This window comes from Varanus komodoensis, unplaced genomic scaffold (assembly GCF_004798865.1).
Source record: "Varanus komodoensis strain SLA01 unplaced genomic scaffold, ASM479886v1 scaffold6_2, whole genome shotgun sequence".
NCBI classification, from domain to species: domain Eukaryota; kingdom Metazoa; phylum Chordata; class Lepidosauria; order Squamata; family Varanidae; genus Varanus; species Varanus komodoensis.
The window spans coordinates 9,169,880-9,424,612 of NW_025336346.1; the positions used below are offsets into that span (position 1 = coordinate 9,169,880).

At 41.7% G+C, this 254,733-nt stretch overlaps 1 protein-coding gene across 8 annotated transcripts; it reads left to right on the forward strand.

Moving 5' to 3' along the window:
* The first annotated feature begins 29,135 nt into the window (after positions 1–29,135).
* On the forward strand, positions 29,136–201,345 carry ATP2B2 (ATPase plasma membrane Ca2+ transporting 2). Of its 8 annotated transcripts, XM_044451476.1 has the most exons (23): positions 29,136–29,334; positions 87,926–88,123; positions 104,918–105,175; positions 106,059–106,184; positions 121,196–121,321; positions 125,065–125,097; positions 127,412–127,465; positions 133,743–133,784; positions 137,540–137,701; positions 138,539–138,753; positions 141,514–141,756; positions 150,109–150,350; positions 150,627–150,861; positions 154,480–154,659; positions 155,871–155,958; positions 158,853–158,959; positions 159,508–159,699; positions 168,038–168,251; positions 171,536–171,747; positions 175,041–175,148; positions 178,990–179,172; positions 191,419–191,505; positions 201,037–201,345. In XM_044451476.1, exons 1-23 carry the CDS (start codon positions 29,136–29,138, stop codon positions 201,343–201,345), a joined length of 3,813 nt encoding a protein of 1,270 aa, XP_044307411.1. The 8 variants fall into 8 exon arrangements, with proteins under 8 accessions (XP_044307411.1, XP_044307412.1, XP_044307414.1 ...); XM_044451477.1 differs by lacking the exon at positions 191,419–191,505 and having other exon boundaries at positions 127,370–127,465; XM_044451479.1 differs by lacking the exon at positions 191,419–191,505.
* Positions 201,346–254,733: the final 53,388 nt, after the last annotated feature.

The window sequence follows — 254,733 nt, forward strand, 5'->3', positions numbered from 1 at the left end:
GCTGTTGTGGACATCTCTATGTAATGAAAGGTGTGATCTTAAGTGCTATAATGATAACCAATCCAACACTACTCAAGGGGTGTCAGTAGCAGCCTAGGCCGCAATCCAACCCAAAGGTAAGCCTCTCATGTCCATCAATTCCAGCAGACATAATTCCCATCGAGGTCCCATCTGTGTGGATTTTATTTAGAACTCTCAAAAATGTATCCCTAGATGAGTAATAGCAAGTGAATCTGATCTCCAAACTTTAAACAAACATGCACCTTCTTTTACAGTCTCCTGTAAGTCTACTATCTACCATATTCTTTTGTGCATTTATCTTTTTGCTCACCTTTCAATTTGTCAGGTCTCTGCCAGCATGTTTCAAATGCTCTGTGAAGAGATCAAGTGTGTCACTGGGAAATCATGTCTTGTGTTATCATGCACTCACCAGCCATCATATTTTAAAAAGTCTGTGTCCCTTTGAAGCAGGATTTTGTATCTGTATGTGTTTGGGGAGTCATCCAGTTCTAACGTATTACAATGTGGGATAAGAGTCGTCGTTTAATATGATTAAGTAAATTCACTGTATTTGATAGTCATTTACTATAAATTCTGTCTCTGAATTTACTAACAAAAATGTTACTATTGATCAAGCTAATAGGACTGTTGGATAAATGTGCAATGGATTTAAATGAATTCATACTGCTCTGCAGATCAGCTTTTTCTGAGTTGCAAAGATTCTGTAGACTCGCAGACCAGTTTTTCACTTTTGGTAAGATTTGCACTAATTCGTATCAACCCTTATTTGCATCAGTGTATTAATTATTAGTGTTAGTGCATATTAGTGCTTCTGTGAATTAGCCCAAGCACAATGAAATTTTGTTAAAAAAATAAAACAGCTTTCAATTCCATCACTGAGTAGATGATAGAATATACTGTACCTGGCAGACTGACAATTGACAAAGTATCAAAGGAACCGATTCAATAAAATTTACACACCTCTAATGCTAAGCCTGGAGTATAGTTGTTGCATATTATATTTGAGGTCTTACTGGCAAGTTGCAACAGTCAAAACTAGGCATTCTTCCTTTAGACCATAATTTGTGCATGTTAAGCTTCATTCAGGGAAATATGATTACATGAATATCCTGGTCTCCAGAAATGTATGAAACAAATACCTTAGAACATTCCTGATTAGGAAACTATATGAGCTCCCAAGGTCAAAATTATGCATGGTGCCCAAACTTACTTGTAATATTCACCAAATCATCATGAAATTAGGAATAATATAGTATACTTCCAGAGCCCAAGCATTTTTTTTTAGGGGGGACCGTACCATGTGCCATGATGCTGTCCCATATATGTGGTCTAGTGGCTCCCAAAATAAAAGTTCTTAAAGTAATTCTGAAGTTGCACAGTGGTGCACACTAGTGCATCTCTGCTTGTCTTGCCTCCAAGTAGTCCCCCCTCCCCCTTTTACAAGTTTTGTTTAAGTTATGTCTACTCCAGAAATCTTGCTGACTATGTTGTTAGTATTGGTACTAGTAAATACATCTTCTTAATGTTCTGCAATGTTTTTATTTAAAAGGAAAAATATGGCTTTATATTACACTTTATAAATAGAGACATTCACTTTAAAGTTCTCACTTTTTCACCCTTGACAGTGAAAAATCACAAATTCTCTCTCCAGATTATTTTGAAAAGATTATTTTGGAGTTGCATGAAATCTATATCATATATAAATCTATATCATTATTTTGCACATATATAGCCTCTCTGTTAAAATAATTTTCAACTTCTTTTTATCTGCTTTCCTGCAGGATTGATTGGTGCCCTTTAGCTTCTTTTAGTTTCCATTACATTTCCAGCCACCCAATTTGTATTTATAGCTAGACATGATATCATGCGCGCGCACACGCGCGCGCGCGTGTGTGCGAGAGAGAGAGAGAGAGAGAGAGAGAGAGAGAGAGAGAGAGAGAGAGAGTTAGGCATTTACTTACATGTATCTTTGGCATGGAAGTCCTACCAGCCTTCCTGGTTTCTTCTCCCTGGGAGGTGGTTGAAGCCACAACGGTGAGGGTGTTCAAGGATAGGCTGGACATGCACATGGTGGCATGTCATAAGTGGAGCCGGGGGTTAGACTAGGTGGCCCAGGAGGCTCCTTCTGACTCACTCTGTTTCTATGTTGTCCCTGGCATCAGTGTCCCTGGAATTCTGGTACGTTGTCCCTCTCTCTAGTCTGTGCACAAGGACTGTGGTGACTGATAATTCTGTCTCCTAGGAAAGCACAAATGTCTTTTTTAGACCAAAAGTATGTATTACTTTAAAATATATATAACTAGAGCTATATGTTTTTATTTTTTATTCTAAATTAAGACCAGGGCCCCCAGTCTGGAACAAGAACATAGTTTGAGGGGTAAGCACGGCTTGTTCTAAAGTAAAAAAATAAAATAAATAAATAAATAAATAAATAAATAAATAAATAAGACATAGGTGATACCCAGTTTTTAAAGTAGCTTGCACTTTGGCTCATTCTGACTCCAGAAAATCTCACAAGATTTGGACAAAAATACCTAATTATACTCCTCTCCAGCTTATCCTCTCATCAACAACCCTGTGAGGTAGGTTGGGCTGGGAGTCTGTGACTGGCCCAAAGTCACCCAGGAAGCTCTATGGCGGAACAGGGACTAGAACCAAGATCTCCTCAGTCCCTGTCTCACATTCTTAATGACTGCACCACCCTGGCCAAGAGTAGCCACTTCTCTGGCACAGGCATTTTTACTGTTGTGCAACTTTGTTTTGTCTGTGCCATATGTGAGTGTCTCTAGTTCACTGCCAGAGTTTTGTCTTGCCCCAGGGAAATCCATATCTTGACACATGTAAGACTGGCAGTGGAGCAGGCCTGTCAGATGTGGCTGCCAAGGAGAGCAGTTGGTCGGCAGGTGTGAGGGAAAGGGCCCCTTCTGCCTAGTCTTGTGTCACTAGAGGAAGGCCTTCAGTGACTTCCCCTTGAGCTGTACTTTTTATGGCACCGGTGGTAATGTTAACTGCTGTTGTTTTGGTTTTAGAGCAGGATTGCCGCTTGGCTTCTTTCCCCCCTCCCCACTTAATCCTGATATTATTTGTATTGTATTTCTTTTACCTTGCATGTTGCATTTACTTTGTATCCAAAGAGATGGCCTGAAACATTTCAACTAAAATAATAATATAGTACAAAAGACATTTTTAGCATCAGTTTGAGACTTTGGCCCTTATTTATTTATGCTTATTTGTCCCTGTTCTTAAAGAGATGCTGAATGCCAGACTCTGTTCTCCTCCAAGGATGTCAGCATGTGTGAAATGTTCAGGAATGGAGAGGGAGGCAGTCTTTGGCATGCACAGATTGAGGGGATGGGGAACAGTGGAGAGGCAGTTGTGATTCAGCAGCATAAGAAGCTACTTGTTTGGGGGAGGCATGGCAAAGGATGCAATTACCTACAGTTATATATAAGGAACAAGAGAGCGTCTGTCTGTCTGTCTGTCTGTCTGTCTGTCTTTTTCTTGCTTTCTTGCTTTTATATGCTGCCTTATAGCCCAAAGAGTTTTCTGGGCGGCTTACAATAAAAACCTAACAGTAAAAACAAAGCAATAAATAGTAGAATAAAATCAAATATAATGCTCCTAGTAGAATAGGAGGGTATTAAGGCACTGGTATTATATCTTGGACCATGGTAAAAACATTTTCTTGATCCAAACTAACTTGTCACAATTTCCAAGTAGAAAAAAGGGCAGTGTCAAGAAACAAATCCATCACACACGAACTGTTCTTGATCAGTTCACAAATGCATTGGTACCTGGCACCAACACGAGATGCTCTGTATCTAGAGACGAAGGCCAGGGTCAGGATCCCAGAGACCGCAGGCACCTGAAAAGTCATTTTTGTGCATTTGGGAATCATCTGATTTTCTCTTTAAGCTGCAGCTCCCAATTTAATGGACTGAAAAAATAAATGTCCTTCCTTGTACTCCTAAAATACCCAGTACATATGCAGTCTTTTTGATCCTGAACCATGGTTATATAATATGCTCTGGTTAAACGGTCAGCTGGTCTTTCTGTGTTTCTGATCACTCCACAGTGAAACCTCTCTCTCTCTCTCCCTCTCTCTCTCTCTCTCTCTCTCTCGCTCGCTCGCTCGCTCACTCACTCACTCACTCACTCACTCACTCACTCTAAGAAGCTTTACCAGGGTAGGTTTTCTTGGCTGACTGGGGGTTTTTTTGCTATATGTGATGAGGATCAAAGGAAGGAATCAATGGCACTTTTCCTAAAGAGGATACAGACTGCTTTGAGATGCTTAAAGTAGCATCTGTTAAATCTTCCTAACTTGTTCTTTGCTTCATGATACTCTTCAGAATTAGAACTAGACCTTTCGCCCTGTGCAGCCAGGATGTATAGAGGGCAGCCGGCCACGGGAGAGCTGGCATTCACTTGCATAAGCCATTTGGCTTACTTTGTACCCTAGAATGGTCCATTGTTTTCTGCGTGCATTCTCCAAGGTAGCATGTATTGAAAACCGCGAGAGGGTTGTTTGGATTTGGCAGCCTGGGATTTAAAAAAAAAAAAATCTGCTAGAATGAAGCCACACAGCCAGCCTTACTCAGTCACCCTCACATTATGTGTCCCTTTGTTCTTTGTGCACAACTGCTTCACTGCCTATTTTTTGTTCCCAGGATAGTGAACAGTTAAAAAATTAAGAAGTGGGTGGAGATACAACACTCTCTTTCTAAATAAGTAATGCGTGTCTCATCATAACACAGTGTCATGGCATTTGGAAGGTGCACTCCAAGGTAAGATGCTGTTGTGGCTGTTTAGACGATCTCTTATGCTGTTCATCTGTTTTGTTTGCTCCTGCAATTGCCTCTTTTTGGTTTCTTGATTGTTTAGTTGCAGGGATTCCATAGTCCTAGAGCAAAGAAAGGATGGATGGAACACTGAAGAAAATCATTAATTTTAACAAACAAAAAAAATTCCACTGTTAAGAATAACACCAGAGTAAGGAAAAGACTTTGAATTGCATCTTGAATTGTTGGAAGCTGTTAGTCACTCTGTGTGTGCGTGCACGTGCGCGTGTGTGCCTATAGCTTTGTGGGAAAGTAGCACATTTACCAGTAGAATTAGCAACGTAGAAGAAATGTTTTTTTGAAATACACCATTCAGTGATGCATTTTTAAAGGACCAGTTTTAACTCAGAATAGATATCATTCATTATTAGAATGTTATAATTCTGTATATTAGGCGGTTGGTGAGCTGGTGTCTCTTGTGGTAAGGTGAGGATGGAATTAGTAAAGCCTCCTATTACTGATAGTTCATACTAATAGATTGATAATTAATATGTCACAAGGTTAACACATCCTGAAAATGAAAAATGAAAATAGAAAAGAATATTTTTAATCAACTGTGAACCTTTAAAGCCTGAGTTGTATGGGTTTTGGCAATTCAAGTCCTGCTTTGTATTTACTTATATACTCGTAAAGCCATCTGTGTGTTGGTTCTAGATGGATGCATATTATCTAGATAATACAAATACAAAAGATATATGACAAGTGTGACTGGAAGCAAAAATGTTGCAATTCATTCACTTTTACTAATATGGATGCTCCTGGCCATAGTTCCAGCCAGCCATGCCTTCCTTTGGGGTACTATAGTTTTAGTAGCGCAAACAGGCTAATTCCCATTGCTTGCCCCTGGAATCTTTGTTTTTGTTTTTCTTTTCCCTTTCCAACTGAATACTCAATACTCTTTGGCAACTTAAGGCCACTTAGCACGCTTTACTGGACAAATGTATAGAAGCAACTACTTTATTTTTGAACTAGTCCCATCAATTTTGAGAAAGCTTGCTTTCAGAGTACTGCTTATACCTCAACCCTTGCTGTAAAGTCCATTAAAATTACTGGGGCTTCCTTCCATATACATCCTTTTAGCATAACAGGCTTCAGATGGAACGTGGTGTAAGTTTGACATCCTTTTCCAGTTCATACACATATTAGAATATCAGCCAGTAAAACATTACACCATTTAGCAATGGCCCAGTTTGTGTCTGTGTTCTTGGTAGTCATGGTAATTAGTTTGGAGTCCTAACTATGTGTTTGAAAGGTGTCGTGCAGGTTGCTTTCTTGGATAAGGTCATAGAGGGATGTTTAGCACACCTGAAAGTAACAAGCAGTTCTTGGGAATGATCTATGTATCTCTTCATATAACACCTTAGAGACAGTTTGGTTTTACTTATGTAAGATCAGAAATTGGTCTTTACAGAGGGTTGGGTATGTAGTGCATTTCAAGAGTGTTGTCTCGTGCAAGTTTCATACGGGGGGCAGGTTGCAAGTAATGTGAACCCAGTCTGGAAGTAAGCAACCCATGCAGCACCTGACAGATCATCCTCTCATGGAGACCTGCATCCCAAGGGACCTGGTGGGTAAGGCAGGCTTGCCTCCTCCTCCTCCCACTACACTCACAAATCATAATTTTAACTTGTCACAGCCTTTTCTTCCTTTGCCCTTTTCCCTTTCAGGAATTGCACACAGCAATCTCTGATCTGGCAGCCAACAGCAGCCCCTCCAAGTGCCCAAGCAGAACATCTCTTTTTTCTTTTTTTAAGCACCCCCAATATGCAGAGTTATTCCAATATTTTCTTAACCGGAATTGCACAACTGCAGAGATGCACAGTACGAGTCCAACATTGAGAAGCCTCACCTATCTGACGTCTTCAAGTGTACCTGCTGTCAAAGTGCACCAGGTGCCTACCCTGGACACTGACCCAGGGGGGTTCCAAATAGCCCCCCACCTTGCTTTTGTTTTGACAACTGTCAAGTCAAACACAGCCACTCGGTAAAGGAGGTAGGTGACATTTTTTGCCCTTTGGAGCAAGATCATTAGGGTTCCTAAATGTTCCTTCCAGATCTTAATATCCCTGTTTTTTTCAAGATAGAAATGCTAGAAAAAATGGGGAAATCTACCCACACTTTTCACTAGTACTTGCTTTTCGTGGATGTCAGCAGTAGAGTTTTCTTTGAAAGCATAGACCTAGGTTGAACTAGGTGTGGTATACAGGAAAATATATAGATTTCAGGTGTCCCACAGTGTATATCTGTTGGAACAGTGCCCAGGCAAAGTTTCCCATTTTCTGACTGCAGAACTGCACACTTGACAGTTGCACTAGTCTGAATAAAAATAAATAAAATTAAAAACCCAAATGTTGTGCACATTTGGGGTGCCAAAAACATGTACAGTAGTGACAGCTCCTCCAATGTGCTACATGGGCACTTTAGGAAGGGCTGTCACTGACTCTCAGTTTGGAGATTGATGTTTGTGATCCCTGGAGGAAAAGGGGATAAAGGGCGGAAAAGGTGCAGCAAGTGAAAAAGGACTGTCAAACATGGCAGAAGGAACTGAGTACATGGCAGTTGTGCTTGGGCACTTGTGGGGTGGCTGTCACTGGTGGCAGCCTGGCTGAGATTCGGTTGGTGAGTGGCAAGGTGTTTTTGCTGCTATTGCCAAGCAACTTGCTTGCCACTTCCTGCAGCCTGCAGTGGGATGGGGTGTTGGGAATGGAAGGAGCAGTTATTCTGGGTGTGTGGTCCAAGGTCATGCAGATACAGACTTGTCAAGTGATGAGGGGTCTCAGATCTTGAAAAGGAAGAAACGGAGCAGCTTATCCCAAGGGCACCCTCTCAAGCTGTTAAGGTGGCTGTTGAGAACAGTTGAATTTACAGCTGCAGGGAGAGGGCATGGGAAAAGGCTTTGGCAGCCAGCCAAGCCTGGCTTGACTCTTGACCCCCTGATGCAGCCTTGGGATGGATGGGGCAACCAACTAGAGGGGCTACAGACAGGGAAGAGGCTTGCCCATCTCTGAAAGGGACATTCCAGAGGAAAGCGCCCCAGGGCCACTCAAAAGGGGACTGTTGGGAAGCAGTTGTGGATTGGGTTCAGCAAACTGCTCTGGCCATGCTCAGAGACTCATTCTTTGAACGATGTGCTTACTGGAAGTACTTTGGAGAATAGAGAGCTTCTGCCATAGAACAGTCTGTATTTTGGCAGTGCAAAGGGGAAACCTGGCCCATTAATCTGGGCTCCCATGGTGGCTTGTTGGGAAAATGTAATGCAACACAGTACAAGTCCCCCTTCAGGAAGCAGTCAACGTTGACTAATTACCCATTTTGTGAACAATAGGAGTGCATGTGGGAGGAGCTAACAATTAGTGCAATGTGTGGTCTGAGACTGCCTGCTCCTGTCAGGAATATAATACTGAATTAATCAAATGCAAAATTGAACCACATAGGTAAGTTAAAATGTTCAGTATCTTTAGAGGCAAGCTTAAAGGCATCTTTAAAAATGGGTTGCTTTGCCAATCCCAAACAGGTCAACTTGGAACAAATCCCAGGGAGATCAACAGGACTTACAATCTTATGGTAAACCCTCTTGTGTACATAGTTAACCTTGAGACAGAACTGGGAGGTCTCTTCTTCCTTCTTCTAATCTCAGGCAGACTCAGATGAAAGTTAGGAAGCACAGTTCTTTTATTTAAACATAACCAGTCACAGTACAGCAAGAATGGAAGCAGCATCGTCTTTGAGGTGTGGGAGAAGTATCAGCCCATATAAAGCACTGAATCTACACTGGAACTCTTCCCACCTTCCTTCCCTTTCAGAATATGTTTTGACTCCACCCTCTGGGTGGCTGCTACTGCTTGATGGCTAGATAGTGGGAATGTTCCAGAATGGTCCAAGGAACACTCTCTCAATCTCCTCCTCCACCAGTTTTGAAATGGCTCCCTTCTTTTCTAAGGCTTGCTTGAAAATCTTCACTAGTTAACCCTGAAGCTGCCTGGTGATCTGCTCCCCTTCACCTTCTCAGAATTGCCACTGAAGAGGAGCTGGCTCACTTTTCTTGTGCCACTGATGGGCTTAAAAGCTGCATGTTATAAATCTAGTAAAGTATATGCTAATATACTTTACTATATAATATAATAAATATAATGATATAATATGTGTCTACTTCTGTAAATCAATTGCTACATTTTTGAATTGATCACTTGGCATCCCAGTGACTAAAGGTGTACAATATAGATGGATAGGGAAGGAAAAAACAAATAATTAGTTCAAATTTAAATATCAGAAGTTGAAACTTATTTTTAAAGGTCCTCATATAAACTGATAGAATAATCCCAGATTCCATTGACTCTGGAAAGGCCATTTGTATTGATGCATCAGCATAACATGTGACTTATTTCATGCCCCTCCAGCATGGAAGTGAAGGGGAGCAAGAGATGCCACTACAAAAAGCACAACATGGAGCAACTCTGCCAGACCCGCCCCCAGTTTCCATGGTAGCACCGCTGGCCCTGGTCAATCACCACCTGCAGCACCCAGCAGCCATAGAAGGATCCAATCCACTCAAGAAGATGTGCTCAAGAGCACATCCTTCCAACACATCACTCAATCCATCAGCCATTTTTATTTATGAGCCTCAATAAACTTGTCTACTGCTTAATGATTGCTTAGTGGTTCATGTTAAAATATAGCATAACAATAAGGCAGCACGGATAAAATAATTAAGACATCAAACACATTTGAAAACATCACAGCCCTATAATAATAGAGTCCTTCACATTGAAAGGCTGTGTGAATGGGTGTGTTTTGAAAAGGCATTTAACCTACCACTAGTGAATTCTGCCTCCCAAACCACATGTGGGTGTTTCAAAGTTGGGTGCCACCACTGAGAAGGTTCTTTTGTGCATTCTGTTGACATTCTGACAGCTACTGAATTACCTACAAGACTTTTTCAAAAGATATCACCAGTTGCCAAAGTAGGGAGGATGGTTGGCTAGGTATCCTGGTCCTGAGTTATTTAGGGCTTTGTATGTCAATAGCAAAACCCTGAATATGGCTTGGTAGCTAACAGGGAGCAGGTAGCATTCTTTTAACACAGGTGTAAAAAGTGTATAGTTAAGTGCCCAGCTGAGGAATGATATGGCTTCTGGGAGTTTCTGCAAATTCCTTCACACAGAAATTCATTTACTGCCAGTTACACACACAGCTGTTTAGAGGACTGCACACTGTGACTGCACAACGCCAAGTGGCTGAAGGTGGGAACATGGAGTTCCGTACCCAAATGGCTTCCTTGAGGGGAGACCTGTGGAGACAACACACAGTGCTCCCCAGGGCAGCAGCTCAAGATCAAAAGGAAATGTTTTGCATGATGGAATTTCCAGATTTGAATTCATGGATATCATCCTTTTGGCAGAAGTTTGGGAGGAACTTCCTCACACAGTACATCTAAAAGATTGTAGTCCTTTGGCCAGTTGGGAATGTGGCATTGCCTGGTCCAGTAATTTGATCCCCTCCATGGATCCTCTATTTCTTTTGGTCTAATTTCTCCCCTTCCTCCCCTTTTGTCTGACATGGATGTCGCTGTTATCTTAATAGTTAACACCAAGGTCCAAGTGATATGGTTAGAATTTATAACAACCTACAAGGGTCCTGGGCATCAGTACAGTTTAAACCCCTTCCGTTCCTCACAACTACCATTTTGGAGCACAAGACAGAAAGAGAAGTAAGAAGACATCAACCCACACAGGAACCACATAGGCCCTTGGGCAGGATACCTGCCAAGAGCACACAAAGCCCTTCTAGAAAAAGGGCTCCAGACCCTTCAGGAGGCAAATGTAGAGACCCAAATGAGGCAGCTACAAATACATGTGGAGAGAGACAGCGTCCAGCACCTCACTGCATGGCTGGGTAGCCATTATCCCTCTGAGATTGAGCGCAATGCTAAATCATGGCGCAGTATTGTTCCCTTGAGGGACTCTTCCCCCGAAAGAGAAGGGAGCTCCAACAGACTGTTGAAGACATCACAGCTGAAATGGCTAAGGGATTTTCCCCCCTGTAAAAACTAAATGAAGAAACCCTCTCTACTTTATTCTTAAAGGAAAGTCCATCACCCTTACCCAAAGTTTAGAGATTGCGCTTCCTCAAAGATTGATCCAACCTTGGTGTGTGTGTATGTTTGTACTTTCTCCATGAGAGGGCTAAAAATGTTTGGGCAGAGGACTTCAGTCTAGCACTGATCCATACAGGCCTAGGATAGGTAAGCTCTGGCCTGTGGGCCATCACTGCCTGCCACTGTGGCTCATCCATTCCATGGGTCTTGAGTGAGATCCTGGCACAAGGCGAGAGGGACTGGGAACAATGGAGTCCCCAGCAGGTGCTTCCAGGAACCGGACACACCTGGCTGTGGTGGTGCCACTGCAGTGCGCATTGCTCTTCTCCTGCCTGGAGAGGTAAAGACAAATGGTGCTGGTTGCCACACACCCCTCTCCCAGGAGCTGTCGGTGGCCTGAGCACTGCAACAAGGAAAGGCATCTGGGAAGGCCTGAAACCACTTTTCTCCATTCCATAACTCAGCAGTCCTGATGGGGCCCCCACAAGTGAAGAATGAGCACTGTGTGTCAGGACTGCTGTGGACGAGAAGTTTTGGTTGCTAGAGGGAGGATTGCGCACTCTTGGGAAGCTGCAATAACATGTTTGGGTCCCAGAGATTATGCACCCCTGCTATACCTGCTGACCTTTGAGTAAACCTCACTGAACGCTGTGCAGTTTACTCCTGAGGACACGATTGGATTGGATTGGATTGGATTGGATTGGATTGGATTGGTGTACTCCAGTATTTCTCAGATCCAATGCCGCAGGAGTACATTAGGAAAAAAAACCAGCTTTGGTCCTATTTGAATGCCTCTGCAATCTATTTAATTTAATAAGTATGATGGAATCAATCAAATATATTGAGTAAGTAATATAAATCTTCCTCTTGTTCAAAACAATTCTGGCACAATGCAGCCTAAGTTAACTACTTTACTATCTTCTTAATTTATCTGGAAGAGTCAAATGTTAGCTTATACAACTCTTGTTAGAAATGAATGGGACTTGAAAGTTTTCAGTTTTGGCTTACTGATATCCTTACTGTTTTACATGATACTTATTTGTATGATAATAGATAAAGTCTTTAGAGTTTTATATTATGCATATTTGTTTTTAATAATGATTAATTATGTTTTAAGTTATAATTTAACAAAGTCCTGTCTGTTATGAATAGATGTTATTATATAGTTCACAGCACAGTTTTTCTCCCTGATTTATTACTTTAAATTTCAATAGCAGGAAAGAAAAGTTCCATGGCTATTACTTAGGCTTTGATGTAAATTCTGTTGTTTGTATATGCTAATTGAACACCAGAAATACTTACTTGATTGCAACACAATTAACAGCTTGTTACCAGCTTGTTGTAATGTTGACAGTTTATTAGTGCTGGACATGACATTGCTTGTTAGGCAATGACAGCACGTTACATAATAACCTAGTTATTATTAGCATTACTAACAGGAGTTCACTGATCGTGCACATTTTTGGCTGCAGTCGCCAAATATCTATTGCAGAAGGGGTCAGACCTGTTCAGTGTAGCCCTGCTTCCTGCTCAGCCTCACAGAAGCTGGTGTGATTATCACATTGGATAAAACCAACCTCTGTGCAAAAGGAAGATATGGATAAGTCGTGAGCAAACTGGAGGTATGGAAAAGAGACTGGCAGAACCTTCCCCATACTCACCTAAAGGCTAAAGCGAAAATTACTTTAAGGAGCTCAGTTATTTGTTCTGTTTTAGTCTTAGGTAAGTGCACGAAGTTGGATCCAGTTTGGGACACAGGTACCTTTCCCTACTACTGTGGCCCTGACCTGGATCAGCCCACCCCACCATTTCTGCGTCTTATATGTCCAAGTAGTGATCTGTTTGCTTAATTGGTCACTTTTTGGCACCATAAGCTTCAGATGTGTGTGTTCCAGTCTAGATCAGAGCCACAGTGGGAGTGAAAGTGTTTTCACCAGCTCTCAACTCTTCATACTAGAATTTATTTGTGTATTTATCTATGTAAGCTATCATGTTCTGTCCTCCATAGCCAATTTTGCTCCCAGACTGGTGGACAGGTTAAAAAGTACAATATAATAATAACATAACAATACAATAATAATGCAGTGCAATAACAATACATTTCAGTATTTCACCATCTGAGCAAACTGGACAAAAGCAATAAAATGAATGACAAACAAAAGTAAAAATAAACGAATCATTAAGTAAAGAAACAGCAACCTGGCAAGGTAGGTAAAAACAAGTGTAATAATTTTAAAAATTCATCATTTAACAATTACAATGGAGAACACAAAAATGTGAATAGTCCCAATTGGAACCAGGTCCATTGCTCTTACAGTAGATCACAACTCCCAGACTTTTTAGTAATGCCTGCTCTGGCCCTCAGATGCCCATTGCTGTGTGCCTGGAGAGTGACGGAGGGAGAAATGTGGAGGGAGAGCCCACTGACCAGCGCACAGATGGGGAGAGGAAGGTAGTCTCTTTGCTTGGGAAACATGGGCAAGGTGCACCAGAGGGTCAGGCTGGGGGCCACATTTGGCTCATGGGGGCCCTCAGGGCACTGATCCCATGTGGAGGCAGGGGAGAAAAGTGCAACATCTGCAGAGACTGCACTGAGTGAAAGGCCTAACGTTTTCCCTTTGTATGCTATGATTTCCCTCTGCTGACCACTGAGTTGCCTATTGCAGTCTTTGAAGTCGGCTGTAGCCTAAAGTACCACACTCACAGCAGTTATCATCTGCTCTGACTGCTTGCTATAGTGAATATCCACACCCAGAGTCCATTGGCCCATAAACAAGCTTCCATGTTCAGATAGGCTTCTGTAGGAATTTCCAAGAATATGCAGTTCCATCCATGAATATTGGAGCCGCTCCCATAACACAATAGTCCACCTGTGACTGTGGTGTGTTTTGACTATGCAGACCCCATTTGGGGGTTGTTGCATTGTGCAGGCATGGGTTATATATGGGTTAAACAGCACTGGCATTACCCATGGTCTGTTTTAGGATCGCATCCACTCATTTTACTGTCAAATACCTCACAAGAATTGTGTTTTAGGAATAGTGTAGTATACCATCTGCCAGTATTCCTTGGTTTGTTTCTGGAAATGTGCTAGCAGCAGTAAATCTGGGAATGACAGGTGCTCCATCAAGTTTTTCAAGAGCTACCAGGAGACAATGTGTAACATATTCAAAGGATTCTGCAAGAGATATCTCTGTGTTTCGGTTCACCTGTCTTGCATAAAATTAGAGATAGGCTTCCAGCGTTCAGAAGATGCTCAAGGTTGGTGGAAGGTCACATCTGCAGCCAAGCCATTGGAATTGTTTTCATGACCCAGCAGTTCACTGTGGGAATTGTCCAAAACACTGGATGACACCAGCTTGCCTATGACTAATTTTGGTTCTTAAATTCTGTTGAACACCATTATGGTTTCTTTCAGAAGCTGTTGCTGGTTTTCCATCATTCTTCCTCTCCTCTTTTTCTTTCTTCTCCTTCCTCCCCCTGGATAATTTAAATGGATGATCCTGCACAGTCAGGGATTACATAATGAAGAGGAAGACAATACAGTGCTATTTAGCCAATCAGATTTAGTAACTGCTGATGTTAACTGAAGGTAGGTGAAAGCAGACAGAGTGAGAACAATTGAATTGGATTGAGTAATGGCCCTCCAAAATGGCCTGCACTTCACAGTCCTGCTCAGTTCTTGTAAACTTTTGCTTGTAAACACAAGGCTGTGCCTTCCTTTATGGAATCAGTCCATCTTAGACTTGCTGTTCCTCTTCTTTTGCCTCCCACTTTCTCTAGCATGCTTGGCTTCTCCAGTTGTCTTCTAATGTTGTACCCAAAGTATGACAGCTTCAAGTTTCATCATTTTTGCTTCCAGGGAAACTTCTGGCTTGATTTGATGTAGAAGCCACTTGTTTGTCATCCTGTTGGTACTTTCAAAGCTCTCCTCCAGTGCCATATTTCCTGCCAGCATTCTTCACTGTCCCATCTTTCCCACTTATACACAGTGATAAGAAATACAATAAAGTGGTTGGTCTTGGTCTTGGTCTCCAGTGAAACATCCTTATGCTCCATCATCTTTTCTTAGTTCCTTCACTGCTGCCCTGCCAAGTCTCAGTCTTCTTCTAATTTCTTGACTACAGTTTCTGTTTGAGTTGATGACTGAGCTACAGTATGCAAAATCTTTCACAATTTCTATTCCTTCATTGTTGACTGTAAAATTCTGTAATTCTTCTGTAGCTATAAATTTTTGTTTTCTTGATATTCTGCTGAAGTTCTGCTCTTGCACTTTCTCGTTTCATTTTTATAAGGAGTTATTTCAATTAATTCCTGATCTACGTTGGAATTTCCTTTTGATTTCTTGGATCCTTTGGAAGAGGTCTCCTGCTTTTCTTCTTGTTGCTCCCTTCCAGTTCTTTGCACTGATCATAGTAGCACAGCAGAATCCCCATATCTGCCGGTTCAGTTTCCGTGTTTTAACTTAACCATGGTTGACCTCAGTCAGACGGGGAAGTCATAAAGTGCCCAAGAGAAATTGTAAAGTAAACATTTGTTCTTACCATCCATCCTAGCAACCTCAGCATACCATTTTTTTCTTGCCCTATTAAATCAAGAAAGAACAAATCTTCTATCCATGCAATTGTGAAAGGAAATGTATATAGTTTGCTATTATCTGTGGTTTCAGTCAACCACTGAGGGACTTGGAACCAGTCTCCACAAATATGGGGTTCCTGCTATAGTTCTTTTTGTCCCTAAGGATAGTTTCTGAAAAGTTGCATTAAGGGTTCTGACTCTGTCCCTGTTCCCTTTTGCTTCTCATCCACCCTTTGCAAATGTGAGTGTGTCTACTGTCATCCAGGCTTTTTCGTTCTTATTGCTATGGGAATTGTCTTTTGGCATTCTTCCCTCATGATGTCTCTGGTTCCAGTCCTTAGTTCTTCTGGTTCACGGTACCCCATTTGAGTTGTGTAATGTAAATCTGTTCTTTATGTGAACTTGAAATTCTTTGGGAGCATTATTTATTGGGAGCATAATTTTGGCATTTTGTTCCTGCTAGAGATCTTTTTCAGCTTTACTTTGATTTTTCATATTAAGAGTTCATAATCACTACTGCAATCTGTTCTTGGTCTTGTTTTGGTAGCAAGAATACAGCTTCTCCATCTTGTGCTTCCAGTTACATAGTCTATTTGATTTCTGTGGCAGCCATCTGGGGATGTCCATGTATTCGGTCATCTTATTAGTTACTTAAACTATGTATTTGTGATAAACAGATTTTCATGAGTAATTTTTTACATCATTTCTTACTTTTAGGCTAAATACTCCTACAGCATTTGATTCTGCTTTGTTTCTTGCTTCTGTTTTCCAGGCACTGCTGATTATCAGCGTGTTTTGTTCTGGTGTTTTGTCAATTTACCCTTGAATTCCTACAGAAAAAGTTTTCAATTTCTTCTTTTTCAGTCTCTGTTGATGGAGCATAGGTTTGAATGATGGTTATGTTGATAGGTTTTCCATAAATTCTGACTGATATTATTTGGTCAGATTTTGCATTATAGCCCCTTACTGCCTCAGCATTAGAGCCATTCCAGTTGTTCTGAATTCGTCATTTCCAGAGCAGAACACTTTGTGTTTTACTGATAAAAAATGTCCCATTTCTTTAGTTTGCTTACACCAAGTACTATGATGTTTAACCATTCTATTTCTTTCATTTTCATTTTCCTTTGATTCATACTTCTCACATTCCATTTTACAACGGTATATGTCCTTTTGGGCACCCAGGTTTAAAAGGCATGCTGATAATCTAGAATGGGATCAGAGGAGTGCCACAAAACGATAAAGGCCTGGAAAATAAGTCTTATGATGAGAGGAGAGGCCGGAAGAACTGGGCCTGTTCAGTCTTGCAAAAAGAAGACAAAGAGATGGCATGGCAGCACTCTACAGGTACCTCAACGGCTGTTACAAAGAAGAACGAAAAGACCTCTCCTCACTCATCCAGATTGTAAGACACAGAACAATACACTTAAACTACAGTACACCCGGTGCAGGCTAGACACAGAAGGGATTTCCTGACTGTGAGAGCAGTGTGACAGTGTAATCAGCTACCGAGAGAGGTTGTGTGCTCTTCCACACTGTAATTGTTTAAGAAGCAATTGGACAGTTATTTGATGGGGTTGTGTAAGGGATGCCCTGCCCCAGCAGGGGGTAGGACTCAGTGGCCTTCTTGGTCCCTTCTGACCCAACTTTTCTATGATTCTGTGTTGGGCAGAATCAAATATTCTTTTTGCTTCTGTGCATTTGTATCATTAGTGACAGTGCTCTTCGTACTTGTCTTTTGTTCTTTCCCAGTAGGCAGTTGAATGCCCTCCTACATGGGAGTCTTATCTTCTGGCACTTGTTTCATTTTGAATTGTTTCATCATAGATATTCAGGGTAAGAAAATTCAGAAGTGGTTTACCATTGCATTCTTCTGCTCAGTACTTAGCTTGAACATCACTGTCGCTCTCTGTGAAAGATCCTTCACTAGTGTTGCTTCAACTACCACTACTTCCCAGAAGCTGCCCTTCAGACCTTCATCTACCCATTACCATCAGAGATATCTCTTCTGCTGATGTGACCATTATTCCTGAAGAGAGTGGATGCATCTTAGTCTGGAGTCTCTGCTTTGACCATTCCACCTTGGGTGATCCTGCTAGGAAATTAGCATGGTGAGAGAATCTGGGCTCCTGGCAGCATCACTCTTGGCTTCTTTGACACTCTCAAAGCCCCTTGCTGTGTTCATGTGTGCACCAAAGACAGGACATGCATGCATAGACTTTTATTATGGACAGGTTCTTTAAATATGTTACCTTTTTTAGAATCATGCAGCAACCCATGCCAACAGTATATCAATGAGAAAGAAAAAATGTTGTCAACATAAATTTATAATATTAAGGAAAAAGCAAAGTATAAAATGATTTGCAAAAGAAAGCTCAAAAGTTTGCCTTCCATTGGTTTCAATAGGTCTACTCTAAATATGACTAAATTGAGAACCAACTCAGTTTTTGCTGGGCATTTAAAAAGTGGAGAGTAGGTGAAAGCTGTCCTCTTGAGAACTATCAGATATACCAATATGATCCCATCCCTCTGGAAATGGCCTCAACTCTCCTTGTATGCATGGAAAAGAAATCTGTCCATGCTCAACAAGCTGACAGTATCCCTCTGTACCCAAACAGACCTGGCAAAATGCCTCACACTCTCACTTTAGATACTGTATGTTAGCATGTTGACTGCTCGCTAGTCTGGGCAGCCTAGGATTGATGATGTGCCTGTTTGGAGCAGGTATTCCCATTTATCCAGCTGGTTATAGGGTTCCATGACTATTTGGTACATTTGGACTGTTTGTGGAATATGAGTTCTCTTATCTGTGTTGGGAAATGCCTTGAATTGAAAGAGCACTGGGAAACTGTAGCATTTACAAGATCACCTGTACTGGCTTCAATTCAACTGTGTGGTGACAGGAAGAGCAGAAAGCTGTAACTATCCATTACTTTTGCTTCCACAATTTGTGCACCTTTCTAAATGAACAAACTAGTTCCTGGCCATTCTGTTGTTTTATTTATTTATTAGATATATATCCCGCCTTTTCCTTTTTAAACAACTCAGAGCAGCTTACAGTCCTCCTCTCAGTCTTATCTTCACAACAGCGTCCCTGTGGTTGTGGCTGGCCCAAAGTCACCCAGTTGGCTCCATGGCTGAGTGGAGATTAGAACCCAGACCCCTGAGTCCCAGTTCCGCACTCTTAACCACTGCCCCACACTCGCTTTCTAATTCCTTAAGTTTTGATATTACAAGAGGAATTTCCACCTACTTTGTAGGGCAGTTGGTTGTATTAATCCTAGTGATCCAGTTTAAACAATGCACTGGATCTTGAGTGACAGCAGGGCTAAACAATAGAGAAAATCAGTATTCTTTGGCTTGCTTTTAACTTAAAGTTTGACTCAGTTACAGAAAGAGATAAAGAAGAGTAGTTACTGTGATTTTTGTGACATCGCTTTTTACTGTGCTGAAAGGGAAGGGCAAGAAAATAGAATAATATGCTTTTCTACACTGCAACAATTGCATCTGCATTTTACAAAGCAGAGTGGCTGCAGTGCAGCATACATGTAAAGGAAACACTCTGAAAGGAAATGGAGGTTTTTGCCTGCGTTTTACAATACACGCCCAGGTGAAATGTGTCTACATTCTTCCAAGCGTCCCTGACTATTCTCCTATGCTGTTCCCACAGTTTCTGGTGCAGTCCTGGTGGTTCTCCTTCGTGTGGCTAGGCTGTGTGAGAGCAAAGGGTGTTTGACTTATGGTAGCAAATGGTCTGCAGTGGAGTGCTTGGCTGAAAGTTCCCCTGGATGTGGGCTTTCGTGGCCACCAGTCCCCACTCCTTTGTGCAGAGGGACATATTTTTCTTGAGCTTTCTGTATGATGTACATTGCTAATAGTTGCAGAGGGAAAAGGATTCATTATTTGGCCATTGCAGAGCTTATGATATGGCAAAGGGAAGTGATACCACATTTGCAACACCTGACAGCTCTCTTCAGTTTTGTTGACCATCCTGGGATGCTGGTGATTCTGTGTATTTCTAGTTAGAGTGATAGAATGGAAGTTCAGCATGTTCATATGAGGTCATGTGGCAGATTCTGGGAACGAGTTCTTAGCAAGTCACTTCTTCAGAGTTTGTCTAAGGCCAGGCTGTTTGGCAGGGGCTTTCTTCTTGAGCAACATGCCCTTTGAACCTAGTTCTTGGGATTAGTTCCTCTTTGTGTGTGTGGTGGGTGCAGTGTGAAGCCAGCGTGCGACAGCCCCACAGATTTGCCACTTCATATGAATTTCGAGGGTTGTGCCTGAGCCTTACATACTGATGGGTGTGTGTGGACTGGATGCAGACTTGGTCAGACTCCTATACTTTCTCAGCTTAGTGTGGCGAGAGTGGCATAAGGTGGGGCTGTGTGATTTAGATCTCACCTGGTCATTGTGACTATCCATCCCCTTTGCCAGTCTATAGTTCCACCAACATAGGAAATGGATGTAGGGCTGGAGATTGTTTAGGGTAGAGACTATGCTCTGCCAGCAAGTCCTTGATGCTGCCATTTTTGCACACATGCATCTGCAGAACTCATTCCAACTCAGGTCCGTCTCAGATTGTGAACTCTGTTTTTTCTCACTTGTTTCCCTAAATGTATGCATCAGTTGTGTGGAATTTTTGAAATGTGCATATTTTTCTCCGGCTGGTTACAGAGTTGTTCCTAGGGTTGTTCCCTTAAAGATCAGTTTTGGTTCAATAGCAGTTTTTCCAGAAATGGACATAAAATAAACTAAAATGAAGTGATTGATCCAGGGTGGTGTATCGGTCAAGAATGCTGAATTGAGACTTGGGAGATTCGGCCTCTAATTCCCATTCACTCATGGAACTTAGTGGGTGCCTTTGGTCTACAACTGACTCTCAGCTTGCCTGCCTCATGGGGTTATTGGAGTGGAGAGGAAGAAAAAGTTGTAAGCTACTTTTGGCTCCTTGCAAGAAGAAGAAAGGCAGGATATAATTGTAACAAACTAAAAAGTTTCTGTTAAAAGATAATTTAACTGTGGGATATGTGTGAATATTTATATTATTTAAAATCTATGGATGTGACAGATTAAAGAGATTTTTATTTTACTGATCCTGGAAGTTTTATTTTATTTTATGGATCCAGATTTTCTGCCCAACACTTGATGCTTGCAGCTTTTTTATCATCCTAGTTCTCAGAACCACTGACTCAAACAGTGCACTTGAAAGGAAATTATACCCTACACAGGTAGCTTTGTGTTATACAAAGTTTGAATGCCACAAGATAAAAATAGAAAACTTGAATTTTTTTTTAATGTTGCTGAATAGAAAAGCTGTTGGTCTTATCAAAAAGACTTAATTATAAAATTGATCTATTTTACCCCTAGCTCTTTCCAATCAGGTTTTTTTAAAGGTAGGTATTAGTAATCAATTATTTTAAAAAATTGTTTAAAACAATTCTTCCGGTATATTTTAGTATTAATGAAGGTCTTTGAGACATATGCACACACAACTTGCGTTGCACTGAATTAAACCTATGCATTTCCTTTGCATCACAAAACAAAGGGGAATTATGTACCTTTTGAGAAAGATGCACTTAAGTTCAGACAGGAAAAAAGGACTCTGATTTCCAGCATGGCCCAGCTAACTGTGCTGCAATCTGTAGGCCTTCTTTCTCTTTAAATTTGTATTAGATTGCACCTGTAATCTGTAAAGAAGGTGATACATTCCGGTACATTTCTTGCCACACCAGTCCTTTTTTTTGTTTGTTGTTTTTTTGTTCTGCTGCGTGAAAGCTCTTAGTATCAAATGTGAATATAAAACAGTGGTATGAACCTGTAATAGTTGATGAACGTACAGAATCTGCATTAAATCTGGGACACCATCCCAGAGATGCGATGCGATCTGTATTCATGCAAGATCACCTTTGTCCATCGCAGCAGAACTCCAAACGTGGGAAATACATCACTTTTGGATTGCCATACGTCAACTTGCTAGCATTGCTTGCAATATCTGTGTGTCGTCACCAGCATAAGGATGTCTCAATTCATTTTAGTGCTGAATACATAAGGAGATTTGAACACTTCTCTCCTCAGAATTCAGGACGCTTCATCGGTACCACTCCCTTGGGATGAGATAGTACTGCAGATTTTGGCTGCAGCCCGATCAATGCCTGTAAGCCCCTAACCTTTGTAGAGCAGGACAGCTTCCCGCCTGCGCTTCCCTGATCCTCTTGCTCTGCATTGCCCTAAAAAGCTGCATGGCCCTAAAAGCCCGTCTACTGAAGAACTTCGGAGAGAGGGACCAAGAGGAGGCAGCAGCATCAGATGACTTGTTTTCTGCCATCCCCAGTCATTTTCCCTCCCTATCCCTCTCCTCACCCCTTGCATCTCTTATCTGAGGTCATTGTGCTGATCTTGGAGAGGCAGCTTCCTGCACCAGCTGCTGGGGTTGGAGGGCATCCGAGGACAGATTCTCCCATTTCGGAGGTCAGAGCTCTGCCTCTGACAGTGGAGCTCAGTATTCGGTGTGGGGGGGGCGCTGTAAGATCTACAGATCACAGGGTCGCTCTGGCTGACTGTTTATTGCAAGCATGCTTATTTTTTGTTGTTTGTTAGGGAGCTCTTGTGCTGTATGGTGACTTTCTCCTCACTGCCCAAAAGGCTGTTTTTGTTTTGTAAATTACATGCAGAATTGAGTCTACCTGTTTTTCTGACCAGAACAAAAATGGAAAAAATCTGTGGAACATATATTTGCAAATTTCAGAATCTAGGAATATCTACTGATCTAGTTGGCCTATCTGTTAGTATTAATGAATACAGCTTTAAAGCCAGAAAGTGGGGCATTTCTCTTCCATTCACTGTATACATAGAAAACAGAGCAATATTCCCTTGAAATTTCTGATCCTAATTTCAAACACAAATAGAATGCTTTATGATCAAAGTGGGACAACAATAAAATAGTGAAACACATCTAAGAAAAATCAATAAATTGATTAATTGAATTCTTTGAGTTAAACATTTTGTTAAATTTAGATATATTCAGATGAGATTGTGGAAATGATTTTTTATTGGATTCTCCCCTTCTATATAGTTTGGAATACCTTTCTGCTATTGCAATGTAATTTGTGCTAGTAGAATGATACTACCATTTACAAATTATGTTACACCCTCTCATGATTTAATCTGGCAGGATGTACATAATTAGTGCTGTACCTGCTGAAGTTAGGAAGGTCAGTTGCCATTCTGCATGTGGACCTTTCAGCAGAAGATAAAATATTTGAATAGCTGTAAACATCTATGATAAAGAAATTCCATGTTTTACTTGTGACACCTTTATAGTTTAGTTTCTAACAATTTCCATAAAATACCCAGGCCTTTTTTTCTTCTTCAGATGTTTTTCTGAATGCACTTTCCTGGGAGTAAAATGCATGGATTATATGGGGCATACTTCTGATTAGATAGACTCAGAATGAGAAAGCACATATATGTTTAATATGCTGAAATAATTCGCATTCATCCACTCTTTCGAATTTATAGTATCTTCTGAAACAGAGATGCTGTAAACCTTTTCAGCCTAGAGGTTGAAGAAGCCCTTCAAAGAGGTTAAAAGCCTTAATAGTTACTGCTATTAAGTAAGACTTGGCTTTTAAAAATCTTTAAATGAAGGTTAACATAAATTCTCATGTTCTTCTTTGGCATTGTGTATTTACACAATTAGATTAAATATTTTCACACTGTGTATGCTCTATCATTTTTGTTTGTACCCCTATTTTGTTGAGCTACCTTGAAATAAAACCTTTTGATGTATTGTTCAAGATGCTTAAAATTGGTGTGTTTTTTTCATTTTGCATGTCAGTTTGGTCTAAAGTTAAATGCACGTATTTAAAGCCACATAATCTAGTTTGTTGATTAGTGTACTGTGCATGAAAAATCTATAGTTCCTTTCTGTTGCCTCTCCATCAGAGTTAGATTTTTTCATGATTCCTCTTGTGCAACGTAGGTAACCAACAGCTTTATTCAGGCCTTCCAGACTTGTTTCAGTGAATGGCAATGTACTATAGGTGTCCTTAGTAATACATAATTACAGGAGCTTTTGATAAGGCAAGAACTATTTATTGAATAGCACTATCAACTAACGAAAGCCTGACTGTAATTTGGCTTTACATCCCACTATATCCCAGTGGTTTCCCACTACACGCAGCATAGAGATTGTATGTTAGTATTCCAAGCTACTCCTAGATATTCCTTACTTCTTGGTACTCCCAGTGGCACTGAGGTTCCAGATCATGTTGAACTCCATGTGCATGTATGTAGTACTATTCCCTGAAAAGATTCATGTTGTGTGCATGGCTGTCTGTATTGGATGGGAATTGAAGGACCCTCACTTTTGGCTTCTCTGATACCATGGCAAATCCATGGGTAGATGCAATACCGGTCCTTCAGTGCTGGTATATATAGTTCCAATTAATTTCTGATGAGGAGTATAGCCATTTTGCATTCTGTGATAACTCATTTTTAAAATCTAAATTATCGCTTGATTGTTCAGTTCAATAGTATATTGTTTTCTGAGAAAAATAAACAAACACCACTTGATCTCCTTTGCTTTATTGAAGTGTCAATATTGAGACTACAAGATTAGCATAGGTTTGCAGAACCTGCTTAATTTTCCTTTTATTGGCATCCCCTTGCGTCCTAAAGTGCATCATCTTCCTTCTAAGTACAGCCTGCTGGCAACTGTGACAGAGCAATTTGAGGCAAAAGAAGACAGACTGAGAAGAAATCATTATTTGCTGTACTAGGATAGTGCTTAGAGGCCTCAGCTGAGATGGGAGGTCATTTACTTGACACTTTGGAAATACATCATGACAGACTCCTTTTGCCAAAGAGCTTTCTTCTAAATTGGGCAGAGAAAGAATGAGAGAATCAGGAATCCCTATTTTGTTGTTACAGACCAGGAGAATAGTGGTGGCAGCGCCTCAGTGCTTCATATCTTTATTCACATAATTCTCTGTACAAGCATGGCCGGTAATGGAATGTAAGGCAGCTCCGACTAGTTTTCAGAAATGAAGAAAACATATGGATTGTTTTCTTTCCGTTGCTTTTTATGGCTGAGTGGCGACTTTTAACACATTTATAACAAAAACATAAAAATAAAATGATACAAATTAATACATGAAATTTGAATAACTGCTTAGACTTACACAGTGGTGGCATCCGTCTAATGCTGTCTCTCCTGACCTTGTGTCCCACAGATGTGTTGGGCTAAAGTTCTCGCTGGCAAGGTTGAGAGCTGAAGTCTGACACATCTGGTATGTACGAGGCCGGAGAATGGTAATCCTGTGGCAGGGCTCTCCTGTGTTAAATAGCTGTCCATGGCATGGCACAAACCGGTTCTGAAGCTCCTCTTAGCACAGAGGATGTTTTTGATAATAACAGCCCTCCCTCGACCTCATCCCAATATTGAATGGTAGGTTGGGTTATGGCCTACAGATATATCAAGCTGCTACCCTACAAAATCCCATTAAGGATTCAGCTAGCCAATTGATCAACTCAATATGGCAGCCTAAAAGCAGAGACCCAACACTTTAAGAGGAGGACTAGGATTCATACTCCACATAGGCAAAATGAAATAATTCTATCTGTGTTAGTTTTCTTTGTAGGTAAATCAAAGGAGGAACTTATATCTCTTTCTTTTTTTAATATGCACATTCTAGGGCTTCACTGGTCCAGGTTTTTGGAGACTTGCCAGTGGTTGGTCCCTTGTTTTAAATGCCTTCATTTCTGTGAAGCAATCACACTAATCACCGAGTGAGAGTCTGAAGGTAGCGTTTGTTTCAGTCACAGCAAACTGCTAGGCACATTGGCAGAGTTCCTGGACTTCTCATAAAAGAGATTTCAGGATCAAGTGAAACTTGCATATCTTGTTGCATGAGATTATAAAGCTGCATTATCAGTGGATAATGCTAGTCATGTTCTGCACTTTCGGCATTTTACAATATGCCTCCTGAAAACACAAGAGATGTTATTTCCCTGGGGGTTATGCCATTAAGTGAATCCCAACCATCACACAAACATTAATAAGAGATATGTAGTTCCACAAGTAGACTCTCTGCTTTTTTGTTGGTTAATATTTAATTGAAGGTCAAATAAAATATTTAAAAGGCAAATTATTTTGTTGCATGTGAGAAAACAGAAGCATTGGCTAACACTGGCTGACAAAAATGACACAGTGGTGTTTACAAGGGCTGGAACAAATATTCATACCAAGTGATGGGAATGTCAAGCTAAAGAAATGCTCTTTGGTTTTCTGCACACATGACTACCCTATAGAAAAATATACCATGGAAAAACATGGGATGAGGTTCAGTCCCTTATATACATCAACTTTTGTAGCCGTAGGGAAGAGAAAGTGGTGCGCTGAAAGTATGGTTACGCAGGAGTTCCTTCTCTAATGTAGCAATGTTTCACTTTTGCACAAATGGTTGTGGTGTCTGCATAGCATAGCAGATTTATGACAAACCAATCTCAAGAAAAGAAACTGCTTGGGCTATGTGAATTCAGTCATGCAAAGGTTCCTGTCATAGCTGAAATGAAATGCTAATGAAGAAAGGAACAAAGTCACAACTCAGTTCTATAGCAATATGAAATGTATCTTTGGTTTTTGTCAGATCAAATACTGTTCTGAAACTGCAGGCAGCCTTGTGAAAACCTGCAACAAATTAATCAAATCTAATGAATGTTCAAATAGAGTTCTTGGGTTGTTAATGCTACAGTGACTATTCCAGGTTCTTGTGAGATTTCGTGCTTAGACATTTCCTGCAATGCAAGACTCATTCAGTCCAACAGCTTAATGTTCATGGCAGAAGACCCAAGGCAAAATATTGCTAGCTAAATAAATGTGTAAGAGGAAATCTGTGACCCGGGTCTCCTTTGGGCTCTTCCCCTCTTCACACATCCATATGGATTGGCTCATTCAAGTGGCGATGCTTCATTTGTGGAGAGAGTGTGAAGTCCATTCATTTCTGTGCCCTTTGAACAATCAGAACCTCTCTACAGAACTGTCTCTTGGTGCAAATAGTAGCTTGACGTGGGATGCAGTTTGGATTGGGGAAATGGCACGAAGGGGGAGGGTTAAACGTCTGTCCTCATGTCACTTCCGCAACCAAATTATCAGTTCCATGCGGCTTCTGTGAAATTTTTAAAAATGTAGGTGAGCCCAATCATTGATTCATTTCATTTTCATACTGCCCAATTGCTGCGGTGCTCTGGATGGTTAACAATACAGTGGTACCTTGGCTCACGAACACCTCAGTTCACGACCAAATCAGGTCACGAACAGAAATTTCATAAAAATTTTGCCACAGGTCACGAACTCTGCATCAGGTGATGATCGCGAGCACAGCTGCCTTTCCTCCATCGGCACGATCGTGGTTGTGCTGGGGGCGGGGGGAGATCGCCACGATTGCGCCTATGTTCCCTGCCCGAGTGTGCCCGTCTCCGCCTGCACCCGCGCCTGCCTCTCCCCCAGCGTGCCCACAATCGTGCCCGTTCCCCCCCACACACGATCGCTAGGGAGGGGGAGATGGCTGTGATCTTTGTTGTTCTTTGTCACTTTGCTTCACATTTTTGTGAGTAAAAAAAATAGTTGCAGAACAGATTAACCTTATTTACATTGACTCTTATGGGGAAATTTGACTTGGCTCACGACCAGTTTGGGTCACGACCAGAGTCCTGGAACGGATTAAGTTCATGAGCCAAGGTACCACTGCAGTTAAAACTAAACAAATGTGAAGCGCCTACACACTAATTTAAAAGAATAAAACCATAATAGCAATTGCAATTTCCATGATTCTGCACAAAAACATAGCAGTAGTACAGAATAAAACAGGATATATAAAAATGCAGTTTAAAAGTGAAATACTGGGAAAATTAAAATACTGGTTCTTCATCTGGCACTGAAAAGAAGGTGCCAAGTGCACATCTTTGGAGAGTTCATTCTAAAAATGCTTCTTCCTCATCATGTCTAGTGGAGTGCTTATCACCACGGCCTACTTGCATTATTCTTTTACAGTCATCAGCAGTGGGAGAGGAATCGACAAGTGAAATAACTTAATTACAAACACTGTGAGGCAGTACCATCACTGGGCAAAAACATGGTTAGTAAGATCTGGGTTCTGGATTGAGTGAAATAATTGATTAAATAGCAAACAATCCATGTGTATGCAAAATCTAGCTGATGACTTTTTTCCAGATATCCAGTGGGTTGGACAGGGAGAATAAAATTGCAATAATATTTAACCAAACATGGCTAATCATCCATTATGTACAAGTCATATTAACATTTGAAAAAGTCTGCTTTTCCATTGTACAAAATAGCAAAAGCTTTCCAAAGCTTTATGGGTTTAGCAAGTTATGTTCTGGTGCTAACCCACTTTAAGCAAAACAAAACCCTTTAATCTCCTTTAAATTCTCAATAGTATACTGTAGTAGCTGGCTTCAGCATATTTCTACAGACCTCATTAGTATCTTGATTCTACGGAACATAATTTTACAATGTCTTAAATTGACTGGTTCGTCTCAAAGATCATCCGTGCATACGTCTGAATATTAAAGCTCCTTAAAGCTAGGTATGTTTGTCCCCTTGGGAACTTGCAAAGAAATATTCTGCTCTTGTGCTAAGGGTATCAAGTATGCGGGTGAGTCAGATAACAGGTGGTGCTGAAGGAAAGCAACTTTTCCTATTAGTATGATACGAGTCTCACTGTTTTGCCAAAAGCACTCAGGTGTTCTTATCTTCTTCAGTGGGTTTTTGTTTATCTTCATGGTCTGTCAAAACTGCACTGCTGAATTTATTAAAATATATTCAGGATTGAAAATGAAAATGTCCCTTTTTCAATTTCAACTTTTCTTGCCCTAGAAAATAGTTTCCATAATAGATGAAAGCATAAGTAATAGTGCTCAATTAATTTTTATTACTTCATAGTCTTTATGAGGTCCCCCCTTTTTTTCTTGTTCTTGTCAGATGAAAGATTGATAAAGCAGTCTGAATGAGAGCCCCTACTCGAGGCATATCGAGGCTGTTGGACTAATGGCTTACTTATTAATATTCATGAGCCATCTCATTTAGCTGGTGCTCTTGGGACTTGATTAAAGTAAGGACTGCTGCAATTGCTCCTGAAGCTGGAAAGAGCCTCGTGGGTGACACAGCTAGTTCTGTGAAAATCTGTGGAGCCGGCTGAGGCCACAGTTTTCACACCATCTTTACAGGGCTGTTGTACGCCCTGAGTGGTTGATGGAATGAATTGCACTGCATATGGCTTAGTTCTTTAATGTATGCTTTCTATTTGTTTCTTCAGCTTTGAAGAAGAGATGACCATGTAGATACCAGCAGTCTGGGTGCAGCATAATGGGAAACGGTGAATGGGGTGGAACTGGCTTGCAACCGTGAAGGCGGCCATCTTGTGGATGATTCCCTTTCAGAAGCTCATCCATCACTCACAGCTTCCTCAACTGAAAACATAAAGTGGATTCATTCTACCATTTAGGCTGGAACTTGCATCTCCACCCTTGAAAATTGTGAAGTTGTACATAGCACACAGAGTGGAGCAATACCCCTGGCAACCATGGGTGACTTGACAAACAGCGATTTTTATTCAAAGAACCAAAGAAATGAGGCCAACCATGCAGGAGAGTTTGGGTGCACGCTTCAGGAGCTGCGTTCCCTCATGGAACTTCGAGGAATGGAAGCAGTAGTAAAAATTAAAGAAACATATGGGGACACTGAGGATCTCTGCAGACGCTTGAAAACGTCTCCAATAGAAGGTAAGCAACGGGCATGCTTCATTTTCCCAAGGGATTGAGAGGCTGAGTACTTTGGTACATACAGTGCTATGATCTTTCTTCTCTCATGAACAAGAGTTTATGTTGCTCTGCTAAAAGTTTCTCTGCTTTGCTCTGTTCTGCTCTGCAGGCAGAAGAATGTTGCAATGGGGGAATGGAGCCAAGTGAGACAAATATAGCCACTGTTAAAGCTTGTGTAGTGTGAGAGAATAAGATTAGTACTGCTCTTATAAAGTTGTTAAATATGATAATTTGATTTTAAAGCAGGTTTATTTTTAGAGAAATGCATGAGAAAAACTCTCAATACCATTCTGTTTAATTATCATCCACTTATAATATGGCTTCATGTATCTGCATAGAGTACATAAAGGGCATTCTTTTCCATAATATTCTTCCTATGATTTGGTAACAACACTTTCTCTTTATGTCAGTCTACCTCTGAATTTCGTTTGGATACTTCAAACATTGTCTGTTGGCTGGACAGTCATGCTGTGGGAACTTTCCTCATGAACAACACTGGATCCTTTATCAGCTGGTGTCCCATTTAAGTTACACACAGTGTAGACCTTATTTTAGATGATAAGACAATGTAGAAGCTTCCAAGTAAAGCCTGTTATTTTAATGTTTTAGTGAGAAAAAGCTTTTGTTAGAAAAGTTCTTTTAACAGACCGTTTCACTGACAAATCAGGAAAGGAGAAGTACTACATTTTAGACCTATATACACTGGGATCCTAAGCACCCCATGACACAGGGATAATATCCATATGTCACTGGAATGTTATGTTGTGATGTTAGGTAGACAATACAGGCTATTAATAATAATCGGTTTCCTCAACAAGTGAAAAGACTGGAAACTTGCATCTTCCATTTTGTGTGAAATATCTCATACTTGAGTTCATAAAAGATTAGGGTTTCAGACCAGTCCAAAAAGGGGGCAAAAAGTGCATGAATCAAAGACATCATGTTGTGGGCTATCCTGTGATACTCCCCAAAAATATTTATGGAGCTGTGAGGACTCCTGAAGTACACTTCAGGCCAGCTGGATGCTACAAAATAATACCAACATGAGATCCTCAGTTAAATTGTGACTTGTTTTTATAATTATAAACAGTTCTGAGGCCCAGGGAAAAGGCCATGGAAGTGTATTTGGCTGATTGTTTTTGGCTGAAGCAGTTTGTTGTACCTTCTTAAAATCTGTTCTGGAGATTTGGAAGACACACTAAAGCAAAGCCAGGTGGTTCAGAGGGCTGCAAACTAGAAGAATCTTCCCATTCCTGGAAAGGCCAGTCTGCATCTACCCCCTTTTTTTTGTAATTTGAAGTTTGCTAGTATTCAGTGCATATATCCAATTGGAGCAACAGTGTGTGTATGTACGAAGTTTTGTTCTGTCTATGTATTTATTTTTCTCTGTATCTTAGTTGTAGTCCTATGCATGTTATTTCATTTCATTTATATTCTGCTTCCCCTCCCCCCATCTTGTAATGAACCAAAGGTGCCTGCATAGTCTTCTTGCCCCTGTCCATTTCATCCTCGGAACAACTTTGTGAGTTAGATTGGGCTGAGAGTCAGTGAGTGGTCCGGTGAGATTCATGGCAACGTGTGGACTAGAATCCAGATCCTGAGAGTGCCAGATACCAAACCTGCTCTAGATAGAAAAAAGTCCTATAGCTACCGTGGAAGGAGTTGTAGAATGTTTTTCCGTCTGAACATGCATAGGATTCTGCACTTAGCCACTTTAATCTTCCCAAGGTCACACCCCAACAGAAAAAGAATGCAAATATTAATAAAATCCTATTAAATATAAACAATTAAAATAGTAGAATACCATTAACCTGTGCCGAAGACAAATGTTTGCGCTTAATTTTTTAAACTTTCTTAAAAATAGTCCCAGGCCAAAACAATTACTATAAGCTATCCCCCTCCCTACCCATTTTACTCTGAAGTAGACAGAGTGTTTTTAGTCTGGATCTTAAAAGCCCCTGATCGTCCCCAGTACAGATCCAAATCCAGATCAGGCTCTCTGAACCCACTCTGAATTAAAAGATGCAGATGCTGGATACAGGGGCCCATTTTGGTCTGCAGATGAAGACAGCCATATCTCTGCTATGGTGGAATTTTGTGGAACTGAGAAGGCCTCTTCTCTAGTGTTTATCTTCCATAATGATCTTGGTGGCAGACCAGCAAGCATGGCCTCTGAAGTACAGGCAGTGAAGGGAGTCCTTCCGATAACCTGAATACTTATTTCAGTGCTTTAAAGGTCAAAACCAACCAGGGCAGCTGGTGCACCGTTGATGTAATATGACATGACCAATGAGGACTCCAGTGGCCTCCCTTTTTATCACCTGACATTCCCGAGACATCTTGAAAGGCAGCCCCATTCAGAGCGCAGCACAGCAGCCCAGTCTCCAGGCCGGATAGAACTAAAGCCTGCATAACTGAGAACAGCTCAATTTTTCCTAGAAAGAGGCACAGCTGACATACCAGCTGCAGTTGGTGAAAGAGACTCCTGGCTACTCTGCCACCTGTGCTACTGGAGTCAGCAATGAATGCAGAAGGTGCAAAAATGGCTTTGAAGAAGTGCAACTCCATCCAGGACCAATGCAAGTTGAATCCCTCTCCTAACCCAAAGTACGTCCATCCTGGCTGGCTTCAGCATTGGCTTGTTTGCCCTCATCCATCCCAAAACTGCTTCCAAACACCTATTACAGAATCCCACAGCTTAACTGCAATGAATAGGTAGAAAATGGAAATCGAACTACATATCATTCTGATCCGGTTTAAACAAGAGCTGGACGAAGCTGCTGCTTAGTCTTTAAATTGTACTAGCCATGAATATTCTGTAAGCGGGAGACCCTGTTTTATATGTTCTGTGACTTTACAACAAGTTCCAAGTGCAGAACCAGTGACTCTTGAGATGGTGTGGAAGTCCCATCAGCTACAGCCAACACAGCCAACATTTAGGGACGATGGGAGTCCAGCTGTGTCTGGAGGAATATGGCTTCTGCATCCATAATGCTTATCTCAAAGGCGGGTGGGGGGGAAGAAGTCCTTTATGTCAGAATTGGTTTTGTGGCACATAGATTTTATACTCTGGAAGAGATGTGGCATTGTAATGAACACCATTTCGCATTCATGATAAATGAACATTGGGGCAGGGTACCAGTTGTCTGCCTTGTGATACTATCCAAACATAGCAATATCTTTGAAATGCATAATTTTCTTGGGATGTCCACCTTCTGTAGTTCAAATGCTCAGTTGCATAACACTGTAATAGTTGAAGATGCAGTCATAGTGCATCTTTAGAAGAATTCTGTATTGCATTATTTACGGAAGCGGCAAAGATGAAGAAATATAATCCTGCTTAGCAGCACTGGCTATTCAATTCCATTTGGTCTGTTACACAAAGTCATTCAAAAGTAATCTGTATTTAAAGTAAGAGTTCCAAATTCCTTGTACTCCACAAATGATTGGAGGCATTGATAATTAAACAAGGAATTCCAAATGAGCCTCGGATCATAAGGATTGGTGAATTTTAACTTTGTGAAAGGCTGAAATATTTGTCACACTGAAATCCTTACTTGGCAGGCTCTTGTACTTGGATGCCATATACAACATGAGATTAAAAGGTTAATTATGTCTACTTGAAAATGAAGGAGCAGAAAGAGACACCACTGATACAGTGTGGTTGCACATTCTGAAGAGCAGCTGCAAGAGTAAAAAGTCCTGTTGCATGAACATGGCTCAGAAATTCTGCAGTGGGTGTGCTCCTACACTTCAAAAGCATATCATAGTGGATTACTGCATGAGCTCAGAACCTGTGGAAAGAAGCAGTTGCCGCCTTACTCCTGGAAAAGGAGCAAAAACAGGATCATTTTATTACTTCAGTCAATCAATCAATTAAATATATTTTATACTGCTCAATAGCCTGAAGGCAAGGGATCCTAAATGTGAATGGGATGCAGGAAAATGCTAAGGTAGAAGAAGCAGCGGCAGTTTCAATTACTTGATCTGTTATCGCTTCCCTCTCTATTATTCAATATTTCTGGTAGAGTTAATCTACTGAAGATATTCATCAACTCTCTAATGTGTCTGCTATCTTTAGACTTGGCATGTGATCTTTATTGTTCTCATATTCTGACCGACAGATACGAACACAGCAGAACTCTAGCTTTATTTTTAGTGGTTTTCCTCTAGAAAATGTAGCTTAATCATGTTATTAGAAGACATAGCAGTAGCTCTTTCTCAGTGTATTTGCCCGATTTGTTTCAGAAACTGTTTTTTTTTTTAAATAGACTAAATCCACATTAAAAACAGGTGTTTAAAGTTGTTTACATTTTCTAAGCTTTTGTGGAACTTAAGTGTGGGAGTCCATAAGGATGCTTTCTGCATCCTTTCACTTTAAAATCACGGGACTATTGAATGAGCTAGATGTTCATTCCTTCCTGAAACAGCTATGCCCATGCTTTTCCACCAGTTATTTTCAGCATTTATCTCTCTATCAGCCTTCCCCAACCTGGTGCTGTCCAGATGATTTGGACTACAGCTTCAAGCATTCCTGACCATTGGCCATGGTAGCCGCAGCTGCTAGAACTGGAAGCCCAAACATCTTTGAGAGCACCAGGTTGGAGAAGGTACAGTACTCACATTCAGAGGAATGTTCTGTGATTTATATGCTGAAGATGTTCTCCTGTATCTTTGCAACAGTAGTATAATACACTGTGTCACATACTTCCTTCCCTTAATCATGCTAGGTTTCTCCTGCAGTGTTTTCTGTAAGTACTTGGACTCCTTTTCTCTCTTTCCCAGGGGCTGTTTGTTTTACATACATGCCTTCTCCTCTTGTTTTTGCAAAGCAAGATCCTCCCCTGGGTTGCCACCCTCAAGGCAAGCAAGTTACAAAGGAAAGATGCCATGCCAGCGCCTGGGCACAGTTTGGCCTTCCTCTTCCAGCCAGATCTCATATATCCTTAAAATGGAAGCTCCCCAGGCATGATAATGGGGAGAAAGCAACCCTGTTTATGGGATGCATGTACACGTAGTCCCTCCTGGTGAGGCGCTTCCAGGCTGCTGCTATGCTTTAAGCAGAGAGGCATTGTCCTCCTGGAACTGCATTCTGGTTATATATAAAGGTGAAGGTAAAGGTTTCCCCTTGACATTAAGTCCAGTCATGCCTGACTCTAGGGGGCGATACTCATCTCCATTTCCTAGCCGAGGGAGCCAGCGTTTGTCTGCAGACAGTCTCCGTGGTCATGTAGCCGGCATGACTAAACACCGAAGTGCACAGAATGCTGTTACCTGCCCACCGAAGTGGTACCTTTTTATCTACCTGCATTTGCATGCTTTCGAACTGCAAGGTTGGCAGGAGCTGGGATGGGGCAACGGGAACTCACTCCATTGTGCAGATTCGAACCGGCGACCTTTCGATCAACCAGCCCAGCAGCACAGCGGTTTAAACCACTGCGCCACCTGCAGTCCCTCTGGTTATATATACTGCCATATAATTGGAGCTTCATTAGCCTGGAGAAAAAGTATAGCAGCTACAGTGTTTCTGTGTTCATCTAGTGTTGTTTTGGGGGGAAATACTGACTCAGAGGTTCAAAAAGCTAACCCTCTGCTATCATGCCTGGAATCATGACTAGATGCCCCCCATCTAAACTTCTTTGATGTTGTAATCCTCTGTTGTGCAAAGCTGCTGCAAATATTAGCATACCTAACTTCAACACGTCTACTTGTCCATAAATTGGGTTGAATCTATCATGTACTGATGCTGGAATTGGCAAATGTGGCTCTAGTAGGACAAATAATAATATCAGTTGCTTAATATCCGACATCACTCTTATAGAGTGAGGTTTGTTGCCCAGCATGGACACTGATTGAGATTCCCAGTTAGCTATGAAATTTAAAAGGTGAAGCATGACACTCACTAACTCTCAAGCCTTATGGCACAGGATGAAAAGGGAAGGCTCTGTTTGGAACCCTGAATACCTTGGAGCAAGTGTGGGAACCAAAAGTAAATAGATAAATAAATGAATGAATACTCATGTTCGGGATATGGATGTAGAAGCTTGCTGAGCCAGATGAAAGAGTGGAAATCAAGGTGTTGTGGAAAGTTTAATCTTCAGGTCTAATTCTGTGGAGTATAATGAAGAGTTATTCTCATTTATGTAGGAAAAACATTGTTCACAAACCCAGGAATGAAAAGATTAAACAGAAGCTAGGAGATAGCCAAGGGAACAACTGATTAACAAAGGATTTGAAGGAAGCAAAATCTCTATCTAAGTAATAGTTGAATTACTGAGTGGAGGTGTCACAGTCATCTTCTTTCACACCCATAATGTGGATCAGAACCACAAGCAATCTCCATTTCTGCTGGTGGTTCCTCGCTTCCCAGACATCAGATTCATGCAAAAGGAGGCAAATTGGTAAATTATTATGTATTTCATTTTTATACTGCCTTGTAGCCAAAGCTCTTACAGTGGATAAGGTGGGTTGCGCTCTCCAAAAAGCCATACATAAAATCTCCTCCTGCTCTGAAGTACGTGTGTATCTATGGAGTGGCTGGGAAAGAGCTGAAATCTCACAAAAATAAGGATATGAACCTTCAAATGTAATAGAGAAGCACAGGTATTTCATTGGGCAAAGTGCTTTCAGCTTTGTTAACTCATATAACTTGAAAGCAAGACATGGATTACTTGCCTTTAGATTAGTGATTATTATGTGAACAAAGTTCCCATTGAGGAAATAACAAGCTAAACCCATTGCTGTTTAAGAGGTATTAGATAGCCTGTATTTCTCTTTAAGTGTACCCAAGTGAAAATGAGTTTATCTCAAAGTAAACGAAGTACTTTGAATGGAAAACCCATTGATGCTGCCTAGGTGCAGTGTGTTAATGAAAATGATCAGATCAAGGAAGGTCAGTCTCTTTCCAAAGAGGCTTAATTTACACCTTCCATGATGTCCAAGTATTTGAGTAACTAATTAGGCAAGTTATAGCTCATTGTTATGTGAACTTTTCAGGAGAGTATACTTGAAAAGGCTGGCTGTGATTTTTAGAGATAATATCATAAATGGCCCCTGGAAACAAACACTTTGAAAAGTGTTCCAGCTGCTCCCTGGTGATGGTGCAAATCTATTCAGAAGTGGAAATGTAATTGGATTGCAAATACAAAAGTGTGGGCTTTCCTACAGTGACTCTGAGCTGCATCCCTGTTTTTATTTCCCTTTTTAAAATATGTATAGGTGGTCTTTAAGGCAGCTTCTACCGCAGGTGAAAATAATAAAAGCAGCAGTGGACACCTTAATAGGACTAACTATTAGCAACCAAAAGTTTGAAAACAACAAAACATCTCATAAATAAGAAAAATTCAAATAGATATTTAAATAGCTACCAGCAAAACCATTTCAATTTAGCAGCCTGTAATTTGTTTTTAGAAAGGCCGGGGGAAACATATGTCTCTTTAGGCTTTTCCAGAGGCATATGTTTGATGCACTGTGTATTCTATCACAGTGGAGCCATGGCTGACAATTGTCCTCTGCTTTGTGCTCAGTCGGTCTTCTCCTTTGATCTAACTCTGGACTATGGGGCAGATCACATTACCTTCACCCACACCTAAGTCTGACTGTTCAACAGAGTGTATCACCAAACCAGCCTCTCAGCTTATCACTGTGTCTGCTTGCCTTGCCGTTTCAGTCTAGAATACCAACCCTGCCTTTTCTTCCAGTTCTGGTTCAGCTTCTGAGGAAACAGCTTTGGAACGCTGTACTTTGGGAGAAGAGGGCTTAGTCTCTGCAGGCAGGCTTTCAGTTAACCTGATCACAAATCATTTTAAGGCTAGGAGGTTAAAATGAGCCCTTTAAGTTGTGCTAAAAATTGGTAAGCAGTGCACTTCTGGCCACTGCAGGAATCCTGAATCATCTTTATTCTTGTGGGCCCATCAAAGACCATGTGCAAACCACTTTTGAAGTCTGTTTGCTACCCAAAATAGCTCCATATCTGGATCGTTCACCCTCATCCATTCCAAACCAGACAATGAGTCAAGAATTTCATGGCCTGCCTAGAGCAAGTTGATGGGAACAAGAGGCAAAATGTTTGTCGTACTTCTGTGTTCTCAATGGAGGCATGAGATTAGTATTGCAATCAGAAAGGAGCATGTATTGCTACCTTTTGCCTTTGTTGTTATAGAACGTTTCAGTTGTACTTTGATTACTACTGCATGTCTTATAGTGTACAGATGCACGAGGTAGCAGTGTTCTAGGTCAAGGTCAGGAAGGAATTAGAAAAGACAGCAGTGGGGAGAAATAGTTGCAGGTGGAAGCCTGGACTGGGACAAGTGCATAGTTAAGAAAGGCTTTATTAAATTAATATGCCTTGAAGAGTGGCTTTGAGGAGAAGAAAGGACCTTGAAAAAGAAGCTGTTCCAGGTTCAGGAGGCAGCATTTATTTGTACTTTATTTATTTCATTTTTATGACACAAACCCATTCAGGAACACTCTCATAGTTCTTTGTGCACAGAATGTGGCATTGATCTTCCTTCAGAAGCACTGCTTGACACCCTTAGCGCTGGGCCAACAGGCAGACTGCTCCGCCCTCCCTCATCTGTTGTCATCCAGGACTTAATGATGACCCATCCTCGTTTTGACAACAGTGTGTTTCACTTGTAAGAGAAGGTAAACTGCTTTTGGAGGCTGTGCATGTATTCCTGCAGGATCCTGGTCCAACCAAGGCACCTCACTTTTGATTCAAGCATAGTCAGGAAGCAATAAAACCACCTCTGTGAAAGATAACATGCAGTTTATTGAATTGAGTGACGAGATGTGGATGCAGATGATCAATAAACAAGCACAAGAAAAGGTCACAAAATGTCCCTTCAGTCACAGCATACATAATGCCTGGAACATCAAGTATGATGCTTGGACATTTGAATGCTCTTCATTCAGAGCAAAAAGGCAAACTAGGAAGCCAGAATTCACCCCAGATGCTAGAAGATGCCAGCAGGAGAAAACAGGTTAGGCAAGAGAAGACGCTGCTATCCTAATTAACTTACATGAAAGATCAGGTGTAAGCATTAGTATCTTGGGGAGCAGGTAAGGAGTTACCAGCAGCTGATAGATGGTGATTTGAAGTCCTCAAGAGAGGTTCTTGCCTTGCATTTCTCACAGCAATTCTCACAAGTTCTTCACAGAACTTGAGCTTATCATGGAATTGCTGATTTAAAGGGTTGTACCGAACCCTGCATACAGTTCACACTAACTGCTCATTGCTGTGTCTTCTGGTTATTGATCCCACTACAGAAAGAAATTGAATTATTCTACATCTAAATATTACATCTTGGGGGTTTCTACAGAATGCATGAATAAATACATGACTAACTTTGACTGGGTTGAGGGGTTTGGTGAAACACACACCACTAGCTAGTGAATGGACTTGTGATTCTTTTGCTGTATTGCTTCCAGGGTTCCAAGATAGGCTAGAGAGCTACTGAAGAGAATCAAACTTGAGGGCATAATGAGAAGAGTTCATCAGTAAAGGACAAGCCAGGTGAAGGAGCGGAGAGCATGCTAGAAGTCAAGACCAAAGAAAGCCTGAGGATACAAGAAGATACCAGAGTAGAAGAAGCCCATGGGCAGTGTCCAGTGCTGGTAGATCCCAAGCACATTCCTGTGCTAGCAGGAATACTCATAGGTGCAATGAGCAAGTGGCACTGGCTGGCACAACCCGAAATGCTACCCAGAGTTACCACCTCCACAATCAATGGGAGTAGTCGGCAGAGCTCTCTCCCGTGACCTCCGCTTACTTGACCTCTTCCAGGAGGGTAGTTTGCACTTGTGCTAGCGAGTACTCCTTTGCTGCCATGCCAACAGCTGCCCTGGCTACTGCAAGGTCAGTCTTGCATCCATCCTTGCATCGCTGAGCCAAGGCTTGGCAGGCACGGGTAGCCCTCTTCAGCCCTTCCCTTCCCAGAGGATCAAACGGCCAGCCTGCAGCTGGTGATGCAGGGTAGTGAGCTCACCACGCATTGCAGCTGCACAAAGATCCAGAGACTGTCAGTGGGAGACCTGGCTAAGAGCTGACCCTTTGACGCAAGTGCATTGCTTGCTTTTCAGAAGAACAAATATTCTTTCCAACCTAATGAAACATCCACTTTATGAATGGTAGGTAGATTCTGCCCCCTCCCCCTGGATGATTAAAAAATGGAACTTAACCGCACACTGTGTGCTTGCCTATGTCATGTCTCATTGTTCCATAATTAATTTGGCTTCTCACATGTACGTCATAAATCACACATAGACCATTTCTTTAGATGGGTTTTACACAAATGCATGCTTTTATTTTACTGTAGGCCAGATTCTAAAGGTGTGTATCCAATATTACTATCACAACTCTAATTCGATTCAGTGTGTCTGCTTTAACTAATTTTGGGAACAGCCCAGTATGTTTTCTTTAAGAAGAATGTACTTGTTTTCAGAAAACACACACCCTAAAATGTTGGGGGAAATTGATGAGCAAAAAGGGCTTGATTATTGCATCAAATAGTCTGGCATTCTCTCATGCAAATGTTAATTTATCTTCACAGTGATTTAAGTTTCTTGCTATGTGGTTATTACCTATTTTGTTTCTGGTTTTACCCATGCATGTGCAATATTGTCGAAAGTCAATACTATGTATAGTTCTTTGTTTGTTTGCTATATTTATACCCTGCCTTTCTCCTGCAAGAATCACAAGGCAGCTTACATAATCCAATCCTTCTGCTCCTTTCCCTTTTGTCCCTACAATGACCCTGTGAGATAGGTCAGGCTGAGAAGCATTGACTAGCAGGGGGTGGGGGTGGGGGCAGACTTGCTCACTGGAAGAGCCACATATTTATTTTATTTTATTTATTTATTTAGGGAACTTCTATGCCGTCCCATTCGCCGAAGCCTCGGGGCGGCTCACAAACATAAATAAGTAACATCATATAAAACAATATAATTTAACAGTATAAATTAAGTCACCCTGGCCAAAGAATAAAATAAATAAATAATATTAACAATTAAAATAACATTTGAATAAAAAGCTCTTCACCTGGCACCGAAAAACAAATAACAACGGCGCCAGGCGGACCTCTCTGGGGAGCGCATTCCATAGATTGGGCGCCACCGCAGAGAAAGCCCTCCTCCGAGTACTCACCCTCCTAATTTCCTTCACGGAGGGTTCCTGGAGAAGGGCCTCTCCCACTGATCTCAAGGGGCGGGCGGGCCATACAGTGGAGGTCAGATGTTTGAGAGCCGCAAGTGGGCATCCATGGGTGATGAGGGGCAAGCAGGTGCCTGTGCGTGGCAGCAGTGGGTAGCAAGTGGCACATACCCACAGGTACTCTGGCTAGTGAGCGGCAAACTGCAAAATAAACTCAAAGAGCCACTTGTGGCTACTGAGCCTCAGTTTGGCCATCCCTGGACTAGCCCAGAGTCACCCAGTGAGCTTCATGGCTAGGTGAGGGCTAGAACCTGGCTCTCCTGATTCCCAGCTGAGCACTCTAACAGTGATGCCACACTGGATCTGGAGTTACCTTTCAAGTCCGGGAGCAAACTACTGGGTTATGTTTATCTTCAGGCCTCCTAAATTGCCAAGAAGCCTTAATAAGCAGTAATGATTAGGATTATTTATAGCCTATCATGGACATTATCTCAAAGGCTTTACAGCAAAGCTGCTAGTATATAGGTTTTGACACTATACCAGATTATGGGTTCAGGCACTATACTGGGTTTCATTTCTGGAATGGATAGTATTCTGGGATGTTGTGAGAAGCTTGTGTAAGGTCAGTTATCAAGTTGAGTACTCTAGTTGGATCTCTGCAAGAGAAGGCTAGCCTACCACAGATGGTCTTATGAATCCAGTTCTCCTGCCACATGGGCAAACCTTAAGGTGTACCTCCAAGCCTACTAACAGCAAAGGTGAACATCACCTTCTGTTGTCCTCTCCCTCGTTCCCCACATTGCTTTCAAATGCTAAGGCAGGCATAGGCACTGTCATGATGCTACGGTGTCTGCAACTTCATGGAATCATATGATTGATAGTTTGCTTTCCTACTCTCAGTGTTAGGTGTGCCATCCTAAAGCAACCACAGTCAAAGCTGTTTTCTGAATAAGCCCAACCCAAGTAATAATCTCAGCATGATGAAACAGGAAGGAAAATTAAATTGCCCATTTTCTCATGAACAGTGTGTGAGAACTTTTTTACTGGGCTTTTACTCATTTTCTTATTCTCTGAGCATAGAAATGTGTGTATGTGTGGTTAAAGGAACTCACAGATCCAGGTCCTGATCGAAACAAAAAAGGTTGGTTTGAGAATCACCAGAGGAAACTTCACTGAAGTTCCGTGCACTGAAGTAATTCATTCATAGTCTTATCTATTAACTTTTCTTAGATAAGTTGCAGGGAAGGCACAATTTGCCTAGCTGTTTCATGTGCTTTTGTTTCCATATGCACCTTGGATGTTGACAATGGAGTACAGAAACGTCTTGTACTTTTGCTCATTGTTTATTAACCTTCTGAATTTTCTCTAAGTACAAACAAACTTATTCTGTGGAAGCTGACCGGCTCTTTGCTTTCATTATGTACATCTTAAACTGACGAATGAAGTGTATGCCTTACTATTTATTGCAGAAAACAAAATAATTTTAAGGAGAAGTAGCACACACACTGAGTCATGGACTATTAGAATTATTAAAAGTTAAAATTGTACACTCAGTCCCAGGGTTAAGAATGAGTTCTATTCCTGAGATCATCTTTTAAGTCAAATTTGTGTGTGAGTTGCATCACTTGTATAAAAAAGCATATAAAATGCTTAAGAAACACTTCCATATACACTAAAATAACTTAAACACAATACAGCATTTTAATAACGATAATTATACAGTAATACTAAAGTTATTACTGTAACTACAGGTACTGAAGAGAGAGAGAGAACCTGTATGTATGTGTGTAAATACAGTACAGTTCTTAAAATGATTTAGATAGAAAAATAGTAAAAAGGTTATTAAAGATTAACACTTCTTGATCTAATATTAAGCTTAACATTAACTGGATGATGTTGGAGAAGGGACTCGTTATCCTTTAAAATGGTCCTGATTGCCCATAACTCCATGTGATTTGAAGCACATTGGCTTGGATACCTAGTTTTTCATGAGCATCAAAAACTACTGTAGTTCTGCTGCTGCCACAGAACTAATTCTGACTTTGTGGCTCTCTGCTCTTAACTTCCTTTGCCGCTTTTCCCCTCCCTCCCTCCCTCCCTCCCTCCCTTATCTCACCACCCAGTACTCACTGCCTGCTTCCCATGGGTGCCCACCTGCTGCCTGTAGACACCCACTTAATACTTGACAATGAGGCAGGATGCGATTGTTCATATTGTATTAATTAATTAAATTTGTTTAAAGGCCATCTATTAGCATCACGCTCTCTGGGAAGCCATTACATTGTTCGTAATGTTTGGATGTTTGTAACTGGGGGTCTGGCTATATATCCATTTTCCTGGGAATATACTCTTCTGAGCATACATGTATATGAATATGTTTGCTTCAAGGGGCTGGATTTCCTAAGCTTCCTGCTGCATTCTGCTCTAGTAGGTGTCTTGCACCTTCATTGCCTTAGAGAAGCTCACCTGGTGCCTATGATATTGTAATATGCAGGTTTTCATTTTTCCAGGTCTTTAGATCTGTTTTAGTTAGACATTTTTCTTGCTGATCATTTATTATTGTCATGTGTTTTCTTGTTACTGAATTTTAATATGGTTTTAGTCCTCCTTGCAAGCCACTACAAGAACTCTGTTGTATGGACAAATAAGGACAAATCAGTGAATAAATAAGAAAGGAAGAACCTTATGAAAAAGGCTGAAGAAAAGAGGTCCATTAAGGAAAGTCAACTGCAGCCTCCACAGCTTTCCCTTTTATAAAAGACTCAATTCAAGATTGTCCTTGGTAGACTTGGCAAGAAAGGAGATATTCCAAAATAGTAATGCTCCTGTTTTAACAAAAAACGTTTGACTTAATAGAATAGATCACTTTGCTGGAAGGAGATTTTAGGTACTACAAGCTAGTTTTTAAAGTGAAAAATAACATTTCCAAGCCACACTCTTTTTTGTTTATACAATGCCTATGCAAGGAAATGCCATGTAACTTAGTAGATATTGCTAAGAGAGTTTTGGCCAGAAAAAAGGTCTCAGTCTTCCAGTATGCCTCAGGTCGTGGCTTTTTTCCTGTCTAAAGATGCATACTTGTACCTTTAGTCTATTGTCACAGTAAGTTTTATCAGTGATTTCCAGGGAAGTAGAGAGGGTAAGTGCATAAGGAACTCTAGCTGAGCATTATTAGAAGATTGCCATGTTGCTGAATCATGCCACTAAATATGATTTCTTAGCATCAGCATGTGTAAAGAACTACACAGTAAGCATACCCAGACTTCTGATGATCGAGTGTTAGCTAAATATATGCTTAGCATTATGCTGTACAGTCATGTTTGGAGACGATAGGGTATTAAGGGGAATTTATAATGTGCCACATTAAAGTTTGATGGTGCAGCTATATCAATATTAATAGATCTGTACACAGAAAGAGTAGCTGTTTGTTTGTTTGTTTGTTTGTTTGCTTTAATGGTCTGTTCATGCCTTTTCCTCATCATGTGTCTGGAATGTCTTGTTTACCTGTGGTATATTAGATGACAGAAGGAAAAAAGCCCAGTGTTTTATCTAGTATTAAAATGACCTCCTTTTAGTGGATTACAAAGCATTCACAGATTTCCCTTTTATAGGCTTCCATTTACACAATTACAATTAATGCTGCTTTAAATGGTTGGGTAAGCATAAGAAGCCTTGTAATAACATCTGTGGCACATGAATGTTAAACAGCCATCTTATGAGACTCTTAGCTTCTCAGCTGCTCCCTCAAATCTTTAAAATAATTTGCATGAACTAATGTCAGCAAGTGTCTGAAAGGATTAAAAATAGAGTTTCCTAGTGTGGGTAACTGTTTTAGCATTGGCAGTGTGCGCACACACGGACACACAGAGGTCTCTTAAGGGCAAGTAAAAGGTTTCCCTCCTCCGAACATAAATGTTATTTTTAATTCCTGATGTTAATCCTGTTTAACAATGACATCAGTCCGTGGCATATTTTGTCATGAGATGCTGAGAGTTCTCAAAACTGGCCCAGTTTAGCAGAGGTACTGCTGCTGCTCTCAACACTGATATGATGAGCAGTTTAAAGTTATTGAAGAGATCAATCTATTTGTTTTTGAACAATAGCAACAACATTTTTCCTACATTTTCCTTTTCAGCTATCTTGTCCTTAAGTACATTCCATGCTTAGCAGCTGCCACAGCTGAAATAGAAACATGAGGAGATACACCAAGTATGCTAATGAAATGATGGGGAAGTGTGACTCCATCATTATTAAATTACCTACTTAGGGCAGATGCCCTTGTCCTGCTCCCTATTGGTAACAGTAATGGGGCCAGAAATATGACAGGAGGATGAACATTTGAGGCCTGCTAGATGGATACTGTGCTCTTCTGATGTACTGAACCCCAAATCAAAGGGCTCTTGGCAGCACAAGTAAATGAAATAAAGATGACTCATATCTAAGACCTGTATTTTCTAGCATTTCCTTTGTTAGACAGCTGATTCAGCCTGTACTACCAACCCATGAATTCTATCACCATAATTGTGGAGGTGATGATGAAGCAATAAAACAGATATTTGACAGAAAAATAATGAGAATGGTATGATGGGAGAACCTGGCTCTTAGGGGAGTTAACTCAGCTTTGCCTGAAGTCTTAACCCAGTGTCTTCTTATTTAGAGAGGCTGCCTTTATGGAACATTTGCCAGAACCAGCAGGCAAGTCAAATAAGGACTCTTCTCCAGATTTGCTGGCTTTTGCTACAAGGCAGTGTAAATGAAATTGGCTCAAAAGGCCCCAAAGTGTATGTCTCATAGACTAGTGCCATTCTTCCTGGTGTGGCATGCTGACAGCATGGAGGGCATCCAAGCAACTCCACAGGAATAGCAGCACCTATGCTGACCATATAAGAACAGGGCCTAGGCTAATATTTGTTTTATGTAGCAAAGAGAATTAGATATGTATGTATGTTGCACCAAAACCAGCCAAGAATCTTGTGCAGCATTACAGACTAGCACATGAGTACATTTTCATGGCCCAGAGTGCACTTTATCAAATGCATAGAACTTGGTGGGTAGATACAGAATATCCTGGGTGTGGGAAGAAAAGCTGGAGCTCAGTGGCGGAGCATGTGCTTTGCATGCAGAAGGCGTCAGGTTCAATCCCAGTGTCACCAGGTAGGGCTGGAAGGCTCCTGTCGGAGAGCCCAGAAAGTAGCTGTGTTTAATACTGGGCTAGATGGCCCGATGCTTGAGCTTAATATAAGGCAGCTTCTTATATACAATACCCACATGTCATTCCTAATCTTATGTTGGTGAGGCAAAACACCCTGGTCATATGCAGAGCAGCCCGAGAGGGTGACATACTCCTGATGATGGGTAAGTTGCAAGGTCAATAGCACTGCAAATACTTAATGGCAGACATTTCTTTCTGTAGTTCAGGGTAGGCAGACTTCAGGCTTCTTGGACTAGCTGTTTTGTTCGTTATAGAACCCTGAGGTCCGCTATACAGAGGGCCACAAGAAATGCTCTTGCAATCGAACACAGCAGGGCTAAGCATAATGGATGCATTTATGCCAGAATAAATGTAGAAACATAGAAATCAGAAATCAGTGAGTCAGAAGGGGTTTCCTGGGCCATCTAGTCTGTCCCTTGGCTCTAGCCAGCTCCAATCATGACATGCCTACCTTGTGCATGTCCAGCCTGTCCTTGAACACCCTCACCGATGGGGCTTCAACCACTTCCCGTGGATGTAGAGTGCAATGATAGTGAGTTTAAAATCAAAGCAGCGCAGACTCAGGGTTGTTTTATGTCAGTGTTATTTTTTGCCCTGACGTATCAGGGATATAAATTGGAAGTACGGAATGGAAGGTTGGGGTGTGGAGAAAGATAAATGATAGTTGTGTGTTTCAGAAGTGTTTACTTGGGGACTCCCATAAAATCATGACATACAAGTTTTAAAATTAATGATATCACTGGACTGATGTGCAAAATATGTGAGTGAGAGTTTTCGCCAATTGCCTTTATTATGCAAGCTTTGCCTAAAGCCACAGACAGTGTCCTCTTGGAGCCAAAAGAAAGCAAATTTGCAGACAGGCCTTGCATAACACAGCCCTTTGTAAGGTTCAGTGAGTTCCCTGGTTGGAGCATGAAAGAGAGTTGTCACAACTTTTCATAGAGTTATCTCTCTGGCTTCCTGCCTCTTTGAGTGTCATGTGGCCCTGTTTTGCCCCCTCTTTTCATCTGACACCAAACCCTTGGGTTTCATATTCCCACCCCTTCTTAGAAGCCTGCCATTTGGCTGTCCTACAAAAGATAAGATGGGTTTCCTGCTCCTTGTCTCTGAGATTCTGGCTAGTCTCCTGCTTCCACAGCCTTGGTGCCTCAGCAATTCCTTTCCCCTCCACCTCAGCATATGATCCAGGATCAGCTCCCATCTCTCCTTGGGGCACGTGTGCAAGGGTGACATGTCTAGTGCTTAAACAAAGTGGCCAGGCGAACACAGAAGCAATCAGTAGGAGGCCTGCGTGACAGAGGTTTTCATTTTGGGTTGGTTGTGGGTTGGTTGTTGGTTTGCTTTTACTTGGTTATTGTTAAACTAGTCTGAAACACTTGCCATTCAACTGCAGTTGATCCAGACAGGCAAATTCTGATTTATTTTCTCTGTTCCCGGAGAAGTGCAACATTTGCTAATGAATTCACACTTCACAACCTGCTTTGAACCTCTGTCTCCCTCCTTCCCATGGGCTGTTCTTTAAAATAAAAAGAAAACAACATTTTCTAGAATATTAGACTCCAATAATAGACTCTAATAATACCAGTCGGAAAGGCCAGTTCTGGTATTCACTGTATGTTCATTGCAATGTCATAAGCTATTGGCCACATTGCATGTTAGGGAGCAAGAATTCTGCTTACCGTGTTAAGTAAATGGGAGCCAGATTATTATAAGATGTTGTGCTATTTTTTCCTTTTGTTCTCTTACTATGTGTTGTCTCAGCTATAAGCATGAATTCTTTATCTTTTTTAGCATACTTATTTGCTAAGTGATACTTGCACCATGCATAATTCAGAAGTTCTCTGTTTTCCTGATATTTCCAGCAAGTGGATGACTCGTTATTATTTAACATATTTATGACCACTGGAGAAATATATTATTTATTTATTTATTTATTAAAACATTTCTATGCCGCCCCTTGCCAAGGCCTCGGGGCGGCTTACAACATCGAATACAAAATACATTAAAACAATTATCTCATTGTTGTGCTGTTGTTGTTGTTACATTGCATTTATATCCTGCCTTTTTTCCTCTTATGAGGAACCCAAGGTGGACCCATTTTATCCTCACAACAACAGCCCTGTGAGGTAGGTTAGGCTGAGAGTGAGTGAGCCAAAGTCACCTAGGGAGTTTCATGGCCAAGTGGAGACTAGAATCTAGATCTCCCGAATTACAGGCCAACATTCTCACAACTCTACCACACTGGCTTTCATTATAGCAATTATTTTGCTATATTGTTCTATACTTTGATATATAAAATTACAACAGTTTTGTCACTCCCTTCTGCCCTGCCAGAAAGCATGCAACAGGGCTATAGATAGTTGTATCCTACAACCCCGGAACATTCCGACTCAGGAGGCTAGACAGCCCTGCCTGTTTTTATTTACCAAGGTTTTTGTTAGAAAATGTGCAAGCAATGCCCTCCAACTTTAATTTTAGAATAAACATAGAAACAGATAAACAGATCGAGTCAGAAGGGGTCTCCTAGGCCATCTAGTCTGACCCCTGATTCCAGCAGGCTCCACTCACGGCATGCCCATCATGTGCATGTCCAGCCTATCTTTGATCACCCTCACCGACGGGGCCTCAACCACCTCCCATGGAAGCCCATTCCACACCCTCGGGGTCCTAACTGTCAGAAAGTGCTTCCCGGCATCCAAATTGAACCTTGGTTCCCTGAGCTTTGCTCCATTGGAATGTGTCCTGCCCTCCACTGCAGGGGGGGAAAGGTCATGACCCACCTCTGCATGGCACCCCCTCATATACCTGTATGTCTCTAACAGGTCTCCCCTGAGTCTCCTTCTTTCAAGGCTGAAAAGATCCAATTCTCTCAGTTTCTCCTCATATGGCTTACATGTGAACTAGCCATCATTCTAGTGGCCCTTTGCTGCACTGATTCCAACCCTGCTATATCCCTCTTGTAATGAGGGGCCCAGAACTGAACACAATACTCCAGCTGCGGGGACACCAGAGTTGTATAGAGTGGCAGTAATACCTCTCGATGTAGAAGCCACACTTCTGGCTATGCATCCAAGGATGGCATTCACCCTCTTGGCTGCTGTGTCACACTGCTGGCTCATGTTTAGCCTGTAGTTGACCAACACCCCAAGATCCTTTTCACAAGTGCTGCTCTCCAGCCACTTGTCCCCAAGCTGTACTTATGACACCCACTCCTAAGCACCAAGTGCAAGACTTTGCACTTGTCTGCATTGAACGCCATCCTGTTGTCTCCTGCCCACTTCCATAGTCTTTCCAGATCCTTCTGGATCCAGAGGACCTATTTCTCAGTGGTGACCACCCCCCCTCCCCATTTTAGTATCATCTGCAAGTTTGTCCAGCAGACTTGTAACCCCCTCCTCTAGGTCACCGATGAAAAGATTTAATAGGTTTGGTCCTGGGGGACCCCGCTCATCACTGTCCACCATCCTGTTGATTCCCCACTAATAGTAACCCTCTGCTTTCAGTCCATCATCCACCGGACAGTGCTTTGGTGTATCCCAAAACTCCTCAATTTCTCAACCAGGATATCATGTGGCACTTTGTCAAAGGCCTTGCTGGAATCCAGGTAAACCACATCCACTGCATCCCCTTTGTCCAGCCACCGTAAAACCTTGTCACAGAATTCCACAAGGTTTGCCTGGCAGGACCTGTTTTTGCAGAAACCATGTTGTGTGGCCCCCAACTTCCCTTCCCTATCTAGGGACTCCAGAGCATTTCCTATTATGAGCCTTTCCATTGTCTTTCCCACAATGGATATAAGGCTACCCTGCCTGTAATTCCCCATGTCCCCTCTGTTACCCTTTTTGAAAACTGGGACCACTGATGCCACCCCTCCAGTCTTCTGAAACCTCACCTGTTCTCCACAAGGACTCAGAAATGGAGGCCAGCAGATTATAAAATAAGTGCAGATAAATTATTGTATTTCAGAATTTTATAGACATGATTTATATGTATTTTTAAACCATCTAACACATATTTTTGTGACTGTAGATGTGGACTTAATACCATTTTATAAATGTCCCATGATCCTAAACAATCAGATATTAGGAAATTGTTTTAGAAGAGTCCTGTTCTATTGATAATATTTTGTCATGAAGTTTTGTGTAAAGAAGGTTTTGAGGGTTAAATCATAATATCATAATATAGAAGAAATGGGATCTTTTAACTAAGCCATAGTCCAATTAATGCAATTTGTGATCTAATATATATATGTATGTATGTATGTATGCAAGTTTAGTGCCAAGTAAACCCTTTTCCATCATGTAAAATTTATGCCTCAATTCTTGGCTTTTTATTTTCTAAATATATTTAAATAAAATGTTTCTAGTAGTGAATTTGTTGAAATAATATCTTAATTGGCAAGAATTGACATAATTTGTTTTGCTTTGGTTGTGATATTTTCCCCAAAGAAATTCTGCTAGACGAAGATAACTGTGATTTCTCTCCTTAGAGTGACAATTTCATTATGCAGTAATTCATAGCTGTGTATATATAAAACACTCATCTTATGACATAGTCATTTAAGATTTTCCTTACTATTGTGAAGCCCACAACCTCTTCTGTGAAAACTAAGAATTTGGGTGAATTGTTTCATTGATTAGGTACAGTATTTGGAATCCAGAAAATCCCCATCTGTCATGGTATGTGCTGCAGTTAGCAATTACTAATACATGGTTGTCATCTTTTGATCTTGACAAACATCCATTCGTTGGCAAGTAACAGTTTTTCACATAAGGCTTGAAACTTGTGCTTTCGGGTAGGTTTTCTTTTTAATTGGATGTATTTGCCTCACTCCTGCCAAATGCATTGGAAGGAGAAATGCATGCTAATTGAAGAGTAAATTATTTTGTCATATTCATTTGATAAATATTTGCCCCCACCCCCCAAATTTGGATGAAAATAGTCATATAGGAAAGCTGGTTTAACTTGTTCTTCAACATCCAAAAATTTAAAATTCACATTAGAAAATGCTCAAATGATTTCTTCCCCAAATTACTTGTATGTTTTATTGTTAAACTCATATGGAATAAATGGTCGTACTGTGGTATACTAATGAAGTGTTGTCCAGTTGCAGAGTTGTTTGAACAATGTCACCTTAAGCTTATATGAAAAACACAAGGCACAACTTACTAAGATGTTCCGCACTTAGAAATGCCAGTGATTTCAGTGGCACAACTAAGCACAATTATAACTATCCCACTGAAATGAATGGGACTTTGGCTGGCTTGGCTCAAACTGTGTAATAGTTTCATAAAGAGGTTTTCTGTTGAAGCACTCCACAACTTGGACAACTCATGAAGGTTCCAGTAGATAGACACTGATTGCTTCTTGGCTCTAAATTTTTGTACAATTTATATTGTCCTGCTGGCCACTACCTTCTTTCATGAATAGACATGGGAGCTGGAAAAGAAGAAAGCAAAAGAGGCATGCAAAAGATGGGGGATTGCTGACAGTGAGGTCTGTTGTCTTATCAGTGAGGATCCATGGCATCACAGGATACATGGTGACCACGGTATAATAATAAACATCTAGGCACATTGCTTGTAACTATTTTACTTATGCAATACAGTGGTAGAGAACCGAATCTAGTGCATGATAAAGCACTTTAGCCAAGAGGAGTTTGTCTGGCCACACTGCATTAATGAGAGGAGTTGATGGCAAATTAGGATGCAGTATATGAATACGGATCAGCTCAATTAATTCAATGATCATAGTAGAAAATTAACTATCTTGATCCATCACTTTCATTAAATTTAATGCTGTTTCCGCAATGCTCTCTTTCTTGCGCACAAGGCTTAATAGCAAGCTTGTAACAAGTTTTGTTTGTAACAAGTTTTTCCTTATATCAAACAGCCAATTCCTTAACAGTTTTACAACTATAAATGGAGGTCAATGCTAGTGGATCTGGAGTACCTGCTCCTCAGTTGTAGCCACTGCCCCCATTTTAGTATCCTCTGCAAATTTGACAAGCAGACTTGTTATCCCCTCCTCCAGGTCATTGATGAAAATGTCACTGTCCCATTTTGAACAAGCTGAAGTTTTTGATTTTCAGAGGCAGCTCCATGCATCCATATATGCCCAGCCGCCCCTTGAGATCAGCGGGGGAGGCCCTTCTCCGGGAACCCTCCATGAAAGAAATTAGGAGGGTGGGTACTCGGAGGAGGGCTTTCTCTGCGGTGGCGCCTAAGTTATGGAACGCGCTCCCCAGAGAGGTCCGCCTGGCGCCGTCGTTATTTGTTTTTCGGCGCCAGGCAAAGACCTTTTTATTCAAGCGGCATTTTAACTGTTAACATTATTGGTTTTATCTGGCCAGGGTGGCTTATTTTATACTGTATTGTGGTATTTTAATTTAATATTTATATTTTTAATTTATATTATAATTATTGTGAGCCGCCCCAAGGCTTCGGCGAATGGGGCGGCATAAAAACGTTTAAATAAATAAATAAATAAATAAATAAATAACACATGCAGTAATTTAGGCAAAAGGTTACTGAACATGGATAGCTATAGCTGTGCTATCTAGATAAAGATGTAACTGGTGCATCGACCTAAGTGGTGAAACATATTCCATGCTATGGAGCCCATCTTTGTTGGAAGAACATGCCGAAGCCATGAACCTGGTCCTTTGGGGGAAGGCAGGAACAGGTCTCAAGGCACTCATCCAGGTAGGCAAGCCACTCAGCAACAGTGCCTTCATCTTGTCTGGATTGAGTTGCAGCTTATTGGCCCTTCTCCAGTCTCTTACTATGCCTGGGCACTGATTCAGAGTGGCTGCTGCTTCAGCTGGATTTGATGAAAATGGGACATAGACCTGGGCGTCAGTTTCACACAGATGTTGAGCAGCACGGGAGGCCTGTGGAACCCCATAGTGTGATGGCAAAGACATGGAGTCTGTGGTCTGCCTTGTACTACGAATTCAGATAGTCAGCCTGTCCACCTAACCCTAGAATCAGAATATTGTCCTGGGTGATTTTTTTCCTAAAGAATATGGATACTATTTTAAATAAAGCAGCAAGGGATTTGGCTGAGTTTTCAAATGTCTTAAGAACATTTAGAGTAGGATACCCAACCTTTTCTCAGAGAGATCAAACAATCAATTTATTATAATTTTTATTGCCAAAAATGACCTGGGAAGTATTAAAAAGCATGTCTTTACATCTGCAGCTACTAAATTAATTGCGTTTTAACATAAGCTGATTTTTCAAAGCAGGTAACAAAGATAACACCTGCATAACAGTGCTTGAAATTTAAACCCAACTCTCAGTGTTGGAATTTTTTCATTAGTTTGTTGCAGTGAACTTTAGGCTTTCTATATTCAAGGGATCCTTTCACATGGACCCTTTTCCCAGCAAGTCTGGCATGGTTGTTGTGATGGGTGTATAGCTGGGAGAGCACCAGCAAGATTCATAATCACACTGTGTGATGTCCTTTCTAGAACTCACCTGGTATTCTTTTCTGACTGCACGTTACATAGAAGGATCAGTCACGGTGGGCAAGTGGTCTTTATTGCAGCTTGTCCACAAATACTGTTTTTTATTGAGGAATTGCTATTTAAGCTTCCAGCAATTCCTTAAAATTCTCTGGAACACTGTTTGAGAACCAATGTGCCATCCGCTATGTACTGTCATCCTTTCTGTGAGGATTTCAGAGGAATAGAAAGCAAGATTTCAGTGTATCTTTACAACAACTCTCTGGGGTATGTTTCTTTATCTTTACTGATATTGACACAACCTCAGTCTTCAGTGCAAAAGGGCTGCTGGGTTAAGATGAGCAATAATGACTTGATCTTGGCCATCATGACTGAGCAGGAATGTGAAATATCTGTATGCAGTGTACTAGTGGCTCTGTTAAACTGATTGTCCCTCAATCTGCAAAACACTAACCGTTAAAAACAGTGTTTAACTGTTTTAAAACACTGTGGATGATTGCAGCTGGGATGAGAGACATCTTCAGAAGCTTCTCCATATATCCACTGAAGAGAATGGATTCTTCATCCTGCCATCCTTAGTGTCTATGATACTCTCTCCATATGTTGTTTCAAATGCCATAGCATGGGAAATCACCGAGTGACCTGGCATGGGCACGCCTGGAGTTTGTCAATGCCAGTGACTGCATTCATCTCTTCTAAATTCTAGTACACATGTTTAACAAGAAGCCATTACCAAATGAGTTTGTCTGGTTTGGTATTGCATTTCTTGGTTTGATAAAGGGTTTCACAAGTTAAGAATAAAGGTTTAGAAGGAGAGCAGAGAAAAGTACAAGTCGGCAGAAAATAATTTCTGATACGTACAATGGAAGTCAGTATTTATTTCATGTCCATTTACTTCTAAGTAAATGCCACTATGTGTGTGCATATTTTTGGAGATTTCTCCCTGGTGAATAAACATATGAATTATGCTTTCATTTCTTGTCTTTTATTGACAGAACTTGTCTTCCATTTTATTTTTGTTAGGCAGGAAAATCGCATGGCACAGAATATAATTTATCAGCCATTTTGATTAAAAATATGTATGCAAAACATATCTGGATGCATTAGCCAGCTAGACGTTGCATTATGGAGGTATTCACCTACTTGCAAGTAGAAGAGGAGAGCCAGCATTAGACTGAGATCCCGGGATCTTTGGGTTCTAGTCCCCACATGGCTGTGAAGCTCACTGGGTGACTTTGGGCCAGTCATTCACTCTCAGCCTCACCTACCTCACAGGGTTGTTGTTTTGGTGATAAAATAGACCTGTGTAAGCTGTCTTTGGTTCTTTGGTTCCTCACAAGAGAAAAAAGGGTGGGATATAAATGTAGTGCTATAATAATAATAGGGCAAAAGTGGGGAGGGGAATGTGCTTGTATGTTGTTCTCCATATGCCTTATTGCAGTTTCAAAATGTAGTGCTCTGTAAGTTAATTCAGTTGAGCGCACCTAGAAAGCGGAAGGCTGGGTGTGCGGGGGCACTGCACAAAGGGATTGCACCCCCACCCCCGCCATCCCTAGTCTCCCCAGGGCCGTTCTTATCCTCCTAACCACACTGGAATGAAAGCGGATTTTGGAGTTAGAACAGTTACAGCCCCGTGACTGTGTCATCCCAGCTTTCTTCTCTCATCTTTTGAGTTGCTGGAGTATTGAAGGGGATGGAGGAAGGAGGGTTGTAAGAGAGTATCCGACTGTTGTACAGAGGAGAAAAAAAGAGTAGCTGTACGTTCTAGCAACCAAAAGAAAACTCGTGTGCTGTTCCTTTTCCAGTTCGTTAAGGCAGGCATTTGACAGTGGCGCTTGTCACAGTGACAATGGCAATGACATTCTGCTGCTCTGCGTATTAGGCCTCTCATTCCGAAGTCTGCCTGCTTCACTCTTCAGGATCAGTTGCTACTTCTTTTAACAAGGCAGGCTGCGGGTGACCCTCGACGCACAAGCGTTTTGGTAAGAAGCGTTTTTTCCAAAATCAGCTGTTAAAACGGTATGTTTTCTGGAGTGGCTTCCCACCAGACAGCTGAAGGGAAAAGAAATGATGAAGCACTAAAAAAAAAATTTTTTTTTCTATGATCCTTTATTTCTGTGGGAACGGAAACTATGTTTTGAAGAGCTGGGACAGAATGTCATCACAAGCCACCATGATGTGCTGGCATTGTGAGGAGTCGTACTTTTGCAGCAACATAAATGTTTCACATCGTAAATACTTTGACTCCCTGAGGTTATAGCATCCTCAGCACTGAATGTAAGGTGAACAAACAGGACCTGCAGTTAAAAAGATCCTTAGCATAATAGTGTTATTGGTCATAATTTTCAGTTTTTACATGCTCTCCATCCACCAAAAAGGAGGGGGGAAAATGAGAAAAAGGTGGGGCAGGGGCTGGAGCCTGTTAGGATTTGATTACCAAAATACAGCACACTGATGAGAAACATAAACTGTCCCCACAGAGATGGTTAGAAAGGCATACCAATCAAAGCTCTTATGCTTGAAATTAGTATAAACATCAGTATGCAGAGTTTACATTTATGAAGGTCAAGGGAAACAAAGGTATGGAAACGAAAGTCAATCTGATTTTAAGAACGCGAAAACAAGAGACACTGCAAATGCTTTGCCTGTGATTCTAAGTCTGTTGTCTCTTAACCTTCTGTCCATGCAGAAGAGTTCAGTGTTTTACAACCTGTTTGGTTTTTCTTTGTTATGGCATTTTGTTCCCTGATTCGTGTAACACCAGGCTATGCCAGAAAGCTGTGCTACGGACATCGCATAGACATTCAGATGGAACTCATCTATATCTAATCGGGAAAGTGTCGCCCAGTTGTAACCAGTGGTCAATTACTATCATTCTTCACACATTAGAATGAAGAAGTTTCTCTCCTCATGGAAACTAAGGCCAGACCTTATTTAGCTCCAAAGGAAGCCCTCAGTCCAGCATACCCCTAGAAGAAATTCAGACAAATAGCTTTCATGACCTGTGAATGTATTTTATATATGTGGTTATGAAATGTGACTTGTTTCTGATTGGTGTTGCTGTCAAAACTACATTGCTACATGTTTAGCGATGAGCAAAATCATTGAAATCTTTGATGCCATGAGGAGGAAAAAGGAAACACCATAAGCATTCATTTGCAGAAATTCTGAGAAGCATCAAGTCTTTCTTACAGTTTTCCTTCTTAGTACCAAATCCACTTGGCAGCATATCCAGACCCTACGTACCAGAAATTATTTGGAAATTGCAAAAAAAAAAGTTTCTATAGGACAAAGCCATCTCTTTTCCATCATCCCAACTTGCATCCACTTCCCAACATGCAAGTTCAAGAAGTGGCAAAATATTCTAGGGAAGTTTTTACCCATGTAAACTAGGGATTCAAAACTAGCATTTTGATGAATAACTACAGAACAACCACCACCAGATAGAAATTGAACTGTAGGAACTGCCCATTTATTTTAAAAAGTGTTGCAACTAAAAAATGCCAAAGTAGGTGATAGGAAGAACACATTTATTAAACAAATAAGAAATTGCATGGAGCTCTTAAGATTTGATTTCAAAGCATGAATATTCAGGAAGCTTCTGTTTTCTTGCTTCAGCTTTTCAGCCATGGAGATACATTTTGCTAATGTATAAGGGGTTTGAGTCAGACACAGTTATACTTAAGGGGCCCATTTAAATCAATGAGGTCTGAATTAGTCATGACCGATGTCCAATATTTTAGTACTCTTATTTGATTTTGCTACTTCTTGGCAAGGAAGAAAGAATCCTAAAAATAAATGTTCCCAGGCCCAAATGGTCACAGGACAGATGTGCCCTTGAATTTCCACCAAAAATGTAGGCCTAAAGGCAAGTTTGCCCAGAGGCCTCAAGAGGTGGCCCATATCAGTTGCTGCTAGCTGTGAAGTCACGTCTGACCCTCTGTGACCCCATGGACAACACTCCTCCAGGCCTTCCAGGCCTTGGAGTCCACCCAAGCCCACACCCACCGCCCCAGTGACTCCATCTAGCCACCTCATCCTCTGCCATCCCCTTCCTCTTTTGTCGTCAATTGTACCCAGCATTAGGCTCTTCTCCAGGGAGTCCTTCCTTCTCATTAGGTGGCGACTACAACTAAATTGCATTCCAGCCCTTTGCAATTATCACTTACAAGTAACAGCAAAATAGAAAATGGATTGGACACCATATATCAACTCTAGAATAGAAATGAGAAAAGACATAGTTGCTAAACACAGATTAAATGTAATGTATGTTTTGATCCTAGGATTGCAATTCAAAGCAAACTTGATGGGAAGTAAGCTTCATTGAACCCCATGATATTTACTTGCAAGAAAATATGGTCAGGATTATATTGCATAAGAAATGTATGCAACGTTTACACACTGTGTGGTGTTTTTATTGCTACCACCAAACCTTGATTTTGATATCTTTGCAGAAGTTTGCAGTTCCAACACAGCTGCTGTGTTGAAGTGCAGCTTAGGTTGGCAGGTAGCTAAATCTATATGCCATGTGCCGAAGTCACATTATGTTCTGAAGTGAAATAGAGAACCCAGCTTCCATTAACAATTGCATTATTGCCATTCCACTTTTTAAAAGGACATCATTTCCATGATGCAGAGGGCAGCATTTGGTTTTTAGTTATACAGACGTTAACAAATCTAGCTTTACAATGATGCTGACAACACCATCGGATTAAAGACGTTCAGCACAGCCTGGACAACAGAGCTGCCTGAGTATATATAACATAATTATATGGTCCATTTTCTATCCATTGCTTCTGTGCAAGAAGAGGAAGTTTATAAATGCTGCTCATTGTCAGTGCAAATCTGCAGTGAAGTGAAATTCTGAATGATACATTATAGATGAGTGTACCTGAGGGGGCTGAGATGACTGCTATCAGATCTATGCGATGCTAGAGTTTGAAAAGGATGCCTGGAGAAAAGGAAGTCTTTAATAATTAACCAACCTGTATATGGGATGGGGAGGCAGCACTGGCCTACATACCGCCAGCATTTTCATTTATGTCAAAGGCAGTGCATAGAATGCATGGTAGTTGCAAGTCGCACACACCAGAGGAGGCTGGGGTGTAAATACTCAAACGCTGTTTTGTACCTTCTTGCTTACCCAAGTGCTTTGTATCTCTTTTCTTCTATTCCAGTGGGGTACAGTTCATGCAAGGTGAAGGATATGTTAGTCAACTTTACGAGACCTCAGTGCATAGGGCTCATTATACTACAAGTGACATTCATATTCTCTTCAGAAAATATAGTGGTGCTGATACTGACGTATCTGTGACAAAACTCACTCTGTTGATGGCCCTTTCAGGAAGGAATCACAATACATTATTTCAGTTGCCTCTATGAAAATCTCTCTTGAGGTGCTTTTCCCTGTAATTGTGGATTATTCATTGCAAGATGCCAGCTATATTTTCATCATTTTCACAAAGCATGTACAGCATGGTTTGTAATGGAAATGATGTTGATATTATGATGGTTGGATCTGGATTCTTTGTTGGCTTGGAAACAAATTTTTCCTGAGGAAAAATCTGGATGAATTGTTGGGATTCTCTTAGGCAGAGCTTCCTGTGGATTTCTAAAGTGAAACCTTATTTTTATCTGCTGTGATAACTCCCATCTGGGTTGAGAGCCCTTTTTGTGAGCCCTTCAAAATACTAAAACATTATGTGACAATAAACAACATTGTCATCAGCTTCAGGTAGCACTTAGGGGGCTCAACTAAAGTTTTGGCCTATTTGCCACCTCTGTTGCATTAAGTTGGAGGGTGGATTGTCAGGCATGTAAGGAATGCCAGCATTTGAGCAGCAGATTTTGCTTCTGACCATGCTTGGATTTCACTACTGCTTTTGCTTGTTGTGGCTTTGATCACTTTGAAAAAGAAACATCACTATTTGCCTGGTTCCAGTCCAGTCCCAAATCTAAGTTTTATCCATTTGCTCTTGAAATAACCTCCAGAGGGCCCCCAACCCCCTGGAGCAGATTTGGAGGGTGCCTGAGGTGGTAGCCTCCACTAGCATTATCAGTGTTTAAGCCTACCCTTGATGTGTAGCTCGCTCTTTGAGTGCTTCCTTCACAACACCATGATAGACTTCACCCTTGTGCTGATTCATGCCTTCCTGTCCATGGCTCAGTTTGTGGTCTACATGTGCATGTAGCTTTTTCTTCCTACCTGCCTTTGGCCCTCAGGCATATTCCCCAGCTTGCTCTTACACTGCCTGTGTCTACACTACTTCACTAAGCACTTCCAGGCTTGCCTATAAATGGATGGAGTGGATTCGCCTTTGCAAGCTAATCAGACTTAGGCTGCTTCATGACAGCATTATTCCAATAGAACTTACTGGGAGGGAGGGGATGGTGGCCCATTTCCCCCAAGAGGGCCCTCAGAATACTGCATGGAGCAATGTGGCATTGTTCCCAGGGCATTTTGGGAGAAAACAGGAGTTGCCAGCAGGTGGCTGTCAAAAGGAGGCCCAGCAGGGCCACATTTAAAAACACCCAAAAATCTCTTATAGCCCCTGTTGCTTTAGCCATGATGGGTGAGCAGCCATATGCTTCAGGCCCTGCCCTCACCATATTGTGCCTCTGCTCCCAGCTTGCCCTCTTCTCACCTTTCGCTGCAAGTCCATCGCTCACGAAAATATGTGGCTCGTTTTCTCAAGAGACTTTTTTTTAGTAGGAAACACCAATAAATAGGAGCTGGCAGAAATCCATTAGCCTATTTGTAGACCTTTTTGGAAATTTCATTAACTCTCGTAGACACTGATGGTTTTCTGTTACTATCGTTCCTACTATAGCCTTCCCCTTTTAATAAAAGCATCCCTACCAAGAAGAACTTGACAGTGCAAGAATAACCATGAGAGAGCAGACACAAGGGGGGCAACCTTCTTTGCCAGTTCAACATGGGGGGATTCACTGGGGACTATTGGGGGCAGCATCTTAGCAGCAGTGTGGCAGCAAGTCCCCCCCCCCCCCCACCATATCACCTTCTCTGCTGGTAGAAACAATGGCACAGGTCTCTGTTTCCTGGTGGCCACAATTTCTTCCTTCTTGGGCCATGGCATCAAACATTCAAGAAAAGAAAACTCTGTAGTGGTCACTTCTACCTTCTATTTGGCTTCCCCTAGGCTTATAAAGACCCCCACCCCACCCCACACACATGTATTCACACACACAAGCACTGAATTAGCTTACCAGATTCTCCAGATCTGAATGCCACAGCATATCGGATCAGGAAACTCCACCATCGCCAGCAGAGACCTCATTTTAAACCCATCAATAAATAGCATCTGTATTTCAGCTATTCATTATGTCCCTTATTATTTGCTTTTCTAGCGAACAGTTTAGAATTTAATACTTGAGCAAGCCAGGGAGTGTTGGCACGAGGAAGTGTACTTATGAACATGCCAGAGAGTTGGCATATCATTTGTTTGTAAAAAACCTGTTTCAAATTAATACCGTTCAATTCTGGCAAGTAAACGGATCCCCCCTTTTTTTTAGTCACAGCAGACAACCACGTACCAAACATTAACTTCCCATGGATGTTCCTGATTATTTGAATGTCTAAACAAGTAGCAAGCATAGCTTTATTTACAGATACCAGGGAAGTGGGAGCATTTTCCTCCAATTCTGACAGTTGCTTGCACTGGTGTACGTGCACACCGTAAAAGTGGCAGGTAAATGGTTGCCTGTATTCTCCCACAGTAAGTGAGCTATTAATGCTGTTTTGCTTCTGCAAGAGAATGTGCCACGCATTTCTTCTGCACATGCCCGTTTCGGGTGTTTTGTAGACTTTCCTCTCCTCGGCCATTACAGACTTCTCCCTACAGCCAGGGCAGGGAGTGCCGGCATGGTATCCCTCGCAGCATTCCTGACTGTGGCCGTGCTGGCAGAACCTCAGTGAGAGAAATCCAAAACTTCTGAAGGCCCCCCTTCTGCTCAACATGGTGTTGCACAGCATTTCTGTGTCGCACCATTGCTTGTCATAAAGTCTGTACATTGGCCTAAGATACTCATTTTTCGCCATTCTTTTGCAAAAGCTGCTTCTAGGAGGCGGAGTTTCATCGTGGCATTAGCATGGAAGCCTAGCATACAGCAACTGTGGCTGAAAAATAAGAAGGTACCACCAAGCACAAGAATCCTGGCTCTAAATTACTGTGCAAAAATTACTTTGGATCATTCAAAGGCATGCCTAGCCTGGCCCGAGTTCTGAGGGGGCAACTGAAATGAACATAGACTGTTTTCTGCTGGGAAGAGTTTTGGTTATGAATCAGACTCAGACCTTGGATTTGCAACATTAACAGTCAACTACACTGCAGGACTGCCATACGCTATGGTTGCTTGGCACCCAACCTGTGCTAGGGGTCTCTGTGGGGTAGTTGTGAATTAATCAGAGCTTAACCTGCAGTATTCAATGTGAAATAAACTCCAAGGCTGTCATAAGTTCACTCTCTTGAAGCTACAGCCCTTTGGAAAAATGAAATGTATTTGCTTCAGAATCTGTACTAAAATAGTTATATTTAAATAATATGTCAATAAGAACTAAATTAGAAAAAGCAGGAATACTTCTTGCTGCTGCCTTTGAGAGTTTCAAGGGGTAAAGTTCTGCTCAGTCCTGTCTACATTAAAAAATTGGCTTTGATTTCTGTTAGCAGCTTTCACTTTAAATAATTGGACTATTACCAAAAACTTTGGGGTTACCTCTAGTTTGCTATACCTTTCTCTTGCACATGAATTCTGTTGTTCTGGTTATATAACTGCAGCACTCAGAGGACAAAATCAATGCTATTTATGAAATATTTTAATTGCTGCAACAAGATTTCTGAAAATAGTTGACACTAAAAGAGAGAGGGAGGGAGGGAGAATTCATCCCACCACATTTCTCCCTTCTGATTATTTAGAACATGATTACTATGTTGTTATATGATGAATGAATGCCCTTCAAAATAGCCTGTCCTTTACAGCACTGCTTCAAGTTTTGCAAAATGAAGGCTGGCTTCCTTCTTAGAATCAATCCACTCCATAGAAGCTCTTCCTCTTCTTCCCTAGCATGGTTGTCTTCTCCAATGAGTCTTGACTCCTCGTGAAGTGCCCAAAGTATGATAGTCTCAGTTTCATAATTTTTGCTTCCAGGTAGGTCTTGCTTTCAAGTGTAAGGATGTTTCACTGGAGACCAAGGCAAAGATCATCCACATTAATTGTATTCCTGATCATTATGTATGGGTGGTGTATTTGAAACATGGTGCTGGAGCAGAGTTTTGGACAGGCAGAAAGATGAGCAAGTGAATTCTAGATCAAACAGAACCAGAGTTTTCCCTATATGCAAAAATAATGAAACAGAGGCTGTCATATTTTGGACACATGAGAAGGCAAGACTCACTGGAGAAGACAATCATGCTAGGAAAAACTGAAGACCAAAGAAAAGGAAGGCCAAATGTACGATTGATTAACTCCATGATGAAAGCCACAGTCTTGAATTTTCAAGAGGTGAACAGGGCTGTGATGCCTAGGACATTTTGGAGGGTTCACTGATAGGGTTGCCATAACTTGGAGATGATTGATGGTACAGAACAACAACAACAAAAGTTCTGGCTTGATTTGAACTAGGACCATCTTCATCTTTGTATCAGTTTGGGATATTCACAAAGCTCTTCTCCAGCACCATATTGTTTTTTAATGTTCAGCTGCAGTTTCTCTTTTGCACTTCCTTATTTCACTTTCTTCAGGAGTTGCTTCAATTAATTTCTGCTTCCTGCCAGTAGTATGGTATCATACCAATTTTCACTTCTTCCTCAAATTCTAATCCATGTTTCCTCATAATATGTTCTGCATACAGATTGAACAGATGGGAAGATAAAATGAACCCTTGTCTGATACCTTTGCTGATAGAACACCATTCTGTTTTGCCATAGTCTGCCCTATCAATATTCTTGTCCATTGTTCAGGTGATGATCAAATGCTGGGATGAACAAATGCTGAGACACACTCTTTTCTTAGAACTATCCATAGCTTCTCATGAACCACAAAGTCCAAGACTTACCTGTAGTTTAGTAAGTATGGACTGATTTTCTGAAATCCTTTGCTATATTCCCGTAGTTGACATATATTTACAATTTAATCTTGAGCGTCTTTTGCTTTTCAGAATCCAGCCTGAATTTCAGGCATTTCTTGCTCCATATCGGGTAAAAATCTTTGTTGCAATGTTCAGCATTACTTGCACAGGAAATTAGTGCAATGGTCCCGTAGTTGCTACACTCCTTAACATCTCCTTTTTTTTTGGGATTGGAATGCATACTGAACATTTCCAGTCTGTAGGCCATCGTTTTTCATATTTGTTGGCAAGTGCTTTTTAGTACTAAGAATGATTCAGTCTCTGTAGTTAGGAATCATTGCATTGGTACCGTATTTACTCTAGGCGCTTTATTCCAAGTGCTTTCAGAGCAGGTTTTCCTTTACTTTCTAATATTGCAGGTATTTTCGAATAGGTTCCTCTTCAAAGGAGTCTGTCATCTTTTTATCTTAAGTATAGTTCTTCCACATATTGTTTCCATCTTCTCATCATTTTATCCTGGTTAGGTAGTATGTCCCCCTGTTTGTTTTTCAGCATTCCTAAACTATTTTTGAATTTCCTTTTGATTTCTTGGATATTCTTGACGAGTGCACTTTCATTTCCACTTTTGTTCTACTTTTTTTGGTCACGGTAATCATTCTTTTTGTTTCTGTGTGATTGTAACTTTTCAGCAACTATCAGGATTATGATCCTATTTCTGTCACCTTTTGCTTCTCACCTCTCCTTAGGAAATGCCAGCCACTAGACTTCCTTTCAGCTTTGATCTAGTTGCATCATTAGCAACAGCTGTATTTGTATTTGTCCTATCTCTTCCCCAGTGGATACTTGAGTGCTTTCCAACTTGAGGGTGTCATCTTCTGGCACTCTCTTATTTCATTTTTGATTGTTTATTATAGAGTTTCCAAGGTAGGAAATATTCAGAATTAGTTTATCATTGCCTTCTTCAGCACAGCAAAACCAGAGTTAGCTTGAGCATCATTGCTGTTGTCTGTGAAATATCTTTCATCAGTGTAACCTTCAGCTACTGCTGCCCTTCAAGGGTTTTTCACCGCATCACCATTAGAGGTATCCATTTTTTATGCTGATTTTACTGTTACTCCTGGGCAGGGTGGATGCATCTAAGTCCAGTATCTGTGCTTCGACCATTCTGCCTTGAGTAGTCTTGATAGGAGACCAGACTAGTGAGACACTCTGTCCTCCTGATGACATTTCTTCCAGCTTGTCTAAAACTCTCAGTCCCCCCTCACCATGTTATGGTGTGCATACAAGAGGGAGAATTAATATATAGGTCCTGGAAATTTCCTTTCAGTTACACCTTTCATTTGATAAAAATCAAGTTTCTACTATTACAAAACTACACACACATGCCTGCACACACCGTACTTACCTCAAGTATCTCAGGAGCAGTTGAGTGTGACAGAACATCTGCTGGTAGGACAAGCATGGAGATGAACCAGAGTCCCTTCCTCCTTTTGGCTTCCAGGGCACAATCCTTCACCCTGACTTCCCTGGTCCCCAAATCCCAGGGTCAGATACTGGATTCAGCACACGACAATCCAAGCATTGGGAAGAAGTTCTTTATTTAAAAGGTTAACAAGATAGGGTTGGAGGGTCTAAAAACACTAAGACACACGAGGCACAAGCACACACAGGAGAAGAGGAGCAGGGAAGGGAAATGGGAGAGCAGTGCAAACATTAGTTACAAACAATCCACGCTACCCCAGGCCATGTGGCCTCTTCAGACCTGAAAACAACAACGCTCACCTAACCTAACATTAACACAGAATAAAATACCCACTAAAGTCTTCTCTCATGTAAGAGAACACAGCGTTCTTTGGCAGAGCCTCTGGCAGCGACAGGGAACCTCTCCTTGAAGAGAGCTGCTTGAGCTCCCTTGTTTTATTTCTCTTAGATCTATCAGATAGTTCAAGGGTTGCTGTCTCCTGACATATTCCAGGTGAGAATACTATGCCCTTATTGCCCCCAATCTCCTACTTCATGGGGAGTGTGAATTCTCTTGTCCTTGGTTATAATTTATAGTATCTGATGTTCTGCACTTCCAGTCCTATCTGGCCCTCCCATGGCCTTGGTGTCTCACTCTCCTAGCATCACCACCTGGTTCAGGCAGCCTTTTGTCCAAGCGAGAAAGAGCCTTTCCCTGTGGGTAGAGTCTCAGGCCTTTTTTCGTTACAACAGGTTCATGTTACTAAATCAAATTTACTTCCCGTAAGGCAGAACCTGTCAGGACCTTGGACAGAGCACTGTGTAAAGGGCCAGTTTGAATTCCTCCAGATCTAAGGAATTCAGCAAAGCAGCTTCCAGCCTCCAGGGACAATAAATCACCAGAAAATGGCACTTTCTTAGCCTTTCATCGTCCTGTACCGGGCTGCCAAGACTGGAGAGCACTGGATACTGGTCACTTACAATCCATGTTTTCTCAGTGACAGAACTCTTTAGGCCAGTGGGGGTTTTTTTCAGGTGTTTGGTGCTACACCTTAAAAATTTGAACTTGTACTACCAGTGACGCAGTATGGCAGTGAATAACAACTCCCACAATACACGTACAAGGATTTGTCAACAAGATCTGTCTTCATTCTTTTATCGTCAGTCAGTTCATCCAGAAGTGCCTTTTTGAGAATGTAATTAAATTGCCAGTGGCAATTATAATATTCTCAATGGGTGCATCTGTTGCATATTTTCTTGTGCTAAACAATGAGCATTTTCTAAATGAAATACAGGAGAATTCTGTCTAAATTTACATCTGGTAACAGTGGTTAAGATATAGGTAAAATATTTTAACCCAGCAGTTCTCCCTCAACCTTAAAAAAAATCCTCACTTTCAGCATCGTGCTACCTTTAGAGCAGGGAATACTGTCAGCTATTGGATGGTTTTGAAAATAAATAAATAAAATATTATGCATGCATCTCATTGAGTTCAAAGCTAGGCTGCACCTCAGTATCTTCATGGCGTATAGGCCTGCAGACTATACGGATTCTATTTGCTTTCTACAGCCCATGACACGTTCTGCCCTTATGGTGATGTTACGGCTATTTGGAGCCATCTGTAGTTTTAAAGGACAGAGTGCTATTTTTCAGGACCCAGTACTAAGCAACTGTACTATGTACAGCTGAGAAATGTCCACGCGGATAACCTGGCTGAACAGGCAAGGTAGTTGTAAAAACAGCATTGAACATACTTGCTTATAGTTAAAGCTTTCTTGAATAAAATAGCTTGCCTTTTCTTCCATGTGATCAACTATACTTGAAAACATCATGAACATCTTTGACCATGCCTTCTTCTTCCCTGCCTGCCCTCTGATGCTGAAGTTTCTGTTGCCATTGATAATTAGTCATAAACTGACAATGACGCAAAAAGAGCAAATCTTCCAAAAAGACGAATTAATATTCTTAGATGGTGAGTCTGTTTTTCATAATATTGGAGGAGTGGACCAGTTTGGGAGTTACAATAAGGCCAGGTCTAAAGAATCCCAGCTTATTGAGGTCAAGGAGTACTTGGTGCCTGCTTCCGAATCATCTCAGCTCTACTCCTCCTGCAAGTAGAAGTGGCTTAAACAAGGACCTGCAGTCAGTGGTTTGTTTCATTGAGATTCAGTCCAGGGATTGTGGCCAGTCTCTCTCCCCAAACAAGCCAACAATATTAAGCCAACAACTATGGTTTATGACTCTGACTTGTTTGGGGACTGACAAGAGAAAGTCCCTCATTCATATGAAAGACCAAACCATGGATGGCAGTCTGTGGTTTATTTAATCACTTCCTCTGACAGCATGCCAAGTGTAAGCAATCAGACAGCACTGAACAGAATGCTGGCTTGATTTCAGTAATCCAGGACTGTCTGAAACCTTGACTGATTTTGATGTCTGAACTGGGCCATCTTGTCAGATCTTTTCCCTGAAGGGCTATGTTTCTGTAAGCACAGAATTTTTTAAACGTAGAGTAACATTCCAACATATGGCCCCTGTCCTAGAAGGAATGTACCATGTCCTTTTCCTGAATCTTTCATTGGGCCTAAAATGAGAGCCTGTGCAGTTAGTGCTTGGACTGGGACTTTGGAGATCTGGCAGGAGATAAAACAGGCACAATAACCTAGAATGGGGTATCTAAAATGTCTGGGAGACAAGACACGTCTTTGTGTGGTGCTGAAAAGATAACTGCAGGTGCCAGGAAAACACCTGCATCAGGGGAGCCGGTTGTTGGGATTTGAAGCTTCTTCTGCCCTGCCCTGCCCTGCCTGGGGATGCTGCTGTGAAGAGGGACAGTGAAGAGGTCCCGTACTAGGACCCGAGTCATAAGGTTCTGGTGCAAATGCTGAAAGGGAGACCTCAGCGGACTGATTATCCTGAAGGTGGCAGTGTGGACAGCTGTTTTAATAAGTTGTGGAAAAGTCAGGGTAGGAAAGAGGAGCCCTGGAGGGTTCTTGCCAACAATTATACCTCTTGTACCATTAAAGATTATTAAGGAAGGCGAGGGAAACTGTTTTCCCCAGTTCCCTAAAATAATCCCAGGAAATCACTGTCCAGGATGCTGGGGCCACTGTAGTAGTTTTTTTTTTACTACATTTTTGTTAAAATACATGGGCATTTTGCAAAGACTGGAAAGAAGAGAAAAAGGAATATGACCCTGAGATCCATAGCAGGAATCCTGGAAAAAAGGAGGCTAAAATCTTCTTATGAATAAAGATAATTTGTTACCAGCAAGCTGAATGACTCACTGCCCAAAACTTGGAAGGACTAAAACTCTCTGAAATCTGGAGTAATACATCTGCTGTCCAAATGCACCTTCTTTTTTCAAAGGTTATTATTCAAAATATGTGTGATTCCTTTCCTCCCATTTAAACTCTTTACTATTTGTAAAATAGAATAAGCCTTCTATAAAAGCTTTCCCTGCACTGCTCAACTTTGCCAGCACCGTGGGCATTCCTTGCATTCCTGATCCGGCCTCCAGACTTGCCTCAACTCCTGCCTGCTGCTGACTCAGCTCTTGCCAGGTCCTTTGGTCCTTGTCTTTCCCTTTGGCTGTGCCATGCCTTCTCAGTTTTTGAACTTTGCTTGCTCCTCTGGCCCTTCTGCATGCTGTTAAGACTTCCATCCACTCTGATACTGCTGCTGCAGACACAGACACATAGGCTGATGCCTATGATCAAGACTTAGCACTTATTCCATAAAAGGAATGACACTCTTGAGAAGGCCTTTCTCTTGCAAACCACCCACCTAGCTTCCTTTGGTGGGGACAGTCAGAGGAGGGACCCCAAAAAGAGGGAGCCAAGGATCAGGGTGGATTTGATTTAAATCAAATCAATTTAAATCACTAGTCAGTAAAACTAGATTTAAATCATAGTTTTCCAAATAATTTGCACACTTGCATGCCTTACCTGTAGGTAGAGGAACAACATTAAAATATTCCCAAACTGGGTCTTTTTTACAACCTGCTGCCATTATAGGTTTTCTCCTTCAGGAAACGCATATGATAAACTTCAGTCTGTACACAAAAAGATCCAAATACTTGTGAAGTATTCTGCTCAAAAGGTTTCTCTTTCATTTTTCCTGCTTGCCCTTCCCTTCTCGCACTTAGCTTCTTGTGCACATCTGTTCCATCCCAGCCGTCTTATTCTATTCTATTTTTGAAACTTAGCACTTAAGAGAGAAGGGGTTGATTCTGTGTACATAGATTTGCAAAGGGACAGTGGGATTATGATCTTTTTGTCATCTCTGTATGTTTAGTTTATAACATTATCACTGTGAAGAAGAGGCATGTGATCCCTGCAGACACAAATCCACAGTTTCAAGAACTGTAAAATCAAGCATCTGTGATAATATCTTTTATATAGGAAAAATGCCCAGTGGTCTTATACAAACCTCTGGAAGAGCATGGCATTGTGAATGGATTAATGAAAATCATTTACCAAAACATTAAAAAGTTGCATGAATATACAGCCTCATGCTCATGATTAAAAACCAATCCTTATTTCATGATGAATAACCTTTGGACTATAATATGTATCTTAAATAGACAACTATTTTAGATAGATTTTTTCTTAGAAAGCATTTTATTTTTTTAAAAAAATCCCATTTAAATGTAAAAAATCCAATTAAAATTTACATTTACATTTTAAAAATATTCATTTATATTTTTTAAATCATTGATTTAAGCAAGTGCATGTAGGAGCAGATATCCCTTAATAGCTCAACACTAATACTTTGAATTGGGCTTAGAATTGTACGGGACACCTGTGCTGCTAAGAGCTGGTATCACATGGTCAAATCAGCCAGTCCTCATTAATAACATAACAGCTCCAGTTTGCACTTACTGAAATTTCTGAACTGTCTTCAAAGGTAGCCCTGTGTACAATACATAACAGTAATCTGGGAGGTTACAGGGCATAGATAAATGTTGTGAGCCATTTCTGTCAAAATAGGTTTGTAGCTGGTGTACTGATTTAAGCTTATAAAAAGGTCCTGGTCACCAAGACCCCTGTGCCTCAAGTGGCAGAGATAATCCACTGCTCAGTTACTGATTCAGGATATCAACTTCGAGTTATAGAATAGTAGGGTTGGAAGGGGCCAAGAAGGCCATTGAGTCCAAGCCCTGCTGATTCAGGTCACTAATTTATACCATCCCACTTAGATGACTATCCAGTTTTATCACTTTTCAGTTTTCATCACCTGGGTTTGATGAGAAGGAGGGGTACTGCTCAGTGTCATTATCACCTTAGTCCATATGCCTAGATAACTTTCTCCAGTGGCTTCATGTAGATGTTATATAGCACGGTGGCTAAAATTCTGAAACTCCATGATGTGACTGCTGTGAAACAGAGCAATGATTCCTCAACACTGCTTTCTTGAATTGTGCATCCAAGTAGGAATACAACCAATATAAAACATTGTCTCCAACTCCCAATCCAGATAATTGCTGTGGTTGATGGTATTGAAAGCTTCTGAGAGCTCCAGGAGAACCAACATGCTCACACTTCCTTGGTCCTATGGAATGATCAAGGTGGTTCAAAAAAATGGACCTAAAGCTAGACTGAAATGTCTTTAGTTTAATCCCAGAATGCTTGGAGCTGATGCACCACCATGCACTCAAGTTGCCCAAGAAGAGGATGCTAGCCACTACCCCGTGGTTGCTCTCCATTTCTGTGTCTGGGATCAATTTCTTCAGGAAAGGTCTGATTACTGCATCTTTTAAGCAAGTTGGTACTTTCCCATCTCTCAAAGAGTAATTCATAGCCTTCTAGACCTAACCAGCCATCTCCTCCATGTTAGATGATGTAACAAGCCAAGATGGGTAAGGCAACTGATCAGACTCATCCAGGCATCATGTGAAGCAGTGCTACCTATTGAATGAGGTCAATAGGTAGAACTCATTGTGCTTCAAAATTCATGGTGACCTATGAAGGGAATGTGGCTAAATCATCCGCTGTCTGCATTTGGATTTCTCTGTCAGGATAGCATCTTCTGAATTCTGACTGTGTAAACAGTCTCCCTCTCAAATCTGAAGCAACCCAAACCTAATGTAGGAAATGCTACTGCCGTTTCTTGCCTTTTAAAAAGATGTAATTTGTAAAGATAATCAATTAGCCAAGGAGGTTAATGCACACTCGCATGCAAATGGTAAGGCTGATGACTTAACAATACTCCTCCCACTTTGCAAAATTGCCTTTTATTTAATTAAGACTCTCCAGGAGGCTGACGGTTTCCTCTTGCTGAGAAAACAGCTGTACTGGAACGATGAATCCTCCAAAGAGCTAAATGTATGTATGACTGCTGTGAATCTTGGCAGAACACAGGCAGAGATTCTCTCCGTATCACTAGGAAAACAGCCTTATTTCTTTTGGAGCAGTTTTCTCAGTCATCATCATTGCACTGCCATAATGCCTTTCAATGGAATTTTGATTTGGACATCAGAATTTCCAGTCCCCCCCTAATAATGTTTAAGGGGCAGAACTGGCAATAATGTTAATGCTTAACAGGCTGCATTTTGCAGGAGCATTTAATGACTCCTTGTTTAAGGTAGCAGTTCCCAAACTGTGCTCTGCAGATCCCTAGGGTTCCGCAAAAGCCTCATAGGGGTTCCGTGAAAAATCTCAAAAATTAAATTTAAAACAGATTTTAAAATGAAATCACCTCAGGCAACTTTTCGATTGTCAGCTGGTGACCAAGCAGTAAACAAAAAAAAAAGCATCACATCATTTGGTTCCTGAGACTATTAAGTAGTTTTGGGAATAATCGAAAGAATTCATTTGGAATATTACCATATAATCTTTTTATTCATGTTATATTTAAAATGTTTTCTTTTTGTTTCCAAACCTCCTACGTTATGCAAAACACTCAGGCAATATGAGCAGATGAACGAAGGAAGAACACTGTGGCTTCACAATCCTTAGTAAAAATCAGGGATAGAGTTAGGGTTACATGGGGAAAAAAAGCTTTAAAAAAGTTTCATGACTGAAAAAGTTTGGGAACTGCTGGTCTAAGGTATCCCTGGAAAGTTTGGCTTGGGAAAAGTAAAAATGATGTATGTGGTAGTTAGAATGTAGAACAAAAACTAAGAGATAGTAGCCTTAATGTTGGAGTTGTCTTTCCAAAAAGAGATCTATGGAACAGAATTTGTATTGCTTCTTAAGTTTAAAACAAACGATCTTAGGTTCTATGTTAATTCAGCCATCTAATAGGGAGCAATAAATAACTTCAACTGCAAGTTAATACTTGCAATGACAGCCATTGTCATGTAGTGGCTAAGCCATTGTGGTGTAGTGAGACTAGGACTAGGACTAGGACTAGGAGATCTGGGAGTCCCTGGTCAGCCACAGAGCCAACTGGGTGATTTTGGGCCAGTCACAGACTTTCATCCAACCTACTTCACAGGGTTGTTGTTGTGGGGAGAAGATTGAGAGCTATGGGAGAAAAATTTTGTAAGCCATGTTGACTTCTTTAAAAAGAAAAAAAAGACAGGATATAAATCTAATAAAGAAATACATATTTAAACATTAATACTTCAAAACTAAATGCAAACTAGTGTCATCTTCCAAGTAGTCTCAAAGTCTTCAAATATTAGTACAACACAAGAGGCAATTGTATTTTTAGTCTGCTGTTGATTCACATTTGACTTCTACATCAAGCTGCAAGATTCCTGTAATGAGCTGCCCACCACTACAGTAGCATAATGCCAGAGGAGGTGGACATGGAAGATAAAGTCTCAGCAATCAGTGCCTTCTTTGGTCTTCCACTGTTCACACAAATATGCCAACTAGTTGAAGGACTGTCTGTGCATATTAGCCCATTCAGGCGACTTATAAATCAAGAATAAGACCAAACTAATAAAGCTAAAACTGTGTAGAACCTTGTTTGCCCTATTACATACATTCTTATCTATATCTGCAGTGGCTACCCCATTCTCTTTACTACTGAGGAATTGTGTCTCTATTATCATTGTGAAATATTCCCTGACAATCGTAGACTGTAGATTCTGAGTGTAAGCAGAGGTTTTGCATGTGGTACAGAACAATGTAGAGACAAAGTACACAGAGAAACAAGCAGCAGGGTTACTGGATTAAAGTGCCTTTACAGAAAGAAGTGATCTGTGGAACAAAAGCCTTAGCAAGGTAACTCACTTTGAATGAAAAACAAAAAAGTAAATAGATCAATCAATAAAAATCTATGACTAATCTTAACATAATAGAGCAAAGTCATTGAAATTAGGGTTAATTGAATGTAGGCAATATATTCCACCAATCAGTTAACTCACTGAAGCCATCAGTATTTACAAATATTAGCCTAGAAACTTCAGATTATATTCTCTGTATAACTAGTGAGCACTCTCTTGTGGGTTATTTTATTAGTTTGCAATGCATTCTGCTTTATACAAGTAAAGGGACAGGTACATGATAGATAATAGCAATTGTCATAATATCCATGCAATTGTCCTCTAATTATTAGTAAGCCTTCCATTATGCAATAAGGTTTCCATTATGCAAAACTGGTTCCACAACTATTATTGTTAAGTCATATACTTTTTTGAAGTGCTGTAGAACTGTACATCCTGTGCTCTGCTTAAAACAGTTGGAGTATTTTTAAAAATTTTGTTATGGCTTCAGAGATGATGACTTATTCATAGAGAAGTCTTTTAGATCTGCAGAGAGATGCTAAATTTTTAAAAGCAGTGTATGTGTTAGAAGCTAAATAATTAAGCTCAATGCCTCTTCAGCATTTTATTTCAAATATTAAATATTGCATAAGATATTTTCCCCAGAAGAAACCAAACCCTTCAAGTGCAATGGGATTCATCCAGAAAATGCACCACCATAACACTGGTGTGGAACCCAGTAAGTACAGTAAATAGAAATTTATTTATTTATACATGTATTTATGGGCCTCCTATAACTGCCGAGGCCTTGTACCACAAATTGGAATAATGAAGCCTATACCCTTTGGCATATTCAGCAAGTTGTTGTTGTTTGTCATCTTTAGTTCATCTTCTATAAAATGGGAACAATGCAGTCTGTGTTTTGTTGTGGGTTGCTGTCATAGGTAAGGTATAACTGGAAAATCCTTTGAATAATTTGTTTCAGCATTTGTTAGCTCTCAGAGTAGCTAACAAAACCAAAGGTTGTCTCCTACCTCCTCACTACCAGCCTGCAAAGAGAGAGATAGGGACTGGCCCAAGGTCAACCCATGAGCTTCATAGCAGAATGGGGAAGGGACCTATAAAACACGCTCTTTGTAAAGTGCCATGTACCAAGATAATAATATAATAGCAATGATAATAGTCCAGGCAGTCAGATAGGCAATGGCCATCCTGGCAAACCCTTTGAGGAACCTGGAGGTGAAAGTTTGCTAACCCAACCTTCTTCTCATAGTCAGGGGGCTTGAGGTGATGGAGAAAGGGGGGTCTTGGGGGTCTCGTCATCCTGAAAGCCATTGAATGCAGGGGCATGAGCTGAAGCAGTCAAGGGAACCCTCAGTTTACCTTCATGATATTAAAAAGTTCAGATTGACCCTGGTTGTTCTGATATTTTGCACAAGGGTGGAGACCATAAGGCATACCTGGTTCATTGTTCATTACAGGTCCTTTCTCTTTGTTAATAGCCTGTCACCTTTCTACTCAAATATGGTGTCCAGATTCATATTTCTCTGCAGGTTTTAGAGCTATGAATTGGCTTTGTTGTTCTTTCTGATTCATGAAGCCTTGGAAGCTCTGAGGTTGTGTTAACAATTTCCTAGGTCCTGTTTTCCTGAACCTTAAGCCATTAATCCATATGCTATATTAGTAGCTGGCCTAAGTAATTTAAGGATCGTTCAAATGTGAACCATATGATTTACCCAGGATAATACCCATAGCTTCTGTAATATGCATGCATTTGAAAAGCACAAAGTATCTGCTCATGAGCAGTAGTACAGATCAATTTGACCCCAATGGCTGAGGAAGATATCTGTTTTTAAAAGTCTGTCTGAAATTTCTCCTAGAATGGAAATTAACATTATCCTTTACACTAAAATAGTCACAGATATATCTTTGCACAATTAACACATTACATCGTCTATGGTTTCCTTTAGATGGATGAAATTACAACCACTCAAGCCTATTAAGGGATTAAAAATGAAGGTAATCATAAGCATGTGCACAACCTTTTCCCTTTGTTATGAAAGTATAAACACTCATAGAGGAAATGCAGAGTGTGTTGACAAAAAATAAGTGAAATGATTGATTATAGTCCTATTCTATTTCAATATTGCCTTTCTGAGGCAAACCAAGGCAGTTTACAAAAAGATCAGGAAAAAAAGGAAAAACACAGTCAAGCAATTTCATTTACAAAAGAAAGTACAAATTTTAAAAGCCCAAGTCTGCCTTCTAGACCTTGACAGTCATTTCAATGCCTGAATCCATTTCCAGTCATTAGTGAGCCATACTTTATTCAGGATTGTCCTCAGTGTGGCCACTCCTTCCCAACATTTCTTCTTTTTTCCTTGAGTACTGCATAATTTTGGCTTGTATGTGATTCTTTGGAATATCTGACCCTTTGGAACTTCAGATGATCCAGGAACCAAGAACCTCAACAAGGTGTTCACTTAGGATGTGTGTACGTTGACTCAGGCTGTAGAAGACTGGGAGGGTACCGCATAATGAGATAAAGTATATATTTATGGTATATTGAGTTTATATGGTATATAAACCAGTTAGAGAAAGTATACAATTTGACCTTAAATTAGGTATTAAATTAGCAGTATATACTAAGTTATGTAGCAGTATGATTTGTCTGTTACATGACAACGAATACTTTAATAGTTTGACTTCCCCTTGACATTAAGTCCAGTCATGCCTGACTCTAGGGGGCAGTGCTTATCTCCGTTTCCTAGCCGAGGGAGCCAGCGTTTGTCTACAGAGTCTCCGTGGTCATATGGCCGGCATGACTAAACACCGAGGTTCACAGAACGCTGTTACCTGCCCACCAAAGTGGTACCTTTTTATCTACTTGCATTTGCATGCTTTCGAACTGCAAGGTTGGCAGGAGCTGGCACGGAGCAACAGGAGCTCACCCCGTTGTGCAGATTCGAACCGCCGACCTTTCGATCAATCAGCCCAGTAGCACAGTGGTTTAAACTACTGCGCCACCTGCAGTCCCTTACTAAGTTGTGTAGCAGTATGATTTGTCCATTACATGACAACAAATACTTTAATAGTTTGACTAGTGAATGCTTTAATTGTTTCAAGATCGTTCTTTTCTTACTCTAAGGAGGAAAAGCCACTGAGCAAAAGGATGCGTAAGTTATTTTAGGGTCAAGATTGTATGGGAATATCTTCCCCATGGTGCTTAATCTCTTCCCTGAAAGGAAGGAGAAATTTGCCCACTAAACAGGAACTGTGTAGGCGGTGTATAAATATGTATAGAATGTAGAAGTGAAACCAGTCGTAGCAGGTGGGGGTGGGTGGGTTGAATGAGCTGCAGAAGGAAGGAGGATGAGACAGACTGGGAGCGTAGAGAGGCAAGGATTGAACAGAAGGCCCTGAAACTGTTTTATAAGAAACTGTCTTAATAAAGCATGCTGTTTATACGAATTTGGAAGTTGCTCCTTTCATTACATAAACAGTGTCACATGAAACAAGGGCACAGAAGGAAGGCTGTGAGGAAGTCTAGAAAAAAGAATTACCAAGCCTCCAACAGTGATCAGAACAGTTTGTGAGCAGTATGGAGGACCTACTGTCTCCAGTTGAGTTGGCTTTCAATGCAAACAGCCTGGCATAGCAGAGGAAGCAGTGAAACCAAGAATTCACTTTCTCTACAGAGCTAATATGGTTAAGGAAAAAATAACGGTAAAGTTGTTTTACTATTTAGTCAGAGGAGAAGGCAGGAAGTGAGTGCTGCACTGATTCCAGGGGAACCAGAAACACTAAAACAGAAAACAGAAATGTTTGAGAGTTACTGTGACGCACACACACCACTTGGCCCAGAATCAAAACATTGTGAGATACCAGTTTTTTACCTGAAATCAAGAAGAAGAGGAAAGACTAGAGGCCTCTATTACAGCAATGAAAGCTCTGGCATCCTCAAGTCACTATGGAGATATAAAAGACTGCCTAGTTAGATATAAATGACTCTCCCTAGATTGTGCATGACACACAAGATTCTGCCTCAAGGAACACGCTATTAAGAGAAGTAGATTTAACCCTAGAAAAATATAATCAAATTTCAAGAGCAGTAGGATTGTCTAAAGAAAGAATCAAAACTTATATCAACCATTATATGTACAGAGCAGGTTCCAAGTCCATAAGGGACTTTGGGAAGCAGGAACTTGAGAAACACAAACAATAGGATTTAGTGGAAGTACTGAAGACATTCATATGAAAAATGAAGGACAGATGCTTAGCCTATGTTATGTTATGTTAGTCGTGAAGTCATGCCCGACCCATCACGATCCTATGGACAACATTCCTCCAGGCTCTCCTGTCCTCCATCATCTCCCAGAGTCCCCCTAAGCTCACACCGACTGCTTCAGTGACTCTATCTAGCCACCTCAGCCTCTGCCATCCCCTTCTTTTGCCGTCAATTGTTCCCAGCATTAGGCTCTTCTCCAGGGAGTCCTTCCTTCTCCTTAGGTGGCCAAAGTATTTGAGTTTCATCTTCAGTATCTGGCCTTCTAAAGAGCAGTCAGGGTTGATCTTCTCTAGCACTGACCTGTTTGATCGCCTTGCAGTCCAAGGGACTCGCAGGAGTCGTTCTCCAGCACCACAATTGAAAGGCTTCAATTCTTCGGTGCTCAGCCTTCCGTATGGTCCTGCTTTCATAGCCATACATTGCAACTGGGAAAACCATAGCCTTGACTATACGCACTTTTGTCAACAGAGTGATGTCTCTACTTTTTAGTATGCTGTCTAGATTTGCCATAGCTTTCCTCCCCAGGAGCAAGCATCTTTTAATTTCTTGGTTGCAGTCACCATCTGTGGTGATCTGGGAGCACAAGAAAATAAAACCTGTCACTACCTCCATTTCTTCCCCATCTATTTGCCAGGAAGTGAGAGAACCAGATGCCATGATCTTAGTTTTCTTAATGTTGAGATTCAAGCCAACTTTTGCGCTCTTCTCCTTCACCCGCATCAAGAGGCTCTTTAGTTCCTCTTCACTTTCTGCCATTAGAGTGGTATCATCTGCATATCTGAGGTTGTTGATATTTCTCCCAGCAATCTTAATTCCAACTTGTAATTCATCTAGCCCCGCCTTTCTCGTGATGTGCTCTGCATATAAGTTAAATAGGCAGGGCGACAATATACAGCCTTGCCGAACTCCTTTCCCAATTTTGAACTAATCAGTAGTTTCATGCCCAGTTCTCACTGTTGCTTCTTGACCCTCATACAGGTTTCTCAAGAGACGGGTACTCCCATCTCTTCAAAAACTTGTCACAATTTGCTGTGATCCACACAATCAAAGGCTATAGCGTAGTCAGTGAAGCAGACATAGATGTTTACTGGAACTCCCTAGCTTTCTCCATGATCCAGTGTATGTTGGCAATTTGATCACTGGTTCCTCTGCCTCTTCGAAACCCTGCCTGTACTTCTGGTAGTTCTTGGTCCACATATAGCTGGAGCCTAGCTTGTGGGATTTTGAGCATAACTTTGCTAGCATGTGAAATGAGTGCAGTGGTGCAGTAGTTCAAACATTCTTTGGCACTGGCCTTCTTCTTTTGTCCATGTGTAGAGTCATCTCTTGGGTTGTTGAAAAAGAGCGTTTGCTATGACTAGCGTGTTCTCTTGACAAAATTCTGTCAGCCTTTGCCTTGCTTCATTTTGTATTCCAAGGCCAAACTTGCCTGTTATTCTGGTTATCTTTTGGCTTCCCCCATGATGATAAGGACACCATTTTTGGTGTTATTTCTAGAAGGTGTTGTAGGCCTTCATAGAACCAGTCAACTTCAGCCTCTTCAGCATCAGTGGTTGGGGCATAGACTTGGACTATTGTGATGTTGAATGGTTTGCCTTGGATTCAAACTGAGTTCACTCTGTCATTTTGGAGATTGTATCCCAGTACTGCTTTTCTTACTCTTTTATTGACTATGAAGGCTACTCCATTTCTTCTGAGTGATTCTTGCCCGCAGTAGTATACCTGATGGTCATCTGAATTAAATTCACCCATTCCTGTTCATTTTTGTTCACTAATTCTCAAGATGTCGATGTTCAGTCTTGTCATCTCATGTTTGACCACTTCCAGCTTACTTTGATTCATAGATTTTACATTCCAGGTTCCTGTAGAATACAGATCTTTACAGCATCGGACTTTCCTTTCACCACCAGATACGTACATCCGCAGCTGAGTGTCCTTTCGGCTTTGACCCAGTCGCATCATTCTTTCTGGCTCTACTAGTACTAGCCCTCTGCTCTTCCCCAATAGCACACTGGACACCTTCCGACCTGAGGGCCTCATCTTCTGGCGTCATATCTTTTTGCCTTTTGGTACTGTCCATGGGGTTTTCATGGCAAGAAAACTGGAGTGGGTTGCCATTTCTTTCTCCAGTGGATCACATTTTGTCAGAACTCTCTGCTATGACCTGTCTGTCTTGGGTGGCCCTGCATGGCATAGCTCATAGCTTCATTGTGCTACACAAGCCCCTTTGCCATGGCAAGGCAGTGATCCATGAAGGGGCAAGCCTATGTAGAAGAGTATGAAGGATGTGGGAAGTAGAAGCATTTCAAGGACCAGGATTACAGTGACCCAAATGAGGGAAAATAGTCTATTTGGTGATGAAGGAACAGAAAATTCACAGATGAATTTTAACATACATTTGACATTCACAGCCTCATAGCATATACACATAGCAGGGTGTGCATGGGTATATTAGAGGACGCTAGAATACATGGCAGTATATTTGAGGATGCTGGACTTCTTGAAGGCAAAATGTACACCCCTACTACAACCAGTAGGACCACCAAACTGTAGAATCCCATTAGCCCTGCTGGAGCCACTGAAGAAGGAATTGACAAAGCAACAGAAAAGGCATGAGCAGACCAGTTGAGATAAGTAATGACTCAATCTGTGGCCTCATAGGGGTAAAAATAGCCATCTGACAAAAATCCATCAGACATGTGTCAAGACCACTTAATAGAGCACTCTACCCACTGTCAGCAGTTGCGGATGTTCTACCAGACCTGCCTACACAGTTTGTGATGCCAAGGAGTATGTGGAACTAGAAGAGTCACTCAGCTGCCTGCAAGCTTCAGCACACACTCTGGCAATACTGCTGGTTAAGGGTCATCATGGGGATGAGTTTTTCAGAGGAAGCTGAACCAAACAGAATGACTTCTGGACATCAAGGTTGTTGCTGACAATACTGCTGCCATAGCAGAAGATGATGATAAGAAAGAAGCAATCCAGGATGCCAATTTCTCAGAAGAAATTGGGGGAGAAATACTAAACTGAATGCAGATAAAACACATCTGTGAAGAACAGAAGAATCCTGTACTAAGCATCTGTTGACATAGGAAGGACTAAGAGGAAGAGCCACTATGGAGATGTTCAGCCCCCAGAATGTTAAATCAGTCCAACACCTTATTGGGATGGTTAACTGTCTGTCTAAATTCTGTGTGCATTTGTCCAATGTTTGTGAGCCACTGAGGTTGTGAATGCACAATACTGTAGCCCGGGATGGACTCAGGCTGGGGAAGCATTCAAAACAATGGAAAAATTCAGGAACAAGGCTCTGGTACTGAAGTACTGCAGTTCAGCTGAGCAGCTGATACTGCAGTATGATGCTCTAGAAGGAGGCCTTGAAGCAGCCCTGAGGGCTGAATAAGTGTGATAAGAAAGACAGAGGAATGAATGAATGAATGAATGTGAGGGACTATCTGTCTGGACTGTTGCCGTCTTAACATGAAACAGATAACTATACAAATTGTGCACCTGCACATGCCCCCCCCACACACACACACAAACACAAGCATTGCAAAAAAGAGATGGGTTATGTACACAGTCAGGAAATTCTGTGTTTCCTAACATTATGTTATTGTTACTGCCTGAAGGGCAAACTTAACATTTCTTGTAATGTATTTTGACTGTCTCGTAATGTGAATATAAGAAAACCTGACCAGCCAGGCAGCAGGCTTGTCCAACGACAAGCAAAGTAGCCCAAGCCAGAGCCAAATAAGCCACTGGGGATAAGAATCCAGAGTTGAGAGCCAAGGAAAGAACAGAACTCAAGCCAAATAGGGCAGTGGCTATATTAAGGGTGGAACAAGACTAAACTGTGGACTTGAAGGCAGATGGGATTGAAAGACAAAGTAAGAACACAGTAGGAAATATGGTCTTAAGGGAGGAGGGTCTTACCCTCTTTAGATGGTAGTGTGTATGCCTTCTCTTTTTTCATATCTTTGTGGGTCCTCATGCTCATTCTGAGTAGGATTCTGAATTTCTGCCCCAAAGTCCTCTCCTGACAGCCCCACTGTATGCACATTAATAGTTTTTATGGCCCACCAATTTGAGTGTGCAGTTATTCATAGATGCTTCATATTGTGCCCTGAAGACACTTCCTTCCATGCTTCCCACTTCATTTGACTGACTCACCTGGAGGCACATTGGAATAGACTAGATGGGCCTTGATCCCATCTAGCGAGTAAATTCTTCTCCTGTACTCTTCTTAAATTTGCCCCCAGAATGCCACCACTCTTCTTTAATCGATGCACACATTTCGATGTGGTGGGACAGGCATTCTGATCCTGAAGAAAGCAAATATATGAATGCACAAACCTGTCAGCTGACACTCTCCTCCACTGCACCGTATTGGTAGAAACTGACTGTCTGAAGAGAAGAGGCACTTGGATCTATGGAGGATCTCCACCTGAGCTCCCTGGATTTTCAGGCTGTACCAACTTTCCACATGTCATTAACAGCTGATGATATTCATAATATTAAGACTGTAATACTATGCCCACTTACCTGGGAGTACGGTCTGTTGAACACAGTGTGACTTACTTCTAAGTAGGTGTGTATAGGATTGCACTGCTACTCTTAATACTCTAAAATTTTGTTGGCAGACAGCCCAACTAGAAACAGCACCTTCTTCTGGGGGATATCAACTACAAAGCAATTCAATTCAATTCCAAGGGCAATTAGGTACAGTGGGAAATAAAACAAGATTGTAAGTAATTTTTTGCATTATGATCACCAGGAGTAAAATAAGTAAAGAACAGATAAATGGCTCACTGAAATTGGTTCTTTTGAAAGATATCTTAGAACACTATGGCATAGAAGCAATTAAAATACTTAAAGTAAAGCATTATGTGTCATTAAAAAAGAAGAAAGTAGTCATAACAATGCATTATCTCTAGCCTTTGGGGCCTTTAAATTAATGCCATCAATGGATATTGGAGAAAAAGACACTGTACCTGTTCCATTTTGGATTGTTCAGAACCCCACCACACCCAACCCTTTTCGTTATGTTGACATTGCTATAGGATTCCTGAGGTTGACCCTTGCATGCAGAGAGTTCCCTGTATGATTAATTGTGTGTCATTCTGGTTAGCTTTATGACAGCCAAATGAATGCTGGAAAAGGGTGAGTCACTGCTGTAAAGAGCCTTCTCAAGGACAAGCCAAGGGCACAAAGGAGTGCTTGATAAATATGAGGGTAGCTCATGGACCATGTAAAATGATTCCATTTCAACATTAAGGAGTTCTGCTTTTCAGAGTAAAAGTCATATCAAATCCTTTATCCTTTCTGCGTGATATTCTCCCAAAAGGTGTTCATCGTATACAGTAAGCTGCTAGCTCAATTTTTAAATTTGGATTCAGTGAAGCGCTTCAGAAAATGGTAGGACCCCTTCCATTCACAGGAAGATTGGCAGTTCAATGAAATCTACCATTTCTGGTGCAAAGGAAAGTATGCAATTCTCATACAAGTTCCTCTCACCCCTGGGACAAGGCAAAACTGGCCAAGCCCACCTTAAATGACAAGGAAGTCCCTTAAATCTGGTCATGGAACTGGTGAGTCTAACTTTGTAGATACACAAAAGATTTCTATTAATAAATATTGAAATGCAGGGAGGCCTGTGATAAAATTAGTATCTGGTTCCAAGCAGACTTTTCTCTCTCGACACCTAAAACTGGGACAGCTTCATGCATTGCAATGATAAACATGTGAAGTGTGAATATCATACATATATGTAGCCACATCTTTAAACACCTGGGTGCACATATCTGGTAACCCAGTGTTTCCTGTAACTGTAGCAGAGCTGCTCTGACCTGCCAACTGAAGCAGAGCGCATCAAATGAGAGATGTAATTAAAATATGAAAACACTAGCTTTATTAATAGTAGTGATTATGTATGCATTCCTGCACTTGGTTACAGCCACACAGACACAAGTTCATCTGCTTTAGTGAAATGCCAAGTTCTGCCAGAATTGGTGTGGCTTAAAGGTGTGCAAGAACTTGTACTCTCACTAAACAATCAAGGGAGAGGGAGGAGACTTGAGGGTGCAAACCCCTGTTCACATGTGGATTTTCATACTCACAGGTGGGCAAAATGTGGTCCTCCAGAAATGTCGGCCTACATCTCCCGTGGTCCCTCACCACTGGCTTTGCTGGCTAGGGCTGATGGGATTTCTAGGCCACATCATCTGCAGTGCCACAAGTTGCTACTTTAACAGAATTAATTAGAAAGCCTTCCTCTTAGAGGAAAGCCATTAATCAGATTCACATCAAGACATATCAGTAATATTTTATAAATATTTTGGCAAAATTATTGTTCAGATAGTGGCCTCCTTTCTTGCAGATGATGCAGAGTCAGGCTTGGAGAGTTACATTAATAAAAGATGTTTATCCTTCAGTGATACTGAGACTGTAAATGAATCGTGGCAGTTCAGGTTAAGTAGCACTGTCACTGTATCCTTTGCTTCACTATAGGAACACCACTAAAAAGAATGCTGCATTGCAGCCACTTTTTTAACATTGTGTGAATCTATTTTTAGCATGCTTTAACATTCCATTCATGTAGCAATTCAATTGCCTTTCTATACTATCTAGTAACTGAAATTCTCGGTGTGGAGTTTTTTAAAAAGCCTACAAAGTAAAATAAAGTGAAGTTAGAAGCAGCAGCAGTACGTGACAAAATGAAAAAGGGAATCCATCAGCAGTGCTAAAACAATGCAAAGATCTAAAAACATGAAAAATATTTTTAAAAGAGAAAGTGTCTAGAAAGACATAATGAAAAGGAGGAGATGTGAATGGTTTGGCTTGTGACAGAGCATAAAGCGTGAAAGAAGATACGTGGCACAAAGCTGAATAGAAAGAAGTGATCCCCAAGAGAGCAGACAGGGCTTGCTGGGTCACTCAGGATCATAGCCCAATTCTTTGCAAGGCCAGCATCAAGGGTGGGCACGGTGGGCACTTCCGGAGGTCCCACACCCTACCCGGCTCCACTGACGCGACCCCAGCGGAGTTGTTCTTCTTCTTCACCATTGTGGCCTTGCTCTGGACCAGACGATGGTGAGGAGGAAGAGCACTAGATGCTCCTGCCTACTGGTTTACTGACTCTCTGTCTATCAGGCTAGCAGATGACATGGAGAAAGAAGATGAGGAAGCATAGCAGCTGGTGAAGAGTGGTGATGAAAAGGAAATTCACTGAGGGTGGGGCCCGTGGAGAGTGCTTTTTCCCCAAGTCCCTCCACACCTGGAGCCAGCACTGTTTATGTGTGTTTGCAGAGAAGAAAACCCAGTATATTCACTGAGGTACATTGCAGAGAAGAAAACCCAGTATATTACCTTGCCCTGTAAGGTATGCTTAGAATTGTAGCTTCAGGCAATGCAGCCAAGCCAGGCTTAGTGCCAGGCACATCAGTTTTTCACTGTGGAGACAGTGGAAGGATCCACTGGGCGGGCTTAGGGCAAAGCTTCTGCATATTACCATCATGCAAGACGAGGAAGTGAGCATAATTAGTCCATCACCTTGTTTGGTAGTAAAGAACCCTTTCCATAGTAAAGGTTGTTTGAGCCACCATCCTATGCAGGTCCAAACTGAGGTCCTGCAGCTCCCAGCATTCCCCAGTCATGCAGCTCCTGGAAGCTCCAGTCAGCATAGCCAATGGTGAGGGATGCCCGGAATTCAGAAGATCTACTCTCTTCCTGGTGTGCACTTAAAATAATGCTTCACATATTTTTAATTGGCATTCCTTTCCTACTGTTGTGTATCCCACATGTGCATGCACAGTCACCAAAATTGTTCACTTGTAGTCCAGTTCTTGGGTAATATCTCTATCCTGCATAGATTCTGCACTATTTTGTGCACCAGTTTTGTAGTGGGGCCTCGGAAGGGTCATGCACTCATCTTGTTCTTGTCAAATAATTAGATTCATTGAATTGTGCTTGATAGTTGAAGACGCACGTGTGCGCGCGCGCATGTGTGTGTGTGTGAATGAGAGAAATGAGAGAGATGCATAATTGCTCAATTACTCTTTTGGAAAAGGAGATCCATACACATCATTTTGAAGACAATTTTTCTAAACAGCTTTAAAATATGTTGTACTTACCAGCAGCTGCTCTTGTGAGTGTTTTCCATTTTGAGGAGGGGGGTATGCTCTCTTAAAGTATACAACATAGCAACATGAAATCATTTTGTTTGTATTACTCCAATCTGCTGCCGTGGAGTTGTTTATGGCAGATTTACCATGTAGCATCAAGCACTATTCATCTGATGGAGTTTCTAATGCACTATGCAATAAACTGTTCAGTAGCCAGAAGAAGTACAAGAATAATTAATTATATCATGACTTCTGTTTCTGTGCTAAAAAGAGAGTGATGTGGGAGACTAACAGCAACATTAAAATGTATTGATGCAGTGAATCCCCTGGCTTAAACATGAAAGACATGAGTGAATTTAATATAGTATGTAAAACTACAGGGAACAGTTTAATTCATTCTAAGTAACTGTAATATTTCATCCTCCCCTATAATTTCCAAATAAATTAAAACTGTGTGGATGCTAATAAAATGTTTGCCCTGTTTGCATTCATAAAGAATCTCCCTTTTAAAATATTAACTAAATTATTGCTGTAAGGTTAAAAATAGAATTGATTAATCATAGAAGCTCTGCAGTCTTTGTTGATGCGAGCTTTGGTAATGTCCAGGAAGTTGCATGTTCTTTGGGAGAAAAGGCTAAAATTATAATATTATGTAGAGCATCCTTCTCATGTCCTCCCTCAGGACAGCATATATTATTTTCATTCAGCCCATTATAGCAACTCAGCCATCTTATGGAATTGTTTAGGCCAAGAGATCATGACTGGCCTCCAGTGAGATTCATGGTAAGAAGAGTATTTCTGACCCCTGCTGATCAGGGGTTAGGGCTGGTGCCAGTCCCCTCCACTAATGGAGATGCGTTTTTCTGATGAGGCAGCTTTTGCACCTCAGAGTGCCTGTGGAAAACTCCATGTATGACAATTGCTGGTGGCCTTCTGCTGATCACAGGAACAAGCAGGGCATTCCAGGATCTGGTCAGGGAAAGCCTTGGATCTGTCAAGGGCCACTCATGCCCCTGCTATAATACTGCATTTTTCTGCCTTCACACATTCCAGACAACAGGCCATTCTTTTGCAAATCTTTACTCACCAAAGTATACCCAATATACACAGCCACTTCAGACAGAATCTCTGAGGATGCACAGATTGGTTCGTCCAGCTTCTTCCAGAAACCTTCCTTTTGAGCATGTCTGGGCCCAACCCTTTCAGGAGGGTCATTTTGGAAGTGAGCTCACCTTTCCTTTGTATATCCACCCGCTAGTTGGCTAGTCCTCCTCTCTCAATGCTCATCATGGTGTCAAGAGTCATTCTAGCTTGGTCTGACCCTGAGAGCATCTTTCCCAAGCCTCCACACACGAACCTTCATCTTGGTTATTCTCAGAGCCTGCCTGCGCTCCTGGGCAAGTGCCTCCACTTCTCTCATCTCAAAGCCTGGAGCCGCACATTTCCAAGTCCCCTCTGCCACCCTGGAATGCGGGATGAGTTCAGCATGGGCTGGGAATGTTTGCTGAGAACAACTGTCCTTCTCATTCCCAACAGATGTTGTACTCCAGTTTAAGGCCATCACTGATGAGCTGGAAGAGGTGTGTTTAAACACAGTACATTTTCAAGTATGGCACATGGGGCAGGTGTCTGTGTATGCTCATGTGGAAGAAAAGCATTTCTGCATTGAAGGAGATGGGTGAAATTCCACAGTTACCTTGTATATTCTAAATATGGACTATGTAAGGCCTATATTTAGACTCTCTCCTTTTGTGTACTTTGGCCTTCTCCTTCTACAGGAGGTTGAATTGCCATAATGAATGTTTAGAGTATTTAGGAGGAGGCATTAAAAAGAGTTAAGCAAGTATCCAACTTTTAAAAGGTGAAATAGAAAGCATTGTCTTTCTACCCCCCTTTACTACCGCTAAAGATACCTGAGGGCTACAAGCAGGGCATATGGGAGGTCAAGAAAAGGAATTGAGAACTGTGTGGATGGGCAGCTCCTGAAAGTGGGATACCAGGCTGAATGGACTGTTAGGTCTGGGAAATATGCAGGTTGGAAAGTAAAAATAGTAAGAGGTTGAACATAAATGCTGCTTAATAAAAACTGGTGGGAGACCCACCACATGGATTGAGTGGTATCCAAGGAGAAACACGCCAATTTATCATTCCTAATTTTCTTTCTGGAGCCTCATGCAGGAACTTCTGTATTTTTTTTTCAGTTCATGAATTTATGCAGACTTTTAGTAATTATTTTCCTGCCATATCAATCACTTTTGTTCTTTCAGGTCTTCCTAAGAACATGAAATATATGCAGTAAGATTATTTGTTAAGGATAGTGTAGTATTTTCTGTAAATTTTCTCTACAATGTAACAAACTGAGTTTCTTTTGTCAAGTACTATCCAAGAAATACTTGCCAAGGGAATTGGCCCCTAAACCTTTCTAGAAATAATAATATATTGGGTCCAGTCTTGCCAAACTTAAATGATAAGAATGGAAACCTCATTAGCTATAAATGCTAAATTATTATTTGAAAAAGATTGTTGTACTTTGACATTGTACTTGATATGGGTGTTAAGATACTTGTCAGTCACTATTAAACTATTTATATTTCATTTTTTTATAGGATTGCCCGGCACTGCTGCTGACTTAGATAAAAGAAAGCTAATATATGGGAAAAACTTTATACCTCCGAAGAAGCCAAAAACTTTCATACAGTTAGTCTGGGAAGCATTACAGGATGTGACTCTTATCATTTTGGAAATCGCAGCCATCATATCTCTTGGACTCTCATTTTATCATCCACCTGGAGAGGGAAATGAAGGTAAAACTGTTTTCCGTTACTGTTAATACATATCAGTTGCTTGGCTGCCTTGTTGAGGATCCTAGGGGATATGGTGAGTTTGCTACTTTTAATTCCCCCAGCCTTTGCCATTGTTGCATTTAATTTTCTACTGTTTAGTTCAATTTCTGCTGGCATTGAGACAGCAGTTCACTAGGTCAGGCAACAGAGTTTGCATACTGGCACACTGTGCAAATCATGCCGGTGTGGAAGAAACAAACAGAAGCCTGCCATGAGCAGAGGAATAGAAATTTGTTTCCTTTGCTGGCAGTTGAAACCTGCCATTGCCTAATGTAGCCCAGCAGTGATGCCCAAGGCAGTTGTCCTGCTAAGCAGAGACAGAAGAGGGTCTTGGCTGGCTTCTTGTGCACCATCTGGTTTACCTTTCACAGCCGTAGAGCTGCAACATCTGAAAAAGAAAGGGAGAAAGAAATGGGCCATTGCTTGGTATGTGCTCTGGTCAGGCTGGTCCCTGCTGTGCTTGGTGGCCAATGTATTGTGCTTTAACCATGGCACAAGTAAGTATTTGTGCCACTGTGTCTCCAAGCCAGTGCACAGGAACAGGTGCTCATGGCAAGAAAAGCAGCACTGATGTAGAAAACCATCTTTCTTTCTGGGGTGTAATCCCACTAGTTACTCCTGTATTAAAAGCATAGAGTGACCTTTTGAAAGAGTAATGAGTATTTGGCTGGCTGGTGGTAATGGTTACATAATGTTCCTTTTAGAGATTGTAGGAAGTTTTGGAAGTTTTACAAGATTTTGTAATGGAAAGATCTGCATTAAAATCATTTTGTACTTTCTTCTGAGTCAGTTTCAGTGGTACAGTTGTGATTTTAAAATACTGTGATTTTTAAAAAATGTGATTTTAAAAGGAAATAGCTTAAAAGTAAAATATGTTTAATTTTGCAGCTGTTTTTTCTCAGTTTGTCTCACATAGATTAGATGTTCATGAAACATGCTGCGTAAATAACATTGTTTCATATTTTAATGCCTTGACTATATTTTTCAAGGCTCTATCCATGCATGCTATAAACTCATGCCTAATATATAAGTGTAAATACTTATAAAGTATATTGAGCCCTTTATATAGACGGCAAGGTTTATTTTTGTGCACTAATGCCCTGCTCCCCGAAACAGTTAAGTTCCTTAACATTAGGAAAGTCTTAATAATTAACTCTTAAATGAGAGATGATTCAGATTTTATTTTCTTAAGCAAATGAACAGCTGTAGAGTAACAGTCTGTGATATTTTGCAGATCCCTGTATTTGCAAATAAACAGGTTCCCTGTTTTAAACTCTTGCTTATAAAAGGGGAAGACTTAGAATATATATTATCAAAACGTTTTGGTTGAATGCTACAAACATGTACATTTTTGTCCTTATTGCAGGACATAATAGTTTGTTTCCCATGGGAAACTGCCACATTTCACAACTGACAACTCACGGACTGGGAAATGTGAAAAAGAACTTTCAACATAAGAACTGCCCATGCCTTTTCTTCACCCCTCTAATACATTATCTCACTAAAATATAGTTTTAAATGTTTGATTCTCCATATTCTGACTGAAAATTTTAAGTAATGCTCCATCATGCCTACAGTGAGAGAAATCAAGCGATTATGCTTAGGATGCTAACTATGTTGTTACCCATTGTTAGAAAAGCCTGCTCGGCACAGTAAGCAAGGCAGAAAAGTCTGCCTTAAAAGTAAGTCCCATTGAGTTAAATCATGCCCCTATGTGCTTGCCTTAAAGTAATTGTTGCAGGCATGGTGGTGCCTATTTGAGTACAATGTATGTGGCTGTAATTGTCCAATACTAATGATCTAAACTTTTAGTATTTTATGTTGCATATTTTTACACATATGAGTCCCCTTCGCCATCCCTGTGCCGCTTGTGTATTGTGTAGGGATGGGTACATTTTTCAAACTTGATCTCACTGAGGTTCTTTCTTTTCCACAGCCAACCTTACTCTGCCCCAGTTCCCTTGGAGCTGTTTCTCCCCCTCCTCAGACAGAGAAGTTTCTACATATTTTTGTGCACATTATTTTAAAACATTTATATTTTGTGTTCTTTTTTTCAAATATATTTTAGAAATGTATGAATCTTTTTCACATATTTTCAACATATATGTATATTTGTTTTATTCTGTGGTACCTCAAACTGTGCTTCAGTTCACTTTAGTCAGTCAGGGAGGTGCAAATTAGGTTAGATTGAGGAATTTTTCTTTCAGTACTCACCCGTGCTCATTGAAACACTCATCGCATTCTGGTTTGTTAATGTGTGCCACTATTGTCTAGGATGAAAAAGAACGCAAAATGCATAGCAAAAGTTAAGCATTATAAACTGATTTTAGCAGGTAAGAGCTAAAAGTATGTTTAGCTACACACACACACACACACTTAACTTGGTATAGTTCCCAAACCCCAGCTCCAGATTCTCTTCAATTTCTTTTCTACATCAGTGTCTGTAAATACCCATGTCTGACTCTAGCTTAGGAAAAGGAACATATAAAAGTTAGCTGTGGTTGTAATAAGTAGCCATTGCAAAGGTTATTATTTTTTCAGAGGATCTGGATTCTTTTTTATAATATAATTTTTATTTTGCTGCACAATGTAATCATTCAAACCAATTATAGTGCTACAATAGCTTGATCCTGCTTCTTTGGATAGTCTGATCAGAGTTCACTTTTCCACAGCAACATTTAACTTGTTATTTTATTTATTGTCCTAATACTCCAAATCTTCTTTTTTCACTGTATATATGCTGTTCGTCAAACACTAGCTAAGCAGATTCTTGTAGCAGTTAACATCTTCACTAAATCACTAGGGAACTGATCCTTGATAGCACTCAGGAGAACAGATGTTGGGGTTAATTGTAGCTCATAGCCTGCAATTTCTGTGATGTTGTTCCTTCTATTCTTCCAATTTTCCTTTTCTAGAATACAATACAACCCTAGATGGGCAAAATACTCCTAGCATTAAACCTCCATAAGATATTCATTACTGCTGGAAATATCCTAGACATTCTTGGCCATATATAATAATAAATAATGTTTATTATTTCATAAACATTCAAACACATCTTTGAACAGAGTTTTGCATCTTACTGGGAGTTAACAATCCAAGCTGCTACTAATACTTAAGGTAGCCTTCTCCAACTTGGTACTCTACAGATGTTCAACATCCTCATGTCTGATTCAGGAAAAGAAATTGCTAGGATACTTTGAAACCTGAAGTTCTCTGCAAAGGAGCAACTGAAAGATATGTGCCCATGTTAAATGTAGTTTGCACCGAGCTCTCCTTTGTGAGATCCTTTCCATTACTTTGAATGTCTCTCCCCTCCTAGCACCTTCTTCCTGAGCACATGAGCTTAACCTTGAGTTATGCTCCTGTCGTATTCTCCATGAAAGCAGGAAAGGGTCAGCGGTCTACCTGGGCATCCTTTCCTGCAATCCTGTACACAGTATGAGCAAGTTCCACTAAACTCAGTGAGGTTTGCTTTTGGGGGAAGTATAGAATTGCACTGCCGGTTATTTACATGGGTTCAGAAAAATTGCCGCCCAAACCTGACCACAGGAATTACTGTGGTGAACGAGTGGACATACCATTCTTAGCTCTCGTCATTCTGGTGGCTCCACGATGTCCTTGAGGTAGCTATTCCTGCAGAATGAGCTCAATAAGGAGAGCTTTTATACAGTGGCTCTCTGCAGAAGATAGGCTATTTCAAAACATGACAGATTTAATTGCCTTGCTTTTATCAGGCGTGAGTGGATGATACAATGTGGATTTTTGTTCTATTCTCTGCCTGTGCTGAAGTAGGATGTTGGTAAAAGTGATTGCTTATTTCTTGCTGCTCCTTGTGTTTCTGCCTTTGATGGTGCTGCTGCTGGAGTGCAGCGATGGAGAAAGAGACTGGGCTGAGCCTCAGCACCTATTTGCAGAGCACTGTAGTGGCGTAGCTGTGTTCTGTGTATTTCAGCTCCCTTGTGAATTTGGAGATTCCTTTCTGCTTTCAGAGTCATACTTGTGACTTCTTTTCCAGCAGCACGTTTGTGTGTTTGCTGTTTGTTTATTTATCGGGTTTGCTGAAGCCCAAGGCTAGCGGTTTAATTGATTCTTTTTTCAGTGACACCTGATACATCAGCAAACAGTGAAGGATCGAAGACCTTTCTGTCAGCAGTTATCCTTAGATGAACAAGGACAGGGCAGTTTAAAAGCAAGTCAGTGCTGAAGTGCTTCTTACTTTTTCCAGCCACTTTATAGTGATCGCCCATTGTGATAGATTATACATTTTTCACTACACGCTTTTAGAAGAAGCAAGCTTATTTTTACCTGGTGTGCTTGTATATGTGCGTGTTGTGCGTTATACGCACACACTCATGAATTCATCCATACACTGGACTGAGCTGAAGGGGCCTGATTAGTTTAACTAATGTTATTTGCTTTTAGCCTAACGAACGCCATTTGCTTTCTGTATAACTGCTTGCTTTGGAGAGGAAAAGGGAGAAGGCAAAGCAATGTTGATAAGCGCAGTGAGTGAGAGAAGGCCCCCCACGCAAGGACTGGCATGCAGTGATCACGCTCCACCTGGATGCAGAGAAGGGGCCTTCGCAGGCCGGGCATGCAGTGGACATGCAGGCCCCATGCAGGCCCCGCAGGGGGATTGGTTGAAGGGTCAGGCAGACCCTGAGGGGGGATTGGATAAGGGAACAATGGGGGCGAGATTGAGTGAAAAAGAGAGAGAAAAGCAGGATTGTGTGTGTGTTGCTGCCTGCCTGTGTGTGGGAGCAGTCAGCCGGTGCCTTTGCTCAGCTGAATAAAGGAAACTAAAACGAATCTCCACCTTGCTGAACCTTATTGGGATTTGGTTTAGGGGTCTGTAAGTCACCTGGCTAGCAGGGACACCAACATTTTCTGGCGCACAACGTGGGGCTCGAGGGCTGTGTTGCCCTGCCAGAGAAAGAGCCCCTCTTTCGGGGACTTGGCCTTCGGACGAACTACGGCTGGAAACCGCAGATGCCCCTCGGAGGCCTCAAAGCGCGCTCCCACGTTCCTTTGGTTGGGAGGCCTGGCGGGAGGGGCGGCTGCGGCAGACACGGTCAGTTCAATCCCAACGCCTTTGGAGATTCAGAGGGACTTATGGTTACATTTGAGGCTTTTTGGCGCGCTGGCGTGAGTATATCTGGCTGGGAAATCTGGTTCTGGAAATCTGGTTCTGAGGAAAGAAAAGGGTGGGGGGTTCTGTGCATGTCTTATGTTATGCTCAATCTGGGGAATATCAGGTTCAGGTTCAGGACAACCATTTCAACGAGGGGCATAGGCCGGCCCTGACTCTATGGTGTTTTTAGAGGCAAGAAACTCGTTTGGCTGTCCCTGGAATGGGTAACCAGAACAGTTTGTTGGGAAAAAAAAATCCCCCATATACCCCACCCCACCATGTGCTCTGGAAGTTTCAAGCCAACTTTTGTGCTCTCCCCTTCTTCATGTCTTTTGCTTGTCAGAAACTGGGAACACTGTTTTAATGTCTTGCAAGTTTTCCAGCCTCTTCCATCTGCCTTACAGCCCTCCTAGGTAGGAAAAAAATGTCCTTCTTGTTAGATTGAATAATTGCATTTGAAATCCCGGGGGGGGTGCTGATTGGCAGATGAAAGATGGAAATACATATATGTATGTATGTATGTATGTATGTATGTATACAGTTGAAAATTTGCTGGTAAAGTCTTGGAAATTTGAATGGTTGTGTTTAGCAATTAGCCTGAGCAGTAAAGATTTTTTCTGGATTTTGTGTGTGCCATGTGAGAATGAGAGTGTGCATTTGACAGGAATTCCTTGATTCAAGGGGTGCTTGGTGTGAGTAAGAATTTTAAGAGTTTTAGTAAATGGTGATTTGGTACTTTTTCAAAAAAAAGGGGGGGAAGAAAAGTGAACTTTTGGGGAAAAGAAAAGAAAAAAAAAACAAATGAACAAGAGAGGGATGGTCTTGCTGAGAGCACTCCCATTATTTAAAGAGACAGTAACTGCAGCCTCTTCTCTGGGTTTGGTCTGACCAACTGAATTCAGGGGAATTTGTGCTGGAAAATTTGGATTTCTGGACTCTATGGGCTTGGCTATTCCACAGAGCCAAGAAAAGGGCGGATGCTCTGGCAAGAAGGTACCACCACTTTGTGAGTACTGCAGAAGCAGCACACACAAAGCCTCTGAGCATGTGCAGAGTTCAGAGCACTTTGGGAGGTTGGAGCAGCTCTGTTTTCAGCCACAGATTGAGGGTGGGCTTTCATTAGTTCTCAAAAGATATCTTGATGTCTAAATATATATAAAAGAGGTTCTATAACTGAGGCAAGGCATTTGAGGTTCTGTGAGTGTTCAAAGCTTGTATTGCCTCAGAGAAAAAATTCTGCCTGGGAAGGCATGGGTTAAAACAAAGACGCTTAAGCATCCACAGTGAAGAGGAGCTAGGGGAGGTTCTTTTAAGGAAGAAAAAAATCTTTTTATGAACATAAGCATGTTCATCTAAGTGCTCAAGCATTGATTATTTGTTGAAATGTATGTGAGTTCAGGTTTGTTTGTACTCACTATGGGTTGGTGCATTTTGTCTCTATGTATGTGTCTGCACTGGACAAGTGTGGGGAGAGGATCAGGGCTCTGGGAGCAGAGTTTTAGAGGCACTGCAGGGACTGACAGGACTCCTACAGAGAGGGGCCGGTATCAGGGAGGATGGGAGAAAGGAGGAGGCTGGGGACGCCAAAGAAAGGAAGCAGTGGGAAGGAGTTGAGGTGCATGTACACTAATGCTAAGGAGCAATAAGCAGGAAGAGCTTGAAGCTCTCCTGGGAATAGGAGGGTATGACCTGGTGGGAATCACAGAAACTTGGTGGGATGAAAGGCAAGACTGGAATGTGAACATAGAGGGGTATCATCTTTTTAGAAAGGACAGGAAGGGAAAGACTAATAGAGAGGAGCTGATAGATGGAGTACAGATTAGGGGAGCTCTGGATGCGAGTCATCACTCCATCCTTTGCTTTCAGATCAGGGGACTGGGGACGTGCAGCAGGTCGAGCACTAGAAGCTGGGACTTCAAGAGGGCCAACTTTAGCCAACTGAAGGCCAGACTGGGGAAAGTCTCCTGGGATGGGTTACTGGAAGGTAAGTGAGTTGAGGAGGGGTGGATGGCACTGAAAAGGGAGGTTTTGGAGGCGCAAGCCTTGACCATACCTCTAGTATTGTAAGATAGTAAGGTGGGGAGGCGGAGGAGAGCGCTGCCATGGATGCGAAAGGAGGTGGTTAGAGGGATTAGATGAAAGAGGAATCTCCCTAGGAAATGGGTACTGGGGGAAATAGACAAAAGGGTAGCAAAAGGGACATGGGGAATTACAGACCTGTTAGCCTTACGTCCATTGTAGGAAAAAACAGTGGAAAGGCTCACAATACGGAGAGATCTAGTGATGCTAGATAGGGAAGGGAGGCTGGAAACCACACAACATGGTTTCCACAAAAACAGGTCCTGCCGGACAAACCTTGTGGAATTCGAGATGGCTAGATGGAGGGGATGCAGTGGATGTGGCATACCTGGATTTCAGCAAGGCCTTTGACAAAGTGTCCCATGATATCCTGGTTGAGAAACTGAGGAGCAGGTACTCCAGATCCAAAAGGATTTGGACAGACTATGGAAGTGGGCAGGAAATAGGAAACAGGAAGTGGGCAGGAAAACAACATGATGACGTTCAATGTGGATTATGGCCCCTTTTGGGCAGGTACTTTGGCAATGGGAGAATTTGGGTCTGTGGAGTCCCCTCTGACTGCAGCAGAGGTGAAACCTTTTAGGCAGGAACTACAAGTTATTTTTGTTTGTCTGTTTGCTTGCTTGCTTGTATTTTGTTTTCTGGTGAAGAATTGAGTTTGAGCTAACAGGCAGCTAGAGATGTTTGGAACAGAGAAAATCTCAACAGAGCAGGAGGTGCTCTGTGCTGGCTTCTAGAAGGGAGAGTTGGGAGTTATTAGAGTTACATGATCTAGGGAATCAAAGAGGCAGTACCTCAGTCCCTTAATGTACATAAGACTTTGTCTTTGGAATAAAAGAAATATGATACTCTATCTGAGTGGCTGGAGAGACTGAAGCAACAGATGCAAAAAAAGGGGGGGGGGCAGATGCCACTGTGACAGGTTCTGCCTCAGTTTGTGTTTATGTTTTTGTGTTTAACAACCATTTGCTACCTCTGAATTGTATAATTAAAAGGATCAGAATCCTAGTTTTTCCAGAGGATTCTGAAAAGGTGATAAGTTTGTTTCAAAGCACCAATTGGACTAATGCCAGAAGGGCAGAATGTATTCGAATAAAACAAAATTCCAGGAACTAGGTTTCAGGTTAAGTGTTAGAAGATAATTTCTGAGGGTCAGGACCCCCAGAAAATGGGATGAGTTTCATGGGAGGTGGTTAAGGCCCATCAGTGAAGAAGTTTGGACAACCACTTGTTGTGGATTATAGGATCAGAGTTGGCTGAGACAGGGTCAGACTAGATGACCAGGGGAGGGCCCCTTTCTGACTCACTTTGTTTCTATGTGGGAGAGGACCATCTCTATAATAAGAAATTGTGAAAAACCATGTTCTCATTGGCAAGTCAATCTGAAAGCACATTTTTCTTCAGGTTAGGTAAGCAATAAGTTTGTGCAACACAAGTTCAGCAAAGGGTTTCTTTGTGTGCATTTTGGCATTGGCTGGATTGGTGTCAACAACCAAAAACATTTTCTTCTTGAGACTGTGCTAAAGAGACTCAAAAAAAAAAAAAAGACATAGACTTTACATCTTGAGGTTTCTCTCCAAACTGATGTGGATCTCTCTGCCACTGCCTACAACTTCTCTACAGCCCTGGAAGGAAAAGCCAGCTGTGTCTACCCACCCTTGCTCAGGGAAGGAGGGAATTCACCCACCTTTCTCTCAAACATTGGTTAGGGACTTGCCTAGATGGACCAGATACTTCAAAGCTGTTCTTACTACAGTATATGAACAACCTTTTAATTGCCACTGAAGTCACAGACCGGTGCACATCTGCTGGATTTCATTGGGTCACCACACATAAGATGCAAACCGCACAAGAACGACTAGCTGGCCAGCACTGCTCCTTCTCTGAGCCCAGAGTGACCATGCTGGCTGTTCTGCAAGGCCAAAGCAGTCATGCCTATTTGCCTGCCTGCCTGCAGTGTGTGAAGCTGTGGCAACTGGCTGGTTGCTGCCTATGGCTTGCCATGACACAAGGGAAGGGGGACTGCTTGCTTACATCAGCTGACTCACCTGAGACTGGACTGCCTGAAGGCCACTGATGCCATGGGAGGACCACGCCTAGGTGCCCCTTGCTACACAGCAGTGAGATCAGCGGGACTGCCTACATGGGAACGTTGCACCAGGCTGAGGAAAGTTCCAAAACCACAAGGAGACCAAAGGACCATGGAGCCTGTGGAGAACCTGAAGTTCTTGTTCAAACACCAACCCTTCAAGGGAGGACCAGTGGCGTAACAGACCAGGACGAGAAGAAGCTGACATCAGGGTCGGCCAAGGGCCCACAACTGGAGGGGGCAAGGAAGAAGAGCCCTGAAGAAATGCAGCCTATCGGGGACTAGGATCGGGTTCTGGCTTGAAGATTAGACCAAAGAGGCTAACATTCGCCTAATGCTAAGTAGCCTAGATGATAATGCTGAAGGAAAAAGGGGGAGCTTCTTGAAGTTATTATTCTGGCTGTCTGTGTACTTCTGTTAATTTTGTTAGTCCCTTCTATACCATCTGTCCTTGTAGGAAGGAAACAGTGGATTTCCTAATTTCTCTGTTTTCTGTTTGAGAATACTGCCTCGTTGTGTAACAGAATGTTTATGCTTTAGTAGCATTGGTGCAAACCCAGCATGGATTTCTTACACCTAGAACATGTTATATGTCTGGATTCACACCAAGGACCAGGTAAAACAGACGTGCAGATTACACGAGGGCAGGCACAAGCTGTCCCAGATCAGCTAAAGGAGAGTAAAAGAAAATAAATCATATTTGTTAAAAAAAAAATTCCACAGGTCCCTAGGGAAAACAATTTCCATGTGAAGCCACTACAGGTAAGGGCCACTGAAAGCACTCTACCGGTTGGGGTGATGATGGTGGACTAGCAACATCCTTACAGCCAATTGGAATAGGTTCCCTGTGTGTGTGAGAGAGAGAATTTGGGGCAGTAGCTAGCATGTGGTTTTGTTTCTGCTAAACTGGAAAGGCCGTAGCCTGCAGTTGGATGGGCAGCCACATGTGGATGCTGACTGCTATGCATTATTCACACGAATGGGGCTAGTAAGTGCTACTTGGTACAGCCTGGAATCTTTGGAGGGCTGTTCCGAGATTGGAAACGAGTTCTGTTTATGCTGATTTGTGCCTTTGGTGGACTTATGCTCCTTCCTTGCCTAATTCCCATAATTCAGCCTATAGTAACTCGCACTATTGAAGGTATGATGGTGGTCACAACCAACCCAAAGAAACCTGATGCTCTGGCAAAAACCCTGGTACTCAGATCTGTCCCAAGGGAATGTTCTTCCTTGCTTCAATGACAACCCATGGAGGCCACCTCCAGGGTTGCACAAATGAAAAGGGAGGAAATGAAGGAGCCTGATTAGTTTAACTAATGTTATTTGCTTTTAGCCTAACGAACGCCATTTGCTTTCTGTATAACTGCTTGCTTTGGAGAGGAAAAGGGAGAAGGCAAAGCAATGTTGATAAGCGCAGTGAGTGAGAGAAGGCCCCCCACGCAAGGACTGGCACGCAGTGATCACGCTCCACCTGGATGCAGAGAAAGGGCCTTCGCAGGCCAGGCATGCAGTGGACATGCAGGCCCCATGCAGGCCCCGCAGGGGGATTGGTTGAAGGGTCAGGCAGACCCTGAGGGGGGATTGGATAAGGGAACAATGGGGGCGAGACTGAGTGAAAAAGAGAGAGAAAAGCAGGAATTTGGGTGTGTTGCTGCCTGCCCAGTGCCTTTGCTCAGCTGAATAAAGGAAACTAAAATGAATCTCCACCTTGCTGAACCTTATTGGGATTTGGTTTAGAGGTCTGTAAGTCACCTGGCAAGCAGGGACACCAACAGAGCAGCCTTAATCGGTCTTCCCGATATGGTGATGTCCAGAAAATTAGGCTGCAGACCCCATCATCACAATCAGTTGTGGCGACTGGCCTGTTGCAGTCCAACACCAGGTTGGGAAAGGCTGCCTTAACATGATCTTGTTAACAGACAATCCTATACATTTTTTAGTAAAATATTTTACAATTCCCATCAACATGGAGAAGGCTGAGATCTTTTCCTGTCAAAACATGCATAGGATTGCCTTCTTATTCTAATATGCAGCAAATACTTTACTGTTGGAAACACTGAATTTAAAATTAATTCTTGCCGCAACTCCCTTGAAATAATACCATATCACCTACATTTGAACAATTTTAATAATGTACATTAATATTTTGCTGGTTGCATATTAGCATTAGTGCATGTGCAGATCAAATCATGCAAGCAAAATTACCTCATGTTCAGAGCAAAAAGGATCAAAGAAGGATTTCTAAAGACAGGCAGCAGAATGACTGTGATGAAATGCACTGTTTAAAAAGGAAAGTGCTAAAGGGTCATCGAGATGTGTCTAATTGCTTTTATTTTTGTCACTGGAATCTCTGGCTAAAATTAAAAGACCTCCCCCCCATCCCACCCCCCATGGGTAATCGTTCTAAATACCTGACACCAGTATTATCGCATTTTGTATCGCTACATTCACCTCATGTCAGCCCAATTATTTCTCAAATCAGTGGCCAAGCCAAATACTCACCAATTGTGGGCAAACTTTCAAGATCTCCAGTTCTTTTTAGATAGCAATATAATATTAAAATAGTCTAACAGAGCTTGTTTATTATCATTAGTCATGACTGAGAAGCATGCCATGGTTAAGATTTATTATGTGATATGGCCTATTGTACCACCTACCATTTAATTGAAAAAAGCAATTGGTTGTACAAACATGCTGCTGGATCTAGAACTGTAGAACCTCTAGAAGACAGCGAAGGGAAGGTGTTCAACTACTCAGTGTAACTTTCAGTCGGCAGTATCCACCATTTTGCTATACTGACTCTTGACATATTTCCAGATATAGGCAAGCGTTTACATTGGCTAGACTAAATGTCTTCCCATCCATAAGGCTGGAAAGGTGCTTTGAGGGTCTTGCTCAACATCTGAGATTCTGTCCCTGTGAAAATGGGTTGCAAATTTCAAAAATCAGAGGTCCTTTTCATTTCCTCAATCTTTTCCTCTGTCTGGGAAATACTGATAAGTTTTACATTTCTGTTCCACTGTTAGCTGATAAACCTGGAGTTACACTGGATTTAGGCAAATCTCTAAAATAGGCATTAAAACTAGACTCTTATGTGTTTTTGTTAGTTGTCTAGAGACTTTTAGTAATGGGACAGCATATAAAAACTTTAAATAAATAAATGAGAAATAAGGGGGTATTTTATTGAGAGATGAACTAAGGTTTAACTTATTTATGATTATTTATGTATTCTACACTTTTAGAATATGTATTTGATGTATATACAATTGTTTTTCACTTTGCTTGTAGTTTTAGTCAAGTAATATCCATACATATGTGCAATTTATATATTTGTTATGGCCTGTAAACCAAAATAAAGTGATTGATAGCTTGGTTGAGTATAAAAGCTAGAAAGTGATGAGTAGAGGAAGACTGAACATACTGGCATCACTAGGTGATGGACAAGAGGACTAGAGGAAGAGTTTCAAACATGAATGGATTTGACTGTACTAACCTGTTAGTACTGGGCCTCTTCTGGGCTTGGCATAGAAAGGCGGCTGCTGAAAGCCAAGAGGGTTGGAAGCCCCCATCTGCACCAGGTGCTTCTCACAGTAGGGGCTGTTCTCCTCTTCACTTGCATATCCAGCTGGCAAAGGGAAGCATCAGCATTGAGCCCATCTTAAAGTTGCATTCTGGGTAGCCGCCACCCGAACCAACCAAATGCTGCCTTTGGGGCTCATAGGCAGCATGGGCCCATGCAGGCCAGTTTTTGTCTGTCTTGTGCCCTCGTTTGCCATGCTCCCACAAGCAGGCAACAGCATATAGGGGCACGCTGGCGCTCCTCCTCAGAATGTGACTTTTTAAAAATAAATCCTGCACCACATGCCCTACAGCCCTGGCTAGTCACGTCCTCTGTCACTCTGCCAGTGAAAAGGTGGGCAGGGTGAGGAAGACGTTGCAGTTGCCACAGCTGTCACTACCCCTTGGCCAGGTGAAAAGAGACGCAGAATGCTGGCTAGTTCTGGCAGCCTGTTGAGGAGGGGTTGGCTTGAACATCCAACAGGCCGGTTTTGGTGATGGCAGTGTGACAGGAAGTATTCAGGCAACTTTTGCATCCCAGGAACAAGCTTTAGTGGTTGCAGGAGGCAACAGTAATGGGAAGTGGTTGTGGGAATCCCATCAGAGTACTCTGCTGAAGTCTACCATTCTTGGATGGGCTGGATTCTTGCACCAGCTCTGTCTTCAGGTATTATCAAAGAGGATGAATGCAGAATGTAATAACATCTCTTTAAAGGTAGCTGTACATGCACTCATGGAAAGTGCTGATTGCACTAATGGATTAGAACTGCTGTAAAACTCCCAGGTATTGGGTGGTACAGAAATGAAATACCGTATTTTTCTGTGTATAAGATGCTACTTTTTTAAAAAAACATTTACTTAAAAATGGAGGTGTGTCTTATACACAGGGAGCCGCAGGCGGGCTGGGGGAGGGAGACTGGCAAGTGGGGGAGCCTCAGGCAAGTATGCACGGGGGGGGGGGGAAGCAGGGCAGGGGGAGGGGGGGGGGGGGGCAGGGGGGGGGGGAAGGAGGGGGGGGGGGGAATGGCAGCAGCTTGCTCACTGGAGATGGGTAGGAAAAGTGGGGGGCGTCCTATACATGGGGGTGTCTTATAGACTGAAAAATATGGTAAACAACAACAAATACTAATTAAGAAAATGTTTTAAACATATCTCAACTGGAGCAGCCTATGATTAATGGATGTACATTGGTGGTGTTACTTTTGTTACTAGCAAGGTTTTGTTAAAATTTAGTTAAAGCAACAATTTCATTTCATATCCAATAAAAATAATATGGTTGATTTAATTATAATGTAAAGTGCAGCAATTGTTTTATGACTGTAAATTGATACTGGCAAGCCAAGTGAAAGGCAGTAATGAACACATTTGTATGGTTCCTGCATGCACCATCTGTAAAAACCATTCAGCATTTCAAAATACTGAAGAAATAGTTGGAAAATCTAAAGTCTGTTCATGGGTCTGCTTGTTATTCTGTAAAATACACATTTGTGGAGAAAACTCAATATTAGTCCCCTTTTCCCAGTATATTCCACTGTCTTAGAGGGAAAATAAAAATGAATTTCAGCTGTACATTATGAATTCATGTGTAGAGTACAAATCTACATTAAGAATTCAGGTGTGGTGCGTCACAGCACATGTTTAATTATTATTAAATTACTTAGGCACACTTCAAGAGCAAATTTAATTTACACAGTGCTAGAATGCAAAATAAAGATAAAAAGTAGCTGATGAAAACTTACATTTCTAATTAGTAATTATGTGCTGATTTTATCTTTTTCCTATGGCTTCCATTAGATTAGTAAAGATAACAGCTGCAATTTTGTTTATCAGTTCATACATATTATTCCACTCCTGTGGGGAAACCATGTTTGTCAATGTCAACGCAAATCACAGTCACTAAACTGTTGATTTTTATGGTAATGTGTCACAAATGCCTGGATTACGTTGTTGTTATTGTCAACTTAATTTCTATGCTGCCTGATAGACAAAATTAATAAACCAAGACAAGAGAATAAAACACCATTAAATTTTTGAAAATGCAATACTTAAAAACAATTTAACAGCTAAAATAATATATGAGACAGAATAGACCTGTTAAAGCACCAGATATGAGTAATCCCTTTAAACCACTAAATAGCTTTGGGTTTTTTAAATAGCCTCATAAAAGGCAATTTTGACTTGGTGTTAAAAAGATGGCAAAGTTGGCATCAGGTGGGTTTCACTGACAAGATCTTTCCATAATTGTGGGTCTGTCACTATGAAAGTTCTCCCTGTGTGGTTGCCTGTCGAGCTTCCCTTGGCACTGACACTTAAAAGAAGGCCTCAGATGCTGATGGCAGCATCTGGGTGGATTGTGGGTGGTTCTGAGGTCCCAAGCTGTGAAAGGCTTTACAGGATAAAAACAACAGCTTGAATTGGGCTTGGAACCCTTAGGCAGCCTGTTCAAGGAGCCCAGAATTGGTCTTATGTGTTCAGCTGGTCCCAGTTATTAGTGATTTGCACAAGCTGCACCTTCTGAAGTAGCAGCATCCAGGGTGTGGGCAGCTGATTGTCCAGCACAGGCAGCAGGACCCAGGCTAAAGTCCAAGCACCAGTCCCAACCAAATCAACAGTCAGTTCCAGTAGAAGAGTCAGTAGATAGAAGAGCAAGGTTAAGTCCAGTCCAATCAACAAAAGCATATCCTAGCAGGCCAGGAGTCAGAAACCAGTGACATGACACAAACAGGAGTGGCTAGCTTAGGCCTAGAGCAGGGCCCATGAGTTCAGGCAACAATGGTCGCCATAACAAATCAAAAACCCTTTGTTGCTACATTAGCTTCTGGAGGGAAGAGTCGGTTCTTATACAGCTCTTCCCCCAGGGCTCCCAGGTGGTGCTCATGCAGTCATAATCCTGCAACTGGCAGGGCTGCTGTTCTGCTGCTAGGCTCGTGGATGGAACCCTGAAGCTGCCTCAGATCCTGGCATGAACAGTCTTCAAGGGCAGTCCCATGTATAGTGAATTTCTGTAATGTAATGTAGAGACCAGTGGAACTTATATTAATATCCCTGTCCAGATAGGGGTGTAGCTCAGCTACAGTTGGTAAGAGATATTCCATGCTAGAGATGGGAGAGAACTCAACCAGATTTTCCTTTGTGGACATCCTGTTGTGTCCGGCCCCATCTTAGAAAGCCAGCCAAGCTGTGTGGAAGTCAGTGAAAGCCTATGGAGTGGAGGTTGCACAACTGGAAGCCTTCTTCTGCCTCACCTGCAGCACCAACAAAGGCTTCTGGGCATGGTGCAGAAGAGGGATGCTGCTTGCATGGCAGTTTCACAAGGCTCCATGCCTGGTGAGCCTCACCTGACAACCTTCTTCCGTGTGATGTGCAGCAGCACAAAGGACGGCTGCTTCTCATGGCATGGCTGCTCGCAAGTGCGTCTGGCTTGAATCTTCCTAAGTGTCCCTTGAATGCTGCATGTTCTTTTCAGCAAATTGGACTTTAGGGCCATGACAAAGCAGGGAGCCTAGCCCAGGCAATCCAGTGGATTCCTACCCCCAAAAAGGGTTCCTCACACACTTCTGTTCCATGCTACCGATGCCACCTGAGCCTCAAGTAACAAATAGGACTGGTAGAGTACTGCCAAGCTGTGAAGCTGCTCCTTCAAGGGGAGTGCCACCCCACCCAGTGCACCCTCCATGCAGTCCGATAAACCACCCCTAAACAGCTTCCTAGTCATCTCTGAATTGAGCTTCACCTGTTAGCCCTCATTAAGTCCACAGTGACAGTCAAGCACCAGCTTAGCACGTCTACATGAGGTATATTATTAATATGATTAGACTTTTCTAAAAGGAAAAAAAAACAGGTGCTTGGAGCTCTTCATTTTAAATTGACCTTTTTCCTCTCGTTGTTTCTCAAGCCTGTGCAACTTCAAAAGGAGGAAGTGAAGATGAAGGCGAGGCAGAAGCTGGTTGGATTGAAGGTGCTGCCATTCTCCTCTCTGTTATTTGCGTGGTACTGGTTACTGCCTTTAACGACTGGAGCAAAGAGAAGCAATTTCGTGGACTTCAAAGTCGTATTGAGCAAGAACAGAAGTTTACTGTTGTCCGAGGTGGACAAGTAATTCAAATACCAGTAGCAGAGATAGTAGTGGGGGACCTTGCACAGATCAAGTACGGTAAGTTACTTTGAATATATCGTGGGCAATCTGTCTCTGGATTGCAAGGGATGCTGTATGATGTGTTTGATAACAAGGATGTCAGATAAGATGTCACAAAAATAATCTAAAGCCACTAAGTCTCCAAGTTTTGATTTCTGTGGCAGTATCCCTGGAACCCATCAGTGATCCTCTCATGAGAACAATGAATGTCCCAACTATAAGAACACCTTTTCTCTCAATTTAAATTATGAGAGCCAATCCACATGTTTATTCCATAGTATATCTTTGGACTGACTCTTCCTTCCATTGTCTAGAAGGCAACCCCCATCATCATCATCATCTCCTCCTCTTTCTCCTCTATACTGCCCAATAGCCAATCAATGTGTGCATGGGGCTTATCTAAGTCAGGGGACGTAACTAAAGTTCTGCCCATGCTTAAAGTTACTGGAACTGGTTTGTCTCTAGATAGCACATGGCACCCATGTATTTGAAGATTCCATGTGTCTTCTTGCAATGGACCTGAATCTGAAATGCATGGAACCGTCATACTGGGCTTCCTTTACTGTAAATACTCAGGCTGCATCTTTTTTCCCCCAGTGGCTTACAAAAAGGAATGAGGCAAACCAAATATTTAGGATATTATTGAACTCAGGCATGCATATTACTTACTCACAAAATACATGTTTTTCTTCAAGGGAACAACACTGATTTTTCCTTCATTATGTGTTTGTATGAAGTAACATTGTTGTGAACTGGCAATTATTAATGCAGTGATAACTGGCATAGTGTGAGAAAGATCTTTCCTTAACATGAGTACTGTGATAGAAGATTCATATGTTGATTATGCAAATCTGTTTCAAAGCACAGTGCTTAACAGTTCTTAACTTGGTTTTTCTGATAGGTGACCTCCTACCTGCTGATGGGGTGTATATTCAAGGAAATGACCTTAAGATAGATGAAAGCTCTTTAACTGGAGAGTCAGATCAAGTCCGCAAATCCATTGACAAAGATCCAATGCTGCTTTCGGGTGAGTTTTGCACTGGTTGTTGTGAATCAAGAACCTGGAAATATTCTATTGCTGTTTACGGGGGAAAGAGAATCTTTGGGTATGTATTCTGCATGCAGAAATTCAGAGGTTAAAATTTTTCCAGTAAATTCATAGTTATTTATTAATTAATTGCCAAACAGGTTAAAACCTTTAACTGTTGTGATGGACCAGCAGCAAGCATTGCTTTTCACTTTTATGATCCATATATTCAGACTCATTAGTTCCATGTATGGCTCTCTAAAATGTTGCCCTTGGTTTGGTATTTTATTCAATTCCCAATGAACTGCAGACTGAAATTATGTGGCATGACCATATCTTAAGGTACAGTGTTCATTCTTCCATCCTTTTATTATCTTGTGTTAATTTTCTTCAGGAATAGCTGTTTGATTGATTCCGATAATTGTGTGTGTTTGACAACAGAAAACAGAATTTGTAAAAAATATGATTAGAGGTTTGTACTTCATGCTAAAATTATGACATTATTTATAATTGATTTGATAAATTAGATTAATCTGTGGTTGAACCTTAATTGAGAACTGATTGATTTAACTGTGGCTAGAGAAGACAGACATTTTTGCTTCCTCATGAACAGGTTAGATGTTGAAATTATAGGCTATATTTCTATAATGTTCCTTGGTATCCTTTTCCCCCTATATACTTTTTCTTTGTTTTCTTATTTGTAGCTTAATCTTTTTGTGAAAATAATTTAAAAAACCAGTGACATTCATTTTGTGTCTTTAAACTGGTTCATGTATGTACTATGAGTCTTGATTAATTCTAATTTCTACTTTATATACATGAAGGTTTAAGTTGGTTTCTGGTCATAGTTAGATAATAAAGCTCAAAGGAAAAACTGCATTGGATAAGAAGTCCTGCAGACATAGGAGTGCCCTTGACCCTAGCATTTCAAATTCTGAGATTTATTTAGGTATACATTTTTGGTATATATTCTGAGATGAAATAGAAATGGCCAGTTTCCCTTGTCAGTCTGATATTTAGTTTGCATGGTAAACCAAGGGAGTAATCCCCAAATTGCAGCAGATGAAAAGTGGGCAAGAGCTGACCCTTCATTTCCTACTAATTAATTCACCCATTGCAAAAAGCACAAGATTCCTGCACACCCGCTGCTGTCCAGAAATGGTAGAATTGTTCTGCCTGACTATACATACTTACCTGTGAGTAACTCCCATTGAATTCAAAAGGTTTCACCTTGAGTAGATATGTGCTGGGTTGCAGTATAAAGGACAAAAAGTAGCCATTTCCTAAAAATACAGTGGTACCTCACGAACTTAACCTATTCCAGGATTCTTGTCATGACCCAAATTGGTTGTGAGCCAAGTCAAATTTCCCCATAAGGATCAATTTAAATAATTGATTTATTAATTCTGCAACCATTTTTTTTACTCTCAAAAATTTGAAGCAAAGTGACAAAGAACAACAAAGATCGCAGCCATCTCCACCCCCCCCCCAGCAATCGTGCAGGAGGGTGGGGGGAGATGGGCGCAATTGCAGGCGCGCTGGTGGGGGAGGTGGGCACGCTCGGGCAGGGAACACGGGTGCAATTGCAGCCATCTCTCCCCCAGCACAGACGTGGCCATCTCCCCCCCACAGCACGACCGCAGTCGCACCCGTGCAGCGAAGACGGGCACACTCACAATCGTCACCCGATGCAGAGTTCGTGACCTGGGGCAAAATTTTTATGAAATTTCTGTTTGCCACCTGATTTGGTCATGAACTGAGGCGTTCGTGAGCTGAGGTACCACTTTACTGTTTTCTAAGTAGTGATCTGCCTGATAAAAGCCCTGCCCTCTAGCTGCAAATACAACTGAGTCCCAGAAAAGCCTAGGCATACCCACCTGTGAATATTATTATCATTACATTGCATTTATATCCCATCTTTTTTCCTTTTGTATGAAACCCATAGTAGCTTTCATAGTGCCTGAGTCACCTAAGGAGGTTCATAGCTGACTGGGGACTAGAAGCTGGATCTCTAGTTCCCCATCCAACACTCTCACCAATACCCTGGTTCTCCCATTCACTGTGTAGCTGCTGCTGGGACTTCTCTGCTCTTGGCCTGTACCTTTTGTGACTTCTTCAGCCATTTACAGAACTTCTTTCCCATGGATTGGAGCTTATCCCAAGTATATCTAACTCACAGGCATACCTTCAGTGCCTTTGTGTGGAAGTGTGAGAAGGGGGGAGTCTTCCTAGGGGTGGCTTATTTTCTTTCTGAACAAGAATGGCAATTAACTTCTGGGGCCTCCCTCTGAGTGTCAACTCCAAGGAAGACTTGCAAATCAGCAAATGGTTGGAGCACTTTCTCAGTGTCAGCCCCCCAAATATGGAATTATCCCCCTACTAAAGTCCATCTGGTGCCAAGCTTGTCATCCTTTAGGTACCAAATTAAGATTCTATGCTGAGTCATTCAAAGACATACAAGGCTTCCCATTGCATGTGTTTTACATGCCTACTTTGTGTGATATATTTATGTTTGGGTTTGGTTTGTTTGTTTTTTGTATTGCAGAAGTTTTTATGGTGTTTACTAGTACTGGGTGTTTGATGAGCTGTCTAGAGAAATGGAGGAGGAGGAGGAGATGAAGAAGCAATAGCAATAACAATATCTTCTAATTTCATCAATTTGATCTTAAATAAATGAGAAGATGAACTTAGTTCACGCTGAATTATACCAGGATTGTAAAGGGCTCCTTTTGAATTTACTTCTGAGGTTTACTTTGGAAACAACACCTGCATACTCATCCCAGCTTTGGGAGATTTTAAAATCCAGAACACTAACTTGACATGACTTGTAGAATGGCATTTTTCACATTAGTACTGGTACAACTGATGAACAGGATTGGATTTGCTAGCAGGGTGATATTTTAGGGTCTAGTAATTCAGCATTTCACACTAGCAAGCATAATTTGGCATCATGCATTGATTATCAGTACAGAAGTCAGTCCAAAAACAAGAGATAGGAATTCTTAAGTAAACAGGTTACCAATGAAAATCTGCCCTCCCTCACTCTGAACATTCCTGTTCTGTTAAAAGTTTCCATTCTTAAATTTGTAAAGCCTGCTGAAAATATCCATCTGACATTAGCTCAAGAGAAGTAGAATGAGTACACATGACCAGACCATTCCTAATTGAAGAAGATTTCTCCCTAATTTAAGATTTCAGTCTGCTGTTAACTGCCTGGAGAGCTTTACTGGACAGTTTAGGAATGAAATGAGATAAAAAGTACTCACAATTCCATCTCTGCCAATTACACACTAAGACCTACAGCCTATTTTACTGGCTCCTCAAAGGAAGTGTCCTATATAAGGACACAAGAAGAACGATGCTGGGTCAGGCTAAGGGTCCATCTAGTCCAGCATTATGTTCACACAGGGCCAAGCCAACCAGGACCAGGCTGTGACAACCCCTTTCTGTTCTTGTTCTCAAGCAATGCTTCCCAGGCAACTGATGTACATAGACATAATGTCTCTGATGATGGAAATAGCATCCAGACCACAGGGTTACTAGTCACTGATTGCTTTATCTTCCATGGATTCTGCTGTAAAAGATCTAGACCTTTCTTTCCTTGGTCTTCTCAAAGTCTCCCATTTAAAATGGAGTGTCCTCCTCGAATTCCAGCACAGCTTTGGCTTCAAGTCTTACTATCACAGTTCTGTCCTCTGATTCATTAGTGCTTGCCATCTGTGCTTTCACACTACTGGTGTTTATGGTAATTCTGTTCTCATTAGAATTAATGTTTGGCTGCTATATATTTTGATGTGCCAAACAGGAAGGCTAAATGCATCAAGGCTTTTATGTTTTCCAGTTTCTTTCCATTGAGAAAACAGTGGTAGTCATGTCTGCTCTGCTTCAAGATCTGTCAGAGTTCAAGGCATGGGTGCGTCTTCTCTGCTCACTGGGGGAATTTTGGATGTTGATCTGTGGATCTGAATGTTCTGTATTCGGAAAGTGCTGCATCTGGTCACTGCCATTTCAAGTTTATGTATACAGATAGCAGGACTGCTTAAGATCCCAAGTTCGTGGACAGCTGCCTCTCCAGGTAGACAGCACAGGTCTGAAGGGCCAATACAACAGCTTCATATCCAGTAAATTTTAAAAATAAGCATGTTCCATATATTGAAGGAAGTATCTTAGCATTACATCTTATCCTAGTGATTCTTCATGCTGAATTTACCTTTTCTGTTACTGGAAAAATGGGCAGAGTCAGAAGTCACAGAGTCAACTTTCCATGACTGACATGCTTCTTATGGGAACATCCCACTGTTGGAGGAAGGAGGAAATGTTTTTTCGTGAGTTTCGTATCCACTGCAGTCCACTTTGTCTCCTGAATGTCTGTTACAGTGGGATGATAGACCCACTGTGTAGGAGGTAGCACTGGGAGCTGTGGGGGGAGAAGGGAATTGCTGAAAATTGTCTTGCCTCCCGCTTCCTGGATTGCAGACCTATATATGAATGGAACTAGCCTTTATCTTCAGAGATAAGATATTTTGGAATCAACATTTTGGTTTATAAGGCTGAAAGGTCTATATTGTGTATTAAATTGTCACTTACAAATACAGCCAGAAGATGTGAGCGTAAGAGCATAAGAACAACTATGCCAGATCAGACCAGTGGTCCATCCAGTCCAGCACTCCATTCACACAGAGGCAAACCATCCCTCAAGGATCCCTCAAGCATGATGGGTGCAAGAGTTCCACTTACCCAAGTTCCTTAGCCACTGATGTACATAGCCACACTCCCTCTAGTAACGCAGCACATAGAGAAAAAGACTAAAAGCCATTGATGACCTTTTCCTCCATTAATTTTCCCAGTTCTCTTTTAAAGCCACCCAAAAGCAGTGAATTTCATAGTTTAATTATGTGTGTGTGAAGTACTTACCTTTATCTCTCCTGAATCGTTCACTAGTTAGCTTCATGGACAACTTCAGGTTTTTGTATTATAGAACTTTTTTTTTGGGGGGGGGTGCTACTTTGTTGCAGATATTACCAGTGTCACACCCCTGAGTAACTATAAACAAAATCCAAATCTCAAAAACATTTCTATATTAAGAAAAGTTTGATCCAGTAATGTAAACAAATTCAGCTCTCAAATCCATTTTAGTGCATTATAGAAATACAATACTTGAAGCTAAATTAAACTTCTCAATAAAATCCAAATGAGACATTGCTTGAGTCAGACCCTATTAAGTTTTATTGAACAAACAGCATAAACTTGGCAATTAATATTTATTGTCTGCATTTTGGGAATTTCAAAGGCAGAAACTTTTAGGTTTGGCTCATTTTCTGATCCTTATAGTTATTATCTGCTTCTCAATAGATGATAAATAACATGGGCAAATTTCAGATAAATAGATAATTTGTATAGGACAGATAAAACACTTTGCTGGTTTCCTGTTTGATATTGGCTATTCCTGATTCATGCATGAAGATGAAATTACTGAATTCTTGCATTGGTTAAGAACAGTTACGCAACAAAACTGTTGTTTCATCGAGTCTATTCTTAGTAAAATATTTTGAAATTATAGAAAGGTTATTTCATGGACAGTAAAAACTATTTCAGTATTAAGTAGCCTTGAATAACCTTACTAACATAAGTAGCATTGCTGAAGCTCTGGTTGCTGAAGATTTCTTTATTATTCTTGAAAATAAAAAGAACAGTGCCATTCAGATGCTACAAGACCTGACACAAAGGAACAGTTCCTTTCTCTCTGTGTTAGACATTAATAATCACTTTGGGAAGTAGCATAGAAGACAAAGTATATTTGCACGCATACAGTTCTAAAATAAGCAGTTTCTCTACTCTATATTTAGCTTGGAATGCACAGAAGTCAAATCAAAACTTGCAGTTGGATATTCAGATGATTTTGAAAAACTAGAATCAGGAGTGATGAATTTTAATTGACTACAGATGCACACACATATATGCACGTTTCCCATTGTTTTATTTTTCATTAAATGTTTATTCCTTAATCCTCCAAAATATGCACATATATATTTAAAAGTTACCCCAAAACCATGAAGAAATGAAATACTGCAAATATCACAGAATTTTAAAATAAGTTTCAGTTAATACATACCCTAAGAAATAACAATACACTTCCTAAATTGAAAATTACCACAATAGCATCCTTCATGAATCATCAGAAATCCCCCTAGAGCTTCTTAATATACCACTCTAATTCATAAATACAGTAAATTAGATCCTAGAATAACTGAAACAAGGACAATAACAATTTGTGTTCAGAACACATCACATTTGCTGTCTGGTTGTAATCCTCATAACAACCCTGTAAAGGAACTCAGCTTTGCCAGCCTCCATTTTGCAGACTGAGGCTGAGAAAGAGCGCCTGGCACGGGGCCACCCAGCAGGTTCATGTCAGGCATGAGATGAGAACTAGGGACTTCTCAGTCTCTTAGCAATGTGCTATATTAGGTCTCCTATTTTGATATTTCCTGCATTCAGTTTTAAGGAATATTTCAAGTACCTGTTGACATATGAAGGGAATGGTTGATTTTGGTAAATTCATATAAAAATAAACATAACAGAAACAAAATTCTTGCCCATCTCCAAATTCAGCAGATACAGCTATTTCCCTTTCTGCCATATTCATTTTGTAAAAAATCTCAAGTCATTTCTTGCCCAGAATGTGAAGATTTTTGCAAATGTTGTTAAGTTCTTATTTTTAAAACAAGCTACAATGGAATTCTCATTCACTTCTGTTTCCAGGCTGTTGTCAAGTAACAAAGGTCATTCTGAAATGCCATTCAGTTAGAGCAGCTAAGGGTGGTGGGAGTCACTCGTATGCAGCAAGCTGTGGGTTGCTTACCTCTACCTTAATGGAGGGTTGCCACACTGGGGCTGTATCCTGCTCGTTCCACAGACAAGATGCTCTTCAGCCTAGCTGATGACTCTGCCAGGAGGAAAAGGAGGGCAGCTTTTAGTAATTTCTCTTTCTCCTTCCTGCCCCCACGGGCCTCCCACACTATCACAAAGGGTCTCCAGAGATGATGAGGGCAACGGGTGGGCAGAAACCCTAAAAAATTGCCTCCATCCTCCCTTTGCAGATTGAAGCACCACTGGATGAAAGGGCACTCCATCACTGGAGTGATAGCAAATGACTGCAACCCATAATCCTCTGGTCTCTTGTTATTCCAATAAAACGCGTATTTATGCTTCTGTAAACAGCCCTTTGGGGTTGGAACATTTGATCTTTTAACAGAGGATGCACATGTAAGAAGACATGAGATACATAAAGCATGCATTAGCTTATTTTCCAAGTAAAATTCATTATCCATACATTATGTCTTAATTTTATTTGGCTAGAATTCATAAAGATTCAAAAATAATCAACAGTTGCAGTAGCTGGACTTTAATGATTAACTATAAGTGGCTGAACATGTTTAAAATAAATGGTTGCTCATGATTTCAAAGTAGTTCAGCTATTTTCTTTTTAATACTTGTGCCTGAAATTAAGAGTAATTAATGGCCACATTTCTAGGCTATTTTAAGATAGCTTACATTAAAGTGTACAATATTCTTTATAAAGCTGAAAAAATCAAATAGTCCATTAACTGCCCTGACTCAGATGAAATAACACTTACACCACATTTCTGGAAATATATATTTGGAATAAGTTTGCTTTAGCTGTGTGGATGTGGAAATATATCTACCCAGTTGATGAAAACGTATTTCCAAATCAAAGTACTTACAACCACTGCCTAAGGGTACCCATCCAGAACCATTAAAATCAATGGGAGAGTACCATTAATGTGAGCATGGCATTTGGACATCTCTTCAAAGTATGTTGGACTGTTGTACCTTCTATAATATGCTTGCTATTAGAATGGTTAGGATGGGGAGGATACAAGTATCATAATCAAGACAGTCAGGTGATGGTCTAGAATTCAAAAAAACTTCTATTCCCGTCTTAGGGTGCAAATTTAGGCAATTAATTGGACTGGTTAAGTGATTTAAGTCATTTTGAGACAAGGGCAGAGCAATCCTATACTCTGATTATGCCATGGGGAGAGACACATCACTGTAACCTCAGTGAAAAGTGCATCATATCCTATATTCGTTCAACCCAGAAGAGCAAAAGGAAAGCACCCTCCTCACACAGAATAGGACAAGGACAACAACACCCCAGCAGTCTTGGCAGCACTGCCAGGATCCACCATTGGGTTGGTGTGGCCATGCCATGGAGATGTTGTGTCAATTTCACAGAGGCAACGTGGCAGCCAGATATGGGAGAAGCCAGTCCATGGCATAAGAGACACAGACCCCGTTGGGACGTCCTCCCATTCTATCTCTAGCACACATCCTGCCAGACTCCATGATGCCTTTCACTGTATGTGTCACTGCAGCACAGACGGGAACAGCCAAAGACGTTTGCTGCCAAGGCAACCCTCACCCATCTCCAGCTACAACCACAGATACTCTAACATACTGATTGGACGGGCAAGTGAATTTAGACTAACTCAGCCACCGCAGGCCAGGCTACATGCTCCAGACCACTCTGTCTTTCAGTAATTTGCTAGGACTCTTCAACTCTCAGGATCTGCTGCCTGAATTAGCCGCTTCACTCGCCTAATCATAGGGCAAGCTCTGTCCCAGAGGCCTGAAGGCAGTCCTAGCCAAAGCCTTGGGCATTCCTGCACACAGAGGTTCTCATTGTGTTACAGAATTCTTACATTTTTACCACAACACAGAAATGTGGGGAAGGAGAAGTAGCATAAGACAGCATCCCCTAGAAGACCCATGGCTCACTCCAAACCAAGATGTCCAGGTCCTCCAAGAGAAAGGAAGAGCCTTTACCTAGACAGGGGAAGGGAGGAGCCCAGATGGGAAGCAGGGGCAACTTCTACTGTGCTTTCTAGACTATATCAATAAAAAAGTACATTCTAGAGCACAGTGTGGGAAGCAGGAGGTATGTGCTCAAGCCCCACAGGGGAAATAGGAAAAGCATGGTTTGCCAGAGATGTGGGCTGAAGGGAAGGGAAAAACCAGGCAATAATTATACTGAAAGAGGCCAATATACTTGGAATCCTGGTGTTTGTAGGTGCTTGGAATTCTAGCTGTGGGGTAGGAGAGGGGGAGACATAATTAGACATAATGTCTTTCTTGCATCTTTTTCCTCTGCCTTGCAAATTGACTTTTTGGTGGTGCTCTGTGCTTGCAAACAAGAGTTGGCCAACAGATGCATAACTTTGGCCTGAGATATGGAAAACTGGCAGTTTAAGATATGCACCACAAAGCATAGTGTGGACCAAGAAATCCTGAACTAAAATAATGCCCATTGTTTAAAAAATAATTAGAAGAACCACTGGTGGTCACTGTGTTTTATTAGTTTTCCCCAAAACAAACAAACAAACAAACACAGCTATATTAAGGAATCAGGTCAGTCATTGCCTGGAGAAAAACAGCTCCAATTCACTCTTGGTTCTCTAGCAGTAAATGTTCCAGTACGTATTTATTGCTAAAGAAAAAGAGCATAAGAGCAAGCTTCCAACTTAAGAGGCCTTGTGTTCATTCAGTTTCACTGAACATTCAAATAATGTTTGCTTGAATTTGCCTTCTCTTTGGAAGGGGTGTGTGTGTGTGTGTGTGTGTGTGTGCGCGCAGAATGGTTTCATTGCATTGATTATGTTATTTCTTTTCATATATTTGCAGATAGAAAATCCATGTTCATTTATTAGGTATTGTGGCAACTGCCTAGGAGCACACAAATAACAACTGTTTATTTCTTTCCCTATTAATATTCCTGCTCCCCATTCTAGCAAGTTCCACTTTTGATACTGTTTCCTTTCTTATTTTAGGACCTATGTAAACTAAAATTTGCACAGTAAATCACACAGCTATGTGTGTCAACAGATATTTTCAAACAATGTTACCCTTTAAATGACGCAAACATACCAAGTCCAGCAGAACCAAGATCCGATCCGTGGTATTTATTGATTACATTTATATCCTGCCTTTCCACTAAAAGTTGTGCTCAAGGCAGCTAACAATATTCAAATAGAAATAAAATAATGTTAGTTAAAACAAAAACCAATGAAAACACAAATCAGCAAAAACACTCATGAATTAAAACTGAGGTCATCGATAAGGTCCATTTAAAAGTTGGAACAAAGCCTGTCTGAATACAAATGTCTTCTCACGTTGGCAGAATCCAAGAGCTTCCGAGGTTTCCCTCAGCAGGGAGTTCCAGAGCCTGGAAGCAGTGCAGGATATGACCTGAGAAGGTAGAATCTCTCCTTCTCTCTCTGCAAGTCAGTCTTGGGTGGCCCTGTGGTGGCTGCAGGAGCATACCAGCTGCAGTGGGAGCTGACATGTGAGGGGCTTTTTCCCTGATTCCATTTCCCAGTATGTCCTTGCAAGAACTGCAAAAACTCCTGTGATGCACAATAACCAAAAGACTTCAGCTGGGATCAGGGTGCTTGCTGCTACAGCTTGTAAGGTCAGATCCCTGGAGATACAGAAACCACCTAGCAGTTGGCCATGGATATTCTATTGCATGCTTGACAGTGAAAAAGGCAGGCAGGCAGGCAGGCAGGCAGGAAGGAAGGAAATCTTACTAAGGCAGTGAAACCACCAGGCATTGGCGTCAGAGGTGTTGCGGCTGCCAGGATGTTTGACAGAAGGAATTAGAATATTACCATTCTAAGACTGGATGATCGGGACAGAAGGCAGCATCTCAAAAAGCATTATGGGAAGAGCCCATCTCAAAAAGCATCATGAGAAGAACCCAAGAGAAGGTTTTGGTTTGTTTTTGGCCACACTCAATTTTATATGGGATTATAAAGGTGATAAAATGGGATTATAAAGGTGACCTATTCAGAAAAGAATTAAAATGGTCATTTTTTAGTAACAGCAATCAAAATGATAGAGAATTATTCTTACTGACAGAAGTAGAGAAAGACATCCACTGCAAGTTGTGTGTGCAAATGTGTGTTGAGGGTCTCCTCATTGCTCAGTGAAACATAACATTTGATTTAAAAAGTCTGTAAAGGCATAATCCTACACCCTCCAGTCATCATTGGGGTGGAAACTGGATTATTCAGAGCCCCAGCCCTGACCTTTTGCAGCCTTGGTGCTGAGTCCAAAAGCCGAGCCCTCTTCCTGGCCCCACTGCAGCCAGCATGAAAGAGCTGTGCTGGCTGCCCTCCACGATTCTAAATCAGCTGCAGAAAAGAAGAAAAGGAGCGTGCCCAGGAGGCAGCGGGGAGAAGAGGCTGGGCCAGCGCCTTGTGTCACATCCAGACAGCACCCTGGCCTCCTTCCTCCATTTCCTTGCAACATCATCCAGACAGCCAGAAAGGGTCATCTAACTAAAATGCATGGCACTTTGTGCAGCAAGGATGAGGTACTTAAAACAACCCTGCAAAATGATGGTGGTTTTATTTTTATGATTTCTCAAAGGATCTGTCACTATTTTACAACATAGAAGTGTTTTGGGAGTGGAGGGACATGAAAACAGTTACCACTAAAATGATTTGTGTTGTTATCTCTTTTAATTTACTGCTAATTATAGTTTCTGTGTATATGACAAACAACTTCACACGTTTTATGCTTAAGAAATGGTAAAAGTGTACTTTGTACTTGCACAAAGAAGAATATAACTTGGTACACTTACATAACTCAGTTTATATTATTGTTTCTTTAATAGGTCTAACAATAATCCACATTCAAAAATGCAAGGAAAGAATTTGGACTGACAGGAAGATTTGTAAAAACAACACATTTTAGATGTATTTCAGGGAATACCCCATCAGTAGTTGATATCTTGTAGAAAGTAGGTTCCGAGGCAATATCAACTCCTTGTTTGAAAGAGCGGTCAGGAGCAAAATTACACTGTGTCTTGCTATTACCTCTGAACCATTCCTCTTTTTCCTGTATTTCTTGTATCTCTGTAGCTGAGGCAGTCTTCCACGAATGGATCTAAAAGACATTGTGTTCATGGGCACAATACAATATTAATGAATGCATTAAAAATGTACAGCCCACTTATGTATCGTTTATATAGTATATTACATCTGAAATTACCTGTGCATGCTTTAAGGCAGGTGAAAATACTGGAAAACATCTTGGTATGTTTTGAGCAGAGGGCCAGCCCAGAGCCATTATGCTGCTTGGCTTTTAGCTTCAGTTAAATCGGGATTAGAATTTGCCACATGGATCTTGAATACTCACATTGGCCAGTCCAATTGTTTGGTGCCAAATGGATGTTACTTTTTCCTCCCTCTGCAGCTCTCCAGGCCCACAAAATGGGCCATTTGTGGCCTTGAACAAACTACTTTAAATAGTCGTATAAGTCCATGTGTAACCTTGCAGCTACTCTAGAGTAAAAATGAAACTAAGCCATGGTTGCCAGGAACCCATTTTAAAGTTAAAACCTCTTTTGGTCCTGAGGGCAGAGGCCATGGCACATGAGCTGATAGGGAAGGGGAATCATTGCAAAGGGGATGCAGGTGAGAAAGCAAGTCACCACCAATTTCCTTACATGCATCTTGATCTCGATGCAACTCACTGTGTTGACTAAGAATTCAGTTTCTCTAAATTCAGAAGGGCTTGCATCCAAGCAAACATGCATAGGATTATAGCCACAATAATTTCGGGTGTAACCTTATATATATTTAGGGGGAAAGGTATTCTTGGTTCTGTAGTGTTTTTTCTTCTAGCCATACAAGTGGGTAACCATTTGAAGGGGAAGGTTTAACTGGGAGTCCTGCATTGAGCAGGGTTGGGTTGGACCTGATGACCTCCTAGCTCCTTCCAACTCTACTGTTCTGTGATACATGCACAGCGTTCTTCCCTTGGCAACCTAAAAAGAGCCCTGCTGGATCAGATGGAAAGCCTTTCTAGATCAGCCTTCAGTTCTCACAGGGGCCCTTCAGTGGCATTTTGCTGGTTGTGCTCCCAGAGGAATATTGCCACAGGTACCAGAAGCAATAGATAGCTGTCAAGGCAAGTGCCCACTGATCTCCTGATTCTCAGGATGTCTTCTGGTCGTCAATTTCACAGTTTAACTATGGGCTGCATGAAGAAATATCTCCTTCTGTATCTGTTGAATCTCCCACCATTCAGCTTCATCTGATGGTGTGGAGTTCTAGTAGTATGAGAAAGAAAGGGGGCAGGGGGAGAGAAAGAGAAGGGGCACTCTTCTTCCATTTTCTCCACATTTCATGTTTTATTTTATAACCTCTATCATATCTTCCATTACTCACTCCACCCCATCCCCAAGCTTAAAAGCCCACAGTGCTGTAATCTTTCCTTGTAGGGAAGTAATTCCTTCCTGTTGTTTTGGTTATCCCTTTCTGCACCCTCTCCAGTTCTACAATATAATTTTTGGAGAGGGTTGTTTTTGTTTTTGTTTTTTTGAAGGAGCTGTTTGCTATGTAGATTTTGTTTGTTCTGTTTTCACCACCTTAAATGAGATTTCATCAGTGCTCACTCTTCATTCCAGATAATTTAGGAACAGTGGGATGGGTATAAATGTAAGCTGATATTGCCCCTTGGAATACTACTGAGGTAATGGTAAATACATCAGGTGAGGCAAAGCTGGAGACCCATTTTTGCAAACTTTTTCTTGTCACAAAGGAGCATGTGAATGGGTATGCTAGTATGTTCACATTGAGTGAAGAAAGCAAATCGTTTCTTCATTGCCAAAACAGCTGGGTGTTAATCTCAGTCTGCAAGGAGGTAAAACTCATTTTTCTGCTAAAGCGCCCAGGTGATGCCTCTGCCTTGTCTTCCCGGACTGCACTGGGAAGTTCCTGGGATCCAGTCAGAGAACATACATGGCAAGGCAACTAAGGCTCTCTCTTTTTCTGTTCTTTGCTGTTAACAGCCAGTGAAATGGCCTTGCAAAGCACTATGGGAAGACAGTGCCACAGAATTGATCCAACTTATTATCTGCATAGTGGGCAGCACTTGAATACTATACAAGATATTTTAATAGCCTTTTATTTGCTGGTTTAAGGTTTAAAATTAATTTAATTTTATTAATTATATTCAAACCTTTTTATGATTATTGCACCCCCCTTTGTCCAATTTTATACTGAAAGTCAAGATAGAAATGTGTACAAATAAAGTTTGCTTGCTTTAGTGAAGACATTCTATAGAGGATTACCAGTCTGACTGGCTAGGATAAATACAGTTTGCCTACTGTAAGGTCCCTGATTAGCAGAGGTTGCACAGAGAGGGAAGGAAAATGATGGTCAAGAAGCAGCAGAAAGAGGGAATAAAGTGGCTGCAGAAAGCTGAACAGTTGAGGCTGGATATGGAGCGCACTTTGCACCTGCAAAAGCACTTATTTTGCCCCCCACCCCCATTTTGTGGCAGAAATTTGGCACAGTCCTGAAATAAACATAATCATTAATTATTGGCATCTAGTGGTGGCTTCCTCTCCTTCGAGCCCCATTCTGTCCAGAGGGTCCAACTCTCAGATGTTGCTTGGAGTGCAGGGGAAGTTTAAATACTTAGGAAGAATCAGTGGAAATGAGGTGGTCTTCCTTAGATGAATGGAAGTGCTTTGCACTAAGTAAACCAGGCATCAAATACACAATCCAGCTGTAACCTTGTTTTCCCCCTTTGTGTCTTTCTTTTCGATTTAGTCACATGCAGACCAGAAATGAAGAAGGCTGTGCTGTACTCTTAATACATAGTGCTGCATGTAGTACAACATGTGATTATTATCTCATATTACAACATGGGATTGAGGCTGAGAAACTGTTGCTTGGCCAATTATCAAGTTCATATCTAGCAGCCTCTGCCAGCTCTCACTTTAGAATTGTAGAGTTCAGCACACTTAAAAGAATGCTTTACTCTGTATTGTATTGTGGCCTTCAGTTTGAATTTATCACCCATACCACAGATTTAAAAACCACAAAAACTTACTACTATTGTTCTGAGTATTGCCTTTTAAATGATTAATATTTTAATATTTTTAAAATTATGTCTATATTTTATCTTTTTAGGTACTCATGTCATGGAGGGTTCTGGAAGAATGGTTGTGACTGCAGTGGGAGTTAATTCTCAGACAGGGATAATCTTTACTCTACTAGGTGCTGGTGAAGAAGGAGAGGAGAAGAAAGATAAGAAAGGTACGACTTTAGTCACATCTCTTAATTTTACCTTACTCAATATTTGCACTGATGATATAAGTCTAATACAGTAACTGGTTATACAGGAGTACTTGAATTTATGCTGATTCAGTCCCATCAGTTCATGAGTCATGACCTGTGAGGACCATTGTGAACATTATACACCTAAAATGTGTGAAGGGAAAGGTAAGAACGTGGTCCTAAATCAGCTACATGCTCCAGTTAACCATTTGTGTGGGTCACATTTTGCCTTATTGATCCAAGACTCATTAAAGCTTTAGGCATAATGAGATCTGTATTCTAGTTTAAAAAAATAGCAAATTCTTACCTGTCATGCAGGAGTTTAATTATACAATCTAATTTTTTCTCTGATTTTACATACTGGTATAAAATATATTTATTTATATGCTTAGCTTTTATATGTTGCTAGTATCAATATATTTTGCAGGTCTCAACAGTAGCATACAAGCAACACAATTAATATAATATGTTATATTCTTAATAAAATACACAGTAAATGCCAACACCTGAGTAGTGACCTCTAGTTTCATAGTTGGTGAGAACCTGCCTAACTTTCTAAACACATCTGGGTGGATCCAATAATTAGATTCCAGGTATGGAAAAGCGCCCATTTGCAGAACTATCCTTCTATAAATGGAAGGTACTTCAATCCATGGGAAGAACAGTTGGATCAGAGATCATTCTCTTTGTGGAATATTTCCTGGAAAGTAAGCAACTTACGTTTAATGGAAATTTAAGTGGCCATCGCTGTTTATTTTACAGAACTAGGAAGCCAATTTTTTAATTTTTCTAACCTTAATGAAAGATAAAATCTGAAGAAAATCCTCAGGCTTTGGAGAAAATAGTAATAATAATGGGTGGGAGGTTGTTGTCCACACACGGCAGCCAATTCAAATCTTCTTGCTGTGATCTTAATTGTAATAAATTGATTCTTTGTTTTATCAAATTATGCATAACTAGTACAGGAATGATTAATAGCTATGTTTTTGGTAATGTTATACTTTGTTAACTTTCCTTAAAGCTCACTCTGCTCCCTGTCTCTATGTTGCATAGTCCTAAATCTAATTAACCTGCAGTCTATTGTGAGTGCATCTAAATCAGAATGCACCACGTCTTCAACAATGACATTGGTGCACAGTTGCAAGTCATATTATTATAAAACCCTATCTGTATTGTCTCAGAAGCCCTACTGAGTCCTAGGAAACTGATTACAGGTTTGCAGCTCAGACACTTGGAAGAGAGAAAAATTAGGAAGAGACAAATCTACTGCATGCATGCAGATTTTTTCTTATAGTCATGTGTATATAGAAAAGGTTGGTGGGCAGTTTTCTCCATGAAGCACTCCTGTACTCTTCAGTATTGCAGGTAATTACCGCAATCCACCATTCACTTCCTCACACTGAAAAAATAACATCTATTAAAATTTTATTTCCAGAGATCATTTTAAAGATATAATTAGACTTTTACAAAGTGGGAAGCAATGTGTATTCCAAGTGTAATATTTTTCTATAGAACAATTCTTATATTAAGCATTCAAACATACATTTCACAATAATCAGTGCAGATAGAATGCACACTGAACTCAGGTTTGTTCTAGGCTTGTGAATCTATGATATCTGTGAATTAATATGATCAGTTCGGATCAACATCTGCTTCCTCCAAAAACACTAGTGGGTGACTAAGCGCTTCATATCTAATATCAATAATTTTAAGGAGTCAACAAGTGAGACAAAGAGCTTTGCCGTGTCTTTCCGTACAGCCTGTCAGTGGCTGCACTTGAAATGGGCAGTGCAGCAAATTCTGGCTTGGTTAAGCTCAGCAGAATTCTATAGTATTTCTGATCCAGCAAGCAGCATGGACTGCAATTGCATTCTTTTTTTTGAAGTGCACAAGTAATCTATGTATTTTTAAATCTGGGCTTGAAATTTGCGCAAATGGTAATTTGCATAAATTGCATTTTTTTAAAGGCATTTCTCAAGTGCACACTTATGCACTTGTGGAAATTCTTGCCACATCAGTACCTGGGAAAAGTTTCCGGTCAAAGTGCAGGAGGCACCATCAAGAACATTAAGAAAAGAAGACTACATATAAATTACATGTTGCTTTTCCATTAAAAAAAACCCAGCAACAAAAAACAAGCTGTCCAGTGGAAGAAAATAGACCTGAATTTGAAAAACGGTTTGGCTGGTGACTCACCTCTTTCATAGTGTGATCACAAATTTTTATATGTGGACCTGACACTTCTCCATGTCCTGCACCTTTTTCACCATTTCCCAAGCTCACGAGGAACCAAACTGTGAACTACTCTGTTGGGAATGAATGAGGCAGTTACTCTTGGTGTGCTTTCCAGGACCAGGGTGACCCTGACTGGATGAGGATGGGGAGGCCTGGGAAATGAGGTCTGCAGACACAGAGATGGTAGAAGATGAAGAGCTTATCTCAAGACAACCATCTCCAGCTGTTCAGGCAGAACCAGCTGGGTTTGGAAGTGCCAGGAGAAGACATGGGAGAGGAGCCAGAAGAGCCTGACCTGATTCTTGATCACATGATGTGGCATCAGGAGAAAAGGGCTAGCTAGCTAGAAGGCCTGCGTAGACCTTGCCCATCTCCACAGCACAGGGGGCATCCAGATGGGTGGGTCCCAGGGTTAATGAACAGGTTTGGGACTAGTCTCTGGTTTGGGTTCAGTGAACCACTCTGCGCATGCTCAGTGGCTCTTTCTGTGCTGGCTGTAGCTTGCTGGATATACATTGGAAATAAAGAGGTTTTGCCAAAGAACTCTCTTGTAGTTTGAGGAAACCCAGGTCCCAGCACACCCCCATTACAGGAGCTGTTGCTTTTTACAGAAATGATGATTTTGACAGAAAACTCACCCTTCCTTTTACATGGAATTCTCAACAGGGCTAAGTGGGGGCAGGGGGCTCACAGCCCTGTGAAGAGGTATACAATTGTGAGGAAAAACCTCTTGACATTTTAAAGCAAATTGTACAAATTACAATTGGTGCAAATTTCAAGATTGCTGCCATTAAAAAAGGACTGAAATCTGTAGTCTCAGTTTTGACACCTTTGCGGGGTGGGAACAGAATGAAATCCCTGGAGCTGAACTGGAAAACACCCACTGGATTATTCCCTCCCCAACAGAATTCCTACATTGTGGGAATTCTCTTGTCTACACATTGTGCCTGTTTTTATATGAGAACGGCACTTTTAATTCCCCCTAATATATCCTCTTTCTTGCTACGATGAAAAAGTCTTCCTTACCATAAACAAAATAAGCTGCCAATCTGCACATTCAGCTGAGAGATAAGTGAAAATAAATCCATGTTTGTCATCTAGTTTTCATAAAACGGCATTACATATCCAGTAAAGCATCTAAAATGCTCTCAAAATTCATTCTTCAGTCATTCGAGCAGGTCTCCAGCAGTGTAACGATCAGACTACGCGGAGTCGCAATCTTTCAGACACTGCTGCTGTCCGCACACCACTTTCAAACAGGGCTTGTGTCAGATCCCAGCATGAGCCTTGCTGAAAAGGACTGTGATCTACAGCTGCAGTGCTCATTAGAGTACGTCCATATTTTCTAAGCACAAACATCATACATCCATTGAATGTATGCATGCTTGAAGCTTTCTAAAGCCTATCAGTCATGTGTGTTTGCATTTCAGTTTTCTATAGTGTCTGCCTTTCTCCCTCATTAACATTTTGTAAAAATCATCATACAGGTATGAAACAGGAGGATGGACATCTGCTTCCAGGTAGAGTAAGAAATCTACCATATCAGAGGAAAGGCTGAGGCTTTTAAATGGGGCTGTCCTGTCATGGGTGGTGCAAAATAGACCTGAGTGAATGGTCAAGAAATTTGCTCTTTCACTTAAAGTAGGATGGAATTTCAATTGGACTCCTCATTATCTCTCCATTATCACTGGGTCATTCTCTGGTACTGCTATTACTGCAAATCCTTTGAAAAAGTCTATTTAAAATGTGGGTGTAGAGAGAGGGATATGGATGCCATTCGCTGTTGGTGGGATTCACAGAGGCATTTGGCTTGGCACTGAAGGCGACCAGAGGCTGAATTGCAGATGGGCCATTGGAATGTACAGGTATATTTATACCTGATGGTCAAACTAATGGTTGGGTGGGAACTCTCACTCTAGCAGGCAGCTGCAAACTGTGCTGGCCAGATGAATTCAGTGGAGCTTCCCTGAACCAGAAGCTCAACTTGCCTACTGATTATGCCTTCTGAGAAGCTTGAAGCTTGTGATTTGATGCACAGGGCAGGCCCAATGCTTCATAGCAGGAAAAGATCAGGCCCTGTGCTTATATAGACCAAAAACCTGTTTCCTTCAAGGGCATCTGTGAAGTCCACAAGCAGGGATTGAATCTGTATCCCTCTACTCTACATGTTCATTCTCGAATTCAGAGGCATACAGTTTCTGATCCTAGAGGTCGCATATAGCCATTCTGACTAGGATCCATTAATAGTTGCAAATTTAATCTCTTTTAAAGCCATCTAAGCTAGTGACTGTCACCAAATCTAGCAGCAGTAAATTCCACAAATGAACACGATGCTGTAGGAAGGGTTTTCTCCTTTACTCTGTCCTGAATCTCTGGCCCCCTCAACTTTATGGGAAAAACTGAATGATTCTAGTGTTACTGCAGTGAGTAGGCTAAGTTAATCGTTATCAGAGCTCTGTGGGACCTGTAACAATGGGGAAGATCAGACAGCCAAGAAAGGGAATGTGCTGGGTTACTAGCTGCTCAAACTATGTCCCTGAGCTTTCATAATATCTGGCCCAGGACCATGTTCCCTAAAATATTAAGACATCAGTTTGGTGGCTCCATGTCTTAGTGAGCTTCCTACCAGCCTGTAGCAAGCACCAGACTTTGCTGACCTCTGAAATCCCAAGGCACCACCTGAATCTTAGGACTTAGTTCTAGAATAGCAGCTCCAACTATGGCACCACTTAAGCACCTAAATAAGATGCTAGACCCAGATGTTGATAGATATGACACTAAAAACAAGCCAAAATCACATGTTTAAAAGCCAAAATTATTTGCTAAAGTGTTTGTACTTTTCAATGCATAATCAGTTTGAAAAGTTCAAAAGTTGTTTTAAAAAACCCGAACGAATGAATGAAAGAAAGAAAAAGAAACTGCGTCTGATCAATTATTCATTGTGGATTATTCACTCAGCTCTAGCACAGCTAAATTCCAATCAATGTAAAGTCTGCTGGGAACTTTTGCTTCCTCCTGATGTGAAGGAACTTCTTGCCTGACCTGTTCCCTATTTTGTAAGGAAAACTGCTGACATTTTAGAAGTGTGATTGATTTTTTAAAATCTCTGTCTTCATCTAATGCAAAATAAAAATCTGAATGTTGGTAATAACCCTTTAAATTCCTGAACCAAATATAAAGAGACTAGCCAAACTTAGCTAGTGGATACATTCACTGTTATGGGTAACACTGAGGCTGGGATTGTATGCACATCTACCTGAGCATAAGTCAGATCTGAGAAGACTTGTGAAGGTTGTATTTGGAAAACTACTGTGTTCTTTTAAAAATGAATGAAGATTTTAAATAGGGCACCTCAGGTAGATTAGTTCTAGACATAGTAATGTTTTCGTTATTTATGGATGATCCTAAAACTGCAGGTGATTAAGAGCAGTTTATTTTTTTTAAGCTTCAACTAAAGTCCTTGTCTTTAGAAGGCAATTTTAAAATGTCTGCATTAGAGAAGTAGAAGAATAAAACGTACTGTGTAAAGTCAGTTTTTTCACCAAATTTATCTGTTAACTCTGTTAAATGTCTTTCACATTTCCTTTTATAGTATTCCACGTATGAGTTTTGTTCCTGCTTTTGTAACATTGTGATAACATTCATTTTTAGACATTACGTTGCTTTCTTTAAAACAAATCTCTTTTGGAGGTAAAAAATGAAGCCGCGTTAGTCCATAATTGTTAGGGTTTCTGTCATGTGGATTTGTTCATATTATTATGGTTTATTCTTTTTTTATTCATTATTACTTAGTAGATTCCTCCCATACCTCCTTCCATCCTCCTTCAACTACAGATGGGGCAGCAGGTGCAAATGCCACTGATAATGCAAATGCCAGCTTAGTCAATGGTACGTTAAGAACACCTAGCTTGTTTTTATTTGATGGATTTCTCTCCTACTATATAAGCTTCCTTCTTTCTCTTATGAACTGCACAGATGTTGTATGTGCATGTGATTACCGTGTGAGAGCTCCTATTGTACCGCAGCTTATAAGAGACGCCACAAATCCCACTGTTTTGCTAGCCGGCCAAACCTTTGTTTCTCACTGAAGCAACAATGGGATGAGAACAAGGAGGAATGAAGGCATTCTTATGATGCATTCAAACTATTAAAAACAGCCCACAAGTGTCTCCCGAATCCATTTTTGTCACAAGGTTTTCCGTGTCAAACCGTCCACCATGCTTTCAGTGTATATTTGAAAGAGAGCATGATTGTGTATTTCCCTTTTCGTTGTACTTTTCAAATGTGGCACTCTCATAAGCATTTTTGGTCTCAACATAGCTTTGGGGAAACAATTCTGCTGGGGGTCAGGAATCTGGCTTCAACACAACCAGTAGCATTGTCATGCTTTCTTGTGCTTTCTCACAACCTTTTGACTCAGCGCCAGCTAAGCATTTACTATAGGTGATAATACCGGAGAGCAAAATATTGCTACTCTTGTGCATGTGCTTGGATATGGTTTCATAATTTTTTTCCTTTCAACAAATGTAACTTTAGTTTCTAGATCGGAATGTGCTGTGGCCAGCTTCTTGATACCATTTCTTAGCATGCCCATACTGTAAACTGTCTTCTAAGGACATAAATTTATATTAAGTATAAATGGGTGAATTTTGATCTCAAGTTTTGATAGAATAGTTGCTTTTCCTAACTATGTTTGCAATATTACTTTTTTGCTTCTGGATTCCATGTAGTAGTTCATTATTTCTGGCACTACTAACAGTAGAAGTATAGATCTTGTACACTGTTCATCATAATATATGAAAGACTAAATTATGTATCCTGTGGATTTTTTAAAAAAAAGAACGTTGATGTATTTTCTGGAGTCTCAGTGGCAGAGAATCCTAGGATTTTTCATATTCAGAAGAATAATGAATCCACCCACCAGTCTTAAACTTGGAAACATTCAGCTCTTCTGCACAACTTCTGCTAGACAAAATGGGCACAATTCAAGCATCCAATATGTCCTTACACAGACCCCATTTGTTTAGGATGCACAGAACCTTTTGGTGGACCCTGTGCTTTGGAAACACAGATTTTCTCTATAATGTAGAGTCATGAACAAAGGGGCATGTGAGAAAAGCATCCATACTTTACAAAAACAGCTACTTGGGCTTATTCAAAGGGGGTTTTTTGACTTTGCTGATTGCTAGCAAAGCTTCAAAAGCAGTTTTCCTTGGGCCAAGGAGCTGGTTGCTACAGTTGAGGAACCAACTTACAGTTGTTTTGCCCAAGTTGCAATAGCACCATCTAGGGCTTATTTTTAAAAGTTCTGAAGGGGCACTTCAACAGTCTGCTAAGAAGGGACCTGTGTCTAGGCTGGTTCTGATACTGACATGCATTTTGCTCCATTCTTCATTATAAAGCAGAAAATTACCTTTAAAAAGTCAAATCTTAAGGGTGTTATAATGGATCATGTGAACTTTACTAAGAAAATATAACAAGCTGGCAACTTAATAGTTAAATCTACCAGCTCTACCAAAAACAGAAACCAGAGGAAGGAGGGTTAGTAGTCATCCTTCTGCCAACCATTCAAACCATTATGGAGTCTTCATAATGAACTGCTTGGCTTCAGAAGTAGGAGGGAGGAGTTGGAAGCTGGAAGTCTGGGAAGTTCCACAGGGGCTGGAAAGGGGGGGAGTCACTCCTTTATCTGTTTCAGTAGACAATTTCAGTGAGAACATCAAGTACACTTTATCCTACATTAATAGAGCCTTACTAGTGTGCCCCCCTTACTCTTCTCTTCTGGGCACACTGTGATTAAACAATGGTGTCTTCATTTCAGTATATTTTTCTGTTACATCCAACTGGGAAATTATATTTACCAGATGCAGAACAAGCGAGGAGCTAACATTGTAGCTTTTTCCAAAGATGGTTGTAACAGGAAATTATAGTTAATTGAAGACCTCGTGGGTTGTTGTTGTTGTTGTTGTTGTTTTTGCAGTGGGGAGGAAGAAGCAAAATGAAGATGGTATGCACAGGCAAAGGTCTTCTGAAATCTCAGTTTGTTAAGCTGAGATGTGTTTGTCCAAACTGGGCCAATGTATACAAACCAGAAAAAGCTAACCTTTATTCTCAAAATACTATTCAATAATTGTTGCCTTTAGGAGTCAGTCATTTGAAATTCATCAGAATTTCATCTGTTTCTGTAGGCTGAACCTACCTATCCTTGCTTTGCAAGCCTCTAGAATATAATTTCACCCAGAGGACTTTACAACAAAAGATGCAATAGAATTCCTTTGAAGGCAGCCATTTATCGGATGAAGCATCATTTTAACTTTGCAATTAAAACACATTTTCCATTACACTGTATACACTTTGCATATACTAAACAAAATCTGCCAATCATTTCCTATAGATTAACAGTGGTCAATAGTACTGCTTTTATAGTGCCACTTCGTACACTAGACAAAACAAATATGCAGAAAAGGTTTGGCTTAGGAATACAAACTATAATGCTGTGTTCTGGAATCAGAACACCTGTGCCTTTGGCAGCTCTGTCAGCCTGGGCCTTAATAATAGGAAGTGTGACTTTAAACCACAAGCAAAAAAGTGACTGAGAACTACTGCAAAGACCCAAACACTGAACTGAACAAAAATTAATTCAAACAGATCAGCTACAGAGTTGTCCCAGACAGCTCTTTCAGAAGGGTTACAGGATCCTCTTAAATGGGTTTGGGGCGCTCAGCTGTGATTGGCCAATGTGATCCAATCATTCCCTGAAGCGCTGTAGAGAAAGCACCTTCTGCTTTGTATGCAGAAGGTGACAGTTCCAGGCTCTTCCAGTAATGCAGGAAAGGCTTCAGGAAACCTGGGGAGCCGCCCTTCAGTGAGCAGGCAATGAGCTAGATGGACCATTGGTTGGATTCAGTACAGCATTTTCCAAGATTCCTAAATGTAGGAAACATAATTATTGTCCCAAAATGCTGTCACCCTTTGCAATACGTTTACGTCATTTTTAGAAGGAATACTGGGCTAGAAGTAGTAATTCCATAAATTAAGCCATACAGATCATGCAGCCTTGTGAAAATATGTAAACTCAAAAAATCCGATTCTTCTAGGAATCTGTGTTGTACAGTGCTGGGATTGCCCTTTTCTGTTCTTTAGCCAGAAGGGCCTGACCTTTAAGACCTCATTCACTGCCAGTCTATCGGCCTATTATTTATGAGCCAGTGTGAATAAGCAGAATGTTCGTTGCTAGACTAGCACAACCTGACCTTTTAAATTTTCCTATCAAGTATATAAACAATTCTTAATCTAGCAAGGTCCATGACTGCTGCCTAGGTAACAGTAACAACAGGTAACAACTTGGCCGGCATTTGGCAGGCTACCAACAGGCAGTCTCATTTCCAGCCTTTATGTTCCAAGCAGACCATAACATATTACTCAGCACACTTATTTTATATATTTTAAACATTTTTGCCCTCAGGATTTCTCGATTGTCCAAGGATATGTTGACCTGTAATTCCTAACCTCATCCAATAAAAACCTAATGATTGGCTTCAACAGGGAGCCAGGATTAATCCTAAAATGCCAAATATCTCTGTGCCAGATCCAGAATTTCTATGTGAATTTGGTTAATTTTTTTTTTGTTCAATAGACCTTGGAGCTAGCAGAATATTTATTCAAGTGTTAAAAATAAGTATTTGGTGTTCTATGTTTTGACGATATAAAGATGAGAATAAATGAACATGAATGTTCTTATCTGATTCGAGCTAATGAAAAACGATAAAGATTATTTACACATACTGCTTCAGAATAGGATGACAATGAATAGTAGGTAGTCAGATAGTATGTTCAAAGGTTTGTCCTCAGTTCAGAATATCACAACAAAGATCCAGTGTACTCCTTATTTTGTCACAGTGTAACATTGTAGAAATGCACACTATAAACATGCGCTAAACATGTGCACTATGACTGGAATTTGGCAAGTCCAATTATAGGGCACAATAGTACTGAATAATGCATAAAATATAAAATTTTAAAAAGAATGCAGTTTGGCATTAGAGAACATTATGATTATTTTATTTCATCAAAATTTTATTTGAGCCAAATTCCCTTTTGTGAGTAACTAGTAGGAAATAACTTTGCAATAACCAAGTGGACATGAAGGTTTCCTTGTAAATGTCGCCATTCTTATGCATAATTGGTTGACATTCTCATGGAAAATAAATCAATTCAGATTGATGTCTCTGACTGAAAGACCTGTGTATGCACATGGAGCTTGTCCATATTCATGTTCCCACATTAATTCCAGTGGAGGAAATAGATATGCACTTAAAAGAAATGCACGCAATTATCACCTTCCTCCACTGGAATAAATAAGGAATGATTTCTGGGAGGTTGAACCTTTGGCATACACAGCATTCCATGGGAAATCTCCGGTTGTAGGTTGATGATAACTGAATTCCAGTTTATTTGTAAGAAATGTCTCTGGTTTTCTGACAGTGTAATCCTAAGGTTTGATTCCCTCTTGAATTCTAACTACAATTGTTCTCTTCCAAATTTTAAAACCAGAATTCAGTGTTTACTTTTTTTGCTCATTTATAATCTCAGTAGTCACAGACTGATTGATCTGTTAATCTGACCAATCTGATACATATAACTGGTGGACTTGCATCCTGTTATAGACTGTACTTGACACTCTTCATCTCCAATCCCAGATATAGCATTGTATTAAATTATAATATGAAAACATGTTGCTAGTGAGTGCCATTTTTAAAGGATAACCGTGTCCCTTTTTAGTAGCTTTTTTGAAAGATTTAATTTGTGCAAAGGTACATAATGGGAGAAGCTCTTTAGAAGGACTTCTCATTTAAGAAAATGATTAGGTTTAAATCAGTGATGTTTTAGTATTGAAACTTAAGAAGTATAGCAAGAACTCCTTACTTGAAGGAGTAGTAATGGAAAGCAAGCATCCCTACACATCAGCTGCTCGCATGAATATTTCTCTGCAAGCCCAACTGAGAAAGCCACTGAGTGAGCATAAGGCTGCCAGCCCTGAAAATCAATCTGGGTTGTTTGAGCATTCTTACTGAACATTCACCACCAGCAGCCCCAGCAGGAAGGATTTTGGATATTCAAGGGAACATTGGAAGGAGACAATTCTCTTCTGCCACACTGCCCGTGCCTACAAGGGAAATCCACTCACTCTGGGGACCAGGCTGGGGGAACAAGCAGTGGCGGAGGTTCCATTAAGGCAGGAGAGAAGCTGCCTCTCCTGCTCTCCTTGCAGTCATATCAGAATGATGCTGCCCATGCATGGCATGAGCAGCACCTTTTTCTGATGAGCATCAAGGGGTTCTAACTACAAGCCAGCCACATTTTCAGCTGGGATTTGTGAGGCTTCTAGCTGAGCCAGCAAGATTCCTGGAAGAAAGAGACACATGCAGTGTGAATTGGCTGGCTGTGTCTTTTTCTCACCTGAAGCAGACATGAGGGTGGGAGAGGGAGGGAAAACCCCAGTGCAAATCGCGGATGCCTGCTTCTCTCTCCTGACCATCAAGGTGACTTCCTCCTGGCCCTTGGGGATGGGGTAGAGGCCAGCAAAGGGTGCTGGGACAAGGAAATAGCTCAGTTCTGTGGCGAGTCCGTGACTACCTCAGTTCTGCACTTTTTATTCCCGTAAGAGCCCATGCTGCATCTTTTGGCATCCCCAGCTGAGCTTGTGCTGAGGCTCCCACAAAGGCCTTTTGGGGAAACAGCAAGAACGGGCAACCTGCCAGTGCCCTGTACACTTGAGCATGCCTAGAACCCTTTCCTTTCTATGGGTTCTGTGGCAAGCAGGTCTGTGTGAATAGTGTTCCCTGGCAATAGGATGCTTGAGAGAGACTGCCTGAGCGACTGCCTGATCTGCTGTATTATACAAACAAAATGCATATGATTTTCTATCATTACTGCAACAGAAGAAGCCTAATTGGTAAAACAATAACCTTGGTTGTACATTTTTTGTTGAGAAAGATCGTTCATGCATATAAATACATCATAACAATCTGCATTAAACTTTATTTAAAACATTCTCATTTAGTTTTGTTGGCCCTTTTTATTTGAATTCCCCTTTGTCATGTTCTGTCTGTGTGTACTGATTGTTTACTGTCTGTTTCTGTCTGTTGCAATTTTTATCATATAGGCAAAATGCAGGATGGAAATATGGAAAACAACCAGAATAAAGGTAACCTTATTTCATATTAAGCAGGATTCTAAAACTGTACTTGAATTTAGTTCAGCAAGTAAAATCATATAAATATTTTAGGGGAGGCTGGGAATGTAGTTTGAAAACAGCTGTATTCCTGTGGCAAAAGAAGGAATGATACTAACTTGTCCTATTCAGAGCATCACATGTTACAAGAACCTTTTGCTTCTGCTCTTCCAAATATCATTTATGTATGTATGTATTGTATTTATATGCAGCCATTTTTCCTTTCAATGAATTCCAGGCAACTTGCGTAATTCTCCTCCTCTCAATCTTATCATAAATCATCACAGGTTGGGCTGATAGTCTTTGCCTGGCTCCTTGGCCAAGTGAGGACTAGAACCCAAATCACCTGAGTCCCAGTCCCACACTGTGAACCACTATACCACACTAGCTTAGATATTCTCTCTCTGTATTCTAGCTATCTGTATCGATCTCTGCTTTCTAGGTAATGATTATGTATGATGCTTTGCATGTCATAGCTTATCCCCACCTTCATTTTGGAGTAACAGGCAGGAGAACGCTGATACGGTTATTTCAGTAAGATCATAAATCATCAAGGTTTCTTCTTTGGCCTGTTACACCATCATAAAAGCTTTAGGAGCTGAGTTTGCAACCAGGGTAAGAGATGGTGTTGACAGAACCCTGGACGAGGTGGGTTCCAGTGGGTCTCCGAAGCTTACAAGGGTCAAGAGCCAGGCAGTGGTGGTGGACAGCAGAGGGGTGAGCCGTGGCACTGAAGGCAGTGTGGATCCAACTGTCCATCATCTTTCAGTAAAGGGAAGCTGCGGTTCCCATTGCCTGTTTTCTTACCTCTGGTGCTTCTGTGCCTTGTGCATTGGAGGTGGGACCTAAAGGCATTTCGAATAAAGAAAACAGTGGTGGCTGGACGGTACCTAGCACTCTCTTGTACCGTGTGGGTCATTCATAAGGGATTGAAGCTTTAAAAAGTTAGAGAAAGTTAGTCGGCCATGTTGGGCCTTGGCCCCCTCTTGCCAAATACCGAGGCTGGTCTTGTTCACAACCTGTCCTTTCTTTTGCTGCTGCTGCTGCTGTTGCTTCAGTCCTGCACTTTCCTTTTCATCAGTGCTCTGATATTGTGTTTGCTGCTGTGGAGCACTCGTGTGGCAGGAAGACCTGCCAATGCCATCTTTAAGGCATTGCATTATGAATTGTTTAAAAAAAGATAAAAGAAAGCAGAGTACTGTAACATATATGAGCTTTAAACAGTTGTGGGCTGAAGTCCTGCAAAGTCACATATGAAAGGTTGCACAGCTGAACAAGTGCTGAATATTTTTAGTTGAAAATCAACATTAAAAGGGCTCTATAAGAAAGCTCCACATCCACTCCATGGATATATAGCATTGAAAGAATTCCCATTTAGCTATCTAAACAACACATTTTATCATCTTCTGTATTTATGCTATTAATTTAGATATATTATTTATATCACTTCCTTTAGTAAATAATATATCTTCTCCTTCCTCATTTACAATTTATTCCAGTTCTCTAAAGGCAGTGTTTTGACATTTTTTGTTTGCAGAGGGAACTAAATGATATAGAACAATAAAACATTGTCTTCATTTGTTTTTAAAATCTAGATATGCATGAATAATAAAGAAGATAAAGACTATGAAGATATGTTTCTAAGTTTCGGGTAGAGACTCTATAATATTTGAAAGAACTCTCAGTGCTAGGGAATGCTAAATTCATTATTTTCCAGAGGGATTGGCTGCACAGTGTATACTGAAGCCATCCAGTAAAATACTTTGGCATTGAAAACATCTCTTGCAAAATGCCATTAAAATAATGAAAGACCACAGCTCCCATCTGTTTTGATCGGACCTGAAGAAGCTCAAAGTGTGTTCTGCACCACCTCATTGCATGGAATCAAAGAGGCACTCACAGCGCAGCTTATATAATCCCATTTTCCTGACTATTTCAGCACTGACCTTTACCTTACCTTTCCTTATCTCTCTTCTTGTTCTTAGATCTACTGATCATGGCAAAAATCATGCAAATATTTCAGTTTTTTATTGCTATTTCAGATGAAATGGGTTTTTAAAATGTCGTGCTTTTCTAAGAGGCCTTTAGAACCTAAAAAGTCCTTGAAATGGTTCTAAACTATGGTGTGCTGACATGGATTCTCCATATAGTTGTTTGGTAGTCCCAGGACACCCTCTGACTTCTACAGCCGCAGGACTCAACCCAGGTCCTCCAAATTCCTTATAGAGTGAGGAGGGGGAGGAATTAAAACACAGCAGGTTGTGTGGAAAGGAAGATCTGAACCATTCCTCTTGTCTGACCTTTTTCACTGTTACCTACATTTTATAAGCCATTTTCTCCTAGTGTCATTTCTCCCACTCCTGAAAACCCACAGGAAGGAAAAAATGGCTGTAAAGATGGCTTGTAGGGAGAGTTCAGTTTCTCACCACAGTTGCATTCTTTGAGAACCTAACATTATGCCCATCCTGTTGCTCTATAGGGAATCAGCGGCATGTATAGATCTTCACACAGTCTGGATTTACTAGAATCAATACCAGTTCATTTATCAGTTTCAGTTGGCATATGCTAATCCAGGTGCATCATTTGTTTGGTGTAATCTATTCTAGTGCTTGTAGATATGCATCTGAAATCATGCAGAAAAAGTTGCTTGAGGGAGCAGTTTTGAGTAGAAGAATGGCTGGTAGAAAAACAGTAAAGCACCCTTTGCTTTAGAATTAAAGTTACAAGGGGGCTTTTACCATTTTTAGAGCATCAGCCTGTCAGGGTTTCATTACATGCATTCATGTATAATATGGTGTTTAGCAAAGTGAAGAACAAAATGTAAAATTTAAGGACATAGAAAGATAGAATATTATAGCTAGATAGTACTTCAACAATCTAGTCTGCCCCTCTACCAGTGCCAGAAATTCAGTACAACACCTCAGATAGAGACCCCAGAGGCCTTCAGCCGCTGCTTAAAAATTTTTAACAGAGGAAAGTTCATATTCTGAGGCAATCTCTAGATATGTGCTGCATTCAGCCAACTACCTTCAGTCATGTATGCATAGATTTTAAAATAAATAAATGGGCCTAACTCTTACAAAAAAAGATTGAGGAATTTTGAGACACTGGAGGTATTTGATGGAGGTATTTTGAGAGATATCTTGAGAATTCCTTATAGGGCATACTGCACTTCTGGGTTACAGAGTTTTGCATGATTGGGAACTGGGACTGGGTAAGGTTCCTGGTCACTTTAACCACAGCCAGACATTATAGCATTGCTGCAGACATCCTCCATCAAGAGGGGACAGGTCACTTTGGAATGATTGGTGCCAAAGCCCATGTCATGTCTGTCCGTTATAGTTAGAATTTCATAATATCTGAAGATAGTTATGTGATCTTCGATCTGCAATCAAAGAAAGGCAAGTCTTTAAGTGTGAAAATTGTGTATTTGCTAGCGACAAAGCTTTTCTGAAGTTAAATTTCTTTTTAAGGATATAAGCCCTAGTTAGTGTATATCTTTGCTGTGTAGCTTTAAAATTTTATCTTGCAGATATAGAGAAGAAAGCAATGTGAAGACTCAAAACTGCTCTGATATTTATAACTCTGCCAAAATAATCTGGCTCTTCACTTTTTTAAAAGAATGCACAACCCTGAGATCTAATTCCAGAGATCTTATTTTCTAAATAAAAATTTAGAAGTGACACTAAAATTCTTCAATAGCAGTTTCTCCTTTTTGTCACTGCTAGCCAAACAACAGGATGGGGCTGCTGCAATGGAGATGCAGCCACTGAAGAGTGCAGAAGGAGATGGAGATGACAAGGACAAGAGAAAAGCCAATATGCATAAGAAAGAGAAATCTGTTCTTCAGGGGAAGCTGACGAAATTGGCTGTCCAGATCGGCAAAGCAGGTATGACAGGCATTTTTTGGCTATTATGATGAGCGGCATGATGCAGAGTTTTTGTTGGCAAGAAATCAAAACTGGGGAAAGCCTGCACGGAGTCATGGAGGCGACTCAATGGACCCTGTCCCTGTTCTACAGGGAGTTTCAGACAGCCATGGAACCCTGACTTTTATCAAGCATTGTGTTTGTCATAGGCATACTATACATTTTAGACATACGTTTAGGGCTGCAACTCTATGCTAACTGGAAGTAAATCCCACTGGGAAAGTCATAGGTATCAGCTGGAATACAGAAAGTGTGAAGGAAGCTGAGTAACGAACACAGGCATTTTTACTGATGATGTAAAGAAAAGATAAACCCTGGAGCCTGGTGCATACAGGCTGTGGTCCAAAGGCACATGCATTTTAAGCATTCCAGAATTAAAAGGCCCAAAAAGGGCTTTTTCAATAGCAGCACCTAACCTGTGGACAAAACTTGTGCAGTTTGGGAGGCAGAAACTCTGGCATCTTTTAAATGCCTCCTGAAAACATACTTGTTCACCTAGGTTTTCCCCATTCCATAATGAAATCAACCATATTGACTGCCCCTGTACTGTTCTGTATTGTTGTTGTTACTGTTACTATTGCATTTTATTGTTTTGAACATTGCATTTTAAATGTGATTTTAATATTTTATATAGAGAGTGCTTAGGCTTTTTTCTTAATTTTTAGCAGCATAGAAATATGACGACAAATAAAATGAATAAACCTGAAGCACATCCAACATGAACTGCACATACTAAATACGAAACTGGTTTGTCAGAGCACAGACCGAATGTACATGTGTTTGTCTTTGTCTTTCCAGGCTTGGTGATGTCTGCCATCACAGTCATCATTCTAGTGTTATACTTTACTATCGAGAACTTTGTAGTCAGCAAGAAGCCCTGGCTGCCCGAGTGCACTCCCATCTATGTTCAGTATTTTGTCAAATTCTTCATAATTGGCGTTACTGTGCTGGTAGTTGCTGTCCCAGAAGGACTTCCACTTGCAGTTACCATCTCCCTTGCTTACTCCGTAAAGGTAAGTAGCTGCCCCGGAACCAAGAGGAAAAGCAAGCACAGCATTATTGCAAAATGGAAATAAATTAAAATATTATTTAATTTGCTGCAGGGGGGCATTTTTAAAAACATGGTGCAATGTGTAGCAAAGCACCATAGATTAGCATAATTTAAAAGGGAGTGAAAATGTTTGCCTCATACATGCTTTCCCAACCAATAAGCTAAGCCAAATGCAACGTAAGAGAGATACTCTGAACAGCTGTTTTCCCTCTGAAGCCTGCACTCTGTATTGCTGCCTGTACAACTCACCTGAAGGCTTAGACACAATGGGAATGGGCTTTACTCTGGAGGGGAACGGCCTTGTTGGAATGATTTTTGCAGCATAGTGAATGGAATAGTAGACTTTGATTAGGAGTCCTAGAGTGGATAGAGCCAAGCGCCCTAGGTGCGACTGAGTCAGTGGCTCTTTCGGCCTGGCCTTCCTCACAATAAGTTCTGTGGAGAACATGGGAGGAATCCCACTTGGAGGGACAGTTGGATACAAATGTAATTGGTGGGACTTCCAAAATTCTACTTAGAACTGGGGACAAATCAATAAATATATTTGTATATGGAGGTAACATATGCAAATCCATGATTTTGATTTTTAATACTTGTAAAGTATGAATAATTTCTGCTATAGAAGATCAAATTACAGTAATGGAATTAATCTACTATAGCAGCCTTACCAAAATCAACAGTCTTGTGATACTTTATACTCTAACCCTAAACAAAAACAATGGCAAAAGCTTCTGTGGACCATTCTCTTTCCTGGATGCATGAAGTGTATCCACTGTCACAGGAATATATGCACCTGGTTTGGTGGTATTCTGTGTGTGTGTGTGTGTGTGTGTGTGTTTGTGTTTGTGTTTGTGTGTGTGTAAAAATATATATGTCTGTCAATTTAGGCTTTTATGTATCTCATAAAATGGTCTTTGAAGCTTACACCATAATAAATTTGTTACTCTTCAGAGTGCCACAAGTCTCTTGGTTATTTTTACAACACAAGCTCACAGTGGCAAACCAGGACAGAATCCTAATGCACATTGATGAGAACTCAAACACTAAATGAAATCTAAAACAGAATTGGCAATAAATATTTTACGGTATAGCAGAGTAGTTCGTGTATGCTACGTTAGGATTACAGAACTCGTACTGATTGTGGTTTAATAGAATTTATGGTCTGCCTTTTTTCCAAAGGTGCTGGCAGGTGCCTCTGTCTGCCTCCTAAGCGTCTTCCATTTTATTGGCCCTCCTCTGGTAGAGGAGATGGACAGACAAAGAAAAAGTGCCAGTCACTGTTGATATTGGGGGGGAAAGCATGCAACAAATAAAGGGATAGCCCTATTCATGAAAACTTGAACTGTAATGTCATGATTTAAAGATCACACACGGTACAAACTTTGTCTGTTCTGTTGATTTACTTTGCATTGAGTGGGTTAATTGTGTGCAGCAGCGCTGACTGACCCCTTGCTGCACAGAAGACCTCCAAAGCATAGTAAGCAGAGGGTTTGGGAAGTCTGCCTCATGGGCCAGGCGGCAGGGCAAGGGAAGGATTCAGCCCTGAAAGTCAAGTGGCAGCTGCTTCTGTGAGTGGTGCCCATCCACCCACAGAAGGATGGCCCTGGAGCAGCTTAGTGTTGTCAGTGCAAAGCACACACTGTAATGGTTTTTCAGGTCTTTGCCTCATCACAACTCTTTGCACATTCCTCAGCATTCTTTGGAATAATATTATAACATGCCTCTATTTTAAATAAAATTAATCTTTTATTACATATTGCTTTTAGATTGTATTTACATAACAAAAAAATCCCAACAACAAAAAGACAAGCTAAAGTAAAACAAAATGGTGGTAAAGGTAGGAGGGAAGGGGAAAGAGGGAGGATAAGGGGTAAGAATATAGCATTTACGTTCTTAATATTACTTTGAGCTTAACTTATGGGCCAGTCTACTCTAGTCCTGCTGCCTGTAAAACCTATTGTTTTATTTCCCCCCAAATGTTTAGATTAAAAATTATTAGTGTTTGGACACGGAGCACCAGATCTTGCTAATATGCTCGGTGGATTCCATATTAGTTTGTGAACTAGCATCAAGAACTATCAAGTTAATGATTAACCAAAAGGAATGTTAATGCAATAGTTTGCACTATTGTGTGCTAAAAGGACACAAAGAAAATTTTGCTGTGTTTTAATGTTCATAATCACTAATGCACACTGCTTACCTAAATGAAAAAGAATCATATAAATGAAAGGAACAGAAAGTGCTGCAAGAGTGAACTCTGCATGCTCTGTTTTCAGAACTAATTATAGAAATCTTTCACATAAAATTGGAAAGTAGGCAGAGTGGAACAGGGGCTGGAGCCAATCCACAAAAGAATTAAAAAACCAGAATGGATGCAATCTATCTTTTTCTACTTCTTTCTAACACTTTTTGGGTCTCTATTTCCCCATCCATCTCAGCTTTTAAATTGATGTTGAAAGAAAATTGTCTTATTATTCCGTTCATTGTCACATTTTCCTTTTAAAACTCACAAAAAATTTGGCATCTGCTAAAGCCTCCATTCCAGGAATAGTGTTAAGATGCCCGTATGTCTGCTTTTCATGTATCAGTTTTACAAGGGCAAATATAATTTTGAGGAAAGAGGAATGCATATGCCATGCTTAAAAAAAGATTATTCATTTTATTAGCATTAGGGATTTTCAACCTATTTACCAAAATAAGCTTTTATGTTTCTCCTCTTCAGAAAATGATGAAAGATAACAATCTGGTCCGTCATTTAGATGCGTGCGAGACTATGGGTAATGCTACAGCCATCTGCTCTGATAAAACAGGGACGTTAACGACCAACCGGATGACAGTAGTGCAAGCCTATATTGGAGATGTCCATTACAAAGAGATCCCTGACCCAGATTCCATTCCAGCCAAAACTCTGGATTTACTGGTTAATGCAATTGCCATCAACAGTGCTTATACTACAAAAATTCTGGTAAGTAGGCCTTGCTTTCAGACAATTAAAGGCTGGAAGGAAAAAATCACTTGGGGGCCTTTGGTGATACTTAGAAGGGTCTCTACACCTTAAACTGCTGTATTGTAATGTGTAATATCTTGAGAAATCCACATTGGTATGTTTTGCTGACACACGTCTATGTGTGCGCATGCAGGTGTGCATGTGTACTACCTGGGAGTAAGCCCCATTATATTTGATTTGAGAGCCTTCTCCACAGTGGCGCCCAGACTATGAAATGTGCTCCCCAGAGAAGTCCACCTGGTGCCGATGTTATACTCTTTCGGCGCCAGGTAAAGATCTTTTTATTTAACCGGCATTTTAACAATTAAGGGTTTTAGACATTTTAAGATTTTTTGTTTTTTGTTTTCACAGTTGCACTTCCTATTTTATTGTTTCCTTTTTTATTTTTTAGTTTATAATGTTCAATTTTAGATGTTTTAATAATTGTGGTTTTATTATTGTATTTTGGAATTTTATTACGTAAGCCAACCTGAATGCTTGTGCGGAAGGACGGGATACAAATGCTTGTAATAAATAAATAATTCATTTCTGCATACACAGCAGGCAGGAAGGGGAATTTGGTAAAATTTCTAGCTGCCCATTGCATGACAATGTCAACATAAGAAATGTTATGCATCAGCCAATAATCTGCATGAGAATACACATCTGGCTGAAAATTTAAAATATGTTTTCATCCACATTCTGTTCCAAGTAGCCAATGATACATGAAGATTGAGGTTGAGGGAATAATTGCTCACCACTTCCTTTGGCAGTGGTGACATATTCCCTCTCTATTATGAAAAAATTAGAATCCTTCCATAAAGGGACTGAAAAATCATAGGGAGAGTCCATTTTATAGAAGCTGGAAATGCTTGCAAATTTCACTGTAACAGTACATTTTCATGTACAACATTACCTTCAATGTTATGTAAGGAGTTATGAATAAATTATATTTGTATGAAATAGGTTATCCATTTAACCTTCCCTGAAGGAAAAGGCTAAATTTAGAAAGGAGAATCAGAGTATACCATGAACTGACTGGTTTCATGCTGATTGAAAATGAAGAGTGCATACTTATTAAAACAGATTCATGCTCTGAACAGTAATTATATCCACAGGTGATTGATCCTTCCCTCAACAATCTTTTTTTCCTGTAGGATTAAAAACCACAGGTTAAGAGCAATGAACTGAAAAGGTAAAACACTGTGCAGACCATTGCAGTATGCAAAACAAGAATTCCAATTATTTATTTATTTCAAGTATGTTATGTGTTGTTGCATTGCAAGCTTGAAATTGTTTACAATACTTAAAAAAAAATCCAATCCTAAAATGAATTAAGCCTAATTCTAAGCAGTCAAAGGAGTAAAATCAAACTGCACTCTAAAATAATTTTCAAACTGAACTTGAAAAAGCATTGCAAAGGAAAGGAGGATGGCACCTCTCCAGAAAACCACCAAAGAAGAACAGACCACAACTTTTTCAAGAAACTCATTCCAAAGTTGAACACACTCAAAAAGGATGCCCCAATGTCTAGAGGATACATGCCTGGAAGACTGCCAATCATGGTGTCCTTGTATGGATTCAGTGACTAGTCTCACACGGCGTAAAAGTGCAAACATCTCTAGGGTGGCTTGTTTGTGGGCATGGACTGTTAGAGGTTTCATATGGGGGGTCATGTCATCGAAGCCCAGGTGGCTGGTCCCATCATAGGTATGGGGAATTGGCTATGAAACCCCACTGCTCCTGCCAAGCAGCTGCCAGGTGATCTGCATTGCTGGCACCCCAAAAATGCAAATGGGGAGCCTCAGGTGATGGTGGAGGTTTGCCAGCAAAGTCCAGCAGGTATCCACCTGGGGTGTTTTCCCACTGCAGATAAGTTTATTTTTATCTTAGGTTACATCTGACAGCTGTCAAAAGGTGAGTTGTCAAAAGGAAGCAAAAATATACACTATCTTTGTTCTTAGAAAAGAAATGGTGGCTTGTTCATCCCCCTTTCAGTAGTATCATTTGCTTCCCAAGGGTGTCATCACTTTTGCACTCCTTTCTGAGATTCTACCATCTCAGGAATATGAAAAAGTGTGGAGCAACCCATTTACAGAAGTAGTTTAAAATGTTGCCTTAATTTTGATACTTATCCAAGTGAAATTGGGTTATGAGGGGTATTTTTTGGGGGGGGGGAAGAACTATATTAGCATATAGAGGTTCAGTAAAGTGTTGGAGAGGGGTAGATAATTCGGTCCTCCCATGGTATTTCTTGAGATCCCAATGGAGGAAGGAGAGAGACCAGTCTGTGGTGAACCTGATCATCTGTCATTTCCCGCCTCCTTGGCCAGTGACAAGAGAGGGCTGGCGCTGTCTTTCCATCAGCAGCTTCCTTCCTAGCTTAGACAGAGTATGGCATGCGGTAGCTACCCAGTGCTGTAGGACTGAGCCCCAGCTAGTGCAAATTAGCAAATGGGCAGCACCGCTGTGTGTGATGACAGAGGGTGAGAAGATGTGAGTTGCTCTGGGTGTGTGAAGCAGGTGATGTTTAAGGACAGAGTCCTTTTGCTCCTGCAGCAGAAGTACCTGAGCCTCCAATTCAGAGGCTGACAAGCATCCAGTGGCAGGAGCCAGCGTGACAGTGGCGAGCGCTGCCTCCACTGCTGCTCTCATCCAGCTGCTTCAAGCGCCTTCTCTCGCCACCCTGTTGCAGCCTCAGCCATTCGCGTCTCAGCTCCAAGACTGCAGGATCTCAGGGGACTCCCAAGCAATGTCAGTGGACCACAGGATTGCACTCTATTTCTTAATCACATTCCAGCTTGAAATGCAATCAGACTTACTCACTTTGCCTGCATTAATCATCTTGTCCCTCTTTGTTTAGTCATTAGTTCTGCACGGATCTTTTCTTTGTCACGAGATTTGGTCTACAGCCTGATCTGCAGCCCAGCAGGGCCACTGTGCTGGGCTCTTACGATCAGTGCTCATGGACACTGCTCCTGTGCTATCAGGCTGTGCCACCTGCCTACACTGAGCTTCACATTTTCATCCCTCACCAGGAACCCCTCTCCCCAGTATCAGATATTTTTCATTCAAGAATTGGCAGCCCTGTGCTTTAGTATCATATTTTCCAGCACCCTTAGGTTTTACAGTATTTCATTTGTAAAGCATATTGATTCACTTTTTTAAAAATTCAGTTTCCGCAAGTTGCTTCATTTGCTCTGTCTGCAAAGAAGTGCCTCTCCATGCCAACTGAGAGAAGTGCATGTAATATCGAAGACTGTGGAAAACTGTTGATCAATGTGGGCTAATCAACTGGCTTTGGAATTGAATGAATTAAAGTCTCAGATCCCTTCCCGGACATACAAGTCTGTTTCTGTTACCGTAGCAGCTTTTTTGAATAGCAGTCAATAATTGATCTCAGTAATATGAAACTTAAAAGGTTATGATGATGTTGAAACCCATTTCCTTATAGATATAAGGTTTTTGTTGTTTCATAACACTGGACTAAGTAGCACTTCTACTGATATGCATGAAAGGTCTCTTCTGTCAATAGCAAGTGAGAAGTTGAGATGATTATCACCAGTTCATCAGCCAGTTGCTGATGAATGACTTCACTGGCTTGCATAACTTTTCTGGCTTAGATTTATGGTTGGGACAGATTTCTACAGAATTAGAATTGTTTCCAAATGTTCCAGTTAATTTTCTTCTTCATTTGTTTTCAGTTTCAGGCTCACAGTTTTAAAGTTATGTCTTGGCTTAAGTCCATCAGTATTTTATTTGGCTAAGATTATTTGGCAGCAGCAAATAATTGCGATAGGGACTCTGTTTTGATCTGAATCGCATAGTCACCGTTTTTTCCATTTCAATGTCATCCCTTCCAGACCTACCTCAATCTGGAACGGTCTTCCATCATGGTAGTCACCTGCTACATAGGTAGGCCATGGGTCCTGCACTGCAGGGCACAGTACTGTATTTGAAATGGCTCCTAGAAGACTTAAATTTGTTTGAAGGAGTCCTTCATTTAAAGGACTGTTTAATCCTAATCCTATTTAAAGATAAGGAACCCTATCAATGGAGGGACTGCTCTTGTCATTGCTGATTGGGAGTTAACGCCTCAGTCTGGATAGTGGTCTGAGCATCCACAGTCTTCTTCTGTTTGCCGAGATGTATCTTATTTCCTATTGATGGACTCCGGGGGATGGTGGAGGACAGGAAGGCCTGGAGGAATGTTGTCCGTGGGGTCGCAAAGGGTTGGACGTGACTTCGCAACTAGCAAGCAAGCAAATCTTATTTCCACTTATAGTAATTTTTCTCTGTCCACTCCCTGCATATTTAAGCAAAACAATAAGAAGACATATACAAACTAAATACATGCTGTGAGACACGGTGGCAGAGAACACTATTGAACTGACAGGACACACAGAAGCCTTCAAGTACGCATCCGGGGGGGGCGGGGTGGCATAGAATGGCTTTGCACCGGTCTACCTGAAATACCTTCTCCCGTATTCATGACCAATAGTTGAGGTCATCTTCGGAGGATCTTCTTTGGATGATGCTATCAGCATCCATCCTCTATGGAAAGATCTTTTCAGAGAGATCTGCATGGTGTCTTCACATCATACATGTAAAAGCTGAGCTCAAACTTTCCTCTTTATGTAGGCATTGAAACTTTAATCTCTCTCTTTATTATTGCTACTGTTGGCTCTTCAATATTTTCCATGTTTTTGTTTCTTAATCCTGTATTATTTTCATACTTGTATTACTTCATATTTCTTTATTTATTGTTATTTATTTATTACTATTTGATTTTATTATTGTAAACTTCCCCCAAGGTCACCTGCCAACTGAGTGGTATACAAATCTTACAAATTAAAAAATGAATACTCCTGCACTATTTTACTTGCTGCTGAAGCATGCCCATAGATATCTTTGCTGGGTGCACCATGCAGACTTTCACTTTTTTCCCCAACATACCAGCCAAGTTAGCTAACAGGCAGTGCAAAGCTGTGGCACTTCAACACGCTTAGGATTTCTTGGGGATTCAGCTACAAGAATGAAAAATTAACTTCATAGCTAGGCTTGGACACTTGGAGACCCTCCTGCATCCTGGAAAGAACTAGGCTTGGCTGCATCTCCAAGGCCTTGGGAGAAGTGGCTTGGTGGTGTTCCAGGGCATAGGGAGGAATGGAGACAGGCGCCGCCACAATATGACGTAACCTGAAGGCACCTCGGCTTCCTGCCGCCCACTGCAAAGGGGCAGCCTTTGCCTCTGCACTGATCCTGCTGTCACAGGCTGCTCATGATCCTTCAGGCTTGGAGGGATACAGATATCCCACTTGGATCAAAGCTTCAGTTAATTAGCAGATATATTTAAATGCCTTTCTCAAGATTACTTAATTGTAGCTGTTTCCTTTGTTCCATTAATAACTGGTGTATTATTTCTGACCATGCAGTTTCATGTACCATTTATGTACTTACTTATTTCTGAATGTGTGTGCCACCCACTCAGCCGGATTGATTCTCTAGGTGGTTTATGATAAAATACTTTAAAAACAATCATCAAAAACAGTTCAAATAACGGTAAAAAGTTCAGAGATAAATACCAGAATTTCAGCCAGTAAGCAGAACAACAGATGCCAACATTTCAAGATCGTTCTTGGAAGTATTCTGAGAGAAGAAAGATCTTTGCCTGCTGCTGAAACAAAGACAGAGTTGGACCTAGGAGGATTTCTTTGGGGAGCCTGTTTCATAGTTGAGGGGCAGCCACTGAGAAGGTCCTTCTTGTATTTACCTTTATCCCATTAAGGGATGGCTTTTTTAGAAGGACCTCCTGCCCAGATCTTAATGGGTGGTCAGGCATATATGGAAACAGATGGTTCTTTGGTAGCCAGGTACTAAGCCATTTAGGGCTTTATAGGTCACAACAAGCACTTTAAATTGGGTGGCAACCAGTGCAACTTAATCAAAACCAAAGTTATATGGACACATGTGCTTTTGGGCCAGTTGAAATCGCAAGACCATCTTCAAAGGCTGCCCCATGTAAGAGCATTACAATAGTCTAGCACGGCTGTGGCCAGGCTCTGCCTATCCAGATAGGGTCAAAGTTGGTATATTCAGTTTTGCAATTCAGTTGTCTTCCTTTCTAATATCTTACTTGTTTCTTTTTTATTTTTAACTATCTTGCTTTCTGTATCATACCTAAATTCACAAATAGATTGATGATGTGTTAGCATAACAGAAATTACAAATGCAAAGTACTGTATCAGTTCAGTTTACAATTTACACATAATATTATATTACAAGAAAGTAAGTAGTCCAGAAACTAGCCATGTTATCTTGTAGTGTCTAGATATCATGAAACTGTAAATGAAGAATAGGTATCATTATGGAGGACCTGAATTTCTTTTGTTTCTTTGCTTTCCTGCTGTGGGTTCATAAACATGACATAGCTGAGAATTCTCAGTTGGAAGCAGGATCCGGATTACCTTTTGCCTGCTACAGACTAAAAGGGTAATCTGAACTGAAAGGAAACTGGCTTGGCAGGCAGCTTCTTTTTGCAGAAACATTGCCGAAATGAAGGTGCTACTGCTCGTTCCCACCACCATATGCTATATTCTGATAAACACCATGCTGAGTTTGGAGGCTGTGCAGCTGGGGCAGGTCTAGCAGACGTCAAGCCTTTTTTTAAAGAAACTGTTTATATCTACATTTATGGATGTGTATTCAGAGCTCATGAGTACCTAAAATAGAAACTGATGTTAAGCTGCAGCGGGGAAGCCTAGCACAGCTTCCCATAACCTGGCAGTGTCCAGAGGTTTTGGACTTCAGCCCCTGGCTCTGTATCCCAACTCAGCAGGCAGCTGTAGTCCAAAGGGCAGCATGCGATGGGGTCATTCCACAGACTCAAGTACTGCTAGTGGAAATCTGAAAGATACTCCTCTGAACCTTTCTGTTGCACAAGCAGTTGCCATGAAGCTTGTGCAATCAATTGTGCAACTGGCTGCACAACCACTAGTGCAACTGCACTTGTGCACATGTAGCTTTAGTTGGATTCTTCTCTTGTGCATAGTTCAGAACTTACTTTTCCACCCCCAACTCCATTTTGTTCTATACCAACTCTGTTCTGTTCCATGTAGCTGTGTGCACCTTTAACGGATTTTTCTGTGCAAATTCAAATTGTGTGTATACACACACACAATACATCCACTGATTGATTAAAGTCTGTCTGCAAAACATTTTGAGATGAATACATTTTTTCTGCAACCTTTTCAAAATTTCTCTTTTTATTGGCACCTGTTTCCCTCTCTCATGGAACTCATAATCAGTCTGTGATTCATTTTGTGTTCAAAAATCCAGATTTATGATGTATTCTGTGATGCACCTGTGTTCATAAAACCAAAGTTCCCACATTTATTTCTAGATGCTGGAGATTTGGGAATTCTACAGAAAAAAAGCCATCAGGTCTGGTTCAACATACATTCCTAGTGGCCGCGCATGAAACAGTTGTTGGGAATTGCGTAGACATCCTTGAGATGATAAGCTGATTAACACATGTAGTGTGATTAAAAAACAAAAAGCTTTGTTCAGTTTCAAGCTATAGGAGAGCAAGTGGCATCTCTTGATGGCAATATTGCAGTTGAGCTGCTCTCAGTGAAATCTGTCTTTGTTGAGGATTAACTGTTTTGGTCATTGACAGAAGGTCTGGGTGGTTCAGAAATTTCAGCTGGTCTGGAATTCTGCAGCCAGACTGTGACTGGCTGTGATTCCAGGGACCACATAGCTCCCTGGCCACAGCAGCTTCTCTGGCTACCAGCTTGTTTCCAGGAACAGTTCAGAGGGCTGGTTATGACAGATAAAGTTCTATGGAGCTGAGGAGATGGCCCCTTGAAAGACTGCTTTCTCTGCCTGGCATATCTTCTGGAGTGATCCTTCTTTTAAGATTGCCACCTCCAGGGTGGCTACCTGAAAGAGGCAGTGGAACTCCCTCCCAAGGGAGGCCCGGTTTACTCCTTCTCTACTGTTGTTTCTCTGGCAGGCAAAGAGCATTTCCTTCATGAAGGTCTTATGCCGATAAGTGGGTCCGCTTTAATTTTTTTTTAAATTGCCTGTCATTTGTATGTATTGACTACCGTTTAATTTAGTCTTTTATTGCTTTAATCAATTTGATTGTATCTGAATGCAGTCCTTCTAATGCTTTAATCAATTATAATTGTGCCTGTAAGTTACACTTAAACTGAGTGTTATTCTTGATAGAAAGTTGGAACAAAAGCCAAATAAATGAATATATGAAATACTGCATGGCTCTGGATATGGCAAAGATATAAAACATGGTGTTTTCTTTTCCTTCAGCCACCAGAAAAGGAAGGTGGTCTACCTCGCCAGGTTGGCAACAAGACAGAATGTGGACTACTGGGCTTTGTTTTAGATCTGAAGCAGGATTATCAACCTGTCCGGAATCAAATGCCTGAAGAGAAGCTCTACAAAGTGTACACATTTAACTCTGTAAGAAAGTCAATGAGCACTGTGATTAAAATGCCAGATGAAAGCTTCCGAATGTACAGCAAAGGAGCTTCAGAAATTGTCCTAAAGAAGTAAGGTTTCCATCTTTGCTTTGAACACTTTGTTCCTGAATTCAGCATATGTGTCATTCCATGCATCAGGCTGAATGTTACACAAGTAGCATAACATGAAGTTTGGCCCTTAGGAAGCTAAAATCCAAGTTGCTAGTTAATTATTATTAGAATTAATACAGTGCCAAACGTAACACCTCTCACTTCCACATGCTGGAAACATAATTCCTTTGCTATGTTTTGTCTGGTAATAGTTTCAGGAGCTGTTCGCTTGGTGTTGCTGTCCTTTTCTCCCAGGTGTTCTAAGATCCTTAACACAGCTGGTGAACCTCGCGTCTTCAGACCCCGTGATCGGGATGAGATGGTAAAGAAAGTGATTGAACCCATGGCCTGTGATGGACTGAGAACCATCTGTGTTGCTTTTCGAGACTTCCCCAGCAGCCCTGAAGCAGACTGGGACAATGAAAATGACATTTTAACTGACCTGACTTGCATTTGTGTGGTTGGCATAGAAGATCCTGTAAGACCAGAGGTATGATAGACTTAAGCCCTGATCCTAAGCAAGCTTACTTGGAAGTAAGTTCCCTCAAACAATAAAGCTTATTTCCAGATAAATGTTTGGATCAGCATGTTAAAGCTCCTGAATTTGAATTACAAAAAGTAGGATCGCTGCAGTTCTAACTTTTTGAATGTAATCATGCCAGTTAAGATGTGCGCACTTTAAAGGATTCAAGTCCACCAATTCCCTTAACAAGAATAATTTCATCCTTTAATTCATGCCCCCAGAAACAGCCCGTCTGAAATTCTGTAACATTCTTTACTAAGTGATTTTAAAATTGTAGCTTCAATCACTGATAGTACTGGTGCGTGTTCACTTTATAACTGTCATAAGTTCATAGCAAAGCTGCACAGGAAGGAGGCAAAGGGTTCGATCCAGCACGCCTTGTGTGGATAGAAGGATTACTTCTGTCCATGGGAAAATTCTAATCCAAGGAGAGAATCTCAGTGGTGAAAGAGGAGAATGGAGCTTCACTGCTTTCCTCTCACTACATTCTCCAGGGCTCTCCTGAAAATATGCTCTGGAGGGTTGGAGAAGCCTCCAGGACAGTTGGAGAAGAAGTGCTGGGCAAGAGGCGGAAAGGCAGGGACAAATGAATATGTAAACAGTGGAAGCCAGTGGCCAGGAAATGGATGTGGTACAGCCTGTGACAATTCTATATAAAGCTTAAATATATTGTGTGTAACACAAGCAGAAAAATGTTTTACAACAGCAGTTTTTGGTAGCATGAATGTCTTAGCATTGATAATTAACACTCAATTAACCATTGTTTTTGATTCCAATAGAACCAATAGAATCAAATTCCTTGAAAAATTCTATTCCAGTATTTTTTAAACTGGGAACACATTTGGTTGAAGAATGACAATTTTCAGATCAACAGCAGAGTAACCATAGGGATTCCCACATTTTTTTGAACATTGCCATTTCTGATGTTAGTTTTGTGTCTGTTCGTTTTCATCCTTTATTGAGTGCTTGCATTTCTTTTGTACAAGTTTTGTTCCTTTTTATCTCCTTCCATTTTATGAAAAGAGCTTTCTTTCCTCTTAACAGCATTGGCATTACTAGTTAGCCTTGCTCAAATGCGTCATGAAGGTTAGGTAAGGTTGAGGGTATGCTTGATGGCTGACACACCAGCAGGGGATCATTCTAGATCATTCTGTCCCTCCTCTATACTTTGCAGTCTGTCTATTCACCAGCCTTCTGCCCTGACCCAGGCAACAGTGGTGGGGAGCAGAGGACCAGTAAATGTCACTGCCTGCTTTTCACTAGCTCTTTACAAGTCAATGAAGTGGTGGCAAGGATGGAAAAAATGAGGAGCACTGGAGTAGGGCCCCATTGAGGGCGACTTGCCCAAGGGTTCTCAAACCCTGAAGCTGTCACTACCATGTTGGACTTTGGAGCACCTGTCCTGACTTGAGTGTACATTCCAGTTGGGCTTCCATTTTGTGGTTTGATCATCTGAAACTTAAGCCCATTGATTTTCCCATTCAAATTCCTTTTTACCACTCCCCTCATGCTTGGGAAATTTCCCCTTTTGAAGTCAAATGTCTCAGCATTTGAACTTCCTCAGCAATTTTCTACTTAACTTATCCATTAAGTTGGCAACCTTGTGGTTCTTGTTTCCAGTCAGTTCAGTAACCCTTGTATTTTTCACTAGGTATGTGTTATTACATAGGATTAATTCCAGGGTCAGCTCTTGTTCAGCTGAATCCATGATCAACTTTTCTTTTAAAAATAATACTTAAATTGTGTTGTATAATTCATAGCTTCTATGATACAATCATTTAGCATAGTGAGAAAGTTTTCATTTTTCTTATCACTGGAAAATGCGGCTTCCCAGTTAATATATGGATAATGGGTGTCCCCAGTTCTCATAACACTTACTTTTTTGGATGCCTCTCTGAAGGACTGGTATTGATACTACAATGACTGGGTGTAAAGCGTGCTCCTTTTGGAGTTTCTAGTTTATTTAACACCATACCCCTTATATTACTATACTTTCCCTATCCTTCCTATACACATCCATTTCTCTGGCATATGAATTTCCCTAGAACTTATTCGATCACTTTGACAGGCTGGCAGCTTCTACTAGTTCTGCTAGTGATGTGTTTCTACTCCACTCCCATCTGAGTTGCTCACCACCCTCTTCAAATCAAACATCAACAGCTGGGTTCCACTACGGGTCAAACAGAGCTAATTCCCAAGCTGGGTTTGTTTTGATGCTAGATCCAGTTTTTCTTAGACTAGCAAACCTAAACTACATCACTGCCTCATCCACACATTGAGACTCCTCAGCAACCTAAATTTGTGTTTCAGAATCTCACAACTACATTGTCTCTAATCCCTGAATCATCCACAACAATAAATGCCATCCCCTTCCCAACCAAAGCACAAAACTGTACCTTTTCATCCCACAAGGAATGGGCAGCTTCTAAGAAATTACTTCCCTCTTTCTTGGAGAAATAGTCTCCAAGATTAACTCTCATGTTTATCACTATGGTGTTATTCATACCTGTGAGGATATGCAGAAGGTACTACCTTCACCCAAATTAATTCACACCCACACACTTAGAAGTATGTGATGATACAACTTCTTGTTCAGAGAGTGTTGCTTCCAGATAGATTACAGAGCTAACATGGTCCACTTAATCTGCTGCTTCAGTTTCTGCATATTTATTATCTACTAGTTATTGATTATATTTTTCATCCATCCTTTCTTCAGGCTGTTTAAAATAGCTTATATGGGACTCCCAAACAGCCTACCATCCTTAAAAGATAATGTATTTTCAAAACTTAGCACTGCTTTTCAAATATCAACTCTCCTCCAGTAATTCCCATGCCTTTTAAAGGCCTGTAGTTAAAAAGATCACAAGGGAATCTGCCTGAAAACTCCTAGGCACCCTGTAGGATACATAAATTTAGTATCATTTCTCTTATGGACTGGACATGAAGTTCTTGACTTAGATTTAATAGTTTAAAACTGTTGGACATAACAATTCTTTATAACATTTATACCTATTTTGTGAGTGGTGATAGTGCTCCATAACTAATTTCTCCAAAATCTATTTAACGCCATAGAAGTTTTTTAATCTCTTTTAGAAACTAAATACATTATCTATCATTTATTAGATATACCATTACTTCTAAGGTTCATGAAAAGAAGTAAGATTATCTAGTCCAATAATAAGTACACTGGATATTCTGCAGATACTTCTCTGGCTTGGACTCAAATTAGACCCTAATTAGACCCTTTGAAATCAGTGGGTCTTAAATCAGACATGACTAATTTAATTCTCATTTCAGTAGGTCCACTCTGAATCTGTATCCAGGCCCTTATATGAAATGCTAAATCACTGGCTGAATTGAACATTATGTTAATAATGTTTTCAAAATATTTCTCCTCAAGTATATGCTGTTTTTGGAAGAACTCCAAATGCACATGGCAGAGATGTTAGAGGCCTCATCTCTGTTACTCACACTGCTATTTTTGGTATTTGAAAAAAAATCAGTGCTGAAATCTCAGAATGCCAATCTGATCTGCGTATTTGTAGCATCATACTGCTTTTCCATGCCCTATTACTGTTTTATTAGGTCCCAGAAGCCATAAGAAAGTGCCAGCGAGCTGGAATTACAGTCCGCATGGTTACTGGGGACAACATCAACACAGCTCGTGCCATTGCCATAAAGTGCGGCATCATCCACCCAGGGGAAGACTTCCTCTGTCTTGAGGGGAAAGAGTTCAACAGGAGGATCCGAAACGAGAAGGGAGATGTAAGTCAAGCAAATCGGAACATGCATTATTTTATCGAATAATTAGAAAATGGAAGATAAGAAAGCCTATGGTGCTTCCCTTGCATTGTGCTGCCCATCACATTTTTTTCTGAATGAACGAGAGAGATGATGCCATTCCCGAAACCCAAACCCATAAAAGCTTCTGAGGAACAATCAGATAGAGTTGGATATTAGGGCTGGCTAAAAGCTAGTATTACACTTTCCCTAATAGTGTTTCTGCTCTGGCCACTCATTCTTTAATTAAATGTAAGGACTAATCATCAAGGATGAGTCACAGTATCCAACACTGTCCACCTGCAAGAAGTCCACCATCACTTCCATTCTCTGGCCAGCTGGTCGCACAGATTCCATTACTCAACAGAGTTAGCACTTCTGGGGAGAACACTGGAATGAATAAAAATGATTATTTCTGGAAAGCGGCAGTTTGGCAGAGCTCTGTCATAGGATACTGTACATTGTACCATGTGTAGGCCTGTGTTTTGTGCTGACACCCCATTTTGTCCAATTGATGCATGGAGTAGTAAGCATTCAATTTGCCATGCAGAGCCATCCTGTGGTTCACATGAGCCCCAGATAAACCCCAGTAGCCACACCTACAGCATAATCGTGTATAGGTCTACTCTTGAGTAAGATCCATTGTGTTACATGGAACCTGCTCTCAAGCATGTGTGCATAGGAATGAAGTGTTAAAGTAACAGTGCCTTGCTTTTTAGAAGTTATAGTATAAGCATGGCCAGTGCTTGTCTACTCAGTATTCCATCATTTATATTTAGTAAGCTTACTCAATGTTTATTTCATTTATAAAAGAGCCATTGCAAAAGTCAGTTCAGAAAAGACTGATGATGTGCATCATGATTGGTCAGAATGAATGCCTATTTGCAAAGGAACCAAAAGCAGCATGAGAGCATAAACATAATATGGCAGTTTTACTGGTGCAAATGTGAGCAAAATAATTTTATTGTGGAGAAATAGTTCTTACTTAGACAATATTACCTGAGGGTAAGAGTGAAGCATAGCTGTGGATTAGACCAGCAGAAAACCCTTAGGAGCCGTGGAGCTGTTAATGTTCGGGGGAAATAATAAAGATGCAGAAGAGCTATGTTAATCCCAAAGTGGTATTTGTTGCAACCTTTCCTCACCTGCAGAAAGGATTCCCAAGGGTTGATTCGTGTCATCATTATTATTTTTAGATTGAGCAGGAGCGCATTGACAAGATCTGGCCAAAACTTCGTGTCCTTGCGCGTTCGTCTCCCACAGATAAGCACACTTTGGTGAAAGGTAAACATGTCCATCACCTCTCATATCTTCCTTATATCTTTCTGTGATTTATAGAAATCCTTTATATAATTTGATTTGTCGTAACAATTTCCTGCATATAGGCCTGGTTTAGTGAAGGCAAATGCAAATTACTGTTTCCAAGAAGGCTTTGCTTAACCTTTTAGGAAAGGTTTAGCAAACCTTTTAGATGCCATGCAACTAGACAGAGAAATGTCCTATGGCTCCCAGCAGGCCCCAGCTACTCTGGCAGTTGCCTTAGTCCCAATCTCCAACTGGAATGAAGGTTTATTCTTTACTCTGTTATGTGCGTTGCTTTCCATTTACCCAGCCTCTCCCTTCACCCCTTTCCTTTGGTTGTCTCAAATGTTCCAGAAAGCTTGCATAAGCACACACAGCTACCATTCAGATTGGGACCACAGCATTTCTGGAGTGTTGCAGGGAGTTAAAGGAAATAGTTTCAGCTGTGTCCCATGTAGTTCTTTCTCCTCACTTTTTTGAACTGGCACCTATCCTTTCCACCTTCCTTTTTTTCCCCACTTAAAATATCCCTCACATTTACTGCAGCGCTGCAGTCCCAGTCTAAATCAGGACCATGTACACTTATAGGAGAGGAGGAAAGGCTGAGCTGCATAGTTAACTTTCTGTGGCCTCACAATTAACAGTGATGAGTGCAGTCTGCAGTCTCATTTCTTTATGCAACCAAGTAACAAATGGTATTTTGTAAAAATGATCTATACCTGTGATCATGATTATGAATGTTTTCTATTTAAGCGCTTGTGCTGGCACTATATTTCAGAATTAGAGTTAACTTTGAATCAGTATTCCTGAAGTTAAACCTCTTGGTGTCTTCTAAACCTAAGCATCTAGAGCCTCTGGTTTGGATCATCCAGCTGTTCTAAAAGGGATGGAAATGAATGTTTCGGTAGAGGAGATGCAGTCTCAGAATTGGGATTTGTAAACCGTGGGATCTAAACAGGGCTGATTGCGTGTGAAGTGTAAGGTTCTGACAGAAAGAATGCAGTTCTGAATGTCTTATGTAATGCAGTGAGGACACAGAGCAGGGAGGTGTGTATGTGTGTGTAGTCAGTGTAGTGGAAGAAGAATTTTTCTTTGCTTGGGAGCATTTGTAGCTTTTATATTCCTGAAGTCCCTTCAAAGATACAAAAAAAAAATTGAAACATTAACTGGTTTTGACTGAATGTGTATTTCTCCGCTGTTTGAAGGACAAATTGAACTCTTATCTTTGATGCATAAGAAATGCTCTTGGGCAAAAAACAAAAAAAATCACAAAGCAAACTTTTTATATATATTGAATGTTTAATGATATACAGTTGCTAGAGGGAGGGAACTTTTCAAATTTAGCTTACTACGTTTCTTGCCAATAGAAAGACTCTTTTATTTATCATGAAATAAGTTTTTTTAAATTTTTCATGGCTCTTTGAGAGTTGGTGGTGGTTTTGTATAGTTAGCAAATAAGAAAACTACTTTCCACTTTGAATTAATTACATACTGAAAATGGTGGCTAATCTCAAGAATATGTTTAAAGGTAGTATGTTATATTTGGTATCAGATTTAGAAGTTGATAATCTGTGGACATCCTCAACATTCCAGTTAGATTAGAATAAGAGTTTGTCCTCCATATAGCCTCCATGTGAATATTGACATATAAGCAGCACTTAGATATATTTGAATTTCTTTATTGTGGTTGTTATTTGAATATGTTGGATACTGTTTGCATCCCCCAATAAATTGCAAATTCACATTGCAAACGCAGGCACCTCAGATACTCTGTTGTTTGACTCATAATGATCAATTACCACTATAGTAATTGCTTGTTACAATTTATGATATGCTGCTTTGCAACATCCAAAACCTTTTAATACAGACATGGAGAGTTTGAGGATGGTACTGTTCTTTTTATCCAAAGCTCCAAGTGATGATTTGTCATGCAGCAGCATTTCCAATAAGTAAACCATAACTTTTTCTTTAAAAAAAATAAAATAAGGTTTTGTCTGGGCTTGGCAATAATTGCAGTTCTTCTCAGAGACTTCCTTCCCTCTCTTTTGTTCCCACCACCTCACTTGCACTCTGCTACCCTCTGGTGGTCATCTGTCACTTTGCTTCCTAAAGATATGCTTGTATGAAAGAGAACAGAATTCTCAGTAGATGCTTAGTTAGTATTTAAAGCTGAATTTTAAATTTGAGTCCCTGGCCAACTTTTTAAAATTCCTTTTTAAAGAATGAAGATGAATGCTTCAGTGTCATCTTAGGCACTGTTAAGTGACGTGGTTGCTGCCTGGATGGTTTATGACCTAGGAATGACAGAGAGGGTAAAGTTGAAGGAAGGAGCACAAAGCTTGATAATGGAGCAGCAAGAAAAAGCAGGGTAGAGTATTTGAATTGGGGGTGCATTGTTGTTAAGTACCATCAAATTATCTCTGGCTTAAGGGGGCCCAGTTAGTGACGTCCCTCCAAGTTTCCTGCCCTTGACACCCTTGTTCACCTCTGGTCAACGCAACGCTGAGACTTCCTTTATGCAGTGAATCCATCTCCTCCTCCTCTTCTTTTTCCTCCTTTGGCTTTCTCTAGCACCATTTTCCTCTCCAGTGAGTCTTCCCTTCTCATGATGTGTCCAACATTTTGTCATGTTTGCTTCCAGAGAAAGTTCTGGCTTAATTTGTTCAAAGATCCACTTGTTTGGTGGTGAAGATGGTATTGCAAATGTAAGGGAGAGAATAAGTAATTAGTAAGACTGCATAATAAAGTTCAGTCATTTAAGTGCATAATTTGTAAGGATTGGAAATAAATTGTCCACCTCTGAAGACAGTCCTGCCCACATGCATGGGACTATCCTATTCTGCTACTACACTTAAACGTGTTGCAATGTCTTGCAGGTATTATTGACAGCACACAAGTGGAGCAGAGGCAAGTTGTAGCTGTGACTGGGGATGGAACGAATGACGGACCAGCACTTAAGAAAGCTGATGTTGGCTTTGCTATGGTATATGTCAGAATCTGTTCTTTATGCATTCAGCACCTGCTTCACTTTTAGGGCTCAAAGTATTGCACTTGGGGGTAGACTGAATTATGTCCAGGAACTTCTTCTGTTACCTTCATCAGGGGGAAATTGTCCACCACCTGTGTTCCCATATTCTGCTAGTGCTCTGATGCCATGTTTTCATAAAACTATGCAGGGTCTCCCTAGAAATAGAGCTATGGGCATTCCAGCCAGATGGGATCAGGTGGCAAATATAGGACTGGACTGCTTAAATGTCGTTGAAGATAGGTCCACTGATGGGAAAACGTCATGTCAAAATCCTATCATGAGATTTACTGCATTTTAGCCTTGCCACATCACAAACTGCTGTTGAAACAATTTCCAAAATCAGTTTGCTATCCAGCAAGGGAAAATAAGCCTAAACCCTGCTAAATCAACTTCATAGTTCTTGGATCCCTGGCTACTGGTTTATTCTGAAAGTACTATTCCTCACTGGCTTATTATATCTCATTTTAGAACATTGTTCTTGTCATTTCTTCTGTGTTTTTCAGGGTATTGCAGGAACTGATGTGGCAAAGGAAGCCTCAGATATTATCCTCACTGATGATAATTTCAGTAGTATTGTGAAAGCTGTAATGTGGGGCCGTAATGTCTATGACAGTATCTCCAAGTTTCTGCAGTTCCAGCTGACAGTAAACGTGGTGGCTGTAATTGTGGCTTTCACTGGAGCTTGCATTACCCAGGTAAGGCTGAGGGTGACGTGAATGGAAACATCCCATCATCGCGTCTTGAGAGGAAATCCCATCTCACATGCTGATGCGTTCTCAGTGCTGGGAGAGCTCTTGCATATTCTTCCTAAGACAAGAACCTCTTTCAGATTTCAAATGCATAAACTGGCCCTAAGCAAATAGTACTTGCTCCCCATAGCTTCTTTTTCCTGCTCTCTCACACAGTCTAATTTATCTATATTAGCTAGCACTAACTGCAGCACTAATAGTATCTTATGCCACTACAGTTTAAGGGTTAAAGCACCCGGCTGAGCGTGTCAGGCCCCTTCTGTCCAAAAATAAGGCGCAAGGCTGTGTCTTGGATGAGGTTCCCAGCATATGCAGAAGAGCTCAGCAGGAGGCCAGGATTGGCAGCTGTTGTTTAGGCACCCGTGCACAGTGCTGGTCTCCCTTGCACTCCTGGCAGGAGGCCGCAGCGGGCTCGGCTGCCTGCGCAGTTGGCGCTGGAGGCATATCCCAGGCCCAGAACCAGTGCAGCGTGGCTCCTGTCCTGCATCAGGACACTGATGCCTAATCGCAGGCTGGAAGAAAGCAGTTATTTCAAAAGCTCATAATGTGTCGGGCCAGATTGCTGGTGTAGTCTGTTACTTTAATAGTGGTAAGAGATAATAATAAACTTCACTTAGAAATCTATATTCTCAAAGCTGTGCTCATACCTGACTATCTGATCAAAAATGAGTAGAATAGTAATTAGGGAAAGCTCCATTATAACAAGCCTGCTTGTAATACTTCTTTAAAGTGTTTGTTCTCATTTGTAAGCTGCACTTCTTTTCTGTATTTCATAATGGTAACAGAACCATGAGTAACAAGGGCATGTGTATGAAAACAGTATTGGACATGGAAGCAGGACTTAATGCCCAGAATGGCACTTCTGTGAGCATGGCAGGTATCTTCCCATAGCATCTGCTGTTCAGTCGGGTGCAGCGGGAAAATTCAGCCTCTGCAAGCAGAATCATGAATAAGTCATTAGGGATACGGTAAAGAATAACTTTACCTGGTCATCATGATATGGCCAAGTGAAACCTGAGGCTGTCTCTATTAGAAGCCACAAAGGTGAAACTCCTCCCAAATTACTCTTTTAAATTTTTCAAGCTGTTCAAAGGTTATAACTATTTATTTCTTCATGGACCTTGAGGCAGTTGCAGATGGACCTTGCCTCAGTTTTCATCTGGGTGCTGAAAACTCAAGCCACTGCTGTTGATTACGGCTAGCCAGAAACAGAGATGGGTGGGGAAAGTGTTCACAGTCTATGAAGCTTTTCCAATCCATAGCATTTTGGCCAGAAAATCGGGAAGCGCAAATGGGCTCTGCTCTTGTACCAAGCCTTTGAGATAAAATAATGGAAGAGACGGGAGGAGACGACCTTCCCTCTGTCCTTTGTAGAGTTCCAAAGAGTACAGACAGAGTGTATTTCTTCAATCCTTTAAAAGGCTTGGGCATAAACCACGACTTCTAAGTCTGTGGGAAGGGATCATTCTTGACTCAATGTACCCTCAGTGTATATTGACTCAAGCATGACCTCCAATGGGTAGTCCATCCCTGACTCCCAAACATGCATCCAGCCATTTCATTCCTTGCTACGGCTCTGGGAAATTTAATTCAAAGATTAGGAAACAGCTAAAAAAGGGAAGAAAAGAAATTGAGCTCTGTTGAGCATTCTGTAATTCCCTTCTGTACATGCAGCGGTGACTTCGCTCTGTGCATGGAAGTGTGAATGAAGCTATTCATTTGTTTATTACTATAGAAAAGTAATAAAAAGGATGGAATGGTTTAGTTGATAACAATGCAGTAGCTTTTTGCCTTTTGATTAACAGTGAATGCCTTTTGAATGCTTCCAGTTCTGGTTTGCAGAATCAAATCAGGGAAACAATAAACTTTTTTCTGGAGTTTATTTTTTGTCGTTTGTGGATTACTTGGAAAATGGAAGAAGGTGTTTAGAAATAGATCCCATCTCTACAAATGGTGGGATCCAGTTGTAGAGAGTGGGCCTGACTCTCGCTCACTGCTGACTGTTCAGATTGATTCATCGTCAGACGCTGAGGAGGGTGGAGAAGCGAGGGGTGGGGAGAGGCCTTTGGCATTCCAAGGTTCTCAGCAGAGCATTGGTGTGCTTTGGAAGGGAAAGAAGGGTTTTCAGGAAGGGGGCCTAGGCAAGGCCCAGTCCTTGACCCAGTAAGGAGGCATTGGGAGAAATGAGCTGCTCAGCTGAAGGGGCTGCACCGTTCCTACCGTCTTGCCCCTCAAGCAGCAAGAGCCAACGTGATGGTGGAGTCAGAAGCTTTAGTGACAGGGAGGGACAGAGGGGAATTTTCCAGTTTGAAGCCAACTCTTTACATGGGCAGAAGCTTCTCCCTCAACTTTAGTAGAAGGTTATTCAGAGTTCATACCATTCAGGAATCTGTAGATCAATAAAACAGCTACACTTCAAAGGGTTGTCTTGAGATTGATCATCAGAAGGAAAGAGAGAGGGCCATTCATAACACCAGTGTTGTCTTTCCACGGGCAGAACTGCTTCTGTCAGCAGACCTCAGAGAGAAGTGCTTTTTTCCCTCTAGCAGGCGTCCATGTAGCCTCAAAGCTCTTGCTTTGGAGGGCCAGGAAAGACTCTAGAGCGGGTTCTTGGGCAACACAGAGAGCTGCAGGAGGGAGACACTCCCATCAGTGCTCACTAGCACAATTCTGGTCTTAAGCCACTGTATTTATGATATTCCTTTATTTAACTGACAATCTAAACTGTTGCCAAAGAAAAAATTAAAGCTGCATCAAATGCCATTGGAAAATGGTTAGGGATCTATGAGAGATTTGCTCTGTTTAGGTTTGTTCGTTCATTTTTTTACACTTGTAATGCATTGTGGAAAAGAAAGCAGAACATGCTTGACCAAATGCATGCATTTGAGAAGTGTGCAAAGAAAAAAGAGTCCACATGCAAAGAGCACCTGCTATAGTGCCTGCAGGTGCCAAACAAAGTCTCTGTGCTCACACAGTTGGACCAGAGTATTCAGGCAGATACTTTTCTGCTCTGCAAATGACTGGAGTCATCCCTCCATTGCCTTGCATGGGGAAAGGAGGAAAGGCGCCCAACTTAAAAACAAACAAATGAACAAAAACTGCAGTGGTAGCTGGAGGCCCACGGCTGCCAAATCCACGGGGTCCTTGGTGGGGACCTCACTTCTCTACTCCTCTAGCCAACTTTTGACAAGGCAGCTTTTCTTGCTCCCTTTAATTCTGTGGTCAGGAAAAAGTCCACCCTGCCATAATACGGCTTGCAGCGGGAAACCCACCCCACTGATTAACACGGTGAAGCAGGGTCCTTCTCTCCCCACATTTTTTTATTTTTGGCATGGAGACTTCCCCTCCCCTGGTAGGTGAGTCACGGAAATACTCTTTTCCCTTGTACTGAGGGGAGGGGAGGGTGCTGTGCCAAAAAATGCCTGGAGGGGGTTAAAGCACAGCCCCATCAATGGTCCCTGAAGAAAGAAGGTCCTTGGTGAGGGGTGGGCTTTCTCCTATTCCCTCTGATTTTAAGTAGGATAGTTTCCCTTTTCCCCATGCATATAAATGGAGAAATGGTTCCATTTGCTTGTATGGAGGCAGAGACAGAGAAAGGAGAACAGATGGCCAAGAAGGGAAGGGGGGCAGAAGAAAGATCAAAAGCAACAAAGTCATAAGAAAGTGTGAGAGAGATAGAAAGAGAGAGAAACACACCCACCCAAATACAGAGACGGCGGGCACTCTCACAGTGCTTGCAATTGACGGACCCCTCCTTGATAGCTGTTTAGTTCTGATGATGCTCAAGATGCTTTTTTAAAAGGTCCAAAAATGTTCTCAGATCCAGAAATTTAGGGATATCTGCTTTCGCCAATGGGAGCATTATCACAACATAGGTATTTAAAATACGCACACACATGCGTACAACATGAAACAATGCCTATGAACCTCTTTATGGATTTTTCCCCCAAAACTGAGGCCAGACTGAGCTTGACTTCACCAAACAACTAATAATCTCAGTTAGACTGAGACTGTCACATATAGGCATCTCTACAAACTATTAAATTATATCACCAAATGAGTTATTGAAAAGTATTGTTCACTGTTTACAGAGTATTGCTGGGATTCCATTTTCAGTTCTTTGTGCATAAATCTTGTTGTTTTATTTATGTTTCAATGGCGATTTCAAACATTTGTTGTTCACCGCATGGTAAGTTTTTGTGCAGGGAAGTGTGATCAGAATAATTTTAAATTATTCTATTTTATATGAATAATATATATAATCATCAGACTGCTTTCCTCTGAACAAAAAGTATACTTGGGGTGATATTTCATAAAATATTTTTTAACTCACAGTTGTGAGTCTGCAGGCTCTTTGTACAAAGAAATTACTATAGTTCTCTCATTTGCTATGGTTCCTTGATAATATCTCATTAGGATTATTTATAAAGCAGCCTACTAACTAAATATTGATTTTTTTACATGGCTTCCATAGTCAACATATATCCTTGAATGCCACAACCACTTTTGTTTTCCATTAGCTAAAGTTTGCCAAGCCAACACTTTTTCATTCATTTGACACAACCCTTGGAAAGCACCCCATACGCACCTTGTTGCTCTCAGGCAGTTTGGCTGACTAACGCACTGCTTTAATAGATATTCTAATGTAGAGTCATTATCCTGAGCTTCCAAAGGTCTTACAAGAAATGAGGAAGAGCTGCAGTGGAATTTTCATTCCGCAAAGTGCCAAAACTAATGTGTGTTTAATGCTTAGGCAGGGGTTTAGAATGAGCTTTTACACTCGACTGAACTTTGCAGTACAGTAGATGATAGATAATTATTAGAGGCACCTTAGCGACATGGAGTGATTGTCACTGTGAAAATGCACTGCAGCCAAAAGCGATGGTGCCAAATGCACATGTGCAATTTGGAGGATAGCTCAAAGGAAGGGAACTAATTTTCATAATACAGAGGAGTTCTCTGGGGAATTTCTGAAACTTACACAACAGGGTTCTCTGAAATTTGCACAACAGAGGTGTTTTTAAAATATAAATATGGAATCAGGTAGGGAAAGGGAACAGAACTGCAGGGCTGAACACCATTTGTGCAAACAACTTCTTACTATTTGGAAAAATGATCTGAGTTTGGTGGCTGCAGATAAGAATCTCCCCCACCCAGGTGCACACTTTGAAAGAAAGTGTGTGTGTCTAGTTGCTCAGTGAAGAAAAGAAGCAAGTAATGAGTCAGGCGTTTGGTCTGTCAGGTGAGGTTAATGAGTAGCACCCCATATTCCAACCACAAAGCATATTGGGGCAGTCCACAGTTGTTGTCTTTCAACAGATATTGCAAGCATAGAAAGTGGTTATGCCTCTGCATAGCTGCTAAAATGGTAATATATGGAAGTCCAGAGTCTTTTGGTTGGCATACTAAATTTGAGTGTGGCTTTTGGTGATCAAAGCAAATTGTCACAGGTATCCTTACCTTGCAAAGATGCTTCAGTATGGAAGAACAGTGAGTCTAGCGGCAGAAGCATGTTGTGCATGGCAAGCAGGGTGGAACTGGGCAGCAAAAATGCCATTTTGGTGGGAGTAAGTCCAGCTGAATCTAGCAGGATTTACTTCTGAGTAAGCATGCATGGGAGTTGGCTTTCCCTTAGGCAACAGCACCACTTGAATATTATTAATTTGTTCTGAATACCGAGGTAGATTTCACTACACAAATTACTTTTTTTGCAAATTCATCACTTGTTAAAATAGACTGTTTTGATTGATTGATTGATTGATTGATTGATTTCATTTTTATTCTGCCTAATACTCGAGGCTCTCAGGGCAGTTAGCAAAAGTTCAGAACACACAGACAAGAAAGAGAAGAAAAAGGCAATTAACGTAAGACAATAAAAGCACAGCAATTGCAACTGAATCAGCGCAGAGGTACGAGTATAGTACTGGTACAGGATAAAATGCAACATTAAAGCTAAAGGTAAAAAGTTAACTCTTAAAATACTGCAAAAATGGCACAGAAAAGAATGCAGAGTAAGTGCTAGGCACATTTCTTTTTGTGAGCACATTGCACAGCTACAGTGCTACAACCAAAAAGGCCCTTCTCTGGGTAGCCATCATCCTTCCTTTGAAGAGGCTCTCAGAGAAGGACCCTCAAAGAAGACCTTCGGATCCAGGTAGGCAAGTTTGGGATGAGGCATCCCTTCAGATAACCTGAACCAAATACATTTAGGGCTTTGAATGTTAATACAAGCACTTTGAGTCAGGTCTGGACTTCATCTGGCAGCCAGTGCCCCTGGAAGAGAACTGGTGTAATAACTTTTCATAAGCCAGTCCTCATTAACAATCTTGCTGCCCTTTTTTTGACCAGAGTTGAAGTCTCCAGACCATTTTCAAAGGCAGTCCCATGCGCAACCTCTCATCTGCAGTAATCCAAATGAGAGGTTACCAGAGCGTGGGTTACTGTAGCCGGGCTCTGTCTGTCCAGGTAGAGTCGTAGTTGGTATGTCAGCTTAACCTGATAAAAAGTGCTCTGTGTCAGAGTGCACTTGTGCCTCCAATAGTTCTGGATCCCCAAAGTACGAAGCCTGCCTTTCAGGGGTAGTGCAGTCCCATCCAGAACATGTTGAATATCTCCCAACTAGACAGAAGAACCACCCACCAACTTGGTTTCATCTTGTCTGGATCGAGTTTCAATTTGTTGACCCTCATCCAATCCATTGCCATGCTCAGACACTGATTCAGAGCAGCCACTGCCTCACCTGGGTTTGATGAAAAAGAGAGGTAGAGCTGAGTGTCATCTGCATACTGATGGCACCTCAGCCCATACCTCCGGATAACCCCCCCCATCAATGTCATGTAGATGTTACGGAGCATGGGAGATAGAATGGAGCCCTGCAATACCCCATGGTGCAGGGCAATAACCCCCCGCCCCAGCACAAGCTTCCCCCACACTCTCAGCTGGTCAAGTAGGAGCAGAACCACTGCAATGCAGTGCCTCCTACTCCAAGCCCAGCCGACCTATCCAGAAGGTTACAATGGTTGATGGTATCAAAAGCTGCTGAGAGGTCCAGGAGAAGCAACAGAGTTGCACTTCTCCTGTTTCTCTCCCAGCAAAGGTCATCCCACAGGTTGACCAAGCCAGTTTCCATTCCAAAACCAGGCCTGAAGCTTGATTGAATGGAACCAGAGAATCTGTTTCACTCAAGAGCGCCTAGAGCTGTTCAGCCACCACGCACTCAAGCACCTTGCCCAGTAAGGGGATGTTGGTCATGGCCTATAGTTGTTGACATCCTTTGGGTCCAGGTTAGGCCTTTTCAGGAGTGGCTTAATTACCACCTGTTTTAAAGAGGCTGATACCACTCCCTCTCCCAAGGAGGCATTTATAGCCTCCTGGATCCAAGTACAAATCTCTTCCTTAGTTCTTGTAATAAGCCATGAGGCACAAGGAACAAACCCACAGGTGGTAGGCCGGACTTGACCAAGCTCCCTGTCCACATCTTCAGGCCTCAAATAATGCTTTGAGTCAAAGAAATGTGAAGTAGCCTTTCTGACTAATTTTAATATTCCCATTTTATTTCTTATTACACCATTCTACCCATAAGTCATTATAGCTGCTAGTAAGGAAGGATGCTGAGAAGAAACAATTATCCAAGCCACAATTTAATAAAGCATATTTAACAGTAATTTACTTTCTCTCCTGAGATATTAATTAGTTTGTTGTTGTTTCTTAAATGGTCTGTTTTGAGGCACTGTTGGACTCCAACCATTTTCTAGCCATATTCAGTGAGCAAACAGCTCCTTCTAGTGGTTATGTAGTATTGAAAATGAATTCCTAATAAATCACCAAGATCCTTTACCCTTCAGTAAGTAGAACTGACATCTTGACATGACATGCATTTCTAAAATTAAGATTGTTCTTCTTGTGCTTCAGGAGTGATTGCTAACACTGTTATTCCACAGTTATTTTAGGATTTCCAATCTTACTCGTTAGGTTGGTGGGGGGGGGGGCTCCATTACCAAGCTAACAAATTTAAATTAGCCCTCATTCTTTTGGAGTAGGATGATAGAATTTGTGCCTGTAAGGGTTTAATGGAAGATTGGCTTCTGATCCCTTCTCACTACTGAATTTTAACTTTATGCCATTTCCTCATTCTGATGCACTTCAGAAGGTTGCAGTAGGAGGCAAAGAAGAAATTAGAATAGTAAAACACTTTGTGCAAGAAGCACTCTACAGAGACAATCAGCAGCGTGACCTAGAGATATCAATATGAAGATGCATTTTCCTTTATGGTCTCTCTCCTCAGGACTCTCCTTTAAAAGCTGTACAGATGCTGTGGGTCAATCTGATTATGGACACCTTTGCCTCTCTTGCTCTGGCCACGGAGCCCCCCACAGAATCCCTTCTACTGAGGAAACCGTACGGTCGAAACAAGCCTCTTATCTCACGAACCATGATGAAGAATATTATGGGCCATGCTGTGTACCAGCTCACTCTAATTTTTACCCTCCTCTTTGTCGGTAAGCTCTTCGAGCCATTATGTTTACCCTTAACTTTTGTATGCAGTCTACAGAGCAGCTGTCCCTGTGAGCTTCCAACATGCATTCCATGCCAGTGCTGAGCTCTGCATGATCAGAGGCTTGCAAACAGGTGGGGGAGGCTCCTGATGTATTGCAGATGCTTGGATACCTTCCCAAGGTTTCAGCAGTGGCTTAAGTGATGTGGAGGCACCTTGCTTCCCTGGTCCGTGGACAGTACCATCTCTTATCCCTGGGATACAGTTGGCAAAGGTTTTATATAGGGGGTGGTGGTCTATCTTTCGCTGGAAGGATCTAAGCAAAGGTTGGATAGTTCTGCTCATTAAATGGTCCGTTCAGAAAGGTATAATTGCATCTTTTCTGTTCTCAAGCACTGTGCAGTATTAGCAGGTTTCATCTAATGTTTAGCTGAAATTTGGTGTCCTGCTTTTTGCATCCACTGGTTCTGGTCCTGTTGTCTGGAGAACAGCAAACGGATCTCTCTTCTGTGTGGCAGGCTTCAACTATATGAAGGCAGCTATTTTGTCTTCCCTTAATATTTGCTACTTCAGGCTAAAGAACTGGACAGTCTGCACTGGCTCCAGCAAATCACAGAAAGCTCAGGAGTTCCCTGGGTTTTGTCCACAATAATCTGGGTCTTTAGAATCCTTAGCTCCATCAATGCTAATTAATTGCTATTTTTTTAGGTTTGGGTTTTTTGTTTTGTTTTTACTAAAAAGCATTCTCTGTGATTGTGCAAATGTTTGTTTATATTCTAAACTGTAGAAGAACTTACGAAGGAAACAGCATTCACCATGTATTGCATTTGAGCATTATGAACTAGGCAAATTGGTATTCTAACTATCATGACTGGAAATTAGTTTTCTCTGCAAGTCAAACACTCATTTGACTTGCAGAGCAAACAACTGCAGTGGAGTTTATTTGCATTTTAACTGAAGAAGGGTGGCATTTTTTTGGTGGACTCTCAAGATCAGAGGTTTCAGCATCCCCAGCTTTTCACATCAATCATACATGGCATTAAATGCACCTTTTAATCCCTTGTGTGCAAATCTCCTTCTAAGAATCTGAGAAGAAAAAATCCATGCTGGATCAAGCCTATGGTCTATGTAGTCCAGTGCTCCAAACCAGCTGTCCACAGGTTCCCTCAAGCAGGATAGGTACAAGAGTTCCACCTGCCCAAGCTCCTCAGCATCCTGTGCCTCTAATACCAGAGAGAGTACATAGCCAGCAAGGCTAGTAGCCACTGATAGCATCTCCTCCATGAACCGGTTCAATCCCCTTTTAAAGCTGTTCAGATTGGTGGGCATCATGAACTCCCATGACTCTGAATGCCCTTGTTTAACTGTTCTTTAAGCAAACAGCCTTTGAGCAGGAAATGATCCAGATTTCAGCCATGATATGGGGAAGCATTTCTTTCATGATGAAAATACCCCTCTGCCAAAGTTGCTATTGCACCCAATAGCTGCTAGCACAACTGCACACAGAGTTCCAAATTTGGCTGCAGTATAGAATTATCTGAAGGCATTGTGATGCTGGTTATTTTCTTTCCAAACCCCTTTGTAATAGTCTGTAGCGCAGCATTTTCACAGCTACTGCACACTGAGTGAATGCTTTCATTGCGCCTTTTACCGTGACCCATGAATTCTTTCCTGATTAGCCTTCAAACCACATCAGTGTATACGTGAAGTCTGGTTTGTTTGTCTGTTTGTTTTGGTGTACCTCACTTGGCCTGGAAACCTGTTTGTTTGTTTGTTTGTTTGTTTGTTTGTTTTGCTGTACTTCAGCTGTCTGTGCTCTCATGACCTTCAAGTTAGAAGTTAGATTACTACATGGTTCTTCCTTTGAAGATGGTTTAGAAGCTTCAGCTTAAGGAAAATGTGGCAGCTTAATTGATAGGAGCAAGAAGATCTAAGTTGATAACACTGAGTTGCAGTGTCACACTGGTTTCCTGTTTGTTTCCAAGCCTGATTCAAAGTGCTGCTTTGAACATATGAAGTTTTACATATGATGTTTTAATTTATTGTTGTAAGCCACCCCGAGGCTTCGGCGAATGGGGCGGCATAAAAATGTTTTAATAAATAATAAATAAATAAAATAATAAATAAAAAATAAAAAATGTGCCGACATTTGAATACCTGGCAGAACGCATCTCCCAGCATAAGCCTACCTACATGCTACAATCATCACCTAAGGAATCTCTTCTGGCTGCTTCCCCCATGGGAGGCTCAGAAGCTGGCAACAAGGGAGGGGGCTTTGTTAGTGGTGGCCCCCTATTTCTGGAATGATCTTCCCTTTGACACAAGGTTAAACTGCTCTTTGATTTTCAGGCATAGGACGCCATATGATGAGGCTTATAATTGGATCCTGGTTGGTTGTTCCAACCAATGGTTGACTGTTAACATTATTTTCTTGGGGGTGGGGATGGGGGTGGGCTGTCTGTCTGGTGGTATGTAAAGGTTTTAATATTGTGGGAAATATTTTAAGATGTTTAATCTTTGTAAACTACTCAGGGAGGTCTGGCTTTTGGTTTGATAAATCAAATGCTTATCTTGTGCTCAGCTTGTGTATGTGTGTGTAACACATTAGAAAAGCATTTTCAGATTAAATCTTCAGAGTTTTGTCAACACCCACCCAGTCATGCAAGCTTTTGCTGAAGAGGTGACCTAGTCAGGATAGATAAAGGCATCCAGTGAAAATCTCTTTTGATTATTATATGTTGTATCTTTGTCATTAAAAACACTATGATGGGAAAGTGGTGTGTGTGTGTGTGTGTGTGTGTGTGTGCGCCACTCTTTTTCCTTCCAAGGAAAAGACTCTTCTCCTCCTCTCAATCTTACCCTCACAACAACTCTGTGCGGTAGTTGAGCCGAGAGTAATTGACATACCCAAAGTCACCCAGTGAGTTCCATGGAAAAGTGAGGACTAGAGCCCAGAACTCTTCTGCTCCAGTCCCACACTCTTTACCACCATCCCACGTGGGTTTTCTTTATTTATATATGAAAAATAAACCAAAAAATGTAATAAAGAACACCTTTATCATGGAAATACCAGAAGTCTTCACTTACTCCCTTCTAGGAAAACTGAACAATCGTTAAGAACTGACAAACTTCTCTGTACACAGAAGTAGGGCCACGTGCTTCATGTTATTGCTGCTGTTTCCATCTTCTTGCTTAACACTGTGTTTTTATTGTGACATTGAATTTGGGCCGTAATTTGGGCCGAGGATTTCTTGCTCCGATTTATGTCCTTCTCCCTGCTTGCACCAGGTGAAAAAATGTTCAAGATCGACAGTGGCAGGAATGCTCCGCTCCACTCTCCGCCCTCTGAGCACTATACCATCATCTTCAACACCTTTGTCATGATGCAGCTGTTCAATGAAATCAATGCACGCAAGATCCACGGCGAAAGGAATGTTTTCGATGGCATCTTCAGAAACCCTATATTTTGCACTATTGTACTGGGTACATTTGCTGTGCAGGTAATCATTATACATTGCTAACGCAGCAGCATTGTAATTGCATGTGCTGCTGCACAGGCTCTTCCGCAGTCCTCCAACCTAATACAGCATTTGAAAGTCCAAAGACACTGTGATGTTAGCTGTGAATAAATGGCTCATTTATGCACCATTAAGGCAGCTGTTCTGATTTTTCTTCTGTTGTCTGTTTTCTGTCTGAATGATCCTTCCTTACCATCTATTTCTTGCATTGTCTTTTGGGGCTTCATTTGATATTCTCTTCCTTTCATGTGTTTGTCTTAAGGAGACAGCTTCATTTTTCTAGCTTTGCCCTTGTAAAACTTGTCAGATGAAAAGAAGCATAAATGCTAGAATATAGTATATTCCCTTTGAACTTTTGTCAATGGTCTAATCGTACTAAAAAGTGTCTAGTTATTTTGGAGATAGCAAAATATAGAAGTATATTACTAAGTAATTTTGGTATATAATAAAGCTCATGATAGCAGACTTATTTAGTATAGAAAATGCTTCTCCAAAACCTTTTCAAAGATAATAAATTTCAAATTTAAGAGCCAGTCTTGGATGCTTTGCTCTCTTGCAAAACCAAAAGCAATATTTGAAATGACTACAGCAGATTAAATGACAAAATAGGTCAATGGAGTCAGTTTTGGCTTACACAAGTGTACTAAAAGGGCAGGAATCTCACTTTTTGAAGCTGAACTATAGATAGACTGCAAGGTAACTTAATTTAAAATTAGCCTGTATCTAATGTAACAAGCATATAATAATATTAGAGAGAATATTGAATAAATCTACAAAACCTATAAGAACTAGCTTAGGATTTATAAATATGGGCAGAAACTATATTGCTGCTTCAACTCATTTTTGCAACGTGCTTTCATAGCGTTTGGCATAAATACACGAGGCTCACTTGGGCGCTTGCTTTTTTGGCATTTGTTTTTGTGTCAGGGAACATTATTGAGCTTGGGAAGGGCAGCTCACCACTCCATATTAACTTACTGCAAACCATGCAGAATTTTAAAGGCTATGTAATAGTTTTCGGGGCATAAGGAGAAACGTTTTCTTCATTTTTCTTCCATAGTGAAAGTCTCTCTCTCTCTCTCTCTCTCTCTCACACACACACACACACACACACAGCATTCACACACACACAGAGTGCCTTGCTGAAGTCTTTGCACACCCCCATTGACTTGTCCACATTTGTGTTACAACCTGGAATTGAAACAGATATCATTGGCATTGTTGCTACTCAGTGTACACAAGATACTCAACACTGCGAAGGTGCAAAATACTTTTATAGTGGCACAAAACTTAACAAAAACACCATCGAGCAAAACTGCTCCAGCTCTTTCAGGTTGGGTGCAGACCCCTGATGAGCAGCACTGCTCAAGTCTTGCCACAGATTCGCAGTCTGGGCTTTGACTGGGCCATTCTAAGAAATGCAGGCTCCTGTTTGGAACCACTCCAGTGTTATTCTGGTTTTGTGTTTAGGGTCATACTCCTGCTGGAAAGTAAACCTCAGCCCCAGGTAGGTCATGGTCTGAAGCAGATTTTTCTATAGAATTGCCCTGCATTTTGGCTCCATCCCTCTTGTCCTCAATCCTGACCAGTTTCCACTTTCTTCTGAGGAACAGCACACCCTCAGCATGAAGCTGCCAGGACTGTGCGTCCCTCTGTGGATAGTTTTCTTCGGACAATGAGCACCGTTGGCTTTGTACCACTGATAGCGTTTTGGAACAAGGCCAAGGTCATCAGATTAGAGAATCTCTTCCCACATGTCTCCCATGAATCTTGCTGCAAACTGCAAATGGCCTTTAATACAGGTTTGTTTCAGAAATGGTTTTTATCTTGCCACTCTTCAGCTTTGTAGAGCATCTGGGTGATAGTTATCCCATGACAGTTTCTCAGCAGTGGTTTTCTTTAACGCTTTCAGAGTTACCATTGGCCTCTTGATGGTTTCCCTGACATTTCACTGAGTTTTGGCAAATGCCTTTTCAAGGCATGGCAATAGGTGAGCCCTATTATTTCCATTTTGTAATAATGCATTTAACGGTACTTTAAGGGAGGTTCATAATTTGTTGTTTTTTTTAATATAACCCGACTCTCATTGGTGCATCTGCACAACTTTATCCCAGAGATGTTTTGATAGCTCCTTGGTTTTCATGCTGCTGTTTGCTTCAGAATGCTCTCCAACAAACTCTAGGACCTTCCATCTCAGATCAGGTAGCAGTGGAATTCAACACAGGTGAACTTTATTCAACATCCTACAGTACATCAGTGAGTTTACTTAGGCACATCTCAGCAAAAGTGACAAATACACATGCAAGTGCCCGTTTGTTATTGTTCACTTAACTTTTGCTCCCGAATAAAAAAAAATGTTGCACCTTCACAGTGTTGAGTATCTTGTGTACATTAAGTTGTAACGATTCCTATGAAATCCATTCCAGTTCCAGGCTGTAATACAGCAAAATGTGGAAAAGTCAAAGGGGAGTAAATACTTCCACAAGGCACTGCATATAACCAAGTCAAAGGAAACCTTAATGAATGGGAGATCAGTGAACCGTTCCCCGTTTTTCCAGTATGAATTCCGTAAAGCTTAATGCCCTTCACATGTGGTGTACAACTTACATCCACAGCCAGCACGGGCAACAGTAAGTCGCATTCCAAAACGGCTGTGCCACAAAGGCCAATTAACACAACCTGCTGGTGAGGTAAATCTCTTTCTCAGTCAGACCACCTCATGGTGCTGGTGGAACTTAATAGAAAACTAGAGAATAAGAAAGGTACTCTAGCCTGACATTCAATGGCAAGATAAATCAGAAGTTTGTCAGATTAAGTCTCCAGTCAAATTTCAGAAAAACCACACTGGAAGACCTAACTTACTCGTAGTCCAAATATTCCTTTGTCTTTCCTAAGAAAGCTGCTTTCTTCCACTGCTTTGTTACAGATGAAAGCCTGAGACTGAAGGCTCCTAATTTCCCATTTGTTTCCTAAAATGGAAAAAGGGAATGTATGCACTGTTAGAAGCATGGGACTTAAATCAATGTGACTAGCTTTTATCATTACTTTCAGTATGACAAGCATCTTTAGCTGGTCTTTGTACATAACAGACGATTTCATGACTTATTTTTCCATGTTTTGTGTAATACTGTCTTGCAAGGAGTAGAGATAAAAATAATAAATGATAGTATTCATATCCAGAAATAAAATATTTTTGCTTATGGAAAAACATTCTTCCAGACCTGTTTTCCTGTTCTGGTTAGTAACTGGATCATTTTTCATTTTTCCCTTTACAGATAGTAATAGTACAGTTTGGTGGGAAACCTTTTAGCTGTTCCCCTTTGCAACTTGACCAATGGATGTGGTGTGTATTTATTGGATTAGGTGAACTTGTCTGGGGTCAGGTAAGCATCACTTACTTCATATCAATGACAAAGGTAATGATATTTTCTAGATTAAATATTTCTACTTATAAATTGAAGAAGGAAAGTGTTGGAAGCCACTTGTGCCTTATTTTTTTAAATGCCTCACATACTTGTCATTGATGGTAAAAATGAAGAATTGTAAAACAGATCAAACAAATGCTTGAAAGGTCCAGAAAATGCAAAAGCACCAAATTCAAGTCTTTGTGAGGATGTGGGATTCTAGCTGCCGCCTATGGTAGATGGATCTCTATTTTATTTAAAAAAGAATTCTTTTTTTGTTTGTTTTATTACACACCACCCAACTGATTAATGCCCTAGGTTTTCATGAACCGTTTGCATTCATGAACCATCAACACCATCAATAGCAATGTAACAAAAAACAATCTCAAACATTAACATATTTTCAAATATTAAAATATTATTAAAGCATGACTTAAACATGTTTAAGGCAACACATGTGGATTCTTCTATTTGGCACTCAAAAGAACTCAGAGTCACCCTGTAAATTCCACGATCGGTGAGGAACCAGAGTCTGCATTGCCTGAGTTTAAAACTTTGATGAATAAAATATCTTGGCTGTTGAACTGATCTTGATTCTTTTCCTCTCCACAGTAGGCCAGGGGTACCTGAAGAATTTATGGGGAGACAGCAGATGTAATGTTGGGGACCTACTGCTGCCCCCTACCAGGACCTATGCGTAACTGGGATTCTAGTGCACAATGCAGGGCTGTGGCAGAGGCCAGGAATATGGCTGGAATCAGCCTAGGAACCCCATTACAGAGCCCCCAGTAAACTGCCCCTTGGCACCCCCTGCCCTGAACACCCCTGCAGGAAGCAATAAACTTTCGCAGAACAGAAATGCTATTTGCCAGATTGCAACAAAGTTGTACCCATTTGCTTACATTAACATGCCTAGGCTACTTTTCTGTCCCCAGGCTTCTGGAGCATGATGATCCATAGCTTTTCAAACTGATAGCATGATATTTGATGTACTAAATGAAACTCTGTATGGTGTATGACAACTAACATTAAAAAAACAAAAAAAAAGTGGTTCAGATAGGCCTGGACCTTGAGTCCAAAACAAACCCACCTACTCAGAAAGCCACAAAGTAACTTCTGCAAGTAGCAGATGATGGGGCAGCCCAAGTGGTGGCATAGGACCACGATTCACAGCCCTCCATGGCTGCTGTCGTGAAATGCAGCGTCCCATTTAAATGAATTTATAGCTGGAGATCGGCCAGCTGAGGCCATACACCAATTCTCACTTTATTGTTTTATACGCATGTATAAAATCTCTGTCCGTGATAAAACAGTTCTTCTTCCAAATAAATATGCATGCTGGAATGTCTTCACGAGAAAGGCTAACAGCAACATAAGTTTCAAGAAAAGCAGAGAGGGTAACTCTATAATTAGACAAAACAGTAAAGCAAATAAACCCATGTTCAAAAGCATAAGCTTATGATTTTCAGTGGAATTGAAAGTCATTCTTAAAAGGAGACTTCTGAGGTAGTTACGTATTTGTTTTGTTTTTGTGTGTCTCCCTTGAAACTAAAAATGATAACCACCCACCCAAAAAAAGATGTTTTGTATTCCTAGTTACTGTAGTTAAAGAAGAGAACTGCCAGTAACTTTGGCTACAAGTTACTTCCAAAAGGAATATAAAACATAACCTTTTGTTCACTAAGGGTCAGAAGCTTAGGAGCACAAGAGTCCTACTGGCCCAGATCAAAAGTCTATGTAATTTAGCATCTTGTTTCCCACAGTGGTCCACCAGGTGGCTTTGGCAGAGCAGGCCTTGAGAGCTTGGTTAAATTCAGGGATGATGTATCTGCCTTGTTCCCAGGTTCATATGCTTCGTTTATTTATTTAGTACATTAGTCTATGACTAATCCTCTCTAGGCTGATTAGAACCAGTAAAAAGCCAAAAATTCCTTTTTTAAAAACAGTTAAAATATAAAATGCAATTCAAATATGTTAATAAAACAATATCAAAAACAATAGACAGAATAGGAATTGGTAAAATGGCCATAATAACGTAGAACTAGAATTCTAAATCCCTGGGAGAAAAGAAACATCTTTGCCTGGTGCCAAAATAGACGCCAATGTAGGGATCAGGTGGCCTTTTGTGGGGAGTTTAATTCATAAGTGGGATAATATGCCATGGGTCCATTTTGTCCCCTTTGCTGTTCAACATCTACATGAAACCGCTGGGAGAGGTCATCAGGAGGTGTGGGCTGCGGAATCATCAGTACGCTGATGATGCCCAGCTCTACCTCTCGTTTTCCACCAATCCAGGTGAGGCAGTGGCTGTACTGAACCAGTGCCTGGCCGAGGTAATGGGCTGGATGAGGGCCAATAAACTGAAGCTCAATCCAGACAAGACGGAGGTCCTGTTGGTTGGTGGATCGGGCTTTGGAGAGGGTGAATTGAACCATGTCCTGAATGGGGTTGCACTCCCTCTTAGGGACAAGGTCCGCAGCCTGGGAGTGCTCCTCGACCCGGAGCTTTCACTGGAAGCTCAGGTGACAGCAGCGGCGAGGAGCACTTTCCTCCAGCTTCGGCTGATTCATCAGCTGCGCCCCTACCTGGAGTACGACTGCCTCGCGACAGTGACACATGCTCTGGTGACTTCCCACCTTGACTTCTGTAATGCGCTCTACGTGGGGCTACCCTTGAAGACGGTCCGGATACTTCAATTGGTTCAAAATAGAGCTGCCAGGCTGCTGACAGGGACTGGGCGTTAAGTTCACATGACTCCAGTTCTCCGTCAGCTTCACTGGCTTCCCATTGAAGTCCGGGCCCAATTCAAGGTGTTGGTGATGACCTATAAAGCCCTAAACGGCTTGGGTCCTGGTTACCTGAAGGAGCGCTTACATCCATATATGCCCGGCCGCCCCTTGAGATCGGTGGGAGAGGCCCTTCTCCGGGAACCCTCCGTGAAAGAAATTAGGAGGGTGGGTACTCGGAGGAGGGCTTTCTCTGCGGTGGCGCCTAAGTTATGGAATGCGCTCCCCAGAGAGGTCCGCCTGGCGCCGTCGTTATTTGTTTTTCGGCGCCAGGCGAAGACCTTTTTATTTAAGCAGCATTTTAACTGTTAATATTATTGGATTTTATCTGGCCAGGGTGGCTTATTTTATATTGGTATTTTTGTATTTTTAATCTAATGTTTATATTTTTTAATTTAATATTATAATTATTTTTTAATTTATTGTTGTAAGCCGCCCCGAGGCTTCGGCGAATGGGGCGGCATAAAAATGTTTTACTAAATAAATAAAAATAAATAACCCTGCTAAGAAGACCCTCACCCTTGTAGCAACCCTCCTAGGTTCTTTTGGGAGTCTCATGATGATCTAAGAGTCTGAGCTGGTATGCACAAGGAGGAGGCTTGTCATTGGAGACTCTTGTCTCATCCACTTGGGGCTTTACAGGTCAGCACCAACTCTGAATTCCCGGTGTGCCATGCAGGCTATCACACAGTACCCTAGAACCTTAAAATCAGATTTTCTGAGCTTTAGATAAAACTGTCTGAGGACTTTTGCCATTTAGGCAGCTAAAGCCTTACAGCTTCCAGCATTCTGCAAAGCCAAACAAGGCCAGATGAGTGGAGTAGCCAAATAGGTAGAGGTGAAAGCCATTCAAGGTATGGTTGCTGCCACTGGTGCCACGTGTGAGCCACATTCAAGAGCTCCTGAAGCCAGGCACCATCACGAGGATAATCTTGTGTCTTTTATCTTGTGCGGTCTGCTTTGTATAATATCAGTACATATTCTGACCAGTGAACATTCTGTTCAATTGTCATAGCTATCACACTTATTTTCAGGTCATTGCAACCATCCCGACAAGTCGGTTAAAATTTTTAAAGGAAGCGGGAGGCCTGACTTTGAAAGAAGAAGTGCCTGAAGAGGAGATGAATGAAGATGTAGAAGAGATTGACCATGCAGAGAGAGAGCTCCGGCGTGGACAAATTCTTTGGTTCAGAGGGCTGAACAGAATCCAAACCCAGGTATGTTGCTATGAAAGGACAGGGATCTGTCTATCAGCAGACTGTTACCAGAAAATGTATTTTCTTTTATGCAAAAGAATAAACTTGAAGTATAGTCTTTGGCCATGATGAAAATCTCTGTGGGTCCCTGATCTAAGGAGGAACTGTTCCATTTAATGGTTTGCCAGGGGGAGGTCTGTATAATCAACTCATTGACATGTGCAAGATACAGTGCTGGGGTGACTTGGGAAGCCCCTGCTTATGGGCAATTCAACAGATGACTCAAAGCTTCTGGGCACAGACCCAAATCATTGGAATTAGGTGAAAAGAATAGAAACTGCAAACCTAAGAAAATATGTTTCTTTAATTTACAGGTCATCTAAATGTAAATTGGTGAAATGATAAAATCTAAAATCCATAGAAACTAGTAATATAAACAATGTACTTTGATTATGACTTTTTGTTTACCTGGAAGCTACAGTGAGATAGCCTACATTTTATGAAGTATATTATAAGCTTTCACAAAAGCAGAACAATCTTGATTTGTTGTTTCCTAACAGAGTGTTCCTAAAGTCTTTTTTGCATAAAAATATTTTTTCTTTTCAAATAATGGATCCTTTTTAAATGTCTGTCTGTCTGTCTGTCTGTCTATCTATCCAACTTATTGTGTACCACAACAAATTGATATTTTGAAATTAAATAGTCTGTAATCAACCTTGGATCATTTAAATATTTTATCTTGTTTAAAAAAACCTTTGAAGGTTAGAGGCTAAAATTGCAATCCTATTGGAAAGAAAAAAGCTGCCTAAGGGGACATGCCAGGAGATTTTTTTTTGACCTACATTGCATGGGATTGTGTCCTAAGAAATTGTTTCCAAGTGTAGTTGTGTTGCTGCATTATTGTTATTACTAAGATTCTTTTTTCCATTTGTTATAAATATACAAATGTTCAATATACAATATACAATGTTCAATATAGGAAATAGTCATGCATTTCATATATGAGAATGGGTAAAAAAGCATGGAATATATGTGAATGTTTAAAAGAAAAAAGATGTTAGTGGATTCCTTATACTACTATCACATGTAAATTTATGTTTAAATCATCTCTCTTTTCCCTCTGAATAGGGATGTTTGCCATTGCAGTAAAGTATGAAATTAGTACTAAAAATAGCCAACTTATTTGGTAGGGTTATTTTAGTCAAAGCTTTGAAAATATGTACTCTTCATAATGCTGTGAAGAAAGGAAAAATAATGAAAATTCTTTTTCGTAAGATCAAGGCATTTTAGGTTACAGGAATCCATCTCAGAAGCTTTATTGTTGCAATCAGGTTTAAGAAATAAAGTGCTTCTGTTAAAGTATATGCAGACTCATTTTCTAAAGCAAAAGAAGATGCATAATTTAGCTAAAGCAGTAACTTTGATATAAAAGACAGTTTTGCATGAGCCCTTTCGATTATCTTAAAGTTTGTCTCTCTGTATTGGAATCAGAAAACAAAAGGATTAGGTAGAAGGGAAATAGACCACATTGCTGCATAAATTTACATTGTTTGCAGGTAAGTACTCAAAGCAGATCTGCTCATTTGGATTATACAGGGATTTACAAAGGAGCACTCTCCAAGGGAGAAGATTCTTTGTTGTGTGTCCATGTGGGTGCTATTTTAGCCCCACGCTATCCTCTAAATGTGAATTATTTTCTTCCTGATGGCTGTAGGAGGAGTGTTGTCTGTTGACATTTCTGTCAGGATGTCTTTCTGGTTGTGGTGAGTGCAAAAAACCAAGAGCAATTTCTGCTCTCCATTCCTCTTGTAGATTGAGACATATCCTTTAGTTCTTCTACATACCTTTATCTTCTTGATCCATGGAAAATTCTTCTTGTTCACTATTTAAACCAAAATAAACAATAATTACATTTTCTTGCTAACTTACGCTCTTCCATTTCCCTTCTACTTAGAAATAGATGCCTTGTGGTAGGAATTGTTGGTATGTTCCCTCCTAGCAGGTCCCTGTGATTTACCACTCCCATCCCTTTTACATCTCTTCCATTTTGGGTTCATTTGACATCAATCACTAATCAATTCAGAAAGGTTTTTAATGAGCAGGTTTAATATATACAATGGAGAATGTTCGTCCTGTTTGGGAAGACAAGACTAGCACAAGATAAGATTAACACCCCTCTCCATGTGGTGCAGTTGAGTGTGCCAGTTCTGGAAAGCAGCACACCCAAATGTATTCATACGCTTCTGCTGTATTTGCAGGAAGGCATTTAATGAAGGACTTTTGAGAGAAGATTAGCATCCTTGTGAATGGAGGATTTACAGAAATTCTCCAATGCCTTATACAATTCCAGAAATATGGATAAGAAGGTAGAGCACCTCTTCAGACTCTTTTATTTTTTAAAAACAAATCTATTAATATCAATATCTCCGGGAACCCTCCGTGAAGGAAATTAGGAGGGTAAGCACTCGGAGGAGGGCTTTCTCTGCGGTGGTGCCCAATCTATGGAATGCGCTCCCCAGAGAGGTCCGCCTGGTGCCGTCATTATTTGTTTTTCGGTGCCAGGCGAAGACCTTTTTATTCAAACGTCATTTTAATTGCTAATATTATTTCCTTATTTTATTCTTTGGCCAGGGCGACTTATTTTATATTGTAAATTCGTTTTATATTTTTAATGTATTATATTTTAATGTTTTGTGAGCCGCCCCGAGGCTTCGGTGAATGGGGCGGCATAGAAATTTTCTAAATAAATTTTCTAAATAAATAAATAAGTATATCTAGTAATATACGGGATAATCACTTCTTTGAAGAAACGTCAGTGAACTGGGTGCTTATTCCTCACCTGTGTCGCCATTATAGGCTAGATGAAGCAGGAGGTTTGACTCTCCAGCATACAGAATCTGCAGTGGGTGGATCTGCTGCTTTCTTCTCTCCTTCTGTCTGACTCTACACTGTAAGCCAAGAAAGGAGAGAGGTATCTTGTAAGTCACAGCTCAGGCCTCTTTCTTCACCTGTCTTTTCATACAAGAACTGTATTTTCCTATTTTCCCAAAGAGAAGCCAGAAGTTCAGCTTCCCTCCCTTTCTCTCTTTCTTTCTGTCTCTGGAAGGAAGACTCTTTCATATAAGCAGCTCCTCCCTCCCTCCCTCCCTCCCTCCCTCCCTCCCTCCCTCCCACACACACACACACACACACACACAAACACACCCTTTGAACAGAATGAAGAAAGATAGAGGCAGGGATAACAGATTAATACCAAACAAAGTCCCTGGAATATGAACTTGGCTTTCATTTGTTCACTATGTTCACATATATTCCTATTTTGGATTATATCTATTTATACATTATAAAGAAAGATCCTTGCGCTATTCTGGCTTGAAGACAAGTATAGCTAACAGAAAGGTTCGATAATGGCTTGCCTGCTTAGCTATGTAGCAACTGCTTGTCTAGTTACCTTTGCTAAGCTGGAAATGTGCAGGCCTGCTGTCAGATGGGTCACCACATATAGAAGTGCAGTGGGGGGCAGACTTGATGGCCTGATAGGCTCCGTTCAACTCTAAGAAGATATTGTAAACTTCCATTTTGCTTTGTAAACCAAACCAAGTTCACCATGGTGTGTACCATTTTTGTTAAAATAAGGGCTGAGGATTAGGAGGCACCCTCTGGAGCTCAGATAGCAAGCCCCCTTTTCCTAACATATTTTCCCTGGTAGCCGCTTATTGAGTGATTTCTATATTCCCCCATTCTAAATGCCTCTCCTAAGGCTTAGGTACTTGACGAGAGCTTTAAGTTAAAAATATAGTGATACAGTTGTTCTTTTTCCTTCAGCCCCATCAGCCACTGGAAAGCCATCTCCACGGTGAAATTCAGACCTTACACACACCCCAGTTTAAATTATGGCTAATGAAGCAAGCCAGAATCTCAGATCATGATTTGATTCTGTTCTGATCTCACTAATCATAGTTCTCAGATTTGGATGTCTCAGAAACTTATTTATTTAAAAGTAGAAGCTGAAACTCTTTTCTGGAACACACGAAAAGAGGCTTCTGCTGTTTTATGCTTTATATAATAGGCAGCTGTCCTTGTCTATCATTGTCATTTCCTGTGACATTGACATGAAATTTTTGTACCATATTCTTCTACAGATTAAAATTGTATTTGGAGGAGAATCTCAGTAGCTACCTGGTTCCCCCCTTTATTCCTTTATTTTCTATTTGTGGAAAGGTAGCAGGACATTGGGAATTGCATAATCTGTATCAACATGAGTAAAATACTAAGAAGAATTAGAGGTTTTGTTAGTCAAAGCAGGACTAATTTAAATATTTATTTTAAAAGGTTCCATTTAATGTTAGTCAAACTTAAGTCCCATTCACTTCAATGGGACTGAAATACTTCCAGTTTAAGTATGGTACAGCATTCTCTGTACTGGAGGCTATATCAAGAAACAACAGGAGGTCAATACAGAACACAGTCCTGCTAGGAAACAGTGTAGCTTATATGATTCCCAACTCAGTTATTTCTGATACTTCTGCTACAAAGTCCCATCAAGCCTACAGTTTTATTGCTGCATTACTTATTTCCAACACTGAATACTTCTGCACATCAAAGGAAGTTCAAACCTAGATTAGAAATTCTGAAAGATCAATAAGGGAACATCCTGTTCGACCAGGAAAAATACAGAGAAGGTGGAAACAGTAGACAAATGGACTATACAGAAGAGGTGAAGAGACGACGAACTTCTTCAAAGAGGGTTTGTGTGTGAAAGGTCCTGCAATATTTGAAAGTAAAGCAACAGCTGTTCTGAAAGCACAGGGAGGAATAAAGCACCCAGAGTTGATAGGATACCAAGAGAACTATTCCAAGCTACAGAAATTGAATCAGTTCAAATCCTAACAAGAATATGCCAACAAATATGGAAAACAAGCAATGGCCCACAAACTGGAAACATTCATTATAAATTCCAGTCTTCAAGAAAGGAAATCCAAAAGACTACAGCAACCATAGGATCATGTAAGTAAAGTGATGCTCAATGTATTGCAACAAAGAATATTACTCTATATGTAATGAGAAATCCCTGACATTCAAGGTGAATTCTGAAACGGAAGAGGCACTTGACATCATATCACAATTATTGGCTTTTGGAGTACACCAAATAATTTCAGAAGATCACTCTGTGCTTTATACAGTGCAGTAAAGCCTTTGACCGTGTAGAACATGAGAAGCTGTGAATCGTTCTAAAAGAAATGAGTGTACCTCAGCCCTTGATTGTCCTGATGTGTAACCTGTTTCATAGACAAGAAGCTACTGTAAGCACAGAATATGGAGCAACATAGTATTTTTCTAAGGTGTCAGACAAGGGTGCATCTTCTCTTCCTGTGTATTAATTCTTTACACAGTGCATAGATGAAAAGCTGAATTAGGGTCAGAGGAGGAAGGAGTGGAAACTGGCAGAAGATACATTGATAACTTATGATAAGATGATTCCATATTAATATCAGAAAGCAGCAATGAGTTGAAATGACTCCTGATGAAAGTGAAAGAAGAAAATGCAAATGCAGGGCTGCAGCTGAGCATTAAGAAAGCAAAATTCATATCTACAAAGAATTGCATAACTTTAACAATGAAGAAGATTGCAATTATGAAAGATTTTGCATACCTTGGCTCAATCATCGAATTGGTGACTGCCTGTAATCAAGAAATTCACAGAAGACTGAGACTTGGGAGGGCAGCAATGAAGGAACTAGAAAAGACCATCAGGCGTAAGGACATTTCCCTGGAGACCAAGATCATTCCACTGGGCCACACTATTGTATTCCTGATCCATACATGTGGGTGGGAAAGCTGGGCAGTGAGGAACGCTGCCAGGAAGAAAATTGATGCATTTGAAACACTGTGCCAGAGGAGAGCTTTGCAAATACCCTGGGCTGACAGAAGGCAATCAAGTGGATCCTGGATTAGATCAAGCCAGAACTTTCCCTGGAAGCAAACATGATGAAACTGATGTGATTGTACTTTAGGCACATCATGAAAAAGGAAGATTTACTGGAGAGAAGTTGAAGGCAGAAGAAGAGAAAGGCCAAATATGAGATGACTTGATTCCATGAAAGAAGCCACAGCCTTGAGCAGAGCAGGCCAGTGGAGACAGGAGATTTGTCAGGGCATTCATTCATACGGTCAGCATAAGTCAGAGGCAACTTGATGGCACATACTAACAGTAAGACATCCAATCAGATTAGGGAGCTGTGTACAATAAAATTAGTAATTGCATCATCTCTTTACTATGAAGGCTGTTCTATGATTCTCTAGCCCAGAGGGCCTTCCTCCTTGCTCTGACAACATTAGAAAAATCTGAATGAGAAGGCAGCTTACGAACTAGTGGCAGACATGAGAGAGAAGCAATGGGACAGAACAAACAGATCAAAACAAGCATTAATTAGTCAGTAATTTATCCTAGGTCAGATCAAAATATTTAGTTGATTAAGGGCTCAAGCCTACGACCCTTACAGCCTGCAGCCTCCCAGATGTGGAGGCTTGTGTGCATCCTACACCTGGCATGAGATGCAGCAGTGGCAGGCCTTGCCCTATTTCAACTAGATACTGTAAATGGACTGTCTAGATAAGTTGGCAAAGGGGGAGGGAAGGAGGCTGGGGCACCAGCAGGAATTGATGTAGGTAGACAACCCCAGCTGTTCTCCACCCCAGCTGTTCCTCTCCCTTGGAGAGGCAGCCTGTATGGTTCTTTCCATGCAGACAAAATTTGGGGAGGTGGGGCCTTTGCTATCAGTATCAGAGCGCTGAGGTTGGAGGAACCTGGGACTCCAAAGGATTTGGGTCGCAGGACTCCAAAGAGTCCTATGGCTGCCCCTAACAATGTCGGGAAGCAATAGTATCTCTCCTTAATTTAAGGGAATTGAATATTTCTGGCATTTTTCCTTTCCTTTGAGTAACTATGGGCATTTTCAGTTTACTCAGTTTCTTTCCTTTGTGACAGGAGTAAGAAAGTGTAGCTGGGAGACAGGGAAGGCATTCTGAGAATTTAATGCAATTGTTGATTGAGAGAGAGAGAGAAACTGAATAATTTTTTGTACACTGAAAGGGCCTTTAATAAAATTCCACCCATACAGAAGGTCCACACAGAGTGCATTTGGAGTTGCTGTTGTCATATAGATAAATTTAATATCCACTCACCTTTTCAGAACTGTAGTTTTGTTGTATTGCATTGTATTTTGCAAACAGACCAAATTATACCTTTTTATACTTTCCCTACTGACTTCATACAGAATGAAAACTGTCAGCATGTTTTGCCGTCAGATTTTCTCCTGCCAAGAAGCCGGCAGAAGTTTCCCCTGACAGTTCAACAGCTTGAGAGTCTTATTTAGCTTCTCTCTTCTGGAGAAGCAGGGAATTACATCGGTGTAATTCTTGTTCCTTGAGAATACTAAAGGCAAATGTGTCCCTGCTGTTTCACCGTTATTCATGCAGAAGGACTTTCAGCTTCTTGTTTCAGTAAAAGTTTTATAACATAATTGATGGATACGTAGAATGGATTGTCTGGATTTTTACTACAGTGTGTTCATAGTCATGTCTTAACAGCAGCTCTCACAAAACATGAATTGTCTTTGTTGGAGAACGCACAATCAAACTGTATTAGAAAAGTCTAAGCCAAATTCATTTTTAATTTTAATTTGTGGGTTGATTTGTTCTGGTAAAAAAGCATAATATTAGGAATGCAATTTCTTTTTGCTTTGTGGCTGAGAGGGACTAGAGCCCTGGTCCCCCGGGCCCTGCTGCACCTCTCTGGCTCTTCAGACACTCTTGTCTGATAGGTATTGAAGAAACAGAGCTCTGAAACAGTGTGAGGTCTGTGCTTAATGCTATTCAGATTGACAATAAGGCGAAGAACATGCCCCAGTGCAAACAGCCGATGGCAGTCTGTGCCACCCTGTGCCAGGCAGGAAATCCCCCTCCTCCTGCTTTCTCATATAGTCATTGATCTGGCTGTGGTGACTGGGAGGAGTCTCTGGGAGCCACGCTTCCAAGTATCCCCCTCTGCCTGCCTCTCTGGTACATTGCAGGCTGCACGAGTGCTGTGTCAGCACCAGGGACCCTTGAAAATAAGGTCTTCGGTATGGATGCAGCACCCCAATCCCAAGCAGCATGTAGATCCCAAGATAACTGATATCCATACTTGAGACGGGGGCATCCTGGACAGCTGCATTGTGCAGGGGCAGCATCCAACTGGGTGTGCACCCTGCCACTCCCATGGCACCCCTGCTGATGCCATTCTGCGGGTGAGACCCACCCCTCCTGCCATGGAGATCGCATGCTCCCAGGGGCAACCAGAAGCAAAAGAAACGGCTTGTTTCTGGAGCAGCACACGTATCTCAAGCTCATACAACGCATCTCCACAGACCCGTTCCAGTGCGGGAACTAGTGCTTTCACTTGTTTTGGGGCTTCCCGCTGGAAGTATTGAAGCGCTTTCATGGAAGCAAGCCTGCTTGCACAACAGAATTGCTTCCACTGTCTGGTTGTCTGGGATTCTTGATGCCTGAGGCATCAGGGCAAGGAAGTACTGCCAGACAAGTTAGAAGGATCCAAGTGCAGCAACAAGGACCCGTCACTAAAAAACTTATGACAAGCCAGAGCCAAAGTGCCATGGAGTTGGCATTGGCTAAAGACTTGGGACTCCACTCTTGGGACTCAACAGTTGGGAAGTGATGCTTCAGTCAGTGTTTTCACTGAAGAGAAGGCCTGAATATGCTCACTATTCCAATGTCAATGGACAGAAGGCCTCCCATGGGACATTATCACTTTCCCAACAGGGAGGCTGCAACTTGCAGTCTCAGGCCTAGAAGAAAACAGATGACTTTCCACGGGCTGGGGAAGCACAGGAGAGTGATCCGTGGGTGCTTTTCATGCACCTTTGACAGCTTTATGCATGTTTGCTTGGAATGAGCCTTTAGCCCTTCAGGGTAAGGACTGGGATGTTTGTGCGTGTCTAGTGATGATCTCGTGTGCTATTTTTAAATACCATTTGACCTAAAAAGCAGATGCTTTACTCTATACAGAGAACCAAGCAGTCCTTAAATGAACATTTCTGACAATGTGTTGTGCTTTATAGGTAATAGATTCAGTTTTAAGACATAATGAGTTATAGTGGATATCACTTATGCTAATTCCCCCCCCTTTTTGTGGCCCCCAGTGTCACACAGGCCTCCATTCAGATGGTTCTCTCGCAGGTGGAAGAAAAGTAGGGAGCTGAAAAGCCATCGGGCATGAACAGATTCCACTCTGGCATGTTTTAATATGCTTATACAAAAAGTTAATTTTATTTCAAGAAAGCCACTTTTAAGAGATACCTTTCAGTGCCCTGCAGATACAGTTTAAGTGGGGAGAAAATACAATTTTAAATCCCTGTTTTAATTTTAAACCAACCACTTTTTATTCCAACTTCTTTCAGAATAGGAATAGAATCTTTAATCAATAGAAAAGGACAGATATATATGTGTTAGTCTTGCTCATACTGGGGGCTTTTTGAGGTCAAGCTAAATCCATACAATTTCTTCTTGAGTTTAATTTTTTAAACAAAACTATGGAAATTCATATACATTTTTCATAATGAATGTATTAATGTACATTCATTTTGGAGTCTGCACACAAAGACTAATGTGTGTTTGTGCATATTTTAGAATGGTGCAGATATTTTTAAATACATTTTGCTTTGTTTTATGAATTCATTACATACTTGGAAATGTACAGATTTCAGAAAACAATTTATTTTTGGATCCAGGATAGCTTTATTTAAGCTAATTTCATAAAAACAAAGTCAACAGAGAGAATTTCTCACATACATATCAAATGCAGCATTATTTTACGCCAGGGACATCTTTTGCAAGGTTAGTTAAAGATTCGAGCTGTGAAATGCAAAAAGCAGCCAAAAATACAAAAATATCTAAAAAGGATAGCATGGCTTTGCATTCACTTGGTTATTTAACCTAGTCAGCTACTGTTAGAAGACTCAGTCAGTAATTCAGGTGCTTTCCCATGGGTGGATCAAGGAAGCAGTGTTCATCAAGATACTGCACTTGGGCTCTCTGCCAAATTCATCTCCGGATCCATCATCTGCCGAATCTCAGCCTTAGGAAGCTGCATCTTCACCTTATGTAATCGTGAAGGAAGAAGGGATGTCGCCACTGACATTCAGACTTCTATTAATGACCGTGCTTGTGGTACATGTTTGCATCATTGTAATCACAGAAAAGAATTGTGAAAAAGAACAAATGCCCACAATGTTTCTCTGATTTTTATGAACATTTGTTCCTAGTATAATCGAGCATTTATTTTTAAATTAACATTCTATTAATATTTTCACTGATTTTGCAATAGCTACATCATAATTTCCACTTTATGAGCATGACTCCTAGTGACAAACACAAGTATTTCATTACTAGTGTATCTTTGCTTTTTTATAGAAATATTTGAGCCAATATTTATAATAAGAAGTATGTTAGCTAAATATGGGTCAGTGATGGGTCATATCAGACTGGTTCAGATTTAAGGTAAGCCACTTCTCCAAAACACAGGGAATGAATCTACTAATTTTCAGATTAGTCTGAATTTGAACCATTCTTGGCTTCATATGTAAATCAAGAAATCGTTCAGTTCTCCCAGATCCCTTCCTGCAGCCAGGCAAGCCCTTGCCTGCCTTTGGGGTCCACTTTGAGTTTAAACAAGATGTACAGAGAAAACCAACTTGGAGACAGGCCACCAAGCAGCCTGCTGGGGGCGCTGCCCATGAGCCCTCGGGCAGGATAACCTCTACCCACCTATCAGTGTTTTTCCTGCATTACAGCCTTTTTCATATGATGTACCCAAATTGTTCAAGAATTTTAAATAAAGGGGTTGTTACTATGGGGCAGGAAAACCACGTCTTGGCCCAGTCGTTCTCTGCCGTCAGTGGCCTTTCTCTCCACAACCCTTCCCCCCGCCACCCACACACCCTCCTGAAGAAGCCACCGAGGATTTGCAGTGCCTTCCTCTTCCGCTTGCAAATCCCGGAAGCTCTTGTCCAAGCTTAATCCTGTCATGCTTTGCAGGTACCTCTAACACTGGCTTTGTTTCCCTTGTAACATGACGTGTAACTTCTTAATAAGGTTTCATAGCTGCGTAATGCTTTCAAACGTGCTTCACATGGTGTTTTCTATTTGCAATCTTTGCAAGAACCCTGTACGGTAAGTCAGTGTTGTTATCCTGCATATTGGAGATGGGGCAAATGAAGCTAAGAGAATGGCTTGCCAAAGGTCACCTGGAAATTTGAACAGAAGCTTCCCTGATATGTAGGCTCTCCTATTTTAAGGTCCTGGGAGGCAACCACCTCTCTTCACGGATGTTGAGTAGTAGCAAATAAGTACTCTTTAAAAAATTTTATATTTTTTTAACTGGGTTGATGCTACTTGGATTTTATGCAGTTGACATTAGGAAGAATTTGTAGATGATTTCTGCATGGAAAATACTTTCCCAGTGCAGCTTTCAGAATCAAGAATCAGAATCAGTTCCTGATGAATGTTAAATCTTATTCCTCCCCACTCCACCTGATTAAAGTATATGGGATTAAGATTACAAATGTTTACCTCTAAATGTGAATGTATTGATATTCAGATATGTGACTGATGATAAGTGAATTTGGATCACTCCTTTTTCTATGGTATTTATTAACCAACATGTTTACTATTATTTCAGGATGAAATCCTGTATGCATTAAGCCAGGTGTAAGCTCCATTGAACTTGATACTGCTAACTTCTGAGTAGACACGAATGGAATGAAGCTATTTTCAGGGTTATTAATTATTACATGAATTTGGCAGTGAGTGATTTCCTTTTTCTTTGAGAAGGAAATCTACATACTGAAAGACAGAATGATAATAAGTATCTGCAGATGTAGACTAAAGGAATATCTGGAGTTTTAAGGCAGAGCCATCAAAGTCAACAAGAATGACACAGAAATGTATTCTGAATGGTTACTCTTCTGACTACAATAAATTGGCTACAACCAATTGGCACAGCAATGGGACTGCTGCATAATTTTGCTCCATGCAGAAGCTGCTGATCCATTGTTCCCAATTTTAAAAGGCATTTTCACTAATTTGACCTTGGAAATTGAGTCAATATTTTTAAAAGAGTAGAATGTTACTAGAAAGATATTATTTCTGTCAGTTGCAAAGCTATGTCCATTCCGCAAGCAACTTCTCTCATTCTTTCCTCCATTGCAGATCGAAGTAGTCAATACTTTCAAGAGTGGGACTTCCTTTCAGGGGGCTCTCAGGAGACAATCCTCCGTCACAAGCCAGAACCAGGATGTAACCAATATTTCTAGCCCTAGCCACGTTTCGTTATCCAATGCTCTTTCTTCTCCTACCAGCACACCTGCTGCGGCGGCTGGGCGTGAGTGTGTATTCTTAATGCATCTGATTACAGAGATGCCAACTTATCTAGCAGTCATTCAAGGCTGAGCCACTATGGCCCTTTTTCCACCTCTTACTTTCCGTAACAATCTCATGTAGTTCAAATATTTGCATGCCACACGGGCATTTTGCTGCGTTCTTCCTTTCAGGTCCTCATTTCACCAGTAGGGTGTAGCTGTTTGTGGCTACCCCTATGGAATACAAATCAGTTTCTCCTATACTGAAAAGGTTTCTGTATGGCATTTTTTTCTGAAGAGTTCATATTTCTTCTTTGCCTCCATAAATTGATTTTCCTTTTGCCTCGTCTTTCCAAGGATGCTTTCCTTTATAGAAGTGAGCTTAATGTTATCTTGTAGGAAGACTATGGAAAACAGATTCTTCTCATGCATGTCTAAGATGCTAAAGGGTTCCCATAATATTTATTATTTAATTCTACTATGAAGGCAGTTCCCTAGTCCATGACCTAGTATATTATTTTAAAAGTTCCATAACCTAAGGATTTACAAATACTAAGATCAAATAAAGGCAGAAAGAATTTTCTCTGTGTATGGACAATCCTTACATGTCTTCTTTCAGTGAAGAGTAAAGAATTGTTAGGTTGATGTTGCTCATCTTGATCTGCTAAAACTATTTTTGTGGGGACCTAGGAAGGAAGTAGATACAAAAGGAAAATAATTTGCTTGTGTTGCCTTGGCTGTCCCTCTTCTGCCTTCCCCTAGTATGCATCAGCAGGCAAACATGCAACTTAGCCCCTATTTCCAGCCTTCAGTCATATGGAAGGTGGAATTCTTGGCTTCTTTTTCAAAAGCTCCAGGATTTTTCAGTGTGGCAAATCCTGGACTTGAATCATTAATGTAGCTATTGCAATCAGGTAAGAGGTTGCTACTGAATGTTTGGGGAATCAAGCTGTTCTCCCTAGTTTAGCCTATCACTTGCACAAGGAATTTGAGACAATTAGTTAATGTCCTCAACCCCCAGATTTGTTTCTTACATTAATACAGTTAATTAAATGGAGATACAGGAAGCAGAGTCCCCCGTGGAGTGGGCAGCAAAGCTAGAAATACTTTCTTCTAGCTGACTTTCTTCTCTTTCCCCATTTTACCCAGTCAGTTTTTTATTATAGATTCAATTCAAGATCAAAAACCTGTATTTTATAGGCTTTACTTTTCTTAGTCTGTATTATACTGATTCTGTGTCAGGAATGGGGGTACACTTATAGGGTCTCAATAGAACAGTATGCTAGGAAATAACACTTTAAAGATGCATTTTAAACTAACTGCGCTGTGATATTTTACATTCATCTTAAAAATAAACTATAATATTTAGGGTTTTACACTTGCCAAGGTATCAGGCGGATTAGTATTTAACAGAACTAGCCGAGGTAAGAGATGCTTGCTTCCACATTATGGCTCCTTAGCAGGGACAGTCACAGAAAATTGCAGTTGTCATAAGCTAACCAGTTGCCCTGGCTGGTGTCCAGTTAAGGCCCCCCACTGATCAAGCCATTTCTCTTCATGGAAGAGGGAAAGGAACAATTTCCACATCCACCAATGCATTCCCCTTCCATAGTGTTATGGACCATACCCAAGCGGATTTTGGGAACAAAATGCATGGGGAAGCCCATTGCACAAGCTAAGCTCCACTCCTGAAGTGCTGGATGTATTTCCCTTAACTGTATTTCACAAACAAGCATTGAAACTATTTTAGAATGTGTGAGGCAAAAAGGAAATAATAATGCATGCACTCACCTTTTATTCTTTGTTCAATCACCTAAAGATTAAGAGAAGTAAAGGCTATTTGTTTTCTATGTGACGAGCTGGTCAGATAGTCTTGACAATTGGTTTTTTAAAAAACCAAGAGAAAGGAAACGGAACTCAGAGGACTGTATGCGGACTCGCACCACTGCAAGTGATGCACACACTGTGTCTGGGCAGAGAGGGTACCTCTGCTTACAGACGCAGGGCCCCGTCTGCATCGCTTCCTTCAACCTTTCTCATTTAGTCTCCTTTATCACTATGTTCTAATTTATTAAAACCAGACATGCTTCTGCTTTAGTTTTAAAACTATTAAGTTTTAAAACCTGTGAAGTATTTTGGTTAGGTTGTTGGTTGTGCAAAGACAGACAGACATAAAAGAAATTACTTTTGCTTTCAAGAAGGTTTGACTATATTGCTAGCACTGAAAGCTTTCTAGCTAACGTACAAATATGTGGGAGTGTCTTTAAAGAAACAACCCTCAAGCATGTGTTTTAATTTTACTTCTCTTGATAAGGTGTACAGAATTTATTTTATATATACAGAGTTTGTACAATGTTTACTTCATAGAATGCTGGCTTCTGTCGCCATGCAAAATCACAGATGTGCATTCATAAGCGCATCTTCCTGATCTCCACTGTTATTCTCCTCTTTTTGGAAAGGAAATGCATATAGATGTTCTTGATGCACATGCACAATCCAGGTCATATTTGACATTCAGTGTGTGCATGTGTGTGTGCACAAAATCTACCACACACAGACTCCCCTGGAATACAAGAGCTGTCCCTGTGTCTTAGAACCAAGTAATTCTTTCTCTTTCTTGATGTCACTAAGCAAACAGGGTGCCCATATTCTGTATCATTTTACTTTTCCTTTGGAATTTGGAAAATACTGAAGATTTTTCTCTATGGAAATACCATTTAGCTGAACTATTACATCCGTAGGGTGGAGATGGTTTATGCTTTTGTTGCAATTTGTGTGGTTGCTGAAAAGCTTTCCAAAATACCGCCGAGATTGCAGAAAGTGCCTAATATGATGATGCTGGTGCACAAGAATGCACACATGTGAGTGTATCCCCTTTCGCAAAAGTATTCCTGCTGGGGTGTCAACGTGGGTCAAATGGCCCTCAGCATTACGAAGATGCCTACAGTGGACTCAGCATCAGTGCTGTCTTTGCATAACCACAGCTCTAACTGAGAATAGCACCCATTAAAACTGAGTTGGCATCTCTTGGCAAAACCGACTTTGTGTTTACATTGTAAACTAATCTCCTTACTGTCCTTTCAGTAGAATTGAATTATTTGCTTTTGCAGTGCCCTACTCTCTACTTTCTGAATATTAAATGTGTTTGTTTTCCCAGAGGGCTAGAGATCACTGGACAAAAGGGTTCAGCAGGAGAGAGTGAAATAAAAAGAGGTTGTGAGTCTTTAACCTTGAGCCTGACAATGAATGTGAACCAAACTCAAGATACTTGGCTTATATGAAGCCAGGTAAACATTCGAGTATAAGCCCATGTGCTACCTACTGTTGTACCACTGAAAACTGGCCATGCTTATTTAAACGGCATTGTTGTGATAGGAGTGATAGTCTACATTTTATCAGGAGGTGGGTGTTTTTTTCTTTCTTTTGATGGAGGTAAAAATCTGCAGTATCTAAAAGAAATGTATTTTATCCTTTCTTTGCCAGATGCAAACATTTAAGTCTCACTTCCAGGGTGGGGCAAAACTGAAGCACTTTTTTATTACAGCAACAGAGAAGAAAGAAGTGGAAACTCAAAAGTCATGTCAAAGTGTCCTGAGATGTTGTCCCCAACCCCTCCCTAGTCGTTTGTGAAGAGCAGTTTTTTCTGTTGTTTCCATTCCTGTAAGACAAGGGAGCCGCGCACCTCATTGTTTGTCATCATCCATGCCAAGCCGTGTCCTTTCATAAACGATGTTCATTACCATGCAGTTGGTATAGCTTTCTGTTATATCCCCAGGTGCATACATGTAAAGCAAACTTCCCCTTACCTATATAATTATATAGCTTCAACTTTGTCACTTCTGCCGTCACAAGCCTCAGTTTTAGTGTTCTAGTTAAGCTATATTAATACACTTCCCTAAATTATACATGCCAAATTTTAAAAGATTAGTGAGCATAAACATAAATATAGAGAGGGCTGATCTCACAGGAGCTGCACCTGAATTTGGAACATTTCCATTCCCAAAAGATAGTCTTACAGAATAAAGCTAAACTGTGTTTTCTTAACTCTCTCAATCTCAGAAAGCACTTTGGAGATATTGCACCAGCTCATGTAATATTTTTCAGACATTTTCTTTAAGAGGTTATCATGCTAGAACCCTGGTGCAGACGAGGGTGCATTCTGGTGGAGGCAAGTATCTTGTACAGTCAGAGATGGCTAGTCAAAAATTACTCTTGGGAAAGAGTAAGTCAGGGACCGCCTGAGTCCGTCCTCCGTGCCTCCCATCCCCACAAAGCCCGCAAAGGCAGTTCAGCCACCAGTTCAGCCACCAGTTCAAGGATGCAGCAGCCTCACGCAAGCCCCTGACTGCCGTGCAGCACCTTTGCATGCAGAGGTGAGATGGCCAGACCAGGAGCTCGGTCTGCTTGCTTAACTGGGGGTAGGGCACTGTCCTACCCACCCTGCTTGCAATTACTATATACCTTCTGGGAATAGTGCAAAAAAATCTTTGAAAAGTTAAAAAAAAACAGCAAACCTACGGCTACTTCTGTGTTGCTTCGTGGGCATATTAACCTAATAAGGCTTCAACTAGGGGATCCTGCAGTAGTATTTATCCCAACCATTCCCCCAGTCCTTATCACATGTATGGCAGCAACCATTCCACTAGTACCACTCCTACCAATAGTAATGACAGTAGCAATATGAGTCGTATAATTAACCTGTGCGCAAAGATATGCATATAATGTTACACATCTAGCATTGCTTTTTTGATCCTGGATTTTTCATACATAGCGTGAATATATTTAGTTTGTTTATGTTAACATTCTTATCCTTCCCTTGTAGTATGGAATGTCATGCTGTAGAACAGGGTTCCTCGAACTATGGCCCGCGGGCCAGATCCGGCCCGCCGTGCCCATTTATCCGGCCCGCCATAGAGGTTTTGGACTTGCCGCATGCACGCACACATGTGCACACGGCAAGGCGGGGGCTTCTCGTGCAGAGATCGTTTTGGGCTCGCTCGGAGAAAAGGATCTCCTTGACAGCAAGCCAGCATCTCGCCACACGTGCACATGCACCCCCCCCGGCCCGCGCCCCCCACCCACACCGCCTTGCCGGCTCGTGCTCATCACTGGCACCTTTCAACTGGCCCCCTATTTAAAAAGTTTGAGGACCCCTGCTGTAGAACATAGTCACCTTAAGAATGACAAATATAAATAAAGCCCTTTCGACCCAGTAGATACTGCAAAAGTACTAGGCACAGCTGAATTCAAGGCACAAGTTGTAAAGCCAGCATTAGATTTTAATAGGATAAGCTTTAAATGTTTAAAAGCATCAGAAATCTGTAGGTAAAAAGTTTATATCAGAATGCATACCCCCCTCTAAGCACACTTTTTTTCCTCCCCATTCTTCCCTGATTCCCTGCCATCCTGTACCTGCTGTTGGTTAAAGATGCAGTACCAAACTGGGAAGCAGTTAGATGAACTTTCTGGTTCTCCTGTGATAATGCTGGATAAAGCAGAAATTTAAACAGGACCAATAGCAGGGGACTAAACAAAAGTTCTTGAGCCAAGTGATAACAGGAGCAGCAGCAGCAGCAGCAGCAGCAGCAATAATATCAATGGAGGCAAGTTTCTTTTAAGGAATACACAGTGTTTCCCAAAAGACTCCCCATGCCTCACATGTACACTGTTCCTAGCCCCCGTTTCCTGCAGCATCAGCACCACCTTTTATTTCCATAGTAGTAGTTCTTGTCCTTAGTGAGTGAGGCATCATTATGCAAACTTGTGGTTTTGGCCATGTGATGACATCACTGAAAAGAAGATAAAGCCAGTTCAGAGTGAAAACATTACCCTCACTCTGAACGGCCAGCACTATTTATCAGTGTTACTAATACAAAATGGCACTGAATCTCCAGCAGTAGCCACTGCTTCCCACTCCTGTGGCTCAAGGTTCAGGAGGCATTAGTGACCTGGATATGTCTTTGGCACACTACCTTTCTGCATCCTCCTCTCCGGTGCAGTTGCCTAAAGTCCTCCAAAGGTCAGCAAAAGGGGACAGTGTTTTGCTGGATTATAAAATCTTTAGAGAACCTCCACCATCGCTGCCGCCGCCACCACCAAGTTCAGACCAGCCATCACAGGACTCCTGACCCAGCAGTTACAATTCTGCCTACCAACATTCTAGTTCAGAGGTGGGCAGTTTGGGCTTTGGCCTTCAGCTTCCACAAGCCCCAGCCAGGATAACTAATGGTGATGGAAGATGAGAGTGGCGGGACAGGCACAGGTTGCCTACCCTTATTCTCAATTCCAAGCACATTTATTCAAAAGGAAGTTCATATTTTTTTCAATAGGCTTTCATAATAAGTGCACTAAAGATTCCAGTCTAAGGAGGTAACAAATGTTCTGAGACCACACAAGGGCCTACACATAGTGGCTGTAACAGGTGGTGCCATGAGGCATTTTGAAGTGCAGTGGATCTGTAAGAATCTGTGAGCATGTCTTCAGAGAGGAAGACACATCTACAGGTGCATGTGCCCCCCCCACACACACACAATCATGTTTTTTCTATTATATTATTATTATTACGTAAAAACTCCCTCATAAAATGCAGGCACCCGGAGCAAGCACTAATAAAAACTCAGAGTTAAGTTTACAGGGTTTGATTGCAATCCTATCGTGATATAAGCTCCGTTAACTAAGTGGTGCTTTCATCCACATAGGTTCAACTTGTTTTTAAAAAATGAGCTTGTACAAAAACTTACAGCCAGCTGAAATGAAACATTTAGCTTTCAAGTAGGAATGTGTACAGTCTTGTAATGATATGCTACCATTTCAAGGGCTAGGATGAAGGAAGAAAGCCCTCAAAAGAGAGGAATGAAGTGCTTAACTTACTCTCTGAATTATTTGATGTTAATTTGCCACCAAAAAAAAAAAAAACATAAAAGTTGAACCTCATTGTCTCCTCTTTCACTTTCTTGAGAAAGAATAGTCCATCAGTTCCAAGGTCATCTGGCTGATGTTTTTGCTGCTACTCACTTGGCTTCCTTCTCTATATTCCTTCTTTACCTCACCACTAACTACAACCCCATAAGGCGGCAGTCCCCTGCCCACCTAGGTTGTCAAAATCCAGATATGGAGAGACACTGTAACTAGTGAAGGACAAATTTCACTCATGTCCTCATTTTTATTAAAGTTGAGTTTGCTCCATCCTTCTTACACATTAGTTTGCATTTTTAAGTCCACACGAAAATTAATATAAATTTTGGTGTGCATTTCTCAAAATGTATGCAGTTTTGTATGCATTTTGTACACATTTTTTCAAATTATATGCATTTTGCAGACAAATTTCCCCTATGATGATGATGATGCTCATTATCATCATCATCATTATTATTCATTTCTATAGTGCCCCACAGCTGAAGTTCTCTGGGCAGTTCTTGTGCACAATTCCCTGTAAGATACTCCTTTTCCGCCCAGGCTTCTGTTTTAAAAAATATATTCATATTTTTTGATATCTGAACTTACAAAAAAGTGAACACATCAATGTTTAATTGCATCCCATGTATGGGGCTGAGTAGTGCAAATATGGTATGTTTGCATAAAAAAAAATATGCACAATTCTCACCCATCCCTAATGGTAACACTCCTGTAATTATGTGAGCAGAGGCTACAGATATTCCGTTCCCTTTGCTTCCTCCAGTTTCTCCAGTTCCAAGTGGCCACAGAACAATTCTCAGATGCTTGTTTCCATCTTAAGTACCATATTTTACTTCTGGAGCCCTTGCTTATGTCATTTTAAAAAAATCTAATGGACTTTACCTTTCCTTAATCAAGCTTTGGCTCATGTCATATATTCAGAACAAAAATCTATTTGAGGTTTCTAGAAACCAAATCATTCCTTTAGAGCAACCCCTAACTAAATTTGGAGTGGTGCACTCTTCCTGAGTTCAGAATATGGCATTTTTAACTTTGGCTGGGGACAAATTTGAGATAGGAGGCCACAGGATTTTCAATAAGGCACATTTATGGCCCTTAGACCCTTGGCAGGCACTCCGGCCAGCAAGTGGTTGCTCACTGCCTCCCTGCCACTTGCTTCTCATTCAGAGTAGTGGCGATACTTTACGCCATAATTAGGAGACAAATAAAAAGCTCCGGAATCCTAGAATCCATTTATAGTCATAGCACATTTCTCAACAGTTTGCATATTTGCCATTCTGTTTTCTCCTCACTGATTTTTCCCTTCAAGAAACACTGTCTTCTTCTCACCAGTAATATTTAGTAAAAACCTCTGCATTGGCAAGAGAAAAAAAATCTAGACTGCTCTAGATTTTTGTCAAGGACAGCTCCCTGTTCCTTCCTGGTCCAGCAATGCCCTCTCCAGTCCCCGCAGTTCACTGCAGGCTTTGCAAAATGGGGCATGAGCTGTTGGCATCCTGTATTTCTGAAGTCCTGCTGCTGACTTTTCCCATGTTCTGACAGCTTAAAAATGGAAAGCCCAGAAAACACCCAACCTAATTAAATGGACATCGTTCAAGTACTGCAATGTACCACCTTATGAACTTAAGTTTTTGAACCATGTTCACCCGTGAGATAGAGAAAATGAAGGAATCTGATATTTTACAATCCACTTCTATGAAACTCAATCACTAAATAATTTTCTAGTCTTAATTGCTGACTAATAAACATTTTAAACAAATGGTTAGAACAGTGGGTCTATACTCGAGTGTTTACCTCACATATGCATGAAGGAAGAATAAAAGTTGAATCAACAATTACATGTTCACATTATCCAGGCTTCCAAGTGTAGTTGTTGTGTGCCAGTTAGCTGTGTTTATGTGATAACTGTGACTTTTTTCCTTTCCTGTACAGCATGCTTTTGCCTATTTGGTCTGCTTGGCTTTGTGTGCTCTCCTGGCTGCTTCATTTAGATCTTGCTTTTTAAAAATGTTTGCGTTTCTGTCCCTACATATGGCTCCTGTGTTTGTCTCTCATACCTCTCCACCCACCTGTCTCTGTGTTTTGTGCTTTCTTGTTTGAGATGTGCAGTTTGTCTTGTGGGGCGGGGCAGGGGAATCCTGTATTAATAAGCCTTTAAAAAATTACAAGCTTTCTTACTCACTGCAAAACTACCAACATGCATGGTTCTACATTTGCATTGGAATTAACATGGCTTGTCTTTTACTAGGGATGTACCACATGAGTGGATGTTTGCGTTCTTTAGCCAGTGCTTCCCATCAGTTCTGAGAGCAGTTCTGATGGCTTTAAACTCCTATGGTTTTAACATTGCAGTTGATTCAGACACTCAAAATGCACAAAACCGAGCCACTCGTGTATACATTGAGCTTCCAGAGACTATGGACAACAACTGCCTGCTCTGCTCTGCCCTAACCATACGCCACATCTTTTCACCTCCCAAATCGGTCTCTTACGCTGGGGTGGCTTGCCAAGGTGGTTGCCACTGACATCTCTCTTATCTTTTCCCTCCTGTCAGATCCGCGTCGTGAAGGCATTCCGTAGCTCTCTCTATGAAGGTTTAGAGAAACCAGAATCTAGAACCTCCATTCACAACTTTATGACTCATCCTGAATTTAGGATAGAAGATTCCCAGCCCCATATTCCTCTCATTGATGACACTGAACTAGAAGACCCTGCACTCAAGCAAAACCCAAGTCCACCATCTTCTCTGAACAAGAACAATAGTGCTATCGACAGTGGAATAAACCTTACGACTGACACAAGTAAATCAGCTACCTCTTCTAGTCCAGGAAGCCCTATCCATAGCCTGGAGACATCACTTTAGCTGAAAATGTCACTGCAAATATATTACTATCAATCATATTGTATACATAGACTGATATGTATAAACAGTGCTGGCTGACAAGCTGTTTGAACTTCTATTCACGTTGAAGAGAGAAAGAAGAACGAACGAATCACTCATCACAGTGGTTTTGGGGGAGGAGCGAATGGTTGATTTCCATATTCCCCTCTTGCCCCCTGCAGAAACAAATAAAAACAGTGCAGACGCCCTCCTGCATGAATGTGCTACCCACTTCCAGACGCCCCTTCTTTTTACTCCTTAAGCAGGAAACGCAGAGGACTCGTTTGAGGCTATTTATCCAATTCACTGGTCTATGAGTTTTGTTTTTGATTTTTTTAAATGCTTGTGTGGCATGGACTCCGTTGTATAGATTAATTTAAATGATCTTTTTGAAGTTGCAAAGCTTAACTTGCACAGTAGATTTGCACCAGTTGGACAGAGGAACCTAAAATAAGCATTTATGAGACTATATATAGAGATATATAAATAATATATTATAACTATATATGTGTATATATCCTTTTATATATATATATATAGTTATATATAATATTTCTTTGTTGGCATGTTGCCTTTTTCTGCTCAAATTGCTCTATTTTAACTTATTTATGTCCTAAAAATAAAGAATGTAATTTGTTTACAGAACTGTAGATAATATCCTTAACTATTTGTAGGGTTAAGACAGCACTTCCTGCCGAGATAATATACAAATGGCTCGATTCAATGAAAACTTCTGTAATACGGCACCCTGGATGTTTTATTACAACTGTGATCAGATTTTTGCCTGATAGGTTTTTTGTTTGTTTGTTAAATGATGTAGATATTGCTAGCATATAACAAAAGAAGCCAAAATATAACACACTGGATGTAGCATCGTGATCCTATATAGAGGGCGATGAAGCAGAAAGGCTTCCTTTGTTTTAAATACAAATTTAAATAATCAGTTTTTTTGCGCTCTCTCTCTCTCTTTTTTAATGAATTGTTTGACCTTGTTTTGATGCAGTACTCCATGAGGAGGCCATTTCCTTATTTGAGCGTATTACAATGGCTTCGTACACATTTTTTTAAAGATTATAACAAAGCTCAGTGGAGTCTCTGAATATCACTTAAAGTAAGTTATCCTTGGCTTTGGATGAAGATCAGTAGCAATGAAATAGCGTGTGCTAATTCTGTTCTGTTAGCAGCTTAGGCATTTATTTCATGCAAACTAGGGGCTGTTGGCATTTTGGATAAGAGCCGCTATGGTCTGTTGCTTTGATATGAAAAAAGAAAAAGGAAAGGAAAACAATATCATTTTCTGCACTTTGTAGACCAGAATGAAACTTTATGACGTGTATACTGAAATATGCTTTGTGTGATTATTTTAAAACCAAGCTTGTCTTCCTGTAGTCATAGAAGTATCCAGTAGCAAATCCACCAATGTTGTTTTCCCTTTCCACTGTGCTTTCCTCAAGGAAAGCCACTGGACCTCCTGCAATACTGGGTGAGATTTTTGTTTTTCAAGATGGTAACAGCCCCGATTATTTAGACGCTTAGATAATTGTTACGTCAACCACTTGAATGCAAAGCACTTTGTGGGTCACAGATTTTTCATAATGACTTTTGTATTTAATACAAGTTTGCTTCAAGACTTTTCAACATATAATCTTTTCCATACAATTGTACAGTGCAAAAGACATTTTGATTAACACAATCAGTTATGCCAGAACAGTTGGGTGAAAGGCTCTTTTAATGAGCTCCAAAACTGTATCTCTTGTCATATTGCCTGCTGTTTTAAAGCTGGCTAATAAGGTGGAGCAACGCTGTAGTCAGAAGAACTATTACAAGCCAGAAACTCTTCAGCCGAGGTGAGATTCCCGGCCAAGCTGCTGCTTGAAATGACTATATTCTGAGGCCGTAACATGAGTATTCAGCCAGGTAAAGCTCTAACCAGCCTGAATTGCCAGCTTCTGGACTTTTATAAGAAGCTTTTAATGTCTTTTGGCTCTACAAAACTCATTTTGATCCAAACGTCTGGCAGAACAGCAAATCTTCCCAGGCTTACACAATTCTCTTCTCAACAAACAGTGTGGCCCGTTTCTTAACTCGCTAGCTGGCATGAAAACCATTGACCAGCTTATTTGTAGACTCAGACTGAAAGTCTATGAATTAGTCAGGGTTCAGCCTTGGATTATAAATAACAGTGACTAACTTTTATGTAACGCTGAGGTTCTATATTCTACTTGGGATACCATATTTGAAAAAATAAAATAAAATCTATATACAGGGAAAAGCATGTAGCTTTGGACTAAAGCATCTACAAAATTGTTGGTACTGGAATACTTTTCATTTTCAACATCTTAATACTGATGATTTGCCTTTTATTTCAAGCTTGTTTTTTGTCCAGTTCCTTTTTTTGATTTTTATTTCATTTTGTGTGTGCACGCGTTGGAATACTGCTTCTTAATAACTAGTAGGGTACCATTTGCAGACTTGAAAAACTCTATAAAAGGAACCAAGACTTCATTCTGTACATATATAGTTAAAAGAAAGAAAAAGAAAGAAGAACATATATTAACTCTCATGCATAGGAAACTTCAGATTTTGTCACCAGAAACCATGCTTTACATATATGATAAGACTTTTAATAAATAGAAGAGAAGAGAAAGCAGATGAGTTGTAACAATCATTCAGCTACCAGTTGTGCTCCATGCTCTTTTTCTTTATTGCTTGGCCTCTCTGTGAATGGAAGAACAGATCAAAAAAAACCCAAAATGGTCTGTATATTGAAATTCACTGCAATACATAAAATGCTTGCTCTTTACGTACTGTACCTAAAAGCATGAGATTTGTGGAAAAATACAGCAGTACATTTGGCAATTCATCCCACTAGGGGCTATTATTCCTATACGTCCATTCATCTGTTTTTATGAATTTTTTAAATCTAGACAATAATTGTAAATAAAGAACTTACTGTCTCTGTTCATTTAATACTATGCAAAAGGTTATGCTTTCTATTGTTATTCCTACAGTGTGATGCTGGAATGTCTGTGGTTTTGAAAAAAAACACAAAAGTAAAATATGTGATGTAAATTATTTTATAGTTTGAAACAAAATGATAACGTTTTACTCTTGCTGCTTACTGTCTAATAGATATCTCCTGGCAGGAGCACAAGTGGAAATTTAAAAAATAATAATAAATTCACAAAGCAGCATGAACAATAAAAGTCTGAATATAACATCCTTCTTTATTTCCACTTTCAGTTGATACCACACAGATTTTGAATTCTGCTAGCATACTTAATTCTGGACACTTGAAAATATTTTGGGATTTTCAGCCTGAAGATTTTGTGGGGCATGGCTCTGTGGAAGACTGTTTATTGATCAATTGTGGTTCTCCTAGTTTGAAGCTGCCCGCATTAAGGAAGAAAGAATATGTGCCAGGAAGGCATAAGTATCTCCTTGAGGGGTTGGATTAATGGGGAAATATTTAAATTGCTTCAGTTTGCGTACATACGGTGAGTAAGCCATTTGCTTGAGTCCATATGGATGACCAAGCGGACTTGGGTCATTGTGTCATTTTGTGAAATGGTGAGGAAGATTGGGTCAAGAGGCTTGTAATTGCTTGTAATCAGCCTGTATCCTTTGCTCCGTGAGGGAAAGAATTTATAAGGAACGCTGTGCACAGATGCAAGCAGTGACATTCACTCCACCTGCTGGCAGGAAGAGACATGATCACTTGCAGAGTAGTTCTATCAGGAATGTCTGGCCTCCAGGCATTTCAGCCTATGACATTCAGCATCCTCATCATTGCCTATTCTTGCTGGGGATAATGGGGGATGGAAGCCAGAGCATTGGGAGAACCATAGGTTACACATCCTGGATCACTGCAGTGTATTGTCACATCATACATGGTTGTCCACATTCAGTCTTCATAGACTGAACCAGCAAGCAACAAGTACCTTCCATTGCATAAAGAACAGGGCACACTTCTAACAATGTCATAGTTACTGTGGTGCAATAAAAACTTTTATCCTTGATTTTTTTTTTCTGAAAGAACTTTATGGATATCCTCTGGTTCTCCCCATTTCTATTTGATTTTCGTTCCTTCTGCAAGTCTTACCATGCCAGTGAAATAGTTTTAGAGGTCCATCTCCCCTCCCCGCCTCAAAAAATGGTGATTGCTGAAATAGCTAACTGAAATGCCTGTTTCACAAGTATTATGAATATGCAGGTTAAATGTTTTAGTTGCTGGCGTTCTTCATTTTTAGAGGATTCTGGAATTGCATATTAAGGTGCAACTTATGTAGAGGACTAGATACAAAGGATTTTTGACCCTTTCTCTTACCTGGAATTCACATTAAAATAAATCATGTTTATAATAACAAATTGCCATAATAACAAAATATTTGGCAGCTGAATGTAGAGTGAAGTAATTGAACATTTGCATGATGTAGTTTAAGCCAGTCACACATAGAAACAGAGCAAGTCAGAAAGTGTCTCCTGGGCCATCTAGTCTGACCCCAGCTCCAGTTGGCTCCACTCATGACATGCCTACCATGTGCATGAGTGGAGGGTTTTGTAGCAGGTTTGTCTTGCAGGTCTACTAGGCCTTTTAGAAAACTCCTTTCAGCTGTGAATAGATGTCTGAACAGAACCACAGTTGTCTTGCTTAACTGAACTATGGTGCAAATACCAGCAATAGCATTGCAGTTAAAAGCTGGAAAGAAGTAAGAAGATGTGTGGGATATAATTTAAAACCAGGTACTGAGTTCTGTTCAGTTTTTCATCATTGATGATGAAAGACTGAACAGAACCACAGTTGTCTTGCTTAACTGAACTATGGTGCAAATACCAGCAATAGCATTGCAGTTAAAAGCTGGAAAGAAGTAAGAAGATGTGTGGGATATAATTTAAAACCAGGTACTGAGTTCTGTTCAGTTTTTCATCATTGATGATGAAAGACTTGATCTCCTTTTTCACATGACCAGTGTAGTCTGCTTGACAGGAACGCTTGTGTGCGATGAGCAAAGATTCTTCATCCTCACCAGCAACACATGGCATTTATACTCCCAACTTTCTACCTTTTACAAGGAACCCAAGACAACTTACCAGGTTCTCCTTTCTATTTTATCCTCACAACAATCCTGTAGGTAGGCTAGGCTGAGAATCTGTGACCGACCCAAAATCACGAGGTGAGCTTCATGGCTGCTGAGTGGGGACTAAATCCCAGGTCCCCAGTCTAACCTCCTCACCACTAGGCCTCACTGCCTCTCAAGGACATAATGTAAGTTTTGAAATCTAAAGTACCACATGGCTCTATGAGTAACAAGACTTTAAAACAATACCTTCGGATTCTCCGCTTCAGTCACCATTTGTCTACTAGTCCTTAAGAATTTGGTTTCTTTAAAAGCAAACTTTCAGTACCTGCATTCAGTTTAATATTTTGTTGTTTGCTAAAACAAGGTGTGATTAAGCTGTCCTTAATTTTGTTTTGTTTTGTTTTTTGTTGGGCTACTGTATTTTGCAGTATGTTTTGCTGAATGATCCACATTAATTTATTGAAACTTCAGTTTGCCAGATGGAAAATATCACATTAAAAAAGCAAAGGTGACTTAAAGTGCAAATGTTGATTTCAGATTTGCAATACCAAATCACGATATCTAACCAGAAAATTTCAGGCCATAACACCGCTTCCTCTAACCAGCTTTATTCAAAGGACAAGTGTTCTGAACTGGTTCTGATCCAGAAATGCACACAGACAGATCAAACCATGCAACTGGGCCTGTTAAGCCCACCTCCGAGATGAGCCCTCCAAAATGCATTGTTCCTGCTGGTCCAGCTGTACTCCCTGGTGTGAAAGGGGTTGCAGGGCCGTGTTCCGAAGGGGTTCCAAGGCAGCCTTTTGGGAGGATAGCGCAGAGCTCCAGGTGGGCGCTTTGTGTGCCACGTCCGCTGCTCACAAAAGGTTGCCCGCTAGCATGATGATTCCCATTGTTCGGACATGGCTGAGCAATTCGGTTCTGAGGTCAGCCCTAAAATAAGGCCATGGAACGGACTCTCCATGGTCCCTCGTCATAAAGGGTGTTCTGGCACGATTCAAACACCAGCCGATTCACACTCATTCCTCCCCTCGCCGAGCAGACAAGTCCAGCCTGGGAAGAAAGGCTCATTTCCTCCATGAGTGGCCACGGACTCTGCCAGCAACACTCTTCCTGCCCCCTGCTTGCTCTAGCCCTCGTCCAGTGGCATGGACATTTCCATTGATGGAGCATCTTATTCCTTTGTCTTTTGCAGTTGGTCACAGCTTGGGCAGGTGTCCAGTGCGGGATCTTGGGACTTGGACACTGACCTTAAACCCAGGTAATTGGGCTTGGTCTTGGCTTTGAAGCTACCTTATAAGGTGGTGTCACTGCAGAAATCTGGGGTGGAAAAGCTAAGAGGGTATTGACAAAAGATGTCTGGAATGCTGTGAATATTTCATTGTTTGTTTGCCTTCTTGTTACATTTCTATCCTGCCTTTTTTCCAAGGAACCCAAAGAGACATACATGAGCCCCTCCCTCTTGATTTTATTCTGACAGCCTCTGTGAAGTATATGCGACTGGGAGTCAGTGACTAGCCCAAAATTACCCAGTGCTCTTCTTGGCTGAGTGGGGACTAGAACGCAGGCCTCCGTAGTCCCAGTCCAACGCTCCAGCACTCGGATATCCTTCCTTTTCCAAAGCACACTTTCCATTCACTCCCATCCTTGAAAAAGCATGGTAGAAACTTTCTCATCTGCATTTCAGTGTTGCTGTGTCTACAGCACAATAGCCTGAGCTCTCCAGGCAGTTCACAAAATGTAAATCTATAAGATGTTACAATATAATAAGATAGACTATTAGAACTTGTACAAGTTTAAAACAGAATCAAATCAGAGTGAAAGCCAGTAGCAATAAAGTGATCTAAAACATTAAAATCTGTGTTGTTAAGCCGACAGACTAAACGGCCTGAAGGAATACAGAGATCTCCATCTGGCATGGGCAGATGAAGGCACCAAGCAACTTTTTCTGTGGAAGGCATTTCACAGCTGGCTGCCAGTACTGTAAAGCCCATTTCCTTAGATGTTGCCTGCCTCACCCGGAGAACAGCCTCTGAGGATGATCTTGGGTTGAATCAGGCAGGCTCCATCCCAAACCTGAATCAGATGGGAGCCTGGGAGTTGTGGTTCAGGTGTAAGCAATGATTTAGCAGTTCCCCAAGCCCACATCGATTGCCAACAGGGAAGAACTATCTCAAGTTATTAAAAGTTTCACTTTAGTTCTTTGGATCTGTTGTCTTTTTACTGCCGTTCAGGCAAATGGGGGAACAGTTTATCCAATGTGATATTAAGCTGAGATACAGTCTAATGTTCCCACTAAAGCTTATTCTGAAGTATTGCAAACCCAACAAATAAAATTGAGACCTTTTCTAACCTGGTAGCATTTAAGTTGGGGTTGCCTCTGCAATGACCACTATTTTTGTTTGTGTGGGTACCATCCAGTCTTGATTTCTATTTCTGGGCCACTGGATGTAAGGAACCCTGATTAATTTCAGCTGATACATATATAGAAACAAATTTATATTTAAAGATGGAATGCAGGTGCTCTACTTATGCAAACAAAAAGTTTACATGAAAGTCTTGCACTCATATCTGTTATGACTTAAAATGCAAGCATACAATGTTTTTCAAGTGGGATAGAACTCCTCCCATGCCCTCAAAGTTCAGTATTTCTAGATGACTTGATCTACAATAAAAACATGGACTTATAGGAAGTACAGCTACCGGAGAGTTTCTTGCTTGTCACAGTTGATAGGTACATATTCCTTGAATGAGCACATCACCCTGCATGAATCATGTCTTATAGAGTAAAAAAAAATCTTGAAATTTATTTTTACCAGGCTCATTTTCATTCCAAACCAGCTTCATTTGCATGCAACTAAATATGCAATCATTATGTAAAGCTGTTTGAGGGGTCCATCCACATCAACTGCACTTGTGGGGTTCTGTTCCAGATATGCATGGTCTGTTATCGCAGAGGTTCTCAAACAGTTGGCTGCAGACCAATGTGCTGCTCCATGCAAGTGGCCCATGGAAAGTCAAGCGTGTCTATTTGTGGCCTTGGATTCAAGGTTATTTTGATAAGGGCTGGTTTACCGAGCACGGCTGTGGCTTACAGCCTATTCTTTTGCTAAGATGGTGCAGAACATCCCCCCTCTCACCCACTTTGCAAGCTAACGATATACTTGCTGAACCTGACCGGAGGCTAAAACTGACAAACACTACACCAAACTTCACAGCTTTGCTAACTCATCCATAGCAATAGAAAATCAGGCTCATGGATATTTAAATGTGAATTACATAAGTTGCTTTGATTTGTAAAACAACAAAAGTTCACTCTAAGTTGCTGGGAGACCAAGCAGTTTTCAAGTGGAAAAAAATGTCTGAAACTTTCCAGGGTTGGAGGAATTACATAATGAAATTACAAAGCTTTGAAGATTCTCTTTATTCTCTTTTGACAATTCCTTAAAACAGGCTTTGAAGACTTCTTGATGATTCCTTAAAATGAGTAAGAGGATTTACAATATTTAAAAATAGCATTCATTCAGTTTCTTATTTTTTGAAAGTGCAGAACTGATAGCTTTCAGGCATTTAACAGGTTTAAGCACCATCCATTCTCTTTTCTTGGGAGCTCACAATGAATAACTTTCTAGAATTGAATACGTGCTTTTTTTGTACATCTAGAAGGAGTGTGTGTTTAACATAATGCAAATGATTTCAGACATCTGTATCCCATCTCACCATGTGATTGTGCAGGTACACATAGAACCAGAACAGGTAATTTTTTTAATGAATATGAATTCAATTCATGAAACAATTCCATACTTGCTGTGACTGTCAGGCATAACTCCAAGGTCCAGGAGACCATCTCCACATAAAAGCCCCACAAAACAGATGGGCTTTACATTCCCAGCCCCAGTTCCAGGAGCGAGGCTTGCCCTGATGTGCATGGTTAGCTTCTGGTGCAGAAGTTTGCGTTCTCTCTTTGGATGTTCTCATGCAATGAACATTCTTTGCAAGGCTGAGAGTGTCTAAACAGAAGTTGCTTCTGAGTTCAGTAGGACTTACTCTCAGGTAAGTGACAAGCAGATTTGAGCTTTCATCACATTGTTTCCTTATGCTTATTCTCCAAATATTCTATATACAGTATACCCCCGTGAAGTCGCAGTTCAGCATTACGGCCTCAGTCTTTCGCGGAATTTTCTGTGCGGCGGCTTACTCACAAGGAGATTGTTTTCTCCGAGCGAGACTCACTCGACGAAAACGATCTCCGTGCCCGCCCCTGCCCCTGTTTCGCCACGCACACGCACCCTCCCCCCAGTCCGGCCTGCACCCCCCCACCCGCACCACCTTGGTGGCAGGTGCCCATCGCCAGCACCAAATTCGCAGTTTTTCACAATCCACAGGTGCTCTAGGAAAGCAACCCCGCAAATTTCGGGGGACTACTGTACAGTATAAAACTAGGTAGTTCTTTATTCACACGTTTCCTGTAGCATTTTTATCATAGCCTCTTGATGTGCCAATTTCCTCCTGATGGTATGTTTGGCTTCATATTTTTGAAGGATAACTGAACTGTGCCTATTTTTTTAATCATATAGGGTCAGTTCTTCAGTATGTTACAAGAATATGCTGTATATGTAAAATTATGCTAAGCTTCATGTTGCGCATTTTATTCTCCTCTAACTTGGTTTTCTTCTTCCTCTCATATGCCTTCCATTAAAAATTGTTTCAAACTTATGAGGTTTTCTATTAATATATATATTTACTACTTTCTCTAACTCTTCCTCACACTAGTTTTTATTTCTTTTTGTTTTGCTTGCATTTACCCACCTCAGATTAATTTTAAAGTCGAGTATTTGATACTCCATCAACATCCACAGACAACTATAGCCATCTGAAGAGGAAAGAGATCTAAAGAATGCAAAAGATATGGCTAAAGGAAGTGTTTAGTTCCAGTCTTAGCAGAAGAAAGAATGACTGGTGCTTATCGACCAGATTCTGAGTTTCTCCAAAGGGGGGTTATCAAAGGTGGTTTAGCCCTGCGATACATTCGAGGGTGCTGCTGTTCCAGCAGTGCTTAGTTTTTAGACTAGCAAGGGTGTAGTGTTCTCTGTTGTCCTTGAAATCCAGATGGGAACAAGCCGCCTTAGAATCCAATTGGAGAAACTGAAAAGCCTCTAATGACCTGACAGAGGGACAAAACAGCAACTAGGTATCCACAGGTGGGGAGGGCAGTTTTGCATCCTTAGTCTTTCTCCCCACAATCCTCCTATTCTTTGATCATGAGTAGGATAAAACAGCATGGTATCCCACACCTAATGGCCAAGTATGGGTTGAATGTTTGTTATCATTGAACCATGGCTGGCAGTGGTTTAAATGTGGCTTGCTGTGTTGTCTACACCCAACTTATTAACAAGCCCTGATACGTTAACCACAAACTACTTGGGGGAAAATGGTTTCTTGTTGAGTTGTAAACTGTAGACCTGTAGGTTGTTTCTGGTTAACAATCCATGGTTTTTTGGCATAGCTAGGTTTAAACAACAGGATAGCCCACATTTTGACATAACCCATGGTTTAATAACAATCCACACTCAATCCATACTCGGCCCATATGTTTTGGTTATCCTGTTGTCTGAACTGAGCCATTGTAAGGGCATGGGAAAATGTTGGTGTCACTAGGAGAGGAAAATGTTAAATCAAACTTGTTTAAAAATACTTTTGCATGGAACTTTGGAGAATAAATTGCTTATTACCTAAAGTATCCTTCATTCAGTGCATTGAATAGTTAATTTGACAGCAAGACTGAATTAGCACAACATGTTTAGGAAACAGTTTGACATGTCATTATAAATTAAACAGGTTTCATTTGCAACATCTTTTGGGATTTCTGGACATCTGCCAGCATTTTCATCAGATCGTAAAGCAAGATGTGCCGATATTGCTACAGACATGCATGTGTTCCTACATGGATTTTTTAAAAAGTTGGTCTTCTTTTCAGTGCAGTCCTCTAATCTATCAGATGCTATTTCATTATCATATGCCTTTCTTCATTATTGAGAAACAATATATGTTATACATTTTGCATGCGATAGAATCAGCTGTCCAACATACACAAGTACTTGTGAGAAAGTCTTTCCTTTTTTGACTAATTTCATTGTCCCATTCAGCTTCCTTCTCAGAAACCCATCAGGTACTCTGTGCAATTCATAGCATGTCTGGCCTTATAAAGTAAAAGCACTGATGTTTTACTCACAAGAAGCCTGAACCAGTGTGTTTTGTGCATGCTTAGATACCCTCCTTCCTTATCTATTATTTTGTTACACTGCAGTTTCAGATGTCCAGCTGCAAGCAAGTCCTTTTCTTTTGAGGTTGAGGTCAACATTAGACTGCTAACTGTGGCTGTAGGATATGAAAAGTAAACTGGATTAAGCAAAATGTGAATGCTCACAGGATTGTCTGATGCCGTAACTACAGTGACCATTCAGCAGGAGCTTATTTTCTGGCTGTAACTGGATTGATGACTCCGAGCAGCTGGCTTTTGTGCCAATGTCCTTGTTTTGGACGGCAATGTGCCTGCCTTCCCTGAAGCTGACGATCTTCTCTCATTGCAGGCATGGGTAGCAATTTCCATTTTGTAAAATCTGTTCTGGCTGAATTTTACAGGTTGCATCATCTGTTAATCTGCAGAGCTCAATCTTCTGTCCATTTCCTGAACTTGCATTTGTGTGCCCGTGTGCAAAAATGTGCTTGTCCCCTGGAAATTCACAAATGCATGTCAAATGCATATTTTCATGCTTTCCCCTATCAAGATACATGTGCATTTTCAGTCTTTTTGTTTTTTCATAGTTGCCTGTGACAAAATTTGTAAAAGAAAAATCCCTCCATGGCATCCATGTCTTTGGAAAAGCCAGTCTGTGGTGGAATGTATGAGCCAGATTCATAGAAATCTGAACTCACTTTAATCCATTACCAATTTCCCTGGCATCCCTAGGAATGGGCAGTGAATCGAAACTTAGCAGCCCTAGCGGGCTTCCCACGTAATGCCTGCAGAAGCGGCTGTGGAGCCCAGAAGTGCTGCAGATACGGCATTTGCGCCAGTGTCTGAAAAAAGCCCCTGGAGTGGAGATGCTGAGCTGGAAGGTGGAGTGCCAGAGGTCTCCACACAGCATGCTGCTCCCACTGCCATTAATCTTTTGACGCCAGATACTCCAGCTTCAGAGCTCATTTTCTATTTTTTTTAATGCATTTCAAAAGAATGCCTCCAGTTCTGGAACAAACACTGCTACTGAACTATGGAGCAGTCCTTCTGTTAGCTTACGCCCTTCTGACATTTTTCCCTTGCCTCCCAGGACTCTTTAAAAACAACAAAGCCTTAGAATGTCAGTCCTGGGAAAGACTGTTACACTTCTCCCATTTCTACTGGTGTGACCTTTGTGCGTATGTGCGTGCACTAATTTGCCTCAAATCTAAGTCCAGCTTCATAAGTCACAGGTAGAAAAGTTAGGTAGGATTTCAAAAAATGAATGCTCTTACAGGCATGTCCTCTAGAATTCTGCCGCAGAGAGATTTAGAGTCTCTGTTTTCCCACTGGGGCAAGAGGACGCTTTGGGAAACTTGTTGTCGTGTGCTTTGTATCCTTAAACATGCCTGGGAAGCTTTCTTGGTTAGCAACATCCTGTTACTTGCAGAGAGTGTCCTTGCTCACGTACTGCTTGTAGACACATGCCCAGTGGTGTCACCTTGGGGGGGCAGGCTCTTCCAGGGCTGGGCACGAGGGAAAGGGCCTCTTAGCCAAGTCAACATGCAAGTCAACGGTCAAAGCAATGGCACGGCTGGTCCAGGGAGAAAGGCACGCCGGGAGAACAGTCTCATCCAGGGGCATCCGCATGAGGGATCAGGCCAAGGGAACCAGGCTTCAAGGCACCGAAACTCAAATAAGGTGCCGTTTCAGCAAGTGGCCAGTTTCAGTGAGGAATATATCGGCTGGCACTTCTACAGCCCCAGCCAAGCCTCAGCAGAAGCGTACGGGAACAAGGGTCCTACTCCTGAGGAAGCCTTGCTCATGAGTGAGAGCTCCTTACAGAGCTCCTTGTTGCTTGCGCAGATGGGTTCGAGCGCATCCTGTTCTTCTGGCCATAGTCTGCTCTTCAGTGTTTGTCTCTGGGTGTGCCAGTTCCTCCAGGAGAAACGGCAGTTTATAATGCACCATTTTGCAGTCATTATGGCCATATGAAGTAGTATTACATTACATCACGTACTCCAAGTCTTCTTTTCTCAAAGAACCCACAGAAGCATCACAGCGTCCTCTACACTCCACATTAGCTCCACAACAACAGCCCTGTGAGGTGGGTTAGGCTGAGAGGGAATGACTGGCCCAGGTCACCCAGTGAGGCTCATGGCTGAGTGGGGACTAGAACCCGGATCTCCCGAGTCCCAGGCCAACATGCCAACTGCTACACTAGACCACCCCTAGCATGTTGGCCATGGGAGAGTCCTCTGCTCCAGTGAGTTAAGCAGGGTAACAATTACTCTACACATCAGCCCAGTTTAGTAATGATCAACGTAGGTTGTACAGTGTGACATGCAAAAGGAGACCAAGTTCTTTAGGGGCAGAAGAGCTCAGTGGTTGACCAAAGATAAAGCATGGGCTAAGTGCTCGGTTGCTTAGCTCTTAAAGAGCCCAGTGGCCAGGTTTGCAAGCCATATTCAGCGACCCATGAAGGAGTGGCTCAAGGTTTGCGACAAAAAGTAGAAGAGGCGGGCGTCTCCCCCCCCCCCCCGCAGTGCGCCCACTTGCTGGCACTTGGACCTAGCTGGCATCCCTCGACAAAGTTGCGTTCGTTTGCCAGCCACTCCCTCCCTCCCGCAGAGAGAGCGCGCGAGAGAGAGAGCCCTTCTGAGATGATAACCTCCTCCTTTTCTCAGCTGTCAATGAAAGTGTGAGAGTTGTGCCATCCTTTCTGGATTCCTGCAGGAAGGTTTCACTAAAGAAAGGCAAACAGCAGCCATCCTTTGACCGGAAGTAATTTGTTGCCTGACAATGCAATTTCAGTGCACCAGAGCTGCAGCCTTCTAGCTTTTGTCTATATACTGCAGTTTTATGCTTGCTTAACTGAAGGGTTTCATGCTCCTATTTAGGATTACCAGTATATTTGGAAATCTTGCCTCACATGCATCCCTTTCTCCACAATCACCTTATTGCCGCATACTTATTCCATGATACATAGAAAACAAAACTTGGCTGTAATCTTTGAGAACTCCTGAAGTCCAGGCGAGGTGGTTTCAGATGGGCAAATTTGAAGGCCTTCCCCAGAATCAAGCGTGGTTGGCTTGTGTTCATAATCCAGCTCGGGGGAGCACTCATCCTCTCACCAGCTATGGCAGGTTCTCCCAGTAGTAGGAGCAATAGGCCAACACATGGCAGCAATGCAGCAAGGGGAAGTCCTGGGTGTTGGCAAGAAGCCTGGCCCTCTCCAGTTCATTGGATATGGCTTGAGGCCTGGGTCCTCAGCGCTGCTCATGGTGCCTCAGGCAAGGCCTACCTCAGATGAACAAATGCCCAGGCCTGTACTGGTGGCACATGTTAAAGGAGAGTTGGAGCAGGAAATGGTTGCTTCCATGCTCACCTATCCCAGGGACACACTTGCAAATGCAGTCCAGCATGGACTCTCCTGCAGTTGTCCCCATCTAAGGTTTTTAGTGTTCACAAAGCATAGTTGCCCTCCATGTGAGATTTTTTCTTCTGAAGGAATCTGCAGGCGGGGACCTGTTTTTATGCATGGTTTATCAGTTGCTGCATTTGGAGAATTTTGTTTGTTTGTTTCAGCAGCTAGTTTGAAGTCTGTTATTGTTAATCCTAAAACATCATTGACTTCAGGTACTTATGCTAAAATAGCAATCAGCTACGCATGGGATTCTATCCTTGTGCCATTCTCCAGAAACAATTTCGGATATCATTTGCCCAAGCATTTAGGCAAGGAACTAAAAATGCATGCAGGCACACTTGCACCCAGCCTGAAGTGGCCAATCCTGCCTCATCATGGAAGCTAAGGAGGGTCAGGCCCGGTTAGAATCTGGATGGGAGGCCTGAATCCTGCACTGAGCAGGGGCTAGAGCCTGCTAGGCCTCTTCCCACTGTGTGATTCACCCCTGCACACACAAGAGAGCAGGGTACTGATCTACATTTGCGTGGGGACAATCAGACGGCTTGTCACCTGCTCCTCTGTGGACTTTATGACATCAGCTCCCATGGCCCCTTTAGCCTGATCCCGCTTACTTCCTGGTGGATTTTCCACCCTGCAGTTGTGGGAAAGGCCTGGCTGCACTGCATGCGTACTGCCCAGGCTAGGGAGGCCGAGAGGCACAGACTAGCCCCTTCCTCCTCTGGTGCTGGTGGTGGTGGTGGTGGGGAGTGTAGCCTCCTCGCCTGGCTCTGTCCTGTCTTTGCGCAGCCCGCCCCCGTTCCTGCAATGGGGGACGGAGGTGAGACACGTGAAAGGAAAGTGGCTGAGCCCTTTGCTGCTTCGACGGAGAAGCAGGGGTGGCGCCACCACTTTGCCCAGCCTGTTTCCTTCCCCCATTGTGGGCAGCGAAGAAGAAGGGGGGTCACCCGCAGAAGGCGGCCCTTTGTGCTGCACTGGGGCTGCTGCTCGCAGCGTTAGCTGGGTGGTGGAGAGCGTGCTGAGAGGAGGAGGAGGAGGGCGCGCCCTGTGTGTTAGCCTAAGCCCTGACTGGAACGGACAAGGACGTTCGCTCCAGCAGTGCTTGCAGCTGGGTCACCGTTACCCTCGCGAGCAACTTGCTGCCAAAGAGAATCTTTTTGACTGCATGGCTGTTGTCGCAACCTTCCGAATCCCACAAAGGTGTCCTGTGCAGCGGGTTCACAACCAACCACACTGTCTATTCACTACTAAGCATAAACTGAGAGGCTGGTGCTCAGCTTTTGAATCCTAAACAGTCTGGGAACAAATGATCTGAAAGATGGCTGGTACCTGCATGGCTGTTCTCCCACACCAACTTCCCTGTGCATTAAGGTCGTCTGAGGGGCACTTTTACATGCTCCTTCTGCAGGCACAGAGCATGATGCATCTACAAAATGTACCATGCAACTTCGCTGACATGGTGCCTCACTTTTGCAAGCCTTCCTTGGGGAGGTGCCACTTCTCTCTTACCACCACCAGACCTTCTCCAGCGCCGGATGCAAACTTCCTTCTTTGCATGCATTTTAAATTTCCGGTATTTTAGCTGGTTTAAAACATTTATACACCTCAGTATTTTTGCATTGTTAATGTTTCATGTTGTTGTAATAGTATTTTGAATATGCTGCCCTGAAGTCCTTTTCTTGCATAAAGGCGTAATTATTGTGTGTGCAGGACTGTGTGTGGGGGGGTATTTTTTAATTATTGGCTCTGCTGGGCAAAGGCAAGGAGCATGTGAATGGCATGAAACTGACAAGAAAGATCACAAAATGGAAGATGGCTCTGCAAACTCCACAGCAGAAAGGTGGATCTATGATAGTGTATGCTTGTGCATAGAGAGAGAGAGATTTGTGTGAATTTCAAGATAAAAGAAGAGCTAATTTGCACAAATTGCAGCCGTAAACAAACAGAAGATTTTATATATGCTCTTGATGTACTATAAATCAAGTCAACACCAGACCAGGGGAAAGGAACAAAATTCATTTGTCATGAGCGGAGCCAGCTAGAGCCAGGGATCAGACTAGTTGGCCCGGGTCCCTTCTGACTTGCTCTATTTCTATGTTTCTAAAATCCAGTAGAGCTGAGCTGAAAGACTCCATCAAGCTTTCCTCCCGAGAGCAAAAAGTTCATACATCGCTAGCACAGTTTATACATTTTTGAAATAAATAAAGCATTACCAATGTTGGCAAATGTGCAGTGGCCAGTTAAAACTCTTTCAGGTAATCAGTGGTCAAACTTCCTCATTTGTGTCCATATTTTAAGCACCTTTCTAATGCGCAGAATAGTCTCCTGCTCTGTACTCTCCCTGTAAAAGTACAAGTAAGTCACACTGGAATCAGTGAGCTCTATGCTTAGGAAAGAGGAGGCTGGACTGCAGCCCAGAACTACTGCAATTGCTTGTGGGGTGAACGGACATGAGATGGTTTTATATATACACCAAAACCGGATTATGCGCTTTTAAACAAGAGCTAATTAATTTAGAACAGAAAAGCAAGTATTTGTCTTTTAAATGCAGTTACTATTTCAGTGCTTGAATTAACCACATAGTGTCACCCTAAACCAACAAACACAAGGCTGGGGTAGACACTTCTGTTGTGTGGCTGCATTTAATGCCGCTGTTCCAAGAAGTCCTTCAGCTTCAAAATTTAGACATGTTTTTGACAGTGGACTTGCTGGAGCATGATAATGCAGTGGAAGGCTATGGAGAGGGTCAGAGGTTGTCTGGACTCGTTCTCATCAGGTATGTGCAAGTGGGAACCTGCAAAGAGTCAAGAAATCCTCGCTCCGGCAACCGCTCTATGTAAAGCATGTGAGGTGCGCCTGTCATTCCTCACGCAGGGCAGTTCGAGGGTGCTTTGGTGGCATCGGCATCTTCCAGGGCCTCTCCTTTTCTTTGGAGCCATCTTGGTATTTCCCTGAAGAGATGATCAGATGAAACTGTGCTACAATTGTGCAATTCCACTATACAGCAGTTCCATCTAGTGGCCATGCAGGGGAACATCTACAAGGAAGAGAAGCCACACTCCTGCAAAGAGGCTGAGGGAAGGGGCTGGTCTTAATCCCACAAACAGTCCAGAAGGAGAAGCCTCGGAAAGTAGCAGATTAAAAGCTCTGTGTAGAAAAGCCCCGCCTCACTTCCTAATCGCTCAGTGGCTTCCTTCTCTCCTAGGCTTGGAGCTCCTCTGCACTTGTTTCATGGCACTACCTTGTGGGGCCAGGTGACTAGGCAGTTGTTCACCTAAGTGCAAACTTGGGGTAGGGGGTAGATTTACCTTCCTGTCCCTGGTGCCTATGGGGAGGTTTGGGACGGAAATAGGTGCCATCTTTCTACTAGGAGGCCGTAAACTCTCAGTGGCTCTGACCCCTTTGCAACTTACAACATCCATAGAAGGACAACTCATTAAGATAAGAAGTGATTTCCTTCCAGGCCTGATTAATTACTCTCAGACACTTATGGACCTTTAAGCTGATGGATTCCTCTTTTAGGTCAAAAACATACAGTGCTCTGGACATGTGGGAGGGGAAATTGGAGGATGACCACATGGCTCATAGTCCAGTCTGCCTTCCAGGATACTGCTAGTGGCTCCTTCAGACCTGCCCCATCCATGCCCTGTTTTTCTATCTTTCCTCTCCAAAAGATACTTCTAACCTTGTGTGCATGCTTGGAACAATGAACATGTTAGAAGTTACTGAAGAAGCATGGAGACGATGCAAGAGAAAGGAGAGGATGGAGGAGCATGCGGGAGGAGACCGGGGGGCTGCTCACAAGCAAAGCCCAAACACGGAGGGAGATGGGGGAACGGGGCTCTCCAGCAGCTGTCTTGTGGGGTTTAAATGCCTTACTCTGAAAGCTGGCTGCTCCTGGCACCATTTCAGGAGTAATTCTTCTGCCCCTTCCAGAGCACTACATTTATTTGGTAGTATAGACAATAAATTTATTTGGTAGTATAGACAATAATTGTGTTTTCTTAAGAACTACAACACATTTCTGTTTGTCTAAGTTGCACAGCCAAAAAAAGAAAAGTTTGTGCAAGTAATTTAGCTTTTTTGAATGTCTGTTTTCCAACTTCTCTTCTGTCCCACTTGTAACTTGTTTTTGATTGCTAAATACAATAGGATCATCAATAGGAGTTATTTCAGGGAATCTATTTAGAATGGAGCATTTATACGGCATATGCCATTATTTCCCTTTTGGAATCTGACCCTGGCTACCCCTTGCCCTTTCCAATTCCCCCAGCGGTTTCCCTAATGCCACCACTGCACCGAGAATTCTTTCCATGCTCCAGAAGTGGTGTGACAGCTCCTTTTCTGTGGGTTTACCCTTGCTGTAAAGTGCAAAGGGTCGTGTCTCATACTTGTACAACATTCGGATCCCTGTAACAAGCGTTCAAGATGCCACTGTTAGATCTTCTTCCTGATCCAATTCACACTGCTGATCCCAGCCCTCCTCGTATTCTCCTCCTGATTTGCAGGCCACACTGGGGCAGAGTGGGGGGGGGCATCATCTGCCCTACACCCAGAGCTCCCTACTCCCTGTCCCCTAGGAATGTGCTCTTCAAAGCCCTGAAGCAGCAGGCTTTACACTGCTTACCAAAGAAGGCCCACTGAACACCATTTCTGAACAGCTTTCACATTTATTCTTGCCAGTCCGTTGCAGAAACAAATCTCTTTTTTGTCTGCCTGGCAAAAGCACTTTGGAGCCCTTCAAGACTCCTAGGATTGTGCAGGTCTGACTGCAAGCAGACTTTCCAAACATGGCTCTGCTGAGTGGGGGCAGAGGGAAGAGAGACCCTGGCTCCCAAGCAAGGAGAGAAGAGCACTTTGGTGTGTGTGTGTGTGTGTGTGTGTGTGTGTGTGTGAGAGAGAGAGAGAGAGAGAGAGAGAGAGAGAGAGAGAGAGAGAGAGAGATTGATTCTGACTCGGTGTGGTTTGGGGGAAAGCAAGAACAAGCCCAGCACACAACAGAAAGGAACAGTCTCTCTCAGGTGTGGGCAAGCCATTTGACCATCTGGGACCATGTTCCTTGGCGTTTGTCTTCTGGATGCTTCTGCAAGCCCGGCTTTTCTGTCCAGAGTTCTCAAGCAGCCATGGCAGTCCAGGAGAGTAGCATAGAGCATGGGTGGAAAGAGAAGGCTGTGCAGGAAAAGTCTTTTGCATGGCCATGAGGAGCATGTTCAGTCCAAAGGGGAAGATTCACCCTTCCAAGCAAGTCCTTCCAGCCCTATCTAATGTGCCTTCTGTGGCACACAACCTTTTCTGGAACAGAAAACTCAGCAAAATCAGTAACACAGAGCCCACAACAGACTATGGTCCCCTTCCATCTACGCCTGTTAATTTTTAATATCCTGACTGTGGAGTTTGAAGAGCTGGAGCTGGCCATTTATGGTCTGTGTCTTGAGCACTTGGCTGGCTGGTTCTGCATGCTGAGGTGACCTATTTTCAGTTTCTTTCCTAAACCTAAAATAACTTAAGGGACTAAGCCACCTTTAAGGTAGAACCCATCAAGGTAATTTTTTATGACAGCTAAGCCATCTCAGTTTTCTCTCTGAACACTCTGTTTCATTTCCCATCTTAAAAATTGATAATCAGCAGTGCTGTAAATTTACACCCTTTGCAAGGTAAAGGGAAGCCTTCTTGGACTAAATTTCCAGGAGTAGCAACCTGGCTACCACCCACCTACCCTTTCTGCAAAAGGGAGTTTAAGCCATGAAATGGCCCTGCAGGATGACACAAACTCACCTGGGATCCCAGAGCAGGTGGGAAAACAGCTCAGGGTTTCCTTGAAAGAACACAAGCATACCCCACAGATTAATTCTCTTACCTCCTCGTTGCTTTGTGGTGACAAGGGAACCTTCTGGTTCCTGACTCCGAGCAGAGCAGGGCACATCAGAGCAAGCAGCCCCAGCTCGCCTGGGGACTCTGGGATATGAGCAGCCAAGCTCCCTGGGGCTGAGTGACCAGACCGAGCGGCCAGGGAAAGCAAACGGGGGTTTGGTGGGGAAGGTCAAGGGGGAGGTCCCTAACATTGCCCCCCCCCACCTTGTTTCTCTTCTTTATTCACCTCAGCCCCCCTCCCACATATGGTGGCGCAAACAATGCACCAAGGTGACGCCACAGGGGTGGCCTGCAACAAGTGCAACAGCCGCACTCTAGTACCCCTGTTACAGGAAAAGGTGGGCGCACTGGAGAGGTGAGGGTCTGACCGCTGACAATAAAAGAAAATGGAGAGTTTCTAGACAGAGCAGAGGCACTGCAACAGGTCAGTGCGGTCCAGAAGGAAGAAGAGCAACAGCAAGCCAAAGCGGCAGAAGAGGACCCTGAGGGAAGGGGAAATGAGGAAACTCGCTGGAACAGGGTGACACTTGGATGCAGAAGACCTAGAGAACACTCTGTACCCGTGGAAGCAGTGGAACTCTCAAACCACTTCAAGTTACTTGAGGAAGGGGTGTGTGAAGACCCCACTGTGAAAGAACGACACGGCACACTGGGTAACTCTGAAAGAGAGACAGAAGGCCGATCCAGCAAGGAAAAGGATAGCAAAGTTTCCAAGGAAAGGAGAAGAGTGCTAGTTGTGGGAGATTCCCCCTTGCACAGGATGGAAAAATATGCATGTTGTGAAGACCCAGACAATCGCCAAGTACGTTGTGTCTCTGGCGCCAAGGTTAAAGATATGACCAGCAAGATCACACGACTTGTACGACCCACTGACAAATATCCCTTCCTTCTTTTCTACATGGGAACTAATGACACTGACATGAGAAGCTTCACTGAAATAGCATCAGATTTTAAAGTTCTAAGGAGGAAAATAAAAAATACTGGGGCCCAGATAATCTTTTCCTAATTGTACCAGTAGATGGGAGAGGAACTGTTAGGGAAATAAAAATCCTGCAAGTGAATGTCTGGCTACAAATGGGGTGCCATAAAGAGGGATTTGGATCCTGGGACCACAAGCTAAGCTTCTTGGAAGATGGACTATTGGCAAATGATGGGCTGCACCTCACAAAGAACGGGAAGCAGGTGTTTGGCCACTACATGAAAAAGTTCATCATAAGAGCTTTAAACTAAAACCTACAGGGGAGGGAGAGGTGCAGATGGCATACCATCACCTGGCAAAGACTTCTATATTTCAACCAAGAAAAAAGCCCAAGTAGAGTCCAACACCAGTCTTCCAAAAACATAATAAGAAAACCAGGCCACAGCGAGAATGAACCTTGATATCTCTACACCAATGCCCAGAGTATGGAAGCAAACAGCATGAACTTGAGCTCCTAGTACATGAGGCCAATTATGATCTTATAGGAATAACTGAAACTTGGAGGGAACTCGCATGACTGGAACTCTACAATTGATGGCTACAACCTGTTCAAGAAAAATAGAAAGGACAAAAAGGGAAGTGGAGTTGCACTATATGTGAGAGAAACATATACCTGCACAGAAATACAAGAAGAGGAGCCTAGTAGCCCCACTGAAAGCATCTGGCTAAATTGAACGGGAGCAAAAAAAAAAAAAAAAAAAAAAAAATGCTTTTGGCATATATTACAATCCACCCAGTCAAAAAGAGGATGATACAACTTTCAAAAAGCAACTTTCCGACATTTCCAAAAATTATGTAGTCCTCATGGGGGACTTCAATTTCCCTGATATATGCAGGAGACAAATTCTGCCAAGCATGGCCCCTCTAAGAGATTCCTGACCTGTGTTGCTGACAACTTTCTCCAGCAGAAAATAGAGGAAGGTATGAGAGGATCAGCTATTCTAACAGGGATGGCCCGTGGACCAAATAACAGCCATGGGAACTCTGGGGGAAAGTGACCATGTGATACTTGAATTCTCAATTAGAAAGGAGACAAAGGGTAACTGGAGCCAAACAAGCATGCTGGACTTCAAGAAAGTCAGCTTTAATGAACTCAGAGAAACGATAAGTGAAGTGCCTTGGCAACATACCCTTAAGGGGAAAGAAGGCCAAGAGTGGGGGAAATCTTGGGAAATATTCTCCAAACACAACTACAAACAATAAACAAGTGTAGAAGACGGCAGAGGAAGCCCATGTGGCTCCACAAAAAGTTAAGTGACAGCCTGAAAGAAAAAGGACCATGTACCAGAAGTGGAAGCAGGGCCAGGCCATGAAGGAAGGATATAAACAAATAGCAAGGAATTGCAGGAATAGCATCAGGAAGGCTAAAGCAGGAATGAACGGAGAATAGCAAGGTCTGCTAAGAACAAGAAAACCCTTTTCAGATACACCCACAACAAAAGACATGAGAAAGAGAAGGGTGTCCAGGTACTTAAAATGGATGGCTGAGTGATAACAGACAACAAGGAAAAGTCAGAGGTGCTCCATTCCTACTTCACTTCAGTCTCCTCCCACAAAGAAATTTGCAATCAAGAGGAAGTACAAGCTGGAAGTGAGAGATGGCAGCCCAAAACTGACAGACAAATGGTCAAGGAATACCTAGTTGGAATAAACACTTTCAAATCTCCAGGGTCTGATGAACCCATCCCAGAGTCATAAAAGGGCTAGTGAAAGAACTCTCAGAACCACTGGCTCTTACCTTTGATAAATCTTGGAAAACAGGAGAAGTGCCAGATGATTGGAGAAGGACTAATGCTGTCCCTATCTTCCAAAAGAGGAAAAAAGATGAACCTGGGAACTATAGACCAGTTAGTCTGACATCAATCCCTGGAAAAATTCTGGAGCAAATTATTTTTAAAAATCCATCTGCAAGCACCTTGAAGAAAATGCAGTGATTAATAGAAGCCAGCATGGATTGATCAAAAATAAATCCTATCAGACTAAATTAATCTCATTTTTGACTGGGTAATAAATGGACAAAGGGAACACTATGGACACAGTCTACCTAGTCTTTAGCAAAGTTTTCAACATAGTGCCACATGACATTCTGATAAGCAAATTAGCAAAAACTGGACTAGATGGAAAAACTATTAGGTGGATCCAAATTGGCTGCTAAATCAAACACAAAGAGTGCTCATCAATGGCACCTTCTCAAATTGGATGGAGGTAACTACTGGGGTGCCACAGGGTTCAGTCCTGGGCCCAGTGCTCTTCAACATCTTTATTAATGATTTAGATGAAGAAGTATAAGGAAAGATAATCAGATTTACCGATCAGATTAACATCCTAGAAAACAAAATGAAGTTCCAGGTGATCTTGATAAACTTGAACACTGGGCTCAGAGCAACAGAATGAGATTCAATAAGGACAAGTGCCAAGTCCTCCACCTAGGAAAAAGAAACCAAATGCATCAATACGAGATGGAGAATAAGTGGCTCAACAGAACTGAACAAGAAAAAGACCTTGGAGTAATTGTGGACAATAGGCTAAACATCGCCAACAATGCGATGCAGCTGCCAAAAGGGCAAATGCTATTTTGGGATGCATTAACAGAAGTATTACTTCCAAATGACAAGAAGTAGTAGTTCCTCTATACTCCTCACTAGACAGACCTCACCTGGAATACTGTGAAAAATTAGAAAGGGTCCGGAAGAGGGCAACAAAAATGACCCAGGGTTTGGAAACACTGCCCTATGAGGAGAGACTGAGAGAACTGGGCATGTTCAGCCTTGGGAAGACTGAGGGCAGACATATATCCCTCCATTAAGTACTTCAAAGGCTGTCACAAAAAGAAAGGTCAAGATCGCTTCTTGCTGATGCCAGAGTGTAGGACATGGAAGAATCAAGTCAAGCGGCAACAGATTCAGGCTGGATATCAGGAAAAGCTTCCTCACTGTCAGAGCAATACGACAGTGGAACCAGCTGCCTAGAGAGGTGGTGGGCTCTTGCACACTAGAGACATTCAGAAAGAAACTTGATAGCCATCTGAGCAGGTTGGTGCAACTTGGTGTCCTGCAGCAGCAGGCAGTTGGACCTGATGGCCTTCATGGGCCCTTCCAACTCTAGTATTCTAGGATTCTAAAATCACAGGAACTGCTTTTTGAGAAGTGACCAGTTGGACTAACCTCTGACATGCTTTGAGCAGAGAGCTCATGGAGACCTCCAGCTGGCTCTCTCTTTCCTAGCTTGCGCTCTGCTGGGCTGCAGGCAGCAGCACTGTACGAAGAATGCTTGGGGCACTCGGTGGCTTCCGAGGGGACAGACACCCTCCTGGGACCAGGTGACTTCCTCTGAGTATTCTGGGGAGAGGTGGGGATGCGCCTCATCTGCAAGACCCCAGCTCCCCGCCCCCGCCCCACTTTGCTGTAGCAGCTTAAGCCAAACTGTATTGCCAGGCTACGACCTATAAGAGGAAAGAAAGAGCTTTTGCTTTGTGGGATCTGCTCCTGCCATTATTCCCGAAAAAAGCGAGCCGAAGGACAAAGAGGGGGAAGAAGGGCCTCCTGACTTGGCACCCAGCTTGTTGGCCCCTCAGGAGGGTCTCTCAGGCTCAACAAAAGGCCTGCCAAAAGTGGGGAGGAGGAGGTGGCGGCCGCTCCATGGAACGCCAGGCTTCCCGGTCGCTGGCACGAGGAGCCACGGTGTTTCCTTGTACTCGCTGGTGCAGAGGGGTTGAGTCTGCACGTTGCCTCCTGCCCCAGGCAAGCGGGACTGTGGGAAAGGGGTCACGGAGGACTTTGTGCGACTCCTCCTGGCAACAGGCCAGCATCCCCTTGCGGGCGGCGACTCGGAGGGCTGCGTGTTGAAAACTGCTGAGCAAACGAGGCTTGGGACAGTGATGGGCTTCACCAAGTGAGTCCTACGCTGGCCAGATAACGGCAGCCCAGTAAAATGCACCAGGCTCCATGTCCCCCCGCCGTACGGCTCACGGGTCTCTTGCCACTCCGGGTAGAGAGCTGTTGACATGTCGGCAACTATTCCTATTGTGCTCATCTGTGAGCAAGAATACTATGAAAACATCCGGCACACAATATGGCATTATGTAAAGTCTATAAATATGCGTGCGCAACAAAAACTCCCCTCCGTTCAGCAGAGCCTCTTGCCTTGGGTAGGACAGTGTGTACTTAGCATCAACGTTGTTGCCTTGGAAACTAGAAATCACATGACAGCCCATGGCATTGGAGCATGCTCAGTGAATGGCTAAATGAAGCCAATTTTTCTTCCTTTGTTTTGGGGGCTCTTTGAGACTTCCTGTTGTCAGCTACAGCTGTGGGGAATGCTTAATTTGCATCGTATCGAGAGGCAGGCACGGGGCAAACCCTCTGGCACTCTCTGCCATTGTGGCTGCTTAAACCTAGATTAATGTAGAACAAAACCATTTGCACTTCACTACTGTGGGAAAGTTCAGACTCCCACCACAGGGACTTTTCCAAATCTCCACGCAGGGAAATCCGTCTGTGAAGAGGAGGGAGAAGTAGCCAGCCCATCTATCAAAGCATGAACAAAGCCATCAGCCATCTACACATCAGCTTATCAGTGGGTTCCTCTTCCATTTGTTAAAAAATAACTCTGAACAGAAAAAAATATTCCACCTCCCACCACAAAAAACCCCAACCCTAATCTTGCAAATTGTACGCCCTGCTTTGTGTTTTAAAGCTCCGCTTCTCTTCTTTCCACCCCGTTCCATCCCCTCACCCGTAAAAATAAAAGTTGGTTAATTCTTGGCCGAAGGATGCCATGCTGTACTCGCTCCACATTTGCATGCAAATGTGTGCCCAGCATTCCTAGCAGGCGCTTGCAGCTTGGAGAAGCCTGCAGCCGAGCATATCCTAGCTCAGAGCCACACTGCTTCTCCTGAAGAATAAGAGCTCTGTTGCAGCCGACTTGAACCATGCTGCTTCCGTTGTGTGAAATCAAGGCCCTCCAGTCAAAATTGTCAAGACAGGAAGCTACCTTTTTCCAAAGAGCAGCTTGAGGCACTTCAGAGGCCTACAACTCCCGTTGGCCCTTGCCAGCATAAGCAAGGGGGAGGGATGATGGGAGTTATAGGCCAAAATAGATGGAAGGCCACACGTTGCCCAAGCTTGTGGACTTTATAAGGCTATTCCCTCCGAGTCTTTGAAAGTGAGGTCTCCAGGTGGCACAGTGGTTTAAACTGCTGGGCTGCTGGGCTGGTTGATCGAAAGGTCGCCAGTTCAAATCTGCACAATGGGGTCAGTTCCCGTTGCTCCGTTCCAGCTCCTGCCAACCTTGCAGTTTGAAAGCATGCAAATGCAAGTAGTAGAAAGGTGGGCAGGTAACAGCGTTTTGTGCACTGCGGTGTTTAGTCATGCCGGCCACATGACCACGGAGACTGTCTGCGGACAAACACTGGCTCCCTCGGCTAGGAAATGGAGATGAGCACCGCCCCCTAGAGTCAGGCATGACTGGACTTAACGTCAAGGGAAACCTTTATCTTTACCTTTTTAATGAGATGCACATTCTAATGGAATTGCCATGAGGCTGAGAACTGAGACTGAGAAATGTACATTCTAATGATATTGCCAAGTCTTGAGGGCTGGTATCCAGGCCTCCCCACACACTTACCACTATCCCAATGGCAAGCTAATAGGTCCAGAAGCCAACGAAAAGGGAGGAAAAACTCCTTTTCAAGACAGGGCAGCTTGGCAGAACTCGAAGAAGGGTTCTCTGCTGATATGCCCCATTCCATAAACAGGCATTCCACCGGTTTCTAGAGTTGCTGGGGGAAGCCTGAGTTTCTGGTGGACTTGACATGGTCCCATCGGCTCCATGGAGCTCGTGGAGGCACAGCGGCAGTGTTGGATAATGCCTGTAGTTTCTTCTAGAACAGAACGATGAGATACAAATCCTAGGATGGGGCATTCTACTGTATTTGAGCTGCCTTTGTGCTGGCTGCATCATAGAAGAAAAGTTCACTAGATGAATACATTTCAGCTAAAAGTCAAAGGGGGTTAAAGAGAGATTAGGATTTTTGGTATTTCCTTTCCATAATAACTCTGCTAAACCTGTTTCTTGCCATGACTTCCTTGCTGGATTCTTCTTCAGAACTTGAACCTTTGGAGCCAAATGTCTCCAGGGAAGAGGTTCACTCAGAGGGCCCTGCACGAGCCAGGACAGGATGATGCCTTCAGAGCTTCCTCTTTGAGAGGCAGACATTTCCACTTGTGAGGCCAAGTGGGATGCTGAGCCACCAGAAAATACTGCATCCTAAGTGAATGGAGAGGACGTCTCACAGACACCTCTGATATGACACAGCTACATGCCGAGTGGGGCTCCAGTGAAGCTTTCCTTCTTTAACTCCCACATGTGGGAGTGTGGTATTTGAGGACAAAAATGGGAGGGGGAGGAAGCATAAACTCTCCTCTTTCACAGTGCCACAGCCTTGATTGGAACTGGCATACTGGCCAGAAAGATGGGGAGAGAATTATATTTAGCTCAAGCTGTGCATGATTCAAGGAACATTTAGGGTGGCCCTTAGTGCAGAACTACCAGCTGCTGGAACACCACCTTCCTCCCAGTTCCAGTGCTGTAATTGACCTTGTTCTGTGATGGATCTGTGGTGTTTCTGATCCTTGGATTCCTGCTAAGCTCTGCTCTTTGGACTGTGTCTATATAAACATTCACCTTGGTCACATCTCGGACTCTGCTCTGGGGGCGTTCTCTTCTCTTGACTGCCGATGCTGCCCTCTCTGCCTTCCCTTGCCCACCGACCTCTCCTACCTTGAACTGTCCCCTCACTGGACTGAAAAGGACCGGCAACCCTGTGCTTGACCCGTTGCCGTTCTGCTGACTTGCTGTTGGATTTTCGTCCTAGTTGGCCCCATGGCTGGGCCTCAGCCCACCTCGCTCTTGCAGGGCACATACGAGTTTTGGAAAATGGATTAAAGCATCATGAAACTGACACAGGAAGAAATGCAGACTTTCTAATACTTAAGAGTTAAATAGCACTGTCGCATATTTGACACCCGTGTGCACTGAGTGCTGGACTGGATGGAGCGCTGGTCTGATCCAGCATGGCTTTTCTTATGTTCTTATCTCAGTACCCCTGCATTGAACTATATGTTGGGAGAGATGATTCAGGATCTTTCTCATGACGGCCACTTTCACAGGTGCTCATTCCTTAGTGATCCACACTGGCTTCCTTCTGCAAGCTCTCCTGGCCAGCTGCAACCCAGAAACAAGCGCTCAGTTCTTTTCCATGGATCCATTTGCTTCTGTCTGACTAGTGGTGGGTCCCGTTAGCATGTGGGCAATGTTGGATACTGCCCAGTGTATCTCAGTAACATCTAAACTTGCTCTGTCACTCCTAGTGTAGAACATGCATATATGTTAAGTCTTCTCAAAGGGTTTATAGTCCTGCTGCCCTGGGGCCACTTGAAAGAAAGAATTCATGAGTAATACAGTTGTTTATCATATAGCAGGACAGAAATTCTTTGCAACTCTGGACTCTGCCTGTATCTGCCTCATGTGTGACAACAGAGATGCGGTTGCAAAAACTGCTCAATTCCAAGCCCAGAAATGGATGTGCAAGCAGAAGTCTTCCTCTGCTTGACTGCAGTGCAAATAATAAGCTGAACACGTGTTCTCTAACAAGCCACGTGCTTCTATAGTGGTGTTTTTACTATCATGCTGCAGACAGCGGCGTACGTTTTTGACGTTGAGGCAATGACCTCCAGCAGCCCCACCCCATCCTGGTGCTCTCCAGAAGGTTTAGACTTATCTCCTATCAGCCCCTGCCAGTGATCAGGAATAGTGGAAGTTTGCATGTAGTAGGCAACAATAGCCTATATTTGGCCGAGAACGTTGTGCCAGCCGTCCTTGCAAAGCAATTCCCAAAAGTGACCTACCTGGTATCCTAACTAAATACCAACTACGCGACCAAGAGGTGAGCCTCGAGTGTGAGTGATCATGTTGATGGCAACTGTGGACTATTCTGGGACTCTGCTTGGTGACCCTACAAACCCCATAGGGTGCTGTTTATGCTGAACCACTTGTGCATGTGGTGTTCTGTGGTTTTTAGCTGTTTGGCAGGGCTTGCTGTTTTCTGGGTAGTCTAAATGCCTCCAAACTCTTTGGCAACAGAATGGACTTTTACGTTTCCCTCTTTTTTCCCCCTGTATAGAAACTAGCCAGTTCCTCTCTCTTTTAAAAGTGTATTGTTAGGTGTTTCTTCTTTCAATCTCTTAGAAATCACTTCCTACAAAGACCTTTTTGGGGGTTTTAATTCAGCTGAAAAGAATGCTTTCTATTAAAAACATCAACAAATACAGGGGAAGAACAAATTAGAATAGTAGGGGAAGTAGAATGTTTTGCAACATCTCCAAATGGGTTGGCTCCTGTACTTGCTCCTGGAATACTTATCTCTGTGCCACCTCCATGTGTATTTCTGTGTTGGCTTGTAATTATAAGAGCACAGTCGCACATTGTTACTTCCCAAAACAGTTTTACTTTCTTCAGTTCTTACGTTATTCTACTCGACTGTCAAGATAATTTATATCTATGTGATGTCAAACATGACTTTAAAATAAATAGTTTGCACCACAATTCTGAAGGTGGCAGGTCATCCACTACTTCCAAAAGCTCTGGTGAGACATGGTCTCAAGCATCTCTACCAGATGCCAATTTATTTATTTATTTACTTATATGCTTCCCTTTTTCCTTTCAAGGAACTCGGGAAGGCTTACACAATCCTCATCCTCTTCTTCCTTTTACAACAGCCACCCTGTGAAGTAGGCTGGGCTGAGAGTCTGTGACTGGCCCAAGTCACCCCGGCAGCTCCATGGTGCGGGGGATTAGAACCCAGAATTCCTGAGCCCCAGTCCTGCATTCTTAGGCACTACACAACACTGGGTTTTATAGCTCAATTTCTCTCAATCTCTCTCTCTCTCTCTCTCTCTCTCTCTCTCTCTCTCACACACACACACACACACACACACACACCCATCCATATATTGTGCCCAATGAAACCAGTGGGCTTAGCTGCATCAGCTCCACTTTGGTATAGATGAGCGGCATGATCTGCGAACTACTTGGAGGAATGGCGCTTTTGATACAAAGGTCCACCCACCCCTACGTTGCCCTGCCTGGGGACCTGGCACCAGCAGCGGATCACCATCTGTGAAACGTTCCAGAGGCACAATGGGCCCTCCCGTGAGGCAGAGGGAGGCAGTTGCCTCAGCGGGCAGGTGCTGGCAAGTGACAGCGCCGTGTCGGGGGAATGAACTGAGCACGATGCGGCCTCCTCTGTGCCCCCCGAAAGAGGTGGCCGGGTTGACGTGCGGTGGAGCGGCTGCTCCTTCAGCAGCGTGGGAGGGCAGCTCCTCTGCCAGTCCAGCTGCTCTTGCACATGGATGGAAGGGCACCACTTTGTCCTTTGCCTCAGGCCGTGAATGCCCCGGGCTGGGCTGGCCTTGGTGGACCGCCTCTCTGCTGGGCCACGGGCAGCCGCCCCTTGGCCAACCCCTTCCAGGCAGTGGATCTGTGGACCAGAATAACAAGCACGTGTCTATTTCTATACCACCCAATAGCTGAAGCTCTACGGGCGACGAACGAGAGTAACAGATGCAGTAAAATGCAATACAGAATAGAACCGCAATAAAACACCATAAAATTATCGTAAAAATTCGCAACAACATTTCTTGCAACTAAACAGCTAAAACCTGTATCTGCTTGAAAAAAGAAACAGCTGGAAACCCCCCTCCGTCCATGTGCCTTTTGGAGTTGGTACACGCGTCAACAAAGAGGGCAGCCTTAACCTGCTGCCAAAAAGGCAGCAAAGATGGCGCCAGGTGGGCGTCAGTGGGGAGGGCAGGCTATAATGTGGGGGCTGCCACAGTGGCCCTGGGGCAGTGGGGCTGTACATGATCTGAGCAGACTCGAAATATATGCAGGTGCTACACATGGTGTGACAAAGCAAGTTTGCCTGTTTCCCCCAGAAGAAGACCAGTTTCTTCACTGGGATCTTTCCCTCCAGGATTATCCTTCATTTCTGCCTTAGTTTTTGAGATAAATAATCAGCCATGCAGGAAAAAACAGCGCTGACAGAGCTTGGCAGTACGGAATATATCTTGGTGTATTTCTATTATTACACTAGATTATAGCATGCAATCATATTTCGAATAAACTAGCCATGCATTAAATCCAACCATGACGTAGTGAAGCATGATTTCTGTTCTGGTAGCCCAGCGTAGGTGAAATGCCTTCTAAATTTCATGAAAAGTGCTAACTTTTGATGCCCTGATTTAGCTTCCATCATGCATGCAATCCATTGCACCATCAGCCTGTTTTCTCAAAAAGGTTTTGCAATGTCACATCTTTTAGAATTTCTTAGCTGAGGCTGTATTTTTAACCATTATGAAAAATCTCAAGGACTCAATTCTAAAGAAAGCCATTTCTGTACGCTGCTGCTATACAATATCCAATTCCAATGAAGGAGATATGTGAACCTTATGGAAATGAACTGAGGTTGGATCTGGAGTGTGCCCTGCATTTGTTTCTAGCTCAGAATACAAGGACAAGTCTGAAAAATGCTCGGAGGGAAAAGACACTGCAGCTCATGGAAAGCATTCAGGGTCCAGCAAAGCCAAGTTAGGCAAACTAAAGCAGGGCAATGTCCAGGTTTCAGCAAAACAGGGCAGCGTTAAGCATGGCAAGATGAAGCGAAGGCCAGTTTCTGCGAGCGGAAGCCAGCTTAGCCGGTGCAGCACAAGGCTCCACAGAGCCTCAGAGCACCCTGGACAGCGCCACGGAAAGCTCAGGCAGCAGCCGAGGACGTGCTGAAGACAGATCCCAGTGGAGAGAGAAACCTTTTCTGCGGAAGGGACCTCCTCTGCTTTCACAGCATAGGACCAGCTGGGCGTCCCCTGGAGGGTCTAGTAAGGTGTTCTCCAAGACAAGGGGGACGTGTGGCAAAATGGGGTGCTCTGGAGTTAGACTTCCTGCAATTAAGTGGACACTCAGGCAATCCCCTCCTCCACTAAATGCACCCTCCTAGCCTCTCCGGCCTCCTGGGAATGCTGCAGAGACCGTCACAAAATCCCGCTGCATGGGCGAGCCTCGGTGTTGCGGAGAGGTGATCCCCAAGTCAGGCAGCAAGCCTTCAATCTTAGACCTCCTTCCACAAGAGGAAAGTTTGGAAAACGCACCGACGCACCGTGCCAGTCTTCTGCCACTGTTACGTAGCACTGTAGGTTCTGGGGAACATCAGAACCACAAAGATGATGTTATGGACACTTGTAAAGCTGTGAATGGCCTAAAAGTGAGGGTGTTCTAGCAGGCATTCATACAAGTAATGGAGGAAACTTGCTATGATAACACCTAGCAAAAAGCACAATGTGCCCCTGAGTTGGATGTCCGGAGGAAGAAGAGAGCCTAGCAGTGGTGCCACACCAGACGCTGAGGGGACCCTGGCCGTGCCACGGCTGAACCCCATGCCCCACACCTGCATTCTCCGATCCATTCCTCCAGAGATCCTACAGGCCACTTTGCTCCACTGTTGCTAGCCGTGCGTGAGCAGCGCCCTGTAGCAGGACTGCTGGGAAATGCGGTGAGGGGGCGGCGAGGCGGCGCACGCCTGCGGCAGCAACTTGCTTACTGGAGATGGGTAGTAAAAGTGGGGGGCGTCCTATACATGGGGGCATCTTAGAGAAGGAAAAATACGGTAAATGATTGGTGATCTTCCCTGAACCTAAGGCCATATTTGAAAGCTCTTTCTTCCAATTATACATAGCTAAGAGACACTCAGTTGTATGAAAGATCAATTGTCATTGTCTTTGATAGGTTTTTTTTTAATCCATTGCTTCAAATGCAGAATGTACTTCCTGTCATTACAGTATGTCACTAAATTCAAATCCAACAGCTTTTTACAAAGAATTTCACACATGTGCTTGCTTGCCTGTTTGCTTGCTTCATTTTTTAGTCTCACCATATTTTAGAATTTCAAAACTAGACAGCACTGGGTGGTTAAAGTTTCAAACTGCCAGATCAACAAAAAGTAAACAAACTGAAAGTAGTACATAGCTAATGTTTAATCATCTTCTCTGTTATGAATAGGCAAGTTCACATTTGGAATTTAAGAGTAGATTGATTAGAACATCTGTTCAGAGAAGAACACTGATCATAAAGTCCTATGGAGAGAAAAAAGTCAGCCCAACCAAATTTATATAAATGTGCCATAATATAAATCCAGCCATGCAAACCAGTGGGTCCTGCATGAAATCAAGCCAGAAGTTCCCCTAGAAGCAAAAATGACAAACTGAACCTGGCCTACTTGGTCGCATCATGAGAAGGCAGGACTTCCTGGAGAAGACATCCTCCAGGGAAGTCCTGGGAAAGTCAAAGGAGAAGAAGAAAAGGAAGACCAGGTATGAGATGACTTGACTCCATGCAGGAAGCCACAGCCATGGATTTAGAAGGGCTGAGCAGGGCCGGCTGGCATGGACAGGCCATTTTGAAGGGCTTTCACTCATGAGGTCATCTGAGAGGGTCTGATGCCACACAGGAAGCACAACACCCTCAATAATCAAAAAGGACATTGTAACAGCCCTTTAATATTATTTGCATTTAATTTTTGGTCACCATGACCCTGCAGAGAGGCTGTCACACATACAGAGCTCCCTTTGGGATTTCCCCTTTGAGAACTGGGCAACAGGGGAACGTTGTCCTTATGAATAATTTATTTATTTATTTTTCGATTTATAGCCTGCCTTTTTCCTACAAAGGGTTCAAGGCAGCTTACATCATTCTCCTCCTCCATCTTATCCCCACAACAACCCTGTGAGGTAGGTTGGGCTGAGCGTCTGTGACTGGCCCAAAGTCACCCAGTTGGCTCCATGGCTGAGCGGGGACTAGAACCCAGATCGTCTGAGTCCCAGTCCCATGCTCTTAACCACTACACCACACTGGCTCTCTGAAGTGAAATGTCATGAAATTCTAATGACAAGGAGGTTGTAATCTAGCACATGAGTGGCTGCAGAGTGCTCACTGGGACCAGGAAGGTCTGAGTTCTGGTCCCCAGTCAGCCATGACTATGCTAACCATTAGGCACCTGATTGATTTGGATGTCTGAGGGAAGACCTGGATGGATTGCTTTTGGCTGCTGGTTTCACTTTAATCAAGAGATAAGCTGGTAGTAGTCCAGGGGAACCATTTTGTTTTTGTTTCCTTTCAGTTTGAAAACATCGGTGAAACTGGCGAGTGCCATTTTTCTGGATGAAATAGTTTGTACTGTTTAATCGGGTGGAAAAGGAATTGCTTGGATGGAATACAAGACACTATCAGGAGGAAATCTTTGATGGCATAGTCGAACTCCTGCCTTCCTTAACATCAAACTGAGCACAATCGCTGCCTTCAAGGGTCTGCTTCTTGCAAAATGTGGCAAACATAGTAGAAACCAGCTTGCAGGGTCTGTACATGTTGGGCAGCCGGTACTCTCTGTACTGCAGCTCAGCACACAAAGCTGCGTGCATAGCAATGTCCCTGCCCATGAAGTGTCTGGGGAATATTAATGACTTTGGGGTTAGCTTTGCAGTTTAGTTCACACAGCTCCATTTAGCTCTGCAACATGCTGGTTTCTATTTTTACAACAAAACCCATGTGACAAACTGATGTCATGGCTGGCACCTTTGGTGGTTCATATTTCCTATCTAGCTGACTTGGATACTGTTATCTTCCCAGAAGTCGAAAAGGTCAAAGAGTTAATGAACTTGGGGAAGTTTTTTTTTGTGGGGGGGGGGGGGGATAGCCAGTCCTTAAAAAAAAAAAATCCAGATCCTTGGCTCTAACAACATGAGCTTGCTGTGCCAAACATCCATTCTGTTGCCATCGCTTTCCTGCTGAGAAACCTATTTTCTAGATAATAAAGTGAGCACTCAAGTGTAGAAAGAGAAGAAAAGCTCCGGTATAAAAAGGCCTATAACAAGGGTGGGGGGAATGTTAAACACCAGCATGTTGCTAGTTACTTCTACTGCAGTTACTACTGTTCTCTTCTAGCTGTTAGTATTCCGGGGCACTATTTTCAAGGCAAACAGAAGAGATGTGATCTGTTTTTACAGCTGTTAAGGAACAGTTATAGTTGACCTATAATTGTAGCAAACAAAACATGTGCATCCAAGCAGGCTTCTCCAGGATGATCCTGCTGTGACAACATGAATGCAAGAGTTTAATGACTAAGGTCATGTGGGATTATACAGAACCCCCAAAAGGAACAGGGTATTAGTTCTTCAAAGGATTCAAATGTTTTGCAGTTATAGCCACAAGCAACCCATCTTTATATCTTCATGTTCTATGAAAATATGACACTGCTTTCTACTAAAAGATGAAGTTGCCAACTATCATTGGCCTATCAGATCCAATATTCTGTATTCCACATACTCCAAGGGCAGTATCCAGCATTGGTGCTCTGCTTATAGCACAGATGTAGACTTCCTCCAGTGTGATGACGACATGCGAGTACCACGGATTTTCTGGGGATATCTACTGTCCCAACTCTTTCTACTGGCACTGCACATGTACGGTCACTTACATTAGCACTACTTTGATAGTGGAAATGGAGCATCACCACTAAATACGGCCACCAGTACTCAGCCAGAGGTCTTTCTCAGCTCGGCAAAGTTTATTTCTCTTCACTGGAGGCAGGATCTGAGGGGTGGCTAGAGATTGCATTGAGAGAAATTGCATTGAGAGTGTGTATGCATGAGCTCTTCTATTGCTATATGGCTTTTACATAAAATAAAATCTGGGAACACATGCTTATACATTAATATATACTTGCAGATCACTTTGTATATCTTGCCTTCAGCATGCCTGCCAGAACTTCATTTGCTATAGAGCAACAGATAACAAATATCACAGCGCTTCACAGAGTAACCAGTTATAAAATTATTTCCTACCTGTTCAAGAATGTACCTTGTAGTGTTTCTCAGTTTATGCACAGTAAGCTATCATTATTCTCTCTGTGATACATCCTTACTCTCACATAGTATTCTGATACGTATGAAAACACATTGCTATAGCTAAGTTAATGTTCCAAGATAGTCAAACGCGATAGAGGAAAACAAGCAACATTATAAATGTTTTTTAAAGAATTATTCACAGCATTTGAATGAGTAACACTTTTTGAAAGGTAACCTTGATGATATGGGAGCTTTGGATGTAAAAATATGTTCCCCCTCCTTAGAACATGTTAAAACATAAGAAGAACCCGGCCAGGCTGAACAAGGATTCATCTCGTCCAAGAGTCTACCCACACAGGACCTGACCTTCTGCCCCTGTGGAATGCATAGGCAGGACAGGCCTGCAGAAACACCACCGGCTCATGTTCCCCAGCAACTGGTACATGCAGGCATGCTGCCTCTGACACTGGAAGAAGCATATAGTCAGCAGATCTATTAGCGTCATAATAGCAATAACAATTAAAATGCAGAAATATGGGTATTTTAGCAAGCGTCTGATACAACTACAGTTTTAAGAAAGTCATTTTCAGTATTGCATGTACTATGTTTAACCCCACTTCTCTTTCATTATAGTATTATTGTTATTTTGTAGATATTCACTCATGTATTTTAATATGGATAAACAGTTTTATACAGCATGCAGTTTTTTAGGTGTTGCAAATATTTGCATTTGCATCGAAAGAAAGCATTGTGATATTCCAACAGATGGCAGTGTTGAGGCTTATTCTCTTATTGAGCCTTCTCTATCATACAGTCTTATCATTAGTGCTGCGCTTAAATAGTTAATTTATGGCAATATTGACAACTATTCCAGTTGCTGGAGACAGACAACATCCATGTGCTAAGGCATGATTGATGTTCCAAGACTAATAATATAATAAGGCATGGGAGCTGGAAAGGTGAAACACAGAGCTAGTTATGGTTATACATTAAAGCATCACACAAATGGCTTTGGAGCCCCCATTTTTGATGACTCCATTTTTCCTAGTGGGTATGTCCCAGGGGATGGTGCTAGGCAAATATTGCTCAACCCTGTGGCCTTTGACTTCTGGAAGACTTATATTTTCTCTGCAGTGGTGTTTAACTTTTCTACCCTGGGGAAAATCAATTTAGGATTTATGGTTGAGTGTCCTCAATATGCAAAGGATACCCCAATCCTTCCTTTACTTCTAATGCCATGGAAGTCACGAAAATCCTGAACCATTTGCAGGATACACTAATATTGTCTTCTATTATATTTCTGGGGATGTGGTTCTGGTTTACTACTGTTAATATTCAGGATTTTTCTGAGATTAATATGACTGGATATGAAACTTCTGGATTTAGTATATGTATATGTCATGTCCTGCTGTGCAGGAACATTGTTCAGAAAGGAAGGCTTAGATATCCAACTAGGTACCAGGAAAAATTTCCTCTCTGCTGGGGCAGTACAGCAATGGAGCCAGGTTGTGGGCTGCTGTTGCAACCGGACAGCCATCTGAGTGGGATGGTGTGACTTTGTGTCCTGCACTAGCAGGGGGGGGGGGTGAACCTGGTGGTCTCCTAGGCCCCTTCCAACTCTGCTATTCTATTATGATGTGATTCTGTGGTTTAGCTATAGGAAAGGTACATACATATAAGGAACATACAAATGTGTCATGGAACTCTGTGCGTGAACTGAAGAGGTTGAATGGCAACTGAAGCTATACATTACAGATGGCAATGGGAACACTTCACACACGTGTGCACGCGCGCGTACACAACAGTATGTATACTCATAAGTAGTACAGTGGGATTCTTTCTTGGGTGTGCATAGGAGTGCAGACTTAAGCCACCTGCTGTACAATCCTATGCACATTTATTCTTGTCAGTCTCACTGTACTCAGCGGTGCTTATTCCTGGGAAAAGGGCTTAAGTTTTCAGCCTTACTTAGAAGGAGCATTTGGACTATTTCTCTAAACATCATGACAGAGGGAAAGGATAAAATGAATGTTTACTGTCTGTTGTTACTTCTATTGCTATAGCTCCTTGGGTCTTTTCCAATTTTAGCAACCACAAAAGCTTTTCTCTACTTGACTCATAATTTTATGGCAGTGTATCTGTTGGCCTATGTTCTGTTTTAGTCCACATTTTAGAATGATTGCAAACCTATTCTTTCCACACACACACACACACACACACTTTTGGTTTTGGCAAATTAACCTGTTTTGTAGGGGTTGCAGGGATAGTCTATATAAATATGTTTGTATTAACATGTTGTTTTAATATGATGCACACATCCTGCCCCCTGGATATTGTGGACTCTGGAAGAACCCCTGGGCACAACTTTCTTGTAGCTCATTGTTAATTATGTTTCCTGTTATTTCTGGCTCAGACATAGGAGCAACAGTGAAGATACATTTTTACCTAAGTCAGGTTAGCAAATAGGTCTGTAGAGTTTATTTACACAAACTCCTACTTAACACAACAGCTAAATTCTACCACTAAGTTAAGAGTAACTGTATGCTTGAAAATATTCAGTTGTAACCCGGAATTCATTCCAGCCTTAGGCAAAACACACAGGTTCCTTGGTAGGTGAAGAACACAAAACCAAGAGAAGCATAATGGATTTAGTTTAGCGGAGCTGTTGATTATTTTTGGTTGTTACACTATGTTAACACAAAAATCAGTGAACCAACACTGTGTGTTGTGAATGATCCAATATGTGCTTCCTTTCCTCAACGATCCCAGGAGTGACCTGAACACTGCACACAATCTAGCAGAGCTCATGCTGTTTAAGTCTGTGTCCCCCCATGCAGTTTCCGTAACTTGAGGGAGATTTTCTTTTCTCCTTAGTTTTACAAAAAGAAGAGGCAGAAACGAAAAAGAATACCAAGTGATATTACACAAGTATAGCATACAATTCACATAAAAAGCAAAAATTTCCATCCCTTCTGCCCACCATTAAGTCAATCAGTTCCAAGAGCCTTATTTTTTTCCTAGTTTATAGTTCTTTATACAAAGTAATTGTCCTGTCCTGTAGTTATAAGTAACATCCTAGCTTTGATATTGTGATGAAGTTCACTAATAGTATTTCTACAAGTTCTGTTTACTTGAATTGCTTATAATAAGCTTTCCATTTTTCATTACATTCTTTGGCAGGTCTTCTTTTGATAACAAGGAGCCCTGCCCAGCCCCACTGCTCTCTTTTGAAAGCTGAGCCCAGTTCCACCTGCTGCATTGTCCAAATAGACGAGTTGAGCAAGCAGGTAAACGATCTAGAGGCACAGGGCAGGAAAGCCATGGAGAGCAGTTTCTCCCCAAGAGGACAACCTGAACCATTCTGTGGAGACAGCCGATCCTACAGAAGCATGCAAGCAAAAGCAGGCAGGGACCGCTCCTAGTTCTATGACCTTGCTCAGCCTCTTTCTGTACCAGGGCAGGATGGAGTGGGGCTGCATTGCTGTCCACCGGCTTTGTCTCTGTCTGAGCATGCAGGGTTGGTCATGGAGTTAGCCGAAGTCACATCCTTTTTTGTTTTGTTTTGCAAATGCAAATTAAAAGCCATATATGTTCAAACTAAGTTAAGGAAGTTACACATTCTTTGTGCATTCCAAAATGAAGGGTAATTGTAAATTGTGCCTGAATGGTAACTGCCACTGTAATTATAAGGCATACCTTATGTAATACATGCCTTATGTATTACACTTTGTAAGCAGTGAAAACCTTATCCAGTCTTATACAGTGGCACCTCGGCTCACAAACACCTCAGTTCATGACCAAATTGCATTGCGGACAAAAATTTCATAAAAATTTTGACTCAGGTTGCGAACTCCGCATTGAGTGGTGACCGCGATCGTGGCCATCTCCCCCCCCCCCCCGCCCCAAGTGGGGAGATGGCTGCAATCGTGCTGGGGCGGGGGGCAGAGATGGCCGTGATTGTGCCCCTTTCCTGCATGAGCAATCTTGGCCATCTCCCCCCGCAGCACGATCGCGCCCGTCTCCACCCCCTCCAGCGCACCGGGATGAGGAGCGCCTGCAGGGAGGACGGGCTCGATCGTGGTCATGCTGGGGGGGTGGGGAGATGGCTGTGCTCATGCTCGGGGGGCGGAGATGGCAGCAATCTTTGTTCTTTGTCACTTTGCTTCACATTTTTCTGATTAAAAAAAAATAGCTACAGAACGGATTAACCTTATTTACATTGAACCTTATGGGGAACTTTAACTTGGCTCACAACCAATTTGGGTCACAACCAGAGTCCTGGAACAGATTAAGTTCGTGAGCCACACCACTGTATACTATGTTTGCTTACCATACAGGCCCCGTGCACGGACATTTTGCCTTGGTCTTTCAGCTAAACGTTTGGCTGAGGGTATGGGGGTACATTTGAACAGAAATGCTACATGAGGCTTCCTCAGTCAAGTGCTGTAGATGCATTTGTTTTGTATTAAATTCTATTAATGTTAATGGGACGTAAAACAGCCTGATGTTTCTCTGAGAGTGCAACCACCAGTGTTATTTTATGTGTCATTTCCCCTAAATTAGTGTAAAAGCTCCCACTGGCAACTAAGACACCAAGGTGTGTGGAATCTGCATGCATCTACTGTTTTACAAATACACCTGTCTGAAGTTACAGTTCTGAACATGCATAAAAGGAAATTGCCAAAGGTGAAGCAGGAGAGGGTCTTTCTCTTTCATTCCTTGTTATTCATTTCTGAATTTCCAGATGAAGGTCAGATTGCATACATTCAGGACTCAAACGCTCCTTTTCTATAAGGAAATGGAGCATAGAATATACCCCAAAAATATATTTTGAGCAATGTCTTGGTAGTATGCAGGTGTCATATTTACAATTCAGAATGCTGTTTGTGCCGATAAAATGCAAACATGCATAAATTCAATTATATATTAATAGGCATTCCTTTGGTTAAGCAGTTTTAGTAGTAACCTCAGAGTCCAGCTGAATCAGATAGTATGATGGCAACAATATGCTTGTTGGTGTTTAAAAACCAAGGTGGGATGCAGGAACTATCCTACTGTGTGTAATGCAGAGAAATATGCATAGATGTATAGAATAGTAGGGCTGAAAGGGATCAAGAAGGCCACTGGGTCCAACCCCCTGCTGGTGCGGGATGCCAATTTACACCATCCCACTCAGAGGACTGTCCAGTTTCGTCTTGAATGTTACTAGCGTAGGAGAGCCCACCACCTCTTTTGGCAACTTGTTCCACTCTCATATTGCTCTGAAGTTAGGAAGTTTTTCCTGTGCCTGGCCTGAATCTGCTGTGCTGAGGTTTAAGTCTGTTGTTCCATGTCTTACACTTGGGCATGAGTGAGGTCTTTTCCTTCCTTTTTGTGACAGCCATCGAGGTACTTGTAGAGCGCTATTGTATTCCATTGCAGTCTTCTTTTACTGAGGCTAAACATGCCCAGTTGTCTTAGCCTCTCATCACAGGGCTCAGTTTCCAGACCCTGGATCATCTTTGTTGCCCTGCACTGTAGCCTTTCTAGTGTTTCTGCATTTTTTAAAATTCTGGGTGCCCAGAACTGGACTCAACATTCCAGGTTAGGTTTGACTAGGGCAGCATAAAGAGGAACTAGTACCTCTCTTGTTTCGGAAGTGATGCTTCTATTTATGTATTCCAAAATAGCGCTTGCCCTTTTTGTGCCTGGGATTGCTGTACACAACAGCTGCAAGGACTTTTTCTTTTTCAGTGCTGGTGAGCCAAGTATTCCCCATCTTGTATCAATGCATTTGGTTCTTTTTCTTAGATGGAGAACTTGGCATTGGTCCCTGTTAAATTTCATTCTGTTGCTCTGAACCCGGTGTTCAAATTTATCAAGATCACCCTGGATCTTCATTTTGTCTTCCAGGATGTTAGCTAGTCCGTCCATTTTATTGTTGTTCACAAACTTATATTTCATCTAGATCAATAAAGATGTTGAAGAGCATTGTATAGAATCAAAGAGTCACACAGTTGGAAGGGACCTAGCAGGCCATCAGGTTCAACCGACTACTCAGTGCAGGACTCAGGTCAACCATACAATTTCAATCTGGCCTGGCCTGGCCTGGCCTGGCTTCCAAGATGAGGGAGGATCAGGCACTTTAGGCTATATGGAAGCTACCGACACAGCCCTGTGGCACCACACTCATTCTCTTTCTCCAGCTTCAGAAGGTGCCATTGATGAACACTCTTTGCGACCGATTCTGTAGCCATTTGTAGATCCACCTAATAGTAATTCTGTTAAGTCAACGTTTTGCTAGTTTGTTTATCAGGATGTCATGGGCATTTTGTTGAATGCTCTGCTAAAGTCTAGATAAATTATGTCACAGCATTTCCACTGACCATTTGGGAGGTTACCCAGTCAGAAAAAAAAGAGATTGGTTAGTTTGGCATGAATTATTCTTAAGAAATCTGTGTTGGCTTCTGCTCATCACTGCATTTTCTTCAAGATGCTTACAGGCTGATTTTTAAAATATTTTTCCAGTATTTTTCCAGGGATTGATATTAGACTGACTGCTCTGTGGTTCCCTGGTTCATCTTTCTTGAAGATAGGGACAACATCAGTTCTTCTCCAGTCATCCAGCACTTCCCACTTCCCAAGATTTTCTGGAGATAATAGATAGTGGAGTGAAGATCTTGAGCCTCTGGTTATTAGCACAGAAGGTATAGCTGCCCGAAAACATTATCTAAAACAAAAAAATTATCAGTCTTTTTACGTATCTTTAATAGAAGTCAGAGAAAGAAACAGCTATGCAGGCAAAATCAAGTAGAGACAGGTACTCCTAATTTCTACCATCAGCATCCTGATAATGACTACCTCTCTAAAACAGAACCATTGAAGGCTGCAGTTAAAAACTATAAACACATTTACCTGGGAGTACATCCTAGTGGAGCTTAATTTGAAGATGATATGTGTCATATTGCCCTGCACTTTAATCAGTTGTGTTTAATCTTAAAAGGCTATTACTGGCTTGGGAAAAAGAAAGCTCTCACTTTTCCTTGTGTCAGAATCCTTTGGACATATGCCACTTGTATTATTGCTGTTTGGTTTCAATCCAGCCTATAAAAGTCTTGCCAAAGATTTGTAGTACTGCAAAGGACTGAAAATAGCTCCCTGGTACCAGGTTTTTACAGATCTTTAGCTATGTATCAGCTCAATATACTTAATGAAACACTTCCTTTACCAATTATAGGGTGTTCACAGTAGTATCAAATATATACTATTTTTATACTTGGACTGTAAGTCAAAACAGACATCTCTTTAAATTTGTATCAGCAGCGTCGGCTCTTCCAGTCTCAGCTTCACTCTAGAGTCATTGGAGGTCTTAAAAGACCCCCCTATACCTACTCTACAGTAGAAGTGGGGAAAAAACTACCAAAGAAATAAGTCCTAGCTATGTTTTTAAAGTAACATCTTATTGAGCAGAATACATAATCCTAGACATCAAAAGTCCAGAACATATTTAGTATTTAGCAACATATTTTTGTAATATACCTGCAGTAGTATAAAATAGGAATATGGAAATTCTTCTTTACAGAAGTTCTTCATGAGCCTGTTGAGGCTTCGGACTACCTCTGCAGATCCTGAAAGTAAAAGCATTTTTATTATCATATTCCCTGGCATGTTTGCTTTTCTTCTGCCAGTGGAGATAATAATAATAAAAAAACCATTTACAAGTAAACAGCATTCTTAAAAACCCCAGTACGTCCATGAAATAGGTCCATTCAATTAAATTATGTTCATAAATAATGGTTGATGCTTATGGTAAGCATCTACCCTAATGAGATAATATTCATATTTGAGCATTTCGGTTGTGAAAAACCTTTACCCCACGTAGTTGTCTGCCAGTGCAGTGGTCCAGAGGGCTTCATTTAGCCCTCATCTTAAGCCTCACTGGAGAGAACCTTAACAGAACCTGATCCTTGGCATATGGCTCAGATGTGGGATGAGATCTGCTCTTGGATTAAATCAATGCATTTACTTGCTAGGCCACAGTGTGCCTAGCACTCCCGGTGTTAGCAGAGTGTGAAGTCATGCTGGAAATAACAAACCGGGACAGGTGCGCACAGCAGTTGTAAGTTACATCACATTCATGTTTTTTGCACTCAAAATTGGGTGTTATGGCTTGGCTTCTTTTAAAATGCCAAATAAAAAGCATAAGACAGTACTTTGTAAGTTTATTTTAAAAACAGGATAGCAATCTGTAGCTCATGGGTCCTCAAACTGAGGCCCGCGGGCCGGATCTGGCCCGCCATGCCCTTTTAACCGGCCCACCCCACAGGTTTTGCACTCTCTGGGTGCATGCGGGCTTGTCGCGGGGAGATTGTTTTGGACTCGATCAGAGAAAATGATCTCGTGGGCAAGCCAGCGCCTCGCCCCGCGCACCCCCCCATCTCTGCCTCGCCTCGCGTGCGTGCGCACCCCGTCCCCACACCGGCCTGCGCCTCCCCACCCGGCACCGCCTTGGCGGCCCGCAGCCACCGCTGGCACCTGTCAACTGGCCCCCGTTCAAAAAGTTTGAGGACTCCTGCTGTAGCTATTCCAACTACTTATTTTATATTCTATCGATCAGAGAATGCCAGTGTTGCCTATTAAAGGCATAGCCTACCATTCCATTAAAATTGATCACAATAAACTTCCCGGATGCTCCCAGATTAATCACAAACCTTCCCTAACTATGCTCTGCTCGGATTCCTTAGATCCCTACATCCCTGCTGCTAACCTTCAGGTTACCATCTCCACCTTTCAGAGGACTCCTGACCCTACGAAGTGCTCCACCCTTTCTCCCCTGGTGTTCATCACACCTAGCACTGCATTTAGGAAGAGCTGTGGCCGGCTGTCGGCCATACTTTAAGCCTCCCGTCCATGAGGACTTTGTCACAAAAGCCCAGACCCACTGCTTGCACAACAGCTAAAATTAACCATGGAAAGGAGTGGGGACAGAGTATGGCAGGGCTCCCTTTGTATCCACAGTGGGATGCTACCCCTAATTTCTATATGCTACTACATCTAGACTAGGAACAGCACGGCCATCTTGTCCTCACAGGAGATGGGTGTAGTCTGGAGACTTACTGCATCCAGTGGCAGTGAGCTGATCTCCACCCTGCATTATGCCCTGCATTTGCTCTAGATAGCAGTTTACATTAATGCCGGTGAAGGAGAAGGAAGGAGGCTGGGAGAGCGGTTGGCAGGAGCAAAAGTCCATCACCCCAGCCCGCTCCCTTCCCTGCCCCTCCCTTCCTCCCGGAGGCCCAGCTGCAAGGGAGCTCAGTGGGCACTCGTGGATGCAGTCCAGCTCCAAGATGGTAGGGTCTCGGACCTGGGACTTGGAAGGCTCTTGGAACACGCCATAACCAAGCCTAAGGACATGTCACTGAAATGCTCCTCCTCCCTGATTAACCCAGCTTTCACTTTCCTCACCCTCTTTTGTTGTTTCCCTTCTACTGAATTTTAGACAGCAACAGACTGTTCTCTTGGAATCATATGCACAGGTATTCAAATGCATGAACACACCCAAACAAACACACACCCAGATATATACAAGCATGCATACTATACTGATAGTTGCATGCACTTTCATCTTTTTACCAATGAACACCATTGAAATGGAATAAATTCATGACTAGGTTTATTTGAATTAACATAGCAAGAATTAAGGAAAATATCTGGGAGGTTTAAGTGGAGCACATCTGAGATTTATTATTATACAAGCAATACACAGCAGTTACAGGTGTGATCTGAAAGCTACTCATTCCTATAGAGCAAAGATATTGCCCAATTAATGTGCAAGCATTATTACAGAGGGAAATAAAAGCAAGTAAAATATTGTACCTTTTTATGCATAGGTGATCAACATTTGTGATAGATTTAGAAAGAAGAAATGCTAAAAACTCTTCTATATCTGCAGTAATATACCGTTTGGTCTTTAATCATGTTGTGGATAAAAACCAATGATCTTTAAAAAAGCATTAAATGCATTTTTATTTAAATTGGATGTTTTAAAAAATAAAATGCTTTTTGAGGAAAAATCTATCTAAATAAATAGTTTTCTATTTAAGATACAATATCGCCCAAAGGTTATTTATCAAGAAATAAGGATTAATTTTTAATTATGTAGTAAGAGGCTTTATATTCATGCAATGTTTAAAATTTTGGTAAATAGATTCCATTAATCTGTTTGCAATGTCATGCTCTTCCAGAGATTCCTGTAAGATTGGGCAATTTTTCTATCTAGAAGATATTATCGCAGATGCTTGGTTTTACAGTTCTCAAAACTGTGAATTTATGTCTGCAGAGACCACGTGCCTCTTCTTCACAGCAAAAATGTTACAAAATACACATAGTTGAGAGAAAGGCCTTAATTCCAAAGGTCTTGCAAATCTATGTTCCCAGGTGGCACTCTTTAAGAATGGAAGCTGATTTTAGTGACATGTTACATATTTTTTGATTAGAAGATAAGTAATTTCATATTTGAGTTCTTTAAGGACTTAGAGAGATGCCCCCCTTCATAGATCACTGCCTTGTCATGGCGAAGGGGCTTGTGTAGCTCAATGAAGCTATGATCTATGCCGTGCAGGGCCACCCAAGATGGACAGGTCATAGCAGAGGGCTCTGACAAAAGCTGATCCACTGGAGAAGGAAATAGCAACCCACTCCAGTATCTTTGCCATGAAAACCCCATGGATAGTACCAAAAGGCAAAAAGATATGACGCCGGAAGATGAGCCCCTCAGGTCGGAAGGTGTCCAATATGCTACTGGGGAAGAGCAGAGGGCTAGTACTAGTAGCGCCAGAAAGAATCAAGCGACTGGGTAAAAGCAAAAAGGACAATTCAGTTGTAAATGTATCTGGTGGTGAAAGGAGAGTCTGATGCTGCAAAGATCTATACTCCATAGGAAACTGGAATGTAAGATCTATGAATCAAGATAAGCTGGATGTGGTCAAAGCAACAGTGAGAACTGGACATGGAACTACTGATTGGTTCAAAATTGAGAAAGGAGTTTGGCAAGGCTGTATACTGTCGACCTGCCTATTTAACTTATATGCAGAGCACATCATGAGAAAGGCGGGGCTAGATGAATCATCAGTTGGAATTAAGATTCCTGGGAGAAATATCAACAACCTCAGATATGCAGATGATACCACTCTCATGGCAGAAAGTGAAGAGGAACTAAAGAGCCCCTTGATGCGGGTGAAGCAGAGTGCAAAAATTGGCTTGAAACTCAACATTAAGAAAACTAAGATCATGGCATCCGGTCCTCTCACTTCCTGGTAAATAGATGGGGAAGAAATGGAGGTACTGACAGGTTTTATTTTCTTGCGCTCCCAGATCACCACAGATGGTGACTGCAACCAAGAAATTAAAAGATGCTTGCTCCTGGGGAGGAAAGCTATGCCAAATCTAGACAGCATACTAAAAAGCAGAGACATCACTCTGTCGACAAAAGTGCGTGTAGTCAAGGCTATGGTTTTCCCAGTTGCAATGTATGGCTATGAAAGCAGGACCATACGGAAGGCTGAGCACCGAAGAATTGAGGCCTTTGAATTGTGGTGCTGGAGAAGACTCCTGCGCGTCTCTTGGACCACAAGGCGATCAAACAGTCAGTCTTAGAGGAGATCAACCCTGACTGGTCATTAGAAGGCCAGATCCTGAAGATGAAACTCAATTACTTTGGCCACCTAATGAGAAGGAAGGACTTACTGGAGAAGACTGGGAACAATTGACAGCAAAAGAAGAAGAGGACGGCAGAGAATGAGGTGGCTAGATGGAGTCACTGAAGCAAGTCGGTGTGAGCTTAAGTGGACTCTGGGGGGATGGTGAAGGACAGGAGGGCCTGGAGGAATGTTGTCCATGGGGTCGCAATGAGTCAGACACGACTTCTCGACTAACAACAAGCCCCTCCTTTTTTTTAAATACAGGAAAAAAAAAACAAAAACAGAAACATCAAAATATCAGTAATATAACGTACAAAAGCCAAACTAATAATGAAAAAGTAAATAATAGTGTCCCCACCACCTCAGGAGACCAGTAATACCTGCCATGAGAGTAGTATCATCTGCATATCTGAGGCTGTCGATATTTCACCCAGCAATCTTAATTCCAGCTGGTGATTCATCTAGCCCCACCTTTCTCATGATGTGCTCTGCATATAAGCATAGGCAGGGCAACAATAAATAGGCAAGACAACAATATACAGCCTTGCCATACTCCTTGCCCAATTTTGAACCAATCAGTAGTTCCATGTCCAGTTCTCACTGGTGCTTCTTGATCCACATACAGGTTTCTCAAGAGACAAATAAGATGTTCTGGTACTCCTATCTCTTTAAGAACTTGCCACAATTTGTTGTGATCCACACAATCAAAGGCTTTAGCGAAGTTAGTGCTGTAAGTATGTTTTTCTGGAACTCCCTAGCTTTCTCTATGATCCAAAGTATCTTGGCAATTTGATCTTTGCCTCTCCGAAACCCTGCCTGTACTTCTGGTAGTTCTCAATCCACATAGGATTTTGAGCATAACTTTGCTAGCATGTGAAATGAGTGCAATGGTGCGGTAGTTTGAACATTCTCTGGCATTGCCCTTCTTTGGAATCGGAATGTAAACTGACCTTTTCCAATCCTGTAGCCACTGCTGAGTTTTCCAAATTTGCTGGAATATTGAGCATAGCACTTTTACTGCATTGTCTTTTAGGATTTTGAATAGCTCAGCTGGAATACTGTCTCCTCCATAGCTTTGCTGTCGCTAAGCCTTCCCAAGGCCCTTTTGACTTCACACTTCAGGATGCCTGGTTTGAGATCAGTGATACCACCATCATGGTTATCAGGGACATTAAGCTCTTTCTTGTATAGTTCTTCCATGTAATCATGCCACCTCTTCTTAATCTGTTAGGCCCCTGCCATTTTGGTTCTTTATCATGCCCATCTTTGCATGAAATAGCTTCATAGCTCCAATATTCCTGAAGAGATCTCTAGCCTTTCCCATTCTATTGTTTTCCTCTATTTTTTTGCATTGTTCATTTAAGGCCTTAAATTGTCTACGTATTCTCTGAAATTCTGCATTCAGTTCGGTGTATCTTTCCCTTACTTCCTTGCCTTTTACTTGCCTTCTTTCCTCAGCTATTTGTAAAGCTTCCTCAGACAGCCATTTTGCTTTCTTGCATTTCATTTTCTTTGGGACAATTTTAGTTACTATCTCCTGTATAATGTTGTGAACTTATGTCCATAGTTCTTCAGGCACCCTGTCTATCAGATCTAAACCCTTAAATCCATTTGTCACCTCCACTGTTTATTCATAAGGAATATGAGGTCATACCTGAGTGGCCTAGTGCTTTTCTCTACTTTCTTCAATTTAAGCCTAAATTTTGCAACCAGAAGCTCATGATCTGAGCCACAGTCAGTTCCTGGTCTAGTTTTTACTGACTGTATAGAGCTTCTCCATCTTTGGCTGCAGAGCACATAGTCAATCTGATTCTGGTGTTGATTGTCTGGTGATGTCCATGTGTAGAGTCGTCTCTTGGACTATTGGAAAACAGTGTTTGCTATGTCCTTGATGAAACTCTGTTAGCCTGTGCCCTGCTTCATTTTGTACTCCGAGGCCAAACTTGCCTGTTTTTCCAGTTATCTTTTGACTTCCCACTTTAGCATTCCAATCCCCCATGATGATAAGGACATCATTTTTTGGTGTTATTTCTAGCAGGTGTTGTAGGCTAGAACCGGTCAACTTCAGCCTCTTCAGCAACAGTGGTTGGGGCATAGACTTGGACAACTGTGATGCTGAATGGTTTGCCTTGGATTCGAACTGAGATCATTCTGTCATTTTGGAGATTGTACCCTAGTACTGTTTTTCCTACTCTTTTATTGAGTATGATGGCTACTCCATTTCTTCTGGGGGATTCTTGCCCACAGTAGTATACATGATGGTCATCAGAATTAAATTCACCCATTCCTGTCCATTTTAGTTCACTGATTCCCAAGATGTCAATGTTCAGTCTAGTCATCTCATGTTTGAATACATCCAACTTACCTTGATTCATAGATCTTTTTCCAGATTCCTGTGCACTATTGTTTTTTACAGCATCGGGGTTTCCTTTCACCACCAGATTCATCTGCAAATGAGTGTCCTTTTGGCTTTGACCCCGTCACTTCATTCTTTCTGATGCTACTAGTACCAGCCCTCTACTCTTCTGCAGCAGCACACTGGACACCTTCTGGCTCATCTTCCAGCATCATATCTCTTTGCCTGTTGATTCCGTCCCTGGTGTTTTCATGGCGAGGATACTAGAGTTGGTTGCCATTTCCTTCTCCTTCTGCTTTTGTCAGATCTCTCCGCTATGACCTGTCTGTCTTGGGTGGGCCTGCCCGGCATAGCTCATAGCTTCATTGAGCTACATAAGCCCCTTCTCCATGCCAAGGCAGTGATCCACGAAGGGGATCACAGAGCTTTTCCAAACAAACAACATCCTTCATGTGAAAGAGATCTATATGCATTGGGTTCTATTACAGGAGACAAGTTTTGCTGGATCTGCTCAAAGGCCTAGCTATCATTCTGTTCCAACAGTGGCCAACCAGATGTGTACTACATTATTATTACTCTTATTCATACCAATACTGATAAACAGAGAAGCCAACAATCAGGCCATGAGTTTAATGGCAAACTCCCACTCTTGTTCCCCATACATGAGGAACTATGTTGTATACCATTATGTCTTATAGCCATTAATAACCTTCTTGTCAATGAATTTGTCTCTTTTAAAGCCATCCACTTTGTGGCCACTATATATACTAGTGAATTCAGTTGTGCTTGCATATGCTTATTAATTACACTTCTGCCACACAACCAAAGCTTTCTTAATGGTTCTATATTTTAATTATCTGCTGGGTGTAGAAGCCCTTCCTTTCATCTGTTCCATTTGTCCCACCAATCAGCACTAGGGGATGACCCCACTAGGTTCTAGTACCATAATTTGTAGCCTCTTTCTTTTTCCACAACATGTATAATTTTGTACACTTTTGCCATGCTTTTGCCTTTTTTTGGTGTGTGTATACACATTGAAAATCCTTTATTTTCCTTACATGGGAGATAGTCCAGTCCTCTGGTAATTTTACTTTGACATTTTCTATTGCTTCTTCAGTACTACAAAGTTCTTTTTTGGGTTTAGTGATTAGAACTCTACATAGTATTCCACACAGATTTGTATAAATGCAGTAAGATATTGGTAGTTTTATATTCAGATCCTTTAACATGGCATTAACCATTTTTCTCACAGCCACTGCACATCAGAGCAATCTTTTCACTGAACTACTTTCCAGAACTTTCCAGTCATGATGAGCTCAGAACCCATCAGTCCATATGTGATGCTTTTATTGTTGGCATTATTGTTGCCAGCCATGTACTCGTCAAAATCCATTTTTGGATACCCTCTTATCTACTTGTGTTGATTTTATGCAAGTTTGTTACTTTTTGTTCTGGAATTTGAGCAACACTTCCATTTGCAGTAACCCTTATTTTCTCCAGTAGCTTCCTTAATACTGCTTGATAAACATTCCTTCTAACTTCTTAGATTTTGTCTTACTATTCCAGTGATATGATATTGATTCTACTGGAGCTTTTTTTTTTTTTTTTTTGGTAGTTTTGGAGCAAGTGCAAGCATTTTGGTGAGGTTTGACCCCCGTCTTTCCCTTCCTTCCTTCCTTTTCTTAACTATTCCCTTTATTTTAGCAAAGTTTCTGTTTTTGAAGTCAGATGTGACCATGTTAGCCTTTATCAGAAATTTCCTGAGTACATATAAATGACATTTGATTGCAATGTGGTCACTGGTTTCCAACTGGTTAAGAAATCTCACATCTTCTACTAGAACCTGGAAGTCACTTGAAATTAAATGCACATCTGCTTTCCCTCTGGTCAGTTCCATGATCAACTGTTCCAGGGCACTGTCACTGACACTATTTAAAAATTTTAGCTCATTGTTATGGCCTGAACGTACACTTGCCCACTCTATGTGAGGGTTATTGAGGTCATGCATTAGTATATCACAATTTCTTTTGGATGCCCGATTCTATTTCCCGATCCCATTCCAGGAGGCTGTCCCATTGTATTGTACTTTAGTTTGGGTTTCTAGTTCATTTTATACTGTGACTGCTTTGACATAAAGCATGGCCCATCTCTGGTAGGTTTCCCATCCCTGCTCTTCCAGGATATCAGGGGTGAAGAACGCATGGCCTGTAGGCTAGCTTGTTCTACCAGGCTGTCTCGCTGAGGCCAACCCAGTGGATCCAGAGAGGGCAGCAGCAGCAGCAACTGTCTTCCCTGGTTGCACACTTTGCTGCTCAACTCAAAGGAGCAGGGTGGCTGGCTCTCATGGAGGAGAAGGCGGTCAGTGGCTACCGGAGTCCTAAGGGCCTTTTGCCACCTCCATTACCGGAGGCAGCGTGCTTGTGCAGACCAGCTCCTGTGGCACGCATCTCCTGCTTGTTGGCCCCTGGGTGAACCGCCTGCTCGGCCTGATCCAGCAGGGCTGTTGCGGTCCTACCTTCTCGGATGGGAAGAACGCGAGCGGGCGTCCCGGCAGGGTGTCCACTTCTCCAGCCCTGCTGCAGGGCACGGGAAAGGGCAAGGGGTGGCCGTTCGCTGCTCGCTGCCAAACCGCCTCGATGGGTGCTTGCTTTCCTTGGACATGGCCGTGCCAGTCGAGCGTCCCTTTGCTCCGGACACGTGTTCCGACATCGAGGCGGGTGCAGGCGGTTCAGGCAGGCATCCGAAAGCGGGGGAAGGCGTGGGGTGGCCGCGGGAGGAGAGGGGAGGTTGAGCAGGGGGCTTCCTCTCAGCCA

What these genes read in the sequence shown, in the direction of transcription:
- ATP2B2 (XM_044451476.1), top strand. Translation starts at nt 29,136, where the DNA reads ATGGGTGACTTGACAAACAGCGATTTTTATTCAAAGAACCAAAGAAAT. An exon ending in GAAAACGTCTCCAATAGAAG is followed by an intron (nt 29,335 to 87,925) that starts GTAAGCAACGGG and finishes ATTTTTTTATAG; the next exon opens with GATTGCCCGGCACTGCTGCT. An exon ending in TGTCCAGATCGGCAAAGCAG is followed by an intron (nt 137,702 to 138,538) that starts GTATGACAGGCA and finishes TTGTCTTTCCAG; the next exon opens with GCTTGGTGATGTCTGCCATC.